This window comes from Apis cerana, linkage group LG3 (genome assembly GCF_029169275.1).
Source record: "Apis cerana isolate GH-2021 linkage group LG3, AcerK_1.0, whole genome shotgun sequence".
Taxonomy (NCBI): Eukaryota; Metazoa; Arthropoda; class Insecta; order Hymenoptera; family Apidae; genus Apis; species Apis cerana.
This window is the reverse complement of record NC_083854.1, coordinates 471,512-679,992: the sequence shown is the minus strand read 5'-3', so window position 1 is coordinate 679,992 and position 208,481 is coordinate 471,512. Positions and strand designations below refer to the sequence as shown.

At 21.5% G+C, this 208,481-nt stretch overlaps 16 protein-coding genes and 1 long non-coding RNA gene across 58 annotated transcripts; 8 read left to right on the top strand and 9 right to left on the bottom strand.

The window, feature by feature from the left end:
- Positions 1-5,170: 5,170 nt before the first annotated feature.
- Positions 5,171-41,686, top strand: LOC107994294 (retinal guanylyl cyclase 2). Of its 8 annotated transcripts, none has more exons than XM_062073294.1 (23): positions 5,171-5,455; positions 5,886-5,937; positions 6,542-6,933; positions 7,924-8,087; positions 10,039-10,165; positions 10,265-10,417; positions 13,484-13,913; positions 14,006-14,322; positions 16,430-16,535; positions 16,760-16,862; positions 16,928-17,116; positions 20,692-20,772; positions 20,868-21,044; positions 22,281-22,440; positions 23,985-24,134; positions 24,487-24,658; positions 25,466-25,606; positions 25,737-25,929; positions 26,064-26,235; positions 31,614-31,884; positions 33,658-33,669; positions 40,181-40,755; positions 40,852-41,686. In XM_062073294.1, exons 3-23 carry the CDS (start codon positions 6,660-6,662, stop codon positions 41,157-41,159), a joined length of 4,275 nt encoding a protein of 1,424 aa, XP_061929278.1. In that variant the 5' UTR covers positions 5,171-5,455; positions 5,886-5,937; positions 6,542-6,659; the 3' UTR covers positions 41,160-41,686. The 8 variants fall into 8 exon arrangements, with proteins under 8 accessions (XP_061929278.1, XP_061929276.1, XP_061929277.1 ...); XM_062073292.1 differs by having other exon boundaries at positions 6,537-6,933; XM_062073293.1 differs by lacking the exon at positions 5,886-5,937.
- Positions 41,687-42,377: 691 nt separating this feature from the next.
- Positions 42,378-43,935, bottom strand: LOC107994293 (uncharacterized). 2 transcript variants are annotated; one of them, XM_017051121.3, is made up of 4 exons: positions 43,778-43,935; positions 43,443-43,687; positions 43,141-43,320; positions 42,378-43,036 (listed from the first exon to the last, which is right to left on the bottom strand). In XM_017051121.3, the coding sequence occupies exons 2-4, from the start codon at positions 43,685-43,687 to the stop codon at positions 43,027-43,029; spliced, it is 435 nt and encodes a 144-aa protein (XP_016906610.1). In that variant the 5' UTR covers positions 43,778-43,935; the 3' UTR covers positions 42,378-43,026. The 2 variants fall into 2 exon arrangements, with proteins under 2 accessions (XP_016906610.1, XP_016906611.1); XM_017051122.3 differs by having other exon boundaries at positions 43,768-43,864.
- Positions 43,936-46,073: 2,138 nt separating this feature from the next.
- Positions 46,074-47,494, bottom strand: LOC108000900 (uncharacterized). The gene is made up of 3 exons (XM_017061589.3): positions 46,853-47,494; positions 46,340-46,626; positions 46,074-46,231 (listed from the first exon to the last, which is right to left on the bottom strand). The coding sequence occupies exons 2-3, from the start codon at positions 46,624-46,626 to the stop codon at positions 46,153-46,155; spliced, it is 366 nt and encodes a 121-aa protein (XP_016917078.1). The 5' UTR covers positions 46,853-47,494; the 3' UTR covers positions 46,074-46,152.
- Positions 47,495-47,844: 350 nt separating this feature from the next.
- On the top strand, positions 47,845-51,674 carry LOC108000902 (dynein regulatory complex subunit 2-like). The gene is made up of 6 exons (XM_017061592.3): positions 47,845-48,074; positions 48,141-48,430; positions 48,595-48,717; positions 48,817-49,050; positions 49,136-49,356; positions 50,449-51,674. Exons 1-6 carry the CDS (start codon positions 47,845-47,847, stop codon positions 50,611-50,613), a joined length of 1,263 nt encoding a protein of 420 aa, XP_016917081.1. The 3' UTR covers positions 50,614-51,674.
- LOC108000901 (dolichyl-diphosphooligosaccharide--protein glycosyltransferase subunit 2) lies at positions 50,651-59,292 on the bottom strand. Its single transcript, XM_062073289.1, has 11 exons — positions 59,136-59,292; positions 58,414-58,619; positions 58,097-58,228; positions 57,730-57,890; positions 57,479-57,618; positions 55,244-55,619; positions 53,468-53,647; positions 53,148-53,364; positions 52,849-53,061; positions 52,345-52,516; positions 50,651-51,261 (listed from the first exon to the last, which is right to left on the bottom strand). The coding sequence occupies exons 1-11, from the start codon at positions 59,206-59,208 to the stop codon at positions 51,119-51,121; spliced, it is 2,013 nt and encodes a 670-aa protein (XP_061929273.1). The 5' UTR covers positions 59,209-59,292; the 3' UTR covers positions 50,651-51,118.
- Positions 59,293-61,210: 1,918 nt separating this feature from the next.
- On the bottom strand, positions 61,211-73,067 carry LOC108004098 (uncharacterized). 5 transcript variants are annotated; one of them, XM_062073284.1, is made up of 16 exons: positions 72,389-73,067; positions 71,736-72,100; positions 71,409-71,666; positions 70,925-71,178; positions 70,688-70,844; positions 70,292-70,594; positions 69,547-70,200; positions 69,180-69,452; positions 68,940-69,101; positions 68,737-68,861; positions 68,219-68,589; positions 67,780-68,135; positions 67,197-67,664; positions 66,957-67,102; positions 63,999-66,890; positions 61,211-63,192 (listed from the first exon to the last, which is right to left on the bottom strand). In XM_062073284.1, the coding sequence occupies exons 2-16, from the start codon at positions 71,860-71,862 to the stop codon at positions 62,260-62,262; spliced, it is 7,479 nt and encodes a 2,492-aa protein (XP_061929268.1). In that variant the 5' UTR covers positions 71,863-72,100; positions 72,389-73,067; the 3' UTR covers positions 61,211-62,259. The 5 variants fall into 5 exon arrangements, with proteins under 5 accessions (XP_061929268.1, XP_061929270.1, XP_061929271.1 ...); XM_062073286.1 differs by having other exon boundaries at positions 70,301-70,594; XM_062073287.1 differs by having other exon boundaries at positions 69,577-70,200; positions 71,736-73,067.
- A 224-nt stretch (positions 73,068-73,291) lies between these two features.
- Positions 73,292-74,878, top strand: LOC108004080 (activator of basal transcription 1). Its single transcript, XM_017066741.3, has 3 exons — positions 73,292-73,608; positions 73,802-73,991; positions 74,095-74,878. Exons 1-3 carry the CDS (start codon positions 73,431-73,433, stop codon positions 74,369-74,371), a joined length of 645 nt encoding a protein of 214 aa, XP_016922230.1. The 5' UTR covers positions 73,292-73,430; the 3' UTR covers positions 74,372-74,878.
- Positions 74,879-77,418: 2,540 nt separating this feature from the next.
- Positions 77,419-103,073, top strand: LOC108004113 (ion transport peptide-like). 14 transcript variants are annotated; one of them, XM_017066792.3, is made up of 5 exons: positions 81,000-81,199; positions 82,638-82,728; positions 96,241-96,761; positions 97,541-97,661; positions 99,099-103,073. In XM_017066792.3, the coding sequence occupies exons 2-4, from the start codon at positions 82,669-82,671 to the stop codon at positions 97,659-97,661; spliced, it is 702 nt and encodes a 233-aa protein (XP_016922281.1). In that variant the 5' UTR covers positions 81,000-81,199; positions 82,638-82,668; the 3' UTR covers positions 99,099-103,073. The 14 variants fall into 14 exon arrangements, 12 of the variants coding, with proteins under 12 accessions (XP_061929267.1, XP_028525671.1, XP_016922281.1 ...); XM_028669869.2 differs by lacking the exon at positions 81,000-81,199 and adding an exon at positions 81,231-81,285; XR_009829301.1 differs by lacking the exon at positions 81,000-81,199 and adding an exon at positions 98,022-98,173 and having other exon boundaries at positions 81,292-82,728.
- A 2,574-nt stretch (positions 103,074-105,647) lies between these two features.
- Positions 105,648-118,685, bottom strand: LOC108004107 (klaroid protein). Of its 3 annotated transcripts, none has more exons than XM_062073276.1 (15): positions 118,414-118,685; positions 116,410-116,607; positions 115,972-116,301; positions 113,638-113,845; positions 113,368-113,522; positions 112,997-113,250; positions 112,697-112,873; positions 110,945-111,127; positions 109,283-109,482; positions 109,133-109,198; positions 108,831-109,062; positions 108,521-108,652; positions 108,166-108,455; positions 108,011-108,103; positions 105,648-107,364 (listed from the first exon to the last, which is right to left on the bottom strand). In XM_062073276.1, exons 2-15 carry the CDS (start codon positions 116,598-116,600, stop codon positions 107,251-107,253), a joined length of 2,625 nt encoding a protein of 874 aa, XP_061929260.1. In that variant the 5' UTR covers positions 116,601-116,607; positions 118,414-118,685; the 3' UTR covers positions 105,648-107,250. The 3 variants fall into 3 exon arrangements, with proteins under 3 accessions (XP_061929260.1, XP_061929259.1, XP_061929261.1); XM_062073275.1 differs by having other exon boundaries at positions 118,451-118,685; XM_062073277.1 differs by lacking the exon at positions 110,945-111,127 and having other exon boundaries at positions 118,451-118,685.
- Positions 118,686-120,009: 1,324 nt separating this feature from the next.
- Positions 120,010-126,440, top strand: LOC108004105 (zinc finger protein 62). Of its 4 annotated transcripts, none has more exons than XM_062073272.1 (4): positions 120,010-120,598; positions 121,036-121,381; positions 121,451-122,954; positions 123,034-126,440. In XM_062073272.1, the coding sequence occupies exons 1-4, from the start codon at positions 120,500-120,502 to the stop codon at positions 125,018-125,020; spliced, it is 3,936 nt and encodes a 1,311-aa protein (XP_061929256.1). In that variant the 5' UTR covers positions 120,010-120,499; the 3' UTR covers positions 125,021-126,440. The 4 variants fall into 4 exon arrangements, with proteins under 4 accessions (XP_061929256.1, XP_016922263.1, XP_016922262.1 ...); XM_017066774.3 differs by having other exon boundaries at positions 120,010-120,673; positions 123,037-126,440; XM_017066773.3 differs by having other exon boundaries at positions 120,010-120,673.
- A 2,007-nt stretch (positions 126,441-128,447) lies between these two features.
- Positions 128,448-131,002, bottom strand: LOC108004072 (transmembrane protein 209). 3 transcript variants are annotated; one of them, XM_017066734.3, is made up of 8 exons: positions 130,816-131,002; positions 130,599-130,724; positions 130,216-130,517; positions 129,771-130,091; positions 129,576-129,709; positions 129,131-129,457; positions 128,821-129,042; positions 128,448-128,731 (listed from the first exon to the last, which is right to left on the bottom strand). In XM_017066734.3, the coding sequence occupies exons 1-8, from the start codon at positions 130,860-130,862 to the stop codon at positions 128,603-128,605; spliced, it is 1,608 nt and encodes a 535-aa protein (XP_016922223.1). In that variant the 5' UTR covers positions 130,863-131,002; the 3' UTR covers positions 128,448-128,602. The 3 variants fall into 3 exon arrangements, with proteins under 3 accessions (XP_016922223.1, XP_061929257.1, XP_061929258.1); XM_062073273.1 differs by lacking the exon at positions 130,599-130,724 and having other exon boundaries at positions 130,816-130,994; XM_062073274.1 differs by lacking the exon at positions 130,599-130,724 and having other exon boundaries at positions 130,779-130,976.
- Positions 131,003-131,764: 762 nt separating this feature from the next.
- On the bottom strand, positions 131,765-135,708 carry LOC108004109 (methylcrotonoyl-CoA carboxylase subunit alpha, mitochondrial). Its single transcript, XM_017066780.2, has 9 exons — positions 135,000-135,708; positions 134,828-134,897; positions 134,372-134,756; positions 133,947-134,281; positions 133,528-133,824; positions 133,079-133,291; positions 132,415-132,909; positions 132,128-132,316; positions 131,765-132,056 (listed from the first exon to the last, which is right to left on the bottom strand). The coding sequence occupies exons 1-9, from the start codon at positions 135,029-135,031 to the stop codon at positions 131,946-131,948; spliced, it is 2,127 nt and encodes a 708-aa protein (XP_016922269.1). The 5' UTR covers positions 135,032-135,708; the 3' UTR covers positions 131,765-131,945.
- Positions 135,709-135,842: 134 nt separating this feature from the next.
- Positions 135,843-149,083, top strand: LOC108004103 (vacuolar protein sorting-associated protein VTA1 homolog). 10 transcript variants are annotated; one of them, XM_062073262.1, is made up of 7 exons: positions 135,843-135,923; positions 136,024-136,216; positions 143,289-143,388; positions 143,894-144,100; positions 144,181-144,612; positions 147,996-148,160; positions 148,241-149,083. In XM_062073262.1, the coding sequence occupies exons 4-7, from the start codon at positions 143,992-143,994 to the stop codon at positions 148,390-148,392; spliced, it is 858 nt and encodes a 285-aa protein (XP_061929246.1). In that variant the 5' UTR covers positions 135,843-135,923; positions 136,024-136,216; positions 143,289-143,388; positions 143,894-143,991; the 3' UTR covers positions 148,393-149,083. The 10 variants fall into 10 exon arrangements, with proteins under 10 accessions (XP_061929246.1, XP_061929251.1, XP_016922260.1 ...); XM_062073264.1 differs by lacking the exons at positions 135,843-135,923; positions 136,024-136,216 and adding exons at positions 137,237-137,501; positions 138,392-138,500; XM_062073267.1 differs by lacking the exon at positions 136,024-136,216 and having other exon boundaries at positions 135,844-135,923.
- LOC108004104 (novel acetylcholine receptor chaperone) lies at positions 148,187-152,798 on the bottom strand. The gene is made up of 4 exons (XM_017066772.3): positions 151,562-152,798; positions 150,337-150,475; positions 150,168-150,274; positions 148,187-150,087 (listed from the first exon to the last, which is right to left on the bottom strand). The coding sequence occupies exons 1-4, from the start codon at positions 151,670-151,672 to the stop codon at positions 149,974-149,976; spliced, it is 471 nt and encodes a 156-aa protein (XP_016922261.1). The 5' UTR covers positions 151,673-152,798; the 3' UTR covers positions 148,187-149,973.
- On the bottom strand, positions 151,562-156,117 carry LOC108004091 (myb-like protein D). The gene is made up of 4 exons (XM_017066753.3): positions 155,903-156,117; positions 155,722-155,799; positions 155,455-155,648; positions 151,562-155,390 (listed from the first exon to the last, which is right to left on the bottom strand). The coding sequence occupies exons 2-4, from the start codon at positions 155,782-155,784 to the stop codon at positions 152,966-152,968; spliced, it is 2,682 nt and encodes an 893-aa protein (XP_016922242.1). The 5' UTR covers positions 155,785-155,799; positions 155,903-156,117; the 3' UTR covers positions 151,562-152,965.
- Positions 156,118-156,432: 315 nt separating this feature from the next.
- On the top strand, positions 156,433-204,927 carry LOC108004067 (afadin). The gene is made up of 28 exons (XM_062073251.1): positions 156,433-156,904; positions 163,475-163,586; positions 163,671-163,863; positions 163,981-164,265; positions 164,359-164,642; positions 166,430-166,532; positions 170,395-170,491; positions 171,382-171,676; positions 171,859-171,977; positions 172,384-172,695; positions 172,985-173,264; positions 173,491-174,147; positions 174,258-174,506; positions 174,582-174,722; positions 174,936-175,001; positions 175,512-175,585; positions 175,703-175,821; positions 176,229-176,378; positions 176,901-177,046; positions 178,674-178,731; positions 188,793-188,897; positions 189,377-189,521; positions 189,671-189,925; positions 191,088-192,125; positions 192,190-192,319; positions 192,484-193,300; positions 193,399-193,661; positions 204,642-204,927. The coding sequence occupies exons 1-28, from the start codon at positions 156,873-156,875 to the stop codon at positions 204,759-204,761; spliced, it is 6,645 nt and encodes a 2,214-aa protein (XP_061929235.1). The 5' UTR covers positions 156,433-156,872; the 3' UTR covers positions 204,762-204,927.
- On the top strand, positions 161,850-162,781 carry LOC133665868 (uncharacterized). Its single transcript, XR_009829299.1, has 2 exons — positions 161,850-162,408; positions 162,517-162,781. It is a non-coding gene; the product is annotated as an uncharacterized LOC133665868 (long non-coding RNA).
- Positions 204,928-208,481: the final 3,554 nt, after the last annotated feature.

Below are 208,481 nucleotides of genomic sequence, written 5' to 3'. Positions count from 1 at the left end.
ATCATTTTACACTTTCAATCATTTTCAATCATTTTGTTATATATTCAAATAATAGAACTTTTTTATCTTAAATTTTATATAGTATTAGATTATTATTATTAATATTAGATAATTTTATAATATTACATTATAATAATAATTTTATGAGATTACATTATAACAACAATTTTTGAAAAGCGAATATATATAAAAATTAAATTTCTGGAACATGTTTTGTTCATTGCACATGCATACACACATGTTCGCGCACACATATACTTCATAAGCCACCAAGTACTTACTAATTTTTAATTTTTCTGATTAATTTATAAACTTAATTTCAGTTATAAATTTTCAAGAATTTGTTGTAATATTTTTATAATAATTCTTATATAATTATTTTTTATAATAATTCTTTTTTCAATCTTTCTTCGTAATTTTTCAAATATAAAATATAAATATAATATAAATATAAAACATAGGAATGTTAAATATGTGATATAAAGTGAAATATAAAAAAAAAATTTTAAGATAAACATCTATCAATTTTGGAAAAAAGCATAAAGCTTTTAAGTTTGTGTAATAGATATGTATAAATGTAATAGATTATATTATTCTCATTTATTATTTTTTATATCTTATATATGAATTATTCTATATTTTTTAAAATATAGAATTTCAAAATTGTTTATATTTTTCAAAATAGTTGTTATTGTTTGATAGTTAAAATAAATTTATATTAAGATTATTAAATACTTCCTTACAAGGATAAATACAAGCACTTAATTAGTAAATATTATATTACAATTGTCATATTATATATATATTGATATATTATATAATATATATATATATATATATATATTGAATATAAAAAGTTTTTAAGTTTTATTAATATGTACATTCCAATTTTATATTAGATCAAAAATCGAATATTGAATTATAAAATAACAAATATTAAATTATATGATATTTATCTAACAATGAATGATAAAATTATTAATAGATATATATAATAAAAAATATATTTTTTTAAAACATAAAAAATATTCACTGATTTAAATTAATAAATCATTTTACAATTTACTTGAAATTCAAATATTTTGAAAATTCATATTGGATTATCTTATTTCTCTATTTATAAAATTTAATATTTCATTTTTGTAAAATTATATATTATATATGATATGTATATATCAAAGTGTTATTTAATGGTCATGTAATCAATATAAAGTGTTCAAGATCAGTAAATTTGAAAAAAATTTGAAATAAATTAAAACATACATAGAAATAATATATTTTCATAAACAAATACAAAATACAAAATAGATACAAAATAAATTAAATTTTTTATATACATTATATAGGATGTTAATATCGTGAAACATCTTTGGAAAATCAATTCTAGAAAAAAACAAATAGAAGAAACAAACATTTATGTTTGTTTTGGTTTGAAGACCCTTTTATATCTCATAAATATAACATCCTATACAATAATCTTATTTCAATATATATGTCACAATCATTAATGTCAGAGTTATGTTAAAAATAATTTTGAATATTTTATTTTTTTATATTGAATGAAATATTTATTTTATAATAATATTTATATGAATTAATATTAAAAAATATATATTTAAAATATTATTTTTTTATATAATTATTATTTCATAAAAATTCAATATTATTCGAAGAAACTAAAATCTTTATTTTTATTTATTTTTTTGTATTATTTTATTTCTATTTATTATTTCAAAAATTTATTTTCCGCGTCATACCAAAAAAGAATCTGCATATATAATATATGTTAACAGACTATAGCATTGGAATCAATATTAGGGATCTTTTTGTATTTATAGCAATTATACCATCATTTCATTTCTTTAACTATTTTAATTAAAGAAGTTTAAGTAACAATTATTTATATAATATATTTATATGATATTTATATAATATAAAATCCTCGCTTTTTAATCTAATTTTTAAAATTTTTGTCTTTACTTAATTAATTTTCTGAATCCATAATAATTATTTTAATTGATTTTCAAAAAGTAGTTTACAAAATTCAGATTTACAAAATTATTCACAAATTATACATATATTTATATATGATATGATTTTGAAGTTTTAATAATAAGTTTTTCTTATGTAGATCATTCAGTTTAGTTAAGATATTTCTAAAAATATATTTGATACATGATATTTTCAACATTTATGATATGTGTGTATCAGTTGGATTAGATTTGGTGTAGATATACAGAAATAGAAATAATAAAAAGAGAAATTGGAGACACTCTCCTGGACTAATCTTCCGGAAAGCATACACTTCCGATTGATATGAAATTTAAAACGAAAGAAGAGAAAAGAGAAATGGATAAATCTAAAAGTTTTAGATTCAAATTTTTATTATTATTAATTTCCGAAATATCAACCCTTTTATAACACGATATTTTAAAAATAAGATTTCAATAAAACATGATGCAAAATTGTAATTCTTCCATATAACACGAATACTTATCGTAGTATAAACATAGACAACTCTCTTTAGCACTAATATTTTCATTATATTATTCTTGTTGACATTCCTTTGATTAGTTCTGATTTCACTTAACATAATTTCGATATAATACGAAACGAATTAAACTTTCGATATATTGAATTCTATATAATATATTGGATTTATATATAATATATTGAATTTTCTCTATACATCTAATACAACTGTTTTTGCAATGGCAATCGTAGTTATCGAGTATCGAGTAGCCAATGACGTAATAGTATGGCCTTAGCCATCTGTAAGGTATTCCACATAAAATATTGGCGTTATGACTGTTCTAGCCGGATTCCTGGTAAGAAAAATATATAGCCTAAACTAAAACTAGCATGGTCCAAATATGATGGTATCAAAAGTCAATATTATAATTTTTTGATCATTGAAATTAAGATGAATAAAAATAATAATGATCGGTGATATTGTCGGCGATTAAAGAAAAAAATTTGTGTTAATTAAATAGTCAATAATCCTGTAGATTGATCTTAAAATGTAACATAATTTAAAATTATATTACATGTATGTTATATTGTTTAGGCAAAAAAAATTCTTTAGGCAATTGAATTTATAATAATCAATTTTATTTGGAATACTCTATTCATATTAGGATCATATCGCTATTGTATCGTGACTATATTGATCATACTATATTATCTATTCTATATTGATGATACGAATAATGATTTAAAGATGATTATATTTACTATACACTTCCAATTTCCTCAAATTTTACATCAATCGAAAACATATGTTTTTCAGAAATATAGCTTTTTTCTAATTACATTTTTATTTTATTATAAGAATCATATATATATAAGCACATTTCAATAATTTTAAAATCTATTAAAAAGATATTTTGAATAATTTTTTTCTATGATAATAATCATTTTTCGATTTTAATATTTTCAAGAAAATGGTTCATTTATATAATATTTATTTTATATTTATATTTGTTATTTTATTTATATTTGTTTTTAGAAAGATTGCATAGATAATTAGGATATATAATGCTGAAGCGTTAAAAAGCTATTTCTTTTATTTTGATATTTGAAATATCTTAATTCCAAATTATATCGATCATCGATATTTTTCGTCGAAAATAAAATATAAAAGGAATAGTTGACAATGTTTAAAATTATGACGATAACAATAGTTTTATATCTACAATTAGTAAATTTGTAATATCGATTATTATTTTAATTAATTTCGGCCATGTAAATATCGTAAATCATAAAATGATTAATTTATTTCATACAATACAATTTACAATACAATATACAATTTTTAATTATGAAATTAAAGATTAGATTTGAATTAAGTTAGATTGAAGTTAGACCAAATTTAAGACAAAATGGATATAAATATATATTGCAAATGATAAAGAAAAAAATTGTAAAATGTAATTGCATTTTTTTTAAATAAAATTCTATAATTTTTTTTTCTATAAGTCTTCTTTTTATATCATTTTATATATAACATAAAATATAAAATAAAAAGAATAATTGAAAAATCAATATTTTTCAAGATATTTTAATTTCTTTGAAAATTTACAATAAATATTCAAATATATAAATATTTTTTTTAAGATTCTACAAAAAATTCAGAAGATTTAGATTTAACGATATATAATTATATATTTGAATTTTTAAAGATGCTTTACATTTACTTATTAATGAAATATAGTAAAATCGATTTATGTAAAAAAATTGTAGAGTTTCATTTAAAAAAAGAAATGTAATTACATTTTACAATTGCAATCAATATATTCAAGGAAAAATTATTATAGCATATAAACAAACAATGTAACATTTTTCTTATGATTTATTTCTAATTTTATTTGAAATAGAATTATAGCCTGTTTAATCATTGGAATCATTTTATACAGTATCGAATATATATGTTCATCGTATAGTTCAACATTGAAATACATATTTTTGAGAATATCTAAACTAAGGTCGAGCAATCTATATATAAAAAGTAATTAGCATTAGAATCATGCTCCCTAAAATATAAAGTGAATACATAAAGTGTAACTTTTTCTTAAGTATCAATAATAATACCAATAATTTCTAATATTTCAAATATTATTAATCTTATTATTTTTCTATTATACAATCATCATAAAGAAATTATTATGCGTAAAACGCGTCTACGATTAATATGACTGATGAATTATTAAAATAAAAAAGTTAATTTAATTAGAAAAGTTTAAAACGTAAAAAAGAGAAATTTAACTTTAATATTATAAATAAATTAATAATAATGATTTGTTTCATTTCTCAATATTTATATAATATATAATATGTAATAACTAATTTTAATTTCACGAATGGATGCCATTACATGCCATATTACAAAATACTTTCTATGATGTTTTCCGATATTTTTGTATTTAATATCACGAATTAAAAAGTTTAGATCTTTTTCTAATGCATTTTCCAATGATTGTGATAGATGTTTTTTTCTATAAGATTAATTTCATTTTTGATTCTTATAATTTTGAACGTGGATAATACCGATCAGAACATTAACGAGGCGTAACTTATATTGGGAATGGTGCGGGCTCGCGTACTAGCTGGATTCGTTCCCCGGGACAAACGTTCTTGCTACCTCATGATAACGTCACTTCGGGCATGTGTAGAAGGGTGGAACTTGACTTAGTTCGATACCGGACGCCGAGGCGTTCGGGCCGTCCAAAACGTTTGCGATTTCTGGTCGAAACAAATCAGCTTTCTTACACGCGTTTTTGTCTCGTGACGAAAATTATTGAATTTTGAAATATAATAAGTAATCTTAGTCCTTGGTTGTTCACGATATGCGTATTTTTAAAATATTTTCGGAATCACGCATCCCATTTTGGTATATACGCAAACAGAAAAAGAGAGATTCGTTTCATTGTTGTTCCTCATCGCGGAAAGAGAAACGGTAAGATGAAATTTCGAATGTTATCTTATAATTACATATAGTATAAACTTTTATTGACGTACTTTTGCTTTTAAAATGTACACGATTCGTGTTTTTAATTCCACTTGTAATATTTCAATTTATAAGTTAAGTTATCTTATCTGGTATTAGTTTGATGAATTCAATTTTGGATAAAAATATATTTTTTTTTTTAATGAGATACAGTTTCAATGAAAACGTTATTAATATAAGATTAATTTTATCGCTAATTGAATTATGAATATTCGATTACAATTAATTTATTATTATTATTAAATTAATCGAAAATCAATTATGAAATCAAGCAGATATCGATTATTTTTAATATCATTAATATGTATTGGAATACGATAATTGATTTTGCTTCGTTAGTTCAACTTGGAATTGTACATTAATAATTATTTACCTATAGGGAATGCATAACAACAACCATAGAAGATTGTTTGTAAATATTTTTAGCACCGGTAAGTATTAAATGTGGTGGAAAATGTTTACAGCAAATTAATCTACCGTAATTAAATTATAATATACCTTTTTTGTACGAAAAGATCGTGCACGCTCTATTTGTTACTACTTACATCCTGTATAATATATACTAATATTTCCGCGCGTGTTCCGATACTTCATAATGGATATACTTACTTCGCAGTGTGAAGAAAATTAAATTATTCCGTACTTGCATATCTGATTATCTGAAATTAATAATTGATATATAGTTTACAATTTTTATAATTTTTTATATTTTTATATTTTTTTCAATCGTTTCGATATAACGATCTTATTAATAATCGGGATCGACGTATAATGCTTGTTAAAAATATATATAAGAATTATAAGAATTATAAGAAAGGGAAAAAGATAAATGCAAAAATTTTACTCCACTATTTATAATTAAGATAATTATAAGAATAACATAATTGTCATGCATTTTGGAAAATAAACATTTTTCCTTTTGTTTTAAATCTTTGTTAAAATGTAATATAATCTTCATAATAAATACATATTTTTGTAATAGAAAAGAAAAATCTCTTTTTTAAAAAGGATCGTTTTATTGTATGCACAGTGAAGATGTTAAAAGAAGACGAGTACGAAGACGAATAGATACGGGTCAATAGATTAATTGGTGACGAGAAAGGTGAACGAGTTAACTAAACGGGTTAAATACGATAAATAGAGTTAGAGGCCCATGGCCGGGAACTTTTTTCGCTGGCTTTGGTCGTGGATCTCGATCATGGTCTTGTCTGGATGTTTGCTTACTTCAAGCGGCGAACAAATTCCATGTGTTTCTTATTTGTCAAATATAGTTGAGGATACTTATAATGAAACCCAAACAGAAATAATGCTTTTTCTAAGAGAGTATTGTGACGATGAGATTAATGCTACTAATATAACTGCAAATATACAAGACTACTTTAATCGATTTAGTTTTGACGTACAGATCACCATAATACCTTTGTCATGTAAGTATATTTTATCTATGTATATTTAATTTTTAAGTTGTTAATTTGTTGATCGGTCTTATTTAGCGATAGAAAAAAATTCAACTATGCGCTTATAAATCTGAATCAAATTTGTGCGAGAAATTCATTTCAGAATTCGAATACTTACTATATATTACTATTATATATAATACTACTATTATAGTGAAATATTACAATAGTTTATTACTTGTGAAATAATATTTGATTTTCACAAATTTATTTCGAAATAAAAATTTACGAATTTCAAAAATCTACATTTATAAATAGTCATATATAAAAAAATGAATTTAATTAAATCTTATAGGAATCAAATTATGAAGGGAAATAGAAAGATATATTTTGTCGATCGATCTTTTATAAATATAGGAAAATATAAGAATTATGAAGAATAAATAGAATTTTTATTTTGATTTTTTTTTCACTTTACATAACTATTTAAAAATAATATTATGAAAATTAATATTATAAAAAATATAATAATATTATAATATAAAATTATAAAAAAAATATAAAAATGCACATAGAATATTTCTAAGGAAATTAAAAACAATATTATTTTATTAGATAGATATAGCGTTATTATGTTAGTATATATAGTTACATGGTATATATGGTATAGTATATATATAAGAATTATTTTCAGAAATAGCCAATTGGTTTTAAATGAATAGAGTATTTTTAATAAGATATAGAATTCTCTTAGTACAAATTTATTTCATAAAATTTCAAATAACTAATAAACTTAACTTAATAGTGGAAATGCTCTTTTCACTTCTGAACTAGAATCTATTCTATTTAAATTTGAATCTAATGAAAATTACGCTTCTTTTTTTTTTTTATTTATAAAAGATTAGAATTTGATTTATCAATGTTCGAAAATACGCATTTGCAATATAGCCCCATCATTAATTTTACTGATTATTGATTATCAATTATTAAATGTAAAAATCAGTTTTTTCTTTTTCTTAGTGTCATGTGAAACAAAAACTTGGGGCCTTGATACTCTGTTACGCATACTTGGTCAAAAAAGAGCGAAAGCTCTCGTAGCTGTTCTTGATTCACCAATGTGTGAAGTTACCATAAAACTCGCACATCTCTGGAACATGCCATTGTTCACGTGGACTTGCCCTTTGGTAAGTAAATCATTATATACTATTTGTATACATTCTTGTATACATTCTTGTATACATCTAATTTCCTTTCTTCTAATTTCCTTTCTATATCAAAGAATTGAGAAAATTTTTTATAATTTTTTTTATAATAAAAAAATATATAATAAAATAAAGAACATTTATCTTTAAAATCTATAAGAAAAAACATTATCCGATAAATATCTAATAATTGTTGAAACTTGGATGTCATGGATTATATTTAATTAAAATTATTGCAAATATTTATTGTATTCAATTACATTAAATTCAGAAAATTTTTGTAAAAAATTTATCACAAAATTGGTAAATGAAAATATCTTATTCTTATTTTACTGAGATTTTTATTTCGGGTCGTTATATATTTTAAATATTTTGCTTATTATTTATAATATAAAAAAAAAATATTAAAAAAAAATATTATTTAATTTAAGTGAACAAATACTATATGATATTTTTTTCAAGAATATAGAAACATCAATATTGAATTTTTTTTAAAGTGCATATTTTTATTATAGCAATTAACAATTATATATTATAACAATTATAGCATTATAGTTAAGATCTAAACACAAATTTTAAGCATTAATTATGAACACAAAAAATTCATAATTCATAATTGGTCAATTGCTACAAATAGTGAAATAATTATAAATTAACAAAGAAAAATTTATTTTAATTAATATTTAAAATAAATAATTTGCAATCAATTTCTATAGATTCTACTAGATTAACATAATAACATAGATTATTATTAAGATAATAACAAAAAAATTCATAAAAAAATTTCATAAATTGACATTTATATAAATATTTAAAATCATTTTAATTATTTAACATCATTTTAAAATTATTCTTATTTCTTAAAATTAATTCTTCACTCATAATTATTTTATTATTTATATTAATTTATCTAATTTTTATCAATTTTTATATTATGAATGAAGATAATATATAGATATAGTGTGTTCATTTTGATAAAATAAGTAATTATTAATATATTGATGGAGCATTTTTAAAAATCAAAACAAAACAAAAATCAATATAAAAAATGTCGGTCAAACTTATTTATTAAATTATAAACAATTGAAGTTTTTATTAAAAACAAGATACAAGTTGTATCTTCATTATCACGTAATCTCTGTCTGCGCCTCGTTTCTAATAAATTTAAATTAGTTATAACTTAAATTAGTTATAATAAATAATCCTCCACCGACATTTTTATATATCAATTTTTGACTTTATTTTGACTTTATTCATTCAATATCTTGAAAATAAAAAATATGAGCTCGTGAAAAAGATTTCTTATATTTTATCATAATAATATTGGTTTGAAATAATGATTTTCTCTGATTTTTTTTTTTCTATCAAAAGTAATAAGATATTTAAGAAATTTAATAAGTTAGATGAGATATTGCATAGAGTACTATTAATATTTGTGAAATATCGTTGATTCTAAAAATCAAAACCAAAACAAAAATTAATATAAAAATATTGAATGAATTTATTTATTATTATTAAATTATGAATAATTTAAGTTCATATTAGATGAAACAAACCAGGAATAAAATGTGATGATATAGGGGAGATTGAATGATTTCATTTTATTTTTATTACTTGCTACATAATATAAATTTTAATTACTTATATCTTAATAAATAAATAAATTTTAGTTAGCATTTTTACATATTAATTTTTATTTATTTTAATTCTTAGAATCGATTGGTTTAAAAGTGTTTTAAGAATTAATATTAATATTTATCAATATTTACATTTAAAATAAATATTTTTTACTGTAAAAATAGAGAAAGCACAGTAAAAATATCTGTTTTAATAAATAATTTTTTTTTTATTTTTTTTTTCACTACAATAAAATTTCGTTCGATATATAATTGTGTATAAATTTTTAAGTAGCATGATTAAAATGTTGTTTTAGAGAAACTTAGAGGAAAAGCAACTTTCATCAATTGTTAGACTATCTCCATCGTTACCAATGATAGCGAAAGCTCTTACAGAAATGCTGATACATTTACAATGGAAAACCGTAGCGATAATAGGAACTGGTAAATTTTCATTTCTATTTATTGTTATTGTTAATATTAAAAATATGATAATATATGAAAAAATATAAATGAATATAGAAAAAATCTACTATGTTTCAGATCGCGAACCGTGGATGAGTCTCGAGAGAGTACTCTTGAATTCTTTACAAAATACCGGTGCTGTGGTACGACGACGCGCAATATTACCACATCAAGCTTCTTTTGAACAAATTCGTAAAATTCTTCGTAGTGTTTATAACGTTTCCCGTAGAGGTGAGTCTTTTCTATTTTTCTACCTAATTTTTTTTTTCAAAATTGATCGTAATTGATTCTAATGATGATTTTATTTAAATAAAATATTTTTAAAACGAAGATAAATCGAAATCTGATTTTTAAATTCGAATTTGAAATTTTTTTTATTTTCTAACAAAATTAGGCAATTAAATATTTATTTATTTTTGTCAAGAACTTAAAATTTTAATAAATTTTTGAAGTTTTTCGAACTCAAATATATAAATGAACTAATAGTAACATAAATTATTATTTTGATTAAATTAAAAAAAAATGTTTTAAAAATTAATTTTTTTTATAAACTATTATAATTAATTGATTAGTAGAATCATATCAATTAAAATAGCTCTTTTAATAATAAAAAAAATAATAATAGATTAGCTTCCTTAACAGTTTTAATGACATTAAAATATATTGCAATATTTTCAGCAATTTTTTACGTAACTATAATCGGTTTTAGTTATTAACAAAAAATTTTTGATTTTATATTTTATATTAAATTCTGTTCATATGTGTGTCATCGGACAATAGTATACGATTTATATTCTATAAATATATATTATGTAGTTCGCAATTAATATATTTATTTACATACATAGAATTAAATTGTATCAATAGTTTCTTGTAAATAATTTTTAAAAAATCGATTGTCATGCAGATTCTCTATAAAATAAAAAATTGATTAAAAATTAAAAATTAATAATTGCATTTTGTATTTTGCACTAAGATATTATACCAAGCTTACTAAGATGAGAGTTAATTAACAGATCGATCTTAAAATCAAAATATAAACTGTATTTTAATATAATTTATTTTATTGATATAAATTATTAATATTAACTATTATTTATTTTATCTTTCAAGAAAATTCAAGAATTCAAAACTTTTTAAGATTTCAAAATTTAAAGTGTCTATCTTTATTTTAAAACTATATACAGAATGTTTATAAAAATGTGAGACATCTTCGAAAAAAAAATAAATTCTAGACATCAAAGCAAAAAAAAAAGTTCATCATTTATATCTCATATATCATATTTCATAAGATTTAATGAATTGTAAACATTTTAAGTTTACGTTAAAGTAAACGTGAAATGTCGATACAGTTTAACTGAATGGCAGTACTGTATCGCACTATCATTTGCACTCTTTGAACTCTTCAATGAAATGATGATGAATTCATATCCTTTTAAATAAACCTTAATGGAATTTTAGTTTAATACAATATGCTATGTATTTGTATATATTACTTATATGTATAATATGTGTTTATTATATAATTTGTTATTGAACAAAAATTATCATGAACAAGTTATAGCAAATTTCTGGATATTTGATATTTTACAAAATTTTATTTAAATCCACGAATTAAACGATATTTAACTTATTTTATTTGCTGAAATTTATAAGAACAAATTAAAACACAAAATTAGAAAGATCAATAAAATAAAATATATTTTTTTATACATTTGTTTTTTTAATTATTCTTACAATTATACAAGAATTTGTATTTAATATTTCTTATTTTAATGTAAGATTATTAAATCAAAAAGAAATAATTGAAATTCAATATTTCTATTTTAATCATATTGTATTAACATCAAATATTACGTCGATTGAAAATCTATATAAACATTGCACTTTTCTTCTCTATGTTGTTATTAATGCATATTGATAATATTTTCATTAATTTCGGATAAAATTATCTTGATAAATACTTATCATTTAATCATTATCATATAACGTAGTTTTATATGAAACTTATTTTCATTAAAACTTTAAAATAAAGTTGTTTAAAATAAACATGTATTCGAATATATATTATTTCATCAAACTCTGAATTTAATTTCGTAGCACAATGTAATATAATTTATTGAAATAACATTGCTAAAAATTAAATCGAGAACATTAGAAAAAAAGGCTAGAAAAAAAAAATAAAATATAATAATACTTGAAATTAAATTCATTTATAGATTACATAATGCAAAAGTTTAGATTTTCACAGTTTTTCCAATTGCTCATATTGCTTTATTTTTATTTATATAGTTTTTTTTCTGTGAATTTGAATCGAAAATAAAAATGCAAAAAAATAAAGCAATAAATTTATAGCATGCATTCATAAAAAAAATTACGATATGTACGATATTTTTTATGTGAATATTATGGATATTTAATTATTATTTATATTCAGTATGTGAATAAGAAATATTTTATAAGTGAGATAAAAACAAAAATTTATGAATTGATTTACTAATTTAGAGATTCATGAAATTGAAATTGATTCAATTTTTTTGTATATAGAAAAATTCAAACTTTCCAATCTGAAATCTTACGGCAATGTATTTTGATTTGCTTTTATGGACTTTGGCAAATGTGGACAGTAAATGTAATACAATGATTCATCTATGATTTTAAATGAAATATTGTGTAATATTGCATCATATAATGCTCAATATCATTTGTTATAACTTGTTCGTGATAAATCTTAAATAATAAATTAGTATTTATAATTAAGAGTAATATAATTTTTCTTTTTAATGCGACATAAATGCACTATATAGTTACATTACGCGATATTTGTGTATAAAATTATTACATTATATGTAATATACAATATGTACATTACATTAATATTCAAAAATAGTTATTTCTGTATCTAAAAAATCTTGTGTTTTATACATTTAATACATTTAATTTTGAAAACTCCATGAAAGCGAAACTATGAACAATATTATCGTTCATCTGAGCACTTTCATTCTACTTTAGATAGAATAATAGAACTTGATTAATACAAAATGGAATCAAAAATCGAGACATGTGCAACAAAAAAGATAACTAATTATACGATCTGTTTTCATATTTCTCCACTCAATGTTTTTCCTGCGTCAACAAAAAAAGTTTTGGAAAATTCATAGCAGAGATTGTTAAAATGTAACGAACAAGGATTTATTATTCATTTTACAAAAGTGTCTCACATTTTTACAAGTATTCCATAAATAAATATAAAATGTAAAATATATCGATTAAAACGTATTTTTTAACTATATGCAGTTACGGTGCTATGTCTACCTACGTCTGACGAAGATGGATTAATTACCCGTGTCCTCTCCGAGATAGATATTGTACAGCACTCTTTTAATTCCATACGAAACTCTATGACTATAATCATTCATACGAAGGACGACGATCTTTTTCTTCCGATCGAAAACACTTCAATTTCTTATTTCGATCCAACAATATCTGTTTCGTTTGCAACTTCATCATCTTCAAATCTCTCTGTTTCGAATCAAGTCTTGCCCAACGAAATGACTTTTAACGATTACGATGACAACACAACGGTGAACATGCAAGAAAAAGAAAGGGAAAAAAAATTTCATCAATTACGTGATAAATCAAAAGTAAATAATCGATTTCTCCCGCCAAGAAATTTAAGTTCTACATTCCTAGAGAGATTGTTAACTATAACGCCTCTCGATTACAGGTATAGCTGTAGTTTATTTTTTCTTTATTCGCGTAATAAAAACTTCGACATAAATAAAAATCAATAATAAACTGTATGGTATTTTTTCACAGATACGATGTGGAAAAAGTATTTGAAGGTATAGAACGATATGTGGTACCAACTTTAATGGATCGTTTAAATGAAACCCTTAATATCTTAATGAATGACAATTCCAGTATAAATGCATTTAATAATAAGATTTATACGTACGTTTTGTTGGATTGGCGTATCAATGTTTGGAAACCTATAATGGTTGCTGTGGAAGGACGTGAAAAACTATTTGTTCGAAAACTATCTACAAACGCTCTAGCATTTCTCAATATAAATGATACTGATTTCCCAAAGTGCAATTTTGACGTGAATGGAATCCCTATTATTGATTGCATAGGTAAAAAAATAACAAAATAAATTATATTGTGTGTGTGTGTGTGTGTGTGTGTGTAAATCACAAATAGATAATAAATAGAGAATGAATAATATAATTCGAAATAAAAGCACATTCTATGAAATTTTGAATGTTTGTGTTGATATAATTAGTAATATATTATAATATACATATGTATATATTATAATATACATATTATATATATACATTATATATATATTATAATATATTATAAAAAAGATTAATAGATATTGAAAGTAATTGATCCAAATTTTAAATATATATGAAGTATGAAGTGTCATATGAAGTATCTCTTTCTTAATAATATAAAAAAAAATCAAATATAGTTAATATTTTTTTTCTATTTCTAAATTTTACTAAAGTTTATGAGAAAAATAATTTACATAAAATGATAGATGTTAGAAGGTGTGAAAAAATAGATCAATAATTATTTTTATTTAAAATTGGAAAGATTTTTCATGTATTTTTATGTGTTGAATCTAAATTTAATCATAAAAATCATCTATTATTTTAGGAGATAAATGAATGAAAGTATCTTATATCCTTTTATATTATTTAAAAAAGAAAGGAATATTTCATATGGATATATATTTAAAATTTAAAAATCATTAATTAAATTATATTAATATTGAGAAATACTTAAAATCATAAGATGTGCTATTATTTTATTTCATTTTGGAGTATAGAAATAACAACAAATATATTTCTAGAATACTTTTGGGAAGTTACTTTTAAGATTAAATAAAAAAAATCAAAACAAATAAAAAGTTAATATAGAAAAATCGATCGAAGTTTATTTATTAAATTACAAAGAAAATAGAATAAGATGCATTATCAAACATAAACATAAATTGTTTATAACTTAATAAAGCCTTAATCGATATTTTTATATATTAAGTTTTATGTTTGTTTTGATCCGTAGAATCGATCCATTGTAATAGTAATAATAAGTAATAAAAATATTTTAATAAAGTAATAAAAATATATTAACATCCTATATATATATATATATATATATAAAAGAATTTTTGTAAAATGATAATTTTTTTTTATATATATTATATGTCATAAATTTTTTCATTTAAAATTATTTCTATATAGAAAGAATGTATAGAATATAATATATTTTCTGAAAATAAAAGTTAAATTATTTTTAATTTTGTAAACAAAAACTTATAAAATCAATGAAAATGATAATTAAAGATAGTTTAATTAATTTTAATTAGTTTTAACTACTTAATTATCTTAAAAAAATTGATTGATTACATTTAAATTTTAAAGTTTATATTTATAAAGTTTATTTTAGTAACTATTAAAATAAAAAAAGCTCTAAATAATAAAAAAAAATTTACTCCTATATTTTATTTTATCTTAGTACAGAGTATTCAATTTCAATGCAATTATTTCTTTTTATAAATCATTTTGAAAAATGTTTTAAATAAAACTTATATTGTTTCATAAAGAGATATTTTATGATATAAATATTCTCTAAATGAATGTTTTCGATTTTTCAAACTAATTCTTATTCTAATCAAATCAATCAAATTATCATTTTTTAATGCATCAATCAATGCATTTCGATAAAAATTACTAATAATGCAAAATTAAAGATGACTAAGAAATATTTCAATATGAATTTTGTAAAACTTATTAAATGATAGCCAAGAAATACATTATATTTACTTTTACTTTGTTAATCTTTTATAAGTGATGAAATATAGTAAATTTTACAAAATTTAACAACCAAAAATTAGTTTTTCCATTGCAAATAATATATATACACATAAATAAAATCTTGAAAAAATTGTTGAAATCCATAAAGAAGAAAATCGATAGCTCATACATGTTATACGGGATAATATTATACAGTAAGATTATACAGGATAGCTATTCTAAATGATAGTCGTATACTGATATATACATTATATATAATAGATACATATAAATTCAACGATATAATATCTAAAATTGTTTTGAGAATAACTCGAAAATTAAATTCGATCTATTTTTAAGATTTTAAGAAGTATTACATTTTCATCGAGTGATTTATTTAAATCATATAAATGTGTGAAAATATTTTTTTTTATAGAGAATACTTTGGACGAATCAACTTTTCATATTGTACATATCGTGACTATCGTTTTGGGATCATTGTTACTAACTGTGCTTGCAATATCGATCGCAATATTGATCAGGTAACGAATCAATTTATTAGATATTTATGTTTCGTAAATAACACACACTAATAATATGTAAATTATTTTAATTATTTTCATTGAAACAGATACAGACTTTTAAACAAAATTTAAAACATAAAAATATAAAATGATATTTCATATTAGATTTTAATATTGTAATACATAACAAAATAATAAATCATGTAATAAATCATATAATAATTAACATTTGTAACTTGTAGAAAGAAGTTACTTAAGAAAAGAATGTCCAAAGGTCCGTACAAGATTATTTTAACTACATCGGATTTCGTATTTCCTCAAGTGCCTCAAGTAGATTCGAGAAGAGTAAGTTAAAAAATTTTAATGAAATTTTAGCTAAATGAAATATACTAATAAACAAATTCGTACAGGTGGACGAGGGTATCGAAACAATGTTATGCTGTTGGTTGCAACAGCTGCAGGAGTTTGGTGGACCTGAAGTGGAAAAGCCGGATTTACTTCAATTGGGAAGCGTATCTTCTTTGAAACCATGTTTGCGAACTAGCACGGGAAACCTGACACGTCATAATTTCTTCAAAGATCCTCGCGCAAGATACAATGTGAGTATATATTGTAAAATATTTTATGCATTTATATAATACATAACAAAACCTTTATATTATTCAAACTTAAAATCCATAAAAAAAATACTACAGACGACATGCCTTGTATGTATAACCATTGCTTTGTTAGATATATTAATTACATATAAAACCAATATAATGTGTATCAAAATAAGTAGTAAAATTAACTTTTAAATACTCATAACTCTTAATAAATAATATTTTGATATTAAGATTTATATTTGAATTCTATAAGTTTCTTTTTATATCAAATACTTTTCTTTTGATAATTAGATTTAATATAATATAAATTAGATTTATATTGATATATAATATTATATGATTTAAATTTTATAAATTTCTTTTTATATTAAATACTTTTCTTCAAATCAAATATAAATCAAATAATAAAAAAATAAAAAATTTTATACTCCAAAATGAAATTTAGTTAAAATTAATTTTTATTTAAATGGAAAAAAATTATCATCAAATTTTAAAAAATTTTTTTAAAAATGAGATGATTAAAATATGTTAATTTTTAACTGTTCTGAATATAAATAACTATTACATATGAATAATTTAAATTTTTTGCTATTTGATAAGCTTTATTGATAAATTATTGATAAAATTATTGACAATTATTATTAATAAAATTATTTTTAATTATAAATAACTATTATTGACGATGAAAATTAATTTCAATAACGAAATATTACTAGTAAAAAAAATTATATTTGATATATGATACTAATTATATTTAACATTGATAAAAGAAATTTTTTTTTATTATATTATAACAATTAATAAAAACGCAAACTTTATTTTATTTATCGGTAACCAAATAACATTTGATGAAAAATTCTTTTGATTAGCTATATTTTTATCTATATTTTCAATAATATGTTTTTATTAATGATCATCTTTATTAATTGTATTTATTAATAATATAAAAGTAATTGTAGAATTTTAATAAATAAAAAAATATATTAAAATTTATAAAACAAAAAATATAAAAGAGATATTATAATATTTTTATATAATATTTTTATATAATATTTATATATATTAATAAATGTATTATATGTAATATATTATATATATATATATATATTAACAAAAAGTTTCCATTTAATTCAAAAAACATAAGTTTTTATAAAGTTTGTTATAAATTTGATTTCGTAATCACACAACAATTTAAATTTAATTAAAATATATATCTCAAAATAATGAAATGATTGAATCAAAAATGTTTCACATTAATTATTGCACAGTCTAACATGATTTTTGATTTTTGATTCATGTTTGATTTAGTTGATTCAATAATGAATAATAATGTATAAATTATTATAACAATAGATAACGAAAATTAAGTAAAATTATAATAATAAAGAATGGATAACTTTTGACATATTTTATTTTGATTTGAGAATAATAACGAAAACATTTTCATATAATTATAATTTTCTTATTTTATTTAGATAAAAATATAATATAAATAATATAATCACGATTTTTGGTATGATATTGCAAATATAAAAATAAAAAATTCGATTCAAAAAATTTGCTGAAGATACAACATTGTTTTAACGATAATAACATTTTGATAGGATCATTGTCTCAGGATAGAATCATATCGAGACTGCAACGATTAAATTTTTAATTTAAATGACAATACTCTACGTTGTATTTTTTAAAATCATTTGAAAAATATTTTTAAATAATAAAGTATTTAATACGAAATTAAATTAATAGATTTATAATTAAATAATTTATTTTCCATTTCACTGAATAAATTATTTACTATGGTTATTTGAATTTAATGAAAATAATTATTTTAATATGTACAGTTAAATATTTATTAAGTTTAAATATTTATATTATTTTTTCTAACACTATTCAAAATATTTCAATGTTTTCTTTAACACTATTCACAATTACTATAATATATTTTTTTTATTATTATCAATATTGTATATTTATATTTATATATTATGTTTATATTTATGTCAGATTATATATTTAATACTTATGTCAGAATATTATTTCAGAAACAAATTTTTAATTTAAAAAAAAATAATTTTTTTTAATCTTTAATTTATTATTTACTTAATCAAATAAAAAATATAAAATTAATCAAATAATAATTAATATTATTTGATAATTTTAATTATATAGAAAAAAATATATCTCACTCATGATTTTGAAATATATTACAATTAAAATAAAAATGTTGAATAACTTTTTCTTATAAAAATTTTCAGCAACTAATGCTCGGCATTAGTTTTTAAGATTTTGTTACTACTTACATTGAATTTCATTAATACATACGTATCCATGAATATCATTATACATCCATTTTTAAATTCATCGAAAAGAGTAAGAATAATGCAAGCTATTATCTATCCACTGGATTATATTATAAATATTATTATGAATATATTTAACATTCGTTGATTTAGTTATTTTCATTATTGTAATTTCGATTGTCTAAAGATATTTAGATATTTTATCAAATTATTTTTATTTTTATTTTTATATTTCAAAGGATATAATTAATAAGTATTAATTATATTTATATTAATTATATATTATTGAATAAATATATAATTTGCAATATTCTCACATATTTACAATTGAGATATTTTAAACCCATTAAAATCATCAATAAAAAAATTTTGGAAAAATTTTAAATTATTATATTATTTTTATCTTTATATTATTTTAAAATTAATTTCTAAGATTATTTAAAAAATAATGTATTTTTATGAAGTATTTCATATAAATATTTTTAAAAAATAAATTAATGTATTTGCAATTAAATTATTTATTTGTTATTTTATGAAATAAATTATTTGTTTATGATTTGATTTTGATGAAAATAAGTAATTTCTCAATATTCGACATTTACACTATTTTAATACAATTTTATTACAACTTATAATTATTATTATTCAATAGTAATTTTCAAGAATTTCATCTTCAATTCATATGTTCTTCAAACACACTCCTTTATTTTTCTTTAAATATTCATTTATCTTAAATTATTTTAATGGATGGATTTTAAATTATTATGTAAATAAATAAATTTTATTCAGATTTGTCAAAAACAATCTTTTTGATTAATTAATTCGTTAAGATACATATGTATATAAATAGAAAATAAACGTCGATTGTATGCACATGTTATTTATACTATATATGGAAAATTAAAGTCAAGCATATATGTATAAGAAAAAATTATTCAAAATCTTATTCTGTCTAAGATACTTAAGAATCATTGAAATTGATAACATGAATCTTTTTTATATGATTATCATTATTTAAAACTAAAAACGATTTTTATTTTCTAATCGATAATGATTATTAGTAATTAAAAAAATTATAATCAATTATAATGTTTATTATTCGTTTAATCAAAATCACCAAAATAAAGATAATAATTTTTATATCATAACTTGTAAAATTTAGGTTATAACAGTTACGAATTATGTATTTTCTCTGTTGAAAATATATAAAAATTATATATATTTTAAAACAAACTAATTTCAATCTAAATATATTATGTTTATCAGGGTGACTTTGTACAACTAAAAGAACTGCCAACTCAAGGTACTTTTGAGCTGAAAAGCAAAACTATGGATATGTTGGCCATGGTAAGGGCATTCTCTTGTAGAATGTTGCACTTTAAAAAGAAGATCATGGCGAAAGAAAAAGCGTTTCACGCTTTCTATCATATTTCCGATCATAGATCCATGGGCTGCGCCATGAAAATCTGAATCCCCTGATAGGATGTTTAAATGAACCTACAAGACCGTGCCTTGTTTACGAATATTGTTCAAGAGGATCTTTAGAAGACGTACTAGTGCAGGATGAAATCAAACTCGATTGGTCCTTTAGATTATCATTTCTTACTGATCTTGTGCGGGTAAATAAAATTTCTTATCTTTCTTTTCTTTAAAATTTAAATTATATTATATTTTATATATACATACATATATATATATATATATATACACACTATAGTGGAGGAGTTAATATATTTATGGTATATGTTTGAAAGATCGATTTTAACCAAAATAATAGTTACATAATTATTATAATAACAATAATACAAAATAATATTAATAATAATAATATAAAAGTTGATGTACAAAAATGTTAATTAAACCTCATTTATTAAATTATGAGAAATTAAAATTTACATAAAGAAAATAAGACGGAAAGGAAATAAGAAAATCTTTATCGCTATCACATTTTATTTCTGTCTTACTTCGATGCAAATTTAAATTATTTATAATCTAATAAATAAAGTTCTTGCATATATATCAATTTTTGTATTTTCTAGAATCTCTAGAATCAATTTTCAAGTCGATAAATATATTAATATCTTATATATAATATGTTCGTTTTAAATCTATATCATGATTTTATAAGTATTAAAAATAGTATGAAAAAATATTTCAAATAAAAAGTATATGATATAAAGTGAAATATATCATAATGATAAAGAAAAAAATGCACAATGAACAATCTTTTGCGATTTTGATGACCATGATTGCACCTGTCGTATTCAATTCATTTATTTTAAAAATTTTCATTTTATTTTTTATTCAATTTAATCAATTTTGTATTATAAATATAATACATTTTATTGAAAGATATATATATATATATATCTTCTGTTTTATAATTTCATATCAGTTAAAACAATTAGTACAATCAATTCTTTTTAGAGAATTCTTTTTAGAAAATTATATAACATTATATGACATACAAAATATCTGATCTCATAATGGATATTAAATAATGCTAATTTTGGCGATAAAATTTGAAAATTAATAATTCAACAGCTTATGAAAAATACATAATGTTTTGTCTTAATATTAGTTATAAAAATATACAATATATAAAAAATAATTTCATCTAAAAATTTAAAAATTGATGATCTTTATAAGATTTTTTTATATTATCTCAAGAGGAAAATATCATTATAACAAGATATTATCTATTCGAAACATTTTTCTCTATTAAAAATTTATCTCTATTAAAAATAATCATGTGTAGATATTTAAAATGGACGTACTGAATGATCAATCGCAAAAAAGAAAAAAAAATAAGATAATAAATCGAACATTAATATTTGATATGATTTTATTCAAAGGGTATGAGATATCTTCATGGTACACCAGTGCGTGTACATGGTTATCTTACTTCGCGAAACTGTGTCATCGATGCTCGTTGGGTTCTTAAAGTTACCGATTATGGACTGCCTGTTTTTTATGAAGCACAAAATATTGTTCCTCCAACAAAAACAGCTAGAGGTATGATACGATAAAAAATATTATCATTTTTCTAGCTTTGATTTATATTAATATAAAAATTCATATAATATACATTTCATTGTCTTCAATCTTTTTGATAAAAAAAATTGTTAATTTTTTAATTGTAAATATTTAAAAAAGAGATGCGTTCTCGTTTTCTAACAGAAATATGTTTTTTTTTAAATATATTACAAAAGTCAATTGTTTCCAAGTTCTGCCGAAAATTTTGAAGGTATAATAAGAAGGTATAATAATAAGAAATAATAAGAGAAGAAAATATATGAGTCAACATATATGAAAATATATGAGAACAAATAATGATAAATGAATGAAAAATAATGATAGAAAATTGTAGGAAATAAAACTGAATGAAATAAATATAATACGGTATTATTATCAATTTAAAATTATTTTAATTATATCATGTTTGATTTCATTTTCATCGGTAACATGATTAATATGTATATCTTTTATAAAAGAAATTATGTTTATACATTCAGCGATAAAAATAACGAATTCTACGAATTTTTCAAGACTAATGTAATGTATTCAAATTTTTTTGCATACCCATATAAAATATAATTTTCTTAATAATATAGAAGAAAGTCAATCGTAATTTATATTTTTATCTACAAATTTGGCTTATGTATGAAAAAAATATGTATAATAAAATGATATACAAGTTTCATAAAATATATTAATATATAAACATATATTAATAATAGCGTCATCTATTATGCTCATTAGATTTTTAAAGAAATTTCTTACGTATTTTTATATATTAAGAACTTAAATTTACCTGTAAAAATTATTTATCATTTTAAATTTAGAAAATAAACGGATACAAATTATCAATTTTTGTTTTATTTTATTTTCTAATACAAATTTCAATTATTTATAATAATAAATAATAAATAAGCATTAACATCATTTTTTGTGTTTATTTATTTTTATATTTATTTTGACTTCTTCAAATATTCACGAATATCGTATGTATATGTTCTATAAACTCATACGATTTATCATTATTATTCATTTTATTAGATATCACAATGGTATTTGCACGCATATCTACATCTATTTCCATCAATAATATAGCTAATATTTCATTTAACGATTCTTTTCTTGAATCACTTTCGATTTTTTTATCCTTGTATCATATTTTATAAATTTAAATATATAATTTTCCGAAGTATATAATTTCGAAATCCGAAATATATAAATCAAACTTGCGTTTATATTATCTATAAAACAAAAATAAGAATTAAGTTTGAATGATATGAAATATATGAATCTAATAATATTATATGTGTCAATATATAATTCAATATAATAAATATCATTAGTTTTTTTGTAAATGTTTTAAAAATTAAAATCGAGTTATAATTATATGCATAGGAAAAAACTCAAAATATTGATTTTTAAAATATATTTCAAAATCAGCGAAATTCAAAACTTGTCTATTTTTTAATAATTACCTTCTAAATTTTTTAATGCAATTCGCAATGATTTTTCTTATATTCTTCTTCTTTTGTTATCTTTAGATCTTTTATGGACTGCGCCTGAATTATTAAGGCAACCAAATCTTCAAAAAAAAGGAACGCAACCGGGAGACGTTTATAGTTTTGGTATCATTATGCAGGAGGTAGTAGTTCGTGGAGAACCATTTTGCATGCTCGCTCTATCGCCAGAAGGTAACAAATAAAAATTTTTATATATCCGAAATATAATATTATAATATTATAATCAATCTACAATAAATTATTATATATATATTTATTATTTATATACAATAAATATAATTAACTTGTAAATTCTAAGTAAAAATAAAAAGTAAAAGATTAAATATATTCTATCTTTTAAGACTGAAAATTTAAGATTCGGATAATTAATAAAAAAATACAAATTTCTTGCAAATTTAAATAAATTATCTTTTTTTTCAATTACATTTTAGTAATGTTACGATTTATATTCAACGATTTTTTCTTTTTTTTTTTTCCTGAAAAAAATTCTAATTAAAATGAAATTTACATTTCTCTCTTATAGATATTATCGAAAAAGTGATGAAACCACCCCCACTGATTAGACCATCTGTGAGCAAAGGTGCAGCACCACCAGAAGCGATAAATATTATGCGTCAATGTTGGGCAGAAACACCGGATATGAGGCCTGATTTCAATGATGTTCATGATCTTTTCAAAAAATTAAATCATGGAAGGTAAACAGAGTGAAATGAACAACATTGATTTATTTTTTTTATTTTATTGAATATTCTTTCGAAAGTTTCGATGATCGATCAATATGAAAGAACGAAAAGAGAAGAGTTTCTAAATTTTTAAAGAGTTTTTAAATTCTAAAATTAATATTTTTTTATGAGATTATCTCTTTGAGACTATCTTTCTCTTTCTATCATTTCTAAATTTTATATCAATCATTGATATCATTCAAAAATATATTTATTTTATTTTTATTATATATTTATACGAATATAATTTCAAATTTATGACTCAAATGCGGCAATTTGTATTATTTTTAACAAGAAAAGAATAAAAAAAAGTACCGCTGATTAATTAAAATTGAATTGTTATGTAAAATTTTAATGAGTATTTATGGTGAGATAAGTGTCATAAACTATATAACAAAAAACTAAACTATATTCGATGAAAGTTTTAATATTTAATATAGAAAAGAGGGAAACGTATATGATTATAATCTGATTGATCGAAAGCAATGAACGAAGATAAATTAAATAAGAATAAAACATAGTTTAAAAATAGTTTTTTCATAATCATGTATTCATTTAAATATATATATAAAATTCATTTTATCATCACTTTGTAAATACTTATTCCACTTCACGCTGAAATTGATGTTCCATTTAATGTGAACATCCACACGTATTCTTGAATTTTATATATATATATATTTGAAGAAATTATCATATATAATAGGAACATGAATTTTATCATCAGCTGTTAATAAATATATATATATATATATATATACATATATATATTATCTATAGAAAAGTCAATATTGTCGACACGATGTTTCAAATGTTGGAAAAGTATTCAAACAATTTAGAAGAATTGATACGTGAACGCACGGAACAATTAGACATGGAAAAGAAGAAAACGGAACAATTATTGAATCGAATGTTACCTAGGTAATATATTCAAATATTCCAAAATATTTCTCTTCTTTCCTTTTCTTTCTATTTATAATGAAAAATATAGATTTTTTTTTTTATGATCAATACACATCAGTATATAATATATAAATATAAAATGTTACAGCTCTGTTGCTGAAAAATTAAAACTTGGTATGCCAGTCGATCCTGAAGAATTCCGAGAAGTAACGATCTATTTTTCGGACATAGTTGGTTTCACAACAATTTCAGCACATTCAACCCCGTTCCAAGTAGTCGATCTTTTAAACGATTTATATACATGCTTCGATGCCACGATCAACGCATATACTGTATATAAGGTGATGAAGTAGATGCAATAGACGGTACAACACAATTGAAAACTGTAATCGATGTTCACTCGAACAATGTTTGGTAAAGAAAATCGCTATCTGTTACCATTAAACGAGGAACATTCTATTCTTCATTGTTATAGGTGGAAACTATAGGAGATGCTTATATGGTCGTAGGAGGTTGTCCTGTAAGAATATCTGATCATGCTTCTCAAATAGCTACGATGGCTCTCGATTTGCTGCATCAAAGTGGAAAATTCAAATTGAAGCATCTGCCAAAAACTCAGCTGAGGTTGCGAATCGGTCTTCATACAGGTTAAGTAACTAATTTTATTATTAAAATTATCTATTTTGCACAAAAAAAACTCCAGTGATTGATAGGAAAAAAAGATTAAATCCCATATATAGAATGTTCATAAAAATGTAAAATATTTTTGAAAAATGGATTCATAAAAAAAAAATTCATATATATCCCATAAAGCTTAATTAACGAGTTATAAGCATTTCAATTTTTATTATTAATTTTTATTATAACATAGAAGAAGAGCGCGAAAGTATTGCAATATTGCTTATAGTATAGTAGAATACCTCGGTAAAAGTAAATATATTGATATTCTTTTATATATAAATAGTTATTTTTGAATTTAATATAATATACAATGTATGTAAATATCATGTAATGTAATGCAACATTTTTATATCGTTTAAAAAAAAATTTTTAATTATCAAATCTATGTAATTTGTTATTTAAGAAACTTATATCAGATAAATTATAACAAATTCCACAATATTTGAAATTGTACGATAATTACATAATATTTCATTTAAAATTATAAACGAATCATTGTGTTTCATTCAACTTGCCAAATCCATAGAAATAAATCAAAACATACTTTTATAAGATTTATAAGATTTCAAATTAAAAAGATTGAATATGTTTTTATATACATTTTTTAGTTATTTTCATATGTAGAAGAAAGTCTCAAATATTAATGATACTTGAATCAATTTAAATTTTAAATTATTAATAGAATTTATTATTAATAGAATTAAAGAGCTAGTTAAATCATTGACAAATTTTTATTTTTATTCTATTATTTGCATTCAATATTTCTTATTCTTATGTAGAAAGAAATAATAATCTGGATATCATATATTAATAATACGAATATTGCACATTAATATAATATATTCAAATAATAAAAACTACATATATATTGCAATTGCTTCTTTTATGTATTCTTGAATGAATATTACAAATTCACTAATTTCTTTTTTAATCTATTTTTGATATACATTCATTAACAAACGATCCGACACGAAGAGCAAGTAAAAAAAGCAATACTATTTTAGCAATAGGAAAGATTATTGATCTAGGCTTTCGTTATATTTAATGCATATATAATATAAATAAGATTCAATTTTGAATATTATTATCTAATTTTTGTTTTTGTATCAAGTTTTTTTTTTCTAAAGCACACAATCATGTTCAAGTAATAACGCTATTTTAATAATATATTGTTATTATGCTGCAGAGTCAAGTTTAGAGTTTGATGAAATAATATATATTTGAATACTTGTTTAAAATAAAATTTTAATTAAATGATTTTCATATAAAATTAAGTTGTATATAAGTTGTATAATAAATAATAATCGAAATTTAATTTTATTATAAGAAATTAATATGAATAATCAAAATATCTCTAATATACAATAATAACAAAAAAAAAAAATAATATTATATATATTTTACTATATTTTTTTATTGAATACAAAATGTGATTATATGATATGATTAAAATATAAGTATTGAATTTCGATTTTTTTTTCTTTTTTTCTATTTAGTAATCTTATATCAGAATAAAAAAGATTTAAATAAAATAAAGATAAAGATTTTTTAATTCATTGATTTATCATTTAATGCATTGATCTATGAAATTCAAATTGATTCAAATATCATTAGTGACTTTTTTATACATGAGGATAAGCAAGTTTGTATGTAGAAAAATATTTAAATATTTAATCTTTCTAATCTGAAATTTTATAGAAGTATATTTTGATTTGCTTTTATGAATTTCTATAAATAGATTGAGTATAATACAACAATTCAATTTATGAATTTAAATAAAATAAAATGTTTGTATCGTATAAAATGATTTATCTATGAATTTAAATAAATTGATGTACATGTTAATATTCTAGAATTTATTGAAATTTATTTAAGGTAAGTTTTCGTTAAATAAGGAGTTATATAATATATATATTATATACACTAATTATATTACACTAATATATTATAATTAGTATAATTATATTACACTAATATTCATTTGAAAGAGTTATTTGTACATAAATGAACATTAGCGCGCTTACTTTCATTGAGAGGCTTCGTTGCACAAACGATATTGTAATACGATATTATTATGTATCTAATTGATTGTTCTCACTTTTTTGTCATTTCACTCTATCTAATACAAATTTATGCTTATAATTCGTTAATTAAGCTTTATTGAATGTATGTGTATATGAACTTTTTTTCATTATTTTGATGTCCAAAATCCATTCTCCAAGGATGTATATTGATATACATTGATATGCATTATATATATATATATATATATATATATATATATATATATATATAAGAGATTACGAAGAATTGATACATTTTTGAAAAGAAAAGATTGTATAAAAAAAACTAAATAATATTTTAATCTTTTTGCATATTTACATTTAACATTCTATTCTTTAATAAAAACGAATATAAATTTTTTAAATTTATATGTATAAAAATGTTTTTTCATAAATGATACAAATTATATATTTATCTCATCTATAAGAAGATTAATATATAATTATGGGAAACATATGAAAATAAAATATAAATATAAATATTTATTTCATATAAATTTTATGATGAAACATTTTTATTCAAATGATTATATCAGCATATTGTGTATGGCATTATTTGGAATACATTTGACATTGAATCCAATGATCATTTAGCGTCAAATGCGAATATAAAAAATTGCAATAAATGCAAGTTGCATTTTCATTTACGCTCTCAATATGTTATTTTGCTGAAATTAATAAATATTAGTAATTTCTATTAATAATTTTTATTTTTTATTTGTTAATATTTGTAATGCTATGAAATTTGGATAAAAATTATATTTTTATTACTTTTATATTTATTTTTAATTATATATCTAAATAATGACATCTCGTTGATTTTGTATTTTTTAATCATTTTTTTATTAATTTATTTTCGTTAATAATTTCCAATACAGGATATTATTAGGTAAATTTATTTGATAACTTTTAGACTTTCATTTAAATGATATCTATTAAAATGTACAAATATCCATCATAATTTGTTTCTGGAAAATATTTATTATAGATTACACAAGATTAAATTATTTTAAAAAGACATAACATCAAATCTTTTTTAATTGTATGTTTCATGAAAAACACAATAATTCTAATAATATTTAATTTTAACAACTGAAAACAACAAGAATATATATGTGTAATATATATATATTGGATATATTTTTAAAATAAAATTAATGATATTTCATAAAAAAATATATCAGTACACACAATGATAAAAACTTTATATAAATACAATAAAAATTTTTCAACACGAAAATATATTTCCTTTAATAAAATAGATTAATAAATTTGCTTAAAATAATTGTAATTTAATATAATCTATATAGAACATTCTATATTAAAATGTACACTTTATTTTTTATTTTTAAAAGTATAGAATATAGTGGAAAATAAAAAATGTATCAAATCTATTTATGTATCAATCCTTCCCAATCTCTCTTCATTCAATATATAGTGCTAAAATTTGTTTATTAATACTTTGAAAAATAATAATTTATTAAAAATAAAATTTTATATTTCATTTGGAATCTTTCATCTTTAGTCCTTTTAAATTTTATCAATCAGTCATTGAAATTTTTCGAAATTTAAAAATTAAAAAATATTAATTATGTTCATTGGAGATCTTAAAAAACTTGATTTTAAAGACGAAACAAACATAAAAGTTAACGTATATAAATATACTGAGTTTATAAATTATAAATAATTTAAACAATATATACATTAAATAAAGCGAAACGAAAAATGAAACAGTGATGCAATGAAGATGGATCCAACTTCTATCTGTATATACACTTTATCTAATACAAAACTTCAATTATTTATAATTTAATAAATAATAGGTTAATAAAAACTTCAATATTTTTATATACCAATGTTTTATATTTGATTTGACTTCTAAAATCGATTTTTCAAAAATATTATGTATATTAACTTTTTCTCAAATTTTCTATAGACTAAATGTTTCAATTACATATTATGTAAATATATATACTCTACAAATAATATATATATCTCATTATGATAATATAAATATTTTTAATGTTTGATGAAGAGAGATCAAAAATAATAAATAATACTAATAGTAAGGACAATAAATTTTTTCAAATTAATTTTTTTTTTTAAATTTATCAATTAACTTCTTTCTCACTTTAATAAGCTTGATCTCAATGACGTTAAAAGTATATATTGTTAGAAACATCATTATGAACAAATTCATTCTTTGCGCATAATTGACAATCAATTTGATTGAGTTTTCGACTTGTTTGCAACTTCAATTATTAAGAATTAAAAGATATAATGTATATAATTCGATTAGAAACTTATGCTTCAAGATTACAATTGTTGTAAATTTATAATTTTCAAGATATTAAAAAAATAATATTAATTCTTTCATTATATGTATGGATTTATAATATGCGTATGCACATTTGACAATATTGTGCATCAAAACTATTTATCTATTGTTTTTATATAACACATTTTCATAATCAGCATTTAAAATATATAATGATTAAACTAATATTATCAATGAATTAATACAATTTAATATTTATTTAGTAAAGCTTGGAATTTTTCAATTTTTGCGAACGAATTATAAAACAACTCTTGGACGATCAAAATTATAATTACGATTAAAATTAAAATTAGTAAAGTTATAACAGTAATAAACATTAAATTAGCTAATAATTTCGATTATTATAATTTCCATCATCCAAGTATTGTTTTACATTTTATTTTTCTATTTTGTGAATACGAAAAAGTCTCAAACTCATCAAACTCGATCGATACTATCGATGGATACTAAAAATATGACTAACTAAATGATATTACTTCGTTCATTATATCATATTTATATAAACAATTGACAATAAATAACGATCAAGAAATTTACACATACTATTATAAATGCATACATATAGACAGATTTTAAAAAAATCTTTTTTTGATTAGATATATATTTAATGGCCAGTTGTATTTTAAAGTTTAACGACAAAATTGTTCAAAATGTTGCTTTTTGTAATATATTTCTAGGTACAATCGCAAGTTAAAATCGACAAAGAGGAAAGTAAATTTATCAAAATATGATGTAATAGAAACATTATCAAATCTTGACAAAAATAATAATGAATTTTCGATTAAAAATATTTCGTATTCTAATAATACATTTACAATTAGTATTATATACAATAATACAATTAAAAATACAATTGTCTATTATCATGACATTAAAATATGAATGTCACTTTCAAAGAAATTATATATCATCGTTTTTTGATATAATAATTACATGAATATAGGTCCTTGCTGTGCTGGTGTTGTGGGTTTGACAATGCCAAGATATTGTCTTTTTGGTGATACTGTTAATACCGCGTCAAGGATGGAATCCACCGGCGCACCATGGCGAATTCATCTTAGTCAAGCTACTAGAGATCGATTGACTCAAGTGGGTGGATATCAAATCGAATATCGCGGGTCAACTGAAGTTAAAGGCAAAGGGAAAATGCCTACTTATTGGTTGCTAGGAAAGCAAGGCTTCGATAAAGAACTTCCAACGCCACCTCCACTTGGGTAAGCTTTTATGCTTATTCAGTTTTATTCTTATTTTTCCATTGCAAAACCATCTTTATGCTAAATGTAATTATAGTTATAGTTGATTATAGTTAATTATGTAGAAAATAAATCTTCTTAAATATATTTCAACAATTTTAATGAATTTTAAAATATGTTACGGAAGACAAAATTTAAAAAAATTTTTTTCTGTACGTATAATCGCCGCTTAATCTTAGTTTTTAAAATATTTGCAAAAAATGATTACTAAGCACGTACGCTAATGATATTAAATTTCGCCTATATGTATCGATAGCATATATGCCACTACTTATCTACTATTTTTTTTAAACATATCTGATGGAATGTATAACGATATGTTAAACTTACATACTACTACACATTTATAAAGAATTTAGACATCTTTTAAATTCATAGAATAAAAATAAAATATAAAACACCTCGAATGATCGAAATTGAGCAATGTTTAAAGAACTCATACATTTTATAAAATTTATAAGAAAAATAGTTTTCTAAAAAATATATAACACAAATATTTTTTTTTATTGATTAATATTTGAAAAAATAAAATCAATTCTCAAAGTTAAAGATTAAAAACATTTTTTTGAAATATCTTGAGAACTAGATGACGTAGAAAAAAATTTTTTTTAAAATATATGCTTTTGAATGAGAAATTCACTTATTTATATATATATATATATATATATATATATATAAATTTTGTTTATATTTATATATATATATATATATATAAATAAGTGAATTTCTTGTTTATATTTATATATAAATATATATATATATATATATATATATATATATAAACATATATATATAAATTTTTTAAAAATTAATTTTTTTATATATCATCCAATTATTAATAATTAAACAATTAATATTTTAGAAAATATATTTTCAATTCTCAATTTTGAAAACTGATTTCATTTTTTTAAAATGGATGTCAATCGATAAAAAATATGTATCAAATATTTTTTCCAGAACTATTCCTATAAAATTCATCAAAATTAGCGCGTGCTTGATATATTTATTATTGTAAATATGAAATGATTATTATCATTATAATAATTTCTGTAAAATATTTAAATATTGATTGTAGTTGAGATAGATTTTAAATTTATTATAATTCGTAAATGAATAATATAAAAAATATTTTTTTGATCAATCATTACACATATTAATTGTTGTTGCTACGATATATTTATATTATATTGAAAAAAGATAATTAGTAATTGCATATTATATATGTATCGTCATGCACATATATATATATATATATATATATATATATATACATATATATACATATAAAATTCTATATAATAATAACATCATTTTTTGTAAATATTTTTATAAAATATGGTCGAATGACGATTATGTAAAGAAAAGATTCAAAATATTGATTTCTATATTAAATTTAAAAATAATTAAAATTAAAAATGAGATTTATTGCTAAATAATTATAATTATCTTATTTTTTTTTAATCAATTTGTTATTTATCTCATTATATTTCCCATCATTTTTTGTCTTATATCAGAAGTCTTATCAACATCAAACATAGTCAAATATCGATTTTTTATTGCTAAATTTCATTTCTTTTCCTTTCTTTTTTTTTTCAAATTTTCTACACACAGCAAACTATGGTAACGCTCATTGCATTCGCATTACACATTTTGATTTATTATATCTTCATTCAAGCTGTTTGCTTTTCAGATTTTTAATGCTTTTATCTGTTGCCATACTGCCGCCATCTTCAGGGAAAACCATGGGTAAGTCAAAAATTGTTAGTTACGATAATATATTTTAATGATAAACGAATTTTAATGAAAACATCAACGCCCTGCATATATATATATATACAATTGAAACGATCGTATGTATGTATAAGAATGTGAAAAAAATTAAAATTTGAAGAAAAAGAATGTTTGATAATCATTGTGTAAAAAGAATCTATAAAAAGTAAATGTAATTTCATCATATCGTAATTCTGCAGTTCTGGATTGATAAATATTTGTAAAAGAAAATATACAATCTTGACATTGAAATTCAAAATCAAATTTTTTTTATTGTATCATATATTACGCATTACAAGAATAAAAAATCCCCAAAAAAAACTATAGGTTGCAAACCAATCAATCATTCTTTCTTAAAAATTTAAATTTCTATTAGTTTTTAAATTCATTTCATAATTTTAAATAATTTATAATTTGCTTATTTTCTTTGATCAATTTCAAAAAAAATAATATTTATTGTGATACAATACTAATAAATATATCTACTAAATCTATCATTATATATTTTTTATATTTTTTTTTCCTCGAAATAGATTAAATTTCACCGATTTAAATTTTTATATATTTTTGTAAAGGCTAAGATTCTGAACAATTTTTTCCTTTACATGTTATCTTTACATGTTTTGCAATAAATTTTTCCTGCAAAAATATAAACAAATTATAATAAGATAAAAATTAATAGTATTTTCATTTTTTTTCAGAAAACAATTTGATTCCTTTAAGATTTTTCATCTTTGCGATGCATATTCAATAAAAAAAAATTTGTTCTTCAATTTATTTACAAATCTTTATTTTTCAAAGATGGAAAATCATGTTTTTTATACTTATTTTTTACATTTATTTTTATTTAAAAATATTTAAAAATTCATATTTAAAAATTTTATTTCACGTATGATAAAAAGATCCGAATTTTAATCCATATAATTTTAAGTACATGAGTATTTCTATTATATATATTCATACATTTATATTTATATATATATATATATATATATATATATTTAATACTATATATATATATAGTATATTAACTACATATATGCACATATTTATGAATACAATGAAATTTCGTATGTTATCTTGATAACTGTAAAAAAAAGATCTCTACATATTTTCATACTTTTTATGTTCTATAATAATTTTTTTATTTTTGAATAAGTTTTCTTGTAGATGTTCGCAAATAAATGTGTTCGATATAATTTTTTCACTTTATCATATATTAATTTTTCTATATTAATTTTTATTAATTTCATTTTGATTTTGACTTATTTTGAATTTGACTTATTTTATTACGGTTATTAATAAACTTATTCAAATATTTAAAATGAATAACAAAAAAATTGAATAAAGCAATATAATATAACTTCTATTAACAAAAAAAATATTTGCAATATATGATGAAGACAAAAATAATAAATTTTTTAATATTTGCAATATATATGATGAAGACAAAAATAATAAATTTATATATGATAGTGGATAACAATAAATTCATTACATAGACATTTCTAGTTAATACATCGTATAAAATTTATAAATTATTCATCACAAGATTCATTATCGAATATCAATATAATATCGAAAATGATATGAATAAATAAGAAAAAATGAAAATTTATCTTCATGAAACAATTAAACTATAAATCCCATTCAAATTTCACATCTAAAAACTCACAATCTAGAATAATCATATTTTCGTAAAATTATAAACTATCATTTTTAAAATCGTATAAGAAATAATTAACTTGCTAAATTAATAGTAATCAATCAATTATCATTTTTTTGTTCTCAATTTTTAAAATTTCATATTCTGGAACTAAATTATAATATAGCATATAAGAAAGAAACAATTAAAAGTATATAAATTGTTTTGAAAAGAGAAATCAAAAAAAAAAAAATTAAAGAGAATTTAAAAACATAATATTTATGATAAACATCTTTCGTCTTCCTTAAGACAATATACATATAATAATAATATAAACAGTAACAGTATATTTTAGATAGATAATCGATATAGTATACAATCATATATCTTAAGAATATAAAAAAATACTTCTCAAAATATCATGAATAAATTATAGATATTAAAGATATTATATAATTAGAAAATAATCAACAAAGTAATCTCTATAGTTACAGACATTTTTCAAAATATGATAAATGCTGTTTTATTATTAAATGAAAAACAGAAATTCGAAATATAAATATATAACTATATATATATATTATTTTTACGATTTATATATTAAAATGAATGATTAAACATTTTAAACATTGTTAATAATATTACCAAATTGCAGAATTTCTAATATTTAAAAAATAATAATTTAAACTAACTAAAATAGCATTACTACAATATCCATTCAATGGAATTCTATTTTTTTTGTTAGAAAATTTTTTATTAGAATTTTTTATTAGAATATAATGAATATAAAATATTTATATATAGATTATACAAATATAATCATAACAAATAAAATTATAACGAAATTAAATAGCAAAAAATTTAGAAATTAGAAAAAATTATTGAGAAAAAATAAAAATAAATAGAGAGTTATAAATAATATAAAATTAATAAATTTTTTAAAATTTCAAATTCTGAATAATATTAAAAAACATAAAGTATCTGAAACTTTATTTTAATTTTCAAGAAATAATACAAAGTAAGAATTTTATTAAAGTAATTTAGAATAATAATATTCCAAATTATTCTTTTTTTATTAGCAAAATTAAAATAATATATATATTTATTAAATGTATATTTAATATGTATTTATATATGTATATTTAAATGAATTTATTAATTGTGATATAATCAAATACAAAAACAATATAGAAATTATAATATTAAATAAATGTTGATTTCCATTTTAATCTTCATAAAATTTATTCTCTATTATTACAATACAATCAATTAATTAATTTTCAAAATCTCTGTTAAATATAAGTTTACAATCAATCATTTTGTTAAGTTATAATAGATATCTCCTCATCATTTATTAATCTGAATAACAGTCTTTAAAATATTGCATGTTTCAAATTGCTTTCATCTTCAATATTTCGAATTAATAACATGACATTAAATTATCTAAAATCTCATATATCAAATTTTATATTTTTGAAATATTTATAAAATTCACTTGAAATCCTAAAATTAAAATATAAATGAATAGATTAAATTTATCTTAAATTTTTGATTATATTTTAATTATGATTTCAATAATTGAATATTTATTACAAAACTTTTGAATATCGATTCTTTTATTAGAAATCAGAAATATTAAAATTATAATTTTTACACAAATATCATTCGTTCTTATTATTTATTTATATTATTAATTTTATCTTTATATTTTTAAATATCTCATGAGTTTTTTTTAGATATCTCGGTATTCTAAATTATCAATAATATTTGAAATATGTCGCATTTCCTGTATTTGTAATCCGAACATTTTTTTAATAAGTTGTAAATATTAATAAGTATCAAAAAAAATATGTTGCAATTGTAAAATTAATCAAATTTATATATATTATATATTCAAATTTATATATTTTAATTAAAATAAAAATATTGTGATTATCGAAGAGAAGAAAAATCATATTATAAACAAATATATAGAATAAATATTATTAATTAAACATTGTAGTATCCGGATACGAATTATGCTTTATTTAATAAAAAGCATTCATTAATATGACTGAAAATATATTTGTGTGCAATATATTATATATCTATTGAACTTATACATGCGAATATATATCATGAAACTATAAATATAATTAATAATTTTTTTATCGCTAATGATATGTAAATTCGATTAACTGATTTCATGCAAATTATCTGTACTACTTAAATATTCACATATATATGAATTCATGAACATACGCCGTATATATACATATATATATATACATATATATTAATATTCGTTTAACATAGCATGTGACACATCCAAAATCGAAATTTTTAATAATTATATATAAGATCTATCTAATAATTAAACCGAATTATAACTCTTTTATTAAAAATTAAAAAAAATTGTAAAACTAAATTTAATAATCTTCTATCATCCTGTAACTCAGTTTTTTACGGAAATGTATATCGCTGCAGTTGCAATTATATTTATTTTTTGAATGTTTTATAATTTTTTTTTCGCGTGAATTTATTCCTCTAATGCTATTCTGAGTAAAAAAATATTAAGATAACAATCATAAAAAACTCAATACTTTTCGAAATAATTACTTTTTTTTCAACATTTACAATAAATATTCAAATTATTGTAATTGTTGTAATTGCATGAATTATCTTATAAAAATAAATATTATAGTGATCACACTTTGGTTACTACCTTGATTTATTTAAAAATCCTCTTGACCTTTTTTTATAAAATTTCTTAAAAAAGCAATGTTCACAATTTTTTATCTCTATTGATAATATAAAAAAAAAACGAATTAAGAAAAACTGTTTAAATGTAAATGCCAAATAATTGAAGAATATGATGAAAAATGTAAAAAAAATGTATAGGAAAATATCTTTAGAATATAATAGTGAAAATTTAAATACAAATTTGATCATTTAAGTGCAGAAAAAAAAAGTAAATATTTTGAAAAATATTGTGAATATTGTGAAAAAATATTGAATTTTTCACAATATTCTAATACTTATTCAGAATAGTGCGAAGAATTGATATAAAAAGAATTAGAAGAAGAAGTGGTATTTAAAAAAATCATGTGCAGTTGAATTTTATAATTTATAACTCGGTTCAGTTATTAGAAATATTCTAAATAAATATTATAAAATTTACAAGGAAAGATCCCTAATTTGAAAATTGAAAAAATTATGAAACTTTGAGGATAATATGTAGTACTTATATTACTTATGTATAATTTTTTTTTTTTTTTTGCTACCCGCAATCATTTTAAGAAAATGAAATCAATCCTTGAAAATTCAACATTTTTACATTATAATTCACTAAATATAAAAAATAAAAAAAAATCTTCAAACAAAAATTGTTTTTTTATAAGAATTATTGTTTCTTAAAACATTTATTAATTATTTATACATATAAATTTTTAAAAAAATTATGAACAAAAAAATTAATAATTCTTTTTAAATTTATTGTAAAATTTTAATTATCCAAATAACTATGCCATAGTATACAAAAATACTTGTTTCCAAATACAGCTTTGTTATGTTGCTAACTATCTACAACATATTTCAATTTTCAAAAATAAGAAAATTTGTATTTATAAAATATATATTATAGTTCTATTTTTTAATTAATATTGGATCAATATGAAAATATAAGATGAAAGTAAAGAGAGAGAAAAAAAGAAACATATTATACATATAACTACTTTTTAAGATATTTTTATTCTTAATGTCATTAAATTTTTTTATTTTTTTACAATAATAAAATTCTTTAAAAAAATATTGTAAAGATAAAAACTTGTTGCATCATGCACATCATATGTATAGCATGATTGTCGTACATATATCATACGAAATCTTGTTACAAAAAAGTGAATTCTATTGGATTTTTAAAATTATTTGATTTTTCATCAATGTACTCTTATATTATGCATAAGCAAATATATCATATTTTAATGGATGAAAGAAATGACTGAGGTCAGAAAATTTCTATAAAAAATTTTTCCATACGCGAAAATCAAACACACATATCATTCCTATCGTTTTAGTATTGCAAATATTTCTATATGTTAATTAAATGATATGCTATTTTATAATATAGATGGACAATCCAAGATTTCAATGATAAAATATTTACATATTCGATAAATAAACATTTGTTAATTATCTATTAAATAATTTTTTAATTAACTTCAATGGATATGCTATATAAACGTTCCATCGAAAAATTTGTTCTAAATAATAAATAATAAATATGAATCGAAATCTACAATTATTTCTTTAGAACAATAAATTATCGTAACTTTTTATTTTTTTGATAATGTATAATATATAAAAAAATAAAAAAGTTTGTTTTTTTCAATTATATTAAAAATAATTATGTATATAAACTTCGTATAATAATTACTATTTAAGTAATAATTGATGTTTATTAAAATTTTATATTAAAAAACAAATTTGAAAAGAATTATTAATTTTGTATTTATAACTTTTTTATATTGCATAAATAATTAATAAATATTTTAACAGATGACAATCCTTACAAAAAGAAACAATTTTCGTCTAAAATTTTTTTTTATATTTCTTATAGTTAGCAAATTATAACGTAAAGTCGAAAAATAATTAAATTTTCAAAGATTGATTTCAAGTAGCAAAAAAAAAAATTGCATAATACATAAGCACTATATATTCCTAAAAATTATAAAGATTATAAATTTTTTGAATTTTCGAGATTTTTGGGATTTTTCCTTGTACATACATCTTATCTTTTTCTTAAATAAACATCGAATCGATGACCAATTTAAAATATGATCATTTTCTATCTCTATACTAAAGGCTGAACGAGAATTTAATATTGGAGAATTTAATGAACAAAGAAAGCGTAACACATGGATGTCCAGTTATGGTAAATCCGACTATGGATTTATCGTGCAAAGATACGAATGCAGAAGAAGAAAGCAAAAACAATAATGGAAAAAATCAAAATATAAACATCGATGATGTAGATGAAAATACTGACAAAGATCTAGAAACATATAAAATTGCAGTTTCTGTACACGATGAACAAATTCAAAATATGAACTCGTCTTTAAAATCAACAGCTAACATTTTCCAAATTTTATCTACGAAAGAAAAAGTGAATGGAAGAGAAAACGATGATACTAATTCGACTATTGTAACCAAAAGTACTTCCGGTGACACTCAAACCTCTCTGGGAACATCCATATTTTATACAGAAAAAACTGTACTTGGTGCATCTACCAGTTCTCTTACATCGATCTCAAGCTCAACTAATCTGTATAGACCGGCAGGTCCCGCAAAACATCGGAGAATAACTGGTTATATCGATGAGAACGACCTAAGCACGCCATATAATCATTATAGATGTCTCTCGCCAAACGAACATTATGGCAAGTCTTGATATATTTTTCATATATTCTAATAATCTTAATTTTTAAGTTATAAATTTAATTAATTATTCATTTGATCTATTTTTCCCTTTGTAGGAAGAAGCACAGGTTGTCGTTTTTTAAAGAGACAATTTAGTCTAGATCGTCCCGATGAAACTACCTATGTTGGTTTCACCGAGCAAATTAATTATCAACAGCAATTACATCAACAGCAACAACAACAACAATTATTATCACAACAAAATTTGAATATGACACCAAGACTTTATAAACAAAATAGTGCGGGTGCAGCAAATGATCTGGAACGTATCGAAGAAGTACCGTCTACTCCAGCTTCTGTTCTTCAACACTATAGACAGGCAGCATCTGTTTCTCTCTCTGTAGAATCATTAACGCTCCGTTGAACAATATTACATCTTTAAGTGATAAAAATATTTGTCGTAAACATTTATTTATTAAAATTCTTCAAAAAATGACAATCGTCCCGTATCCATACGAATCATTAGACATATATGAGCGATATTAAATTTATTGAACCGTGATACAAAGATAATAGAATTCTGCAAAAGTTATTTACTTGTGTACTTATCCTTATCTCTTTCATATAATATTATCATAAATCGATTGACCCCTTTGATTATAGTATAATAATTGCGAAAGATATAGAGAAAACTTTATACCCATTATCGCGAATGACAATCTGTTACATATGCAGCTCTCGTATTATGTAAATATATTATATTGAAAATGTGTGCAATATATTCTATTTCCGTATTTTTTCTGATCCATTATTTCTTCAATTATTTCATAACTTAAAATCAAATAATATATTTTATTGTTGTGCATAAAATGCACAATAAATCAAATAATTATATCATTAAAATTGTTTATAAAACTCTGCTGAAATATAATGATACACTATCACACATCATGCACTTATATTATTACGTTTTCATCAAGAGAGAAAAGAAAATATATACCTTTCTCGTAAATGTACATAATTTAATTATTTTCGAATCGTTGACAATAATAACTGCAACGTAAGTAAGTACACTCTCTCTCTCTCTCTCTCTCTCTCTCTCTCTCTCTCTCTCTCTCTCTCTCTCTCTCTCTCTCTCTCTCTCTCTCTCTCTCTCTCTCTCTCTATCCCTCCCTCCCTCCCTCCCTCCCTCCCTCCCTCCCTCCCTCCCTCCCTCCATCCATCCATCCCTCCCTCCCCCATTTTTTCTATTTCTAGTATCTATCCTGTAATTCATAAAGTAAATCGTAAAGATTAAGAGAATTCTTCGACTGTGTATGTATATATTTCAAAATTAATAATAAGTATATCTATTCACACAATGAATGACGCTTAATGCGCCAAATAAATTACATCCTTTTGTCTTTATATACTGCATAAGAGAAGAGCATGTATGAATGTATATTTAATGTGATTATGCAATAATCTGTATGTTAGATATATATGTGTATATAACGCACATAATGTATAGATGAACAATTTATAATATTATAAGCTTTTATAAGTGAAAAATTTGGAAAATATTTTCAATAAATTTTTCACATTTCATCGCTTATAATGTATAAATATATAATAAATGCAGAAAAGAATTGATAAAGAGATGTAAAAGCACAAACATTTATTATCATTACATTCATTAAATGTCATTTAACAAATTTGTGATCTCTTTCCCAGAACAATGCGACTAACGGTAAAAAGAGTGCGATAAATTGTCTAAAAACGTGAAAATACTGTTACTTTTGTTATGTAACAGTACATAATTGGGAAATAAAATTTTATTGATTAGACAAAAAAATAAGATATTTTTACATCCGCTTTTTTTTTATATAATATTATTATATTATTATTATTATATAATTTATTAATGTCATATAATAATTTTTTTAATAATATAATTTTTGATAAAAAGATACAATATTTAATTGTATTTATTTAAATCATTTTACAAAGTGATAATGTACTATATATATTGTATCTTATTCTATTGTATCATATAATGAATTCTGAATATATGGAAAAATATAGGCGCATATGTGTATATAAAAATAAATCTCAATAGAGTTAAACATAATAAAAGTTAAACATAAATATATAATATGTATATATTATATACATATATGTCATATATGTATATAAATACACATACAACGTATTATTTTTTTAATTTTTTTTTTTTTGCTGCTATGATTGATAATTCAATTATTATTTTTCATTCGTTTTATGTGATTTCCTTCAATTGATGATTTTTAATATTACCAAGGTCTAAAAAAAATATATGAAAGAAATAATGAAAGAATTTTATGCATACTAAATTATATAAATATGTATATTAAATAACAAAGAAATAGCAATAAATAATAGTTTACCCATAAGAAGAAGCATCCTTATATTCACTATGTACCGGTTTAAAAATCGGAGCAGGCCTTTCAATTATCCTTTCAATAAAAATAGGTTTATCAACGTATTCTACGTATTTCACGGATGCTGGAGGAGGGGATAAATATACATGATGAACTTCTGGAGCAGTCTTATAACCAATCTTATATCTAAAAATTATAAAATTAAAATATAATATAATAATATAATAATTAATTCATGTAGATAAATTTGAAAGAAATTTAATACGCGAATAAATAAATTTTATTTCGCGTAGATATGAATTTTTTACCCTTTTGCAACACCTAATCCAAAACCCAAAAGTCCCGCACCAATAAGCTTTTTCTTTAGCAAAAGTGTTCTTTTTTCCCTATTTAATATAGCACCTGAATATTGTTCATTTTCTGGTTGGATAACAGATTGATCAAAATTCGAGAAATGATTTTCTTCCGATGCTAATATATCTTCTTTTGCCATTATACATGGCATAATGTAACAACAAAAAACAACAAAAATTGTAATAGTAACTAATTGCATCTATTATAAAAAAAATGCAATTATTAAAATATTTAAAAAAAAATAATTAAATACATTGATTATTATATATGATTATTTACATTTTCTTACCGTGTTTCGTATCAAAGATCTAGGAATCTTATAATCTTAAACGCATAGAGAGTGACAACTCGTATGTCACATTTTCGATACCTTCCCTTGATTTTATACACAGTTGCCTACCTTCGAAACAGTAAATTCTCCCACCTATTCAAGTGATCAAATTCGTATCGAATCCCTACTTAAACATTGTAATCCATTTTCACAATGAACATAACATTTGCAACACAATTAGGCCCAGTTATTGAGTAATTCACTAATTTTCTAAAAATTAGAAAAATAACATAATTAAATTATTAAATTCTTTAGATAAAACTCTATTTATTTATATACAGTCATTTCAATAATTTTTTTTAAAATATAAAAAATATTTTACTAAAAATATTATTCAAAAGGAACGATATAATTTGTATTATAAAAAATGCTTAAATCAATGATAAATCAAAAAATAATAAAATAAAATTCTTATTTTATATATGTATAATAAACAGTTATAAATACTACAAATATAGTAAATTTCTATATTATAAAAAATGATGAATAAAAAAATAAAATAATAATTTATTATCGGAATTTAATAATATAAATAATAAAAATATTAATTTATTATAAAATAGTAAATGCGATAAATTTCTTTTTTGATTCGTAATTATATAATTTATTTTTATTTAGAAAAATTCAGAATTTATAAATAATTTATTTAGAAAAAAAACAATGAAATTATTTAATAAATAAAAAAAATAGTTAATAAATTCTTTATAAATTTTAATGTAACAAAAATTTAAAAATATCTTTAAAATCTTTCAAACTGTTATTAAATATTTGTTAAATGAACCATTTATTTATATTTTATTATATATTATTTAATTACAATAATATCACAATACATATATAATATATATAACATATATAATAATACAATAAATCAAATATATATTAAATTAAACAGGAGACTTTTGCTTATATGTTTAATTCTATATTCATTAAGCATTTAAAAAAAAAGGTACAAATTTTATTGTATTAAAATAATTTGATTGTAATATTGTATTATTTCTATTCATATTAAGCAAACTAAAATTTGTATAAAAAATAGTTAAAAACATTTCTATCCTAATTAATTATATATAATAGATATTATAATTCATATGAAATATAAAAGATATAAATCAAATCTCATAAATCTGATATTTAGCATATTATTTTTCATCAAAAATTTATTTATATATTTTTTTCTTATGATATTTAAACTATCTACAGTTGTTTGCAAAAAATAATATATTTATATATAATATAATATATTTATATACAATTTAAAAAAAAGTAAGAAGAATAAATTGTATTTTTAAAAAAAATATATAATTTTTCATAATTGAACAAAATTTAAAATTACAATATTGAAAAACATGATATTAAGTTTTATTATTTTATGATATATCATAAAAATATAATTTAATGAAAAAAAAAAAAAAGAAAGGAAAGAAAGGAAAAGAAATTGAAAAGATATGTGATAATAGAGACAATGGAAACAAGATCGATTTACTTACGAAATATATTACATTCGTTAACACGTAATATTATATCGCACCTATAACACAGGTGTCGCAAGTTTAACGAACAATCGTTGAATAGTAATGAATCTAGCTCTACCATTTTCGATTTACTTACATTTTCAATCCGTTCAATGAATCAAACGTGTGCATTAAGTAACGAATGATGCGTGGCGAGAATACGGATCATAAAAGAGAAAGGTTGCAAAAGTAAGAGAAAATACGAATAAGAATGCGTTTACTTTTACAATGTTTCGAATCATTAGGTATTCGTTGATAGAAATCAATCTCGCAACATTTTCAACTACGTGCTTTAGTTTGGAATATAAATTGGTTGCTCAATTTCTGTCATATTTAAATAATTTTCAAACAGAATTTTTACTACGTCAATATATATTGAAATTAATTACCGTATATGAAACTTAATTATTATAAACTTAATTTAAAAAGAAATATGAGAGAGACAACATGCATGAAATAACATATTTACATTTCAGAATTAGCAATAAAACATCATTCTTTTATTTTCGTACAAACAAAAACAATATATTCATATTTATTTATATTTACTTATAATGAAATGATATAATTCTAAAATTTTCTAAAAAAAAATCATACAATTAAGAAACAAATTATTCAAATTAATACATAGTAATACATTATTTATTTCAGAACATGAAACAAGTTTTAATTATACTTTCTTCTGCGGATCGATTCCATTTATCATTTATGCATCAAAATGTAAAAAAAAAAAAAATAAATTTATTTCTCGAATTATTCTTGTTTATTATTTTATTAATTATTTTATTATTTATTAATTACATCACGCGTATTCATGAATTAGCCCCAATTTGATTCAACATAAGTGGGTGGTGTATATTGATAGCTCGCATATTTATCTCCATAGCCACCGCCATAACTAATATATATTAAAGATTAACCGTTAAAATTATTGTATTAAACGTTACAATAAATAAATTGATAATAAAAATATTAAAATTAAATTTGAATCTCAAAATATACTCACTATTTAGCTTTATATAAACCAGCTCCTATAAGTCCAGCGCCGATAAGAGTTTTAGCTCCAAAAACAGTACCACCCAATAATAATGCTTTCTTACCAATTATAGTTGCTCCAACAAACAAAGGTAATTTAATTAAAGGAGATCTCTTAACACGAACTATTGTTTCTTTCTCAATTTTATTGTTGCTTATAACTGAAGCATGATTTTCTCCATGCATAATCACAGATGAGGTATGAATATAATTAACAAGTAACAATGTTATCAATATAAAAAAATACAAGGATTTCATCTAAAAATCAAAGAAAATTTAAATTTTCTATACGATTTCTAAAAGAAAAAGAGAAAGAAAAAGAAGAGAAAGAATGAAAAATATTAAAAAAAAAAATAAAGAAAATTATAATACAATGAAAAAGAGAAAAATATAATGAAAATGATTAATCGAATCTTAACAAATTATTACGAATAAAAACAAAAATTTTAAAAAATCTAAAATAAATATGAGAAAAAACATTAACCTCGTCGAAATATTGATATATTCGTTTGAACAAAATATTTGGATGCTTCAGACTGAATGACTTTTATATATATGAGAAACCGAGATTTTATCCCTTCCACATTGCTAATATCTCTTCCTAGTTTTAAAACCGGAATTCACAAATCTCTTTCTGAATTCAAGAATCATTTTTTACTTTGGCATATCCCTTCTTTTAATCTTAGGTTATTGAATTCATCTTAATTGGTTAAAATTCCTGAATATTTCTTCTATCCTCCTTGAATTTATATTCAATATCGTATCATCCCATATTATGATTCATAATATTTTGTCATAAATTAAATGAAAACTTTGAATATGTGTTATCATTGTATAATATACATATTTATTGTACAATATACAATGTAAAACAAAATATTCGTCGAAAATTCCAGAAAGAATGGAACTATATGCCGATCATACATACTTTCACTAAACAACAATTTCTCTAATTTTAGAACCTTGAGAATTCTACTAATTTCAAAGACAAATCATAAAAGAAGAAAAAGTGTTAAGTAACAGTACAGAACATTTTTAAATAATCACATAAAATCACATAAAAAAATATTAATAAAATTAAAATTATTAAAACTATTAAAACTAAAGAAAAAAATTTAGAAGAAAAAAAATTGAAAAAATTCAATCATATTTCATTTCCATATTTTATATACATAACAATTTCAATATTAATATCTATTAATAATTATTATTATATTTATAATAATTTGATAATTGTTTTTATACATATTATTCGACTTCAGATTTCTTATAACAAGAAAGCTGGTAATATCGAAATCAATACTCTCGATTAATCGAAAAATTAAATATTCATTTAAATTCATTTCGCATGAATATCAATTAAATCGAAAAGAATAATCGTTTGAAAGAAATAGTTGAAGAAAAAACAAGAAAAAGAAAAAGAAATTTGTGAAAATAATTTTATCATAGATTGACATAAATAAACATAAACTAAAAATGGGCCCTAAACGGAAACGAGGTAAAAGAGCACGTAAACCAGTACGTACTGCGCAAGAATTGAAAAAAGAAGCATTCTCTCATGAACTTAAGCTTAGTACTTTAAACACGAAACGTTATCAAAGTTTCTGGAGAGAAATGCTTACACGTATAAAAATGCCGGATATCTATAAAAAGATCGACATAATTTGGCAAACTTTGGAACATGTTTTCGATCTCAAGGACTACAGGTACAACGAAATATTAAACGATCAACTAAAATATATACATATATAATGGAAATTTCCTACATATAGCATCAGTTTATTATTGGATAGTCTACAAGATGCCGAAGATCAACGTCGTAGAGCAAATGGTGCTCATATAGAAATATTTAATCGATCTTTGGAAGCACATGAAGCTCGGCTAGCAGATATTGATAACTTTTTCCATCAAAAAATTAAAACAGCGTTAGCTGATAAAATCTTTACTTTCGAAAATATAAATTATCATCGAAATCAGAAAGAAACTATTTTACGAAAAATTAACTTATTTGTAAACCAACGAGGAGAAAATATCGCAAATATCGCAAGAAGTACTGCATTTAGTAAGTAAGTTGTTATTAAGTAAGATATTATCTATAAATACTTTTTCGCAATTGTGATCACATTTGTCTTAATATTCTTGTATAATTTTCTCTTTTTATTAAAAATAAAAATATCTTTTGTTAATAATTTTAAAATATAAATTTTATACTTTTTCACTTCAAAGGTAGAATTGATGCATTTGTGGAAGATGGAGATAATGAAAAAAGAACAACTATAACGTTACTTCAAAGGAAACTTGAAAATCTTTGGAATAATTTGCGAAATGTTTATTCTGATTATCGAAAAAGTATATAAGTACTAATTAATAATTAAAAATGATTTGTAATGATTAATGATTTGTGAATATTTTTTATAATCTTTCCTGTTTTATATTTCATTATAATAGATACAGAAATGCGGCGAAAAGATTACGAGATAATCAAGAACAAGGATCATATTGATCAACAAATAATAACTAAACAATATCTTCGTATCGCGAATCTTCTTGATGAGATTATGAAATATCGTAATAAAATTAAATTTCATGGAAAAGAATCTGGAAATGAATTAGAAGAAATTTTACGAGAATCAAATTTCTTTCATAATATCTACCGAGAAACGAATGAACGTTTTATTCTTGGTATACATCTTTATATATGTATACATACGTATATATTTATTTTTATTATTAACCGATTAAATTAACTATAATCCTAATTGATCAGGTCATAAAAAAGATAAACATAGAACGATGACAATGTGTAAGGAATATAATCATAGTGTAAAACATATGAAAGCTTTAATGGTCAAAGCTGAACGCATACTCGCTTATATACAAATGTGTCGAAAATATGAAACACAAGATGAAAAAATTCTTCCTATAATAAATAGTCATCCTATGCAATTATCACTAACCGATGATAATGATATTATTCCAATTCAAATGGTTAGAATTCAATTCTTTAAATATTTTTAAAAAAAAATAGATATGAGTCACATTTGTAGGATTGATCTTGTTTTATTTTTTTAATTTTTTTTATAAAAATTTCTCGATTCTTTAATCTATTTTTTTAAAAGTTGCAATTTATTCAATATATTTCTACAATTCAATATTTTTATTTTTTATTAAAACGATTTACGATGTATCTCTTCTTTTATTATGGAGAAAAAAAGAGATTCCAATGATACAATTATATATTTTGTTTTCTAATCTCCTTTCTGGCTTTCTTTCTTTCACTCGTTCTTTTCACTTTTCTATGTTTATATAATATATAACATATATAACATATATATTATATAAATATATAACACAGTAATGCACACAAGACAATGACTGGAAATGATCACACAAAACATATCTATTCGTTTCATCGCTAGATGCAACAAATATAACATTCATTTTTAAATTTTTGACACTAATATAATTCTGCATTTCTATATTCTATAGACCGATCTTGAATAACGCGTCAGTTATCTATAAAAGTATTTCAGAAATTGAAATTCGTCACTTTAATCAAAAATGATATCAATTATTAAATGAAAAATATCGAATAGAAATGAAGTAGAAAAAAAAAGAATAACGCGAATGCTCATTTTATATAAGTATTAAAAATTGAAAATAATTCAACTAAATATGTTGAAAATTAGATTACTACTTAATACATTACATATATAAAGGAAATTTTGAATCTCTTTCAAGTTATATTAAATCTATTATGTAATACAAAAATGATTCGCTTAAATTTTCAAATATCTGTTGTAGATTATATTTAAATTATATACATTGTAAATCGTAAATCTCTGCAATATTTCTACAGTTTCTAAAAACTTTTTTAAATCTTATTTTAGAAAAAATTATTATTTATTAAATATTTTTCTTATAATTTTTTTAAAAAGTATTCATATAAAAACATTTAAATACTATTTATTTCTTTATTACATAAAGAATTTTAAAAATGTTCATTCCATTGTATATAGAAAAAAAATACAGATTATTATTATGCTATCAAAATTGAAATCATATTCATTTTATTTTTAGATTACGAAAGATTTTGAACAAACGATTAATTTTTGGCGTCGATTAGGTTTTGCACAATTAATTACTGCAGAACTTCAAACTCAAAAAGATAAATTATTGATGCAAGCAAATGATCTACGAAAATTAGTGAAAGACTATCTTGCCGATCAAAGAAATTCAACATAATTCAATATGTCTAAGTCAATATATCAATACAAAAAAATCTTATTAAAAATTGATTTTATTATTAATACAAGTGGATATCATCGATCATAGCCATTTTCTTTTTATATACAGAATAAAACGAAAAGTAGGAATGTCAGTAAATTTTAAATTTTTTATGCATTTCTGTAACAAAAATTATAATTATACATATGTTTAGATATATTTCAATCTTAACAAATAAAATGTATAAAAATTACAGACTTATTATATAATTGCAATTTTAATCTGTTTCACATTTAATTACATGAAAAATAGTATTGCTATTTATTGTATTAATCGAAAATTATACTACTATAGATACAATAAATATAATTTCATGATAACATGAAACACAAGTGACAATTCGTCACTTTCAATGATTTATTCATTCCAGCAAGGCCAGTCTTTATGCTTTTCTCAGGTATATTCTTTTTGCTGAATAACTTAATTTTCACAAGTGATTATAAAAATATTATGCTCTAATGAATTAACGTGATTTATGTTTATGCGCTATTCGTGATAACATTTTATTGCCTGCGAGAAATGTGACAATACCAAGGCCGACGAGATATCGAAGAGTAACAAACATGTTTAGTTTTAACCAAAATATTCCAAAAAGTGTAAAAATACCTGAAAAACAAGTTAAGAATTATTGAAAAATGATAGAATATACATAATTATATCATTTAAGAAGATATAAATAAATATTAATATTGTTGTGAGATATGGGCTACAACTGCAATATAATAATTACACTTGCGAAAATTTCACATTTTTTTATGCCCGAAATACAACAAATTAATCAAAAATGATTATTTGTCAAACATTGGGCATATCTCAATTATATTATATATTATATAAATCTCTATCTAGAGAATTACATTTTGCGTAATATAAACCACATATGTTATGTACAAACTCTTCAAACGATGACTCTATCTATATGGTCAGATATGTTATGTTAAAAAAGATATTCAAATTTATTCATACATAGCACCAATAAATGTAAATATTAAAGTCGAATAAAAATATTTATCTATTAATTGTTTAATAAAATATATATTTTGATTTTGTAAAATATACCTTTATATCATTTAATAATTATAAATAATATTTTCTATCCGTACATGAATAAAAAAATAAGTATAAGATGTTCAACAAAATAGTGTGCAATTTTTAAAACATTTTCAATAATATAATAAAAAAAATATTTTAAACAAAAGTTGATTTATTTTATATATAAATTATAATATTTAAAATCTTCAAAAAATGAAAGCTTGATTCTTTTAAATAATATATATTTTTAATTTCATAGTTATTTTTCACAGATTTTACACTATCTCTAAATGTTACTTAATTCTCCTTATGCGACAATTCACCAATAGTAATTTTAATTTTTTATAAAAAGAAAAATTTTCGAAGATTTTAAATATTATAATTTATAACTAATTAAAAATAAATCAAATTTTATTTGAAATATTTTTTTGTTGCATTATCGGAAATGCTTCATAAATCATGCACCATTTATGTATTGAATACCCTTACATATTTATATATTCTAAACAAATAAAATTAATAATATTAAAATATTGAAATTTATCTAATTTATTTTATATTTAACACATTATAAATTGATCACATATAATATATAAGCTTATAACATATTTCTTTCGTTCCATTATACAAGAATCTATTGTTTTATTAAATACTTACTTCCTAGTCCTAGATGAAATATAATCGCACTAAGTGAAAATGGAAAATTTGATATATTCACTCCAAGTTTAACCCATAAAATAAGTAACAAAAGAACTGGTGCTAAGCATAAGCCAGTAAATAAATTTGAAACAAAGGCAGGAGGTCTCTTCTCGGGTTCGCGAAACATATGCTACAACATATAAATATTTTTTTTAATTTACATTTATTTAATAATTTATATTATTTACAAAAATATTAAGTTTAAAAGAATGTCCGTCAAAATATAAACGTTTAAATGTAAATATATAAACGTTTGTAATCGTTCTAAATATTATCTTATTTAGAAAAACAGAAAAATATATCTGACGGCAATAATATTTTTCCAATGTTAAGGAGGCAATAGAATCAGAAAAAAGATTGCTATCGCTAACGAGCATTGGTTTGTATTAATTAGTAATACACAAAACAAGAAAAACATTATTTGAATATTAACAATACGCAATAATAAAACAAAATTTATACCTTTATTTCTGGTTTTGTTGAATAAACATTAGACTTAGACTTGTAAAATACATTTTTATCTGTTCGTTCGGATAAAGATGGTTCAGGAAATTTCAAACTAACTGTTGCCACTGTCCATTGGAAAGGATTACTCAATATTGCATCACCAATAATTAATTCTACGTTATAATCTCTGCTTTGATAATTGAAATTTGCTGCTGCAGTTCCTACAGGCTAAAATATTTCAAATAGAGATAAACAATGATAATTTAAATAATTTCAAGAAATTTCGTTACAATTATTTTAAAAAATATAAATACCATATCAAATTTATAAAGATGTGATGTATCTGCTTCAGCAACAAAAAGAATTTCATGTCCTTTTTTATCATTTTTTGAAATGGAAGAAAGTCGTACAAATGCTTGATGTGTACGCATAGGTTTTTTATTAGCATTATCTCTTAATAAAAATCTCATAACTAATTTTTGTTGAGAATCAGCTTCAATCTTTTGTGACAATTTCTCAGGGAAAAGTATTCTGTAAACAGCATCAAATTAAATATTATATTTATCATATATACATTAATTTTATATGAAATAATTCATATTTACATTTATTATTAAAATTTGTATTAAATTACCGTGTAAGTTTTGGTTGAGTAGTTTGATCAGCATCAGCAGTACCAATCTCCATATAATCGACCATTACGTCGCAAAGAACTTTCACTATAACGGTATTGGTTACTGATCCAGCTGTGACTGATATTTTATAAAATCCTCGTTCTGGTTTCATTTCCATAAAATTCATAGTAAATAATGTTCTAAAATTTAATAAATACGTTAAAATCTTTTGTAATGTATACATAGGATGTCCCAAAAAAGTGGAAATATCCATTAAGATTCCTGAAATAATTTCAAGCAATATTTTTCTTTGCAAAAACTTTTTTTATATCTTTGTTAATAAATTATTAACAAAAAACATTGATCAATCACAATAACGTTGATATGTTATATCAACGTTATCTTGAAGAAAATATTATTGAATATAATAAAATCTTTTTTATTAATAAAAAATTAGATCGAATTATATCACGAACAATGAATAAATAAATAAATATAATATTCAACACATTTTCGATATGTTGCTTGGACTCGTATTCAGTTAATGATATATGGCTAATGCTACTGTTTAATGACTAGACTACACGCTTCGTGATTGACGAGTATTTTTTGTTAATAACTTATTAACACATTGCCGCGCGTGTTTCTAACGAAATCTCGTTCAGGCCACGCGCGCCACTGTATCAAATGTATTTCAGTATTCAGTATTTCCGATATTTGTAATGCGAGTCGCGCCGATGATTGCAAGAATGTCTCGCATCATTTATTTTCATCATTACTGTTTGTATCCGCAATAGAAATATCGATAATAGTAATTGTATTGATAATAGTTTCTTATGCTACTATAATTAGAAAAAGGATTAAATAGTATCGAAAACTTGATATTGAACTTCTTCTAGGGATTTCTTCAGTTGTAAATGCTTTAATAGTTTACAAAATTGCAACAAAAAAAAATATAAAAAAGATAGAAAATTTTAAAAAATTTAGAGAATTAGAAGATTTTAGAGAATTTAAAGAATTATTAGCTGCAAAATTATTAGGATTATCTGAAAGTATAACAAGATTTTATTAAAACCTTCAACAGAGTCAACATAATATTGCCGTTCGAAAAAATAATTCTGGTAAGTATTAAGTGCGTGCAAATTATATTATTCAGATAAAAGACGATAAACAGACCGATGGAATTTAAAAAAAATAACAACTTTTTGTTCAAATTGTCCAAATCAATTTCAGCTTTATATAGAATATTTTAAAATTTTACATTCAAAATAATTTTTTTAATAAATTATTTTTTTATTTTTATAAATAATTTTTTAATAAATTATTATTTTTATAATAAATAATAAATAATATATAATAAATAATTTAATAATTTTAACATATCCTATGGAATATCTTTCCAAATACGAAGATTCCTCATAAATAGTTAAATAAGCGTCACCCGAATATGAGTGACGCGGCCCGATGAGAACTTTTGTTATTACCCGAATATGAGTAACGCGACAGTTAACATGTTAACAAAATCGGAATTAAATTTTTGCAAAGAAAAATATTGCTTGAAATTATCTCAGGAATATCCAGATCAGAATCTCTTTTACAAATGTTTCATTCTTGGGATATCCTGTATAAATATATATATATATAAATTGTCTGTTGAATTTCTTGATCTTTTCCAATTTTAACGAAAGATTAAAAGATTGTTCAACAAATACTATACCCCAAGGTATAACCGATTTCGGAAAAAATTCAACTGAATCGGTAAAGTATTGGGGAAAAACAAGAAGATTAACACTTACTTGTCTGTTGTAGAAGACTGCAAATTTTGTTTATTGAATATAACAACATCATCTCCAACTCTAGTTGCAGAATTTGCAATCACTTTAAACGTGTTAGTTAATGGATTACCTAATATATCACAAACTCTTATTGTAACCAAGGGTTGTTGAATAGAAATGCTAATTTCTTCATTAGCTAATGTTACACAAACTGGTTTTTCAAAATCATTGTTTGCTAAAGTCGTTAATGCTGAAAGTAAACTTGTAACACCTCTTGGTGTTTGTACGGAACGTCGTGATAAAAGATAATTAGCCATTTTCACTATTTGCTGAAGTGTTAGTGGTGGTTTTTTTTTTAGTGTGTTGGAAAGTTTAAAAATACCATTCACTAAGAAACCTAAAAAAAAAAGTACACATAATTAATGAAAATTTTCTTTTTTATACAAGGAAAAAAAATTTTTTTTAATGAAATTAAGTTTAACTTGAAGATTAATTGAAAGTAGAAATAATTTTTTACTCGCCGCAAAAAGTATATTGACATTATTTCAAATTTTTCTAATTATTTTTTGTTAAAATACTATATGCATTTAGAATGCTTTTTTATTATTTTTTGAAATAATATACATATTTAAAGTTTATCTTAATGAAGAATTAAAATGTATATTGATAAATTATGCATATATATAATATAGAAATAAATTAACAAATATTTTTAGTCATATTTTCTTGTTGTTTTAAAAAGTTATTTTTTAAAGAAATATATCTTTAATTATTTTTTTGTATTTTATAATGCTTTTTCTATTTCTCTATTCATATATTTATAACGTTTATAAGTTTTTAAAAAATAATATTATTTTCAAATATCAAAAATTTTTAAAAAGTAACTAAAAAATTGTTTCATAAAAAAAATAAAAATTTGAATCATATATTCTTATTTAGGAAACACAAATAAAAGCAAGATTTCATGATCAATTATCAAAAAAAATATTATTCATAGTAAGTGTAATATTCATAATCGTTCAGCATTTGATAAGCAATTTATAAATAAAAGAAAATGTTTTATCTAATGAAAATTTTAAAGCTTCTGTAATTATTTCAATTACTCAATTATAGAATTATTCAATTATTTCAATCACAGAAATGATTTAATATTCATATAATATTACTTTAGTTAATGATTTATATATTTAATTTATAAGACAATTGAATTGTACATGTAATTTACAGAAGGGATATTTATAAATATTACACATGTATTACAGAATTTAATAGAATTAAAAAATTAAAATGTAGAACTTTTTATTTTATAACAAAATATTAGTCATGTAAACGCATATATATCAAATTTTTTAAAGAAAATCAATTTATTATGATAGCCAATATAAAATTCCGATTTAATTGAAATATTTATTTAAACAAAAATGTAGTAAAACATAAAATATAATACTATTTTAAAATTATTAAAGAAATTGTAGTCTGAAATCAATCAAAATGTAATTAATAAATTAATAGAAAATATTAATTACAAAGCTTCAAAAGTCAAAAAGCCAAAAAGCCTCAAGAAGTTATTAAATAATTGCAGATATCAAAATTCGTATTATTATCATTATATTATTATCATCATATTATTATTCATATTATTTCAATAAAATTTATCATTGAAATTTTTTTTATATAATTTATTTTTTGTCATTATACTTTTTGCATACAACTAATAAATAAATTTTTTTATTTTGTAATAAGAAACTATATATTTAACACTAATGTAATATATTTAAATATATGTTTATTTACATAATAAAATTATCATTATTAAATTATATAATATTATATAATAAAACATTATCAATTAATTATTTAATTTATTTAACTCTCATTTTCAATTTAAAAAAATTATATTTTTTTTTGAATTTGCCAATATATTTTACATGGTGAATATAACACTTGAGGATTTTTAGCATTTAACTATATCGTTAATTAATGCTAGTTACTTTGCAATAAGTAATACATTCTAGGACTATCAAATTGGAATATATTAAATTTAATAAATTTGATGATAATTTTGATGATTGATAAATTTATTGCAAAGATTTTCTGATATTAAACTGATATTAAAACTTATATTCTTGTAATAAATAATACTTGTCAAATATTACAAAAAAAACGCAAAAAAAATTAATAATTTGGTTTTTCAAAACAAAATTTAACTTTGATATTCTACTATAATTTTAATTAAAATACTTACTAAATACTTACTAGTTATTGAAAGACCACCTTCAAATTGTAAATATTGGCCATCTACTTCATCAGCTTGAATAATAGCGTCTTCAATGCGATCAAAAGCAAACATACCACTTGTTCCAAAATCCGAAGCAATGTGAAATGCATAACCCAAGCTGCTCGTAGAATGTTCAATCAAGAAAAATTAGAACTTGGATTCAAATCTTGTAACTTTTAATAAAAATTAAATAAATTATAAGATTAAAATATTAGCAGAGTAGTCGTACTTCCATAAGTTGTCATCCTTTCGTAGCATATTTTGTATTGTTTTTATTATATTATCAATTTTATCACGTGACAATTTTTCCGATAAAATATTTAGACCGTTTACTGCATAATATATTTCCATCATACTTGAAGTTTCTTTTTCTATTGTATTTGTAAATACCTATATTTAAATAAAATAATTTTTCTTAATCTCTAATAACAAAAATTTTATTAATATATGTATATATACATAAAACAATATTTTTATTCAGTAAATAAAATTATTCTTCAATATAGAAATCTAGCAGAACGAAAGTCTTGAAGTCATCATTATATTTAAAAATATATTTAAAAATACTATTTTATGAATTAACCTTATTGAAATACCTTTATAATATTAGATAATGAATTGGCTTGACAATTTCCCATGGTTCGCCATATAGATGCAATGTGAAAAGCTTTTTCAGTTGTAATATTATTTTCATCTTTTATAAGTTTTATCATAAAGTTACAAATATCCTAAAAATCATATAAATCTTGTCAAAATATTTGCAAAAGACTTTTAAAATATCACAATAAATAAATGATTAAATCAGTAAGACTAATCAAGATATCATTATATTTCAATTATGGCAATATTTCATCATTTATATATTGATAAGTAATATTTTTAAATAAACAAACAAAATATAAAATTTTCTTACTTGTTTGTTTGATAAAACTTCACCAAGAAATGTATATCCATGAATTGCATAATACATAAATGTAACATCATTTGATGTTAAACCTGGTTCAAGTATTTTTTTCAGATGAATTCTATCAGGTGTAGTTAAGTAGGAATTTGTAGATTGTAATATTTCGGTAGAAAAGCAAGTTGTTATACCGATAATTGTGACTAGTAATGATATAACTGAAAAAAAAATGAAATATCAAATGTTGACTTGAACTCTACTCCTTTTACTTAATCTGATATCTTATAAAAAATTATAGTGAAATATTATAATAATGATATATTAAAATTATAATAAATGAAATATTAAAATTTATAAAAATGGTAATTTGAAATAAAAATATAATAACATATATAAAAAAAATATAATGTATATTATCTATTTAAAAATAGATAAAAATTATTAATGAACTTAAAAATATTAAGAACTTAAAAATATAAGATATATAAATATTTAATAAAGTAATTATTAAAATAATCATTAAATTTAAAATGATAAAAATAAAATATAATAAATTGAAACGATTAAAAAAAATTAGGGGTATAGTCAATGTAACTAAAATGTGAACGGATATTCAAATATATATATATATATATATATATATATATATATAAATATGATATCTATAAATATTTGTATCCAATTTTATACAAAAAAACGTTTGAAAATAATATATTATTATTCAATACACTTACGGATATTCATTGTAATAAGAACACCGGGAACGCCGGCTGCCACGTTGCTGCTCCGGACAAAATGGCTCTTCATCCATTGCGCGTGTACGGAAAAATGGACAATTCTTTCCGGAAGTAGTTGGCTAAATGAAAATATATTGTAATAGAGAAAGCATGCGCATAAAGTATAATAATAATAATAAATTTCCTATAAGTCACTAAAAATTGATTGGTATTACCGTTATGAAAAAGAATAATTGATATATATTAAAATGTTCAAATTCAAATCAAAATTATGTTTTATTGTCAATGAAAATTGAAAATTCTAAATTGAAGTAGTTTTAAAAAACCGAAATAATTTTAAAAAATTATTTAGAAAAAAATTCTAATTTATACTGATTAATTTTAATTTCAATTTTGAAAAATTATAAATTTAGAATATTATTATATTTATTTATAGTGATTTATAGTGATTTAATTTCAGTTTCGATTCTATATAATCAATATTATATTAGTTCGCTTATATAACGATACAATATTGATTTATAAATTCTATCTTTCAATTTAATTTCTATCAAATTTAATTTTAAAAACAAAATCTAAAACAGATAGGAAGGATTATAAAGCAATAAAGAAACATGAATAAACATAAAATGTAACTCTTTGGGTTAGAAATATATTAATTTTATATTTAAATTATAATAAATTATAATAAAATCTAAGAAATAGTGACTACGTTTATAATTAATAAACTAATTAATACTTAAGTAAACATTATTGATTTAATATTTGTCTAATGCAAAACCGATAGAAATATGTGTATTATAATTGATACATTATTATGAATCATCATACAGTATTGAATTAATAAACATAAAATATAGCAATGATTCTAGATTTTAGAAATTAAATAAAATATATAAAGTGATTTAACAAAAATCATATTTTATCTTCATTTTATTTCGTTTAATATAATATAAAATAAAATTATTTATAAATTGAAAAATAAATTTTAAGAAATATTTTTGTAAATATCAATTTTTATCTCTATATATATTTTAATATTTAGAATCATCTCAAAATTTTTTATTCAAAATGTCTAAATATGTCTAAATATTTTGTAGAACTGATATATTTAATACAGAAACTGAAATCAATGCAATGAATTTTTTTTTTACAACTGTATGAAGATTATTTTCATTTTTAAAAATTCTTTTAGAAATCAAAATTAATACGATAATTATTTTGAAGTCGTTTGAAAATTTTAAAACCAAAAAAATAAAAAATTTTAATTTTACTTTTAAATACAATATGAATTATTAACATTTAATCTAAAACGAATTATACTATTTTCAAATTCACTCAAAACCAAACTATAATAATGATTTAAAATATTCGATTTTTTCGAATTCATTTAAAAAATAAAAAATTTGTATATAATAATTTTACAATCAAAATTAATTATGTCAATCTTTGATATTATTTTTATAATATTGGGTAATTATAATGATAACTATGATTGTTGAATGATTATGATGAACAATAGATGATGATCATGATAATAATAATTGTAATTAATGATAATAATTAAGTTCATTTACTATTATTCTAGCAATAAAAATGGCATTAATAATTATAAAAATAATACTACGAAAACGATAGTAATATGATTATATAGTGAATTGTTATTGTGTCACATTATTCAAAAATGTGTACAAAACTTAAGTTTAACGATAATTGATTTGTATAAAACGAATATAGATAAAGGTACACAGGATTTTGTTTATAAAAAGAGTTATATTCGTGCAATGATTAAGATTTTATCTAAGAATAGAAAAAATTGCACGAGAAAAAATTCTCCTTTGATATTTGTTTCTTCGAATTTTGATACATACATAGTTCGTACAAGTGTGTATTGATCAATATAAGTTTTCATTTGAATTGCATATTTTTAGCAATATAATAATCATATTTGTATAATCATCATTATAATATATAACAGATCTTCAATCGTTTAATAAGATTTCATATTACTTGCAACATATAAAAAATGGTTATATCTCGATAGCATCGGTGAAAATAAAATGAAACAAAGGTAATAAACAAAATTTAATAGAGAATAATGTAAAAATAATAGTAATAGTACTAGTTTATCAACATGCGTTAACTATGTGACGCAAAGAGATTAATGCGTACATATAAACTTAAAGCAAATATTAAAAAGAGAACAGATGAGATCGTCGTTTTTTTGGTTAGCCTTTTCATCGATCTCAAAGTGGAAAAATAAACATGTTATTATAGTAGATTTTATGATATCTTAAGCGACATAACGATTTGCGCGTCAAAGAATCTACGATTACACCATTATATGAATGTTTAATTTTCCGAATGAAGCGTTACAAACCTAAAAATATTATGTTATACATATTTATGAATTGTTAGAAAGATGCATGATGTATGAATCACAACCGCACAAATAAATATACAAATGTGCTGATTGAAATAAAGATATTGGTCGGTCGTAGATCCTTATAACTAACTTATATATATACACTGACAGCGCACGCGAAACGTATGCACCGTTTTACATAATCTTTCGAGTAAATTTAAACAATATATTACAGCATTTTCAATAAGACTATATACATATAGCGAAGAGCTTAATGAGCGATATGAGCGTTCATTTTCATCGCCTTGATATTTACAAGTAATCTTACGTGCCGAAATATTTTCGACAAAAGATATTTGATTTTCTTTAATTTTTTTCTTTCTTATTTAATACTACACGCACGCATGTACACAAGCAACACACTTATACACATATGCACACACATACAATTCATAAGAGCAAACATCGACATAAAACAGATCCATTTTTACGTATCAAATAACAATAAACATAAAATATATAAGTTTATCTATCTAGTACGAAAACATTTCCAATAATTTGTTCTCTCTCCATATTAATTACTAATCGTTATATCTTATAAAAAAAGCAATGATATTTTTATAGCAATTTGGCTTCATTTTTTCCAGTGATATCGCAAAAGTTTGAAATTCGCGAAAAATAACTAGATTTTTAAGCCATATGATACTCTCAATCTTTTTTCATTGAAAAAATTTCTTTTTTTTTGTATAAATACAGCTAATCAACCGATTCGGAAGGACCTTGACCCCATCTTGATTTTACCCTTTGTGTTTTGTTTGGAGTACAAGGAGCAATACTATCATCATTAACTTTTCTTTTAACGCTTAACACAATTCCACTTTTTGGAACGAACTTTGAACGAGAAGATATTGTTTTAGATACATTGTTTTCCACACTTGGAGGTGTAGATGGGAACGGAGGAAAATCCTCATCTTCGAGACCTGGAGGTTTCGGCTGTTCAGGAGCTATATTTCGTTTAAAAGTTTCTGGAAAGGGATTTTTATAAGAAGTTCCTTCATGAGTAGGAGAATCTATTGTCGAACTTGAAAGATTTACAGATACTGGCATTAACGACGGAGAGGAAATGATCGTTGGAACAGTTGGTGTTGTACATGAAGTCGACGGAACAGAATTTTCACTTATCATTGTTCCTGATGTTACCACAGCTGATGCAGCTGCAACGGCCGCTAATTCTTCTTCTGCTTTTCTGATTAAATCCAAATCACTTAATGAACTTAAAGTGCTTTTACTTTCTTTTTCTTTTGAAATTGATTCTCGATGACTAGATGAGACTGGTTCAAGTGAAGATTTATCAGCATTGGATTTATTTGATCCTCCAACTGAAAGTTTCATAGAAGGCGGTGAAGAATACTTTTCTGAATTTTGATAAATTGAAGAATTTGCAGTAGTTAAGAATGTGGCACTAGGTTTAGATGGTAAATATGGATCTATTTTTGAACTTTCTTGTCGTTTAACATTTGCTAAGATTTCTTGCAAATTTGGTGGTATCGTTATGTTTGAAACTTTGTCAAGAATTGGTTGAGTAAATTTTGAAATACCGGGCGGTGGTGGTGGTGTAAACGATCTTGTATCTGACGGACTGTAAGCTTCTTCACATTCATCACTGGCCGGTGGGTCCAGCCCTAAACCCTGAAATTAATAAAAATAATATCAAAAATCAATAGAATTTAAAAATTTTTTTTTGTAAATAAATATATGTATATATATAACATATATATAATATTAAATCATTTACAATATTTTTTTCTAGAATTTTTTCCTCATTTCCTTATTTTTAACTTAGTAATATTAATAAATTGATTATATATTTTATAATTGATTTAATAATATTAATTGAAAGAGAAAAAAAAAAGAAAAAAAATTGAAATAAAAATCAAAAAACAAATTAAAATTGAAAATAATAACTTTTACTTATTTCATATTATATATGTTAATATTTTTTTTTATAAAATAATATCAATCCTGTAATAGATTAAATTAATAATAATAATATATTGATATAATATTTGTAATTTATAATTATCATTACATTTATAATTAAAAAAACATGCATTTTAAAGTCAATTAAATATACTGATAGTATTAAATTGAAAAGAAAATTTATACAGTTGTATAAAATATATATGAATATATATATATATATATATATTAAATTATATACACAATATATAATATAATATGTATGTAATATATTTATATATATGTGAATTTGTATTAATAAAAAAAAAAAATGAAAAAAGAAAAAATATATATATATGTATCAAACATAAAAATGATTTCATTAAAATATTTTCGCAAAAAGTAACAAACCGAACAGCTCGAGGATAGGAAGAGGATACCACGAATAGATCGAAATCAATTTTATTTACAATAGGATAAAAGGAAAAACAATAACATTTGATTTCATAAAAAATAAATCTTGTTAAAATTCTCACCGGCAAAGTAGATGTTGATTCACCAAGAAATGACGAACTAATATTCTGTATTTGTTGCTTCTGCTCTTCGATTTGTCTATTTAATTCTTCCATTTTTCGCTGAAGCTCAGTAGAATTTTTACTAGAAGAAATTATGCTATTATCAAGTGGGGTATTATCAATACCCATTGAACCAGATATTGAAGGTACTGTAGCTGTTGATGCCGATGTTGAAGAAGTTCGTATATCAAGATCAACTTCTTCTTCATCCATCTGACCAGGACTATACGGTTCATCACCATCATCCTCAAGAGGTACTTTACCAGGTGAAGAAGTAAGATCGATCTTTGAAGATAATTCGGGAACTATTTTACATATTGTTGCAGTATCGAGTAACGTACTCCTCGACATTCCTATGTGTGCTCTATTTAAATTGTCAAGAGTTGTTTGTGTAACAGAATGTTGTTTTTCTTTTGCGGATTCTGTTATATTAACATTTCCAATTGTTTTGTGATATATACTTGTTCCAGTTGCTGAAGGAGATGAAGATACTGGAATCGTTGGTGTTACCGTAGAAGCAACAGAAGCTGCAATCATTGTTGTATTGGTATTATTAGATTTATCTTTTGAAGCACTTACTAATGGTGGTGTATAGCTTCGATCGGTATCTTTTTTCGATAATTTTATTGGAACACTCGAAGTTATACCAGCAAGGCGTTTTCTTTTATTACGAACGATGATTCCTAAAAGAAGATGCGGTCTATGTTCTTCGAAGCCAGGACCATTTAAAGGTAATAGAACTTGAGGTATTGTACTCTGACTTGAAAATGGCATTATATAAAAATCCTTTATATTCTTAGAAACATTTCCAACTACTCCAAGTCGACTTCTACTATTTAAATAACTATACAGAGTTATGTATGGAATTTTTTCTTCATCATTCGCTGCAGTAAGTCGAATTACTAGAATTTCTTTCGAACCAGTCTTTTTCATTTTTGAAATATAATCCCACACAGTTTCATGACTTATTCTACCAACAACATCAACTGTATCTGGCAAGTCATCCATCAAATCTTTTGCATGACCACTGACTTCTTGCGCGGTAATAAAGAACTTTGCTACATCCACCATATTAACAAAACCTCTCCAAACTGTTTGCCATCCTCCCTTCGGAGTTTCATTTTCAATGGTAGTTGATTCTTGTTCTCTTTCTCTATCAATTTCGTCATTTATATCCGGTGTTTTAATCGTAACTGTTGAAGATGGTTCTCTGTCCGATAGATCAGAATCATTTCCGTCAATGGTGTTGGTCGTTGCTTCGTCTTCAATATGTCGCCAAAGCCGGTCTTCAATTGATTTTTCAGATGATGTTCCTGTTAATCCTGATAATTCTTCTTTCTTTTCTATCTCTCTCTTCCTTTCGTCGTCCTTTTTATCAACATCTTTCAAATCACAATGAATGAAACTACTATTACGATTTCTTGAACTGTTTTCATTGCTTCTATGTCGTTCTTTTTCTTTTTCTCTCTCCCTATCTTTTTCCTTTTGTTTAGTCTTTTCTCTATTATTTCTTTCCGAACGAAGCTTTGATTTCTCTCGATCTCTGGTTCTGGATCGTTCACGATCTCTGTCTCTATCCCGTTCTTTTTCTTTATCGCGATCTTTTTCTCGTTCACGTTTACTTTCTTTATCTCGAGATTTTCTTTCTCTACTCTTTTCTCTAGTTTTACTGCGTTCTCTGTCATCTCTATTATGTTTATGTCTACTTCTACTGATACTTCTACCACGTCTATCGTTTGAAGCCTTCGAACGATTACTCTCTTTTTCTCTTCCCCTTTCCTTTTCTTTATCTCTTTCCTTTTCTTTCTCTCTACCTTTATCTTTATCTTTTTCTTTATCCTTTTTTCTCTTATCATCAAAGCTTCTTAATCTTTTCATATCTTCTTTAACTTTTAATTTTTCTTCATCATTTGATCTTTCTAGATCTTTTTCCATATCATCCACAGTTGAAGTTATACTATCGGCATTATTTAGTGCAGTTACAATATCTTGTACAGGAGTTTTTGGATCAACATGGTCAATACTACCATCATTTTCAATTATTTGTTCACCTTTATGTGTTTTAACAACAATAGATTTAGCTTGAGCCATTAGATCTAATTCGTTCTTTTTAATCATTTCTAACTGATGCTTTGTTTCTTTTTCCCGCCATTCAGCTAATTCTTGACTTGCCATTTCATCAGGACTTAATCTTACAACTGCATCTGGCGTTAATGATCTATCAGCAATTTTTCTAAACAATGTCAAATTCTTTGTATCTTTTATATTAAATACGAGACTTCTGTATTTAGCTTTATATTTTGCTCCTGTATCTTTGAAATATTTATACAACTCTAGTTCAATGTTGTAAGCTAAATCTGATATTTCTTCATCAGTAAGTTTTAAATCTTCAGTTTCTTTTATGCGGCTAGACAACAATTCTGTCAAAGTTTTTCGTATATTTAATCTTATAGGTTCGGTTTCAGGTTTCTTTGGCGGACTAGGTTTGATTTGTTGTTGTTTTGATTGTAAAATTGCCTGTTTTGATTCCTGTTTCTTTACATTTGGTGTTTGCTTTGGTGATGCAGCATTTGGTTGTTTAGATTGTGGTTGAGTAATCAATTTTGCCGTTGTGGTTTTCAATAATAAAGAGCTTTTATTTGATGTTGGTAATAACGTTTGTTTAATTTGTATTGGTTTTGTACTTGTTGGTTGAATTTGTTGTTGTTGTACTTGCGGCTGTTGTCCACCGGAGATAACTGTAATTTTTTTACCTCCTGTAGTTAAAATCATTTGTTTAGATCCTTGTACTTTTGTATACGTCATTTTTGGAAGATTTTGTCCTTTTCCAGGTGATAATAATGCAGATTTTCCCTTAAAATAATTTTATTAAACATTTAATAAAAAAATAGAAAAATAAAAAAAAATTTTTATACTTACTGTTTTAGCGGATATTTGCGTATTTTGAATAGTTGTGATCGTTTTTCCTATTTGTAGAGTACCAAGATTATTTGTCCCAACTACTTCAAATGTAGGATGTTCCTTTAACCATAAACGTAAATTTGATCTCGTTGGAGCATCTGAACCTTAAAAAATAATAATAATAACATAAATAAAAATATATTTTTTTTTAAAATTAAGATTTAATTAAAATCTAAAAAATAAACAGAATTAGCTTACCAGTTAATACTGTTCCAGATTTTCTCTCAAAGACAATAACTCGTGTATCAGATTTTGGCTTTGAGGCAGAATCAAAAGGTGATAATCTTGTTCCTTTCGGGCTAGTGGTTGATCCTGGTATTGGTTTGTCTTTGGTCAATGTTTCTTGAGCATGTGCAAGTATACATGCATCAGAACAATAAATGCTGGAATTTCTTGCTTCTTTTTTACAAACAACACATTGCATACCACTAGAATATTGAACACTACCATAATCACAATTAGAATGTATCAAAGGTGATATTTCTTCACTAAATGAAGTCTGATTAACAGAAGTAAGACTTTTTGGATTATCAAATACATTATCAGATTGAATCCGTTGCTTTCCTGAAGCATTTTGAGTATTTAGTTTTGTTTTTATTTCTTCGTCCTTCTTTTTAGCACAATTTGGACAAACCCATTCTATTCCCTTTTCCTCCATTTGTTGTCCTAAGCAAGAAAAAAAATCAAAAAAAAGAAGAAATATAACATAAGAACATATATAAATTTTATATTATTATATTATTTGCACGAAAAAAATATAACATTTATTTTTTTTTCTTACCCATTGCTTTGCTAACATGTACGCACTTTCCATGAAACCAATCTTCACATACATCGCAACAAATCATAAAACGATTATTATGAGGTCGCTTGCATATACACCAAAGTCTATCGGGATCATCTTCTGAATCCGAATTATCTTCTTCTTCTTCTTCCTCTTCTTCTTCATCTTCTTCTCCAATTTGTTTTGGATCTTTTTCTTCCAAATCTTCTTCCTCTTCATCTTCTTCTTCTTCAACTTCTTCTTCCGCGTCATCTTCTTCATCTTGAATTTCATTTCGAATTTTTTCATCTTGATCTATATTTGTACGAACTTCATGTTTGACAGATTGCGAAATCCTTTGTTGCACATTGTAACTATTAAATATTATAATTTAAAAATAATAATAATTTTTTGTATTTAACTTACATTTTTGTATTTAATTTTGTAATTTACATACCCAAGTTTTTCTGTTCGTTTAACAGGTTCAAATGATTTTTGAATAGATTCTGTTTTAACTTGTAATCGTCTGCTCCTAGTAGCTGGTGCTTCGATAGGAGGTAATGTAATTACTCGACCACCACGAATAATTTGAATGGGTTCTTTATCATCTTTTACTGACTTTTTTCCTGTTTCTTTAGATGTGTTTGTATTTGCACTAGTTGTTATTCCAGCTACCGTTGTGCTCGATATAGTTGATGTTACAATTATTGCCGTAGGAGTATCTAATGGCTTAGCACCTTCTTGTTCAGATGTAATTAAAGAAGGAATAAGCATATTATTTGATGTTAATGATTCAGGCACAACATTTCCTCCTTGATCAAGTGTAGTCTATAAAATTAGAGAATAAAAAAAAAAGTTAAAAATAAAAAGAAAATAAATATGATTTAAATTTTTAATTTAAATTTTTAAAATATATGCTCTTTAAATAATATATTGATATAAAACTATTACTAATAAAAATAAAAATTTTAATACATGTTCAGCTAAGTCAACTCCAAGTTCTTCTTGTAATAATAATGCTTCAGCTAATAATTCTTCTTCATGTTTACTAGCTTCCATTTCCAATGTAGCTAGTAAATGTTCTTCGCCTTCTATACCACCTAAAAATGAATTCAATATATACTTCAATAAGTATAAGAAATTCAATAATTGCCAATATCTTTAGAAGTAGTAATTACCTGAATCCAAGCTTGGCTGTAATTCTTCTGAGACATTAGATTTTATACTTGATTTAGATTCCATTTCGTGATTTTGTACCAAACAATCACCATTTTCTTGTTTTTCTATAGCATTTGAAGTTTCAGTATTTATAACTCGATCGGAAGACATAGAAACAGTACCTTTGATTACAAATTTTAAATGATAATTTCAATTATACAAACTTTTTAAAGTATGCACAAATATATATGTATACAAACCGGCACGATTTGATGTTATAGACGATGTTGATGGCGAAGGTGTTGATGATAAATGTGTTACATGTGTAAGAGAATTTCCACTTCCAGAGGAAACAACAACTGTAGATGATGTCGTAGAAATCAATGATGTCACTACATTTTCCTGAACTTTCGAATCATTATTCGAACCGACACGACGAATAATATCTGGAGTTGAAAATAATGCAGGACCCAGATTGTCTACCATATATGCTGGCGATTTGCGATTTTCTTTTTTTGGATGTTTTTTCGTGCCTAAAAATAAATTGATATTTTTTTATATATTTGTAGTCATATATAATCATATATAAAGTAATTGATAAAATATTATTAAAAAAAAATTATTAACCATCAAAAATCTTATTCTCTGATATTTTACCAGAATCTATTTCTGTTTTTATAACAATTTCTGAACCATCAAGTTTTCTTTTCTCTTTCTTCAAATCACAAGATTTTATTTTTGAAATAGTACCAGGCGATGTTATTTTTGCTGATTGCTGATGTTGCATATTTAATGTTTGATTCTGTATCATTGTAGATTGTTGTGCTGACGATACTTGCGGTATTGTTCCTTTCATTTGAGTAACTGATATATTTGATGTTATACTTTTAGCAGTGACAGGTATTTGAACCAGTTTACCATCTTTGGTTGCAAAAAATTTCGTTCCAGTTTGATTCAAATATTTTCCTTTGGGAAGAATCATCTGTTTCTTTATGTCAATATTTTTAAGATCATTTGGCTTCATAAGCACTTGCTTTTGTACAAAAGTAACTTTTTGATTAGTTCTTCCTTGTCCAGGTTTTGTAAGAATCATATCACCTTTAATCATATTAGCATTAATCAAATTCGCTTTAACTTGATTCGTCGTTTGCAATGGTTTGTCAAAATTAACTGAAATATCTTCATTCATTATTGAAGGTGATTCAACATGTTGCGATTCCTCTTTTTTCCGGGCAATAGTACTTTTAAGCTGTCTTTTACCTCTAACGAGACCAAATCCTCCTAGGAAAAGAAAAAATAAAGTTATTTTCAATTTATTATGAATAAATTTTATATTAAATTATATAAAAATTTATATAAAAAAAATAATTACTTCTTATACCTGACTTTTCATCCTTTTCAGGACTTTTCATAGCATTCACAGCAGCAGCCATTTCCATATCCAATCGACGAACTTGTTCCATATCCATTTGTTTATTAGGACCTCTTCTACGTGTAGCTACCATACTTCCTCCTCTAGTAGTAAGTCCTTTTCTACCACCTCTAGCTCTTACACCACCTCTTCTAGGACCTCTTGGACCAAAATCTGAATCATTATCAGATGGTGGTTCTGAATCTGATGATTCAGTTGATGACATTAATTCATCATCATCCTCATCATTAGATTTTCCTTGATCTAGTTGAAAAAGTATCATAATGTTAATTTTAATATAAATTAATAAATTTATATTAATATAATATAAATTAATAAATGCTATGGTATGATTACTTTTTCCAATTCCTTGTTGCATCACACCTGTTAAATTTCTTGAAATTGGATGTCCAACAGATTTAGGCGTGCTTGTTATATTGATTGATTTTGAATTATTAGAAAGAGAAGTAGATGTTGCAGGAAAATTTTTTCGTGGTCGACCAACTGGTTTACCCTAAAATAAATAATATAATGATGAATGCATTCAGTTTTTATTACTAAATAAAAATTGTAAAAATTTAATTATAGACTTACAGTTTTTACAATAGTTTTTGATTTTATTGTGACTGTATTCTCAGTATCGCCAATAGGCGATGACATTTTTGATGTTCCAGGAGCAGGTGAATGTTGACGCCCATATTGTAAACCATCATCAGAAGTAGGTGAATCAATAACAGGTAATGGATCTCTTGGTTTTGGATCAGAAGGAGATAGTCTACTTGTATAGCAATGATCTAATTTAACACTATATCTTATGGAGTTTTGTTGTTCTTCTACTGTTAACATATCTGAAAAACATAATCAAAAAATTAATCATTTAATTAAAAATTAAATTATTATTTAAAAATTATCAATTATCAAATTAATTATTATTTAATTATTTGAATCAATTATTACATATATGATGAAATGAAAATAATTCAATTTGCATAATTTATAAAATTTTGTACCTAAGAGCTTCATAGTGGAGTTTTTGAGGGCAAAAAATTAAAATAAAATAAAATAAAAATAATAATACCAAGCATTGCTGTAACATTTTCTCCTAGAATTTGTTTTGCCTCTTCACTTTGCAAAGCTGTTTCTAATCGTTCCAATTGTTCTGGATCCATTTCCATGAAAGGGTCAACCAAACTATTTGTATCAGTAGATGTACCAGAATTTATTGCAGTAGATGTAAACATTGGGGGATCAACAGTTAATGTGATATCTCCATTTTCTGTATCTGTTTCTGCTTGTCCTACTCTAACAACACTAACATTTGCATTGGATTGATTCACTAAAAGTTAATATGAATAATCAATATCTAAAACCAATAATCTCAAATGAGTTTATAATGTAAACTTACTGATTAAACTCTGCAAAGTTTCTTGATCAACAGATATTGTACCATCATCATTAACAATGATAATCAATGTATCATCTTTCTTTTCTAATCCACTTTCTTGTGGTTCAATAATAAACGAGCTAGACATCTTTCTTTAAATAATGGAAATGTTGCAGTATTTGCTTTTAATGAAGTTGTCTTGTCAAAAACAGCAATTGTGCCGCAATTGTCTCACAAATGAATCGTGTCCAGAAGAAAGAAAGATTATATATACCCTTCAAAGGGAGAAGTAACATTCGAACAAGCATCGAGAATATCAGAAGGAATAAACAAGAATTCCGATTAATCAGCCACGTTCCTGGTTAGATGGAAATTAAATTTGGATCCTGTGCAGTATAAGCCGGGTAGGACATCAAAATAAGTTGAATACAACAAATTTTTTAAGATATATATATCAAAGAAATCACGAAAAATTAAGAAAAAGTAAAATAACAAATAATTAAAAATTGCGATACACAGTATCGTGTCGTTCACGTTTGTCACGTTATTATCTATTCTACGCTTTATGATACACAATTATAAAAATTTTAAAGATGATAAATATTACACGTTTCTTTAAGAATATCAAATTAAATTGATATTAATTAATAGTAAAGAAATTAAATACACAACACCTTTAATGTCACACTTTGAAAGAAACATAATGTTCATGGTCAAGTAAACAGTACCGCCAAGAAAAGGATAGTCGCCATTTTGTTTGAGTTAGCCAAGTAACGTTTCCCAAAAGTTTTCGGTCATCCGTCGTTGTTTCGTTGTTATTAAGTTATTTCACAATAAAGCTCTTCGTATGAGAATTTTTTTATGTAACTTTCGCAAAAATAACGTAACTAGCGAAAAAATGAGACTTTTTTCAACGATACATGATGTTACGAACGCACTTCTACCTTTCTGCACACACTGAGACGCTGCGCACTTCTCGTTGCGCAACAACGAGAAGAGTAAAGCAGTAGCGCTATAGCGCGTTAAAAACACCTTCTTGAATTGTAACTGATAATATTTAATTTTTACGAATCTCATGAATATTTGTGATTTGTAATATCTTAAAATAGTTTCTATGTTATTAAATGTCTTTGAATAACATTTTCATTTAAATTTTCATGAAATATGATATATTTGATATATTATATTTTTAAATAATATTATAAATAAGTTTGAAGTTATGAAGTTATAAATCATATTGTATATTTCTATAAATTTTTTTCTACTTTTTTCGATAAATCTTAATAAATTTTTATATAATTGATTTTAATATAATTAATGTATATGTGAAAATAAATAACAGATAATATTTCGAAATAATATTTCTTATTTATTTCTACATTTATTCCTACATATAATACAAAATAAATTTTTATATATTATTTTATATATTATATAAAGTGGATTGAAAATTATATAATATTTATAAATATGGTAAAATGGAAAAATAAAATTTAAAAATAAAAGAAAAAAAGTAAAATAAAATATAATAATAATAACTAATAATATTGTATATATATTTTAACATTTCGTGTCATATAGTTAAAGTTTTTCCGTAAGAGGGAGTATACGAAGAGTTGTTCGATTAAAATTAAATAACTTTATTACAAATAAGAACGAAGAAGATAGAAATTAATATATAGTGATAAATAATATAATTAATATAAAATATCAAAAATGGAAAATACTAAATGTACAAGAATTATGAAATTTGATGAATCGAAAACAAAAAAACGAAAACGAGGAATTGTATATTTATCTAGCATACCTAAATATATGAATATTGCAAAAATTCGTGAATTATTTACAATATATGGAGAAGTTGGAAGAATCTATTTTCAATTAGCAGAAAATGGTTAATTGATTATATGTGAAAGACTAATATATGTATAAAAAATTTTATTTTATATAAACATAACCTCTATTTCATATTTTTTTAAAACATATTTTTTTTAAAAGAATACCCACATTCATTCATTTGATAATAATCGTGATTTTCGTAATATATTGATTATATTGATAAAATTATAAGTATTTTTTTTATGCAGGATTGGAACAAGATGGTAAAACAAAAAAACGAAAAAAAATTCATACAAAATTTTTTACTGAAGGATGGGTTGAATTTGAAAGTAAAAAAGTAGCAAAATATATTGCATCTACATTGAATAATACACAAATCTCGACTAGAAAAAGAAGCAAATTTTATGATGTTATTTGGAATATAAAATATCTTCCAAGGTATATATAAGTAAATAATTTATTTTTAAATTGTAATTACAGTTTGTTATATAAAAAATTTGCATAAAAAATGCATTTATAATAACTATATCATTTTTATTAGATTTAAGTGGATTCATTTGAGTGAACGTTTAGCATATGAACAAGCAGTACGTAAACAAAGGTTACAAACTGAAATTGCACAGGCAAAGCGAGAAGTAAACTTTTTCGCACACAATGTTGATAAAAGTAGAAAATTACATCAAGTGCAGCAAAATGGAAATAGTTCTTTTATACCACCTGTAATAAAACAGAGAGATACAGATGCTGAAATTAAAAGCAGAAAGGAAATTGAATTAATAACAGATAGAACAGGTTTCTTAAAATCTTTATTTGGATAAGATGTTTAATACTATAATATGTATTGAAAGATATTTTTAAGAAAACATTCAAAGAAATTATATTAATAAAAATTATGTATTTATTGTTTTATATATTTTATGTATTCTCATATTTAAATAATTATCATTTGATTAATGGAATAATCTAATTGATTTGTAATGAATTTTTTTATCTTTTATATCTTCTGATATAAAATAAATCATATTATATTTTACATATTTTTTTCTTTTTTTTTAAATTTCTATTAATAAATATTAATTGTTTATTTTTTTTATATTCTAATATTTAGTCTTTAGAATATAAAATATATCATTAAAATATAAAAATCATGTATTAAATTTATTTTCACATAAAAATAGTTAAAATAGTTAAAGAAAATGAATAAGTATAATAATATGCTTGTTATATCAAACAATTTAAATTAAATAATAATTTTAAAAAACTGTTATAAAATATATTAAATTATTATTATTTTATCAAATAAATAAAAAATTTGTTTTAATATATATATTTCACTTCCTTTATCATTATATATCTAAGAAAAAAAAAATACAAAAACTCGTTATAATATTTTTCTTATATCATTATTGTTTTTTTTAATTCAATTAATAAAATTCAAAAATATACATATGTGAAAAATATATTATAGAAAATTATTCAATTATCTTTAATTTTAAAAAATCATCACATATAATATATTATCGGTGAATATTGAATTACAAAAGTAAACAATAAAAATATTAATAAAATTATTGATTAAAGAAAGAATTATAGATCCATTATTATATTATATCATAATATATTATAATTTGAACATCGATCTTTTTAATATTCAATTACTAATGATTCATTTGATATTTCAAAAAAAATAAAATTCTATAAAAAGAATATATTTATATTATTTTCCTATAAAAAAAATTATTATAATATAATATAGTTTATAATTATTGAATGTTTAATAATTAAAATATATATTTTTTATAAATTTATGCGTCAATTAGTTAAACAAATTTTTTTTAATTTAACTGGTATTTATTTATCTAATTAATTGTTAATAATAGAAACATTAGATTTAATTGAAAAGAGAGTAACGAAGAAAAGAAAGGAAAAAGATAAATGAAAAGATAGATAAATAAAGATAGAAAAGAATTCGAAAGAGATGATATTATGACATTTGAAACCAACCATCGATTCAGATCCTTAATAATCAATTGGCTCAATTTAGACCTAGTTATTTTTCCGTCAATGAAAGAAGGTCAGTGTTGCTGTCCCTTACAATGTTTGGCGCCATAATGTCGCCTTATACGCGATGTTCTTCCTATATTCTTAATTCTTATTTTCATTACCGTTAACCAACCGGAATAATCTCCAACGGTGTGGATATATCACAAAAAAGCGCCCATTCTTAATATAACCGAACGTATAACTGTTAATATGAACTGCACTAGTAATGACATCAATACCGTTTTGTTTTTCCATTTCATTTCACTAGCAACTTGTCTAATGAATTCAAATTTAATTAATGAACGAATTTATTTGATTTTATTTTTTATTCTTGATTTTATTTTTATTTTTCATATTTTCGATATATTAAATATTATAATAATATGTTAAATAAAATACTAAGTTTTACATATGCTATAGCAAATATACATAAATAAATTTATAAAATTTATTTAAATTTGAAAAAATGAAATAACTTTCAAATCTTGCTTTTATAGATTTATATAAATTCAATAAATTTGATAGCTTAAAACAAAATTTATTTAGATTAAATTTTTATATTTTTTTATAAAATTTATGTTAAATTTTCATAACTATTTATGTATAACATAATTTGATTATTTTTTTTCTGATATCTAGATAATTAAATTTCAAATAGATGAATTTAATGATTTGCAAAAATAAAATCTTTAAATTATTGAAGAACACAATTATTTAAAAAGATTTTTTAAAGATATTATTTTAAAAAGATAAAAGTTATACTATTATATTATTATAACTATAATATATATTAATATATATCATATATGAATTTTCGTTTTTTTTATTTATTAGAATATTAATGTTCTATTTAAAGTCATAATTTATAATCCTATTATTCTTTTTTAGAAATTTTTTAAAGATCAATAGAGAAATCATTCATTTTTCGATAAGATAAATTATGCCATATCGAAATTTATATATGAACTAAATAAAAAGAGAGAATAAAAAATACTTATCTATAAATTTTAAAATAATTTTGTTATATTATGAAAAAATTATATAAGGCATATGTTAAAATTTGTTAATTTTTAATTTTGAAAATTTTTAGAATTTTTTAATTAATTACTTGTATATTATATGTCATAGTATTAACAAGTAAAATCTTAATGACACAAATTAAAATAAAAAATAATAAGACAAAATTAGAATTCAAAAGTTCATTTCATGAATTTTTAAAGCTTCTCTCAATTTTTTCTATCAATCAAACAATTTATATTTAATTACTAAAAAGATCAACAATAAAAAATTAAAATTGATTAACATATATATAAAATTTTTCAAAAAGATACTTTAATATTTTTTTCAAAAGTAAATATTTTTTTAAATAATTAAAATCTTTCCTAATGAATGACTATCACAAATTCAAAATGATCATCGATTAATTTGTCATCGATATTCAAATTTTAAAACTTCAGATTTTAAAACTTTAAAGAAATCAATAAAATAATTTGTAAATTTATAAAATTTATAAAATATAAGAATTAACTATGAATAACTATTCAATATATTGCAATTAATATTATAAAATAATTATAAAATAACTATATATGAAAACATTGTATCTTTCATTCTTTCTATGTTGTTTTTTCAATATAAAAACACTTTTTAATAAATAAAATTATAGAATATAGAATTGGTAATATCTTTTTTCAATGTTTATTTTTCTTTTATTATTTTTTTTTTTTGTAAGATTGAAAACTTATTCTTTGCATCTTTGGCACCCACGGTTTTAGCGAGATTCAACGACACGTGTACTTAAGGCAATTTCTTCGTCATTCCACGTGTCGTCCTAAAATTATCGTTGATCAACTGTCTTTATTCTTTCACTGCCGCCTACAATATTTTTTTGCTATCGTCGATTCTCAAAATGTAATTTGAAACATTGCATCACACATCTATCTTCAATCTTGAAAATATAAATATTGAAATAATAAAAATAATAAAAGAAAGAAAAAAAGGAAAAAAGAAAATAAACTAAATGAAAATAGAGAGAAAATCGAAAAAAAGTTAGATAGATAATGAAAGATAATAAAAAGGAAGTAATGGAATGAAATGATGATAAAAAAAAAGAAAGAGAGGAAAAAAGAAGGGAAACATGGAAAGAAGAAAAAGTTCTCGATGAATAGAAAGACATAGGGTACTTGTTATTTGCAAAGAAGAAGATTGCAGGCTCTATTTCTGCCTGTTCGCAATTAGGTGGACAACTGGTGGTGCCGAGGGAGTAACTTGAAGCTAAGAGACCGGGGGGCAGCGATAACGCAGCGATTCTCTGGGTAACTTGAAGGGGTGGCGAAGAAAGGGGTCCTCCCCCTGAAAGAGAAGGACGCGCGCACCGAACACCCGCCGAGAGGTGTATATTAGACGCAGAACGTCGCGACGCCCAGATCAGAAGGATTCCGCTCGTTGTGGTGTTGCTGTCATTCAACGAAGACCATATCAAGGTATGTCTTTCGAGATACCGATTACGAAAATACATTGTTGTAATTATTGTTATCTCGATCGACACTAAAATTTCGGTTTTGGAGAAAATTTTATATTGTAACGTTGTCATTATCTTTAAGGTCTAGATTCGTCCTCGGTATTCAGTGTCGAGTGTCGAGTGTCGTATGTCTAAGTGTCTCGAGTATCGCGTGACTAGGGAATGGAGGAACCGAACGCCACAGGACAAGAAAGAATACAGTCCGAGTCGAATCGAATCGAGTTAAGTCGAATCGAATCGAATCGAGTTCAATAAAGTTTACTTACATTGAATTAAAATAGAGGATCAAATTAAATTGATTTAAAATATTTGATGCTTTTTTTTTCAATATTTATTGTTTCTATTCTAAATTAAAGATAAAAAATAAATTTAAAAAAGAAAATTTTCAATGATTATCTTTTGTATAAAAGATATCTTATATTGTTTTTGATGATTCTATAGATGTTATATATTTAATATTTTCATGGATTTTAATAATTTAAATATATTTTAAAGAACAAAATTTTGAGCAATCTTTTCTTATAGATACATATAATTTTCGATTTTAATTTTCGAAATATTTATAAAAATGCTTGCTATTACTTTTAGATATTATATTAGATATTGAAGTATTTCGTGGAAATCACTTAATATTTATGAATTAGATATTCTTAGAATCTGTAAAATGCGAAAATAAAAGATAAATAATTGTTGGTTGAAATTACAATGATCGAAATGATAATGATAGATGTCAAGTTTTAGACTCATATTTTGAATATATAATAAATAACATTGCACATGTTGTCACATAGATATATACGTATAGGCAAAATTTAACATAATAGTAACATTATTTTTTGCAAACATTCCGAAAACTAAAATTGATTAATAATTATATATGCATATATATATATATAAGAAAAAATTGTTTGAAATCTTATCTCATCATATATATTTAAAAATTATCAAAATCCACGAGGATATTATATATTAATAATAAATCTATTTTATTCTTGAATTGTTGAAATGATGTTTCATTTCAATAAAACTATCAACGAAATAAGTGATTGTTTAAGAAACAAATAATCGAAACAAAATAAGCATATATGTACATATAACTATCCAGCTGTCTTATCAAATGTCGTATATTGAGAAAAGAATTTTCTAGAAGACATCCTCTTGCTTTCTCTAATTGTTCGCTTTTATATCATAATTTATATCAATTGTATCTGAACATAATCGAGAGGAATACATAAATCTTACTAATGAAAGATATCAACAAAAGATGCACGCTTTTAATGAATTATAAATGTTTAAATTGCATTTTAGTTTCTTATATTTATACACTAATTATTCTTGTTATATCCTGAATTCATATTATTATTTATATCATTTATAAATTATTAATTATTCGACAAATATTATTCATTAATTCTCATAATTTTAGTTTTATCTGACAATAATGACAAATATAAGTTAATATAAATAATTCTCTCAAATGAAATTTTCTAAGATAATCAAAATTATAGTATTATGATGATATTACTAAAATCATAGTAAATGATGAAAACAGATTTAAAAAAAGAAAATACGGAGAATAGTTGAAAAGAAAAAGAAAAAATTTTTTTTCAAAATTCGCTGATGAATGATTATAAATATGAAAAGACATCTGTAAATATGTTAACATTTATATTATTTATTTAATATTATTATTTATTTAATAAAAACGGATGGCGGTTTAGCAAATATTAAAAAATTAATTTATAATATATATTTATATGTATTATTATTAGATTACTCTAACATTAATATCTTCTTCGATAGTCAATATAATCGAATAAAATAGTTAATGGAATCATATAATTTTGAAAAGCGTGAATTGTTGAAGAAAAATTAATTATAAAAAAAATAAAACAAAAATTAATCCAATTGCTAAAATAAAAAAAGATATATCTTACTTAAAAATAAATGATTTATTTATTTATATATTTGAAAATTATTCGCAAATTATTCAAAAATTTTGATTTATTAATATATTAAACTAAAAAAAAATTATAAAAACTTTGATAACTTTTGATATTTGATTTAAAAATAAAGTATATATAACTAAAGTTGAAAATCGCATCTTAAATGCGAATGTGTGTACATAAAGAATACAAGTGGCTAGCCAAGCGATCGAACAACCGGACAAACACCGATCCAGAAAGCTATTCTGAGAATTTGCTACGGAACTCGAAGGCGAGCTACTTTCCGTTTTCAGAGAAGTCGCCGAGTTATTTATAGCTCATAGTCCTATCGTGATCTGTTTGTCAGAAAACAACATTCAGTTTTTCTCCTCTTTCCCTAACCTTAATTTTCTCCATAGAATTTCTTGCTAATGAGTTTAAATATGATTAATAAGAATTGCTTAGCAAAAAATAGCTATTTGATATATTAATTATTTATTCAGTTAGAATTTCAAAAATTAATAACCAACATATAAGAAACTTGATAAGTGACGAAAGTAAAGAAAGAAGGATAATAATCTTTGATTTTATTATTTTATGATTTTCATTATAAAATGATAAGATAATCGTACGCGATCGAGTATCATTATCTAGTCATACAAAAGTTTCGTTCTATCCATTCTATTTCGAAAGTTTATGTTTGATTATGTTTAGAAATAGAACGTCGAGGCAGAACGAGAAGACATTAAAGAATGAAATCAAAATGAAAAATTCAAATCAATTCTGTTTCCGGACCGAATGATATTTTCTATGAGTAAATGAAGTAAACCATTTCGTTATGACTCGATATGATTCGCGGTGACAGAACATGAGCACGCGCGTGCAGAAGCACAACTGAAAGACAGCGAAAGAGAGGAAAGGGGAAGAGAAGTGAAGTAGGCATCAACGGAGGGGGTTAGCAATGAACGGGTGAGCGTAAGAGGAACCTAGGCTGATCGTAGTTGTTTCGAGTGGCCGCTTGACTCGTACAGGAGGGTCTTTTAACCGTCCATTCGCGTTAAGTGCCAGTCGTACTTACAGAGGGGCTCGACCGTAACAGAAAAGGATGGCAAAGCGTGTGCGTGCTTCACTGCCCTATACAACCAGTCCGATTCCGAGTCAGTATTCACTGTGATTGGTTACTCTATCATCGATACTTTACTCTTTGGTCTGAAGCTGACAAATTGGTGCCGCGTGTCGTTTCGTATGTTATTATATTTTTCCCCTCTCTTTACGGTGTTTTATTTATGCAAGATTTATTATTAACTTATTGTATTCATTTTAATGTTTGTTCGTTTTCATCTAAATTATTATCTTTTTACTTTCAACGAGAAAACATATATTTGATATGTGATCTTGTGTTTCTTTGCGCATATTTTGCCAAAGAAAAAAGCAAAATCACTCTATCCTTGCCAAATTTTAAATATAAAGCTAATTTTTAAATGTAATTTAAACATATGATTAATTATTAAACGAAAAACAAAAAATAGAAAATTTTTATACGAAAAAAGAATATATTGATATTTTGAAAGGAAATTTAAACTTTTTTACCGAATTTGTAACAACTTAAAAGAAAAACAAAGGTAAGAAAAGAAAAAAAAGTCAAGACGAAAAAAAGTCATGATGAAAAAGAAAAAACAAGAAGAAGAAAAGAAGGAATAAAATATAAAGTAGAAAGAGGTGAAGATAGAAATAGTGTTAGTGGAGGTGACTATTCAGTGGTAGTGGCGACAGTGATGGTAATGGTGATGGTAGTACTGATGGAAGTGGAGGTGGAAATGGAGGTAGCGATGGAAAAGAAAGAGGTGGTGGTAATGGTGATAATGGTGGAAGTAAAAACGCGAGTGGTGACGGAGATGGTGGTAACGATGGAAGGAAAAAAGAGAATAGAATTAAAAAAAGAATTAAAAAAAGAATAAAAAAATTTAAAAAACTATATAATTGAAAATGACAAAATAAAGACGTGCATATTGATGAAAAGGATATCAAATTAAAAATTGAAAGAGAAAATAATAGTAATACTAGAAACGTACTTGACGAATTTAATCCTATATCAAGATTATCTGATAAATTATTTAACATATTCGTTAATTATTATAAGCAGAAAATTAGTCAACGTTGAAGTTAAATGCGTGAGAAAATTAGTTAAAGTGCGTACGCACTGATTGGTACGGATACAGACATTAAACCTATCAATCCTCCTCATCATGGTTAGTTCTCAATCGTGATAAAGTTCAATACTACACAACGCTAAAATAATGATAAAATTATAAGAAAATAAATAAAATAAGTAATAGAAAAGAATATTATATAAATTTAAGAGTGATAAAAAAATGGAGAAATAGTATTAAGAAAAAAAAAATAAATATAAGAAAATAAGTATAAGATATTAAAACAAAAAGAAACAAGGCAAGATTACGTACTGTTCATGTATAAAATAGCTTTATTATTGGTGTTTTTATTTAAGGGAAATTTTTACTAATTAATAATAAAGTTTTCTTGAATTTTCAACGAACTAGTAGAATTGATTTCGATTTAATTTAATGTTCGTCGAAGGAAATGAAGCTGCCAGCGCATATAATCCACCATGGGGGACAACGACCGTCATCACGCTACGAGAAGCTGTGTCAACTTAACGATTCACTACGTGAGTTTCGAGAATGAATGTTTGAAGAAACTATTTTATAAACGAGACTTACATAAAGTATCATTTGTGAAAAAGTATCTTTTCATAAAAAAAATGCATCATAAATAAATGGAATGCATGTAAAATTTAATAAAATATTCAGTTAAAAATAATATTGGATTTATAAAGAATTAAAATTTATAAAATATTTTATAAAGAATTAAAAAATTAAAATTTAAGATAATCTTATATAGATTAATATCTTTTGGTATATTTCAAAAAAATTATTTCCAAAATCTTTTTCTATTTTATAAATTATTTTCTTCTATATTTCTTTTTATTTGATACATTCTTATTTTCTTATATTTAATATAATATATTCTATTTTTCTAATCAAAATTTTAAAACATATTTTCAGAACTGTCTGAGAATTCATATTTGTAAAAAAGTATGCTGTATTTTTAAACAATTACTTTAACAAATATTATGTAGGGAAAGTTAATTTAATAAATTTTTTTCACATTATATATACAATGTTCAATATATATGAATATATATATATTTTATTTTAATCAATCTTAATTCTACTTTTTGCTTCAACTCTAAAATGGATCAATATTCTGTTTTATTATCAATAAAGATATCTATCCACTGATACAATTCTATCACAAATTTGTCATTAATTCATGTTTACAGTATAAATGCGTGTAAAAATCAAATTTCTTTTTTTGTTCTCTTAATTTAAAATTATGAAACTTTAATAAAATTTTGTAAATTTTTATTTTAATTCATCGATAATTTACTATATACAAATATTATATATTTATTTTTTAAAATTTGAATTTTTATATGCAATAAATATTTCTTGGCTCGTTCTATATGTTCTAAAAAAAATCATATCTAACTAAAAGTTATATCTATATCTTTATTAAATTTATTAAAAATAATATCTTTTTTCATTATATAATCTAAATTTACATCATTAAATTTTTAAAAATTTTTCTTTTTAAAAATATTAAAAATAGTTTAATATTTGTAATAAGCTTTTCATAAAGAATTTGTAATTTAACTTCTTCCTGTAATTTATTCTACTTTTCTATCTATATAAAAATATGTTTTTATCTCCGATAAAAAATTAATAATATAAATTTAATATAAATTTCACATTAATATTTTTTATATAAAATAACGGAACAAAAATAATTTGTTCAATGGAGAAGGTGAAATGACGTAATGAGTTCACGTCGGTTGATGCAACCGTGACGTAAGTTTACGTGTATCATGACGAGACAATTTCTAAAGTAGTTTTTTATCAATAAGTAACAATCAACAATTTTTGAAACAAAATTAGGAAAAAATAGGAATGACAATAATCACAAAACAACATGGAAAATTATATAAATTTCTAGAATTATTATATTTTTCTTTTTATTAAATCAAATTTATATCACATAGAAACATTGTGTAAAATTTTTATTATATTTAAATCTAAATTTGAAAGGAAAGTGTGTTTTTTTATTTTTCTAATCATATTTATTTATTTCTATTATTTATTAATATTATTTATTTAAAAAAAATATATTTAAAAAATTACATAGATGAACTATATATATTAAATATTATAAATAAAATAAATACTATTATATTAAATAATAGAAAAAACTTTAAATAATATATCGAAAAATATTAACCAATAATAAAAAAACATATATAAAAGAAAATGATAGAGATAATAATTATATAAGAAATAATGATGAAAATAGATGTAATGGAAACATAGATGGAACTGATATTGTTGGTAGTGATAATAATGATGATGATGATGATGATAATGATGTTGATAGACTGATATTAATAATATTGTCAATATTGATCCTAGTTATAATAAGTTGTGATAATGTATAATGCTGATGATAATAATGACAATATTGTTAATAATGATAATAAAAACATTAATAATGATGTTAACAATAATTATTAAAAAAGAAATAGTTTTATATAATCAAAGATACGATCATTTCAAAAACAAATACGAAAGTAAATTTTTTTAAATTAACAATAAAAATGTTTGAATATATATTTTTAAAACATATCAAATTGCATGGAAATAATTTTCTAATTATTTTGCATATTTAAATAAATTATATAAAAGAATACGTAAAATCAAAGAAAAAATCAAATTAAAAATAATAAAAAAAGAAATACATATTCAAAAAGAGGAAAAGGAAAAAAAATAAGCGCAATACACGAATATTTTAGATGTATTATGAAAAAGAAAGAAATAAAAAATCAGATGATAAATAGATAAATGTGTAAATAGACAAGTTGACAAACAGATACATTAATAAATAAATGTATAGAAAGGAAGAAAAGAGAAAAAAGATAAATTATGTGTAGAGAGGAGAAGAGGAGGAGACAGAGAGATGCGAAAAGGAAATCTTGCCCATAGTTTAAAGGCCAATCCGATCAGTTCTCTGGATTGTCACGTACGGCCTACCTGTACATGGTGGATCGCGTCGGAGAACGGCGCTGTCCTTCGATATATCTCGCGTTGTTCGGCCCCGACGAACTCGACAGTGTTGGAGCGTAAGGGGGTGGGTGGTCGAGGAGGCAGGCGGGCATTCTGCCGCGCGCGCGCCTTTCTCGAGATCGCGATACCACAGTTCCGCGGTGGTACTTGTCTCGCGTGTTTCCTTCCGCGACGTTTGAGGAATTGCCTCAAAAAAGGAAGTGTTTTATAATAGACAAAAATACGAAAAAATAAGATTTTTTAATATAACAGTGATCGAAAGATCGTTCATGTGTACTATAAAGGCACATGCAAAATATTTAGTGAAGTGATAATTATTATTGATATTTATAAAATTGATAAAAAAAAAAGAATCAGTTAGGTATGTTTTTTTTTGTAAAACTGTCAAATGAGTTTTTCATAATAGTTTTTCTATAAGAAGAGAGTGATCAAAAGTGAGTTTGAAGCGAATTGAAAAAAGGAGAGGTGAGATAGAAAGTAAGAGAGAAAAAATAGGGGGTGGAAGGCAAACTGGGCGGGAGGGTGGGAGGGAGGGAGGGAAAACACAAAGAGAAGAAGCAAAAGAAGAAGAGAAAGAAGAAAAAGAAAGAAAAGAGTGAAAATGGAAAAAAAATAGTTATTTATTAAATGAAAAAAAAAATAAAATTATAAAACAAAGTAGCATGAGAAAGATGTGCGTATAAAAAGTGAAATAATATCCTGAAAAGTAAATTGTGAAAGGAAAATAAACGGGAGTGCAAAGGAAGAAAAAAGAAAAAAAAAAATTCATAGAAAGAAAGTTAAAAGAAGTATTGTGAAGACTTTGATACATCGAAGAATATAGAAAATAAAAATAGAAGTAGTGCAAAAAAAGGAGAAAAAATATTTTAAATGTAAGTCTTATTTTTGTATGCACACAAATGTAACAACTTAAATTTCATTTTTTGCTTTGCAGATTTCAATGTAAAACCTTAATTGTAATATTTATCTTTGATTATCGTTTTTTATTAATCCGTTTATATAAATTTTTACAATTTGATAAATAAAATGATACGCAACGCGATTCTTGTTGATTTTTCACTTCAAATAATTATATGTGTACGTATACGTATACGTATACATATGTATATATATATATATATATATATATATATATTATAAAATCAAATAAAAAAATTTGAATTTTTCTTTAAATTATTATTATCTAAAAAAAGATATGATTAATTATATAGAATCAATAAAAAATAAATATACATATATTATAAAAAATATTCGTCCTAATTATCCATTTTCAATTAATTATATATTTTATAATCAATCTCTAAACTATTATTTTCATTCCATAAATCATTTTTTACTATTTTCACTTATTCATCTATTTTATTTCGATTAATTTAAAATGGAACAAAATTTTAAATGTTTCTTAAAAATATTTCTCAAATATTTGTACATACATTAAGCACATAAAAATTTTAATTTAAAAAATTGAAACCATATGTTTAATGAATTAATTAAATTCCTATTATAATTAAATTCCTACTGCTAGAAAGATTAACAAGAAAGATAGAAAAAAAAAAGATTATTAGAAAAGAGTGTTCGATTGAAGCATTATTAGAAAAAGCAATAGTAAAAGGAAAAAAATAAGAAAAGAAAAAAAAAGGAAACGGAAAAGAAAAAGAAAAAAATAGAAAGAAAAAGAAAGAAAAAAGTACTTATGCGAAGAACGAACGGAAAAATAAAAAGAAGATAGAGGATGAAAGGATATAAGAGGGTCTCTATCTTTAGAGTTCATTCAGAGAATCTTTCACTCAGGGCCGAATGAGTGAGCATCAAACATGAGTTGACTCATACTCGAAAGACCAATATATGAAGAAATGAAAAATAGGAAGATTGAATATATTCCTCATTTACAATTTTTTATTAAAAAATGCATTAATAATTAATAATTAATAATTTCAAATCTTCATATAAGATTTAAATTGATGAAAGAAAAAAATAGAAAAAAATAAAAACAAAAAAAGCAATACTTTCTTTTGATTGATTTTTTATTAAATTTTATATTAATTTAAAAATGATGAGATCAATTTGAATATTGATATAAAAAAATACAAATAATATATCAATTAAGAAAACATTATTAATTGTAGTATATATTCAATTCAATTTAATATACTTACAACTTTATATTAAGTAGATTTATATATTTTTTTCAATTAAATTAATATTATATATTATAAAAGAATAAAGAAAAAGAAAGAGAAAAAAGAAAGAAAAAGAGACCAAAATAGAGAATATATATTTTTTTAATTTAAAATATAAAAGAAATAAAAATTTAGTAATAACATGAACAAAAAGAAAAAGATAGAAAAAAAGCAAAATTTATAAATATATTGAAAAATAAAATAATACACATTAAATAATTAAACATGAAAATTAATATTTTATATATCTATATAATGTAATTTATATAATATATATAATATATCTAAATGAAAAAAAATTATTTATGCTAAATAACATGTGAATAGAATTAGAAAAGAAAACTATGTAACGATATGGACATAAGATAAAGAAATCGAAACAACGAACGAAATCATCAGGAAAGAGTAGGAGGAATGAAGTACAACCACCTGTAGCTAGCAGCGACACGCCTCTCGAGAAACTTGCTCAACGAGCGTGCGCGTTTTCTGGCAAGCAGGTAGAAACGTAACTTATATATATAATCTTAATTCTTTCAATATTTTTCTTTAATTTTTAAAATTATTAATTTATACATAATAAAAAAAAAATGATTGATTAATCTTTGAAATCTTAATAATATTTAATCAAGAAATAAAACAACAAATCTATCTAAATTAATGACAAATTATAATTCATATATGATATAATAATAATTCATTTATGATATTTTTTTAATACGTATTATAAATTTTTCTAAATTCATAAAATATTTATAAATTATATTTATAAATTCATAATATATTTGTGTCACATATATATTTTAAATTTTACTATAGCAAATAAAATTTATCTATTATTACATATGTTTTATAATGGATTGTATTAAAAGCCAAATTACAGTAATTAATCGCATAGATATGAATTCCAAGATATGATTTTTGATTAAAGAAAAATAAATATAATAGAAAACATCATTTTTTTCTAATAAATTTTTCATATACATATATGTTTTCATTTTATAAATATATAAATGTTTATCAATCAAACAATCAGACACAAATATTATTTTTATGTCAAAGAAAAAATAAAAGAAAAAATAAATTAAGTATGTATTGAGATATTAATGAAAGAAAGGCTAAAAGAATAGCATATATTCGAGTATTCGACAAAATACATGGAGTAGCAAGTAGTTACAAGATGCGGTGAAGCGAAACGAGAGAAGCGAAAGACAGAGAAAGGCTACAGCTTGTCGTAATGCGAACCATAGGACGCCAAGCTGTCTGCCGGAACGCGCTTTGCCCCACTACAGAGTTCGATGTTAATGTCCAATCGCAACGTTGCTGCCAGCAGAGACTGCGGCTGTTGTCTTATTCTTCCTTCTATATTTGTTTCTGCTTTTGCCTTTATTTCTGTCCTTGTTCCTACTTATATGCATACTCGTAAATTATCATTGCCTTAATACGCTGCGTTTACCTTTAATTCAATTTCTGCATTTATAAAAAATTTAATTATTTTTGTTTTGTATTTATATTACCAGTATTCTTTTTTTGGCATTATTACAATTATATTTATCAATAATAAAGCATAGACGACAAAACGATAATAATATTCTATTATTATTATTATTATTATACTGTCATCATTACTGACACTATGAATATTACCATCATTATATAGCAACAACGGTGTATATATATATATATAAATGAATGAATAGATGTAGTAATAAACGATGGATCGCTTAGAACACTTAACATCAAGAAAAATAGAATACAAATAGAGAGTAAAGTTGATATGTTAATCAGAACAGCAGTAGAAATCACCACAAAGCGAGCTTTGTCCTATATATATATATTATATATATTATATATACCTATATATATATATATATATATATATATATATATATATATATTTTATACTTATGAAATGTAACAGGCTAAGCCTGGCCAGATCGTGTAAATAAATCGTGTATAATTTTCTCCTCGCAACTTCTCCTTAGCCATCACTTAGCCACGAATTGAAAAATGATTTCAAGCATACTAAAACAAAAAAACATGTAAACCACTAACGGCCACAAGGTCTGAAGAAACAGTAACTTCTCTGTCATCGACTGTGTGTATTCATATACTTTCTCACCATCTTAACTCAGTAAGAAATAAATATCTTGGATATTCAATTTTGATTAGAATATGATATTATTACATTAAATTATTTAATTACTTAATTAAATATAAATTAATTAATAATGTAAATATATTTATTGATTGAAAAATATATTATATTTTTCGACAATCTTTTTTTTCTTACTATTACATAAATATATATAATAGTTTAAAATAGATCAATAGTAATTTCGAATAGAAAAATAGAAGTAGAAAAATATAATATGGATATTGAATAAAATTCAATGTGGAATTTAATTAAAAAAAGAGATGAAAAGATCTTAATTATATCTTTTTATTGATTTTTATATATTTTTATTATTAATTATATTACGGTAAATGTGGTCGGCCTATTTAAGTATTCGTTACGACACGCTGGCGCGCAAAGTTTAACATATAGAAAAATAGAAATAGAATAGAAAGAAGAAAGAAGGAAGGGCGAAAGGAAAGGCGTGTACGCGCATAAAGCTCAATCCGAGCGACACACCTGTTGAACATTCCTTCGCAAATACCCGCGCGTCGACTACGCGCATTGCATGCGAAGTTGCATACGGACGCAGCTGTGCTTGCCTTGCCTTGCTTTGCCATGTCTTGTCTTGTCTTGCCTTGTTTTATTTTACCTTGCCATGTTTTGTCTTGCTTTGCTTTGCATTGCTTTGAACTAGTCACGAAAGAACTTATTTATTCCACGAATTTCATGAAAATAAACTCCATTAATCATTTTTTAGTATAATTGTTGATTTAAACTTTGATCTGATTCTTTGAAATGTTTTACACTACAATTCATGATGGAAAAAGTGTATGGAAAAATTTGTATCTCTGAATCATGTCTCATTTATGTAATTTTAATTGAATAACAAAACGAACATAATCCGTAAAAAACAATATTTAGAACTCAATTATTTTTAATAAGAATTAAGAATTTCAAAAACTGGGACACTATAATATATACATGATTTAATCATCCTCATTTTTTTCGTAGAAATTCTATTATTATAAATGACTCAAAGTCAATAATTGCTATTTACTCTTATTCACTCATGTCATTAATATACACTATACACGTATGTATGTATACATGCGTATATATGGATAATATGAACGCTTTATGTAAGATCATAATGCTTAAATATATATGATCATGCGATCAAATTAGATAATGCAATATTAGATTATGTAATTTAATTCGAATAATTGGATTATTAATAAATAAGAGAGGACAAAATGAAAACATAATAGAAAAAACATATAGAAAAGATAAACAAAAATATCAAAAAAAGAATGTAATCAGAAAAAAATAGAAATATAAATAAATAGAAATAAATAAAAAAAGAATAAGAAATATTTCCTTCATAAATGAACTTTTGATTTTATGAAATTTTAATGAACTTTAATGAAATTTAATGATTTTATCGCAATTATTTATTATTATATATATAACATTAAATCGTCATTCGGCCTGGGCATGAATTAATAAGGATTGTTCTTATGTAATTAATACAAACGATTGACGTCATTAGCTTTTCTATTTATGTGTTCTTTCTTCCACAATCGACGAATCATGTAATATATGTATGTTTTTTTCATTTTGATTGTCCATTCATTTTTCGATTATCGATTTCATTTGATATATCGAATTCTTTCTATAAAAATCTATGATGTCAAAAATATATTCTTTTTTTATATTCTATGTTCCTTATATCTCATATATATATATATATATATATATATATATATATATATATATATATATATTTCATAGCTATAGATAATATTGATTTTTCAATGAAATATTAAAATGAAAATATAACCACTAAAATTCATATTCTATGTCGCATCTTATTCATAAGAAACATTAATGACTTTTGACATACATTATTCATGAACAAATTATGTATTAAGAAAGATCTCTTAAAAATATATATATATTAAATAATTAATATATAATATATATATATATAATATAATATATATAATTATAAATAATTAATATATATATATTATATTATATATATAATTATAAATAATTAATATATATATATATTAGAGAGAAGAAAATAAAAAGTAAAAATATAAATGCAAAAAGAAAAAAGAGAAATGATAAAAACATTATGATACGACAAAATAGATGAATAATTAAATAAGTAGATAAAAAAATAAATAGAAAGAGAAAGAGAGAAAAAGAGAGAGAGAGAGAAAGGGGAAGAGTCAATATTCGCATCTAGAATTGCATGTACACATTACTTTTGTCGACTCAGCCTTTTCCTTCTCGTCGAAGTTATAAACAGCATCTGTACACGTCAGAGCACACCTGGGTGGTGATCTCGTGTATTAAATTATCGTCGTGTTGATCTTGCAAGCGAGCGGGAGATCGTTAGTTTTGCTCCAAGATCTCGAGATCGAGGACGCCGGACGCCTCGATCCTCCGTCGACCATTCAACCCGCCTAACTCTCCTTCTCCTTGAGTTCTTCGGCTTCTCTGCGTCCTTCTCCCCGTTCCGCTCACAATCTCTATCTTTCCTTTTCTTCTCTGTCTCTTCTGTGCCTATCCCACCACTTTGATCTTCAATCGTGACCAGATAACCAGCACTTTCGCGGTACTTTCAAAGTATTACCTCTAACTACGCGTGCGTTTAACTTTATCAGAAAGTTCTCGAACTGGTTGAACAATAGATTCAATTTTTATTATTTTTTGCTTTTTTTTTATTTCTTTCGCACTATTTACCATATTTATGCAATTGCAATTACATATTGCAATTACATATTACATATCTGCAATTTTCTCTACAGAACTATTAAATATTTACAAATAAATAAATTAATTTTTTTCAATCGTTATCCATGATCGAAATTTTTATTGGTATCATTATGTTTATTTCATTTTTTGAAAACTCAATATCTTAGCGACATAAATTTAATTATTAATTAGATTTTAATGAAATAATTTAACTTAAATGAATTTTCTTTATATTTTTGAAAAAATAGCAAAAAGCAAATTATGAAAAAAATGCAAAAAGAAGAAAATATAGAAAAATAAATATAAAAAAAATGGAAATGAAGGAATATTATATAAAAGAAATATTGAAAAAAAAATGTATTATAATATTCTATACAAATTCATATAAGTACATATAAAAATCATTGATAATCTTATTAGCAAATTTTGTCAATTTCATTTTACTTTGATATAATTAATTAATATGAATTATTTATTTTGTTTTTCTGTTTTTTTTATTTCTTATTTTTTCTTATCCTTTCCTTTGAATTTTTGCATTCATTATTCAAATAATCGTTCTTATTCTTCTTTTATTTTATATTTTTTTTTTTTTATTTCGCATTTTTATAAACAGTTTATAATTTTTGCTCTTTATCCGTATATACACTATAAAAAAAGATGTTTTATTCGAAAGGTTTATATATTTGATGTTGAATAATACTTATATATCACAATTCTATTATAGAAATATTGTATATGTTAGCACATAAAAAAAATTAGCAAGAAAATCGAAGTACACAAATATATAAATTTAGTAGAAGACAAACAGATACACAGACATATAAACTGAAATCAAGTCGTGAAATACATGCGGTCTTAGCGAGTCTCTTCGTAAGCTGGTCGAGCAACTCCATCTCACGATTGAGTCATCCGGCACGGGAAGAGGACCACCTGGTGAGGAGAACTCACGATGTATCTACTTAACGATATATGTAGACTGTTTCTCCTCGTGGCTCCTTCCTCCTATCTCATCGACTGGATTTGACTTGCTTGGATTCGATCCAACTGAATTGAATACGATGCGACGATTCAATTCAACTTGTGTTGTTATTATTTTTTTTCCTTCCTTTCATATTTCTATTTCTTTTTTTTTTTTTTTTTGTTTACTAAATTTTACATTTTCTTCATTATTAAATATATATATTTATCATTTTATCATTCGAATAATATAAATACATATTCAAATATTTTCTTTTTCAATTTTGATTTTTAGAAAAAATTAGCTGAAAATTAATTTTATTTCGTTTGTTTCGAAAATAAAATCTACGATTATTTTTGTTCATCTTTCGCTTTTGCCAGCCAATTTCGATTTGAAAAAAATTTTCAAAATTTCGAATAAACATCGTAGCATAAGAAGAAATGTACGTGTAAGAATAATTTATATTTTGATCATACGATTCAAATGAAAATGTTAAACGTGCGTGACGATGAAAGAATCGCATTTGGTCGCGTGCAAGCATTGAACGTGTGTACGAACGTATAACTAGTGACTCGAGTAACAGCATGCGACAGAGCCATGAAGCGGTGCCGAAGAGTATATAGTTTTTTGCTAAGGGGGATTTACAGATTGCACACCTGTGCATGGCTCAGCCGAGGAAAGACCTCACCTGTCGAGTAACCGGTCTCCATTGACTTTTTCTTCGTTTACGTACACTCACTTCGTTCTCTGCTCTCCACTCTACTCTCCACTATCTGCTCTTCACCCTTCTTATTTCACCTGTCTCGCTATTTATTTTTTACTTTTCAATCTTGATATTTAGTTTTTTATTTTAAAATCTTTATTTCCTATATATTTTTTCATTTTCTATTTTCTTCTCTAATTCTCTAATTATTGTTAGATAATCACAAATATTGATTATAATATATATAACTTATATATATAATATATATAAACTTATAAAAATATTTATGTTATTTTACAAAAAAGTTTACGTATTTTAAAAATTTGATTTAAAAATTAAATCAATATATATGTATATAGCATGTATAGAGCATACTGGTATATTATATGTAAAACAATTTATTCTTCGATCAAAAATCCTCTTAAATTCTTAAAATCAATCCTAAAATTTTTAACATTTTTTTCATGTTTCGTATTCAAATGCAAATGAAAATATTTTTTTAAATATTTCATTTTTTATATCGAAATAACAAAGCGTATTCTATTTCATATCATTACGAAATTATATTGAAAAAACAAAAATAATATCAAACTTTAAGGATTGATCTTGTTCCCTCGAAATGATATTCTATTAATAAAAAAATTAATCTATATATAATCATTATAATTATCCATATATATATATATATTCACAAAATTACATATTCACAATGTTTTATATAAAATTAGAATTATTTTAATAATATAATTTATTAAATTCACTTAAGTTATACTTGTATGACTATATAATTAAATTCATATAAATATATATAATACTATTTTCAATATTATCTTATAGAATATATAATATCTTATAATAGATATTTTACAATATATATATATATAATATGAATAATATGAAAAAATGAAAGAGTTAATGTTTTTAAAATAATTTATATTGATAATGATGTAAAGAAAATAAAAAAATTATTCTGTTGAAAATCAATCGTCAATGATATTTAATAATTGACGCGAGAATCGGTAAAATCGGAATGACGATCAATGATCGATGATCGTACTTGATTTGAAAATCCGTGAAACGATATTTAACGATTGAAATCATGCGATTTCAGAGGCAAATTATCAGACTGCAGACAATTACCAGGTGGGGGACCGATATAGAGTGGAGCGGTTTGAGAGTTCCGAGAATCGGTCGTGGCTAAAAATAAAATCCCACCCGGGAGCAGTGATTATGTTCCAAAAAAAGAGAACTGAGCGAAACGTTCTCTTCAGCGTGTACAGGTGCCGCCAATAAGACGAAGGCAAAGGGACAAACGAGAAACTGCCGTGTGTTCGAGAATCTCACATTGCCCCGCATAAGAAGAAGAACTCCCTTGTCTCACATATTGCTATGCAGTACCGTGCCGTGCTGTGCCGCTCTGCGCTTCAGCTCCGCTTAATGAAGTTGTCGGTTCAGAACGTTTACAGGTGGGGCCTATCTGCGTGTGGTCCATTCACAACGATTGCCGCAGGACTGGTTAGGAGTGCTTTACATCTTTACTTTTACCTCACGAACCGAGTTCGAGTTCGTCAAGCTGCTCTCGAGATACTCTTTGCTTGAACAAGATCGATCGTCGTTTTCATCGTTATCATCGTCGTTGTCAACAATCGTTGTCATTATTATTAAAGTCGCAATTGTTTGTTTCCGCGGTAAAATTGTGACAGAAAACGATTATTATTATCGAATAAAATATAAATATTAAAACATTTAAGTATGAATACTATCTTAAGAAAATCAGCGAATCAATCATTAATACATAGACATTTTGAATAATCGATGAATTTAATACATCGCATTATGATTCGGGTTTCTCTCTGTTAATCGCTTATACGACTTCTTTTTTCTTTTTTTCTCTTTCCTTCTCTCTTTTTTTACTCCTTTCTCTTTTATTCTTCAAATACAATTTTTTCGTCTCTCGATATTCGCTACATTTCCTTTTCTTTATTACAGTTTTATGCATAATTTTATTTTACATTACAAAGCACAAGAAGCATATATATAATATATATATATATATATATACTATGTATACTATATATTATTGACATGCAGAATTAAATAATCAGCGATTTTTTAGTAAAATAAATTCTGACTAAATTTCAATCTAAATTGAAAATGATACTCGTATATTTTCATTGTTATTTTCTTTTATAAATTATTTTATAATTTATTGATTTATTAAAAAATTTTTTAAATTATTTTATAATATCTTCTCAAATCTATTTATTTATTTTTTTCCAGACTATGCATCGACAACAGAGGATTCGATCTTCGTTATCGTCATCTTTATTATCATTACCACTCTCGATGTCTCGATCATCCATCCTACCCGCAACTACATCAATATCGTCTGTGACAACATCTACATCAACTTCAACGTTGTCATCACCGTTGTCATCCTCATCCATCTTTTTACCATCATCTGCAACGTGGTCGACATCCAATTTATCGTCGTATTCTTGGAGTGTACAACAAACATCGTATTCGAGGTTACCCTCGTTACCAAGCGAATTGTCAATCATGTCAATACCCTGTCCAAGACTCGTCTCTGTATTAGCTTGGTCTGTGACGCTTTTACTTGTTTCATCGTGCATTGGTTTAACGGACGCTGGCATTTTAAATGGACATCCTTTGGGTAAAAGATCCTTTATTGATATTCAATGTAAGGGTATATATGATAAAAGTATCTTTGCCCGGCTGGATCGAATCTGCGAGGATTGTTATAATCTGTTTCGAGAACCTCAATTGCATCAATTATGCAGGTAATTATTTATTAAAAGACTTATATTATTATACTAATATATATATACATATATTTATTTAATGTATTTATTATAATAAATTCTTAACTTTTAAGTAGATTCAGATAACCATCGACAAAAATAGTTAATGGATAAAATTTTATTATATTTTATTTTATTATATTATATTTATTATCATTATTAAATAATATGCACATTGTTTTGAACATATAATATATCGTCTCGAATATTCAGCAAACTGGCAGATATCCTTTTTTATTTTGATACATATATATTTATTATATTTAATATTTCGGAATATTACAATATATTTTTCATGCGAAAACATTAATAACGTGATAATTTATTAAAAATTTTCTTTCATCTTTCATTGTTAAATATTCCAAATTCAAAATATTGAACTTTCAAAATTTTGATAGTAGCACATATATAACGATTTTTTGTCAATAATCATATATCACAAATTCAAGTAAAATATTGGAATAAATAGATTGCTGATAAATATGCAAAGACAGAGAAAGAATAAATATTGGAATATATTTATAGATGTTATTCTAAATGTATATTAAATGTGATATTTTTACAATGTATCAAATTCAACTTGTTACTTGTTTCAATTACAAAATATATAATTTATGTCGAAGGTTGTCTCAAAATCTTTGTTTCACATTTGTGAGAACAAATGATAAATATTTCGCTATACTTTCAGATCTAGGACGCAAGATACATCGCGAATTCATCGGATTATATTTAGTGTTATATTTTGAAATCTTTTCCAGGAAAAACTGCTTTACATCAGACTACTTCAAAGGATGCTTAGACGTATTGTTATTACAAGACGAAGTAGAAAAGATCCAAACATGGATCAAGCAACTTCATGGAGCGGAACCCGGGGTTTAGGTAGCTTTTTATTTTATGTTTATGATTTCTTATCCGCGCATTTTCATTTTACGGCTTTATACATGTATTATACACCAAATGCATTTGCTTCTCCCTTTCCCCTTTATTTTCGATCAGTCCTCTTAATTTTAATCACTCTATTATTTCTTTTTGTTTTATCTTTTTTATTAAAAAATTTTTCATCCCATTTAAACTTTAGTAAATATCTTTTTATACATTTTACACAGTTTTCAATTTTTACTTTAAATCTTTCTCTTTTTTCTTTCTCTTTTTTTATTCTACGATTCTTTAGTTTTCTCTATTTTTTGGTTACAATTTTTTTATTTTCGTTGCTCGTTAACAAACTCTTGTTGCCGATAGTTACCAGCATTTACCATCGAGCTAGTTATTTTCTGATCGACGCATATGGTTTACCTTTGATGTCATCTCAAGAATTTACGAACCACAACTCAACGATGCATATGATATGTACGATGATACGCGATATTCGCGCATGCTGTATGTTCCTTTAGGTAATTTTCAGCAGATTTTGCAACAAAAAAATAATATTGTTTAGTATTTGATCGATATATTATAATAGTATTTGATCGTATTTTAATATATATTTCGTTAAATATATTATTTTAATATATACAACATATTATACTATGCATACTGGAAATAGTAGTTTTTCAAACTTTTTATTCGATAGCATATTTTCATTTTTATACTTTTTATCTTTTTATGATGTATAACACATCGTTTTTGCATTTTTTGTGTTAACATAATAACATTTTTTCAAATTTTTGTCACGCATTATCGTGCCTCGTTGAAAATATGTATTTTTTGTGTTAACATAATTTTTCAGAAAACATGATCGGTATAGGATGCCAAAGGATAAGACAGCAAAATGGAGAATAATAAAACATATTTTTGCAACGTTCAAATATTTTTACAGGTTTTCTTGTCGGAAGCAGTTACATATTTTTTGATTTTCTTGCAATTGCAATTTTTTACAATAGAATCGTATTTATTATGTTTTGTTATTTTATGCTTCATCAGAAAGTGCAATAAATGGATGGCACTTTTTTGAATATTTCGATTTATTTAATATTTGTTCGTGTTGACGGATTCGTTTGTATTTACTTATATATAAATATATAAATATATAAATATGTAAATATATAAATATATATATATGTATGTATGTATATATATGTATGTATATATATGTATATATATAAATCATAAAATTTATCAAAAATAATAATGATGGCAAAATTCTTTATTAAAACGTAAAACAAAACTAAATAAAACCAAACAAACGGATCTTAAATTTTTCTTTTTGTTATTTTTGTTATTTCTTTTTTTCTTTTCTTTCTTTCTTTTTTTTATAATAATTTCTATAATTTCACAAAAATTTAATTTCTATAATTTCATTTATTTTTTTTAATTTAGGCAAGATTGCTTTGGTACGGAATATTTTGCAAGCTGTATTCAAGCATTGCTGCTTGAAGATGAAAAGGAAAAACTTTACGAAATGGTCGAGTACCTAGGTCGCAAGAAGTAAAAGGAACAGAACACAGAAGCGCTTTCATCGTGAAGGCTTCCATTTTTATGACATCTACGATGAATGATTTTAATAAGACCAACGAGAAACTATAAGAAACAACGAGAAACGAGAAATTATAAGAAACAATTTCTATAAAAAAATCATTGTTACACAGAATTGTGAAAAATTACAATATTCGTTTATGGTACTTCTTTTATGAAGTCCGAAGGAATACTCTTAAATTGGGAATTTGAGGCACGCAATCAAATCTTTTCCATTCTCTTCTATGATATGTCATATAGAACAACAAAAATGATATTACCAGAATAACTAATAATATACACATACATTCATCCGAAAAAAAAAGAAGTAGAAAAAGAGAAAAAGAGAGAGCAACAAAAAATATAAAAGAGGAAGAAGGAGGGAGATATCTCTCTCTCTCTCTCTCTCTCTATATATATATATATATATATATATATATATATATATATATATATATATATATAGAGAGAGAGAGAGAGAGAGAGAGAGAAAGAAGGAATGAACGAAAAAACGCACGCGAGCGAAAATAAAAACGAGAGCGAAAGTGAGAGAGAGAAATAAAAATATACATAATTGATATAATATTTAAAAAAAATTAAATCTTTAAAAAAATGAATTTTAAAAATAATTTAATGCGATTTTTTTATTATAAAATAAATATCTCTATTCCTAATATAAAATAATTGTAAAAATATAATTAAAAACAAATAAATCCAATTGATATGATCGTTGATATCTTATTCATTGAATTATTCATTCTTATTATTGTCTTATTCATTTCCTTTTTATTTCTCTCTCTTTTTCTTAATATATTGAGTATTGAAATTCAAATGGAAACGAAGTGGTATGAGCTAGGTTTGCGTGCTGATGAACCCATATACCAATCTAGTCGACAAAATATTTGCGTTCTTGCGATATTTGCGTTTTACTCAATTATTCATAAATAATTTACGTTGAATATCGTCATCTATTATTATAACAATTATTATTTTTTATTTTCTTTTATATTGATATTTTAATTCTTAAAAAATTATAATTATATATGTTACTTATTGCACCGTATCATTGCAATAGTTAAATTAGATAAATAATTTCTTTATATGAGAATTTCAATTAAAATTCAATTAAAATTCTTGATTTTATTTTATATACTATTTTTATACACAGAAAAAGAAAATAATTTGGTTACAGATTTCAAAATTCAAATAGATTTCAATTGATTATCAAAATTTTTACATGATTGAAATGTAACATAATTTAACACAATTATGAAAGATTATAGATCAAATTATCATCATCATCATCATCATCATCATTATCATCATTATCATCATCATCACTATTATTATTACTATTACTATTACTATTATTATTATTATTACTATTATTATTGTTATTATTATTATTATTATCACCATCATTATCATTATCATTGTTGTTGTTATTATTTTTATTATTATTATCATCATCATTATTATTACTGTTATTATTATTACTATTGCTATTACTATTACTATTACTATTATTATTACCATTACTATTATTATTATCATCATCATTATCACCATCACGATTATCATCATGATCATCATCAGTATCATAATTATCATTATTGTCATATCGTCATCATTATCATCATTATTATCATTATTATTATTGTTGTTGTTATTATTGTTATTGTTATCATCATCATCATCGTCATCATCAATTTCATTATTGTCATCATCATCATCATCATCATCATCATCATTATCATCGTAATTATTATTATTATCATTATTAGTGTTACTATAATTAGTATTACCATGCCAATATAATTTACAGTATTTCTACTATTATATACTGTTGCTATATTAATACTACTGTTGCTACTGCTATTCCTGCTATTGAATCATCAATAATACTACCTCCAATAATTCTACTATCGCTGTTATTACTATCCTTGCTAATTGCAAATAAAATTACATATGTTGTGCCATCATAACTATTCTTTTTTACATTATTTTCTATATTATTACTATCATTACTACTAATATCATATAATACTATTGTCATTATTGTCATTATTATAACAACAAAAACAATAAAACTATGCAACAATTATTATTATAAAGATTGTTACTATTTTTCTCAATAATGATTATTGTTGCTATTGCTATTGCTATATTTATTACTATTACTATTACTACAACTATTATTACACTTACTATTATTATTATTATTACTAATATTATTATTCCTATTAACTTATTGTTATTGCTACAATTATTATATTTCTATTGATATTTTTTAATATAGATATTATATTAGATTATTTTACATTATATTGTATTGTTATTATAGCATACTTATTGTTATTTAATTATTATATTATAATATATTGCTATGATAGTATCACAATTTCAATTTTTCTTTCGATAATTGGTTCGAAGAAAGAGAATTGATGAATATAATTAGTTAAGGAAATTATGTGAATACTTGATCATTCATGAATCGAATGATGAACGGAATCATGCATATGGTAAACATATAATATTTATTTATTTGTTCACTTTTTTATAGTTTGACGAAAGCGATTGTAAAGCGGTCATAAAACTTATGCAACAATGTTCTTCGAAATCTATAAGAAAAGCTATTATCGAAATTTATAAGTTTACAGTTCGATAGATGATCTCTGACTATCAAGCAAAAGTTGTAAATGGACATATAGAAATTCCATTAACATTATTGAATATTATTTATCTTCTTAATGCTCATTCCTGAGCGTTGAGAATTACGAACCATTCCAAAATCAGTATTGAAATCATTCCGATGCCGTTTCAAAATGTCCATTACCGACATGTATTCGTTTCTACCTCGTAATAACTATTTTTTAAAATCACTTACATATATTGTACATACATTTAACATCTGACAAAATTGATATTCAATGAAAGAAAAAGAAGAAAGTAGAAAAAGGATTCTGATTATATATATATATATATAAAACAAATATAAAACAATAATATATATATTATTGTTTTATATTTGTTGTGTGTATATGTGTTGTGTTGTCGCCGTCGTCGTCGTCATCGCGTATGTGTGTGTGTGTGTGTGTGTGTGTGTATCAATTCTTTATTTTACAATATATATTTCACATATATCTATTAAAGTGACTCTATTTGACCAAATGCGTAGGTAGAAACGAAAAAAAATTGGTTTAATATGCATATATTATTCGATTTCATTAAATTCTTGTATGCTCTCTCTCTTTCTCTTTTTTCTTTTTTTCTTTAACTTTCTTATATCGCTTATTTGTTACATCAATGATAATTCAAAAATTACAATTTTTATGAATTTTAAAAAATTTTTAATTTTTATAAAAATATAAGATTATCATATTAAAAAATTAGTTGTAAATTTCAAACTTGAAAATTTATTATAAAGATTAAAATTTACGAATAAAAATTATAAGCGATAAAGAGTTTTTTTATATTAATATTTTAAAAACTACAATAATTAAAAAAATACAAAATAAATTTTGTATTATATCACTATTGTAATGAATAAGCGATATATATATTACATTTTATATAATATATATAATATATAATGTATAATATATATAGTATATGTACATGTACATATATATATGTACATTATACACGCACTTCACATTCATATGCATATAATATACATATAAAGATATATATATGCATAAAAAACTGCAACACATATTCTATGTATCCTAAGTGATGTGTGTGTCTATACATATATAACGTGTGCGTATATGCAAACAATTAACATGAATATTTAAATCTATTTTTATTTGGCGCGAATAAAAATGATTCAAAAATGAACATATTTATAAATTCCTTCTCTACCTTCTCTTTCTCTATTACAATTATGTTATCAAATCTGTCTAAAAAAAAATGATTTTTCTAATAATTTCTTTACTTAATATTATATTACATAATTATATTATATGTAATTTATATTATAATTTAAATATAATTTATATAATTCCAAATTTAATTAAAAAGTTAAAATTCAAGTAAAGATTTATATAATTCCAAATTTAATTAAAAAATTAAAATTCAAGTAAAGATTTATTTTAAAAATTTGTTTTCAATCAAAACCATAATTCATTTTAATTATATTATTTTTTATTTTTATTAAACTTTTTTAATAAAAGAAATTTTTAAAGTTTTTAATAGAATTTTTAAAATCTTATTATGAAGTTATTTGAATGAGCAATAAATAAACTTATATTCAATAAAAAAAAAGTATTAAATAAATCTTTCGTATTAAATAAAGCAAAGAAGGAAAGTGTAACAACAAAACAGAATGATTCATTCTTTTTCACTTCATCTAGCACAAATTTAAATTTTTTATGATCAGATTTATATGGAACGTGGACAATATATTATCTCTTCTATCATTAGATATGACTTAATTCCTTTCTGGCGAATTTTCGTGAAAGAATACATTGCATATTATGTTTGTTGTATTATTATTATATATACATTCTATATTATCTTCATTCATTACTAGATTAAACAAAAATATTTATCTTAAGTATATGATCACATGATTAAGCTCGTCAGAACCAAATAGCATTTTGTTCTCAATCTAGTAATAGTAACAATAGAAATAATGTAATAGATATTTTTCTTCTACGAAAATTTGCTGGAAAAAAATTGAGCATATTTAATAATAAAGAAGATAACATTAGCCGCATTCTTTAACCTTCAATAACGTGTTTATAATATATGTATAAACTTGAGTTATATATATTTTTATATATCAAGTTTTATATTTATTTTGATTTTTTAAATCAAAGATATTTTTCAATGATATCCCACAAATATATTAACATCCTATAGATTTTATATCTTATCCTATAGATAATACATCTTATTCTGTTTTATCCTCACAATGTGTGTAAAAAATTTAGTAATTCATAATAATTCGTTTTGTCTACGAAATCTTAAAATTAAAATTATATTTGTAATAATAAAAAAATTGTTAAAAATATATATTCATCAATTATATATTTATTTTTTTTATAATTAAAATATAATATATAAATTTAATATATTACACATTTTATATATATATATATATATATATATATATATATATATATATCTATATATTTGTGTCTATAATATTTATATATCATTGTCTGATTTTTCTTCCTATTGTTTTATTGGTCATTAATTAACAAATGTTACTTTTGTTAAAAAATTTTGTATCAAAAAATCAAATATAATATCAACATATAATTTAGATAATTAATATCGGCCGAGATTAAATTTATAATAAATTTATAATATTAATGTTATAGAATAAATATATTTTAAAAATATTTTGGGAAATATTTTAAACACATATTGTATGTACTTACCTTCTTGATAAAAAAAAAAAACATCAAACATAATGTATGATAACTATATATAATTAAAGCAAGTAAAAAATAATAAAAAAAAATAAAAAAAATAATAAATAGTATTAAAAAAATATTTTATTATATTTAAAAAACTAGCTTTACTAAAAAACTTATATTTAAAAAACTAGAAAAAAAAATGAAAATAAGTAATACATATTAAAGTATTTTTTGTTATTTTGTTATTTTATGCATATACAATATGTGTGCATATATATATACACACACATAATAATATATCACATGAAAGCAAATCTTGTCAAAATTTTGTAGAACAACTTGTATTTATATCTATTAAATTAATTTGGTATTTATATCTAATAAATCACTTTAAAAATAGCAAATTAAAAAATTATTTTAAAAAAAAATTTTACTACTTTACTACTTTAATGTTTTTGTACTTTTATTAAAAATTTAATAATAAAAAAAAATGTTTTTTATATTTATAATAATTATAATTAAAGAAATCTATAATTAAAAAAATCTGAAAAAATAAATAATGAAAATTAAGAGAATTTTAAGACAACATAAATATTATTCATATTGAATAGATTAAATTTTTATGTATCTTATAACTTTTAGATTATTATAAAAGATTTAATAAAATGATTTTAAAAACTATTTTCATTTTCATAATATTTCAATGTTTTTAGAGAAAAATTTATTATATAATTTCTAAATTATATAGGATAAAAAAAATGTTTGAAATAAATATTATTTTAAGTAACAAACTATTTAAATAACAAAAAATTAGTGCTATTTTATTAAAAAAAATGAAAATCGATTTCTGTTTCATTTAAGATATTTCTTTCCTTTTTCTAAATTTTATATTCTTTAAATAGTTAAATTTTTTGATTTATACAATTAAGAAAAAAAAAGAAAAAAAATAACTTAATCAATATCTATAATGGTTTCAATTGTTTTAACTGAAATCATTACAAATATTTCTAATGCTTTATATACCATAATGCTGATATGCCATATATATGTGCTAATTAAATATATATTATATTTAATTTCTTAAAACATTAATATACAATTAAAGTTATTGTACAAACACTGCAAAAATATCTTAAGTTAATATCTACAATTTTTCTCGTTTACGATTTGTACTGTCGCGTAAATTTTATAATTGAACAATATTATAAATGTAATAATATTGAACTTTGGATAATATTTGGATCGCCGAGCAAAGTAACATTTTTTTTTATTCCTATTTATATTTCATCAAAAAATTAATATACATTTGTGCTTAATGATAAAACTGCAATAAATATGTAAATATAAAGAAGGAATATGTTTAAGTAATTGAATTTTTACATGAATCTTTAGGCACTGTATTGTTTATATATAGTAATTTATATATACAAGATGTTAATGAGCTTTGAAGAGTTAATTGTAAAGACTAAAACAAATTCAAAATTATATACAAAAATGTCAGTTGAGACTTATTTATTAAGTTATAAGGAATTAAAGTTTATGTTAAATAAAATAAAGTGAAATCATAATAAATCAATGATATAACAAAAAAATGTTTCATTCATGTGGAATTCTGTTTATATGAATGAAATTTTATATTTAAATTTCAATTCCTATTATTTAAATTACTGTCAAATATTTTATTTATATGAATGTCTTTATACTATAATATAATTAGAAATATATATTGAATATATGATACAAAATAAATAAAAAATTAATTCATTAAGCACATTCATTAAAAAAGTTATTAGATTTTCAAAATTGGTTCTAAATTTATAATACATTTTAAAGAAATTGTTTCAAGAATTGTTTTCTTTTATATGAATGTGAACTCTTATTAAATATAATTAAATGAAAAATTAATTGAAGAGAATAACTAAATTGATTTCTAATATATACAACTTAATTTTGTGAACATACTTATATTTTAACAGAATCATATAAATGAAATTTTATTTTTTATGATTTTTTAGCATTTTATTCTTAATTCGTCTATCGAAAATTTTGACTTATGACTTATAACTTATAATTTTTAATTTAATAAATAAGCCGCAATCAATATTTCTATATATGAATCGTTTTAATTTTTAAAATCAAGCCTCTGAAAATAATCCTGTATATGGTAATATATTGTCTATAGTATATGCTAATATATAATGGTAACTTACATTCATCTTATTAAATGACATGCCATATATGTAGATTTTATCGTAGATTTAATCTATCACGTATCAAATTGTTGAATTTAACTTTGTGTTAATAGTATATATTTATGACAAATTTATATACCGTAACGATATAGAAGATTTTTATCGTAAGTTTATACTAAGATCAAATTTTTGATAAAATCTTTATATGTATGGAAGTCTACTCTTTTTATATATAATTTTCAGTTATATGAGTTACAAAATAAATTTTTTTCTATTATAATGATTATTGTTATATCAAAGAATAATTGAAGGCACGTATCAACATGCAATATATCTTTCTTTTTTTTTTCCTTTCTAATCTCTTCTTAATTAATCTCACACATTCTTGTACTACTCTTTGTACTTCTTATATAAAATTTCTAAAAGTTTTTATTTAAACTTTTAGTAAAAAACAACTTAGACAGATTTTCCATGAACACGAAATCTATATAAACATGTGTATTCAAGTTGGCCATGATTACTATGTACCCTTAGTTCCACATATTCATATGGCGTTTTAATCGCTGTATTCTACATTTAAAAATTTATTAGTTATATTAAAATGTATCTTAAAAAAAATTGTTCAAATAAAAAAATTATACTCGATCATCCTGAAATTTGTCATACAACTTTTCAATTATTTTGAAAATTATTTAAAATAACTATTTTGATATTCCATTTAAATTTCACGAATCATATTTTTCATTACTTGTTAAATTTTTAATTTTTCCAAACGTAATCTAAATACAATAAGTAAATATATGTTATATATTTATATGTTTAAATAATTATATACTATAACAAATTTATGATAATGCTTATAATATATAAAGATGATTCTAAATCTAATTTAATTATAAATTTAAAAAAATTTTAAATTAATCTTTCTTACTAATATTTTGCGATTTTCAAATGATCTTGAATTTTTATTTCATATTATTCATAACTTCTTATGATATGATTTTGTTTTATTCTAAAATATTAACTTTTATTCTTTTTTTAAATAATATGAAAACTATTTATAAATATATATAATTATACATAAATACATATAATTATAATTATATGAAATTAAAAATATGGTTTTTATGATATTTAAAATGAGAGATTTAAAATGCAATTATTTTCAGGATGATCTATATGACTATAAAATTCTTATATTAAGAATATAACTCACTTTAACTGGAAAATATTGTAAATTATTATCTGAACCTACAAATTCGTAATCACCGAATAATACAGGTTCAGAATCATTTTCATCAAGAAAACCCTGTAATAAAAATATTAATTTAAATTGTATATTTTTATATACAAAAATATTAATATATTTACCCAGACATTAAATTTTCTAGGAGCACTTCTCATTTCACTATTGGGCAATATCGATTTTGGTGCATGTTCGACTGTAAATCCAGTAATGTAAATAGAACTACGTAACTTAATTAATAAATATCCTGGAAAGCCTTGAAATGCCCAGCAAGTACCTGGTTGTATTGGATTTCCTTGTATTACAGTACGAGGATTATTATTTTCATGATAAAGTGTAAAAAAAGCCAATACTTTGAATGCCCTAGTTTTTATATCATATTTTTGTGTACAACGTGTACTAATAATTTGACCGCCTATTAATAAAAATACATATTATAGTTCAAATAATTATTCAATGAATTGAATAATATAAATTTACCGGCAGATTCTAAAGCATAGTCAACACGACCCGTTTTATCCGCATCATATATCTTTATTGCTTCTTTAACTATTTCACGCACACGGTCATCCGTTATAAGATTATTACTAGCAATCCATGATTTGTCCTGATCTGTAAAAATGAATTATTCCTATAATCTTTTCCTGCTATTTTATACATTATATCATAATATATTTTATAAGAAGAATATATATTTATTATATATTATATATTATATATATATTATATATTTTATTAAGAAGAATATATATTTTTAACTTATTACTTTGATAACTAAAAAATCAAGTACCTTTAACTTTTTCTATTTTTGATATTAAAATATCAGCATGATCAATTAAGACCATTTCAATATGTTTTTCCAATTCTTTATTAATAATATGATTCATGTATGTATTACAACATTTTAATTCTGAATAAAATTTATTCAACTTTTCCAATTGCGATTTAATAATATCAATTTGAGCATGTATATCATCTAATTTATATTCTTTTAATTTCTTTTCCAAAAATAATATTTCATTCTGCAAAAAAAAAATATATACCAATCGATATTATATATATATATTACAATACTAATTCATATAAACTTACATTAGATTGTGACCAAGAATATGTTTTTAACCATTGAAGCACTTGGATTATATCAGAAAGTTGATCCTATATAAAAATGATTAATCAATAACAGCATTTAAAAAAAGTCTTTCTTATTAAAAATAAAAGTGAAGAAATGAAAACTCTTACGGGTTTTTCCATAGTTTGATCTTCTAAATTGTTAATTTTATTATATAATTTTTCAATGATTGATTGAAAATTATTTTTTTCAAACATTTCCTCCTTTAAAAACAATTGTTTATCATTTACAACTAATTCAGATCCAAAGTACTGTGTAATAACTTTGGTTACAGGAAAAAATCTTAAGAGATGTACTAAATACCAGCTACCTGAAATATAAAAATATTATGTTCTTTATTTTTATAATTTGTTATAACTATTGAGAGAAGGATAGACAAAGAGACTCACCATTTTGATAATATCAAGATATAAAGATTAAATCCATACTCCTTGAAAAATATGAATACTTCAATTTTTTAATTACCAATAAAATAATTTTACTCTCTCTATCCTTCTCCCATTAAATTTAAATATTGATTTCATTCATTAATTTGTTTTATATATATAAAAAATTACAATATTACAAATATCTAATTATTATTATTTAATTAGAACTATATAAGTATTTTATCATGTTGCATGTCACGTTTTCTCTATCAACCTAGGATCTTAATGTGAACATTTTATATGCTATGTTTAAATTTTTTTGTATTAAACATTTTTAATTAAATTTTTTTTTATATATAAAATATATAAAATTTGTTTTTATATATAAAAACAAATGTATAATATTGTAAACATTATATTGCTATGTTTCGCTCATTATATGCGACATACAATAAACGATTTCGCAAATATGTCAGAACATATTACATCAATATATTAAAATGTATAATTTCTATTTTAGTTAGAAAAACGCGACATACAATAATGTGCATAAATGTCCACGTAATTTCTGAAAACGTTGTACATCCGTTGAACGTGATCTTATAGATACCACAGCACCGATCATATGTAAAAATAATATTTCGATATTATTATTATTATTTATTTCATTTATATTTACTTTAAAGAATATTTACTATTATTGAAATTTATATAAAATATATCCGATATAACATGATAGTATTTTTCAACATTGATATAATATTTATCGTTCATATTTTAAATATATATATATATATATATATATATATGTATCATAATATATAAATTTTACATTAACAATTAAACAAATTTAAAAAAAAAAATCAGTAATTGATTCCTATAAATACAATATAAAATAAACATTAAATAGTACAAACATAATACATTTTCATAACTTCTAAAAACTCAATTTTAGAATTCAAAACAAACACAAAAGTTGATAAATAAAAATGTTTCTCAAGGTTTATTTATTAAATTAATGCATTATAAAAAATTTAAGTTTTTCTTAAATAAAATGAGATAAAGATTAGTTAGAGATAGAGTTATCTCACTTTTATAACTTAATAAATAAACCTCAAACAACAATCTTATAACAATTTTTATATTTTGATTTCTAAAATTTATATACTCCCCCACTCTTTGCTAAAGATGTTCAAATATATTAATATTCTGTGTTCGTGTGAGTATGTGCGCGCGCGCGCATATATGTAACAAATTCAATTAAATTCCATATTGCTATAAGCTACATATAAAATAAATAAAAACCAGCAAATGAAAAAGTTTTTCAGAAATAAAAAGTATACCTAATTATTAGATTAAATTCTAACCAATGCTAAGGCATCTCGGGTAAAGACACGTTCATACCGGGCATAAAATATATTGATAAATTTTTAAACACTTTTATATATTCAATAAATAAATCGCTTCGAAAAGATGTTAAACTGATAATATCATTAAAGATGTGATAGCTCGTCTCAGTGACATCATAGGGAATATTGTGCAGAGAATCCAGACAGATAAAGGACTGATTTTGCATGATGTAAGTTCCTGAAACAAAAAGAAAAAGAAACGCCAGGATAGGTTTCACCGGTCTTCCCGAAGATGCCAAGGCAAAAATTCAATCTTGTGGATAAATATAATAGAAATCATTCTATCGATTATTTTTTATTCTTTATATCGGTTATTTTTTTAACTGAAATATGATGCAAATCAGAAAGACGGAAAAAGAAAGCATTTTGTTTCGAATTTATTTAAAAAATACAAAGCTTTAAATCTTATAATTTTTGTCAATTTTCACGAAATTGATATTTATTAGATCGAATTGTTTTTTTATTTCCAAAAATTATATTTAAAAATATTTTTTTTTAATATTAAAAATTATAAATAAATTTTTATTTTGCAAATTTTATCGAAAAGATTAAAGATTAAAAATATAAAAAAAAATATATTATATTTTTTGAAATTTCAATTTCAATTGCAAAATGAGTTTTAATTTATAATGAAATTTTTAAAATTAATTATTGGCTGTGAATTATTACAATATCGATAAATAAGTTGCACATTTCATTATTATTTGCACTTAATAGTCATTTAAATACATTAAACAATTTTATCATTTATTTTTTAATAATGATACTTTAAAATAATAACATAATTACATTAAATATTATATGAACAAGTTTTATATAAGTTTTATATAAAGTTTTCCATAACTTTTTCATGTTATTTATTATTTTATTTATTATTTATTAAAAATAGCTGTTTTAACGCAATATATAAGTAATTTCAAATCTTTCCTTTCATATAAAAACAGAGATTCTATTCATTCTTTTTATTTATCATTAATTTCTATTTTTTTCTGATAGAGGAAGATTATTATTTAATAATTTATCTCATCTATCAAATAATAATTTTCATAAATAATAAATAAATAAGGAAGCTAATCTAATGATATCAATCTGATTATCACAAAAACTATTATAGGCAAAGAATGAAAAATAAAATTTATATATATATATATATGTATATATACTATTGAGCATAATAATAAAATGCATAATGCATTTTAAGAATGTTTTAAAAATTTCATCATAAAAATTCATGTTGCAATTATATATATCATGTTTCTTTTTTAAATCTTTTTTATTTTCAATCATTTCCAATTTATAAAATTTGCAAAATAAAAATTTATTTATAATTTTCAATATTAAAAAATTTCAAAATAAAAAAATATATATTTAGATATTAAATCTTTATAATTAAAAGAAAAAAGAAAACTTGATAAATAATTACAGAGATAACAATTCAGAAATACAAATTCATTTAATAAGAATTAATAAAAATCATAAAATTCAAAATTTCATGTTCTTTAAACAAATTTGAAATTCAAAAAAATAATGATTTTCCTTTTTGGCTTCTGATTTCATATCATTTATATTATATTTCATTTAGAAAAAAATTGATATTAAAATCAAAAAGTAATCGATTTGATATAAAATAATTCATAAATAAAATATTTAAAAAAAAGAAAAAAAAGATAAATAAATATCGATATGAAGACACGGATTTCTTAATTGGCGAATCTCTTACAATGACTTAACAATTATAAAAATTTACCAGTAAACAGAAGTAATAGCAATAAGGCAATCCAAAAAACTTTTAGGCTTTTTTGATGGATCCAATTTCTGATATTGAATATGCGGCTCAATAACCATGAATCAAATAAAAGCATTTTGACCATAAAAAAATAAACATACTGTAAAGAATGATCAATATATTTCCAGATTTTAGATTCTGCAATTTAATAAAATTATTATTTTAAAATAAATTATTAATAAATTATTTATTTTGTAATATCACTATAAATAAAGCTATTGCTTTGATATAATTTTTATATAATATGTTAATAAATTATACCATATTTTTGATATTCATAAGTAGCATAATATTCTCTTCTTTTAACTGTTTTAAGTTTTAAAAACTCAAGAAATTTATTGAACCATAGAACTATAATTAATATAAAACTCATGAATTGTTGTGTTATTTTATTTCTCTGACTACAGTTCTTTGGAACTGTTTCTTCTAATTCAGCATCGGAATCAAGAGAAGATGTAATATCATATTTCCGAAAATTTATACGTTTTGATGGTAGATCAGAATATAATAATTGCCTACAAAAAAACATATTTTTAATAGAAATGATAAAATATTTTTGATTTTATATCTCATCAAAAATAATTTATGTTATTAATCATGTTTAACATATATGCAGAAAATAAATCACAAACCTTGATTCCCAGTTTTTTGAATTATCAGATTTTGCATAAATTATTTGTCGATGACTACAATATTGTTTTACATGCATTTTTGTATATTGAATTTTAGATTTTGAATCTAAACTTGGCATATGTGCTCCATAAAATTCATTCATTTCATTAATGGGCTATAAAAAATAGGAATAAAATAAAAAAATATATTATTATTAATATTATATTAATGTTATTAATATTGTTAAAACATGTAAATATTGTTGAAATTATATATCATATTATACTTACTGTATAATTTTCTACTTTTGTTCCTTCCTTTTCTTCAACATTTCTTGTTTCACATATGTCAGAAGGATCATATAAAAATTGATTAGAATCTTTCATATTTGAATGAATAGAACGTCGTGACATATTAGGCATTGCTAATATACCTGGCGCTATTTCATAACGACACTTAGAAGTTTCGGAATAGGTATAGTCCGTTTTTGGAAATACACTGATAAAAAAATTTTAAAAATTCAATATAATAAATCAATACAACATAAAAAAATATACAAAAATAATATACAATTAAATATGTTTTTACAAATAAAGATAATAATAAATAGAGAATTATTATAACGACATATTCGATATTACATACAATAAGAAATGAATCTAATTAATAAATAAGTTCTCAAAAAAATTTACACATTATCAAAATTAAATTTCAATAAATTATAAGAGTTTAATTTGAATTTTGATTTTTGAATCTAACATTAATATTAATAATGATATATAGAAAGTATTCATATTCATTATAACAAATTCCAATATACAAATATTATAGAAATTAAAAGCATAAATGAAAAACCATTTAACATAGAAATTCAATTTTTTAAACAATAAAAAATACAAATATAACAAATTCAAAAGATTTTTATAATCTTCTAAAGAATTCAAATCATGATCTATTTTTTTCTATAAACAATACAAAGTCATTAAATTAAAATAAACAATATACTAAAAAATATTAAATATTTAATAATAGATTCTATTTTAAAAGCATATGATCTTAGATATAATCTTAGAAAAATTAATGTCTATCCTGCAAATAAACAAGAATCCTTATTTTTCCAAGAGCAGGTAACTAAATATATTTTTATATAAACAATTTTCAGAATAAAGTATCTTTTAAAATTCAAACAATTTACATTATGATAATAATTTAATAATTTATAATTCAACAAAACCTTTATATCTAAAATAATTAATCCATTCAAAATATGGCATTGAGATTATCTACAGAAAGCTATACAAGTCCAAATATGAATTAAAGAAAGAACATTTAAAGAAAAAAAAAATTTTTCAATCATTTATCACAAATCCTCATTATAAACAAGTCCACATACAATAATATATTCTCAAATAGATACATATATATATATATATATATATATATATATATATATATATATATATATATATGTAAGTACATTAAATAACCAAAGCTGCCAGCACTATAACAAAATCTTTTTAAACAAAAATATCAATACCAAATATATCATTTAAAGAAATCACAGAAATATAATATCTTGAACTATAAAAATAACATTCATTTGGCAAAATACCTGAAAAACAAAAAAAACCAGCATAGAATGCAAAACTGAATTCATAAATTCATGAATAATAAATGCATATTAATAAATGCAAATTACAATAAAATTACATTGATGCATTAAAAACAAAATTATCACCAACAGAAAACAACACTTTTTGCTAACCTTATTATTATTGCTAAAATATTATTGTTAAAGCCTTATACTATATAAAATTAATCTCCAATGTTCTATTATTTATATTGATTTTATGAGTTCTATAAACATTATACATAATAAAATATATAAAAAAATAATATATCAAAAAAAAAAAAACATACAAGTAATACAAATCTATATTGATTTCATATATATAATTCAAATTACAACAATAAAGATATAATTTATAATAGTAAATAATTTATAATAATAAAAAAAAAAATTGAACAGATTATGAACTAAAAAAACTAATAATATAAGAAAAAATTTATCAAAATCTAACAAATATTTATGATCAATGTGAAGAAAAAATAATTAGAAAATTTATAAAAAAACATGTAAATATCAGCCATAAATGTTAAAAAGATCTAACTTGTTTCCGCAATCACAAAAACATTGTATAAGATATCAAACATGATTTGAATTTAATTATTATATCAAATATTCGCATAAATATAATATAATATAATTTAAATTCAATCATCACTGTAATATCACAGAATTATATTAAAAATATTTTTCTTAATTAAGAAGCAACTCTACAATGAAATATAATCAAGAAAAATTAAATCTTTGTTATTAATCATTATAAGTATATATATATAAAGCTATAATATATATATATATAAAAGAAATAAAAGAACAAAAGAAATAAAAGAAAAAAAAAATTATTTTTCAAAATGTTCATTCTATTTACTAGTTTTATAATATTAATAATTTTAATATAGAATAAAATAAATATTGTAAAATTGATGAAAAAAATATAAATTTTATTTATATTTAAAAAATTAAGTTAATTAAATTTGAATAATTCTATAATACATACTTCCACCAATCACCAGCTTTTTTATAAATTTCATGTGCAGAATATGATTTATCTGATTCTTCTTGTTCTGTTTCTTCTGAAGAATAATCACTAGTAAAAGTTCTATGTTTTTTTTTTTTATATCCAAATGAAACTTCTTTGTTGTCAGTTTGACCATTTGCAAATACTTGTTCTTTTGCTTTTTGTTGTTTAGATTGACATTCTCCTTTTTTTATATTAATAGAAGAATTTTCAAATTGCTTAGATTCATGTTCTAATGTTTCAATTGTAACTTCTTTTTTTTTTTCTATTGTAATTTCTTGGTCATTTGTTTTGTTGCAATTACTGGAACTATTGCAAAATTAAAATGATAATTTGAACAACATGTAAAATATATTTAAATTTATATATTCTTTCATTATAATAATTAATATTTTTAATATTATATATATAACATACGAAATTTTAAAACCAGATTTTTTATTATTTGCAATTTCTCCAGGAATATAAGATTTCTCCCGACTTTGACTTCTTAAATCATAATGATGTTCTAAAGTCTCTGGTTCAATTAAAGTGGTTTGTATCAAAGGAGTTCTAGAACGAGATCTACTTCCACTTCTTAATTCATAATGTCGTTGCTCATTCTCCATAGTTTTGCTAAGAAAAGTATAGATTATATTTTAAAGAATTAACAAAATATTTCATAGAATTCTGGATAATACTATAATCTATCATAATAATTAAAATTAGTATTTTTTGTTGAAAGTTATTTAAATAGGATTTTTTTGGTTTCTATTTTAAGCATATTTCTAAATATATTTTTCATATCTTTTATGTTTAATAATTTCAATCTTTATTTCAAATTAACTCGCAAAATACTGAATATATTAATACGATATTACATATACAATTAAATAATGTACTATTCTTTCTCTTTTTTTATTTATTATCTTAGAAATAATAATAGAAAATAATAACGTAATGTATATAAAATTATTAGATATTTCAAATTTCAATAATATTTTCATGACATAAATACAATTCTATTTTAAAAAAATATTTGTAAAAAAAAAAACATATATGTATAAGATATTTGTATACGTGTGCATGAGCGCGCGATCATATTTTATATATATACATATTTTGTGTTTCAGTAAAATTGCAAGAATTTTATTTAAAAATAAAATTAAAGATGTATTTTTGATTAGTAATAATATTTCAATTAAAATAAAATTGGATTTAATAGAGATATTAAAAATAAATTTTATAATAATAGAAAGAAATCTAAAGAAATCCAATTTTATAATAATACGAAATCTCATTCAGGCATTTTGAAGATAAATCGTATATAATAGACGTTATATTATTCAATAAAAAATATTCAATAAAAGATAATGTTATGACATATAAACAATGTAAGAAAATAATTAAACAAATTTGTATTTCAATGATTAACAAAAATATTAATAAAAAATTATTTTATATAATATTTAGACGTTTCGTGAGTGTTGAGCTTGAATAAGATGAAATACTATCTTTCGATTACGAGACAGTTGTAAGGCGGTTATACTACAATATACTGTATTGTATTTATATAATAATTAGAATCTGTATTTTTCGAATGCATAAATTATTAATATTAAGATTTCATATTTCCACTATCTATCTCCATGATATTCATAAAATTCATCTAAATTTAATCAATTCCTAATATCTTTAAGAACAATATCCAAAAATAAGAAAAAAATGTTATGTATATGAAGTTTATTTATAAATGTTTTATTATAAAATTATAAACAAATATTGAAATCCTCCAGATCCCAAATTGATTAATTACTTGGTTTCCCAGATCACTAGACACTTTTTTAATTCTAATTTAATTTAATTTTTATTTAAAAAAGTTTTAAAATAAAAAGTATATAATATAGAAATAAATATACATCAAAAATTAATTTAATCAAATCATCAAATTAATAATTTAATTGAGATATAATAAAGTTTTCAAGAATCTTGGAATATAATATATTCTATATTATCGATATCAAATTTAAAGATGATCATTAAATAATAATTTAAATATTTTACAAGTTTACAATTTATTTACAAATTACGAAGTATTATGTAAGTAAACATGATCAATCTCATTCTCTAATACCGAATCTGTTAAATATGTATATTCAGATCACATTCAATATTTGCTTATAACGAAATATTTAAAAACAAATTGTAATAGCATTTTTTTCTTATTTTCTTTTTGATTAGATTTCTGCAGTTTTGCCAAAAAATATGAAATGCTCATATATATGTGTGTATATATATATATATGTGTATATATATATATATATATATATATATATATATACATATATGTATATATGTATATGTATATATACATATATATATATATATATATGTATAATAGTTATTATATACACATTAATATCAATTTAATTATATCATTACCTTTTCTGGAAAACTTTTCTATTTATAGAGAACTCACCAAAAATATATGAAAGAAATTTGCGATTCTTCTTAAATGATTCAATATGTCGTGCATTCAAAAAAATATAAAAATATTCACTTTGCAATATTGATTAAATGATACAAATTGGTTCTTTTTGTTGTTGTTTCGAAACGTCTGTCAACATTTATGTCTTTCAAAAGATCCAAAATCTAACTTGAGTCTGCAACGCGTAGAAAACGACGAATCTATATGCGCGCGCATCTTACGATGATTCATTTTATAATACTCTCCCTAGTTTAATGTATCAAAGTTACCAAAAAAATCAAATTATAATAATTACTTAGTTCAAAATAAATCAATTAAATTGATATTTTAAAATAAGGAAATTTAAAAAAATTGTATTAGAAAATAATTTGATCACTATAACACAATAAAATGATCACTTTTTATGATTAAATTCTTGTAAATACAGAAAAAATAAAATTAAATTTAGCTAACTGAATTTTAGAAAAAATTTTAAAATTTTTGCATTTTTTTAAATGTTTTTTTTATAAATTTTGATATCTAAAAACAATATCTTAATTATCAAAATTCAACAGATTAAAATTAGCGGTTTTATTTGCAAGTCTCATATTTATATAGAAATGTGTGAATTACATGACACCATGAATTTTTATCCAAACCAATAGAAAAATAGAAGTGTCAGTACGCGCCAAATTTAAATAAATTTTCAATTAAAAAATTTCATATGATTTTTCAATTAAAATAATATATAAATATTTATTTAATAAAAAATATATTTTTATTAATATTCGTTTATATATATAATAAACAATACATCGATATAATAACATTTTCCTTATATTTAATTATTATTATAATTTTATTTTTTCCCTTGCATTTGAGCTTTATATATTATATATATTATATATTATATAATATATTATATTATTAGATATTATATTGGATTAGATTTTAACTTTTGGCGAACAAGTGATCACTCATGTAAATATAAGTATAATTCTATTTGAATTCGACCAAAAATATAATTCATTTAAATTTCTTTTTAATTTTAATTTAAATTTAACATGTGATAATATTTTTATTATCTAAATAAATTCTACAAAAAAATCAACATAACGTCGGAAAATTTTTTAATTAAAAAATAATTTGAATTGGGCACATAATTTTTTATGCTTTTATCGCTCAATCAGATTGAGTTAAAATTTAATATTTAATCATATAAAATATAAAAATCCCAAAAATGCAAAAATTTGCATGCAAATAATTTTTGAATCACTGAATTCAAAATTGAAATTATAATTTTTGAATTCTATCAAAATCTATAAGTTTACAAAAATTAATGCTCCAAATTAAAATTCAATTTATTTTTCATTTAATATTTAATTTTTTATTTTAATTTTTAATTGATCTAAATTCGTGTTTAATACTAATACTAAAAATATAGTAATAAAATAATATTTTTATCTTTAAAATTATTAATTTAAGTTAATATAAATCTAAGTAATCTAAGTTATTTTTTTTTATTTTACTATTAATAAATGATATAAAAATAAATAAAATATCCATTAAAACATTCAAATATTCCATTATATTCTTAATAATAAATTTACATGACTAGAAACATTGTAACCAAAATAATAAAGTTTTTCACAATTAGTATATATTTACAATTTTATGATTAATTATCAAGAATAACAAATATTTAATTGATCGAAATATCTAAAAAATGATTTAAAATATAATTTGAATTTTTAGAAAACTATATATAAATATCGGAAAATGATATAAAATGTATATTATAATAATGAATTGATATAAATTATAATATGATAAAAAATATAAAAGGAAACTTGATGAACTATTACAATAATACATATCAGAAGATATATCACACATTTCATTTATAGTTAATAATTTTGAAGGAGCTGCACAATTGAAAATAAAGCTAAACAAAGATAACGATTGGTAATAGTTTGGAGGAAACGAGAGATCAGGAAATTGTGAACTGCAGACTGTGGATTGCGGGAAGCAGCACAGGCCAGTCAGTCCACTAAACAAAACATGGACGCCGTGGAAATAAATACCTCCGATCCGTCACAAAACGAAGAGGGCACTGTGTCGACGGTGGAAATATGTCGCGTTTGTCTTCTTGGCAATGTGGTAATGCGAGACTTGTTTTTGGAAAGTGAGGTTGCATCCTTATCAGCAAAAGCAATGAGTTTTGCTAATGTTAAGGTTAGACATGTAATGTAGAGGTTATATGATATAGTATAAATCGTAAGATAAAGTATGTAATAACGCTCGACTTTAGATGCATAGTTCATCCTCTTACTTTTAAACGAAAAAATAAATAAAAGAAATATGAAAATTAAAAGATCGTTTACTATTTATAATTGTCCATTTTGTTTTTTAATTTTCTGTCATATTTCTAATATATTTAACATTTATATATATATATATATATATATATACATATATGCATGCTGTATTATTATTCACATTTTTTTATCACAATAACGATTATATCTTGTATATAATCAATTATTTTAACAAGAATTATTCGTGTAATTTAATTCGTGTATTCGTGAATGTTTTAGATGTTACCCGGGGATGGTTTACCAACGCGTGTATGTTGGATGTGTGCGGATAGACTTGAATCTGCGTATGAGTTTAAATTACAGGTGGAACAAGCGGATACGGTTCTCAGAGAAAAATTTGTTACTATGAATATGAAAGAAGAGTTATTTTTTAATGAAGTTGAAGTACATTTAGAGGCAGGAGAACAAAATGAAAATATAGGAGAAATGCATGTAGAAAATGATTATCAAAGCGCCAATACACTTACATCAATGTCTAGAGAAGAGAAATCATCGCTTTTGAAGAATCAATTAACTTTGTTACAGACAGAAAAATTAAACGAACAAGAAGAACAATCTATAGCAGGTAAATAAAGATCTAGTAAAAGATCAAAATTTTCATTTCTATTATTAACAAGTTTTTTATGTTTCTCAGAACAGAATTCTAGCACGGTTATAGAGGAAGTAATTGATCAAGCGATTACTACTGAACAGACAACAGAAGATTGCATGAATCATGAAGAAGAAGATATTAAAATTATCACAAACACTCCCAAGAATGAAGAAATATTAAAACACGAAAATAGAGATAGTGATTGTCTTGAAAATATTTCAACAGTGGAACATGATTATATATTACAACAGAAATGTATATTATCTAATGCGAATCAACAAGAACAACTACAACAACGTCATCATCAACTTACTAATTCTGAAGAATCATTTCAGCGTGAAGATTGTACAGAATATGTAAATTTGTTGGTAAAAGCAGCAGATGCAACAAAACAAGAAAGAGATGATGAAGGAGAAAAATCTATTACAAATACAGATATTAAAGCAGAAATAGATTCTCAGAACCAAAATGAAACTAGAAGAAGCAAACGTAAATTAGTCCGACGAAACATCGAAACAAAACGAGATTCTGATGAAGAAAATTATTTTGAAAATTTGAATTTAACTTCAAGATTGAAAAAATCCTTAGATCAATCGGAAAAAATTTTTTTTCTGTGCTACTTGTGTGACAAAGAGTTCTTATCAAAGAATATATTGAAAGAACATATGCATTCTCATGAAGAAGTTCGAAAAGCATTGTCTTTGAAAAAACTACCAGATACACCACAAAAGAATATTTACAATCTTGCAAAATCGCCTCCATCAGGTAAAAGATCGAACAAATGTCCCTATTGTGGTAAACAATATATATATATAATTTCGTTCAGTAAACATTTAAAGAAACATGAAAGAGAAAAAGAAGAGGGAAAAGATGAATCAATGCCTTTAGAAATATCATTCCATGAAGATGAACACAGTTTAGATTTTGATGATTATGAAGATACACGACGATATTCAGATATTGAATATCGAAAAAAGGCCAAACAAAAAAAAGAAAACATTGCTAGGGAAATAGGAAGGGAAGGAATAGAAGAAGAACAGAATCAAAATGTCTATAGAAAAGAAGATGAAAGGAATAAAATTAAAAGTATTAGTAATAGTGACTGTGGAAACAATAACAATAACAATAACAAAAATAATGATCACGATGACAATGATGACGATGATGACGATGACTATGACAATGATAATCAAATGATAGAGAATCGCAGTATTCGTATAAAAACATTTACATGTGATAAGTGCACAGAGAAATTTTATACGAAACGTAATTTACGAAAACATACAATGTCGCATACTGCTCTTAAGTGCAGTATATGTGAAGAAGAATTCGATTCGCTAGAAAAATTAAGGAATCATCGAACAAAACACGTTATTGAAGGTGTGTTAACTGAACAAGAACTCGAAATGGATACAAAAAATTCGATCAATAATGAAGCAAATAATTATGAAACAATGGATAAAGAAAGTGAAGAAAAGAATTGCGGAATAGAAAATGAATCACTTTTGCCAGAAATTGAAAATAATACTTCAAAAAAAAACGACAGGTAGGTAAGAAATAAGATTTTATTGCAAAAGAATCATTTATGAATTCATATCATTCTGACAAAGTATCATGTTATTTAGAAGCATGGAGATTCATCATCATTCTGGAACCAACTATAATTGCAAGATGTGTTATCAACAATTTGCAACAAAGGATCTATTGCAGAAGCATATGGAACAACATGAACGTATAAAAACTTACAAATGTACACAATGTAATAAAACATTTGGTAATGAACTTACATTACGTAATCATCTTATAGCTACAAATCATAAAACTTTCCTTCATGGGCAAGAATATGATCCTAATAAACGTATTAAAAGAGTTGCTGCGAAAGCTGCACAAAAAATTATAGATAAAATTAAAACTGAAGATGGCTTAGAAGATTATGATGAAGAAGAAAATAACGATAGGATAAATCGTGCTTATTCTACAGATAATAACCGGAATAAGCGAGAAATTTTTTCGCAAAAGAGACATAATTATAAAAAAGAATTGGAATGTGCAAGTTGTAATAAAAAATGTAATTCAAAGCAATCATTAACAAAACATATGGAGCAACATGTGAAAGATGAACAACAACGAGGTATAAAATTGGAAAAACAAAAGCAATCAACAGAAAAAAAAGAACGACAAAAGGATTGTTCTAATGAAGAGATAGATCATAGTGAAAACAGAGATGATTACGATTCAGATTTTGAAAGTGGTTTAGATTGGCCAATGGATAATCATGAATGCGCAAAATGTAAAAAACGATATAGTACGAAAAAATCGTTGTTACGTCACCAATTGCTACATGAAGAACCAAATTTCGAATGCGATATTTGTAACGTCAAATTCTACCGTAAAGACAAATTAAAAGCTCATTATGATAAATGTTCTGAGAAAAATCCCGATCAAGTAAGAAAATGTAATATCTGTGGAGATACTTTCGAAAACAACGAAATTTTGCGAGAACATAGAGCAAAACATGTTACGGAGGGTATTCTTACAGAGGAAGATTTAAGAGATATTGAACCGCGACCTGAAGAGAAAAAACCAGGTGAAAAAATTGGAAGGAAGAGAAGAACCGATATTGTAGGTTTAGAATGTACAGAATGTAACAAACAATATACATCAAGGAAAGGGCTTTTACGACATATTCAAGTTCATGAAGGAAAAAAGTACTTATGTGATATATGTCCAAAAAAATTTTATAGAAGGGAACATTTAAAAATACATGTAGCGAAACATAATATGATTAAACCATATAAATGTACACGTTGTACAAAGCGTTTCATTAAAGAAGAACAATTAACAAATCATTTATCAAAGCATGATCGAACATTTAAAAAAAACAAAGAAACTGATAGCTCAAAAAGATTTCTTTGCGAGATTTGTTCCAAAAGTTTCACACAATCGACAACGTTAATTGCACATCTTAGAGCCCATAATGGCATAAAACCATATGTTTGCGAGGTTTGTTCACGACCATTTACAACGAACGCCTATTTAAAAATGCATATGAGGACACATACTCAGGAACGACCATATATTTGTCAATATTGTTCACGAGCATTTGCTAGAGCTGATACTCTTGCTAATCATTTAACTTCACATACAGGCGAAGCTAAATATCATTGTAAATACTGTCCAAAGAATTTTCGTCGTCTTAAATCGCTCAAAGAACACGTTTTTATTCATACTGGTCAAAGACCTTATGCCTGTCCTACCTGTGACCGACGATTCAATAACAATGGAAGTCGTTACGCTCATAGTAAAAGATGTAAACAAAATTTTGTCCAAAATCAGAATCGTACTCAAACATTAATTACACAAGTACAACCAGCTCAAAATCAACAAAGAGTGCTACAACAGACTACACTTGGACAAGGACAAATAGTAAAGGCTCAAAATATTAAAACAATTACTATTACTAGGCAACCTGAACCAGTCACTGCTCAACAAACAGTTATGCAACATCAGGAGATATTAATGCCTTTAATTCTCCCTCTTACAGTCACTCTTACTGATGTTGGTGAAGAAGTAATTTTACCAGAAGGAACCAAAATATTTACTACATCATAAATTAATACATAATTCTTTTGCGTATTTTCTGAATTCTTTTTTCTATTACAAAAACAAAAATATCTTAATTGTAAGAAAAAATATAAGAAACAAATTGAAAATGCAGAAATTGAACATGATATTTTTGACTTTGTATTATATGTTGTATATCTCTGTTTATATTTATGAGCTATAACTGTTATAAACTATTGGGATTGGATAAAATAGTTTAGAACATAAAAAATATAAAATGAAAGAAAAAGAAAGAAAACAAAAAAAAAACAAAAATAATCAAATTTTTTCATAAAAATAATTTGATGTTTTCTTTCTGGATGTTTCTAAATAATCATTTATTTTATTCATTCCAAGCAATTATTTTAAAAAAATAATTATTCTATGTCATATATTTCAAATCAGTTCATTTAAATTGTTTCTTGTATGCTGTGTGTATCTTTTTTCAGTTATTTCTGTTTGGAAAGTAATTATTATTGCGATTTATAAACATAAAAATACGTATATGCATAAATATACATGTATGTATGTACGCAGATATGTTGAATAATATCGTGTGAAAATATTTTATGAAATTCATTTATAAATTTATATTTTATTTAAAATAATTATTGAACATTCTATTCAATTTAATGACAATTAATGTTTTCAAACAATACGAATATACATAATATAATCAATAGTAAATTTTTGACTTTATTATAAATAAATAATTTTTTAATATTGTTATAATAATAAGTATTAAAAAAAATTATCATCGTAATTTAATAATTATTAAAGCAACATTTAGTCTTAAAAAATTATAATCTACTTCAAAAAATTACTGAAAAATTATAAACTAATGTACAAACAAATTTGCTGCTTTTTATCTGTATATTGAACACGTTATTCATTATATTATATTCACATATTCATTTTATTATAACATATAATTATGGTGTATATACCGATTGATCTTAAACATAAAGAAACCGTTATCCAAAGAATATATTATACATTGTATGAAAAGTTTAACATAATTTTTTACAAAATATGGATTTTTAATTAGAAGAAAAAAGAAATTTCAAGATTGTATACAAATTATGTGAATGATAATATTAAAAGTAATTGCATTTCTTATGTAACATGATATCGATGGAATGACCATCAATTTTATAATTAGATACAATGCATTTATTTAACCAGATTGTTTCAATTTTTCAATTTCGCAAAAAATTCTTTATGATACTTGTTATGTGTGCATATGTATATTCAGTACAATACATTATATTAAAATTTGTAAAATAAAATTAAAAACTTACAAAAAAGAAATTATGTGCTATTACAATGTATTATGTTTTACTTTCAATGGATGCGGATATATGTGATTTATGATTCATTTGTACATATACTTAAATACTGTGAATAAAATATATTCATAATATCAAAATGATTAGAATAGATTTTTACTTTAATGATAAATTCTATGATAAATTTTTGTCAAGTGACAAAGGTAAGTGTGATATAATGTCTGATTTTAATCTATACAAATTATGTGTAAAATATTCTGTATTATTATTGTATTAGTTTAAATAAAAATTAAATAACTTCAAAGAGGATATAATTTGATGTAATTAATTTTTCAGATGAATAATAATATAATTTTGTTGTGAAATTTAATGTATAAAATATAAATAAATAAGAACAGCTTCATATATTCCTTATTTTTCATATAATAAATAAATTTATTATATAATAAATTTTACAAAATTTAAATTATACAATTTTATATTAAATTTTTTATTAATGCATTAAAATTATGATTATATTTAATTATATATACAGAAAAATTATATTTCACTAAAACCATTCAATTCCTGTTTGAATCCATTTTTTATATAATGTTATACATAATTTATATTTATAAATGGAATATTTTATATATATAAAATATATGAATATATAATTACAATAAAACCTAGTTCTAATAATATCCAGATAAAACTATGACTATAGCAGATATAACTCGAAATAAGTTATTTAGACAAATTGCATTGTTTATTTTATATTAAATATAAATATATTAACGAGAAATAATTTTTTTATTTAATATTTTATTAATATAGTAAAAAAAAATTAATATAGTAATATAATAAAGTATTAATATATTCATGAAATATTTTCAAAAAATTGATTTTAAATATCAAAAAAAATACAAAAGTTAAAAGTTAATGTAACAATTATATTAAAATATATTAGTTGAAACTCTTATTTATTAATGAGTTTTCAAACGACAGAATGAGATACTTCTATCTTATTAGTTTATTTCGCTCAATTTTCATCTCGCTAACGCAAACTTAAATTGTTTATAACTTAAGAAATAAATCTCAATTCATTTTTGTACATCATTTTTTGTATTTATTTTCATCCTTTTTGATTTTTCAAAAATATATTAACATCCTATATATTTATTTTAATTAATAAATTATGAAAATATAAAAAATATTTTATAAAAAATTGTTTATTTTTGAGAAATTTTAAGCCTGATATGAACATAAGCCCATAAAAATCATATAATAACCAAAAAACAAAATTATACTGTATGCATATTTATATCATCGAATAAAGGTTAGATATAAGAATGCAATTATTGAGATATATTTTGACACAGTTTATTTTTTTGAGATAATTCAAAGTCTTAAAAATATTGATGTATCTAAAATCAATAAATATTTAAGACATTGATTGGACCAAATACAAGTTTATTATTGCATTATTGGTCCGGAATAATACAAAAAATTTAAAATAATTCTAGAGACTCCACAAAGAAAAATTGATACATAAGAAAATCCATTAAAGTTTATTTTTTAAATTATAAATTATTACCATTTTATATTAAATAAAGTAAGATGAACAGAATATAACGTAAATAAAGCTTTTGGCATATCAATTTTATATTTAAAAATTATTAAATTTAATTAATTTAAATTTTTAAATTTTTTATTTAATTTTATAACAAACAATCTATATATATGAAATTTTTTTTTAATTTACAAAATATTAATATATTCATGAAACTTCTTTAGAAAATTGATTCTAAAGATCAAACAAATAAAAATATATAAAAAAATAACTTTTTTATTAGCTTACAATTATAAGCAATTATTAGCTTACAATTAAGTTTGCATTAATTGAATTAAGATGAAAATATAATTACCTCACTATCTCCATCTGACACAAATTTCAATTGTTTATAGTTTATATTAATAAATAACATTTACATTAAATAATACTTTTGAAGCAGCTTTTGATTTTTTTTATGTTTAATATTATATTTAATTTATATTTTAATATATAAACTTTTGATTTGCAAAATTGATATTTCAAATCTTAAAGATGTTTCACGAATATAATAACATCTTATATGCTTTAAATAAGATAAATATAAAAAAAAAAGTACAAAACAAAAACCACTGAATATAATTTCACACATGAAGAATACATATCAAGAAAGAAATCATTAATAACAAAAATGCAAGTGAAAAAAAAAATAAATATTATATCATAAAATATTTGTTGTATGATATTGTTATTTGTTAGAACATTAAATATTCAATTATCAATTACCCATAAAACGTTTATACCTGAGGTACCTAAATTTACACGACCTAGCATACCATGATCTCTTGTTTTAACAATGTATAAAAATAATAGAAATGTATGAAATAAATTATTTCTACCCTAAAAATAAAAAAAAATAATTAATATCAATTTACAAGTATTAAAATGAAAATAAAATAATGATAATAAATTTAATAAAATCTATTTACACGTTGTATTTCTTCATAATCGCTAGGTGATGAATCCCCAGAATGTGCCAAATTATAATGTGGTGGATTTATAGATTGACATACTACAATAGGTCCCTTACTACGTGGTAAAGCCATTCCTGATCTAGCCATATATCTTGATGTAAATGGTCGTGCATCAGGTTGATCTAAAGGAGCTTCCAATTGCGTATCCATGTATGTTGAAATTAAGTGCATAATTATCTAAAAAAAATAATAAAAATACATATTATATTGATTTTAATTACTTGTCTAAATATTATTTTATAATCTTTAAAAGAATTTACTTTACCACAGAATCAGTTGGTAAACTAGAATCCCATTCTTTGCCATTATGAGATCCTCCACCATTCCATTTGAATTCACTCATTGATCCTCCTTTAGCAAGAATTTTAATTCTCTTAATTAAATATTCTTGATTATTAGACAATTCTAAAAAAGGTACCAAAGTTGGTAAAGTAGGAATAGCAGATACTAAGAATGGTGCTTGTGCAAGTTTTCTTAATCTATGTAATCCCACATAACCTGGTTGAGAATCACTTAAACCATGACGAACTAATGCTAAACAAACATTATCAATTTCAGTTGCTACTCGTTCAATGACTGTTTTGCTAATCCACTGAAATAATTGAATTTATATTTTTTATATTATTTTTATATTTATTACAAATATTTTGTTATATATTTTTTATTATAATGTAAATATCACGTTGAAATGTATTTAACATCTAATTTACCATGCGAAGATTAGCTGTCCATTCATTTACTTTAATTGAATCAATTCTGTATTTCCTCCAAACATTTGATGCACCAAATACACCTCTAGGTGAATTTCCTTCTTCAGTACCTGGACTAACTGATTTTGATTTATCTATGAAAAAGAAAAGTAATATAATTTTTATTTTTAAAAAAAAAATTATCCATAACCTTACCTATAATTGGTGCTACTTGGTATGCACATTTTCTCAACAATGGAGAAACTTCTCCAGGATTTCTAATTGCTGGATGTGACCAAAATGAACTAAGTAAATTAGAAGGTTGATCAATGTCTGTAGATAGAACATTTTTTTTTTGACGTGCTTTTTCCAAGTAATTTTTTAATTCCTTCTCATTTTGAATTAAATCCTCATTAGTTAAATTCCCATTTGTTGAAATATTGAAAGGCTTATTAAAAGATCCGTTAGGATTAGAAGTTGATCTTTGAGATGTAGGATTATCATATTTAAAAAATTGATTTGATGGTGAAAAATTCTCTTGAACATAAAAAGTATATATATATATGTATATATCATAGAAATTTTATAATATAATTTTATAATATATATTTATAAAAATTTTCTAAATAATATTAGAATGAGGAAAAAAAATATTTCATACTAGATTCACTTAATCCTGTAGAACTAAGAGGGATCATTCTTCTGTTAAGACTTATACATGATAAATTTAATGGAATTATTGGTTCAGATATTTTTTGAGATAATGGTAATTCATTCTTAAAGAAAGGATCATCTTCTGATATACCCAATAGTCGCCTTTGTTTAGGACTTAATAGAATTGGCCGTAGAGAAAAGTTTGACCATGCATATCTTGTGATATGATATAAAGCATTTAATGCAAATATTGAGGCCAAACACCATTCAGCCCAACAAAATGGTTTATATGCTGCACCTCCATATAATCTAAAATAATATATTAATTTTATATATTTTTATATTGATAGAATAAATGATTAAAATATAAAAAAAATATTAATTGTTTACATATCAAATACGAGAATTCCAAGTAAAGAACTATTGACAAAAAACCACGTAATACTATTTCTTGCTTTATTTTGTGCTTGTTTTATATTGAGCGTTTGTTCAACTTGAGGTTTGGCACTCAGAATTCTATAAATTAAATTATTTAAAGTGACATATGAAACATATAATTAATTTTCTAACCTCAATCCTTTTCTATATTTCATATATTATATTATACCTCGCATTAGGAGAAATACATCGCATAGGAGATTGAAAATTACTCATTTTTCTTATTATTTTTCTTTCTTTTTTCTTTTTTTGCTTTATTAATTTATTTAAAGAATTATCTCAAAACCACTCTGCCATTTTTAATCATATATCTCTTCATAAGCAAATAGTACGTTTGGCGCACTTTTCATATTAATAAAATGAAATGAAATACATAGTTTCAACTAATATAATATTTTAGCAATTAAATTATTAATTATATGTACATGTACAGAATATTAATATATTCTGGGATATTTTTAAAAAATTGATTCTAAACGCAAACAAATACAAAAGTTAGTACATAAAAATTTTGATTAAAGTTTATTTATTAAATTATAAATAATTAAAGATTACATTAAATGAAGTAAGATAAAGTTTTATTTTTATTACATTACTGGCTTTGTTCTATTTCCTTCATCTAATACTTACATTACTTATAATTTAATAAATAAATAATAGCTGATATTTTTGAATTTTTTTCTAGAATATATTAAAATTATATTAAAATTATATATAAAATTATATATTATATCAAAATTATGTATCATATATGCTTAGTTTATTAAAAAATTTATATGAAAAATTGTATATTATAAATGCACTTAATATTGTCATAAACAATTCTTTTTTCTTTTAAACAATATTCATTAAATGATTCTGATAAAATTTTGTATTGCAAACACAAATTTAAAAGAAATGCTTTATCTCTCAATTTTTATAACATAAGATTTTGTATAAATATATAATTTTACTTATAAATAAGATGAAAATTAAAAATAATAAAACACCTAATTTAAAAACACGTAATTTAATTTTGAATAATGCGCAAATATTTAATTGAAAATAACTATATTATATTTCATACTATTATTTAGTTAAAAAAAAAATCAATACATAAGTTTTTTATGAAAGGATAATTTTTTTTATGAAAGATTTTTATTTTTATTTTTATTTTTACACAAAGTTATTTATTTAGTATAAATTTGCTATATATTATTAATTTCTGAAAATAAAATTATTTGATTGACTATGAATTTGAAAAAAAAATGAAATTATAATTAATTAAGATAGATATAAATATTAATATTATACATTAATTTAAGACATAGATTCAGTTAATTTAATAAGAAGTTTATCTTTCGGCACATTATCACCTATTGAACATAGTATACTTTCAACAGTTCCATTCGTGGATGCTCTGACAATATGCTGTAAATAAAATTAACTTTTAAATAAAAATATCTAAAATTATAATGATATTGAAATTAGTATAAACATACTTCCATTTTCATAGCATTAATCACAAGTAAAGCATCTCCAATTTTTACAGTATCTCCTTTTTCAACACATAACTTTTCTATAAAACCTGGTATAGGACTTAAAGCTCTGTATGGATTTAACTCAATCTGATTATTTGTAATATTGTGAAGAAATTTTGTAGGAGATATGTTAAATTGCCATTCACGATCCTATAAAAATTGAAGTTGAAATAAATAACTTTTTGAGCGATTTTTTAATTAAATTATTCGATTTAATTAAAAACATATTAGAAAGAAAAAATATTAACTTTGGTGAATAAATATAATTTGTCATGAATTTTGATTATTCTTGCTTTGGTAATTGTTTCATCAATTTCGGTACATAATTCCAATGAATTTTCTTTCTCCTTTAATAAACCAGTTATTCTTCTCCAAGGACCAATTTGATTGATTCTCATAGAATAAATTTCAGGTTCGATATATTTTACTTCAACTTTGATGTCATCATCATAAACTTTAAAACAAAAAGTTCGCATTAAAGTATGATTTAATCTTAAACCAATTTCAATTGCAAAAGGATTGAAAGGATCAAGAGTTGTAAAAGATGATTGTAAAGAGTGCCTATTTTCATAAAGTATCAAGGCAAGAGCAGCCTGAGCTGCAATATGAGTTGGCATTTGTAATTTTCGAAATAATTTTTGATAATGTTCTTCTATGAAGCCTGTATGTACTTTCCCTTGCCGAAAATTCGAATGAGAACATAAGTCTTTAATAAATTCTATATTAGTGTCAATTCCTGCTATCTAAAAATATATGTAAAAATTATTGTAAATAAATTAAATATATAAATTTTTAAATTAATTGCATATATGCATATACCTAAATGTATTATATGTATATTTATCTTTTAATATTAATGAAAATATATATATAAAATATAATCACGTATTATCTAATTGAAATTTTACTTACATTAAAATTATTTAATTTTGATTTAAGTATATTTAAAGCTTCTTCTCTATCTTTTCCCCAAACAATCAATTTTGCAATTAATGGATCATAATGCACAGATACTTGATCTTTCTCGCGAACTCCAGTTTCTACTCTAATTGATTTATTCCTAATATTTGGAATTCTCATATAAGATAATTTTCCTGCTCCTGGTAGAAAATTCTTTCTTGGATTCTGTAATTTATAATATTTATATATTATATGTATATTATATTTATATATAATTATAAAAAATAATTAAAAATAATAAGATTCAACTTAATAAATTGTTTACAGAATTAATTAGCTAGAAAAAAAGTTAAAACTAATTTATTTTGAAGAAACATAAGAAACATATATTTTATATACATTTTATATAAAAAATGTTTTGTAAATATTTTGTTTGATTTTAAAAAAAATAATGTGATTACCTCAGCATAAATTCTTGCTTCAAAAGCATGTCCCTTAAAATTAATTTGTGCTTGTTTTAATGGAAGTTCTTCTCCTGCTGCTATTAGCAATTGCCATTCAACTAAATCCAATCCTGTAATTAATTCTGTAATAGGATGTTCTACTTGAAGACGTGTATTCATTTCCATGAAATAAAAATTATTTGTATTACAATCCATTATAAATTCGACAGTGCCGGCACCAATATATTCCACGGTTTTTGCCACTTGAACTGCTGTTGTGCCTAAATCTGATCTTAAATTTGCTGAAATTCCAGGCTAAATCATAATATTTTTTATATAATTTTTATAATTACTTTTATAATTCTTAAATTAAATTATTATAACATTATATATTTATTAAAGTTAATATTGTTAAAATTAAAAATTTAAATACATACTGCAGGTGCTTCTTCAATAATTTTTTGATATCTTCTTTGAATAGAACAATCTCTTTCAAACAAATGAACAATATTTCCATGTTTATCTGCAAAAACTTGTATTTCAATATGTCTTGGATTATTGATATATTGTTCAAGTAAAATGGCTGAATCATTAAATGCGTTTTCACATTCAATCTTTGCACATTCTAAAGCTTCAATAAACTCCGATTCTTTCAAAGCTATTCTCATTCCTTTGCCTCCTCCACCACATATAGCCTTTATCATTAAAGGAAAACCTATCTTTTTTGCTTCTAGTAATAAGATTTCATTAGATTGATCTTTTCCATGATATCCTAATTTTATTAATAATATAATATTTTATTTAATATAATATGTATATAAAATTGTATATTATACAAGCTTATACTTAACATTAATTATACCTGCTATAACAGGAATTCCAGCTTTTGTCATTATATTCTTTGAAGTACTTTTAATTCCCATATTTTTAATTGCATTTGCTGGAGGACCAATAAATATAATATTTTCTTTCTGACAAAATTCTGCAAATTCTGCATTTTCTGAAAGAAATCCATATCCAGGATGTATTGCTTGACATTTTGATTTCTTTGCTATAGATATAATTTTGTCCTGTCTTAAATAACTTTGACTCGGAGGAGCAGGACCAATATAATATGCTTCATCTGCTTGTTCAACATGTAAAGAATCTTTATCCACATCACTATATACTGCTACAGTTTGTATTCCTAATCTTTTAGCAGTTTTTATTACACGACATGCAATCTCTCCTCTATTTGCAATTAAAATCTATAATATGATAGAAAACTTTACAAATTAAGTTAATTTTCAAAATTATGAATTAAAATATTAGTTTCTACTTTGTTGAATCTGCCAGTTGTAATCTTCGAAGTATGTAAATTATTTATATGTGAAATTATTTTACTGCATCTATTAATAACAATATATAATTAGTTAATTTTATGCAAATAAATATTATTTATAAATATTAAATGTTTAATCTTATATGAGATCTTTTTATAATTTACTTACTGTAAAATTGACATTTTTTCCATTAGATACATTATTCACATATAGTAAAAACGATAACAATATATAATAATAATATATAATAATATAGATTTTAGAAATTTAGATATAAATTTTAAGATTTCAAAAATTTCCAACAGTTTCCATATATACAATATCAATAATTTCTAATCTTTATAAAAAGATTATACATATATACACACATACGCGCGCATTCACACACAAATATTATCATATAGATAAATAGTAAATATAATAAATCACAAAAATTTAGATATTAGTTAAACTTTGACTTCTATATCATATCTAAGAAAATAATATATAAAAACAAAATAAAACAATAACAAATATATATATTGTATATATATATATTTTTTTTATATAATACATATATTTTGTATATACAAATGTCAAATAAAATTCTGATTTAATATAAATCGTTATTTAAATATTAAAAAAAATATGGAAAAAAGTAAATTTTCATAAAAATATTCAGATATTTAATAGATTTAATATAAAAGAGTTAAATGAGCAATTTTTTTCATATTTTCGATAATTTTTTATGCATTTTATAATATATTTAATATAATAAAAATTATTTTTTGTTGAAAAATATTAACATTGTATTTTATTTCTCTGTTAGATAAATTTATTATTTTTTTTTATTATTAATATCTATTATTTTATACTTTTTATTGATTTATAATGGTTTAATTTATTATACAAAAATGATTGTTTTTTTACAAAAAAAATGAAAGTTTTGATTGTCTAAAGTATAAAATTACTTTAATTAATCACTTCCTAATCTTTTATTAATTATGGATTATGGATAAAAAAATTTTAGTTCATGAGGGATCAAATTCGCGATCTTTGCATATTAGCACGACGATCTAACTTTTTTTTTTAGTAATATATTTATTTAAAAAAGTATGTATTACATTAATTGTATGTATATAAAAGAAACAATTACTAAAAAACTCTTATAATTATCCGAATAGTAAATTCAGTTTGTTAAAATTTCTTCTAGTCTCATTGGCGTATGTGAAATTTATGTAACGAATATAAATTTACTTAACGAATATACGATGAATACATGTGTCGACACTATTAATGTTTTAAGAGAGAAAAAGTAAAGCTACTTATATATAAAAAAACTCTGTTGATATGTTAATGAGATGTGAATTGAAGATAATAAATTTATGAAATGTGTAATAAATTTGGTTGGTGATGATGAATGAAATATAAAATAATATTTATTATTAGAATATATGATATTAATTTATTCTGTTATTCTTTTTGTTGTTTGTATAACTTGATATCACTTTATATTAGAATTGAACATTTATAGTTTTCAAATGTTTACGCGAATTTTTTTTGTCGAATTTATGATTGTCGTATGTTTGTTTTTTTATTTCTTTTTTCTTCTCACTTTTTTTTATATTATATTTTTATATTTTATTCTAATAAGCATTGTCTTGTTGAATCATAGAAGGCTTTGTTAAATTTCTTGTAATTGATATAATTCTTGAATGTTAATTCTTAAAAGTTTCATTGTAGTCATGATTATTTTAATTCATGATAATTGTATTGATTTTTGGTATTGATCTTTGGTATTGATCTTTTTTTGGCATCTTAATCAGTAATAGAAGATGGAATTATCTTTTCATTATATTATATTAAAATGATTTAATAGTATAAATGTTTGAATTTATAGATATCTCTGTGCTAGAGTTTCTTGAGAATTGATCTTATTATTACTTACTTTTTTACTTTGTTTAAACTGAAAATAATATTAATTTGCTGAATAATTCCTGGAGAGCTGTATTATGAAATTATTTATACATAACTGAAGCTGCATTATATAAATTGGAAAAAGAATTAATTATTATTAATAATAATTCTTTAGTTACTATTATTGAGAGTATTAGTTGAGATTATGTAATTTGAGATCCTAAAGTTTTGTCATTAATTTCAATTTTATTGTTAGAATGTGGAAAATTAAATATTAAATTAAATATTCTAATAAAATTAAGTTGGTTTTATGAAGTAAAAATGAGTTTTGATCTATTATCAATATAGATTTTTTTCTTTTTATCTTGTTGATGAAAAACATTGTTCTTTATAATTTATTCCTTTTATTCTATTATTTTTCTATCATTTAATTTTTTAATTTTTCTATTATTTAATTGAAGCTTCTTCATATTTGTATTTTCCATTAATTTCTTTTCATAAGATATTTTAAAATTATTGACATGAAGAAGTTTGTTTTTTAAGGATTTTTTTTATTCTGTTTAGTTTCATAAGAATAATAGATTTATGTTTATATAATTTTAGAATTTTTTTTATTTAAATTTCATTGTGTTATATGTGGATTCTTATTGGAATTGTATTTGTTAGATTAAGGTGTTTATATAATATATTGGATAAGGTTATATAATATATTGATTTCTTCAATTATGAGATTATTGTGGGATGAAAATTAATTGTTTAATTTTTTCTAATTAGGTTTGTAAAACCAAATTTGTTACTGAAATATGTTTAGAATACTTGCATTAAAATTTCTATTATTATTTCTATTATATATGATCATTATAGTTCAATATTCTAAAAGTTTATTTATTTAAGATTTGTGAATTATAACATGCTACTGATTGTAACATGAAAGTAATTCCTAATTCATTTTCATTTGTTATCCAATTAAAATTCTTTTTGATTGTATAATCCTTCCCAATTTTTATGTTTTGGTAATATTAATATCATTAAGTATATTACCAAAACAGTATATTATCTGCTTTATCTTAAGTTGAAATTTTTGAAGAGATTGTCTTGTTTTTTATTGAATTTATAATTATTGTTATTGTTTGCATTATTAAGCATTAATAATGTAGATTTTAGTGTTGTTATTGACATAGATTATTGATATAGAATTTTGATAATAATTGACAATAGTTGACAATAGTATGTTCTAAAATGTCATTGTGTTATGAGATAAAATGTAAAAACAGACTTCAAATTTTAGATGTCTTCAGATAAATATTGTTATGCCTCTTTTTTTGCTTTTTTTGCTCTATTTGTTTTGTATAGTAGTACAGTTAAAAGTATAATAGTACAGTTAAAATCTTATTTAGTGAATTTTTCAAATGGTGATAATGATTATTTTAATTGATAAATTATTAGTTCAAGAATTATAGCTCATATTTATATTGAATTGATATTATGGAGTTCATATTTATTGATATTATATTTTATTATGATATTTTATTATGATATTATATTTTATAGTCCGGTAGTTGTTTATCCTTGTATTATATTTATCACCATTGTATATCCAAGTTATCTGTAATAACTTTGATATTGGTTGATTTTGTTGCAATTTGTTGTCTGATCTCATATAGTTGTATATGTAATTGTTGCAATCCTCTCTTGAGGCTTTCTATTATTGATATGAAACTTAAGTTTTGGGAATCTGTGACTTTGTGAGTACGAGTTTTCTCTGCAAATATGGTAAATATGATATGGGATAATTGATATAATTTAGTGACTTTTGTTTTGAATTAGATGTTCTTTTAAGAATTATTTTGAATTAGATGTTTTCTTAAGAGTTTAATGTTCGTAGTATTTTAGTATTTGTAGCTTGAGCAATATGATTTATTGAGATTAATATAATTGTTTATATGTGTTAATCATTTCAATATTTCCATTCTGTGTTGATTTTCTCTAATTTTCTTTGATGTATTCTTTATAAGAAGTTAATTAACTCATTTGATTGCAACATTTTGTTATTCGATTGTATGATTTTGCAATTCCTAGGATTAATTTTCTGTATATTTGACATATTTGAAATAAAAAGCAGTTGCTGCTTGCATTGACTGCTTGATGCATGATTGATATATTCACATACATTTTTTTTTTATTGAAAATTTCTTTTTTTTTTTTTTTTTTTGATATCACTTATATTATGAAGTCATATTGAGATAATCTTTACTAAAATAGTATTTGCTTATTTGTATATTTGATAGATTAAATTGTTGTATGTTTTCTGCAATATCATTTTCATCAGCTTCTTTTGACTTTCTTAAGAAAAAATATTTTTGATTTGAATATTTTTGAAATGTATATGTATATTTTTATATCCAGAATATTTTTGATTTCTTGATAGTTGTATAATTCTTTAATAGGATTAATGATTGACTAATCAATTTTTTTAATAGAAATGCAACTTATTCTTGTGTTATCAATATGTTCTAAATAATTTTATATTTATGTGGTTTAGGATTGTTTATATTGGTTGTCTGTCTCTGTGGAGCTTGTTCCTTAATTCTTGATTCAATATTTAAGTCAATCTTGGAAAATATTTTGAATTTATTTTGTATTTTGAAATTGATAAGCTTTTCCTGAGATCTTTGTTATTCTTTTTATTTTTTTACTTATAAGTGTTTTCCATTGATATTTTGTTAGTACTGAGATTTAGATATTGATTGTAGAAAAGTTGGAATATGCTGCTTTGCTTTAAGTGGAATTTTTTTTTTCTTATTAGATAGAAGAAAAGTTTGGATATATTAGATAATCAAGTTCTTATTTGATTTGGCTTTTTTTAGGATTTTTCTAGTTTATTGTATTATATTTATCTTTCTGTTATTGTTCCTTTTTGTGTCGCCATTTTTGTTGTAGGTTTGATTTCTGTTCTGATATCTAACTTGTCTTGGGACACTTGGATCCAATTTTATTTTATTTTTATTATTATTATTTTGTTAAATTTCATTCCCTTAAGTAATTATTGTTATGTAATCAGGATATTGATGATACATTTGGTTATTGTTATGTCATTGTCATTGTTATATCTGATTATTGTTATGTAATCAGGATATTGATAATACATTTGGTTTGAGACTTGTCTAGATTGGAACTTTGATTCTAGTATACTTGAATACTTAGTATACTTATATGTATTTTTTTTTCTATTCCATTGTTCAATCCATATTTTATGATAATCAAGACTGATCACAATGCTTTAAATTTAGTTGCATAACTCTATTAACTCTAAACTAATAGACTCTTAATTAAATTAATAGGCATATATAAAAAAAACAGAAATAGAAAATAGATTTTATTTTATATAGAACTTTGTTTTATATTTTAAAATTATTATATAAACTAAATTCTCGAATGATAATTATATAGTTTAATTTATTTTATTAATTTTTATTAATTTCAAAATTATTTCTCTTTAAATACTTTCATTTTCTTTTCACAAAAATAAAAAATTAAATGAGGAAGGGAAAATATATAATATATTTTTTATTATTTTTAAAAAGAAGATTGCTATATAAAATTTCATTTATATATATGTCCGTGATAGCATATAATCATAAGCATATAATTATTCTTTTATTAATATAAACATATATAATAATACAGAAATTAATATTTTTTGGATATTTTTATTTTTTGGATAAGATTTTGAATAATTTTTTTCTATGGATGTAACTACTGTTTAATTTTTAAGAAATTTGAAAAAAAAATTGTTATTATATTTCATAGAATTTTTTTTATACATATACGTCTACGTCTATGTCGCTTATTTTTTATTAATGTAAACATATAACGGTAGTAAATAACTAAAATATAAATTAATCAAAATGTAAATCAAAAATAATATATTTATTTTATAATATATTTTATAATTTTAAATATAATATATTTATTTTCTTATGGATTATAATAAACATAATATGTCAATAAAATATGAACAATAAAATGTCTCAAATCCAATCTCAACTTAGATATTCTATGATAGATCCTTTGGATTCATTTGGAATGCAAAAAATATAAAATGATCTGATAACTGAAATAATAATGACTATTGAATATTAATATTATATTTGGTATTTATTTATATATTAATCATATATTTAACATACTATCCATAATATATTTAAAAATAGATAGTAATTGCATATTTACGTACATATAGCAACAAATCTATAAAAAAAATTCTTTGACATAATAATTTTTGTAAATATTTCGAAAATTAAAAGATAATTATATATATAAGAAAAAAATTCAAAATCTTATCCTATAACATGACCAAAAATTACGAGGAGTTTTTGTTTTAGATAATTACCAAAATCTATCTTAATCAATTCAATAATTTCGTATATATATTTAAAGATTTAAATTTAATTAATACTTTTATAATTTTTTGTAGCAAGTAGATATACTTCTGAGAAACTTTTAATTTATAAGAAATTTAGAAAGAAAGAAAGAAAGAGGAAAATAAATTCTAAATCTGAAACTTTTATTTTATATTTATTAGTTTTTTTTCGACATATTAATAAAAAACATACACTATATGAATTCTATATTCCTAATATAACTGTAATATAACCATAATATAACTTAATATAATTGATTTCCCATAATTGTACTTATCATTTATAATTAGTTTGACTATGAAAAATATAAAATACAAAATAAAATGCTTTAAATTTTAGTAACAACATCTAACAATATTATTGAGAATTAAAATGATAATATATAATATATTTAAAAATTAAGTTTTATCAACATTGTCGAATATTTGAATTGAATATAATATAATCAGTAAAATGAAAATTCAGATATATATGTTGTAATTAAATAGAAATTAATTAATAGTTTAATTTAGTTAATAGTGTTCGTCATTACTATTGCAAATTTGATTCATATATTCTTATGCCTGTTTCATCGAAAAATTAATAATTAAAATGAATAAAAATAATAATATTTTTTTGATAATTCTAAAAAATTTTTTTTGTTTAACTGCTTTGTGATATACAGTATAGTCAGCAATGTCATAATCAACTAACTAATGTAGTAAATATTTTTTAAATATTTATGTGCATAAACTTTTTAATTAGTTTTAAATCTTGTAAATATTTAAAATTAAATTATATATCTAAAATAATTATTATAAACTTTTAAATTATTAGCCAATAATTCATCCTATGATGAATAATAAACGTAAATCAAAAATTTTATTTAAAAATACTAAAAACTTATAAAACTTTTTTCTTAATTTTTTCGATATAACATTACATTATTAGTAAATTTTGTTTTATATTTTGTTATTTATATAATTTTGTTATATATTTTATATTATTAATATATTAAAATCTTTTAATAAAATAAATTCTCTGCAAGTAATTTGTTCCAATTTTTCATGTTAAATTATTTAAAAATATATATATAAAATAAAATTAAAAAATTGATAAATAAATAAATAATTAATAAAAAATAATAATTGATTTAAAAAAAATTATAAATTTAAATTATGATTAATTAATTAAAAAAATTTTCAAAAAAATTGTAAATAAATATTAATGATATTCAATGTATGAAAATAAATATTAAAAATATATCAATTATGAAAATAAAAGAATTATGTCATGACTTTTGGAAAGATTGGCAAATTTATGATACCGAATTTACTATTGAAATATGTAAACGATAATAGTTGAATATTAAAAATTTTTATTGTTTAATTAATAAATTATATCGAATCTTAGATTATATAAATGTTAATATGCATGTAAAATACTAATAATAAATATTATTTTTTAAAAATGGCAATCAATCTTATTGTGTATAAATTTTTTGAACTTTTACTTTATCTGTTATTAAATTTATTTTATATAATTAAAAAAAATGATCGTTTTTAATTATCACAATAAAAAAATTGTATTTAAAAAACAATGAAATAAAAATTGAAAAAATATTAAAAATATAAATATAATTTAATACAATATATACTAGGTAAATTTAATTCTGTTACTCATCATTTAATTTCAAAAAATAAAGCAATTACAAATGACAATTTTTAATTTTTAATTTTTAATTTCAATTTAATTTTATTTTTTTTTTTATTAAAAATTTTTGCAAAGAAAAAAGTTGCTTAAAATTATTTCAAGAATTTCCAGTTAAACCATGTTCCTATATTTTTCAAGAATATTTATAGAGATATTATATAGTATAATTGATTTTAGAAATTAATGTAGTCAAATTATGAAAACAATTTTTGTGAAAATTAGCGAAATAAACGATTCAATTTATCTCTCTCTAAACTGTGAAATAATTCATAATGAAATTCCCTACACACATAATAATTCACTAACATTTATAACAAAAATTATTGCCAACATTATAATTTATATATTTAAAATAAATTATATTATATATATATTTATATATACTATGTACGTAATTTATGTGCATGTCTTTATGATTTTAATGATATATTTATTTTTTTTTCAGTGGTATTCAACTAGTTGAAGAACTTCTGATTTATTCAGAATCAAGAATTTCTTTTAATAGAGATAATAAAGATACGATAAGTTGACAATTTAATATATTGGTAAAAGTATATTTAATATCAATTTGTATTCTTTCATGCTATTATAATTCGTATCAATTACGAATATTTTTCGAACTTCTAAATGCAATAAATTTTATAATATAATTTGTGAAAAATTATTATTTATTAATATTTTTATAGAATTATGGAATTAATTTCAAATTAATTAAAAATTATTATTATATTAATAATTGATTTTGTACATAAACGATTACAAACATGTATCAAATTCAATTAAATTACAATTATTTTAATTTGTTATTTTTATCAAGAATATTTTTCTATGCTAAGAGTATCAATTAGATCAATTACTTAGACAATCATTGCAACAATGTTTATCAATGAAAGATAATTCTCAAAAGCATTTTGCAAGAATTTTATTAAATGAACTTGTATATAATTATTATGAACATTGTATTGATTCACTAACATTTTCTTTTTCTTGAATTATAAAACGGGTAGTAAAGATAATTTTAATTTGTCATAAATTATAAATATTTTACAGAAAAGATGAAATTCTTATAGGAGAGATTGTGAAATAAAAAACAAAGAGTAAAACAAGAAAAAAGTAAAAAAACAATTTAATTAAATCTATTATTCAACATGGTTAACCTAGATTTACCAGAAATACCATTATCTTTAAAAAGTATACAACATTATCTAAAAATAGCATCAATGCATGATCAACGAGATCCTGTTATTAGTTATTGGTGTATGAATTTGCTTTTTATGTTATTATAAAAAGAAAAATTATTACAGTTAAGTTTTTAAAATTATTAATTTTTAATATAGGTCGATTATATGCTCTTCAAACAGGATTAAAATTATCAACCAAATCACCAAAGGAAACAAACTTTTTAATGAAATTAATGGATTGGTTAGAAACAACTAAAAAAGAATTATATGATAATGAAGCTATTACAAATGATATAGCTGCTCAGGCACATTTAGAAAATTGGGCATTGAAACTTTTTCTCTGTGCAGATAAAAATGATAGAGCAGCTAATTTTGGAAAGAATGTAGTACATAGTTTTTTTACAGCTGGATTACTTTATGATGTATTAACTGTGTTTGGAGAATTGAGTGAAGAAGCTATACAAAATAGAAAATATGCTAAATGGAAAGCAGCATATATTCATAATTGTTTAAAAAATAATGAAATGCCTCTACCAGGACCCTTACAAGAGAATAATGAAAAAACAAATTTTAATAAAAACATGGAAGGTAATGAAAATTAAACTTAATGTTAAATATTACTTAAAAATATTAATAAACTTAATTAAATATATATATATTTAATTATAATTATATTTATTTAATTATATTTAATTATATATATAATTTTATTTAATTATAAATTAAAAAAAAGAATATTGATAAAATTAATTAAAAATCAATTCTAACATTGATATATGTTGTTAAAGATAGTATCTTCTAAATTTTAGAGGAATTTTATCTGCCTTATTATTTCTTAAAAAGTTATTTTTGATTGGATTTTTTGTTTTTCCATATAAAATTAATAGTAAGTTAGATTAAATTTTTACTAGCAAAATGTAAAACAATATAAAAACACTGTTTATATATATATATATATATATATATATATATATATATAAATATAAGTGAATACGATACTATTATTTTATATTTATATTTGAATACTTCTTTCTAATGTTTATATTATTTCATATTCATCTCTTATATTCTATACTTGTGAATGTTATTGTATATATATAAATCCTTATATATATATATATAATGTTATGATGATAATCTTGTTTTTTGTAAATATAAAATTGCTTTTTTATATTTATCACAAATAATAAAATGAATAATTTTTTAAGAAATAATGAATGACGATTAAAAGTTTTTAAAGTGAGAATTCTTGACTAATTAGAAGAAATAATATATTAGCAATATATATATATATATATATATATATATATATATATATATATATATACATATATATATATATCATGCAACTGGAGCTATATTGTATTATTATGCTTTTTTGCAAAAATTAATATATTCATGAAATATTTTTAGAAAATTGATTCTAGAGACTAAAATAAATATAAAAATTGCTGTACAAAAATATTAGCTTATTTAAAGCTCATTAAATGAAAAAAGAATATGATATAAAAAAACAAAGTGACCTCTATTTCTGTCTCACTTCATCTATAAATTAATAAATAAATCTCAAACAATATTTTTATATATTATATTATGTTTATTTTAGTTTTTGAACGTCTCTTTAAATTCTCTAAATTCTCATGAAAATATTTTAACATATTATATGATGTACAAAAATTTGTTAAATCCATTTTATATAATAATAAATTATATATTATATAATGGACAAGACAGATAAAATATTACAAGCTATTTTTTCACAAAATCAATCACTGCACATATTAATATTATAATATTGCTAATTATTTATGAAAGGCTTTTCTTTATTAAAGAGAATTTCATCCGACTTCGAAATATGGACATAATTTTGAACAAATTTTTTTTACATATTATATATATTATTTTTTAATTATAAATAAAAATACTATATAATATAATACTATATAATACTATATAATATTTTTAATGTTTATGATATATTTATTTAAAATTAAGATTAATTTAAATTAATTTAAATTAGATTAGATTTGATTTGATTTGATGATGCTAGCTCAAATTTGAATCTAATATAGATTTGTTATATACAATGTACACTGAGTTTTCATCCAAGGAATCTATCAATCCTCATTTATAAATATTATAAATAAAAAATGAGATTTGAAGATTTGAGATTAATTTATTATATTTAGCTACTAATTTATTATAATAGTAACCAATACTAAGGCATATGTTACTACAATTATAGATAGATTTTATTATAGATCTACTGATAGTTCTTTTTTGTGAATATTTTGAAAACTAAGCAATAACATAATACATATAAAAAAAAGTTGTTCAGAATGTTGAGCTTGATAACATATTTTAAAGTCATTAAAGTCAGAGAACAACGTTTTTTTTATAAATAATTATAATATTTTAAATCTGTACAATTGATAATTCATAAGCTAATTATGACTTGTGCCCTTGTTTCTTTTCTTATTCAAAAGAATCATAAGAGAATCACATAAACTTTATCATTAGCAGATACTATATAATATTTTAATTATATTTTATATGTTTTGTTTCACAAATTATGCATGTAATGTTCATGATAGGAGAATCAATTAATTAAGAGCGGAAATTGTGGAATACAAGAAAAAGCAGTAGAGGATAATTGATTAAATAAAATCGTATGACGCAGAGGAAAAGAATGTGGTCAGATTTGTTTTAGATTATAAAATATTAGAAGGGTAAATTTCGTAAAGATAAAAAATTATAATATTATATCTATATATAATAATATTTAAAATATTTTTTTTTATTATCTATACTTAATATTTTATAAAGAGAAAATTATTATCATAATCTTGAGTACAATAAATTTTTTATTTTTATAAAAATTTATTATATTATATATTATTTGTTATATATTAATTAATTTTTTATTTACAAAATTAACCTCTTTCAAGTAATTCAATATTCACATTCATAAAATAAAATTGATTCACATACAATTATCTATTATATGTGCAAAAATAGAATGATATCTACTACCTAGAAAGTATTAAATTATTATTAAAATATATAATGCAGAGATGCTTCATATAAGTATTGAAAGATATCAAAAAAGTGTTTTGTTTTGTGTTTTTATTTTAAGTATTCTATTTTAAAGATTTCTTTATAAAATAATTTGAATTGTATTATTAGAATTTTTAAATATTAATATAAATGAATCAACTTTGTTTTTATAATAAGTGTGAATTCATAATAGATTAGACAAATATTTTTAATTATCTTTAATTAGTAAAATGTTATTAGGTTCAATGATATCTTTCTGAATATGTAAAAAAAAGAAATATATTATTTTCATCTTTACCAAATTAATTCTATAATATTTTATTAAAATATATAATATATAATAATATATAATAATTTAAAATATTTCCTTTAAACTTAATAATAATTTACATAATATAATAATATTTATATAATATATATGATAATAAATATTTCTTTAAATTATTAAAAAAATTATTAAAGTGATATTTGTAAATTAATTTTAAAATAAATATTTTATCTATCTCACTATAATAATCAAGATAAAAAAAAAATCATTCGAAATAAAAAAATATTTTTTATTTTTATATCATTTTTATATATTTTTGCATTTAATGAATTTAAAAATTATAACTTTTTAAATTTGAAATTAATTAAAAGTTTAAAAAAAAATTTTTTAAAGCGAAATCATTTGATTTTTTTTGCATAAATCAATTCTTTGATTATTTTAAAAATATTATAATAATATAATTAATAAATTAAATAATGTTTAATATTATATAAAAAATTTTTTATAGAATAATTTCATCATCTATTATTTTTTCTATCTTTAATAATTTTAAAAATATAGCTGTGTCTACTATATGATAAAAATTATAATTGTTTTATGTATTATAAGAATAAAATTTTATTTTATTTAAATTTGCTTAAAATAGATTCTACAACAGAAGCAAAAGAAGAAGATACTTTAAATACAGAAGATTTAGTTGTTATTGGTAATACTAATCTATCTGATACAGTATATGATAAGACTAATGAAGAAAATATAGAAGAATGGTCTTCTGAAAATAAAGATTGTAATGTAGTTACGAAAATAGAAGGTATAGTAGAAAAAATAATTCAAATATTCATTATTTGTTATAATCATTATTTGTTTGCATAAATTATATATACATTATAGGTGGAATCGAATTATCAGTGGAACAAATAAATAAGGCACAAAAATTTATTAAATGGTCGGGAAGTGCTTTAAATTATGATGATGTGCCTACAGCTGTGTTAAATCTTCAAAAAGCTTTACATCTTTTAACTACTGGTGAAGAACTCACATAATCAAAATCAAAATAATCAAAATCAAAATATTGTTATTTCACTTAATAATAACAGTTAATTAGTAAATTAATTTTTATTGTTTGTGAATAATAATGATTTAATTGATACATAAGTAAAAATGATAAAAATGATAAATTATTTATTTTAACTGTTTACATTATTACATTTATGCTGAATTAAAAGTATTTTTGAAATATATATTAAATTTGTAGATGTATAAAATCGGCGTTAATATTTAAATCTATTATTATAATGATTAATGTGAAAGTTCACAATTATATATCAAAAATTTTAATAGTGCAAAATAAATCATATGTCATGTATTAATAAGTTAATTAATATATAAATAAGTTAATTAGTAATTCTGATTGTTTTCAAATAAAAAAAATAGTTAAAAATATAAATTTCAAAAAAATTGAAAATTATAATTAATTTTTCTTTTTTTATTCGAACGTGTAAATTAGTTTTGTGTGCGCGCGCAATTATTAAATAGCGCAATTTTAAAATGTTCTCTTATGTAGTCAACCTTAATATTTTACAACAAATATATCATTATACATATATATGTTAACTTTACACTTATTTTTTCGCTATTTTTATTTTTGCTTTACTTTATAGATATATTATTTAATTTATTCCATTGATTATAAATTTAACATTTGAAAAATAAATATACAATTAATTAACGTTATACAATAATAACATTTTTTTCCTATAATATAATAGAATGTACTATAACAAACGTAGGAAAATACAATTTATATTTATATTTGTACTTATGTTTTTTATCTTGTATTAAACTTTTTTATTTAAATCATTATATTGAATAGTAATTTTGGAATAGTTTTAAATAAATAGGTATTTACAATTCAAAATATGCTATAACAAGATTCTAAAATCAATTAGTTCATTATAGTATATTCCATTATATTAATAAAATGTTTTGAACTTTAAACTAAAAACAAACTAGTCTTTTTTATAATTTTTGTTTCAACTACAATAACATATTTATATATTTTATACGAATTTTAAATTTGTACATTTTTATTCGAATTTTAAAAACGCGTGTTTTCTTCTTTAAAAATAAAAAAAATAATTAAGTAAAAATATAAATACGAAGAAAGCACGCGTGTGCGTTATAATGCAATGTTTACGCATAAAAACATTTAATCTCAATATGATATCAAGAAGAACACATTAATTCAAATGGCAGTTAATACCTTGTGTTTGAGCTAATACTTTATGTTTGATTAAATTATATTGTAGTAATGATAAATATTTATATTTTTTGAAATTTTCAAGATTTCTATTTTCTTTAAATTCAAATTTAAATGCTATTGTTGAAAAAGCAATTTAATATAAATCTTGAATAATCTTCAATAAAATTAACATATAAGTTTAATAGAGCATATTTTACATGATTATCATAAATAAAGAATCAAAAATCAAATGAGTAACTTATTTGTTGTGCATAATAAGAATTCTTTTAACGAACTATTACCTACATGATACGTTGCAAGTGATAATTAATATGATAACCAAATGAAGTTTTAATCTCATGAATATGTAAGAATTCCAAATTCAATCTTGTTTCTTGGTTTTATCATCTACACCATTTGCTGTTACTGGTTGTGTATCTTCTCGTCTAAGTTGCCAATCTATTACTAATCGGCCTGTTAGCATAAAAAAGAACACCTAAAAAGAAGTAAATCTATTTAGAGAAATTTTTTTTGTTTAATATATATCTCTTTATATAAATTTTAATTTAATCTTACCAATGCTGGTGCAATCCTTTCAAATTTATCATTTACCATATAATGTGAATATACAGCCATTAACATTAATAATAATAATACTGTATTTGATGCATTTTTTATTTTATCTAGAAAAAACAAATAAAATAATGTTTTTAAAAAAAAATTTATTCTAACTTAACTTTCTTACGGCTTGGAATTATGGCCATTGCGAGTCCGCAAATAATTTCCAATGATCCAACAACTCTTCTATACCATTTACTTGGTACTTTAAAATCCAGTGTACCAGATAGTGGAAATACTTTTGCGTATTTCACATATTCTTTTCTCTGGAAATATAATAATATAATTCGCTAATAAATATTTGATGAAATGTGAAGAGATGCGGATCTTGAGATAAATCTTGAGATAAACATATATATATATAAAATATTTATATAAAGAAAATTGTGACAATTTTAATTTGATAAATATTATAAGTTGGCACTTGCAATATTTTTGGCGCTTCACCAATTGGTTAGTTGATAGTTTACTATAACTTTGAACATTAAGTAACAGCAAGAACCGAAAATAATCTTCTGACGAGATCTATCGAAATGAAGAAGTTAAACTTTCTTTAAATTTAGAAAAAATTTAAATCATGAAATCAATTTAACTCTTTTTTATGTTAAATAAAAACTTTATTTTTAGAAAAATCTTGAGAAAACAAAAATTAATAACAATAATTTGATTGTTTTAATAAAATCTAAAATTTTATTTTTCAATCTTAAAAATTATCATAAATTTTATTTATTTATATATTTTCAAATACTGTATTTAAAAATATAGATAATATCTATAAATTGTTATTTTTATTCATTTTTTATTAAGTTTTTAATTTCTTTTTATATTTTTTATTATATATTTTTAAAATTTTTTAAAATTATTTTCAAGATAATAATAAAAAAAATAAAAAATACTTATAACTTATACAAAAAAAATTATGCATACAAACACGTGTGTAATATATATCGACATACATTTTTTTTATTTGGTAAACAAAGATTGTAAAAACAAAAACAGTTTTTTTGGAATTTCTCTAAAGAGAAAAATATTTTTTATTGAAAAAAATCATTGCTCCTACAAAAAAAATAATGAACAAATATGGTTAAAGAAATCAAAAAGATCGATTATTAAAACTGACAGATTGACATAATAATGTATAGTTAATACATGATATGTATTATATACAAAGCTAACGCACATTACAAAGAAAAAAGTAAAAATAAAAATGTTTTATGATCACTGAAGATAGATATAGCAAAAGAAAATAATTTAAAAACAAAATAAAAATTTTTATTAGATGAAAATAAAAATATAAATTGTAAAATTAAAAGGATATAATTATGTTACATAATTATAGAGCAAATGCTCACCAAATCCTTGTGCAGATCCTTACTAATATGAGAAGTCAATTTCATAGTACCAACGAAAACGAAGAATATCCCAAGAAGAACTGAGAGAGATTTTAAAACGACTGAGCCCATAATTCGACAGTTGAAGATTGTTAACAACACGAACGTATTAAACGTAGAGAAATCGATTCGGAAACTAGACTAGATGAATGACTCGTAGTCGTGAATTCGTTATGTACGACTCGTACAATCTCAAATAAACTATCTTTTTTGTTTTCTTTTTTCTTTTTTTTTTTATTTCTTAATTATACATATTTATGATAAATATTTATATGATATTTATATTAGAAATATATTTTTTTAAATGTTTTGAACAATTATTGAAATCGTACTTAGTACTAATTGGGTACTATCGTACACGATATAGTAATGCTCATACTTCTTTTCTTTCTCTTTCGGTTTTACTCGGCTTATTTCGACTGCGACAGCGCATAACATGTACAATATTAGTATTCTGTATGTCGGATCGTGTCATATCGTGTTCCACTGCGTTGTACTAGCTTTTCCCTTATAACGTAATTATAATGAGCTTTCTAAAGATACGTCGTATAATCATCGGCTTTACTATAATTTTAACTAACATTTTTCATGCAATTTTCAATATTTATTATTTATACTGTTTCTAGTTACATACGAACAATATAATGAGATAAATTAAAATAATTAAATGATTTGCATTTTTCCATTAAATGAAATATAATAATAAAGTATAAAATGTTCAATCAATTTTTTATATGATACAGTTTTAAAAATAATTAATTCCATAAATTTAATAAATTTATAATATGCAAATTAAGAAATTTAAAAAAATTGAAAACTGTAGAACTATTTGGCTATATTTTTAATAACACTGTTCAAAAATATTGATTCATTGTAAGATATAGTGAAAATATAAAATATTCATTTAAAAACAACCTAAAAATTTATTGTATATATTATGTTGTTTATGTTATTTTATCTATATTATATTATTTTATTACATATAAAAGTTTATATACAGTTTTCTGTAATAATATTAGAAATATAATATCATTAAGTTGCATCATTATATAAATTTTACGTATTGATGCTTTGCAAATGCAATATTTATTATTATTATTATTAGCAGTAATAGTAGCAGTAGTAGTAGTTGTAGTAGTAGCAGTAGCAGTAGCAGTAGCAGTAGCAGTAGCAGTAGCAGTAGCAGTAGCAGTAGCAGTAGCAGTAGTAGTAGTATTATTATTATTATTATTTAGTATATTATATTGACATAATTTTTTATTATTATTATTATTATTATTATTATTATTATTATTAACTATTATTATTATTATTATTCTATTATTATAATTTCTGTCCATTTTATAATCAATCAATTTGTATTAGTCATGTCATATTTGCTTGTTTATGTTGTTTAATTTCTGTACTTGGCAAATCGACATTTATATTATATTTATTGTTTATGAGAACAGTCATGTTTGCATTGCTGTTTGCCAAACATACAGGTTTTTTGCGTCGTGCAAACACAATTATTTTCCCATGAATATTCATTGATGTAAGTTTTGTGTTTTTATTATTGTTTACAATTTTTTGTAATGGTTTTCTAAATTCTTTTAACTCTACTTCTTCCGTTTTTGCTATATATTTAACACATTCTTTTTCTTGTGTTACTTCTGTTATGACATCTATTGTATTTTCATATTCTGTTTTCATTGTCGTTTTAACATTTTCAGGATTGTTTTGATTAGTTTTGTATTTATTATAATCATTGCAATAATTGTTGTGATTATTTCTAATATCATTCTTAATGCCATTAATAGTAGTTATACTAATATGATTATTTTTTTCCTCATCTGCTTCTTTAGATGGTTTAAGAACAACAGTAGAATGAGAACAAAAATTTTGAAAAATATTGTTTTTTACAGTATTTTCCAATGAATAATCTATTGTTTTCTGATTTAATGTCTGTTTCTTTGAATTATCAGAGAAATAATTATCTTGCAATTTTGTAGAATTTAACTCAATTGATTTATTATTTTGTAATAAATTTTTTATATCTTTTGAAGATATTTTTTCTGTTTGTATTTCAATTATTTCTTTGGGTGATTTAAAAAGAATGGTAGAGTGAGTACAAGAATTTTGAAGAATATTATCTTTTACAGTATTTTTTAATGAATGATCTATCATTTCCATTTGATTCAATGTCTGTTGTTTTATATTATTAGAAAGACAATTATTTTCCGTTAATTTAATAAAATTTAACTCAATATCTTTATTGTCTTCCAATATATTTTTTATATCTTTTGAAGGTATCATTTTTTTTATTTGTGTTTCAATATTTTTATTTTTAATAAAATTATTTTCAGAAATATGTAAGATAGATGTATTTGGTAACTTTTCATTAGATATTAAAAGTTCTTTATTTGTTTGATTTTTGTCAAACAAAAGAATTTCATTAATATTTGGGACTGATAAATGATATGTTTCTAAATCTTCTTTATAATTACGAAAATCATTTAAAATATTAATACTCTCTTTTTTTTCTGTTGAATTTGATTGTGAATCATTTAATGCATGAATAGCATTTGATGTAGATATTTTATTACAAGATAAAGAAGAATCAGAAATAAATTTTTCAATATTTTCTATGTTTTCAATATTTTTACTTCGATATTTTATATTATTATATTGATTTTTATTAAATTTCTCTTCTCGATTTACTCGACTCGATTTTATATATGCTGTTGATTTTACACGCGATCGATGGTTATCAATATGATGATATCCTCTTTGTCTATCTCTATGATGATGTTCACTATGACTAGATCGATAATTATCTTTTTCAAAAACTTCAATACAATGATAACCTATATTTTTCTCATCTAAAGTAAATGTTGAATTTTGAGTAGATTTTATATGCTGTCTTGTAGAATGTTCATTAGCATTTTTTTTTTCATTTCTTTTTTTATTTTTTCTTTCATTATCTTTATTTATATTATCAATCAAATTTTCATGTTTTTTCAATTCTATTCTTGAATTATGAGTACATCCTACAGTAACATTTTTTACATTATGTTGCTTTTCATTAAAATGAGTGGAAGATTCAAAATTATATAGAGGAAATGTAGATTTTTCCTTAGATTCAGAAACTATATTATTTGTTTCTTTTTTTCCATTTTTTCTCATTGTTTCAAAACAATATTTTTCTTTAGTAGATTTTATTCGTTTTATAGGAATATCTTTGTTTATTTCTTCATTTATTCTTTTTCGCATGTGTATTGTTTTTTGTAAAAGTCTAGAGCTATCATTTTTATCATTTAAATCAGTATTTTTTATCGTATTTCTTGATGTTGTTGAAGATTTTATCCTATGTTCAACTTTTTTATCTTGAACAATTGAAGATTCAGTTTCTTTTGTAATATAAGAATTAGTATCACTTAAAAAACCATTTTCTTTGTTATTTTTAACTATATAGCTTTTGTTACTTTTATGTAGTATATCATTATTACTATTATTTAATTTATTTGATTGCTTGTCTTTTTTTTCTAAATTCTGTTCATCTGTCATTCTTTTAACTAATCGCTCACCAAAAACAGTGATAGGAATTAAGGCAGATTTATTGTGTTGATTTTTGGTTTGATTACATGAATAACCTGTTACCAATGTTTCAATATCTTTTTCGATCGGAGGAAAATAAATATCAGTTGATTTATGATGCGTATTTACAATGGTTTCTCGAAAAGTAGATTTATGAATGATACAATCATTAGTTTTAGGATATTTGTCTCTTTTGAATGTTGTATCATCTAATCTGTAATAAATATATCAGAATTAAATAAATATTTTTAAAATTATCAATATTTCTATTTACTTACTTTTTTCTTAACTGGTCTATCATTTTATCTTTTCGTGCAATTTCTGCTTTTGCAGTTTTCAATAATGAAAATAAATTAATTTCTAAATTTTCATTAATCTTTTGAAAATTTTCCAATCTTGTTTTTAGTTCTGTAATTTGTTTTTTTAATTTTAGACGTTCTTCTACAATATTTTCTTCATTATTTGTCACAAACTGAAATTTTTAAACAAATTATGTATGTGTACTTAACCTAATCATAAATAGTATTATATTTTATAACACTTACGTTTTCATTGAACTCTGTCGTAAAATTTGGTAAGTCTTCATAAATATCAATGTCATCCTCCATGCTTTTTATTAATTTCTATAATAAAATTATAATTATGAACATACATATTTTACTATTGATATGATTTTTCCATTTTACCAATCACGAATATGTCATATATATTTAATATAATACTTACTCAAGGACACATATCATCTTTATATTTATTGACCATCATGAAATATATTAGCAAATAGTAACTAATATCAATTTAATAAATACTTATATTTTATTAAAATTACAATAATTTTGAAACACAAATGAAAATGAACCGAACCAATGAAATATATAATCGAACCAATAAAATAACCGTTATTACGTTCAACTATATTTTTTCTAATAAAATTTGATTATATAAATTAAATTCGATAAATATTAATTATTATAATATTATTAATACTAATATGACTTCATATTATTATTAGTTTTTAAATAATAATAACAGTTTTTAAGTAATAATCAAAATAAAGTTATAATTTTGTAAAATACATTTTAAATATTTTTAAAAGTTATTTCTTGTATAGAAATTTTTTTTTTCATATTTTTATATTATTTTTTATTATATTATTTTATATTATCTTTTTATAATATAATATATATATAATATAATATATTTATAATATATGTAATATATATATATATAATCTTAACGAATAAATAAGGTATTAATATTATAGATTTATCATCGTTTCACAGAACACGATAAAGCGACACCTGTTGGAATTTACGATTGCAATTAAACTTATGTATGTGTGTTTATAGTTTTACCTATAGAACTATAAATTTATTTTTAGAGCAGTTTTTATTCTTTCTTATTTCTTTATCGATTTTTATCAGTGAATTATTAAGTGATGTATCGTTAAAATTATATTTTTTTTAACATATTTCACTTTGTGTATATTTGTGTATATTTATCTAATCTTTTATAATTAGTGCTTTATTTTGTTTAATTGCAATTTTTCTTTAGTGCCAATTGATGATTTGTTTAAGTTATAAATAAGAACATCAGTAAAAAAATCTTTTTACAATTGATTATATAGAAGATTATGAAGAACAATAATAAATTCAATTAAGAATTATAAAGGTCAGTGAAGAGGTTAAAATGAATAATGTGTATACACAATAATTCGAGAAACATAAAGTTAGTAAACAAATTTTTACATAAAAGCTAAATTTATATATAAAAACATGATTATATATATACAATTTTAAATAGCAATTTTTATTATTTATTATAAAAAATTATTGCACATAACATTTTATAACTTAGCAATTCTCTGAATGTATTCTATCTAACACGATAGTAGCAACACGATAGTAAATCAATACTATGTACAATCTATGCAAAGTATATATACATATTACATATATATATATATATATATATATATAAATGAATTTAAAGAACATAAATAAATTTAAAAATATTTAAAAATATTTACATTTATTAAATAATTGAATATAATTATAGTATTTGCAAATTGAAAACACTAACAGAAAATAAATTTTGAAAATTTCATATGTTGATTAAAATTAAAATTTAACTTTAAAATCGAATTTTTATTCTATAGTATATGTTGATCAATGTATACACATACAGAGTGATTCAAATAAAATATAAGTTGTTTTTTCAGAAACAAATAAAACTATAAATTTCATTTTTTCTTTATTAAATGATAAAGGATAGTTGATTTCTCAATGTTAAACAAATTTTTTTAACATATTTATTAAAAATTAGATTTTTTTAGACTATTAGAGAAATAATATTAATTTTATGTAATTTATATAATTCTTATCAAACTGAATAACATTTATTTAAAATTTTATTTTATCTTTCTTTTTGTACATAATTATAATATTATGACATTTTTTTTAAAAATAACTTTAGAAAAATGAATTTTTTTTTATTATTTTATTAAAATAATCAAATAATTAAAATAATATCCATCAATTAAATTGTTATTAAGTCTTATATTAGTCTTAAATATTTGACAATTTAATTGGAATATAAACTCCATATTTTTGTTCATTTGAGAGAATAGTTATATATTAGTAAATAAAATTTAATAAATATTCGAAAATTTATAATATAATTTTGAATATTTAATAAAATGATTTACTATGATATATTATGATTTCTAATATTATTATTTTTCTCATTTTTTTCTTAAAAAAAATTAATTGTCATAATTATTTAATTATAAATAATACAAAGATAAAATAATTAAAATGAATATTACTTTAAATAGTTCAATAAGAACTATTTGATAATAGAAAATTGATATTATTTTTTATTTAAAACTTCCATTCAAAAGAATTTTTATTTTTTCTCTAATACTAAAAATTTGTTATATATTAAAAAATTAAAGCATGTATAATATTAAATATGTTTTTCAAAATGAGATATGTAAATGAAGATGCATTATTATAATAATTATCCATGATGAACCAAAACCAAGAATCAAAGAATGTTTTATATTGTAAAATGATTAATGATTAAATATTATCTTTCGATAAATAATGGAATCATCTTAATATTTTTGATTATGATATAATAGTGTAAGAATATATATTATATATATAAATGCTAAATTATAGCAGCAATCTTTTTGTGGATTATAATTTTAAAATTAATGATCATTTTTACCAGTTTTTGAAGTCATTTTTTTTTAATAGAAATTTTCTTAGAAAAAAAATTTCAACCTATTTTTATGAGATTCGTATTAAAAAGATTAAATTATATAATAATTAAATAATTTAATTCTTTATATAATTAAAAAAGTGCAATAAAATTAGAAAGCAGTATAAAAAATTAAAATTATTAACAGTTTTATCACATCATGTAATAATCATCAAAAAATTAAATAAGTTTATATCATATAATTTTCCTTTGTTTATTTTACGAATCGTTAAATAAATTTTTTATTTTATTTTTTCTTTTTTAATTTTTTAAATATTTTTTATGAATCCGATAAAATATTAAATATTTTTATTTAATAAGTTTTTTCTAAATAATAAAATTTAAAAAAAAATTGACTTTTTTATTTTTTAAGAAATAATTATAGAAGTGTCCAATAAATTAAAAATAAATACAGTTATATTTTTTCCTTAAAACTATGAAGCTTCTATATTTAATTTTTTATCTTGTAAATGAGTTGTTTTCAAGATATTTATATTAAAATTTTCAAATGAATACTCTATATAATGAATGTACATATAATATACTAATATACTATATAAATATGATAGATTTAATATATATATAATAAATAAAGTATATATAATAAAAATAAGAATCGCAATTTCAGATTAAAAAAATAATGGAATATACGTATATATGTATATGATATACATCTAATTTGATACAATATAAATAACATGTTTGAAAGAATATAAATAAAAATATAAATAAAAACTTTAAAAGTATAAGAAAAAAAAATAGAAAAGAAAAGAATTTTCATTATAATTTATTATTAATATAATATTAATATAATTCATATTATAATAATTATGCCAATGTTTGGTAATTTTTTATGCCTTATACGTTTACTTCAAATAGATTCAATGCTTTAAATAATAATAAAAATAATAATAAAAATAATAATTTGAATAATAATGGAATCAAAATCATTTGGAATTATTTTTTTTTGAATCTTTGATTTATATAAAGTATGTGCTTTCTAATAATAAAATGTGTCTTGGTCTAATTAACCTAATCATGAAATATACTTCAAAACAAATTTGATCAGTATTATTAAAATAAAAAAATTTTCATATTTCTTATTTCATTAATCAGATTATTATAATTGAATTTCTGAAATTTTTTTAGTGAAAATATATACCAAATATAATCATATTTGAATGAATACAAATTATTTGTATAATTTGTATTCATATAATAAATATGAGAATATTTTTTTTTTCTTTCATTTAATATTTCTTGCTCATATCTTTAACTCAAAAGATATAACTTAAACAAAAAAGATAATATAACTTTAAAATTTCGATAATTGATATATTATGAATTGTCTTTCTATCAGTTAATAAAACTATTATATCAAAACTCTCACGGTCTATATGGGTATCAAAATATTGCTGTAGGTTCTTTAAAAATTTATTTTCTTGATACAAACTTAAAAAAATTTTTTTTTTAAAATATTTTCTGAATATTATCTTGAATATGAATTTCTTTGAAAATAATCTAAACTAATCATTATAGCATTAATATATTAAATATTAGTATATATAGTATATATAGTATTATATAGTATATATTATAATTATTAACCATTAATATATTATTTATTGAATATGAATTTTCTGAAAATAATTCAAATTAATTATTATAGCATTAAATATATGTATATATATATATATATATATATATATATATATATATATATATATATATATATATATATATAGAAAATTTATAATGTAAAGGATTAAATGCACAAATGAAAAAAATTATTATATTTTAAATATAATAATATATTTATATTAATATATATTTTGTGCATATGAATATACATATCTATTTAGTATATTCAAGTGAACAAAATAAACAAGAAATTGAGGATAATAAATAGATCATTTAAGCATCTATTTTCAACAAAAATATTGTAGTAAAATAAAATTGTAGTAAATTAATAGCATATATATTTAATTATGTGATTATTATCTTATACTATTCGGAGAAAATAAATAGAAAAGATCATTTTAGAGATTAAAACAAAGCCAGAAATTAAAACAAAAATGTCCATTTTTATGTTTTTTTGTTTATGTTCTTAACTTATAATTAATTTAATTTATTTAAATTAATTTGTGAAATGATGTCACAATTCTATATATCATATTCTATTTTCATATATTTCATCTAATAAAAAATTAAATTGTTTATAATTTAAAAAATAAATTTCAACAAATATTTTTCTATATCATCTTTTATTTGTTTTAATTTTCTCTTATATAGTCTTTAATTTTCTTTTCTTAATTTTATCAAAATATTCTATACGTATATTACATATTATCAACTTAATGAGACGAAACGGAACAAAACGCAACTAAACGAAACAAAATGGATCAGGACAAAATGCAACGAAATGAAACACAACGAAACACAACGGAACATAATGGAACATAACGAAATACAACGGAATGAAACGGAACAAAACACTAAACAAAACTAAATTAACAAAATTAACTAAATAAACAAAACGGAACGAAACGGAATACATTGAAACGTAATGGAACAGAATGGAATAGAATGGAACGAAGCAGTATGAATCGGAGTAGATCAGACTAAGTTGTATATATCATAGTATGACAGTGAATAGCATAAAGGTATAGGAGGGGTAAAAGTTGGTTGAAAGAAGAGGAATAGATACAGAATAATGTAACGTTGGTGAAGGAAACGTTGTACAGAAGGTTCAATGTTCTCCCACTCTTGAGGACCAAGCTTTCAGTCTGCTCGTGTGGTCAGTTTAGTAATTACGCGGCAAGGAATAAGTTTGGGTATACGTAGTACTTGTAATGTGTAAAATAAAAAAACTTTGGGTGTGGCGTTTATTTTTATAATGCTCACTGTGAAATTATTAGCAATTTCAATATTGAAAATTATTAATTATTAACTAAAATAAAAAAAGTGTGATTTGCAAATTGAATAATAGTTATAAAAATCTTAAAATTTTTTCCCGCTTACGAAGTGGATTATAAGTTCATCATTATATATTTATGTTTAACTGTAAATATTTTTTGAAAGATAAAAAAAATGTTTAATAATCGACAAGTTCTTATAAACATATTTTTATAATATTTATTGAATTTATGAAACTTATATGTGCATTAAAGAAGAGAATGTTTCATATCGTTATAAAAAATAATTATATATTTCCTAATAAGAACAATTTATATTTATTATTTTTGGAAATTCATATTTAATAATTCGTTTAATATATATTTCTGAACTTTAAATCAAGAAGATATTTTTTTCTTTTGAAGTGTTCAGTTTTATTTGGATAGATCATTTTTTTTTTTATATTTTACTTGACCATATTAGAAGAATGACAGTCTCGGAAGAGTAAGTACGATGTCATATTAATCTTTTGTCCTCTTCCAATTTTTTTTATAACTTTTTTTTATTATTTCAATTGTATTTGTTGTATAAAGAGAATATATTTTGAATCTTAATATGATTCTCTCACAAGAAATTCTTTTAAGAAATTTTCTATATATTGTATTATTTTGTATTATTTTGGTTATTGCATTATTATATTAGTTATTAGTCATTAACCTACAAAAATATGAATAACATTTGTTTTTAAATTTGTGTTTTTACGTAAAAAAAATAAAATAAAATAAAATAAAATAAAAAAGAAGAGAGGAAATAAAATCTTTTATATAATTGATAAAGTATAGATCGTTTTATATAATTATATAATATTTATATTTTCATTTTATATTTTTATTCTTCATATTATAAACATATGAATATTTAATTATATATTCAGAATGGATATGTATATGCAAGTACATATGCGTGAGACAGATGGAAGAGAAGCATATAATGAAGGCACATAATATATAATACTGTATATAGGTGTGTTCTTGTATAAAAAATTTGAGGACAACGAAATATTTAAAAATGTAAGTGATATGAGAAAAAGAAGCATGCGAAAAATCGCGGAAATTACTAAATGTATTGTATATGAGAGGTACTCAAGCGTGTTTAAATTACTCAAGCGCACTTTTAAGGCTTTAAGACTGTGTCGAAGAAGATTGGAATGCATGGTATGCAACTTATTCGTTGGACGTGTTTCACTTCGACTTAAACCGATTTTATTCGAACATTACCGAGAATATCCGAAGCGAGTCGATTACAACCGATTCAAAAACCGACTCTTTTCTTGGCAATTGTAACATAACTTCTTTCACTTTATTAGTCAATTATAATTTTTTTGATGTATTGCAAATCTTAAATTATGTATGATTTTTAAAAATATATATATTAAATATCTAATGTAAAAATAACATTTGATATAAAAAACATTTTTCTTCGATAATTGAGAATTGCTTATATGTATATAATCATTATAGAAGAATTGTTTTTGTTCAATCAAGAATTGTTTATATAATATATTATTTGTATATGCATAATATGTGTATATGCATAATCAAGAACGAATATTAGTTTAAAAATTATATGATATACTATGAGAATATTTTAATTTGTAATTTAATTTGATTAATTTAATTTGATTTAATAGAAAAAATTATTTTAAATGTACCATAATAAAACATTTGTGTAATGAAATCTTTTGATTATAAACAAAAATAAAATTTCACTTGTTATCTTATAGATTTAATCGATTAAAAAATTTGATTAAAGAATAATTAAAATATTATTAAAATATTTAAATATAATTTTGAACACATTAATAAGTTTTTCTTGAGAATTGATTAATCAATAAATAATTAAGCATAAAAAACAAATACAATTGGAATAAATATTTTTATCTGAATGTTTGAAATATTTTTAAATTTTTATTTATATTTGAAATATAATAAAATATGTACAATACAATGATGGATGTATAACATTATTAATAAAAACTTAACGATAAAAACTATATATTATATATTGACAAAAACATGTTTATTTTTGGTTATATATATATATATATATGTATAAATGTATATATATTAATTTTAGAATGGCTACAGAATTGGCAAATAAAAAAGCTGAGCGCGAAGCTCTGCGCGGCGTTATTCAACAATGGAACGCTAATAGATTAGATTTATTTGAACTCTCAGAACCAAATGAGGTAAATTATTATATCAATCACGTCAGATTTTTCCTGTTCTTAGATTCAATAAATGTATATACAATATTTATTTGTTTTTTTCAGGACTTGGAATTTCATGGGGTAATGAGATTTTATTTTCAAGATAGTGGTCAGAAAGTTGCAACGAAATGTATTAGAGTAGCATCGGATGCAACAAGTCAAGCGGTCATCGAAACTCTTATTGAAAAGTTCCGTCCAGATATGCGAATGCTTTCAGTTCCAGAATACGCACTTTATGAAATTCATGAAAATGGTGGTAAGTGTAATAAAGATAATAAATTTATATTAAATTTAAATATTATGTACAATTAATTACAATTTCATTCATTCTCTTTCTTATTTCTTTTTATTATTTCATTTATTTTATTTATAGAAGAGCGTAAGCTTGGACTCGAGGAGAAACCATTGTTAGTGCAATTAAATTGGCACATCGATGATCGCGAGGGACGTTTTTTATTAAGAAGAATCGATGATAAAACTAACGCTCAAGGTGTTGGTTTCTCTTCTTCGGATGGATCTAGTTTTCGTAGAAAGTTGAGTAAACGTGAAAAGAAACAAATGAAAAAACAAGAAAAACTGAGTCGTTTAAAGAGTTTAGAACAAGATGAGAATAGTATACCCGTTGATCAAAATGGAGTGGCTGAAAAACTTTATACAGGTATAAGTTATGAATAAAATTAAATATTTGTGAAATGATATGTTGAAATTGAAATATATTGTACAATATAATACGATAATGTTGTTGTTTTAGAGTTACCTGAAACAAGCTTTACCAGAAGTATTTCAAATCCAGAAGCTGTGATGAGAAGACGACGTCAACAAAAATTGGAGAGAAAATTGCAACAATTTCGTAGTAAAGATGGTGGTCCTGATACTGGAGGAACATTAAAAATTTATGGTGAAGCACTTTGCAAAGATGTTCCATATAAAACTTTGCTTTTAAGTGTTCGAGATTCAGCAGTTCAGGTCGTACGAGAAATGCTTTCTAAATATGGTTTAGAGAAAGTTGATCCACAACAATATTGTCTTGTACAGGTCAGTTGAATATTTTTTTACGATTTATTTATTAGAAAAATAGTTTTGGTTTATATATATATATTTTATGAATAGTATAAAAATATTTTATTAACGGAATTCGCTTCGAATACGAATATTTCATTATTTCAGAGAAATTAAAATGATCAAAAAAAAAATTTAATAAAATTATTTGGTTAATAAAGTTATTTAGTATTTGGTAAAGGGAATGCAAATCATTTTTTGTAAATTAAATAATGAAAGAGATTTTAAAATCAACTTCACTTTTTAAATAAAACATATAATTTTGAATGTAATCGATTTATTTGAGTATTTCGTATAAAAAATATTTACCTATTTATATAAATTGAAAAATCATTTATTTAGAAAATATTTTAATTCAAATATTGTATTTTTGTATTCAAAAACGAAATTGAAATTAAAAATTAAAATTTGAAACTGAAAAGATGACATTTTTATTTTTTGTGATTAATTTAGTAAGATAAAATGTGAGAAGATATATAAATATATAAAAATATATAAAAATATAAAAATAAAATATATATTTTCTTTATTGATTAAATATTTTTATTTATTATTGCTTAATATAAGCATTATATTCTACCATTTTGTTTAATCAAAAGAAATGATTGATAAATATGTGTATTTTATTTCTATATATCTCTCAGTGAAATTTTTCCTATAGAACTAAAATTAATTTCTCTTCTTCTTTTCAAATTTCTTTCAAAAGTTCTTTTCAAATTGATTATTATCTTTTCAGTCTTCAAATTTTTTAATTGAAAAATTAATATTTCGATATAAATAGATATATTTTTTCTATACATATTAATATATTTTAAAAAAAATATTTAAATAAATTAATTAATAAATTCAAAATTATATGGTTCTATATATATATTCTATATTTAAAAAATGAAGTTAATCTTGATATTTTTCTCATTATTGATTTACTTATAAAAAAATTGTTTATATGATATGATATCTTCCTTTGAATTAAATAACTATTAAAACATTTTTTTAATAATTTTAATTTTTCGATTCGAGCATATTTATTTAAACGAAACAAATATATATTATATGTTATATGATATAATTAAGATATGAGAAAAAAAATTCAAAATATATTTATTAGTAAATTAATTTATTAAACATATTTCAAAATCTTTTTATTTTATTATAATATAAATAAATTAATTTAAATTTGGTCTTCATTTTTTGGAGAATAAAAAATATTCTTTTTACATTATATAATATAGTAATTAAATTAATATAGTAATTCTATTACTTCTATCATATTTTAAATATATTCTTAAAGTTTTTGTTTTCAACTGCATTTTTTGTGATTCGAATTTTTTTGAATATACAAAAATATGGTTAAAAAAAATTATTTTTATATAGAAATTAAATTTAATCTAATTTTTAGATATAGAAAGAATTATCGCAATAAACAAAATCTTGTTAATAAGAGAACTTATTACAGAATTACAGAAGAAAGTTCTAATTATGTTACATGTCATGAGAAATATTCATTATTTCATTTCAACTTTATAGAAGAAATTAAAAAAAATTAAATTGTAGTTATTTCTGATTAGAAAAAATTTTGATTGTTTATGATAAATATGGTGGAATCATAATATCAGTATAGAAGATATCTACAATTTTGAAAATAATAAAGCTCAAATTTAGATTATAATTCAATAGTAACAATTTTCTAAATTTAGTAATTTTTCTATAAAAATAAATGTATTTAATATACATATATATAAGAAATTAAATGTTGTATGTAGGTAAATAGTGAAAATAATCTTAATGGAGGAACCCAACAAGAATATATACTGGACGATGACGAATGTCCTTTAGCTATTCTTATGAATCATTCTTCTACTCGCGGTACGTATTGGTATTTTTAATGAAAATAACTTGATAAGATTTTTAATTGAGAATTTAATTGATTTTAATAGAGAAATAAAATGGAATGTTTATATATTTATGTATTCATTTTAAAAAATTGATTTTAAAGATAAAAATTGATATACAAATAAAAAAAATTGGAAATTGGTTAAGATTTATTTAATAAATATTTTATAAGCAATAGAAGTTTATAAGTTTGTTTAGATAAAAAATGCACATACAGTCAGATCATAGAGATATCTCTATTGCTATCGCAATTTATTTCTATCTTTATTTTTATCTTGCTTCATTTAATACGAATTTAAATTGTTTATAACTTGTTAAATAAATCTTAACATTTTTGATTTCCAAAAGTATATCTCTTATGAATATATTAACATACAATTAAATCAAAAAGTTTAATAATAATAAGTTATATAATAACAATAATAAGTTAAATAATAATAATCAAGAAATAATGTGAAATAAAAAAATTAAAAATTATTGAAAAATTAGAATTATATGTATATATATCAATACAATCGTATTTCAAACTTAATTTGCGCCGTATTGTTTCATATATGTACATAAGTCAATAGGTATAATAAGCAAGCGCGCGCGCCTAGTTGTCTGGAGAACCGCCCACCGATTCTTGTTTCTGACTGAAATGCTTAAAGTCGCGCAACATTGTGACGTAATTTAACGTTACTTTTGTTGGCAGTTGTGAACTATTATGTCGTAAAGAAATTTAGGAAAAAGATATTTTTATTTTTCTTCTTTTTATTGTTTGCGTGGAATGTTTAGATCTGTATACAATAATCAAGATGAATCAACATTTTGAATTGTTTGGTAAAAAATTTGTCATTGAATATAAAAAAATATTGCGTGTTATAATGTAATATATCAAATGATATGCGCTAAAGAATTAAAAAGTATATTGAGACAATTTTATACGTCATGAATTTGTAAATAGTAAACCTATAAATGAACAAATTTAAATTCTTTTTTTCTTTGAAAACTTATATTTATATTTTTATAATAACATATTAATTTAGAATTCTTAATTAAAAATATATTTGTGATTTCTTTTTCTTTTTTTTTTTTCTATATTATTTATCTTAATAAAGCACATTTGTTGTATTCGAAAATTAAAAGAAAAGCTTTAATGCACAAGTATTATCAATAATAAAATTTTAAGTGCTATGTCAAATACATAACCTGGTTTTTAAAATATGTTTGTAATAAAACATATAAATTGCAATAAAAACGTAAAAGATATTTAGAGAATGTAATAGTTTTCTATTTTTTACTGTAATTCTGATTATAAAAGTGAAATTTAAAGGGTTAAAATTGAAGTAATCGATCGAAAAAAGGACTATAGATGAATGCGCATACGCATATATATTTTCAGGAGCCACGTAAAAGAAATTGACAATTTTTATACACAATGATGGATTGGGGAATTAGACGTAAGAATCTTGAAATTTATTTTTTATTTAGTAATAATAGTAATTATTTGTTTGTAAAAATCTTCGGTGATTGTATAAATTTTTAAAAATTTTTAAAAAAATTTTTTAAAATTCTAATTATTGTATTTTTCATAATATAATTCCATTATGATTAGATAAATTTGATCAATAATATATATTATATATTATATTATATATACATATATAATATATATTATATTATATAAATATATATTATATATTTCATAATTATATATTATATATTATATATAATATATATTATATATTATATTATATATACATATATAATATAATATATAATATAGTATATATTATATTATATATAGTATATATATATATATATACTATATACATATTTATTATTGAAAAGTATAGATATTTAGAATTCGTTATGTTTTCTTTTTAAATTAATATTCAAGAAAATGAACTATTTTTTTTTGATGATACTGTTTTTTCAATATAAATTTTCAATATGTTGATGATTGTTAAAATATAATAGAATTTTTTAAATGAGTATTTTTTAAAGAATTTATTATATATTAGATATTTTGAATTCAATAAATTCTAAAACTGATTGTTTTAAGAAGACAACGAATAGAATAGCTTGCTTGAAATAGCGAGATAAGAAGCTGTATTAGTGTCAGTGAATATATGTTGATTAATGTAGGTTAACTAGCATGTGAAAGATAGAACATATGACTATTGTCGTACATATGTGTATTGTCGTAAATGACATTTATGACTAATAAAATAGTGATATATAAAATGAAATAACAAATAGTTATTATAAACTATTTATATTATATATATTATAAACAATATTATTATATTTTAAACAAGTAATTATAAAACTATAACTATATATATAATATAATTATACATTAAAACTATTATAATTATTAATATATATTTTTTTTAAATTAAAATGATTTAAAAGCGTTAATTATATATAACAATCTTTTCTGATATACTCTTTGAAATTTTAAAAAATTGTCTTTCTATTTTTTTAAAAAATATATTTATTTTGTTAATATTTCTAACGAAAAATTATTTATAATATATTATTTATAATGAAACTATTTTTTAAAATAAAATATATATTAATTAATAATTATAAAAATATATTAATTTTATTGATTGTAATATTTCTAATAAAACAATATATTTATTTGAAAATTTTTATTTTGTATCTAGAAAATTAAATAAAGATTTTAAAGAAAAACAAAGAAGAATTATAAACAAATATGAAAATAAAAATATAATTATAGTAATATTATTAAATTCACAATAACAAATTATTATTATAAAAACGAACATATATTTGCAATTGAATGAGGACATTTAATAAAATATTTTTAAAGCAGTTATGAAAAATATTTCTTATTATGACTAAATAAAAAAATGTATATGAATATACATATATATGTATATATATATATATATATAAATGGATTTTTGAGATCTCAAGGAATATGTTATTAAAAGTTTTTTACATACTAAATGATTTCAATTATAAATTGGTTAATTTTATTATAATTTAATATAATTAAGAAAAAACATCGATATCTGCAATAGTTTGAAAGAAAATAAACAAATTTTATTTGTTTTACTTATATATATATGCTTTGTTGATTATAAATTAATATTATTTACATGAAACAAAATATGTGAAGATATGAAATAAGATGTTTGAAGAATTGTTAAGTGAAATTTTTTATACGAATATTTAATAAAAAACATTAATATATGATCATATTTAAATTTTTAGTATATCTTAATATAAATTTAATTATAAAGTTAAAAATATAATCTTATTTGATAAAAATGAAGATTGAAATCTAAATAAAATTTAGAATTTATCATGTTAAGAAATATTCTTTTTCAAAAAATGAATTATTAATAATTTTTCAATTTTATACTCGTTTAAATTTAGGGACTGTATTTATTGTTTATATTTTAACTGATTATAAAGATATATATAAAAAAATAATTTAATTAATAATAAATTATTTTTAGTAATTAATAATAGTATAATGATATAAAATAATATAACGAAATAATGTAAAACCATTGCTATTATTTTTTTTTGCGATTCCATTATTATAATTTATTAGGATTCAATAATTGTATTTTATACAATAAAAAATATTTGAAGATAAAAAGAAACGATTGTTTCTTTTTGAAATTCTTATAATAAAAATATAAATGTATAAAAGCAAACTATAAGATAAGAGTGATGGGATATATTATTTAAATATATTATAAATTAATTTTTAAATAAAAATACTCATAATCATATATAGCTTGAAAAAATATTATTATTTAATAATTATTATTTAAAAATATTTATTGATCAAATGTATTATTTACAGGTTCTATTATGTTTCACGTACGAAGAAGACCTTCCGATTATGTGCCTCGGAAACGCAAGAAAAAACCAAGTGGCAAGTGGAATGAATTAGATTGCAGGTTTGTTGCAAAAATCATAACGATAATTAATACTATGAAAACTCTTTGATATATAAGAAGAAAAAAATTTATTTAAATCTTTCATTAATTTTGATTGGAATATCTAAAGCAAAGAATATTAAATATATTATACAGTTTTTATAAAGAAAAATGTTGAAATTATTCCAGAAATTTTTAATTGAAAAATATTTCCATATTTTTGGAACTTTCTGTTTTAAATACATATGTTTGTTTTAAATATATACATGTAATTATTTTTGTAAATATTATAAGATATGAAAAAATATTTTAGATAAAAGTTATATGGTATTAAAAGACATTTTGATGATAATATTTGAATTTAGGATAATCTTGAATTGTTCTATGAATATCATATTTAAATTTTTAAATAGAATTCTTTTATTATATAATTTTATCTTTTTAGTTATTTATATAATTGCATATATCATATATTTATATAATTTCGTAACAAGTAAATTTTAAAAGTTAATAACTTAATAACAGTTTAAGAAAAATATATTCATAAGTAAATATTTTAAAAATATATAAATTACAAAGATGTGTAATAAAAAATATAGGATTCCATTTAAAAATTTCCTTCACAGGAAAATTCATGATCAAAGTGAAATATTTATTATGTATTTTTGAATAATATAATTTTAATATAAATCTAATTAAAATATTTTTATCTGAAACATTTTTTTGATTTACAAAAATAATCGCATGTATATAGTTAAAATGAATATTTTAAATATGCAAATGAATTTATTGAATATGCCATAAATTATATGCAATAAAATGTCATAAATTTTTTATTGGAAATATTAACGAAAAACGATCAGAAATGATCATTATAATAATTTTAATATATGTTTTTATTTGCTTTACAGATACGAAGATGAAAGATTACCTTTTTTACTAGAATTAAATCCTGATGGTAGTGAAATTCCAAACGGTGCCGGTGTACGACATCGGTTACAACCAAACGTGACGGAGGTGGGCTCAGAAAGACCAATAGGTCCACAGGCAGTTCAAGCTCAAACTCTCACTTTGACAGGACCAATGGTTATGCCGAGGCACTGTGTAATTGCTTTTACTGAAAATATTGTCACTCTTACGCCTTGTTCCAGAGATGCTTATACTTACGTAAATAATCAGAGGATACATCAAACAACAATACTTCAGGTATATATCATGTAATATTAAATATTTTTTTCTATTAGAAATAGAATTTCAGTATTAGTGTTTATATTATATCTTATAAAATCTAGTATATTATTTTATTCATGTCTTATTCTTTGGTAATTTTTTTTTGTTTTTCTTTTCTTTTTTTCTGTTTTTTTTCTATTTTTTTTTTCTTTATATAGAATGGAGCAATTGTGAAATTTGGCAGATTACATACTTTTAAATTCATCGATCCAGCATCTGATGAACGAATTAGACAACGACATGATTCTGGAAAACAAATCGAATATAATTATGACCGGTAAGTACATTGTTTCATATTTATTAATATGTACATATATGTAAATGGGATAAAATTTATAAGTAGATAATGATAAGTAGATAAAACGATTAGTTTATTAGTAAATAAATTAATTATATTTTTTAAAGCGCGGGGAAAAAAAAAGAAATGAAAATAACAATAAAACAATATAAAATCGATGTTGAATTATAATAATATTACCAAAATAATTTTTTGTGTGAAACAATATTGTATATATTTTTCGAGCACACTTTTCACAATGTTTGCACGACAATTTTTCTCTCTTTCGTTTTTTCTTTTCTTCTTCCTTTCTCTTTCCTTTTCCGTTTCTTTCCACTCTTGTTCATGAAGGAAAGAGTTTAGCTCTTTGTAGTTTCCTAGTTTGCTTCTTTTTGCCTGCACGCAGCCTGCTTTTGTACCGTAGACGCTCCCCAGACTTGGCCAATCAAGATACGAACATAGAAAGATATGGATCAGTATCCGGAACTTCAAATAATGGACAGAATCAAGTTCAAATTCAGAGCCAATCAATTCAGGACCAAGTTATTCATTCGTCTAGTCCAAACAAGTCTACACCCATTCCTGTTGCTGCTGTTACTGTATGTCATACTCGAAGTCCAACGCATGCATTGGAATCAATTCATAATTATGAAACTACATTTGATCTCGATGGAAACGTTGAGACTGCCAGTCTTACCAGCAGCAGAGACGGTAACAGGTAACAATAGCTTTTATTTTTCATCAAAAAAATTTAGTTTGAGAAATGTCTATTGTTAAGAATGGATTTTTCGATCAAAGATGGGATTCTTTAGGGTAAGTTAAAATAAATATAATTAAAACGAGACATAATAAGATAAAACTCAAAATATGTAATACAAATATAAGATATGAATGTGTTTTTTAAAAATAATCTCTGCTATAAATATACGAATTTAATGAAGAAACGAAATTAAAACAAATTTGATTATATGAATTATGAGTAACATTGAATATTGTTATTTCGATAGAACATTACAGAATGATCGACAACCACGAGGAACGGACCCAATCTTACCAGCTGTTTTAGAATTTCTTGAAGAAACGGAAGAAACATTTTTTCATGCAGTAATTACAGACGTTGAACCATCAGCACCTCAATTTAAATTGGCTCCAACATATACGCTTTACCTGGCAGCAAGATATCGTGCAAGCACACATTATAGACCAGAATTACAACCAACGGAGAGAGCTCACAGATTGACTGTGATGTTGGCAAATGTCGCTAACATGATTCAACGAGTAATACAGGTAATTTAAAATAATACAAAAAAAAAAATAAATAATCGATGATGTTTTATTAAAAACTGATATTGTTCATGTCAATTTAAATATTCAAATTAGACAATAAATAGATTCAAAATTTTAGTATTCATTACTGAGTTATAATTTTTATTAAATTAATTAATTTTATTTTATTTTTGTTTCGTTCAAAGCAAAATTTTATATTATTTATCTATTATTATAATTTATATAGGAAAGATATATGGATGCATCTTCATTGGCATTATGGTTAGCAAATGGTTCAGAATTATTACATATGTTGAAAAACGATCGTCATGTAGGAGCATTTTCGACGAGGGCACAGGATATTTTGACAGAAGCAGTGCATACAGCTTTCGCGTCGCTAGTTCGATGCATTTCCTTAGAACTAGCGCCGGCAATGTCACAATTTATGGCTGATGCAGATGAACCTGCCAAAGAAGCTGGTGTTCTCCAAATATTTTCGAGTACGATGGCATTACTCAGACGATGTAGAGTAAATGCTGCGCTCACGATTCAACTATTTAGTCATTTATTTCATACAATAAATGCAACTACATTTAATGCATTAGTTTCAAACACAAACTTATGTGTTAGATGGTTTGGTCGTAGATTAAAGGCAAGACTGAACGCTCTTGAAACTTGGGCTGAAAGACAAGGTTTAGAACTCGCGAGTCAATGTCACTTAGCAACAATTATGCAAGCGACTCATCTTTTACAAGCGCCAAAATATAATGCAGAGGAACTTGCTACTTTAAGTTCTACTTGTTTTAAATTGAATTCTCTTCAAGTCCGAGCATTGTTGCAAAAATATCAACCAGCTGCTGATGAACCAAGACTTCCGGCAGAATTGATTGAAAATGTAGTCAGAGTAAGTTGATACTTGTGATTAAATAGAATAAATATCGCGTAAAAGAAAATATGATAAAAAAAAATGAAAACAGATTAGAATTTTTACTATTAAATTCAATCAAATTCTAGGTAGCAGAAAGTGTGGCTGATACTTTAGCACGTGCTGATGGTAGGGAGATTCGACTTGAGGAAGAACCTACACTCGCATTGGCACTTTTACTTCCCGAAGATGGATATAGTTGCGAAGTTATTCGTGGTGTACCTCCAGGATTAGCAGAATTTTTAGCGCCATTACAACGAGATGGTCTTTGTCGTATGGCATCACAACCTACTAGTAGTGGATACTGGACTATATATATGATAGATCATCATAATAATGTAAAAAAATTTTTTTTTTCATAGTTAAAAATATTTTAAATGATATTAACTTTTAAATGATTAAAATTTTAATAGTTTCGCAGTCCAAGTGCAATGAGTAATAGATCTGGAGGGTATTCTTGTCATGCAGGTTCAAATATTGTTCAGCCTGAGATACATATAATAAAATTACATAAATCTACTAATGGAATGGGTTTAAGTATCGTTGCGGCAAAGGTATGTGCGCATATATATGTATATATTATATTTGTATACATATGTTTAAATATATATTTCGATATTACAAAATTTATTAGTATATATTTACAATAAATTTTGATTTTTGTAATAGAATATAGATTTTCTAATAGAATTCTATAAATTCTATAAATTTTATCTAATTCTATAAATTTTAAATATTTTCGATATATAATATTTCGAATTTTTCAGGGTGCTGGTCAAGATAGACTTGGAATATATATAAAGAGCGTAGTTGCTGGTGGTGCTGCTGATGCTGTGAGTAAATATTATTTACTTTCTGATATATCTATTATTTATTAAAATATCTTTTTTTATAGGATATAGAATATGAATAGTTTAGATATTACCATCTTTATTTTTATCATTATTCATTGTGAAAAAAATTTTACAAGAAAAAAATAAATGATTGATGGAATTAAATGGTTTCAGAAAAAATACATTTTGATGTCATTAGTTTTTTAAAATAATTTTCACATATCTTTTATACATTTATATAAATATTATAAAAAAATATAAAAAAATTAATAATATAATATCTTTCTGAAACTATTCAATTCTATCTAAAAAATTTTTATATCAATAATAACAAAAATTAAAGTAAGATATTTCGTGAATCATCTTGTAGATATATTTTATTTCTTCATTTTTATTATTAATTTTCATATATTTTATATGATAAAAATATATGCCTACTTTAATTAATATTGAATTTTTTGTATTTTTTTTTTTTTTTGCAATATCAAAATACATATGTATGAACTGCAGGATGGTAGATTGACTGCTGGTGATCAACTATTAAAAGTGGATGGACAAAGTTTAGTAGGAATTACTCAGGAAAAGTAAGTGATACAAAAAAAATTAAAAATTATGTAATAATCGCAAAACTGTTGCAGAAATATTCTTCATGTTAGTTTTTTTCATATAAGTTTATTAATATTGATTTTGTTTTTTTATAGGGCTGCTGAATATTTAGTACGCACTGGTCCAATAGTCACACTTGAAGTTGCTAAGCAAGGTGCCATATACCATGGTTTAGCTACTTTATTGTCACAACCATCACCAGTAATGAACAGAGGTATGTATCTTTTGTTTATTATAAAATATTTAAACTTTTTTTACAAATTGATTCAATTATATTGTTTCACCGTTTGATAATTCGTTTCGATTTAATGACAAAACGAGAGATCTGTGGTGAAATAAGTGTATATTGTGAGAGTGAGACAACGAATTTAAGAAAACGGCGTAATTAAGAGGAAAAAACTGAAATAATCAATCTGAATTTAAAGAATCAACTCTAATTCACTTTCGCGATGCTTTCAATTTGCTAACTGCAGAATGTTCGCTTGATAACGCTTTTATATATTGTTCTCGCTCGCATTGTTCATCATTGCACGCCATTTTATTTTTCGTATTCTGGCTCTCGCGAAACAACGAGATATGAATGCTTAATTAACGCTTTACTAACTAATTATTCCTGATCAGCATACAAGATTCGACCCAAGTCCGAAAACTTGGAAGCTTCAACGGCGCAAGAAATGAACGAGCAATCATCTACATCACATTCAATGGGTAATTTGTTGAATGTTCCAAGGCACGCGATTGATTTGGAACGTTCAATCGATTCGGTACCAGGTGCGATTCTTTTTTCGATTTGTTTTAAAGGCGTGAAATTTTAATATTTTAAATTTCTCTAATTTCGTTTCGAATTAGTATTGTAATCTTTGCAAAATATTCAGAAATTTACAAATTTTAGAAAATTAAGAAACTGTCATTCATTATTAAAAAATATATAGTTTTATAAATATAATATTAACAAACCGATAAAATATTTGGGGAAAAAGCGAGAAAAAGTTATAATTTATAATTTTAGAATAAGTGGTGTATGGTGGCTGATAATAATGGTGATGGCAGTAACACAAATTTACTTTTGTCTTTCGATTATGATTTCAGATATTTATAATTTTGATATTTTTATATCAAAATTATTATATTATTTTACACATAATTTTGATATTTTGAGAGATAATGCATGCACTTTAACCAAACAAAAAAATTAATACGAAAAAAGAAATTTGCTACTTGTTTTGGAAGTTTGTCAATTCATTTCATTCATTTAATCGATAAATATAAATATTTAAACATCGATTATTTTAGACTCAAACTCGGATTCTTCGGCTACAGTAAACATCAAATGTAATAGTTTTTCTCTCGATTCAATACCCTATATCGATCAAGTCGATGAAATATCATCAGTTCCATTCTCAAGCAATCAATTCGATAAATACCAATTGGAAAATAACGTAAGTATTTATAATGGCATGATTAACATCATAGTTGATATTTCATAAGATTATCTCGTAATATTAAACTCATTACGAGGTATGCAGCGCGTTGTGATCAAACGCTATGATATACAATTAATCAGCAAAGAAGGACAAATTATAAATAAATATGAACGAGGAGAAGCATCTTCATATAAACAAGAAAAATATACAAAGACAAACAAACAGGCAAACAAATATAATATGGTGAAACAACAGGAAAGAAATGATGAAATAAGAGAAAAAAAAATAAAAGATATTTTGTTATCGCCGTATGTTATGTTAAATAATAATGATGATTTTACAATTATACAAATATTTACAATTCCAAAAGTAAAGACTGACATGTTTAATATCATTCCAATATTGAATCTTGATTTGTCTGGTCTAGATAATAATACAATTTGTGATGTCTCAAGTTTCAACAAGTGTTGGAAATCATCAGAAGAGGTATGCCTTAGTTGCAGTCACGTAACAATCTTGGCTAAATATTTTTCGAAATTTGGTGATATTAAATCAATCAATCATCGACCTAATTCGATGAAGTTAAATAATATAAAGAAATTTTCTTTGGAACCTAATTTTGCTTCGATTAAGAAATTTCAAACTCAATCAAATTATTTTTCTATCATTGATGATAATAAATTTCAATCCGAATTAGATTTAAAAAATAATAAAATCGGTTTACGAGATGAATCAGATAAAATATTCGAAAATTCAACAATAAATTTGTTAAATAAGAATGATAGTAATAATTATTACAATAATTCATATATGTATAACGAAATATCTATAAATGATAAACGGAAGTTATCATTATCAGAACAAAAACATATGATAGATCAATTGAAAGAAATATATAATCTTGATTATGTAAAATCATTATCTCTTCTTCAATGTTCTTTTTTACATTTTTCATATATATCAAATAAGAATATGAATATTATATCTTCAAACAATATAATTCTTGATAAAAACGTGAATAAGGATATGAATAAAATGTTATAAATAAATATAAATAAATGTTTCATGTGATATAAATGAAAAGTTAATATTAGAAAATATTCAAAAGTGTGATTCACCATATATAATAAATATTGCAAAAAATTATATTCAAAAAAAGAACACAAAACAAAAATTATCCAATGCTAAATTTATGAAACAATTATCAAGTTCTTATCCAAATATTGAGAGAATAAAAGAATTATGGCATAACGAAAATAATCAATTAAAAGAGAGAAATAGAAAAAAATACCTGTGGTTTAATTTAAAAAAATATGATTCGATTCATGGATTAAAACAAATCAATGATGATATATTATCACTTCCTACTAAACAATACTTTCAATCTTGGAATGAGAATTTTTTGCAAAATGATAATAATATAACAAATTATGAAGAAAAACTTTGTAAGCAAAATTTTATTGTTCAAGACAAATGTCATCAAAATTCAATGTCATTTATTAAAGAAAATAATCATTCTAATATTTTACCAATTCAAATTAAAAAAAATCGAAAAAACAACATGATCAATGATCAACAAATTCCAATTTTGATTGAAAAAAAAATTCATACTAATAATACGATCAACTTAATGCTCAACCAGGATTGGAAAATTTATCCAAGATCAAATCAAACTCATCTAAATCTTGATTTCCTTTTACGTAAGCAATCGACATTACATTTTTTGAATGCGTGCCTGTTGATGTTAAAAATATTGAATGTTATGCAAATTAGAAATTATATATACATATATATATAATACATATAATATATGTATATATATACATATATATATAATACATATATACATATATATTATATATGTATATATATATATATATTTATTAATGATCGATTAACATCATGCATGAAAGTAATCTTTTCAAACAATTTTTTTATTAACTTAAGTTATCGATCAATTGAGCAATTAATTTCAATGACGAAATATATTTTTAACCATATCATTTTGAGGAACTTTTTCTTATATATAACCAACAATCGGTTTTAAGTTTAAAATCGTAAGGCAAGTGCTAGAAATTAACTATAAATTCATTTTTTATTTTTCATAGTTTATTTAAATAATATTCAAGAATATATATCAGATATATATATATATAGATACATAATACAAAACATGCATTGCATTATATGAATTATATATTGAATAACAAATATATAAATATTCAATATAATAATATACAAAATGTTCAGGTCTCATAGTTAAATGGTAAGCATTAGAAGAAAATTAAAGAAAAAAATTTTATTATAATTTTTATAATTCCATCTAGTAAATTAAAAATTAAATTAAAAATCATCTTTATTTCTCAAAAAATATTATAAAATTTATAATATATAATATATTTATAATAATATAGGTCATTATATTGATTATAAAAAAATAGCAAAAACAAATTTTCCTCTTTCTTTTTTTAATATTTACGATTAGAAAAAAAACTTAGCTAATGAATAATGTCTTGTATAATATTGAAAGATTTTTGTTAACATTTTGGAAAATAAAGTCAATTATTAGTTATATTAAATATTATGTATTAAAAAATATATTAAAAAATATATATATATTAAATATTAAATATTAAAAAAATAAATTTATATATTAGAATATATAAGAAATTTTTATATATATAAGAAAAAGTTACTCAAAATAATTTTCTTAATAATATATTTTAAATCATTGAAATCAAAGAACCAATTCATCGATAAATTTTATTTTTTTTCTTTATAACTTTAATTTTTATTATAATTTTTAAATATATTTTACATTTTTTTAATTCACAATTTATTTATGCTTTAATATAAGAATGTAATTCTATGAATCAATTTGATAATTACTTTATTATTTTTTTTATCTATTCCAAGTTTGCTTTTATTTATATTCTATCTTTACCTTTTTGCTTTTGCTATATATATATATATAGTATAAACACACATGATGCATGTTTAAGCAACAATATTTAATATAAAATATTATTTTTTTATTATTATACTCATTTACTCATATATACATTTACACATTTATTATTTACTCATTTACACATTTTTATTATTAGCAAATGTACGTTAATATATATGTATTCTCGTAGAAATATATATATATATATGTTAATAGTAAAACTATTGGATATCCATTTTATAAATAAAACATTTACTATGTTTAGCAATAGGATTTAATATATTTCATATATTAAATCCCGATCTCATATATATTAGAATAGATATTAGAATATTAGAATAAAGATTCAAAATAATTCCAATTGATTTTAATTGTTAATCACAAAATAAATTATAGTTACAATGAATGCGTTTCATATGAATTATGTTTTCATAAATATGATCAATATTGATCATCAAGAAAATAAAAGATGATTTTATTTTTTTATATAGAGATAGAATAATCATTATAATAATATGAATATTTTCATAATAATAATAATAAATAGTTATAAAAAATATATCCTAATTATTCAAAAATTTTATAATATTTTTATATTTTTTCGGCTATTAAACGTATAAAAAGTAAAAATTTTAAAAACATGATTATTGTTAATATTCTAAAACATTTCAATATAAAAATAGTTTTAATTATATTATTAACTAAATCTTTATATTAAAAATATGTACAGGTATAAAAATTAAATATAATTAAAAATTAAATATAACTGTCATATCTCTAAATTTTAATTTTATATTTCTAGATCAGTGAAGATATATAAAAAAAATTTTGCCGCAAAAATGACAGATTTGACATAAATTTTAAAAATCAAAATTTTTTTTATTGCATTATATCGTTACGAAGAATAAAAGATTTAAAGAAAACATAAATCGCAAATAAATGTTCTTTTTAAAAATGAATCTAAAGTTTTATAAATTATTTTATTCAATATTTTTATATATTTACTGAAATATTGCAATGTAGATGATATGCAATCGATAAGCCAACTAGATATTACATATTAACTTATGAAATATATCGAAATTTAATGAAGAAAATTATGTCCAGAAGAAGTATCAATATCGATGTGACTTCCATTATATGCTAAAATCAATAATTTATTGATCAGAAATTAATATTATGTCATCTTAATGTTCATTAGAGATCAGATTAATTTTATAATGAAAGAGTAGTATTGTTCTTGTCACTAATAGCTCAATGATAGGAATAAATAAAAAAAAAAATTGTACACATAATATTCAATTAAATGATTTCACAACTTGATTTCTACCGATGAATTACATAAGATGGAATGGAAATTATGCTTTTGGAATGGAAACATGTATTATTCTTAAAATAAAGAAAATGATAGAATTTGGAATAGAATTTTATTTTTAATATTTGAGTAAGAATCATTAAGGTTTATAATATCGAACTGATTTACTTAATTGAATTCGATAACTTATACGATGATATAGACAAAACTATGATATTTTAGTTAATTTGTTTAACAATTTTTGAAAAATATATTAAATTATGATGAATCAAAATATCTGCTAAAACAAAATATCTCAAATTCTATTATTCTTTTTCTGGGAGTAATACATAAAACACATTTTTTCAAAAAGCATGATTTGCATTCCATTTTATACAATTTGAAACAATAGCAAAAATTTTGTCAAGTTGTGAGATCGTTTAATTGAAGTTTACATGTATGATTTTTATTTTAATTTATCCCTACTCATTGAGTTATTATCAATAAGAATAAGAATAATATTTCATTGTAATCTCTGATGAGTATTAGGCTGACATAATATTAATTTCTGATCAATAAATTATTGATTTAATTAATGGAAGTTGTATCGATAATCGATATTAATATTTCTTCTGGATATAATTGTTTCCCCCACTGAATTTTCATATATTTTGTAAGCTAATATTAATAATATTTAATTGCATATTATTTATATTGCAATATTTTAATAAAAATATAGAAATATTAAATAAAATAATTTATAAAATTTTAGATTCCTTTTTCAAAAGTGATTCATTTGCGATTTATGATTTCTTGAGATTTTTGTTCTTTGCTACTAAACGAATACTATATGATACAATAAAAAAAACTTTAATCTTGAAAATTTATGTCAATATCATTTTTGCGACAAAAATTTTTTATATGATCCGATTATTTTTTTTATATTTTGTATATTTTAAATAATATAATAATAATAATATATATTTTTTATATTTATATTTAAATATATTTTATTATATTTTTAATAATATATTATAATAACTAAAGTTTTTATAAATTAAAAAAAAATATATATTAATATTTGATTACGTTATGTAGCAATGGCAAATTCTAAAAAAAAAATACAAAGAAATATAAATCTAAGAGCCGGTTCACCATTCATAAATTAAAAATAAATAATGAGCAAATGAGAATCATTTTGACAAATTTGTGTTCTTTCCGAAAAAAGAAACACATATAAAAATCTATGCAAATAATTGTGCAGACATATTCATCAATGTATAAAAATACAGTCATTGTAAAAATTGATATTATTTATTCAAACACGAAATGTTTTGATTCAATTTATATAATATATATAATGTAGAGTCTTGATTTGAAATTATTTATACAATATATTTATACAATAAAATTTATCTCGAAATATATTTTTTGATTAGTTCGATTGTTTGGAATTATATCTTTGTTTATGATTTAAAATTTTATATTGAAGTCTGCATGTTATTTATTATTAATAGTATATAAAATTTTGAAATAAATAAAATAATCAGTATTTTTCAAAAAAAGAATTATAATTAATATAACACTTGCTTTATACATGTTTCAAAAATGTTGGAATATCCGTAAAGTGGAAATTTCTAAGATAATTTCAAGTAACATCTTCTTTTGCAGAAATTTTTGTTGAAGGTATGTTGAATATTATTTATATTTATTCAATTATTTTTTCATTTTTCGTGATATTTCATAATTTTATAATTTTTTATAGATAAAAATATTTGTTTTATTCAACATATTTTTTTCGAAATATATTAACTTGGATTTGGTTGCGATCGCCAATGTAGCTACTTATCGCGATTCAACTATGTTATGCGCAGGAATCCATGATTATTTTTTGTTAATAACTTATTAACAAACCTGTAATAAAAATTTATGCAAAGGAAAATATTGAAATTATTTCAAGAATCTTTAATTTGAGGTGTTCTAATATTTTTAAGACATAATATTTATATGTAAAAGTGAAAGAAATATCATATAATATCACAAAATAAAAAATTAATTCATTAAAAAAACAAAATTTTCTTATATATCATTATTAAAAAAATTAATATCAAAATAAACCAAAAAATTAATTACCATATATGTATAAACATAAAAAGAATAATTTGATTTTATTTTAAATTTGATTTGGTCATTTAAAAAATATATACTGTATCTGTTGAAGAAATTTGATTGCTATATGATTGATATTTCATAATTTTATATCTGAAGTTTACTATTAAAATACTGTTTCATTATAGTTTATTATAGTATATAAAATAATTCCAGAAATTTGCAGAGCAGTAAGTAGATTTTAAAGTAAATAAATATATTTTAACTTTTTATTTTAATATTTATTATATATTTACTTAATTTATATTAATTTATAAGTATTTATATTATATTAATATATAACAATAACTATTTGATATATTTTTAATATTATTTTTCACATTGTTATATTAAAATTACCTCTAAATGTATATTATTCTAGACATAAAAATTCAATATATAAATATAATGTAATGTAATGTATATTTTTTTGTAATTGTAATAATACAATTACATTGTAATAATTCAATGTAATTAAAAATTAATTACAATCTCTGAGGCAGATCGTAAAGAGATTCACTACAATCAAGAGATCAAAAGTTTATTTTGTATATATATCTAGAAATTTTATATTTAGAATGATCGAAGAAAGTTAGGATATTTTTCTAAAATGTAGATATTTTTAATTGAATTTTTAAAAAAAAACAAGGACTTTAAATCTAAAATTTAAGTTTCGTGTTTTTATTAGTTTCTAAGATATTAATTTCTGAGATTTAAAAATTTTTGATACAGTACATTGAATTCTTCCTAAAACGAAATAAAACTTTATAATAAGCAATAACAATCATAGTCATCGAATCAAATAATCAATAACTGTGTGGTTATCGAATTAAATAGTTGATAATATAATAACAATAATCCTAGCATTTATGATATATGTAAAATATCAATGATGATTGCACTAACATAAGTTTGTCGTTTGTCAATAGCAGGAAAAATAGATAACTAATATTTTTCTATTTATATATGACAATAAGTATGTTCATAATTTTGAATATTTATTGCAATAAGTAAGTATGTTATGTGATATATTTACTGAAATCCAACATTTTTCAATCATTTTTCAACTGAAATTAAAACGGATGACAAAAATAATAATAATAAAAATAATCATTTTATTATATATTATATATATTATTATAAATCGATATTGCAAACATATATCCTATCCATTTCTGTAACTTTATCGATAGATTGATATCAAAGTATAATATAGTTTAAAACAAAATTGCAGATAGAAAATATTCTTTGGACGAAATTACAATAGTACATATAAAGTCTATATCGCTATTGTATTATGTCATCAATTATCCATTTTACATTCAATGCGATAGCGATCTGATATGAATCTAGTTGTATTAATTGTGCTAATATGAAGATAGTTGTATTAATAACGTATGTAGATAAAATTGTATGCAATGTATTGTATTAAGAGTTTTTTTTATTATTTATTTCAGAAATTAATAAATAAATATTCGAAAATAAAATTTTAGATTTAAGATTTAATTAGAATCTTTTTTTTTCTTTTCTTTAATCTTTTAAATTTCATTTTAATTGGAATTATAACCATTGTGCATTTTGGAAGAATTTTATTACATCATATAGAGTTAAATTCTTATTGCAATTTTTTATTGCAATAAGAATTTTAATAATATTGAAAATATATCAAATAATTATTAATATATATTAATAATAATAAAAATATTAAAAATAATAAAATATATTAAGTAATATTATAGTAATATTATATTAAATAATTGTACATTAATATAATATATAAGTTTAAATAAAATAAGTATATATATATATATATTTAAATAAAAAATATTTTAATTAAAATATATTTATTTATATTTAATTATTTATCTTTTATTTGTCTCATATATTGTCTCATATATATTTGTAAATTTTTGAACTTTTTTTACATAATAATTATAACGAAATAAAAATTTTAAATGATAATAACTTTTTTTTATCAAATATCAGTTGAACTCACATCATTTCAAATTGTGTGGCAAAGAAATTTGAAAAAATATCAATTGATTTCAAATCCAGACAAGCCTTAATAGTAAAAATTATTCATGAAATTTCAAGAAATTTGATATCCAAAAAGTGATGAGATAAATTTTTAGAAAAGAATCCAAAAATCCGATTGTTTTTGATCATTTATTAATAATATTGTCAATAATAGTACATCGAAAAAAATAATTTATATAAAAATAAATTAAATGCATTTTACAATTACATTTTTTCAATAAATATAATTATATGATATATTTATATAATTCGAAATAAGTATTATATTTATTTATTTCAAAATAAGTAATGATAATTTTCAAATTTTATAAATATTTATTTATATTATAATATATTTATATTATATTATAAATATTTATTTATATTATAATATATTTATATTATATTATATTATATTATAATAGTTATTTATGTATACAATAATTATTTATTTATATTTACAAAATCGATTCATTTTTTTATTAAATATAAAAAATAGAAATTTTTAAATAAAGTTAAATCATGTAAAAAATGAAAATAGATAAATAGGCGTTTTGAAATAAAGACATAAAATTCCGGATTGCTGGTAATAAAATCTGAGATAAATCAAATCCTAAATTCTTCTTATATTTTTTTCTCTTAAATATTTTTATTATTATTCAATATTAATATTTATATTATATTAAATATTAAATATTAATTAATATAATTAATACGTTAATTAATATAATATTATATTAAATTATTAAATATAACTTTTATATATCATTTAATTTTCTTCATTGTTGCTAATCCTTGTCGAAAATAATTGAAAAAAGATTGAATCCTTAATTGAGACTTCATTTATATCATCATTGTGATATCATATCATATATTATGTGATATTGGGGAACTCAATAATTCTCATTTATTTGTATATCCAATTAGATTTATTTGGATATTCAAATATCTCACAACTAAAATAATGAATGTAATTTAGCCATTTTTGATATTTCTATAATATTTCTCTATTTATTTTTATTTCTAAATTTTTAAAATATGGCCACAATTTTATAAAAATTAGGCATAGGGGGATTGTAGTGTGATAGTAATAATTCTTTTATAGATGAAAAATTATTATAATTTTCAAAGATTTCAATTCTATTTCAATTTTTTGTAATTGACTTATATATTTTTTTGTTAATAAAATAAACAATATTGTTGTTATTATTTCTATTTTTGTACAGTAAATAATTTATAATATAATAATTTGTATGGTTTTTGACTACAACAAAATAATACTTGTCCATTTGCTGAAAATAAAAATTTTAATAAATTAGAACATTATAATTTAAAAAAAATAAATTAATCTTCAGTTATTTATAAGTTTTCAATTTTTTATTAATTTTTATTAATAAAATACGTCTTCATTAATTTAACTAAATTTTGCAGTTGTTTCGGATAACGCAATTCCAGGTTGTCAATATTGCAATTTTCAATTCGATTATTATTAAATTATCGATAATTGTCCTATATGTACACATTAATTCCAAAAATTCTTGAGTTAACATCAAGAGATTTCATTGGATCTTTCATTTATAGATGAAAGTGCTTATTTTTAATGGTGGTTTTAAAAATCATTGCCTAATGCTTACAAAAAAGTGAACTGTCGAATTATTGATATGTGTATAATTTTTAACATAGCTGATAAGTACATAAATTTTAATCTAGCTGATAAGAAATGTCATAAGTATAATGGAAAATATTCCGCAAGTATTTTTTGAGTCTATATGAATATCGATAAATGTCAAAATTGTTTTTTCGAATGCCGAAAATCAATTAAAAATTATCATTGAATCAAAATTTCATACTAGTAATATATAAAATTAACCAGATTAAATTTTTCATTCAAAAAGATGATATAATTAAGAAAAATTAAAAGAAATAATGTCCTCTATTGAGCAGATTTTTCCATTTTATTTATTTTTATTTATTTTTATTGCTAAATATTTGATGTTTTTTTTAAATAGAGTAGTGTTTCTTAATTACTATTGGAGTTTATTTTTCTTTTTTTTTTTTTTTTTTATATTAAAAATGATTTTTTCGAATAAATGTTTTTTAAATACTCCAAAATATTAATATTAGTTACATTATTTTAAATAATTTTAATAATACTAAATAAAATAAAATATTAAATATTAAATATATATTTTTTAATATTAAATAAAATTATTAAATAAAATAAAAGCTATTTTACTTTATTCATATCTTATTTCGTTTAACGCAAACTTTATTTACTTATAATTTAACAAATAAGCCTCAATTAACATATTTTTATATTAATATTTATATTTGTTTTATCCTTTAGATTTTCGTTAGGATATTTCATGAATACATTAATTTTGTGTATGTCCATAGAAACTAATCATTTTTCGTCAATCTTATGATTACATATACATATTACATATACGTATAAATATTATATAATAAATAATTCACAAATTTTTAAAAAATTGAATTTTTTTTAAGTCAATTACAATTGAAAAATTATTAATCTTTATAAAATATTTTTTGTAAAATTTCGTTAAATTTTTTTTATGAAAATTTTAATAACTTGAAATTTTTAAATTTATAAAACTTTGAGATTCACTTTCTTTAAAATTTGAATGAGCATTTAAATTATATAAAATGATATATTATGTATAAAATAAAATAATACATAAATACTCTTTAGTATTTAGAATAAATGCTAAAATAATAATCAAATTTAATCAAATCGGCTAATTAATTCCAAAGTTGCAATTAAGTTCAAGTGGATCTATTTTTTCTTATATATCTTAATATTTGATAAACTATTTTTGTAATAAAATATTTTGTATAGAATTAAAACAGTTTTGATATTATAATATATACAATTTGAGAGGATATTATCTGTTAATTCAGATATTTATGCTTGTTTTAAATATTTTTTTCTATTGTGTTTTCTATTGTATGTGTGTGTGTATATATATTATATGATATAATTGAGTGATGATTTTATATGCAAAAATAAATGAAAGAAAAAGAAAAATATTTTTTTGTTTAAGATTTTGTTTTTTTTTATTCGTAGAATTATTTTCTATAAATAATACATATTGCATTCTAATTAAGAAATCACTTATATGTGAAAACTTTTTAAATATAATTTATTTAAAGTATTAAACAAAAAAATTTTTTTTTTGCAGAATATAAAATCATCATAGAATATATTATTATCCGCTTATATTATGATTTTAATATACATATTCTGTATATTATATATATATATATTTATATATAAGATATTTTTAATACAAAAATATATTTTTATATGTAACTATTTTTATATGTAACAGGACCTCGTCGCATGAGCGAACGAGATTTACCATCTAGGCTTGGGCGCGATACAACTGTACCCCAACAACAAATGCATACTAGCAAATCAGTGCCAGCATTACACAGTAAGTAGTTACTTATTATATTATAGAAGAAAGAATAGAAATACATGTATTATTATATATATATATATATATATATATATATATATATATGTATATACTTTTTTTATATTTTTATATTTTTCATCTTATTTTAATTTTATTTTTTCCATTTTGCATACTAGATATATCATATTTGTCATATTCTTTTGATGTTGAATTTGTTATTATTGAAATTTGATCCTATAGGAATATATGCAGTAAAGATACATGTAATTAACATATCTTTTAAAACAAAATAATTTTTTAAAATTGGATTAAATCATTTGAATTCATTTTGAGAAATTAGAGAAAACTAAACTTTACTAAAGTTTTTTATTTGAGCATTTAATACAATTTTAAAAAATATGTATTTTGTAAGACTATATCAATTATATGACTGAAATATATTAATACTTTTAAAGAATAATTTTAAATTAATGTTATGTCTTTATATAAAATAGATGTAGGAACAGATGGAAAACAGCAGCACGAAGTATTTAATCCTGGTTATAGTAGAGCATCTTCAAGTAATAGTGTCACACCACCAGTTACACAGCCACCTCCACCAATGGCCACAATCAGTGGTTCGACTTCATTACGTTCTCGGTAAATCTTTTCTTTTAAAATTTACATCATTATAATTTTTATATTCTTTAATTTATTCGTTTATCTTTTTATTTTTAAATAATTTAATTTTATATTGACTTTTTTATATTTCTCTTTCTTTTTATATTATATTATTATATTTTCTATAGTTCAAGTCATAATTTGCATGATTCGACAAGAATCGGAACTTTACCATCGAATGGTCTCGTAACTAGACAACAATCATCACCAAATTTGAATCCAGATCATACATCGAATCACAATGATACAAATGTGAATGGTGGAACAAATTCGAACATTCTTCAAGGTAACGAAGCTGAAAGATTTTATCAAAATTTGAGTATCTATCGTAATCAAGATGCAACAACTAAACAGCATAATCCATCTCAACATTTAGATGATAGGTAAGAAACTTGTGGTTTCTTTAATAACTTTTCTTATTTATTTTTGTCTCTTTTTTTTCTTTTTCTTTCTATTTATTCTTCTTTTTTTCTATTTTTTTCTTTATTTTATAAATTATTTATAAAGATTTTACTAATTTTGATGACTCTCAAGATATGTAAGATGAACTTTACGATCATTATTGATTTGAATGAACTTAAAATAGATTTTAAAAATATTATTTTGAGTTTTTCTTATACATATAAATGAAAATCTAGATATTATAATATAGATTCCAACAATTTATCATAAAAAACTTTTTGATAGTATATATCCAATTTTTTTATATATTTTTTATAGATTTGTATTTGTATCAGTGCATAGGAATATGCAACATTTCGATGAATACCAAAATTTACTATAAATGAATACTAAATGTTAATAATATTAATGATTCATTTATTATATTGTGTTTATATAAATAATAGAAAAGTAATAATCGCATATTGCTGCATGCATTTTTATAAATATATATGAATAGAAAAAATTCGATGTATAATACTAAAAAATTTTTGTAAATAAATTAAAAATTAAAGTTGATTACCAATTATATGTATATAAAAAATATTATATATATATATTTATGTATACATGTATACATGTATATATTTATATATATATTTAAAAAATTTAATATTTTTTCAAAATATTTTTTTCAATTATTTTTCAAAATTATTTATCGATATGAGAAAGAAAATAATCAATAGATTCATTAAATCTTCTGTAAGTAAGTAATTCGAAGAACATATTATCTTTATAACATATTATTTATATCAAAATTAAGTTTGTTGAGACAAAATCCATGACATTTATCTATGATATTAAACATATTTTATCTTAAAATAAATTATACAAAAAAAAATTATTCAATATGTTGTCTTTGATATTTATTCAAGATTATTAAAATTGATGAAATTATTCTTATTATGAAATAGTTTAAATTTTGTTTTTTTTTCATATATATTATTTTTTTTTGTTTTATTATTCGTTTCATATATTTTTATTTACATTTTTTTATTCTAATTTTATTTAATTATTGATGTTAAAAATTAATTTGTGACGATCACATATTATTTGTGATTATTGTGATTTCTTCTTTTCTTTTTTTCTTTCTTCGAATTATAGAACTCCTCTTCAATTACAAAAGAATTTGAGAGGTTCGCAAAATTCTTTAAATCGTCCAGGAATATTTGAAATGAATCAAACTAAAGACCGTCCAATATCTTCGTATGTACCTCAACCTCAACAACAATCTTATATTGAAAATACTGGTCAATCGCAACAACAAGTTTGTACAGCACCTCCAAGATCTCAATCGTCTCGAGATATAATACGTCAAGAAGCGAAACTTCAAGAAATGCAAGAAGAAGTCAGAAGACGCGAGTTACGAGGTGGCATTTCAGTTCCATTGAATCAATACCGATCACCTACTTACAATTTAAAAACAAATACATCTGTTCAATCATCGATTAGTTCTGTTGTTCGACCAACAAAATCTATTGGTTCGCAACCAAATTTGGGATCAAGTCCACCGATAACAATATCCACATCATCAGTTTCAACATCCAGACAAACCGGTCTTTCGAGTTATAGTTATTTAGATGCACAATATGGTTCATACATGGTTCAATATGGAAAATCTTCACATACTCATCAACATCAATCTCAACCTCAATCTCAACATCAACATCCGCATCAACATCACCTACAACTCCAGCATCAATATCAACACCAGCATCAACATCAGCATCAACATCAACATCACAATATACAACAACAAAATTTTGGACATATCCAATATGGACATATTGGTATGTTATCATCCAGAGGAAAAAATGACTTAACTCGTATGCAATCAAATGGAACATTACACGATTATGGAAGAGATCAAAATATTCGAGACATTGGAAAATTATATACAGATCAGAATCAACATGTTGCTGGATCGCAGTATTGTTTGAATAATAATCCAGAGATACAAAATGAACTCTATAATGATGAAAATGGAATAAATAGAATGCAAACTGCACCAGAAGAAACTTCGATTTCAAATGAAATTCCTATACGACCTGATTTACCAGAAGAAGGATTTACCGAAAGTTCTCCACCGCCACCTCCAAGTACTTCAACTCATCCTCTCTATAATAAACAATCGGATTCAAGGTAATGAAGTGATAATAATTGAAGAAAGTAAATTAAAAAATAAAAAATATTATTATTTTTTTAGATATACTGCAAGTATGCAAGATCCTCCGCGTGGAGGATATTATCCAACAAATACAACAGGTACTACATTACAGCCACGTCAATATCAATATAGTGCTTCAAATCCATGGCAACGAGAAGAAAAAGAGAGAGTGAGTGCAAAATAAAATTATTTTTCATATACAATAATATTTTTCATATTTTTTAACTGAATCATTATTATTTATTGTTCATTATTTGTTATAGTTATTCGTATTGTTTTCATTATTATTCTTTTTTTCATTTTCTTCTTTTTATTATTATCATCACCATTTAGGAACAGGCACGCAGAAGAGAAGCTGCAAGACAATGGCGAGATCAACAAATAGCGGAATTAAGTGCACTATCTCATAGAACATCGCAACAAGAGGAACAATTGCGAGCTCTTCAATTGGAAAGAGATTTTCAAAAAAGAGCCGAAGAAATAGCTAATCAACAAGATGATGATGAAGAAAGTAATGATTTAGATACTGAAAATATAAGAGTTCAACAATCTTTATTTCAAACAACAGTGATGCAAGATCGAAATAATTCATTAGAGCAACATCATTCCAATTTATCTAAGACTAATGTAACAAACCAATCCTCTAAAGGAAATCATTTTTCTCGATCTCTCGGTGGATCTCCATTGCATTCTATGAATGTTGTAACTACACACGGAAATAATACTCTTCAACAATGTTCACAAAATATTACAACTACTTGTTTGCAGCAACAACAGCAACAACAAGACAATTGCAGTTCGCTTTTATCTTCAGATTTTCAACAACAACATACTAATCAAATGCAAAATAATATGGGACAAATTTCAATGCCATCTTTGATTCATTTGACTTCTTCTCAAAAATCTCTTGGTTTGTCTCAATCCAATGAAGAAAAAGAAATGCACTGTAGACATGAGGAGATTAAACGAAAACAAATAGATTTCGATGATACTCAATTGAAAAAAGAGGAAGAAACTAATAAACAACAGCAAATGTATCAACAACAACATCATTCGCAACAATCGCAATCTCATTTTAAAACTCAACAATTATTGCATTCTAATATGTTGCGATTGGATAGCTTAATCATTAACGGATCAAATGCATCTCGTAAGTATTTTTTTTATATCAACTATATTTTCTATCTAAAAATCAATTTATCTAATAAATCCATTTAAAAAAAATAATGATATTTTGTCTTTTAATAGCTACACAAAATGGTATCAATGATGCGCCTCTGCCTCCAGAACGAGGTTCTAGTTTTGCGGTTATGTCGCAGCAAAATACGCTCAGATCAAATAATGCAAATATATCAAATATAATATTAGCATCTCAACCGCAAACAACATCCATTAAAAGAGTCTCATTTCACGATTCAAATACAAATGTAGAATCTATACGAAATATTTCGTCTGGAAATTTGAGCACGAATCAAACTATGACTATGGATGCCATTACAGAAGATCCAAATGTAAGATAGATAATAATTATATACATATATATATATATATATATATTGTTTTTGAAATAATATATAGATTCACATATTTTTAATTACATAAAAAAATATGTCACAAATATATTGTAAAAACTTGCTTAACTTTCAAATAGAATTTATAATTTTATAATATATGATTGAAATATAAAAAGGGAGTCATATAAAGTGTTAAAATTACTGCAGATATTACGATTTTTTTTATTATTTAATTATTATTTAATATTAAATTAAATATTTTAAAGAATCAATTATTTAGATGAATATAATATATAAGAAATTTTTTAGAGATTCTCATTGCTCTTAGAATTAAAGCTCTTTTTTCTTTTAAACAAAATGGCATATTAATCATTTAATATTTACATAACTATTATCAAACTTAATAATATTTATTTAAAACATTTCTTTTCTATTGTGTATAATTAAAAATTATTATAGCTAAAAAAAATATATGATTCAATCTAGAAAAAAAATGAAAGTATTAAAAAAAACATTTACTTTGAAAGTTATTTGATTAAATATTAAAAATATTACCTATTTATTTATATACATATATTAATATTATTATCAAGATCTGTCAATTTTGTTAAAAGAATATGGAATGAAAAAAGAATATAAAGATGAAAGTATACGTTATATGCAGGCTTGAATGATATTGATATATATTTCATATAATATTGCAATAATGTATTTTTATAAGATATTATTTGTACAAATAACCATAAATATGAAAGTATTTAATGAAAAAAATCTTGCAAATTTCATAATTATTATTTAAAATAAAAAAAAATATTTTTAATAAGTTATTTGATTTCATAATAGAATATACCATAAATATAGAAATATAGAAAGTTAATAAATTACTTCATTAAACAAAAAATGAAGAGAGAGATATTTAGATTCTAATAAGCATCTTTCATATTTTATTATTAATTAAAATAATGCTTTTGAATTGTTTAATTAAATAATATTAATATGTGATACTTTTAATGAAAATAGTTTATTAATATTTTATGTAACTTACAACATATAATTAATAATGCATGAAATCAATTTAAAAAATTTTTAATGCTAGTTTCATTGTGCAGCTCTTTATTAAAAAATTTAATGACATTTTTATATAATTTTAAATTTTTTATTTTGGGATATAGTTATTTTTTAATGAACCCTATATATATATATATTTTTTATTCTATGTATAATTAATACATTTTATATATAGTAATGTTATATACATTTTATATATAGTAATGTTGTCTGCATAGAAATTATAAAGATCCAGTATATGATTTTCTGTTCTATATAATTTTTATTGTTGTTGTTATATTATTATATTGATCAATGATATATATTTTACAATTATAATATGTAGTTAACTATTATGTTTATTATAAAAATAATTTTATAGATTATTTTGCATATAATTCATTGATGTTTATTAATTTTTTTTCCTTATTATCTATAAAGATTTATATGTCTTGAAATATTGCATTTCCTATATATTATATATGGTTTAATTTATTTTATAAATTTATATTTTCAATATTTATAATTATTCATTTAATAATTTTAAATGTATATTAGATATAGAATTATATAGGTATTGATATCTTTGGAATTGAATTTTGCTTGTAATATAAATGATATTTACATTTCATATTTTTGTTTTAATTATGTTCATTGTTATGTTATATTTGTTATTTTATTGAAATTTTAAATATTTGTATATTATTTATTATTTATTATTTATCTATGAATTTGCTATTTATATTTTCTATTATTTTACTTTGAGTTTATTTTTCCTTTCAATTTTTAATATTTTAATTTTTTTATTTCAAAATCCAATAAGATATTTTACTAATACTATTATTTTTAATTAACTATTTTATTTGTGTAAGTATTAAGTTTTAAAATTTAGTATAAATTAATATAATTTATTATATATCATATTTTTCTCTATTTTGTATATAAAAATTATATTTTTTTTATTAAGAAATTTTGAAACTGAATTTAAGCATATCAATGAATCATTTTGGGAGATGTCTTTTCATATTTTAATTTTATTTTTGTTGATATTTGGATCCATATTTTTCGTTTTAAGTTATATTGATTATTCTCCATCTCTTCATTATATAAGATATAATTATAATTATAATTTAATTGAGGAATTTTATAATCATATTTGAAACTTATAATTATAATATTTTTGATATTTATAATTATAATATTTTTGATATTTGTTTTAATTAGTTATATGAAACAGAATCAAAAACTTTTTTTTGTAGTTATATTTATATTTTTGGAGTTATAATTAGAGTTACATGTATAATAATATAGATATTTTTTTTATTATTTATTTCATATATTGTTCTTTACATTCTTAATTCTTTTTTTTTTTTTAATAGCTTTTTATTTCTTTATCATTATCTTGTATATATATATGTGTATATATATGTGCATCATTGATAATTATGAGATATGTTACGAGATTATATTTTTATATATTATTTATAGACAAGTAATAGAACAATGATTTGAAAGTATTTTAGGTATTTTGATTTTTCGATTTCATATGTCATATTTTTTTTTATTATATTACTATTTTTCTGTTAATGAGATCATTTATTATATGAGTAGTGTGTATTTAAATAGTTATATTTTATATATTATTAATGCTTAGTCTTTATATATTTATGAGATTATTTTCTAAAATTCTGTTTTAATTATAATGTTTGATTATAATGTTTTATATTTTTTTTTTTTATTTTCATTATTGCATATAGCTAAGTTATTCCATTTATATTATTAGGAAATCATTATTTTATTCTTATATGTTTATTTTCTTTGTTGCATGATATTTTTATAGAATTTTTTTTCATTGTTTCAGAATATATAATTTTTTTTTCTTCTTTCTTTTGCTTCCTTATATCTTTTTATTTTTATATTATAAATAATTGATTTTTGTTTCAATTTGTATAGAATATAATAGAATTTTTGGTGTATGCTTTTATATAGCAATATTATATGTATTTTTATTTTCCTTTTCAATCAATCAAATTATTGTTATTATGCATTATGTTTTCTTATATTTTTATTTTAGAATTCTGAATTTATTGTTTTTCATTTACATAAGATTTTGTTTATTATATATTGCACATAACTTTTCTATAGTATGGATGTGATTGCTTGTCATAAAATTATTAATATATTTTATTGTTATGTGTGTATTATATCAAAGTTGAAAAATTTTAATCTTTCTTTTAGATTTTTTTTTTATTGTTCCACATTTCAGTAATTTACTTCATTTATTTTCTTGTTTCGGGATTTATGTTTTTATTTGCTTGTGATGTCAATGATAAAGATTTAATTTTTTGGCATTGAGCTAGATAGTATGATTAAAAGAATTAACAAGTGTTAAAATTGTGCCATCAGACATGTGTGATATAACAATGCATGATGATGGATTTGAATTGTACTTGTCTTTATATTTGATATTGTATTTGTCTGTATGTATAATGTTTTTATTTTTTATTTTTTTTTTGATATTTTAAATTTTATATGAAGAAAATTATAATTCTTTTGTGATCTATTATTCTTTATTCTGTAATACATGTCACATGAATATTTTTTTAAGAAAAATATTTGAAATCGATATTTTATTTTATTTATTTTCGATTTATTTATTGTGAAATAATAATCTATGATGTATTGATTCATTTTTTACATCATGTATTTGCTTTAATAATTGCAAAAAATTTTATATTTATAGTATCATATATATATTTTTTTATTAATTGATATTATATAGTTAATGTAGTAATGTAATATATCATTTTTATTATATGATGTCTATATACATTTATACTAAATGTAATTTGTTTCGCCAATAATATTTTTAATCTTATCAATTTGTAATCTCTTATTATATATTCTATTATTTTTTTTTTTTTTGATGATATTTTCTACACAAATTTTTCTTTATTATTATGTGATATATATATAAAATATGAGATATAATCAAACAGTTTGAAAATTTTTATCATAAATTGTTTATTTCAAAATGTAATGAAATTTACAATAAATCTCCTTGAAAACGAATTTAATTTAAAATTTTGTTTGTTGAATTTTTTTTTTAAATTTTTTTTAATTAATTTATCAGTTAATTTATTTGAATCCACATTTTATATACAATTTTGCAAATCGTTTTCAAAGCTTTTTTTAATTTAACGATTATTTGAAATTTTAAAATATTTCACTTCAATATTTGAAAAAAATGGAAAAAGAAGTTAGCTAATAATAAATTTAAAGAATAGACAATTGCACAAATAACGAATTTTATATTAAGAATTTTTAAATTAACAACTATATACATTATCGTGATACAACAGCTATGTGAAAAAATGAAAGAAAATAATCGAAAAAAATTTTGAAAATTATTTTGAAATCGGTTTATAAAAATGTATATTATAAATTAGAAAAAATATTTTTAATAACATTATATTTATAGAAACAGTTTTGAATTGCATCATAAATTCAGTTATGTCTTGATATAAATTCTTGAAAAGTTTTTGAACTTTCTAATTCATATTTTATATATAATATTATTATGTTATATATTGTTACATATAATTTTCTTAATTTTTTTTGTTTAACTATAATATTTTGTTTTTTTTTGTATTATTGTGAATTTTTTTTCTGAAGCAATTATCTCATTTTTTTATTTATAGAAAATTAAAAAATTTGTATTAAGAATGATATAAATTTATCGATTTTCGTAAAATTTTTCTAGAAGAGCAACAAAAAAATTTTTAAATCTTTAATTTTTCTTGTAAATTTTCTTAATAAATTTAAAATTTTTCTTACCAAAATATTAATTTACATTATTATATAAATACTATATAATTGTATTAATTATTATTCATAATTATTAGTTATTAGTATTATTGCAAAAAAACTATATCCAATCAAATCATAAAATTGTGATGGATTTTATCATTGTATTTAAAAAATTTTGTTATGAATTGTTTAATTGCATATCGTTTGAATAATATTGCAATATTTATCATATAATGACTTTATTATTCATATCTCTTTCTTTTATTCCATCATTATTGTGTGTATATTTTTAAATATATTTTATTATATTTAAATATATTTTGATTATTTTTTAAATTGAATGATATTTATTATTTATTTATTTTAATTATTTTATTTAATGTTCTAAAGTCTAAAAAAAGTTTCTGAAATTTTTTATTTTTTTTGTCGTGAAATGCCTGTATATTTGTTAGTTTTTTCTTTCTCTTTTCAACGTACTGTTATTATTTTATGTATATATATCAAATATTCCTTGAATAATAAATATTAATTTAAATTCAATCTAATTTAATATAATTTCATATAGGTGGAATTTTCGAACATTAAAATTACAAACAACTATCTTCTCTTCGATTTAAATGATTTTTAAATATGTTATAGACATTCTGAACAGCTATTTCTTAAGCATAATTATAATTTTTGAAGTATTCAGAAAAAAAGATTATTATTATTACATAGTAATAATCTATTACATATTACATAGAATTTCACGCATAGAATACATTTACATTTATGAAAATTAGCATTTAACTGTCATTTATTAATTATTTATAAATACATTATGATTATAAACATACAGCAATATTTTTTTTTTTAACATTCAAAATATATAATGAGCTAAAATCAAATTTAAAAATTATCTATCTAGAGACTTTGAGCATTCCACGAATCCTTCAAATCTACAATAAATTAATAGATACTATTTATGAAATTAATATCGCTATTATTATAACTTCGATGATTTTGATCGCTTCAAGATTATTATTTTATATTTTATATTTGTAATCCGTAGATCCGAAGTTGTATATAAATAAACATATATGTTCTATATAAATATATATTGTAACGAATAACAACACTCACACATGAATTTTGCAGAATATTCAAGGTTGGTATGGCGTGAAAGTCAAGATATTTTAAACTTATCACAATTCATTTGATATGATATATATTTGAGAAAATAACTTTTTGATCTATTTATTCATTATATATATTATATATATTATATATATATATATATATATATATATATATATGTATATTGTTTTGTTGTAGCAATATTATATTAATTATATATAATAATTTAATAACAATGCAATAATTTAATAATATTTAATAAAAGATAGATGGCAGAAGAATATTTACGGATATGCTATTATAAATATATACATATATATTGAAATTCTATATAATAATAACAATTTTTTTATAAATATCTTGAAAATTAAAATCAATCGTTGTCTATATGTATGTATGATAAAATTCTACAATAGTATAATATATAAAATATAAGCAGAATATAACAGAACATAATATATATATTATAGAAACAAATTATTCAAAATCTCATCCTATAACATATTTAAAAATCATCAAAATCGGAAAAAAAGTAGCTTTTTTATTCCAATTTTTTATTTGCGATATTACATGTTTTCAATATTATTATTTTTTATATGTGTTTATGTTTATAGATATATTAATATTGAATTTTTATATGTTTCTTTTGAATTATTCTGTTAAATAATAATATTTTTGAATAATTTTTAATCTTATTGCTAATGTGTATTTTTGTATTTTTTTTTATTATAGTGGTATTTGAATAATAGTAAATAATATCAATTAAGCAGATAATCTACTTTTGCTTAATGACTTTAATGACTTTTGCTCAAATATCAAAGATCATTAAATACTATTAAATTTAAAAAAAATATATAAATTGCATTTTAATATTATTATGTACAGTGATGAAACACAAATATAAATAATACATTGATTGCCACAATCAAAATATATTAAATCGAATAAATTCAAATAATTTTCATATAGAATAAATAAATTTTGTCCAAAACAAATTTATACATTAATTTATACATTTCTTAATAATTTTCGAATCGTTATGTTCTATTATAAAATTTAATCTAGTTTGATCGTCAACTTTTTTTTGGTCTGTCAGTAAGCAAGTTATAAACATTTAAAATACGATTTTATGATTCATTTATTTATCTAACAATTATTCGAATCTGCAATATGAAAATAAAATATAAAACAACTCTTAAATAATTGAAATTATGATGATAATATCAGGTTTAATATTTATTGATGTAACATCGATCATTATAATTTTAGGTGCAATATTGTTCTATTTTATTTTTTTGAAGAATCTAATATTCAAATTTTTTATAAATAGATAAATACAATGATTTTCGCGCAATATTCAATCTTCAGTATGAATTGAGATTTCAAGACAATATATTTTATATTAATATTAGTTCTATCTATCTTTTATATTAATATTATTTACTGTCAGTATGACTATATAAATGGAAGATAAATAGCAATTTTATACTTATATAGCACATGTTATATAAATGTATATATGTATATATAGATATATATGTATATATATAATATATATGTATAGATATCATAAATATATATAGATGAATAATAATAATAATTTTTTTTTGCAAATATTTTGAAAACTAAGACTGATTGTTATATCATTATATGTAAAAAAGAGTTGTCCAAAATATTGATTTCTTATAATATGTTTCAAAATCATCAAAATCATCAAAATTGGAGAAGAAATAGTTTTTTTTAATATTTTATTAATTTTTCTTATTATAGATTTCTAAAACTTAATTCAAAATTGAAATGTGAATTTATAATGTGCATCAAATGTATAATACATGTATATAATATGATAAATGTATATAACAAATGAAATTTAAATGAAATATATATTATTACATTTATCATGCAGATTGAATTTATTTCGTAAATTGAAACAAAAATTTTTATTTCTTAAATTTTTTTTATTGGACAAAATCCATTATAAACAAATTTTTACTATTTATATTTTTTTATTCTTCTAAACATAGTTTATTATAAATATTATATTATAAATACATAATTCATTATGTAAAATAATATAAGCTATCACATAATAAGTTTAAAGACAGTATTTCTTTTTATTTCAGTCTTTTCGTCTTTGCTACTATACTTACAATTCCGTTTTTTCGCTTTATTTTCACTTGAATTATCTCACTATTGCTTTTTTTACTTATTATATAATTTGACTAACATTAAATAATAAAAATAATAAAAAAAAGAAATTAAAAACGAAACTTAAAATTTGAAACTTGATATTTGATATAATATCTATAAGCTACTGAGCATTCGCCTAATATAAGAAACGAAGAAAAAAAATGTTTCGAAAGACCAATCTTACATTATCCCTATCTTATTAAAATAAAGACTTATGCTTTTCAACAATTAATTCCTATTTATATAAAATATTAATATATTTATGAAAATTTTTGAAAAATCGGTTCTAGAGGTCAAGATAAACATAAAAATTAATATAAAAATTGATTAAACTTAATTTATTAAATTATAAGCAATTTAAGTTTATATTAAATTGAACAAGATAAGAACAAAATGCAATAACAGAGGATAATAAAGACAGAATGATTTTATTCTTTTTCTATCTCGCATCTAATTTCAATTGTTTAAATTATAAAATATTTAATTTTTAAATAATATTTAAATTTAATAAAATTTGATATTCATATTTTTGATACAGAAAATAAAATAATAAATTATGATAAATTATTTTGATCATTCAATTTGAGAAATTTATTATACTTAGACATTCTGAAAATACATGTGTTCAAAATAATACTCATACATTTATATAATATTTATGTAATAATTAAATCAAATAATTTATACAAATGATGTTTACAAGATAAAATATGTTGATTTCTTTTTAATTTTCTCTACTCTTTTTACTTACTTAGTAATATTATGTAGAGTATGTAGTTTCAGTATGATGAGTGTTCATTCATTATTCTACAATAGTAAGAACAATATTCAATTTCAACTAAATTTATATAAATGCTGCATTGAATAAAGAAAAACATCTCTAATCTCAATTCCATTAAATATATATAAAATTTTAAAATATTATTTTATTTTTCATAAAAAAGTATTCTTTAGATAGGAGGACAATTCTTATTTTTTTTTAATAGAATACCATAACTAATTTGTATTTATTTCATTTATTTATTTCATATATATAATTTTTAAAAAATAACTTTTATAAAATTGAATAATGTATCTTTAAAATATTTTTCATTATTCTGCATAATTAAAAAATTATGACAAAAGAAAAAAATCTAAAATTTAAAATGCAAGATATTACAAAGTAATTAAAATAAAGTTATTCTAACTTAAAATTTTAGCTGTTCAAAATAATAAACTTCTTAGTCTATATATATATATATATATATATATATATATATATATAGATATGTATATATATATATATATTTATATTGTACTAACAATAAAAAAAACTTGAAAATAAATATCAAATATTATTAAATTCGTAACTCAATGCTGTTCAATATACAGAATAATATAAAAAATATAACTAAATATTTTAGAAGTGTAGAATCACCATTTTAAACATATTATATGAATTTAACTTAATTTATCTTAATTTAAGTTTTTGATGTTCTAAAATAGCAGGATCTAGCTTAAAATCTATTTTTTTTGTCACTCACGTGATCTTAACCTAAAGAATAATAATTCAAAGATACAGTTATTTTTTCTTATTTTGCAATAATGAAATATCTCATAATTAAGAATTGAATTTATTAAAAAAAATATATATTTATATGAAATTTAATTGATATGAAAAAGAATCATATAATACAAATTATATTTTTATATATCAAATAGTGAAAAAGATTCCAAAGTCAAATTCATTTTTATAATAAAATGTAAAATATGAAATGAAATTGTATATTTTTTTTCCGTAATACGATAAAGTTTTATAACAATAAAAGATCTCATATGGCAGATCATTAAATTTATCATCGTATTATAAAAAAAAAATATACGATTTCACTTATAAACAAAAATTATTTAATTTTGATATTGAAATTTTTTCTATCATTTGATACATAAAAAGATAATTTTGCATATAATAAATAACTTTTAAAAAATATATTTTTGATAGATTCAATTCTTTCTTTAAAATATTTCAATATTACAAGATTATAGTAAAGAAAAAAATAATTTTTTATGCATATTTATATATATATATAATATATATATATATATATATATATATTATATATATATATATATATATATATATATATATTATATAAAATCATAATAAAAACATTATATTATTTTGTTAAAATATAAAATATAAAAAGAATTTTAAGGATTCAATAAATATCTCTTGTCAAGTATAGATAATTTAAAGAATTTATGTTTTATTTACTATTTTTTAAATTTATTTTAAAAAAATTTATAATATTTAAATAATAATGAAATTTAATTAAAATAAAAAATGATTTTATATCACAAAGAAAGACTCTTTATTTAAAGAAAAGAAATGGATTGAAAATATTTAAGAATCCATTTCTTTTATCATCAATAATCTTGAAGAAATAAAACAGTTTTAACAAATAAAACATTTATTTTAAAATTGACTATAAATATTTTTTTTCATTTAAATTTTTATTTTATTTATATTCTCAATTTTTAAATTAATGGATATAAAAATAAATTATTATATTTAAGGATTTATTATTTATTAAGACATTAAAGAATTAATTTATTATATTCAATAAAATAAAATATCAATATAAGAAAAAAATTTGCTTTTTATATAAAATTTACAAAAATATCACTGAATTTTACAATCCGAGCTATTATATACTAGAATTCAACGATCATTACTTTTACAATTTCGATCATTTCTATTATAGTTTTTTTTTAAAAATTTATGTTATGTATATAATTAAAAATAAAAATTATATAAAATATATTTCTTTTTAGAATTTCATAAATGATGCAGAAATTTTATTGGCATCTCCAAAAACACCCGAAGGATCTGGTGGAACTTCGATTACTGGTAGCACACCTGGCGTTATAGGTGCTCAAGAAGTGTACAAGTAACATTATATTTTATTATTTATTATTTTAATATTTTTTTATATTCAGAAAGTTATTACAATTCTTTAGAAAATACAATTTTTTTATTTTCATAAATTCTTATAAGAAATCATTTCCAAGTGTAAATTGCCGATTTTAATAAAATTTATGTATGTAATTCTCGAAAAAATATTTGGAATCCAGTTTTTTTTACATGTTAATATTTATACCAAAGAATTGAAAAGCAACTTCTATTTGTGATTTAAAAATATTTATAGCATATAAAAAAATTTTTAATGAATTTCATAAAAATGATTCAAATATAAAAATTATATATTTGTTTTCAAATATTGAATTCAGCTATATTAAAAAAACTTTTTAGAAATTTATTTGTCTAAAAAAATAAAAATTTTATTATTATTGCAAAATGTTGTTGAGTTTTTATAAAAATTTATGAATATAAGTAATAATTATAAACTTATTATGAAGATAAATAATTATATAAAATACAAATAAATTAATCAGTTAATTATTTTGATTTTTGATATTGTAATAAAATGTATTCTATTTATTATTTTTTTTATTTTATATGAATAGAACTTATAAATATAAAAATTATATAATTTGAAAAATCAAAATTATATGATATTATATGATATGCTTATAATTTTTTATTTTATATTTATTTTGCATAATTATTATTGTAAATATAATAATATCAAATACATATAATTGTTTGTGCAATTTTAAAAAAGATTTATAATAATTTATATAGAAATAATTCCTTGCTGCAGAATAAGTTCTAGTTAAGCTCTAGTTAAAACAGAAGACAGAATCATGTTAATTTATAAAAGATTAAATTTTTATAAATTGTTAATTAAAATATAGATATTATTAATTTTTATACAAATTTTAGATTAAATCTTTGATATTTTATTTTATCTTTTCCATAATGCAACATTTTAATTTGTGAATCCAAATTCAAATAATAGAAAATAAAATATGCTTATAATTCAAAAAATGCAATTCTTTAATTTTTTTTAAGTTATATTTTCTAAAATATTAATATAATAGATAAAATAACAAATAGATATATAATATAATCCTAAATGAACAATTTTTTATTCAATTATTTCTTTTTTTTAGAGATCCCAGACAAAAAAGACTCGCGGAAAAACAGAAACAGCAACAAAGTTCTCAAGTTGGGCAAGTACCTGAAAAACTCAGTTTTAAAGAAAAAATGAAAATGTTTGCAATGGAAACCGGTGAAGATGGAACTCCACGGGATAAAGTGAAAATTTCACGTGCGCAGCGTGAAATAGATAATATTGGAAATCCCGCACTGAATAGCAACTATTACAATAACAGCAATAATAGCATCATCAACACCAGTAATAGTAACCAAAATAATAATAACAATGGCAATAATATCAATAACAACAGTAGCAATCGACAACAATAGAAATTAAGACTGAAAATTGAGATTTATTTTTTTTTAAAATCATTACATGGATCAGATAAAATTGATGCATCTGATACTGAACTATTATTATACCATATAAAGAATGTGTGTATTATATTGATAATGATACTAACTATTTCATACTGAATACCGATATCGAACTGTTATTATATCATATATAGAATACGTATATTATATTGATAATGATACTATTTCATTATGAATATGAACATATATGTAAACATATATGCATTCCAACAATTTATCCAATTTTGACCAAAATATTATATATTATAAAAATAAATAATAAATAAATAGAATAATTAAAAATATTAAAGTAGAGGATAAATGCGTTCATATAATAAAATCAGTCTTCATATTTTTAGTATTTAATAACATAATGAATATTAAATGCATTTGAATTCTACTCATTCTATTGGACCAATTTACGATTTTTGATAGTAATAATTATAAATAACGCTTATAATAAAATATACTAAATAAATCAATAAGAAATAATATTTAAAATAATTCATTATTTCTTATTTATCAAAAAATTAAATGAATTTAAATGTTTTAAATGAAATATTTAATTGAAAGAAATAAATGCAATTAAATTTTTTATATCTCATTATTTCTAATTTTGTTTTTTTTGATCAATAAATTTTTTTAATGCTATGACTTTTTTTTAATGTAACATATTAAAAAAATGAATTTTATAATGAATTGACTTGTTATTGATATATTTAGATAAAATATTTAATATAAATCATCAATCATACTTTATGCACTTTTATTCATTATATCCATTAAATAAATCTATCGTTTTATAATTTTTATTTATCTAATCATTATTAATGAATTTGGAATAACTATTAATGTGGATTAATTTCTTCAAACTCTTCGAATATGCTATTATTTTCATAAATGGAATATTAAATGGCACAAAATATATAAAATTTTTGTGAAATGAATTATTACATAGAAATTTCATCCACTCAATCTAAAATTTAATATTATAAATGAAACATATATATGATAATGCTTTATTCATTACTCTTTAATTTCGAGAAAAACTGCCCAATAATTTTAAAATCGATGAATTAGTCGAAATAGATCTGTTGATTGGTCCGTATATTCGTCATTGAATTTTTTCTTGTGGAAAATAATAAAAGATATTGTGATACAATATAATTACAAAAAATATGCAACAGTATATTTCGAGAACATATAAAGTAAATTATATCGGATATTAATAGCAGTTCGAAATATAATGAAAGTAAAGTGAATGCATAAAAATTAATGTAATAGATTAAATACATACTATAAAATAATAAAATAAAATAAATAAAATAATAAATATTTTATCTCAGTTTGAGATTCAAGATGAACTAAAATTTTAAATTAAATTTATTATAAATTGTTTTGTAAATTTGCCTTTTTTCAGCATTAAAAAAAAATCTATTGATTATGCAAAAAATTAAGGCTAAAAATCTTAAAAATATAAAATATAAAAAAAAGTTGTATTCATCTCCTTTGTATTTCTTGCAATATACTTATATATTTTATATTATATATTATATTTAATTATTTCATTTTTGATACAAGTAAGAGAACGAATTATTTTATGTTAGTTATTGACTTATCTTGTATATTGGATTTCAGAATTATTTTGATTTATGAAGATAAAATATCATAAAGATTATATATCATGAATTGTACATAGATAGAATTAATTAAAATTTTTAGAATTACTTGTTATACGATGTTGTTTCGTATTTATATTTGATATAACGAGTGTCGAATAGAATATTTTGATTTATGTATATGCATTTTTTCGTTTTAGCCAAAAAATACGATAGCTTTAATGCAATCGTTGATAAAATATACGGATTAAAACGTAAGCATAGATGAATTTAATCAAATATGATAGATTTGAAATAAAACAGTAATTATGCGAATAAAAAATGGATTAATGAACATATTTGATTAAAAGAACTTTACCATGAAAAAATATAATTATATACAATTAATTTCATATTTTATGACTATTATAATTTTTCTGCCTTCTTAATTTGTTATATAAATATAATAATCATTATAATCATGATATGGTATAATACATTTCATTTTAACATATATAAAAATAATAAAAAAAAATCCTTTAATTATTATGTTTCTTAAAATTAATTTTTTAACTTAAATTCCTTTTTTGTTTTTGCAATTGTTATATATTCTAAAAAAAGTATTAAAAAATTATTGAAATTAAATTGATAGAAGAT

Excerpts from the sequence above, each read along its gene's own strand:
- LOC107994294 (XM_062073293.1), top strand. The coding sequence starts at position 6,660 with ATGGCCGGGAACTTTTTTCGCTGGCTTTGGTCGTGGATCTCGATCATG. Across the intron at positions 16,863-16,927 it reads CTCAAGTAGATTCGAGAAGA|GTGGACGAGGGTATCGAAAC; the intron begins GTAAGTTAAAAA and ends AAATTCGTACAG. Across the intron at positions 26,236-31,613 it reads GCGAATCGGTCTTCATACAG|GTCCTTGCTGTGCTGGTGTT; the intron begins GTTAAGTAACTA and ends ACATGAATATAG.
- LOC107994293 (XM_017051121.3), bottom strand. The coding sequence starts at position 43,687 with ATGCAATTAGTTACTATTACAATTTTTGTTGTTTTTTGTTGTTACATT. Across the intron at positions 43,321-43,442 it reads GGATTAGGTGTTGCAAAAGG|ATATAAGATTGGTTATAAGA; the intron begins GTAAAAAATTCA and ends TATAATTTTTAG.
- LOC108000900 (XM_017061589.3), bottom strand. The coding sequence starts at position 46,626 with ATGAAATCCTTGTATTTTTTTATATTGATAACATTGTTACTTGTTAAT. Across the intron at positions 46,232-46,339 it reads GGTTTATATAAAGCTAAATA|TTATGGCGGTGGCTATGGAG; the intron begins GTGAGTATATTT and ends AATATATATTAG.
- LOC108000902 (XM_017061592.3), top strand. The coding sequence starts at position 47,845 with ATGGGCCCTAAACGGAAACGAGGTAAAAGAGCACGTAAACCAGTACGT. Across the intron at positions 48,075-48,140 it reads TTCGATCTCAAGGACTACAG|CATCAGTTTATTATTGGATA; the intron begins GTACAACGAAAT and ends TCCTACATATAG. Across the intron at positions 48,431-48,594 it reads CGCAAGAAGTACTGCATTTA|GTAGAATTGATGCATTTGTG; the intron begins GTAAGTAAGTTG and ends TTCACTTCAAAG.
- LOC108000901 (XM_062073289.1), bottom strand. The coding sequence starts at position 59,208 with ATGAAGAGCCATTTTGTCCGGAGCAGCAACGTGGCAGCCGGCGTTCCC. Across the intron at positions 57,619-57,729 it reads AAGGATGACAACTTATGGAA|CTTGGGTTATGCATTTCACA; the intron begins GTACGACTACTC and ends TTCTACGAGCAG. Across the intron at positions 51,262-52,344 it reads ATTTCATCTAGGACTAGGAA|GTATTTTTACACTTTTTGGA; the intron begins GTAAGTATTTAA and ends CTTGTTTTTCAG.
- LOC108004098 (XM_062073284.1), bottom strand. The coding sequence starts at position 71,862 with ATGTCTAGCTCGTTTATTATTGAACCACAAGAAAGTGGATTAGAAAAG. Across the intron at positions 68,136-68,218 it reads AAACGAACAGAAAAACTTGG|TTACAATGTGCAACAAAGGA; the intron begins GTATGTAAATTA and ends AATATTTAATAG. Across the intron at positions 66,891-66,956 it reads CGCAAATATCCGCTAAAACA|GGAAAATCTGCATTATTATC; the intron begins GTAAGTATAAAA and ends AATTATTTTAAG.
- LOC108004080 (XM_017066741.3), top strand. The coding sequence starts at position 73,431 with ATGGAAAATACTAAATGTACAAGAATTATGAAATTTGATGAATCGAAA. Across the intron at positions 73,609-73,801 it reads TTTTCAATTAGCAGAAAATG|GATTGGAACAAGATGGTAAA; the intron begins GTTAATTGATTA and ends TTTTTTATGCAG. Across the intron at positions 73,992-74,094 it reads AATATAAAATATCTTCCAAG|ATTTAAGTGGATTCATTTGA; the intron begins GTATATATAAGT and ends CATTTTTATTAG.
- LOC108004113 (XM_017066792.3), top strand. The coding sequence starts at position 82,669 with ATGGGGGACAACGACCGTCATCACGCTACGAGAAGCTGTGTCAACTTA. Across the intron at positions 82,729-96,240 it reads TCAACTTAACGATTCACTAC|ACTATGCATCGACAACAGAG; the intron begins GTGAGTTTCGAG and ends ATTTTTTTCCAG. Across the intron at positions 96,762-97,540 it reads CAATTGCATCAATTATGCAG|GAAAAACTGCTTTACATCAG; the intron begins GTAATTATTTAT and ends AATCTTTTCCAG.
- LOC108004107 (XM_062073276.1), bottom strand. The coding sequence starts at position 116,600 with ATGGAGAATGAGCAACGACATTATGAATTAAGAAGTGGAAGTAGATCT. Across the intron at positions 109,199-109,282 it reads ATCAAACTATGGAAAAACCC|GATCAACTTTCTGATATAAT; the intron begins GTAAGAGTTTTC and ends ATTTTTATATAG. Across the intron at positions 107,365-108,010 it reads TACAATATTTTCCAGTTAAA|AATACAGCGATTAAAACGCC; the intron begins GTGAGTTATATT and ends TTTTAAATGTAG.
- LOC108004105 (XM_017066773.3), top strand. The coding sequence starts at position 120,500 with ATGGACGCCGTGGAAATAAATACCTCCGATCCGTCACAAAACGAAGAG. Across the intron at positions 120,674-121,035 it reads TGAGTTTTGCTAATGTTAAG|ATGTTACCCGGGGATGGTTT; the intron begins GTTAGACATGTA and ends TGAATGTTTTAG. Across the intron at positions 121,382-121,450 it reads AGAAGAACAATCTATAGCAG|AACAGAATTCTAGCACGGTT; the intron begins GTAAATAAAGAT and ends TATGTTTCTCAG.
- LOC108004072 (XM_017066734.3), bottom strand. The coding sequence starts at position 130,862 with ATGAGTAATTTTCAATCTCCTATGCGATGTATTTCTCCTAATGCGAG. Across the intron at positions 130,518-130,598 it reads GGAATTCTCGTATTTGATAT|ATTATATGGAGGTGCAGCAT; the intron begins GTAAACAATTAA and ends ATATTATTTTAG. Across the intron at positions 129,458-129,575 it reads GGACAGCTAATCTTCGCATG|TGGATTAGCAAAACAGTCAT; the intron begins GTAAATTAGATG and ends CAATTATTTCAG.
- LOC108004109 (XM_017066780.2), bottom strand. The coding sequence starts at position 135,031 with ATGTATCTAATGGAAAAAATGTCAATTTTACA. Across the intron at positions 132,910-133,078 it reads CAAAATTAAATAATTTTAAT|ATAGCAGGAATTGACACTAA; the intron begins GTAAGTAAAATT and ends ATATATTTTTAG. Across the intron at positions 132,317-132,414 it reads AATTATATTTATTCACCAAA|GATCGTGAATGGCAATTTAA; the intron begins GTTAATATTTTT and ends CAATTTTTATAG.
- LOC108004103 (XM_062073262.1), top strand. The coding sequence starts at position 143,992 with ATGGTTAACCTAGATTTACCAGAAATACCATTATCTTTAAAAAGTATA. Across the intron at positions 144,101-144,180 it reads TCCTGTTATTAGTTATTGGT|GTCGATTATATGCTCTTCAA; the intron begins GTATGAATTTGC and ends TTTTTAATATAG. Across the intron at positions 144,613-147,995 it reads TTTTAATAAAAACATGGAAG|ATTCTACAACAGAAGCAAAA; the intron begins GTAATGAAAATT and ends TGCTTAAAATAG.
- LOC108004104 (XM_017066772.3), bottom strand. The coding sequence starts at position 151,672 with ATGGGCTCAGTCGTTTTAAAATCTCTCTCAGTTCTTCTTGGGATATTC. Across the intron at positions 150,476-151,561 it reads AGGATCTGCACAAGGATTTG|AGAAAAGAATATGTGAAATA; the intron begins GTGAGCATTTGC and ends TTATATTTCCAG. Across the intron at positions 150,088-150,167 it reads AAAGGATTGCACCAGCATTG|GTGTTCTTTTTTATGCTAAC; the intron begins GTAAGATTAAAT and ends ACTTCTTTTTAG.
- LOC108004091 (XM_017066753.3), bottom strand. The coding sequence starts at position 155,784 with ATGGAGGATGACATTGATATTTATGAAGACTTACCAAATTTTACGACA. Across the intron at positions 155,649-155,721 it reads CGACAGAGTTCAATGAAAAC|TTTGTGACAAATAATGAAGA; the intron begins GTAAGTGTTATA and ends TAAAAATTTCAG. Across the intron at positions 155,391-155,454 it reads ATAGACCAGTTAAGAAAAAA|ATTAGATGATACAACATTCA; the intron begins GTAAGTAAATAG and ends TATTTATTACAG.
- LOC108004067 (XM_062073251.1), top strand. The coding sequence starts at position 156,873 with ATGTGTATACACAATAATTCGAGAAACATAAA. Across the intron at positions 171,978-172,383 it reads ATCGAATATAATTATGACCG|CCTGCTTTTGTACCGTAGAC; the intron begins GTAAGTACATTG and ends GCCTGCACGCAG. Across the intron at positions 177,047-178,673 it reads AATACCAATTGGAAAATAAC|GATTGGAAAATTTATCCAAG; the intron begins GTAAGTATTTAT and ends ATGCTCAACCAG.